General features: G+C 41.4%; 1 protein-coding gene across 4 annotated transcripts; it reads left to right on the top strand.

Annotated features, from left to right (window-relative positions):
• Nucleotides 1-17,662: 17,662 nt before the first annotated feature.
• trappc9 (trafficking protein particle complex subunit 9) lies at nt 17,663-187,265 on the top strand. Of its 4 annotated transcripts, none has more exons than XM_059646079.1 (18): nt 17,664-17,935; nt 41,350-41,950; nt 54,199-54,344; nt 56,019-56,147; nt 60,015-60,041; nt 72,284-72,405; nt 75,192-75,317; nt 90,184-90,400; nt 97,736-97,879; nt 104,209-104,335; nt 110,222-110,367; nt 115,705-115,790; nt 123,516-123,642; nt 143,694-143,826; nt 161,221-161,384; nt 164,103-164,255; nt 180,327-180,457; nt 187,197-187,265. In XM_059646079.1, the coding sequence occupies exons 2-18, from the start codon at nt 41,367-41,369 to the stop codon at nt 187,248-187,250; spliced, it is 2,616 nt and encodes an 871-aa protein (XP_059502062.1). In that variant the 5' UTR covers nt 17,664-17,935; nt 41,350-41,366; the 3' UTR covers nt 187,251-187,265. The 4 variants fall into 4 exon arrangements, with proteins under 4 accessions (XP_059502064.1, XP_059502065.1, XP_059502062.1 ...); XM_059646080.1 differs by having other exon boundaries at nt 17,664-18,062; XM_059646081.1 differs by lacking the exon at nt 60,015-60,041 and having other exon boundaries at nt 17,663-17,935.
• The last annotated feature ends 27,648 nt before the right edge of the window (nt 187,266-214,913 follow it).

Genomic DNA, 214,913 nt, shown 5'->3' with positions numbered 1-214,913 from the left:
ACAAAATTACAGTTTGAAAAATTAGAGAGTCTAGAGAAAAGTATTGTTTTGCACGCTGTGCAGACAGATCATACCATACAAAATGCATCAGGGTAGCAGAACAGCTTGCAGAAAACAGTGTTTCAGCAGCAGGGAAGATGTAGAGAGAGACCAGAAGTAACATTTGAGAGGCCATTCAAAAGTCTGATAACAGCTGGGAAGTAGCTATTCTTGAATCTATTTTCGTACCCAATGGAAGATGGTGGAAGGGAGTATAACCGTGGTGGGAGGGATCATTGTTAACCTTGGTTGCTTTCCCAAAGCAGCAAGAAATTTGGATGAAGTCAATGGATTGAGGGCTGGTTTGTGTCATGAATTGGGCTGTCATTTTTTGAGGTCTCGGGAAAAGTACTTGCCAAACCATGCTGTGATGCATCCAGATAGGATGCTTTCTATGATGCATCTATAAAAATTGATGAGAGTCCTTGTGGACATTCTGAATTTCCTTAGCCTTTTGAGGAAGTAGAGATGTTGTTGTGCTTTCTTTCATCGTGGTTTGATCAGAACAGATTTTTGGTGATCATCACTCCCAGGAGCTTGACACTATTGACTATCTCTGTCTCAGCATCACTGATTGCATACAGGGGTGTGCCCTCCACTCAGTTTCCTGAAATCAAGCAATTAAAATGCTGGATATATTCAGCAGATTCCATAAACACCTGCTGAGAGAAAAGTAGCATTAATGTTTCAGGTCTTTGAACTGCCGTATTGCTCCTGAATCCTGGAAGAACCTTACACTTTTGTCACAAAGCTACACATCACTGAGCATAAATTGAACAGTGTGAGTTGAGTTTGAACTATCTCACAAGAGCACATGGACATGAATACACAAAAAAAATCAATTAGTCTTTTCTGAATGAATTTATAAGTCAGAACCTGGTGTATCTATGATTACCATGTATCACAGTATTCAGTTTTAATGCATGATTATAAATATTGTTGTTTTGAAATCTAAGCCTGAAGATTGTTTATGATTTTGCCTTTTACTTAACGGTCTGAATGCAAACTCATAGCGTGGCATCAAACAACATGATAAAAGATGGTGGAAATCACAGGATTCCCTGTCTTGAAAAAGAGTGAAGATCAAGAAACAGACCTGATATCCTGTGGAAAATAGAAGAATTTTAAAATGTAAATTTCAAGCATTTGCGGAATGGAGCCATAAAAGTCACAGAACTGCATAGCTGCTGTGAGGGAAACATTGAACAGAAAATGTCTTCCAATACCACCAGAGCACAACATTTCAAAATGCCTTTTAAATTCAGGAATAGAGCAAAGAAGCATTTAAATAAACAGTGAGAGCAGTAAAAGCCCACAAGCAGCTTATGGGCAAAATCTGAATCCAGGATTTGTGGGAAGAGTCTGATTACTGGATAACCAAAATAAATTTGATTCCTTAAGGGAAGGGACAAAAAGTTTTGTTTCCATTTGAAAAACTAGGTTGAGGAGCACTGTTAAGATGTTTAACAGTATGTAAACAAATTTTTGAACTATTTTCCTGCAGCAAAGTGAATAACGTCACAATAATTTTTCAGGTACAGCTTTAAGAAAGTTAACTGAAAAAGGAATAAAAAGGAATATGGATCATTATTGCTACTGAAGGTATCAGACCCTTAACTGTAAAGATAATGAAATCTTTTAAATTTTGATGGTTTTATGGACAAATTCGAGGTTTATTTGGCAACTGAGCAGTTTTACTAAATTTATTCATTAAAATAAAAAAACGGATAAAAGAAGAGGATCAATTTGATCATGAATTCAGAGTGTATATACCTGGGACATAGAGTTTATCTGCCATGATGAGCTCAGGCCAAACCTCAAGGATTTTCTTTAAACCGCATTTATTTACATTGTATAAATTAGAGTATTGCAATAGAAACATCTATCCCTAACCACTCACCTTCTGGCAGGGTGTCTCCCACATGACCACTGAGACACTTCAGCTCACTTCAAACTCATCTATATATTCCTTAAATCTAATCTCTACATATCCCTATATATTTCCCATTTACAAATATTGTAGCCCATTATCTGCATGGAAAAAGACATTTTTCATGGAATTGAGCTATTGATGTTGGTGACCACTATTGTTTTCCATAATAACAAGGTAGATATTCCCTTTAAAATCAAAATGTTCAACTCCAACTATTGTCACAGCAGTTTGGGGAAGGTGGATGGCAATAACGGTACAAAGTACAACAAGAGGAAGTCCACAACGGATTTGGAGATTCTGGACCTCTATCCAGACTTTTTTTATTGTCCTTTCATGGGACGTTGCCACTACACATGAGGTCAGCGTATTTCCCCACCCCTATTTGCCGTTGAACTTGCCAGATGTAGATGACAGCTAAGCATCAATAACTTTGCTCTGGTCTGGAGCCATATGTAGGTCAGACTAGGTAAGGATGGCAAATCTTACTCCCCAGAAGATGTTTGTGAACTTGATGGATTTTTATAATTGATATTATTTTCACAGTCACCTTTATTAAGACCAGATTGCAATTCCAGTTTTTAGTAATTAAACTTAAAGGCAATCAGCTGTTACGGTGCAATTGTAACCTGTGCCCCCAGTGCATTTGCTTGGACCTTCAGATCACTAGTCCATTGACATTAGTATGATACTACTCTCACAAGGGGACAGGAACATATGTAAAGAGTCAGAAGGAAGAGAATCAAGAACAAAAGGTAAAAAATGAAATAAAGAAAGTGGTAGGTGGAGAAATCAATGTTTGAGACCAAACAGAGCCATAGTGAAAAATAATGGGAATGCAACAGTAATGGTTAAAAAGACAAGTCTTAAGGTTTTGAAAGAGGTGAAAACAGGTGTGATACAGTCAGGATTATGGCAACATGGTCATAAGGCGACAAGGAATGAGAACTGAAAATTCAGGCATATCCAGTATTTAAGAACGGCATACCAAAAGGAAAAAACAATGGAGTTGCATCTTTGAGGAAATTGACTTAATAGTGAGGATGGATATTAGATCTGATGATGTGGAACTTTGCTGCTAGAAACATAGAAAAACACTAAAGTGCAAAAAGAATTAGTCAGGGTTATGTATAGATTCCCAAACCGTAGGAGTTATATTGGGAATGGCATTAAACAATAAATTTCAGACAGACTCAATAAAGGAATATTTGTAATTATGGGTGACTTTAATCTTCATATAGTTTGGGCAAATCAAATTAGTAACGATATCAGGGCAGAGGAATTCCTGAATTGTACAAGGAATGTTTATCTAGACCAATACATTGAGGAAAGAACTAGAGAACAGGCCAATGTGGATTGGGTGATGTGTAATGAGAAAGGAATAATTGACAATCTAATTGTGCAAGGCTCCTTGAGGACAATTGACCATATGTGCCAGAATCCCTCATCAAAACAGAGAATGATACAGTTGATTCTGCAACTATGCCCTGAATCTAAACAGAGGAAACTATAATGATACAAGGTACGAGTTTGCTATGATAGATTAGGGAATGTCGCTTTCAGAATGATGGTGGAAATAGAATAGTAAATATTCAAAGTGCACATGGGTGAACTGCACCAATTGTTCATTTGTCTGGTGAAAAACTACAATGGGTAAGTTGGCCAAACCATGGCTTACGAGGGAAATTAAGCATAGCGCTGGATCCAAGGAAGATACATACAAATTGACCAGGGAAAGAAAGGACCTGCGGATTGGATGCAGTTTAGAATTTAACAAAGGAGGACAAAGGGATTTATTAAGAAAGTGAAAATTCATCACAAGGGCAAACTTGTAGGGAACATTAAAACTGACTGTAAAAGTTGCTATTGGTATTTGAAGGGAAAAAGTTTGGTGAAGACAAATGTAGGTTCCTTGCAGTCAGAAACAGAGGAATTTATAAAGGGGAACAACAGCTGAGGAGAACCATAACAGCAGAGGAGAACCATAAATAACATACAAGAAATGTTGGGCAATGCAGTGTTGAATCAGAAGTATTAACTGATGAAAGTCAGTATTAGTAGGGAAATGGTGTAGGAGAAATTGATGGGATTAAAGGTCGATAAATTTCTGGCACCTGATAACCTACTTCACAGATTACCTAAAAAAGTGGCCCAAGAAATATTAGATACATCGGTGGTCATCTTCCAATTTCCGAAAGATTCTGGAAATGTTACTACAGATTGGTGAGTTGTTAACATAACCTGGTTGTTCTTGTAGACCAGTTACTTACCGGAGGTAAACATGCATGTAACTTAGAAGGCAAATGGTATATTGAACTTCATAGCAAGAGGATCTGAGTACAGGAGCAAAGATGTATTGCTGCAATTGTACAGGGCCTCAGTAAGACGACACTTGGATTATTGTGTGTGGTTTTGGTGTCCTTATCTGAGACAGGATATTCTTGGTATAGAAGGAGTCCAATGAAGGCTTACTAGACTGAATCCCCAGATGAAAGGACTGACGTACGAGGAGAAGTTGGATCAGTCAGAATTATGTTTGCTTGTGTTCAGAAGAATGACTGGGGATTGCATAGATACCTATAAAATTCCAACAGAACAAGACAGAGTCAATGCAGAGAAGATGTACTTGATGGCAGGGAAGTCCAGGACCAGGGGTCACCATCTAATGATATTCAGTCAACCATTTAGGACTGAGATGAGGAGAAATCTCTTCATCTAGGGAGTGGTGAACCTTTGGAATTCATGACTACTGAAAGCAGTTGAGGCCAAAATATTGTCTTATTTCAAGAAGCATTTGGATGTGTCATTGGTGCTATTAGGATCAAAGGATATTGGGCAAAAGCAAGAACAGTGTATTGAGTTGGATGATTAGCCATGATCATATTAGATGGTGGAGCGTGTCTAAAGAGCCAAATGGCCTATTTCTGCTTCTGTTTTCTATGTTTCTATGTGAGATTGTCAGATACCCTTTTACATTCAATCAATATTATTTCAGTGACAAATATGTGGAAGAGTGAAACTGCTTAAAAAACTAGCCACACATTGTCACAAAAGTTAACTTTAAATACATTTAACGATGTAAGTGATTATTTTTTCTAGTAAAACATTACAAATGTGGAATTCAAGCCAAGGTTAAATCCATCCCTATAGATGTGAAAGAAAAGGAAATTCTCCTTGGTGTGACTCCTGTAAATGTGTGTTGTTGGAATTAGTGGGATGGTATTTTACCATGTGTTTTGAAGTCTTTAAGTTTGTTTTATATGTAAAGCGTTTGTGTTTATTTCTTTTACATAATCAATTTCTGATTTATTGTTGAGCCTGAACCTGAGGCAGTGAGTGTTTATTTTTCAGTAAGAAGTGTTTTTCAGTGCTGTGGGATGGTGGCTCAGGGGTTAGCATTTCTCCCTCATAGTGCCAGGGTCTTGGGCTCGATTCCATGCTCGGGTGATGGTCTGTGTGGAACTTTCACATTCTTTCTATGTCTGGCTGTACTAAATTACCCACAGTGCCCAGGGATGTGCAAGATAGATGGATTAGGGTTATGGGGGAGGGGGGGTGTAGGTTGGAAGGTTGGTGTGGACTTCCACACTATAGGGATTCTGTGAAGGACCATTTTATAACACCTCAAAAACGAAGTATGACTATCAAGGTAAATATCATCTGGGACCTGACGTTTCCAGTAATAACAACAGCTGGGATCATCAATACGCATCAGGTTTCAGTAACTAATTTGTGTATCAAGTTTGAAGCTGAAGGTCAGAGTGTCAGAGCTGAAGATCAGAGCGTAGCACACCACTGCACTAGTCATTTGTGTGCAAAGAAATGGTCTGTGTTTGGCCTGTAAAGTCACCACTTAACTTTATTAAGATATGCCGTTATAACTTAGCAAGTGTTTCCAGAGTTGCATCACTAGCTTGAACAGTCAAAGTCTCAAGTGAATAAATTAGTGCCGGAAGTGCAAATTCATAGAAATTGGGTTCAAAAGAAATTCATCTCAGGAAGGATGTATAGCCTTGGAGAGAATACACTGTAGGTTTACAAGAATGATACCTAGCATTTAGAGGTTAAGTTATGTGGAGAAATTATACTAACTAACCTTGTTTTCTCTAGAATTTAGAAGATTGAGGGGTTGTATGATCAAAATCTTCAAGATAATAACATGAGACGACAGAGTTGAAAAAATAAATTGTCTCCACTGGAGACAGATTCTAGAACTAGGGGGTATAGTCTAAAAACGTGGGCCAGACCATTCAGGAGAGATGTTTGGAAGCACTCTTTCACACAAAGGCTGATAGAAGATTGCATCTCTCTTCCATAAATAGCAGTTAATGTAGATCAGTTGTTAAGTTTAAATTTGAGGTGGTTTAATTTTAGTTAAGCAGAGGTATTAAGGAATATGGGCCAAAAACAGGTATATCGAGTTATGCCATAGGTCAGCCATGATCACTTCGTATGGATGCAGAGGCTTCTGGGGATGAATGACCTGTTGTTATACCTATGTTCTTACAAAGTTTACACTTCTAAATAGCCTAGCTTTATATTTTAAGTTAATGCTTTAATGTTTTCTATTTCACGATAATTAACCCAACTAATTAAAGCCTTTGATTTGATTAAAGATGCCTGGCTCAAAGACTGGTGTGGGAGAAATAAGTTTGAATTCATGGATCACTAGAGCCAGTACTAAGAAAGGGGGAAGTACTTCAAGGTGCGTTGCATTTGAATAATGCTGAGACTAGAGTCCCGGCAAATTGCATAACTAGGGCTTTGAACTAAATAGTGTGCAGGGGTGAAGCGAGGGGGATATTCAGTTGCATGGAAAATTAGAAAATAGAAGTTAAAGGAGAAGGTGGGGCTGTAAGTTAATGATGATTTTGATTGTTGCCAGAAAATATAAGGAAGGGACAAAATGTGTGAAAGATATATCACACCAAGGAAATGTTGAAGAGTCAGGAAATCTGACAATGGAACAAACTCAAAGGTTTGTACCTGAATCCATGAAACTTTTGGAATAAAATTAATGAGTTAGCAGAGTAAATAGTGACAAATGGGTATGGTTTGGTGGCAATTGCCAAGATAAGATTGCAGGGAAACGAGGTTTAGGAATTCAATATACAAAGGTATTCTGTGTTTGGAAGGATAGGCAGGAAGGAAAAGAAGGTGGTGTAGCTTTACTAGTAAAGAAAGAGATTAGTGCTGTAGTGGGAAATGATACCAACACTGGAGATCAATGTGTAGGATCAGCCTGGGCAGAAATAAGAAATAGCAAGGGAAAGTAGTCCCTGGTAGGAGTATTCTATAGGTTCCCAAAAAGCAGACCTACAGTGGGGTGCACTATAACCCAGGAAATTCTGGGGGTGACTCAGAAAGGTTCAGCAGTAATCATTGGTGATTTTAATATGCATGTAGTCTGGATTAATCAAATTGTAACAGGTAGCTTTGAGTGATGGTTAATTAAATGTATTAGAAATTGCTTCTTGGAGCAGCATTCTTGGAATCAACCAGACAGCAAGCTATTGTGGATTTGGTATTGTGTGATGAAGTGGGATTAGTTAATGATCTCATGGTAAAGCATCTTCTAAGGAAAAGTGATCAATTTTAAAATCAGCTGGATGCCATGAAATCAGAGTCCCACACTAGCATTCTGAAGTTAAACAAAGATAATTACATTGACATGAGGGACAGATCTGGACTTAGTGGGCTGGATGGGAAGACTAAAAGGTCCAACAGTTGATAAGCAGTGGCAGATGTTTAAGTAGATACTCAATTGTTCCCAACTAAAATATATTCTGAAAGGAAGAATGATTCTAAGTGTGGAAAATAATAGATGGTTAAGTAAGGAAATTAAAGATAATGTAAAGACAAAATCTTTAAGGTATACCATATTGCAAAGGCCAGTGGTAGGCTAGAAGATTGGAAAACTTCTAGAGATCAACAAACAGTTACAACAAAATAATAAAAAATAAAGGTAAACTATGAAAGAAAACCAGTGCAAAATATTAAAAAATGGCAAAATCTTTTATAAGCATAGGGGAAGAGCTAAAGTAAACGTTGATCCTTTGGAGGATGCGACCAGGGAGTTAGGATGGGGAATCCAGAAATGGCAGTCACTTAATCAATGTTTTGCTCCATTTTTCATGGTGGAAGACTCTGGTACAAAACCAATAGTAACAGGTAATGCAGAGGCTACAGGAAGGGAGAAACCCAAAACAATCAACATCACTGGGAAAAAAGTACTGAGCAAACTGTTAGGATTGAAGGCCAAAAAGTTCCCAGGGCCTGATAATCAACATCGGAGGGAAGTAGCAGCACAGATAGTTGATTCATTGTTCATTATATTCCAAAACTCCCTGGGCATAGAAGCATCTCATTTGAACTCCAACCTCCTAGAAAGCTCAATCTTCCAAGACTGATCACTTTGTTTACTTTTTGTACCTGTGGAGTGGCCTTGAGTGATTGATTTGTGTGGGCACCTCTATTTATTTCCCCACAGCTCCTCGTCTTTCACCTTCAAGAAAATATCTGAGTTGTCTTTCTCACAGTTACCTATGTTGAAGATTATGACTGCTAAAATCTAGGACCTCCACTTTAGCTCTTCAAACTCAAGACTACTTTTCAGAAACACTAAAACCCTGAACCACCTATCAGTGCCAACAAAATCCAGAGGTCTCCCAATTGTACCAAAGTGTAGGTAATTAAACCATGTTCTTGCCATCCAGTTCCAAAAGATATGAGATTATTTTCCTCCATTTTGTTTCTGCTGTTTATCTCTGCATGAAAAAGGAATAAATGTTAAATGCATGTAAGAAGATAAACATGTAAAATAAAAGTGAGACATTTACAATTTTTACACGACAAAGAGAGGTGAACAATTCAATTCCCAAAGGTACAAAGAAAAGATACACAACGACATTCAATAAAGATTGAAGTTGGTGTTTTCAGTGGCTACAAATAAGTATCTTATGTTTATTGTCAAGTGTAATTAACAATCCCATTGTTTTAAGATTTAAAGTTCATGCCAACACCGATTCCCATACTTGAGAAACCATGAATAATAGACATTTTGAATTCCACTCATGTCTTGTGTATTATTTTCCCTGTACTTGTACTTTTACATAGAGGGCACGAAACACAATAACACTCGATTATCACAGCACTGATCACATGTTCATCAAGAAAAATAATTTTGTACTAGTTCATTTCTTGCTCTCAAAATATAGTCATTGTAATGTTCACTGTTATTTATCTACATTTGTGATGGCAATTTCATTCCAGTGCTGATACATGTTAATGCAGAAACCCAAAGTTGTTGTCTGCCATCAGCTTTGAGAAATGGCACCTTGCTGACCAGCTCTCCACGAAAAGTTAAGCTACGTCCATTTCAATGTATGTATCCTTTAGTGAAATGATGAATGTTAATAACTGGAGAAAACAACATTCTAGCACTGAAAATTAACAATTAAAAGTGTAAAATTTCATCCCTTTGGATTTTACTTGCTTTTTAACTTCTCAAATATGTCAGAGTTGACAGGAGATGGAGAATTCAAAGTTGTTAGAAGATTGGGCTCTTTGAAATTGGAAATGTGTACACTATTTATTTTAATGATTATATTACATAAATCATGAGAAATGCTATATGATAAATTCAGCATTACTTTTACTATTTGTGCTCAAACAGGATATGTCTGTAAGTCAAAGTTGCAGGAAAATTATCAGCACGGAATTATGACAGTCCTTTTGTTAAGAATTATACGGAGACAAGAATTTGAACATTTATTGTAGAAATGCAGTGATAAAATAAAAACTGATTTTCATAGGTTATAAATGTGCCATATATCTTCACATTTAATTCCTTAAGTTGAGAGCTGATTCTCTGCCATTTTGGGTCATGTTAGAATAAAATAGCTTGTGAACCTCACATTGAGAGTGGAGGGTCAGACATTGGAGCTACCCGCTCCGAGAATCTAGCTACAGAGAGCGGAGATCAGTCACACCTTCATTTCCACTATTTTCCCAATATTAGAATATGATAATTCTTAATAAATGAAACACATAAATCTGATGTGATATATATCTAAGCAGATTTTGAGAACTGTTCAAGATCCATAGAACCACTGGAACATTTTCAGGACTGATAGTTTTTGTATCTATTCACAAAACTTTTTGATTCACAGGATTTTCAGTTCTACAACCTAAAAAAAGTTGGCGGACAACACACCCCTGCTTTTAAGATAACAAAGTGTGGAGCTGGATGAACACAGCAGGGCAAGCAGCTTCTTAGGAGCACAAAAGCTGATGTTTCGGGCCTAGACCCTTCATCAGAAAAGGGGGATGGGGAGACGATTCTGAAATAAATAGGGAGAGAGGGGGAGGCGGACCGAAGATGGATAGAGGAGAAGATAGGTGGAGAGGAGAGTAACGGTGGGGAGATATGGAAGGGATAGGTCAGTCCGGGGAGGACGGACAGGTCAAGATGGCGGGATGAGGTTAGTAGGTAGGAAATGGGGGTGTGGCTTGAGGTGGGAGGAGGGGATAGGTGAGAGGAAGAACAGGTTAGGGAGGCGGGGACGAGCTGGGCTCGTTTTGGGATGCAGTGGGGGGAGGTGAGATTTTGAAGCTGGTGAAATCCACATTGATACCATTGGGCTGCAGGGTTCCCAAGTGGAATATGAGTTACTGTTCCTGCAACTTTCGGGTCGCATCATTGTGGCACTGCAGGAGGCCCAGGATGGACATGTTGTCTGAGGAATGGGAGGGGGCGTTAAAATGGTTCGCGACTGGGAGGTGTAGTTGTTTATTGCGAACCGAGCGTAGGTGTTCTGTAAAGCGATCCCCAAGTCTCCGCTTGGTTTCCCCAATGTAGTGGAAGCCACAATGGGTACTCCCAGCTTTTGTGCTCCTGAGATGCTGTTTTCATCCAGCTCCACACTTTGTTATCTCGGATTCTCCAGCATCTGCAGTTCCCATTATCTCTGATCATACCCCTGCTTTTGGTGGCTGTTCTGTAGCCAGTTAACACTCAATATAGTGTTAATACCAGGAGGTGGGCTTTCTACCCCTCTCAGTGGAGGAAGTCTGACATAATCTGATTGATTATTTGGGTGACAGGTTGACAGCACAGTTAATAAAGCATACAGTGTCCAAATAAGGGGAATAAAATACATGAGTAAACTGCTTATACTGAATTAGTGTAAGACATTGGTTCACTCTCAGTAGTGACATGAAATCATTGGGAAGAACTCACAAATAATGAAATTATCCTGGAAAAAGAAATTATTACTTATAGAAAACTGAAGTGTGGGATGCAGTCAGTGGAAGAGATGTGAAGTCAAGTTTTTTTTAAGTTTACTAGAAATGCATTAAGGAAGTTAAGCTGCATAGTAGATAGTATAGAACTGGAACAAAGCTACGTTGGACCATATTAATAATTAAAAAAGTGCACCACTAGATCAGTTGAAATTTTAATCACTTCAAACTCATCAAATAAAACAAACAGAAACATCTCTCTCTCAGAACTGTGTTAAACTGGGTCTTAACAGAAGTGCAGTGCTGAGTGCTTTTGGAATTGCAACAGTAATTGTTAGCTGTGACGAAGGAATAGAGTGTTTTCAGTCCCTTATCTTCATGTCCTTTGTTTTGTTTTATTGTTAAAACAAGGACTGTAACATTGCATGCTTATGTTTTAGTACAAGATCACTTTGATAAAAAGGAATGGTCTATCCAGCCAGAATACAGTTGGGAAGCTGATTTGTCCAGTACAGTACTAAAATCAACTGCATAATCCCTGCTAACAACTGGGGCAATGAGAACATAATGTTTGAAACAAATATAATGAGTGGAAACAATATTGACAGGGGAAGCAAAATTTGGGAGATCAAAACTCAGGATATCAAGGGTGGGTTAGAGAGTCTGTCATAGTTCCCACAGTTCCTTCTGATTCCAACACTGACGCATTATAAAGTAATGGTTGTTCTTCACTTTGATAGTTAATCCAATGGACCTAGGTTTTTCCTTGTTACAATCTTTCTTTTGAACTTTTGTAGTATTTTTATGTCTTTTCATGTGAGAGGGGATGGGAAGATGGAGATGTTTTCTGTTTGCAAGCTCTCAATATTTCTGACTGGCCTCAACTTAACATCTTTTAACAAACTGCAGCTCAACCAATCAGAAGGCTATTGGCAGGCAGATTTTCCTTAACTCAAAGATTTTGGTACCACTCTGCCTCAAAGTAATGATTTCACTAGCTCTCTGAATGAGTGCTATTATCTTGCCTCTTCAAATAACTGCTTACTTCTCTTATGAATGATGAGATTGAATCCATCTCCATTCAGCTCAAGCAGTGCATTCCAGACACACACCTCAAGTTGCATGGAAAAGATTTTCCTTATTTCATTTTTGCTTCTTTTCTGAATTACTTTAAATCTATCTTCTCTCATTCTCAATCCTTCAATAAGTAGAATCAACCTTTCCCTGTTTACTCTGTCCAGAGTTCTGGATTTCAAATACTTCAATCAGGTTACCTGTCAACATTTTCTTCTTCAAAGATGGAGTTGCAGGTAGACAGGGTGATGAAGAAAGCATTTGGCATGCTTGCCTTCATTGATCAGTGCATTGCAAACAGGAGATTAGATATCATGTTGCAGCTGCACAGGACATTGGTGAGGCCACTTTTTAGAATGTTATGATCAGTTCTGGTCTCCCTGCTACAGGAAAGATGTTGTTAATCTTTGAACAGATTCAGAAAAGATTTACAAGAATGTAACCAGCTTTGGAGGTTTTGAGCTCTAAGGAGAGGCTGAATCAGCGGCTGGGGATTTTTTTTTCCATAGAGCATCATGGAAGGGTTGATCTTATAGATGTTTATAAAAGTCTTTTTCCCAGGGCAGGGGAGCCCAAAACTAGAAGGCATAGATTTAAGGTGAAGGGGGAATGACTTAGAAAGGACTTGATAGGCACCTTTTTCACACAGAAGGTGGGATGTGTATGGAATGAACTGTTAGAGGAGCTGGAGGCAGGTAAAATTACAAAATGTAAAAGGCATCTGGTTGGTTACACGAACAGGAAGGATTTAGAGGGTTATGGGCCAAATGCTGGCACATGGGATTAGATCAGTTTAGGATATCTGGTTGGCACAGAGGGGTTGGGCTTAAGGATACTTTCCCATGCTGTATATTTCCATGATAACAATTCCAAACGAATTTGTCATCATGAAAACATCCATGTAAACCTTTTTTGCCCTCTCTCTACACATACTTCCTAAAGTGCAGTGTTTTGATGGTACTATGCCTTTAGAGGGGATTTGTGCTCTTTTTCTTGCAGACAGCTGTTGCTGGTGGTGATGGAATGTCTGCTTGAGAAGCAATGATTAAACACCTCTGAATTCCCTCAGTATTTTTAAAATTTATACACAAGAAACATGAGTGAGTGAGCCAGGCTTGCAATGATCCAAGATTGTGGTTTTGCTTTTAGTTAAAATTGCAGCTGGCTGTTGAAGCTGAAAGACACAACTCTCTCTCTCTCTCTCTCTACTGCAGCAAAGTCTACATTCTGTCTCTGTTGTTAGATCATTTCTTTCAGTGCTCCTATCTCTGGACTGGTGATAGCATGCGAGAATAACACTTTTGCTGAATTTGCTTTTGCTAAGGGTGTCTTTATGGGAAGCTGCTATATTGGAACAGTTGATGGCTAATAGTTAAGTAACATATTATTTTCTTAATTATTTTAACTGAGTTAATGTTCTGCCAATTTCTTTTTGTTTGTGTTTTAACTGAATTGTAAGAATAGAGTGTGCTTTGCTTAAAGTCTAGTCATGGAACAATCAAATCACATCTGGAATGCTGTGCCTTATACTTGCGTTTAAATAAGATAAAAGTTGGGGACATATTTTGAGGGGGATTGGTCTGGTCCATAACAGTATTCAGACTAAGACTTGACACAGCACCATTTCTTTTTCCTTTTTAGACTAAAGACTTAAATTGAAGGCAGACACTGTTGTATAGCTGAAATACCAGAAGAGCATTGCAACTTGGAAAACAGAAGTGGTGCATTTTTCTTGCGATGTTGTTTTCCAAGCACAAAGTCATTACTTTGAAACAGAGTGGCACCAAGATCTTTGAGTTAAGTAAAAAATACTGCCTGACATAAAATTCCCCAAATTACCTGTCTTTTTAGACCACGGTTGATGAGAAGTACAGACCAGGTTTCTGTTCTTAACAAGAATTACTACTTATTAACAAATAAATAGATTCTAGCTACAGGTAACAATGACCAATCATTAACATATAACTTTGCTTGTTAAAACTCTAACCTTCTTACAAAACTCATTGCACATGCAGAGAGATAGTCAAAAACAGAAGTGTGACAGGTGGAGGGAAAATCTGAGCAAACAGCTCAAAGGTTCCTGTTCACAGGGTTCACTGACATGATCCTTTTGGCTTGCCAGATCTTGCTGCCGCTCAATGTATCTTCACTAGGTACTTTAACTTGTCTGCAGGAGCCAGAAATGGACTATGTATGAATGTTGGTTAAAAGCTAGAGTTTACAGCAACCAGTGAGGGAAAATATAGCAGTTTTCCTCAGACTTTATGTATTTTAGAAAGACAGATACTAACTCCCTTAATGCAAGTTGTACTGGTTGGGGCCATCCCATTCACACCCACAAGCTGAAGAAAGGTCACTGGACCCGAAGCGTCAGCTTTTGTGCTCCTGAGATGCTGCTTGGCCTGCTGTGTTCATCCAGCCTCACATTTTATTATCTTGGATTCTCCAGCATCTGCAGTTCCCATTATCACTGGACCCAAAACTGCTTTCTTTCCATAGATGCTGCCAGACCTGCTGAGTTTTTCGAGCAATTTGTGTTTTTGCTTCTGATTTACAGGACTTGAAATTCTTTGTTTTTTTTGTTTGGCTGTTCAGCGATCTGGGAGCTGATTATATTGTTGCTGGCAGGCAGAAGGGCTGTGTCATCAATAACTGGTTACCACTTCACAGATGAATCAGCTACTTGTTGCCAGCCAAAACTCATTTTGTACACATCTGGTGCCAATTTGTCTGCAATAAATCTTTCCCCACCGGTTAAACAAACAAGTGTTCCCTATTTCAATCAAAAATACTGAAAAATAAAAGTGGTCTTTATGTTATTCTCCACCTGCCTGACTGAGTGTGGCTCCAACAATACCCATGAAACTCAACACCATCCAAGACAACAGCTTGCTCTATTGACACCTCATTCACCACCTTAAACGCTAACACCAGATGACCCGCTGCAATTTGTGAAACCTGCAACATCTTCCTTGCCTCAACTTAAATCCACAGGGGCAGCAGATGCATGAAAACACCGTGATCTGCAAATTCTCTTCCAAGCAAAACACCAGCCTGACTTAGAAGTATGGTGCTGTTCCTTCACTGTCCCTGAATCAAAATCTTGGGATCCTTTTGGTAACATCTGTTTGTGTACCAAACCATTAGACTGCAGCATTAAAAGGTGTCCTTCTCAATGTCAAGAACAGAAGAACAGCAAATGCTGGCCTTGCAAGCATGCTCATATTCCATGAAAGGAATTTAAAAAAATGGGCAATGGAATCCATGGCATAAATGGTTAGATAAATCCCAAATTGCCTCAGTAACAAAAAACAAACTGTCATTGCAGTACAGGCAGGATGCAAACACACTCAAAAGGGTACTGAGGAGATTTATGGAGAGGTTTTGACAGATGTTTTTCGAGGAGTAGCCCAGGGTTGGTTTAATTGTAAAAGAGAAAGCTGAGATGAGATTTATTTCAGATGCATAAAAGGGCCCAGATTCCCTTGATTATGTAGACCAATTTACAACAAATTGATGACAAGATTGACATGAAAGCATTCAAGAGGGAGGCAAGTTTATTTTTACTCTGAGGGAGGGAGATTCTGAAACTGGCTGCATGGTTGGATATGGTTGTTAGAGGTAACAACCTTCACGTCATCTAAAATAAATGCAAGGTCAAAAATCACACGACAGTAGGCTATAGTCCAAAAGGCTTATTTGAAAACACAAGCTTTCAAAGCCACACTCCTTCTTTTCCCCATAGATTCACGTGTGTGCGTGTGTGAGGGAGTATATGTGTGTGTGGTGGCAGGGGGGTGGGTTGGGGAAGAATGTGTGTGTGCGGGAGAGAGGTGTTAGTGAGAGAGGTAGTATCAGACAGAGAATGAGTAAAACGATCAAAGGGTCACACCACTGATGAAGATGTATTAAACAAACCTATTAAATCTTTAAGAGGAGGTTTTAATTGATTAATTTGTAAATGTAAATCCCAAATTCAATTCAAATCACTGTCCTGAGAGAACCAGAAGTTTTATCAGAGTAAAGATAAGGTGACATCTTAGTGAGCACTGCATGTTAGGTGTGAAACCTTGTTTCGAATCTATTTGTATTTTGGTTTGGAGTCAGACTGGTTTTATTTATAATGTAGGAATTTACAAATTGCCACATTGGCTGACTGTCTATAAATAGTGTGCTTTTTGAATAAAATAGAATGTATCTGCAAATACAAATTCACCCCATAGATTCACGTGTGTGTGCGCACACAGCAGGGTGGAAACAGTTATGTGTGGACGCACACATGCACTCTCTCTCTCTCTCACATACACACACACACAAACACATGTGAATCTAAGGGATGAATTTGTATTTGCACGTATATTCTATTTTGTTCAAAAAAACACACAACTTGTAGACAGTCAATATGGGATTTTATAAATGCCTACTTCAAAAATAAAACCAGTCTGACTCCAAACCAAAACACAGATTCTGAGCAAGGCGTCATGCCTAACTTGCATTGTCTGACCTGAAAAGTTACCTCTTCTTTACACTGATAAAACCTTTAGTTCTCTCAGGACAGTGACTTAAAAGAAATTTGGGTATTTATATATACATATTAGTCAATCAAAACTTTCTGATTAAAGGTTTGACAGCATGTTAGGTTTATTTAATACATCCTCATCAGTGGTATGACCCTTTGATCTTTTACATAAATTCTATGTCTCATGCCACCTCTCTCACTAACACCTGAAGAAAGCCTGTGTTTTGAAACAAACCTATTGGACTAAAACCTGGTATTGTGTGATTTTCCACCCCAATCCAACACCAGCGCCTCCACATCATAAAATAAATGCAATATCCTTAACAATCTACAGAGCTACAAACAAGGACTAAAGTTAACAAGGTGTAGAGCTGGATGAACACAGCAGGCCAAGCAGGAAGGCTGACGTTTCAGGTCTGGATCCTTCAGAAAATCTGCTCTACACCTTATTATATCAGACTCTCCAGCATCTGCAGTTTCTACTATCTCTAAAAGTAGGATTAGGCTGATGAGGATAATCATTTTAATTGTAAATTTCTGATTTATTTTCCCGGCGAACTGGGAAAAGGTCGCTCTTTGTAAAAACGACTCGTCTTCATCAAGTGGAAAGGATTCAACACAATGGCGGTGCGAGTCCGCATTAACTGAAAGTCACTGATGATGGCGCGAAGAAAACATATCTCAAGCGGGGTGAAGTTAGTGAAATTGGCATCCTCTGCAAGACAACAATGCAGGAGCTCTTTCGCTCAGAATAACGATCCAATTCCGCCATACTGATGATGTCATCCGTCAAGCCCCAGTCGGATGTTGGAAAACAACTGAACGCCGATGACGCTATTGCTGATCGATGTCAAACGTAATGGGGCGGGGAAAAGGCCAACCGTCACGCCGCGCGTGAGGCTGACCTGTGCCATCATGCGCATCCCCGATCTTGAGTGATAGGTGCGCTCGTGACCGAGCCCGCTGAGTCCGAATGTGATGGCATGAGCCTGCTGGCCAATTACAAACTGTAAGGGACAACGACTTCCTGACTCGGCCGGTAGCGCGCCTGCTTACAGCCCCGGCAAACTTCTGACAGCTGTGGGGGTGGTTGCTCATTTCTTACGGATTTCGCTCAGCTGTTTGCGAGGGTAAGGCGTATGTGACTTACAAATGGAGGCATTCTCTTTGAAAAGAGTTCCTGTTTTATTTCACGTTAATATGGCCCATCTGAAGAATTTTGTATGTTATGGAGCCCGTTGAGCTGAAGTCATAAAGGTGTGTGTGCGTGTGTGTGTCTGTCTGTCAGTCAACGTTGACGGATGGTGGTTTGTAGTTCTTAGACGGATGTTTACTCTTGGTGATATGCTGAAGCCTTGAGTTAATTGTAATTAGCTTCTCAAAGCTAAAATATTACCTGTTGTGACATAAGAAAGTGATTGCCTGGTGTCGATTGGTTGAGTCTAGGCGGCGATTGGATTGCACAGAATTGATACCTTTTCCCGGAGCTTAGGCCTTTCCCGGTCTCTCATTTAGCTAAATCTGAAGAACCAGGCTTGTATGTAGAATACATTTTGTTTATCAGGCAAGTGCGTTAGATTCTCTCAGAATGCTTGAAACCAGCATGTAAGCCGCTCATAGTGCATGTTTAAAAAAACCCTGCGCGTTCGTGCACTTCAAAATCCGAGAAGGCTAAGTGATGGGCTCAGGTGGAATATTGTTTGGCTACACAAATTACTGAATGTTAGGTGGAACTTTATTCGACGTTTTGAAAGTAAATTAATACGTAAATAAAACGTAATTGTTTTGAGTACCTGAGTCCTTTAATAAAATATCGAGTCAATCTGGGGGAAAAAAATGAAAAGTTGATCAATGTTTGGAGGAGAGTGCAATTTTAAAATATCTAAGTTTACACATTTAGCAAACATTTTGGAAATCTGAGCTAAAGTTCAGGTTGTATTTGTGAAAATGGAGTAAAATTTGACCTGAGCAGTTGGACAGATTTTCTGAGCCCTAGATTTGTTTCAAGAGTTGATTGATTTATTGTCATGTGTACTGAAATACAGTGGAAAAACTTTTGTGTATGAGCAGTATGAACAGAGCATTGTAAGTTAGGATGTACATATGAAAATGACTGAGTTAGATGTACAGGTTACATCGCACAGGGCGTGTGCTGGGTGAGATCGTATTAGCAAAATCAATCATTGAGGCTGGAGAGTCCATTTGTTAGTCTAATGATAGCCAGGAAAAAGCTGTTCCTGAACATGCTTGTACGTGTGTTCAAGCATCTGCATCTTCTGCCTGATGGAAGAAGTCGTAGGAGATTATTACCAGGGTGTGATGGCCCATTGATGTTGGTAGCCTTTCCACGGCTGCAAGTCATGTAAGTGGAATCCACAGATGGAAAGTTGGCCTCCAGGGTGGTCTGTGCACACCAGTTCCTGTAGTTTCTTATGGCCCTGGGCAGAGCAGGTGCCCTACTGGGCAGTTATGCAGCCAGACAGTATGCTTTCAATGGTCCATCTGTAGAAGTTGGTGAGGAGCCCTGTGGATGTGCCAAATTTCCTGAGCTGCTTCAGGAAGAAGAGACATCATTGTGCCTCCTTGACTGTTGTGTCTGTGTGGGCAGTACAGTACAGGTTGTTAGTTATTGTCACTTTGGAGGAACTTGGCACTCTCCACCCTCTCAATTTTTGTTCCATTGATGATGTTGGGGTCATGCTCTCCTTTCTTTATAAAGTCAGGTTCTTTAGTTTTTCTGACATTGTGTGAGAGAGAGAGAGAGAGAGAGAGAGAGAGAGAGAGAGAGAGAGAGTTTCCTTTGCATGAGGTCACCAAGCCCTCTATTTCCCTTCTGTACTTTGACTTACTGTTAGATGCCTATCCTACTATGGTGGTGTCATCAGCAAACTTGTAGATGGTGTTCATTTGTAATTTGGCAACACAGCCATGGGTGTACAGGGAGTACGATACGGGGCTGAGGACATATTCTTGGACTCCCGTGTTGAGTGTTATTGTGCAGGGGTGCAGTCATCTATCTTCATTGTCGTCTATGGGTCAGAAAGCTGAGCATCCAATTACAGAGGGTGGAACTGAGACCAAGGTCATGGAGTTTTGAGATCAGTCTGGAGGGAGTAATGATGTTGAAGGTGGAGCTGCAGTCAATGAGCAGGAGTCTTTAGGTGTTTTTGTTATCCAGTGTTCTAGGAATGAGTGCAGGGCTAAGGGCATCCACTGTGGACTTCTTACATTGGTAAGCAGATGTTATGTTGAGATGTTAATTTTGCTTTTACTGTGTTTTAATCAGTTTTTGTTATAGGGGTAATTGAATTTTAATATCTTAAATTTACTCAGTCCTTCATTATATACATTAAACATTGCAAGTACTAGTGATCTGAAATAAAAATGAATTGCTGGAGAATGACAGGCCTAACAACATCTTTGGAGAGAGAGGAGTTAGTGTTTTGACTCTGATCTGATGAGTTCAGAATCATCTTCCTGGAAGTGTTGTGTTAGACTCAAGTCACTGATGCCGCCAAGGAAGCTAAGTTTCTCCAAGACTTTGTGTCGTAATTCTGCCTGTTGCTTGCAGGTTAAAAGTTTTTTTTAAAATCTATGGCATGTTTGAATATTTCAATTATTTTCTGGTACCTAACTTGTTCTTTGGATGCTGTCTACAGCTGAAGGACGGAGTGCAATCTAACCTCTTCTTCAGTGGTGTTGAAAGGATCAGGAGAGATTTAAGTCTTTATCCTGCTGGACTAGCTCAGACTGAGAAGTCCCAGACAAGTCTCAAGTTAATTCGATTATTACATTTAAGCTTTCTTTATATCATTCCCCACTATCAACACCCTGGTGGCTACCATTAACTAAGAACTGAACTCAACTTCACTAGCCATGTAAAGAAACGATATGAATGTGAACATAGGAGGTATGGTTAGTAAGTTTGCAGGTGACTCCAAAATTGGAGGTGTAGGAGACAGTGAAGAAAGCTAACTCTGGGTACAATGGGATCTTGTTCAGGTGGGCCAAAGGGCTGAGGAGTGGCAGATGGAGTTTAATTTAGCTAAATGTGAGGTGCTGCATTTTGGAAAGATGAATCGGGGCAGGACTTGTACACTTAATGGTAAGGTCCTGGTGAGTGTTGCTGAACTAAGAGACCTTGGAGTGGGGTTTGTTGTTCCTTGAAAGTGGAGTCACAGGTCGATAGGATAGTGAAGATGATGTTTGGTATGCTTGCCTTTATTGGGCATTGTGTTGAGTATAGTAGTTGGGAGGTCATGTTGTGACTCTACAGGTTAGGCTGGTTTTGGAATATTGTGCACAATTCTTGTCTCCCTGCTGTCAGAAGAATATTGTTAAACTTGAAAGGGTTCAGAAAAGGTGTTGCAAGGGTTGAAGGGTTTGAGCTATAGGGAGACGCTGAATAGACTGGGTCTATTTTCCTTGCAGTGTTGGAGCCTGAGGGGTGACTTTTTAAAGAGGTTTATGAAATCATGGATAGGGTACATAGCCAAGGACTTTTCCCTGGGGGGGGTGAGTCCAAAACTAGAGGACGTAGGTTTAAGTTGAAGAGAGGAAAGATTTAAAAGGGACCTAAGGGGCAACATTTTCATGCAGAGGGTGGTGCCTGTATGTAACGAGCTGCTAGAGGAAGTGGTGGAGGCTGGTACATGTACGACATTTAAAAGGCATCTGGATGGGGATATGAATGGGAAGTGTTTAGTGGAATATAGGCCAAATTCTGGCAAATGGGACTATATTTATTTAGGATATCTGGTCGGCATGGGCAAGTTGGAATGAAGGGTCTGTTTCCGTGCTGTAAATATCTGACTCTAAATACGGAGGCTGCAACAGCAAATCAGAGGCGAGGAAGGCTGCAGTGAGTGACTCACCTTCTGACTTCCCAAAACCTATCCATCATCTGCAAGGCACAAGTCATGACTGTAATGGAATATTCTCCACTTGCCAGAATGACGCAGCCGCAACAACACTCAAACCTGACACCATTTCAGGACAAGAAACTAGGGTGATTGTCACTGCATTCACAAACATCCACTTTGTCTGTCCACTGTTGACGCTCATTAGCAGCATTGTGTATCATCTACGAGATCTATTGTAGAAATTCACCAAGACAACATCTTCCCAACCAATGATCACTCACATCTAGATGGGGAAGGACAATACATACGTGGGTACACCACTGCTTGCAGATTCCCCTTCATCCTACTTGGAAATATGTTGCTATTTCTTCAGAGTCAAAGGTCAAAATTCTGAAATGTTCTCCCTAACATCATTGTGGGTGTACCCATGCAAAATGGATTCCAGTAGTTTCAGAAGGCAGCCTGCAGTTACCTGACTTCTTGAAGGTTTGAGTTATACAGAGAGAATGAATAGGCTGGGATTTTTCCCCGGAGTCTTGGAGGTGGCCCTTTATAGATGTTTATAAAATCATAATGAGCATGGATAAAGTGTGTAGCCAAGGTCTCTTTCCTAGCATGGAGGGACATCTAAAATTAGAGGGCATAGGTTTAAGGTGAGAAAGGAAAGATTTCAAAAGCATCTGAGGGGTAACTTTTTCACACAGGATGGTGTGTGCATGGAATGCCAGAGGAAGTGGTGGAGGCAGGCACAATTAGAGCACCTAAGAGATATTTTGATAGGTACACAATAGGAAGGGTTTAGAATGGTATGGGCCAAATGCTGGCTAATGGGACTGGATTAGATTGGAATGTCTGGCCAGCATGGACCAGTTGGACCAAAGTGTCTGTTTCCATGATGTATGACTCTCTGACCCTGTAATTATGGATGTGTAATAAGTGCAGGTTCAGCCAGTGATATCCCATCCCATGAGCAAGTATCGAATTCAGTCAAGTAAATTGCAGTATTTTGAACTTTACCATTGTCTTTAATTCCTGTACTTTGATAATGTCATATGCTTGGTATTTTAATCAATGATCTTTTCCTAATTTGACTTTAGTGTAACATTGAATTGTCATTCAATGGTCAGGTTATTTGTGAGGAGAGGTGTGCAAGGTTATCAGCACAGATGAGGTTGTTGGCTTAGCAGAGCAGTCATGATGTTATATAACAGTGGAGAAGGCATCAGGGCCTCCCAACACCAGTGCGATTGCTCATAATCGGCCTCATCTTAGCTTAGTAATAGTATGTGCCATTTTCCCACTATGCAGGCCAAGAATTTATCCCCTCTTCCCTCTTCTGCACCTACACAGGCCCCAAACCTCACCTCTTCCTCCGTTACATCGATGACTGTATCGGCGCTGCCTCTTGCTCCCCAGAGGAGCTCGAACAGTTCATCCACTTCACCAACACCTTCCACCCCAACCTCAAGTTCACCTGGGCCATCTCCAACACATCCCTCACCTTCCTGGACCCCTCAGTCTCCATCTCAGGCAACCAGCTTGTAACTGATGTCCATTTCAAGCCCACCGACTCCCACAGCTACCTAGAATACACCTCCTCCCACCCACCCTCCTGCAAAAATTCCATCCCCTATTCCCAATTCCTCCGCCTCCGCCGCATCTGCTCCCAGGATGAGGCATTCCACTCCCGCACATCCCAGATGTCCAAGTTCTTCAAGGACCGCAACTTTCCCCCCACAGTGGTTGAGAACACCCTTGACCGGGTCTCCCCCATTTCCTGCAACACATCCCTCACACCCTGCCCCTGCCACAACCGCCCCAAGAGGATCCCCCTCGTTCTCACACACCACCCCACCAACCTCCAGATACAACGCATCATCCTCCGACACTTCCACCATCTACAATCCGACCCCACTACCCAAGACATTTTTCCATCCCCACTCTTGTCTGCTTTCCGGAGAGACCACTCTCTCTGTGACTCCCTTGTTCACTCCACACTGCCCTCCAACCCCACCACACCCAGCACCTTCCCCTGCACCGCAGGAAGTGCTACACTTGCCCCCACACCACCTCCCTCACCCCTATCCCAGGCCCCAAGATGACTTTCCATATTAAGCAGAGGTTCACCTGCACATCTGCCTATGTGGTATACTGTATCCATTGTACCTGGTGTGGCTTTCTCTACATTGGAGAAGCCAAGTGGAGGCTTGGGGACCGCTTTGCAGAACGCCTCCACTTGGTTCGCAATAAACAACTGCACCTCCCAGTCGCAAACCATTTCAACTCCCCCCTCCCATTCTTTAGATGACATGTCCATCATGGGCCTCCTGCAGTGCCACAATGACGCCATCAACGTTTGCAAGAACATCAACTCATATTCCGCTTGGGAACCCTGCAGCCCAATGGTATCAATGTGGACTTCACCAGCTTCAAAATCTCCCCTCCCCCCACTGCATCCCAAAACCAGCCCAGCCTGTATCCGCCTCCCTAACCTGTTCTTCCTCTCTCCCATCCCTTCCTCCCACCCCAAGCCGCACCTCCATTTCCTACCTACTAACCTCATCCCACCTCCTTGACCTGTCCGTCTTCCCTGGACTGACCTGTCCCCTCCCTACCTCCCCTCCTATACTCTCCTCTCCACCCATCTTCTTTTCTCTCCATCTTCAGTCCGCCTCTCTCTTTTCTCCCCCCCCCATTTATTTCAGAATCCTCTCCTCATCCCCTTTTTCTGATGAAGGGTCAAGGCCTGAAACGTCAGCTTTTGTGCTCCTGAGATGCTGCTTGGCCTGCTGTGTTCATCCAGCTCCACGCTTTATTATCAAGAATTTATCCCCAATGTTTTTGGTCATTATCACAAGCTTTCTTATATCACATCAGTGACTGCTGGTTATGAGGTTGGAATGGCCTGAGGAATTGATCAAGTGCTAAATAAATTGAAACTTTTCCTTTGAGTCTAAAAGCATACAAATAGATTCTGTGCTGAGTTTGCTTAAGAAGGTATTAACAAGCTTCCAAGAGCAGGACATACCTTTGGAGAAGTAATGGACTCTATCTGCTATTTCCACTGAATTTATAGTTCCATAGTTAGAGCCACTGGGCATAAAGGACAGGAGAGCTCCGTCAAGTCTGTGCCAACAAATCGACATCAGTCCCACTTTGTAGAGCTTCGCCCAATGCCTTGAATGATATGACTTTTTCAAGTGTTCATCCACATGAGGTTTCCCACCTCAACTACTTTCCCAGATTCCCATTACACTCTCGGTGGAAAAAAGTTTCCTCAAACCCCCTCTAAATCTCCTACCCTTCACCTTAAAATTATGCCCCCTTCAACTGAAGGGAAGTAGCTGCTTTCTGTCTATTGTGGCATAAAAGATTAGAAAGGACACAGACACAATCAGGCCTCCTTCAACCTCCTCTAAAGAAAACAGCTTAAACCTATCCAGACTTTCCTCATAGCTAAAATACTCCATCTCAGGAAATATCCTGGTGAATTTCTCTGCACCCTTCCAGTCCAATCACATCCTCCCTACAGTGGGATGACCAGACTGCTGATCATACTCTAACTGTATTGTTGCCTGAAAAGGAGTACTCAAACCTTTTTATGCACATATTCTTCCCTTGTGTGACAGACAAAGGTAGGGAATTGACTCAATTTATTAAACAAACTGTTCTCGACTTAACTCTCAGTATAATACTCAATATAACATACGTTTGTTGCAACATTTACTTCTTACTTTATCTTAATTAACCAGTATTAACTCACTTTATTGAGCTTTATTTTGTTTTACTTAATTCACATTTAACCCTAACACTAACTCTCAATTTTGGATTGAATCAAATGCTACAGTGATTCAAGTGAATTTGCTAACTTTGCTGTCCATGTAGATCTCGTTGCATGGATTTTTGACATCCATATCATATTCTTGCTTTTTGTGGGGCGAGACTCGGTGATTAGCACTGCTACCTCACATCACCGGGGGCCTGGGTTTGATTCCGCCCTTGAGAGACTGTGCAAACTCCGCAGACATTCTCCCCGTGTCTGCGTGGGTTTCCTCCCATAGTCCAAAGATGTACACACTAGGTGGATTGGCCATGCTAAATTGCCCATTGTCCAGGGATGTGTAGATTAGGTGGATTATAGGGGAATGGGTCTGGGTGGGCTGCTTTTCCATGGTCAGTGTGGACTTGTTGGGCTCAGGGGTCTGTTTCCATATTGTAGGGATTCTAAGAAACCACAGGTCACATGTCTTGGCTGCAGTTTTATTTGATGTGAGTTGAGACTGGCTTGACCAAAATTCCCAGTGTGCTTGATTGCAGCTCTTGACCTATGTTATGAGCACTTCTGCTGGCCACCTGACCACAGTAACCTAATGTTTGGCAATGATTTGTAGCTCCAGTTGTGCCTGTAGTGGTTGGTTTGCCTGCTGAGCTGGCTGGTTGTCATACAAACATTTTGTCACCATGCTAGGTAACGCCATCAGTGCAGCCTCCAATGAAGCAATGTTATTCTACTCCACTTGGTATTTGTATGATCAGCTCTGTTAAGTTGGGTTGTGTCATTTCTGGTTCTGTTCTGCATGGGTTTGTATATGGGGTCTAATTCCACATGTTTATTGATTGCATTACGGGTTGAAAACCAGGCCTCTAGCAATTTCCGTGTGTGTCTGTGGTTGGCTTGAGCTAAAATGGACATATTGTCCTAGTTAAACTGATGGCCTTTGTTGTCCGAGTGCACCACATCTCAGTGATGAAATACCTGTACGATAACCAGCCTGCTTGCCAAGTATGGCACAGCTGATCAAGGCTAGTGTCCAGTATGCTGCCTAAACCATATGATTAATCTGCCCTGCTGCCTTCAAGCACCCCAAGATCCCTGTGTTTTGCTCATGTGCTCTTTTACTTGTCTTATACACACATGCACACAGTCATCTATATTGTTTATGATATACATAAACAAAAAGGAACCATGCAGTATGCGACTGGGCACCAGTCTCCAGTCACAAATAGCCTTGTCCCACTATGAACACAATTTTGATCCAACTTTCCAATTTAATTTTGATGCTGTGCTTTTATTTTCTTTCTCAGTCTCATGTGGACTTTGTCAAAGGCCTTGCTAAAATCCACATAAACCACATCGACTATAGATCTGATGAACTTCTTGGAAAAACTCAATCAAATTTGTTAGATGTGATCTCCTTCTCAAAAAGCTACCCCTGATCAAACATTGTCTCCCCAACTGGAAAAAAATTCTCTTTTACTGAATTTTCTCCGATAGTCTCTACCACTGATGTAGGACTCACTGGTTGACCATTCCTTGATTTAGCTCTGTCACCCTTCATGATGTAGAACCACTTGATCTGTCCTCCAGTCGTCTTGTACCTCACCGGAGATGAATTAAATTGTAATTTTTTCCTTCACCTCCCAAAGTAGCCTGGGTTTTAACCCTTCCCGACTTGGAGATTTGTCTATCATTTAAGTCACTGGCATTCTATACATCCTCACCTTCATATGTCAGTCTGTTGCAGAACCTCAGCTCATCTTCCTGAATTCTTTACCGATCCTCCTGCTGAATTATTTAACATCCTACCACTGCCCTCCAACTCCATGCACAGATTGTCTGTTGGCCCCAATTGGCTCTTTGGCCAGTTATTCTCGTTCACTTGAAGTACTTCAGAATCTATTGAGATTTACTGTAATTCGTTATACCACTGTTTTTTCATTCCCTCTCTTTGATCCCTGTTTGCTTTTTTAAGCCCCCCCCCCCTCCTGTACTTAGGTATTCCTTTTGATTTTCTTCTTTTTAATCTGCTAAAAGCCTCCCTTTTCCTCCTCCTCCAGTCCTGTTATTCCTAGACATCCGGTTTACTTTGGTCAGATCATACCTTACTTTAGTGAAATTGTTTTTACACAATCCAAATGCTTTTTTGTTTTAGCAGATAATCTTTCTTTTCCCAGAAAAATTTTAAACTGTGCTGTGGTGTGGTTGCTATTACTAAAATGCTCTCCACTTCAACCACCTGTTTGGCTTCTTTCCACAATTATGTCCAGTGCTGTGCTGTCCCTTTATTGGACGTTCTGTGCGTTGATGTTAAAAAGCTCTCCAGAGTACACTTCAAAATCCACTCCTTCTGAACCCTTTTCTGTACTACTATCTTAATTAATGTTGAGCAACTTGAAATCCCTTAATATACTTGACCTGTTATTATATTTCACACCTCAATAAATTGTCTGTTTTATTGCCTGCTGAATGGGGACCTATAAATACACTCCCAGTGACGCGACTACTCTCTTTATTCCTAAGATGTACCAACAAAGCCTCATTTGAGGACCGCTCAAGGTACTGTCCCTCTTTACTGTAGTAACTGACACCCTAATTAATAATACAATGCCACCATCTCTTTTACATTCTCCCCTGTCTTGCCTGAAGATCATATACCCTCAATTATTGAGTTGCCAGTCCTGCTCCTCCCTTAACTGTGTCAGGATGGGTACATGAAGGAAGGCCTAAGAGGGATATCTGGTCAGTTTGGGTGAATTAGATTGAAGGGTTTGTTTCTGTGCTTTATAACTCTGTCCACTGGTTCTCTTCGTCTGTTGTCAACTACTTGTGAACTTCAGTGAGTATTTCTAGTCTATTTGATAGTGACCAACATCTCAGCTGACCCCAATTTTATCTATATCTGAGGCCCAATTATCCATTTCAGTAGATGGTCATTAAAAACTGTTTGAAAATTCTTGAACACCTATTCCAATTAATTTTAAGAGAGATGTTTCCTCAACTACCAGATTAAAAGCTTCTGCAACATTTCCTTTTCGGAAATATTAAATTCCAATCTTTTTGTGTTCCCATTTTGAAAATCTAGGTGGGAGGGGGAATTGATACACTCATGTTTCACTTAGCAGACTCCACATAAATGGAGAATTGGACGTGGTCATTAACTTGTATATTAATAAGTGCTCCCGAAGCAGTCATTACAATCCTTTTTAACATCCTGTTTGTACTGATGAACAGGGCCAAAATTGTTAACAATTGGATTCATGGTTATCTTACAAAATTACACAGGCTCTGGAATGGTTGCTACTGATTGGGAGGTGGAAAATGTAATTCTCACATATTATTTTGGAAAAAACAGAATGCTAGGAAGCACAGATGTGTTAGCCTAACACAGTTGTAGGGAAAATGCGAGAAGCTATAATATTGTGATAATAGGACATTTGGAAAATACTGATATGGTTGAGAAAAGTCAACATGGATTTAACTAAGCAAAATCCTATTTTTTTGGACTAGGGGATCCAGTATATTTAGATTTTTCAGAAAGCTATTCGTAAGGCCTTACATGAGTGGTTAGTAAACAAAATTAGAATGCATGGAATTGAGGGAAAATATGCTTTTGCAGATTCAGAACTGGTTTAGAACAGACAGAAACCAGATTAGGAATAAATGAGTCATCTTCAGGATAGTAGGCTATGACAAAAGAGATACAAGAATCCAAGCTGTTGTCCAAGCATATTCAGACATGCTTCTAATTGATCAAGCCTCGATAGGCATTTGGGGGGATCATTCCTGGTTTCTACAAGTCTCAGAATCATAGAATTACACAGTACAGAAGTGGCCTGGTGACCCATTAAGTCAGAACCGACAAAAATTACATTGACTGAACCCACACGAGTCCTATAGTGGACTGATGCATGGCAGATGCGGTTTAATGTGGATAAATGTGTGGTTATCCGCTTTGGCAAGAACAGGAAGGCAGATTACGATCTAATTGGAGTCAAGTTAGGTAAAGGGGAAGTACAACGAGATCTGGGTGTTCTTGTACATCAGTCAAAGAAAGCAAGCATACAGGTACAGCAGGCAGTGAAGAAAGCTAATGGCCGCCTTAACAAGAGGAATTGAGCATGGGAGAAAAGAGGTCCTTCTGCAGTTGTACAGGACCCTAGTGAGACCGCACTTGGAGTATTATGTGCAGTTTTGGTCTCCAGATTTGAGGAAGGACATTCTTGCTATTGAGGGAGTGCAGCGTAGGTTCACTAGATCAATTCTGGGAATGGCGGGACTATCATATGTTGAAAGATTGGAGCGACTGGGCTTGCATACACTTGAGTTGAGAAGGATGAGAGGGGATCTGATTGAGACGTATAAGATAATTAAAGGACTGGACACTCTGGAGGCAGGAAGCATGTTTCCACTGATGGGTGAGTCCAGAACCAGAGGACACAGTTTAAAAATAAGGGGTAAGCCATTTGGAACAGAGTTGAGGAGAAACTGCTTCACCCAGAGAGTGGTGGATATATGGAATGCTCTGCCCCAGAAGGCAGTGGAGGCCAAGTCTCTGGATACTTCCAAGAAAGAGATGGATAGAGCTCTTAAAGATAGTGGAATCAAGGGTTATGGGGATAAGGCAGGAACAGGATACTGATTGTGGATGATCATAATGAATGGTGGTGCTGGCTTGTAGGGCTGAATGGCCTACTCCAGCATCTATTGCCTATTGTTTATTTTCCAGCACTCGTTCCCACAGCCTTGAACGTTATGACATTTCAAATAGTCTTCCAAGCACTTCCTCAAGGTTGTGAGATTTTCTGCCTCAACTGCCACCACAGATGGTGCATTTTGGATTCCCTTCACCCTCTGGGTGAAAAGGTTATTCTTTAAATATTCCCTCAATCTCTTGCTCTTCACCCTAAAATTATGTCCCCTTGTTAGTGACTCTTCATCTGAGAGGAACACCTACTTTCTATCCACCCTGCCCATGCCACTTACAGTTTCATACACCTCAATCTGGTCCCCTTTCTGCTTTTTCTGCCCCAAAGAGAAGAACTTGAGCTTATCTGGCTATTTTTTTGTATAACTAAACTGCTCCATCTCAAGCAAATTCCTTGTGAATCTCCTTTGTACCCCCTCCAGTACAATCACGTCATTTCTATGATGTGATGACTGGAACTGCACACAGTAATTCAGCTGTACCTTCAACAAAGTTTAGTACTGCTCCAGTATAACTTTGCTGTGATCTATTCAATGACTGATTTAGGAAAGTTCCCCCATATGCTGCCCTAGCCATTTTTTTTAACTGTTCTGCCACCTATAGAGGCTGTGGAAAAGCACACCAAGATTCTTCTGTTCCTCTGAGCTCCCTAGCACGTTACCATTCACTGAGTACTCCTTTGTCTTGTTACTTTGTCCAAGGTGCATCACCTGACACCTGTCAAGATTCAACTCCATTTGCCAAGGTCTGCATGCTTGACCAGTTCATTCTCCTGTAAGTTCAGACCTTCTACCTCACTGTCCAGTGTGTGTCATCTGCAAACTTGCATATTATCAACACTGCGCTTTCTTCTATATTGTTGACACATGTTGCATGCAGTAGGGACCCAGCATTGATGTGTGGTGTGCCACAGGATACAGGTCTCCAGTCTTGCAGACAGCCTTCTACTATCACTCACTGTCTCTCGCCACTTAACCAAACTTTTACTTCTGATATAATTGATGATCTGTCCCCTCCTCTGTAGAGTTTGGAATTGGGTAGGTAGAGGAAGGCTATCAAATCTTGAAGATCTCAGGTAAGTCGCCTCTTGATCTTCTATACCTAAGGGAATACGAACTGTGTCAAAAGCATGTCCCTGCCCCAGTTTCTCTAGTTTCTTGATGTAAATGTGATCTCATCTCTGATACCATGCTCGTGAATGTGCTTTATAATTTTTGTTTGTTTCACTTCCTAATGTGTGGTGCCTGTAATCCACAGTGATCCAACAGTGTCCTAACTATGTTTACGAAAGTAGCAATCTTTCTGTTCTGCTGTTTGCCACCACCACATAGCCTTTGGTAGTGCATTTGAGATTCTAGTCATTCACTGCATGGGCATGTTTTCTCTTGTCTCCATTGCTTCTTCTTTTGCTGATAGCTTTATATTAGTACCTTCTTGTTCTCTATCCTTCCACAAATTAAAGCAAATGGTCGTTATCTACTTTGGGTCACAGCCTTTAAGGATTTTCCAAAACTATCAAATCTCCTTTGTTTTTACTTCATGGAGAGCAATTCCAACCCCTCGAGTATAACTGAAGTTCCTCATTCCTGGAACAATTCCTACTAAACATTTTTGCATTTTCTCTAATTCCTTGCTATCTTTCATAAATATGCATTGCTTAGAACTGAATGTAATACTCCTGTTGCGACTATGCCAGTACTCTTTCTAAGCTCAACAGAAACTTCTTTGCTCTCATACTCTCTGTACCCCATTAATAAAGTCTGAGATGCCGTATGTTTTATTAACTTCTTTCTCAATCCATGTTGATATCTTTTTGACTGACGCACATACAGCAACCTTTTGTTTTAGCTGGCATCTTATGAAGTAACAGTCTTGATAAGCCAGCAAAAATTATGTCTTAACTAACAGCAGCTCATTGTGTTTACTGTGAACTCCGTGATGTCTGAGTGGTCAGTTGAGGGGGTGAGTGAGAAGTTTGTCTGCTGGTAAGTTTTATTTAAGATGAAGTTGAATAGTTATTCAAGGGATTTACGCTGTAAATAAAGTATGAGTGATGCGTGTACCCCTTGCATTACATCTCTATTACTTAGTGTATGTTTTTTATATTGATTATATGGACCTCTTCTTCAACCGTTACACTCCCGGTCCCACAGGTGTTGGCTGGCAAAAAAAAAAGTCATATATATCCAGGCTCCTTTCTTACTGCACCCCCATGATAAAATAAAGGGGCCAATTCTATTGTCTCTTTGTGCTCTTTGTACCAAAATGAATCATTTCACACTTCTGTTTTGAATTTCATCTGCCAGTGGTCTGCCCTTTGCACTAGCTGGCTGTGTAATTCTGAAGTTCTGCACTATCTTGACATTTCCCAATGCTTCCAAGTTTTCTCTGATCTGCAGTTTTTAGAATTATGCCTTGCGTGTCAGTGTTCTTGACATGCATCAGGAAGAGAGGGAGGATCTGAACGTTAGCTCCTGCGAAATTACATACAAGCCTTCATTTAATCCAAAAAAGAATCCACTCGTCTGTTTCCTGCTACTCAGCCAATTTTGTACCCAAGTCACAACTATCCCATTTATTCATTGAGTTCCAAGCATGCTTAATGACTTTTGTCTGTGGTACTATATCAAGTGCCTTATGGAATTCAAAATGTACAAGATCAAGAAATTGCTTCTGACCACTTAATTATCTCATCAAAAAACTCCAGTAAGTTAGATAATTAAATCATGATATGCAATGAGGAAACAGAAGAGAAATTGAACGAATGCTTTGCATGTCTTCATGACAGAAGTTACAGATTAAAATGCAGGTGAAGAACAGTGGGTGACTAAGAAGTAGATCAGACTTCTGGACTAAAGGGAGTATCAGTAGGCAAGTGTTACAGAACCTGAGGAATTAAACTTTACCAATTTCTTGGCCCACCTTCTACCCTCTTCCTATTCTTGTAACCTCACCCTGGCCTCTGTCTGTAAGTCCCACTCGGGGACTTGATACAGTTGCGTGGAGGCTGAAACGTCAGCCTTCCTGCTCCTCTGCTGTTTGGCCTGCTGTGTTCATCCAGCTCTACACCTTGTTATCTCAGATACACTTGAGCACTTTGCTTCCCACCTGGCACTTAGATCCCATGGAAGGTTAAGTATGTAAGCTGTGAAAGTGGCTATCTGAGTTCCTGAATGTTTAAACCACAATGAGGAAATGCTACTGTGGAGAAAGAACATGATTTTCCTGCCCCAGATGATGCTACAGCAGGAGAACACAGTTGCATTTCAGGTCATCCTTAATGTTAAAATAAAGCAAAATGATAATCTATTTGCTACAACTGCAGTCTTGGCAAATTTGGCCTATAAGGTTTAAGCCACCCAGGAATTGATGGTTATGACATGTGGGTGGGCTAATGGAGTTGAAGCTAAAACCTGAGCAGGCTTGAATGGCACATGATCTATTTGTCCTTGCTACTGATGGTCTTATTCATAAAATCACCAATCATGTTTGCTTTTTGAACAACCTTATGAACTTGCCATCATTATTTAAAATGTGTTCCTGTGCTTCCTTTGATATTTTACCATTTAGTTCAAATTGAATCTCCTCTTTGTCCCTTAAAAAAAATGCTTGACACTTGTCTGCTTGAACTTTCAGTTGCTGGTTTTCTGCATGTTTTGTCAGTCTGCCCATATCCTTCCTCAGTTGTTTTATTTTATTGCTTTACCAAATTTTGTCATCTGTAGACTCCCCAAGTCCAGGTCGTTAATGTAGTCGAAAACAGCTTGTAGCCTAACACTGATTCCCAGGGAGCACTGCATGCTTCTTAGGTCATCAGAAGAACAACTATTGGGCACTACTCCTTGTCTCTGCATCAATTTTGCAGCCACTACCTCTTCAATTCCGTAAGTTTCAATATTGGTCGCCAGGCTTTATCAAAACAACTTATGTTTAGACATCAATTGTAAAACCCTTGTCCACTTTTCATTACTTCATCAAAAATTGTATCAAGTTTGTCAAACATATTGTCTGAAAAATGGTTGCACTGGCTTTCATTTATTTATTATCTGATTTTTTTCTTTTCCTAGTGCCAGTTGTTTTGATTTGTTGCTGTTAAAAGTGCCTCCATCACTGATGTCAGTCTGATTTGGCCTGTAGTTGCTGGATTTATGCCATTCATAACTTGTGCAATCTTTCAATTGCTTGAAACCAGCCCCCAACCTCATCAAAATCTAAAGAGGATTTGTGTTCAGGGCCTTCACAATTTCCATCCTTAACTTGACTCGGTAAACAAGCATGTATCCTGTCTGGATTTGTGAGCTACTTTTATATCTACTTGAATTTACTCTCAATTTTCTTTTCCTATTCTGAGGATGAATGCAAAGTGCACATTTAGTATCTCAGATGTGTCCTCTGTTTACATGAGGATTTTTTTTTGTTTTGTTAGCTCCAATCTTCCTTTATTCTATTACAACTTTGTATTTATGAAAGCCTCTTGGGTTGCTTTTTTATTTGCTGCTGTTGAAGTACAACTTGACAAATGATAGGAAATGGGTCAAATGATCATTTATTTTAATATGTGTGCAAGGAGAGTTCATCTGATCACTGAAATATTAAAATCAACTCTGAGTTATGGATGCTTCCCAGCTTTACAAACCCCTAGATCTTCATGTTGGAAACCTTGCTTTTCCTGATATATCAATACATTATGATATAAATTGATTTTGATCTGGATGTGTGGGGGGCAGTTGTATTTTTTGTGGATGACATAATGGGAAAATTGTAAACTGAGGGCAGTGTAGAATTTGAAAAAGACATTGCCACATGGATGGAGTAGTTGGCAGATCAAGTTCAGTGTGCACTATAAGGTGAAGGATATTGGTGCAAAGAGCATGGAGAGATGGTATAAAATAGTGTTGTTCCATGGAGACTAGGAGCAGGATAGGCCATTTGAGCCTGCTTTACCATTCACTAGGATCGTGGCCAATCATCTGCTTCAATACTGTGTTCCTGCTTCCTTCTCAGACCCCTTGATGCCGTTTAAAATCTAGAAATTTGTGTACCTTGAGGTATATTCAGTGACTTGGCCTCCAAGACATTCTTTGGTAGAAATTTGCACAAGTTAACTACCCGTTTAAGTGAAAAAATATTTCTTCATCTCAGTCCTAAATGCGTACCCATACCCTGAGACTGTGTCCCCCAGTTTCAGACTACACAGCTAGAGAAAACATTCTCTCTGCTTCTAGTCTTTGCAGCCCTAATAAAATTTTAAGAATTCCTATGAAGTCCTCTTCCATCCTTTTAAACTCTGGTGTATCCAGACTAAGTTGAGCCAATCTCTCCTCGTAGATCAGTCCTGCTATCCCCAGTATCAGCTGATTGGACTGACACTGCACTCTCCCGATTGCAAGATCCTTTCTTCAGTTGAGAGGCCAAAATTGCACATAGTACACTAGATATGGTCTTGTCAAAGCCCTGTAAGCTGCAATAAGATATCCCTACTCTTGAACTCAAACCCTCCTGCAGTGAAAGGTAATATACCATTTACCTTCCTAATTACTTCTAGCACTTGCGTGTCTACTTTCATTGACTGATGTACAAGGACACCCAGATCCCTTTGTGCAATCACACTTCGCAAAATATTGTGATTTAAAATGATACTCATTCCTTCGTTTTTCCACACCAGAATGTATAAATCCACAATTAGCCACATTGTTTTGCATCTGCCATGTGTTTTCCCACTCACTGAACTTGTTCAAAATACCTTTGAAGTGTCCTTGCTGCCGCCTCAAAACTCTCCACCTTGACCATTTTTTGTCATCATCAGACTTGGAAACAATGCATTTAATTTCTTCATAGAGGTATATTTTTGGATATTGTGAACAGCTGGGTCCTAAGTACTGTTCGTGGTGATATCCCAGTAGTCACAGCCATTTAGAAAAATATCCATTTGTTCCCACACACTTTCCTATTTGTCAGTTGGTTCTCGATTGATGTTAGCATATTACCATCATCCCTATTCTAAAGGTCCTGCAGGAACAGTGAGATCTGAGTGCATATGTGCATACGGTAATTAATGTGGCAGGATAGTTAATTCTGTTTATAAGGAATACAGGATTCTTGGCTTCAAAAATAGCTGTATAGGTTACAACTGTAGGATGGTTATTCTGAGCTTGAAAGATCGCATGAGACATTACCTGGAGTATTCTGCACATTTTTGGGGATGATGTGAGTACATTGGAAAGAATACAGAAGCGCTTTATGAGAATGGTTCTGGAGTGAGACACTTGAGTTAAGAGCAATGATTGGAGATTAGCCAAAGGAAGTGCAGAGTTACAGAGATAGGGTAGAGGCTCTCCCTGTAACTCTGCACTTCGCATGGCTAATCCACCTAGCCTGCACAACTCTGGATACATGTGGGCAATTTAACACGGGCATTCCACCTAACTTGCACATCTTTGGAGTATGGAAGGAAACCAGGGCATCTGGAGGAAACCACACACAAACGCAACTTCTCAAAGACAGTCATCTGAGGATAGAATTGAACTCTGGTCCCTGGAGCTGTGAGGCAGCAGTGCTAACCACTGAACCACCATGCCAGTGGACAATTAAACACATCATTGGAAGGTAATAAAATGTGAGGCTGGATGAACACAGCCGGACCAGCAGCATCTCGGGAGCACAAAAGCTGATGTTTCGGGCCTAGACCCTTCATCAGAGAGGGGGATGGGGTGAGGGCTCTGGAATAAATAGGGAGAGAGGGGAAGGCGGACCGAAGCTAGAGAGAAGAGAAGATAGATGGAGAGAGTATAGGTGGGGAGGTAGGGAGGGGATGGGTCAGTCCGGGGAAGACGGACAGGTCAAGGAGGTGGGATGAGGTTAGTAGGTAGGAGATGGAGGTGCGGCTTGGGGTGGGAGGAAGGGATGGGTGAGCGGAAGAACAGGCTAGGGAGGCAGAGACAGGTTGGACTGGTTTTGGGATGCAGTGGGTGGAGGGGAAGAGCTGGGCTGGTTGTGTGGTGCATGGGGGGGGAGGGGACGATCTGGGCTGGTTTTGGGATGCGGTGGGGGAAGGGGAGATTTTGAAGCTGGTGAAGTCCACATTGATACCATTGGACTGCAGGGTTCCCAAGCGGAATATGAGTTGCTGTTCCTGCAACCTTCGGGTGGCATCATTGTGGCACTGCAGGAGGCCCATGATGGACATGTCATCTAAAGAATGGGAGGGGGAGTGGAAATGGTTTGCGACTGGGAGGTGCAGTTGTTTATTGCGAACTGAGTGGAGGTGTTCTGCAAAGCGGTCCCCAAGCCTCCACTTGGTTTCTCCGATGTAGAGGAAGCCATCCCGGGTACAGTCGATGCAGTATACCACATTGGCAGATGTGCAGGTGAACCTCTGCTTAATGTGGAATGTCATCTTAGGGCCTGGGATAGGGGTGAGGGAGGAGCTGTGGCGGCAAGTGTAGCATTTCCTGTGGTTGCAGGGGAAGGTGCTGGGTGTGGTGGGGTTGGAGGGCAGTGTGGAGCGAACAAGGGAGTCATGGAGAGAGTGGTCTCTCTGGAAAGCAGATAGGGGTGGGGATGGAAAAATGTCTCTGGTGGGGTCAGATTGTAGATGGCGGAAGTGTCGGAGGATAATGCGTTGTATCCGGAGGTTGGTGGGGTGGTGTGTGAGAACAAGGGGGATCCTCTTTGGGTGGTTGTGGCGGGGGAGGGGTGTGAGGGATGTGTTGTGGGAAATGCGGGAGACGCAGTCAAGGGCGTTCTCGACCACTGTGGGGGGGAAAGTTGCGGTTCTTGAAGAACTTGGACATCTGGGATGTGCGGGAGTGGAATGCCTTATCGTGGGAGCAGATGCAGCAGAGGCGGAGGAGTTGGGAATATGGGATGGAATTTTTGCAGGAGGGTGGGTGGGAGGAGGTGTATTCTAGGTAGCTGTGGGACCACCACTCCCGGCACCTTCCCCTGCAACTGCAGGAAATGCTACACTTGCCCCCACACCTCTTCCCTTACCCCTAACCCAGGCCCCAAGATGACATTCCACATTAAGCAGAGGTTCACCTGCACATCTGCCAATGTGGTTTACTGCATCGACTGTACCCGGTGTGGATTCCTCTACATTGGGGAAACCAAGAGGAGGCTTGGGGATCGCTTTGCAGAACACCTCCACTCGGTTCGCAATAAACAACTGCTCCTCCCAGTCGCAAACCATTTCCACTCCCCCTCCCATTCTTTAGATGACATGTCCATCATGGGCCTCCTGCAGTGCCACAATGATGCCACCCGAAGGTTGCAGGAACAGCAACTCATATTCCGCCTGGGAACCCTGCAGCCCAATGGTATCAATGTGGACTTCACCAGCTTCAAAATCTCCCCTTCCCCCACCGCATTCCAAAACCAGCCCAGTTCGTCCCCTCCCCCCAATGCACCACACAACCAGCCCAGCTCTTCCCCTCCACCCACTGCATCCCAAAACCAGTCCAACCTGTCTCTGCCTCCCTAGCCTGTTCTTCCTCTCACCCATCCCTTCCTCCCACCCCAAGCCGCACCTCCATCTCCAACCTACTAACCTCATCCCATCTCCTTGACCTGTCCGTCTTCCCCGGACTGACCTATCCCCTCCCTACCTATCTCCTCTCCACCTATCTTCTTTTCTCTCCATCTTCGGTCCGCCTCCCCCCCTCTCCCTATTTATTCCAGAACCCTCACCCCATCCCCCTCTCTGATGAAGGGTCTAGGCCCGAAACATCAGCTTTTGTGCTCCTGAGATGCTGCTGGTCCTGCTGTGTTCATCCAGCCTCATATTTTATTATCTTGGATTCTCCAGCATCTCCCATTATCACATCATTGGAAGGGGTGGTTCCGCAAATTCTGAATGATGGAAGCCTGCCTGAAGCATTTACAACACTCTTTAGCCAGAAGTGCGTTGTAATGATGCATTTTGACCTACTTCAGAGGCATTCAACATCGAAGAAGGCAGTCTTCAGCTAACTCTACATGATATTAAGAAATGGCTGAAGGCACTGTCAAGGTTATGGGCCTTAGCAACATTCCAGAATTTGTCATCGTCAAACAGATTTCCAGTGCAGCCATTATACCAACAACTGCTTGACAACATGGAAAAATTTGCTATGGTATGTCCTGTCCGTACAAAGCAGGATGTCAAATTCAGCTAATTATCATTACATCAGTTTACTGTATTATTAACAAAGTGATGCAAGTGATCAACAAGGCTCTTCAGCAGTATTTGCTTAGAAATACTATGCTGACCTGATGCTCAGTTTGGGTTACACCAGTGTCACTCAGTTCCTGACCTCATTACGGCCTTGGTCCAAACATAGACAAAAGACCTGAACTCAGGAGGTGAGGTGGGAGTGATTATCCTTCACATCATGACTGACAGTACGTTTGACTAATTGTGGCATCAAGGAGCAAAATTGGAGTCAGGAAGAATTGGGGAAAACTGGTTGAAATTATACCCTGCCTGAAGAAAGATGAATATGGCTACAGGAGGTTGGTTAACTCAGTGCTAGAACATCTCCGTAGTTCCTCAGGATAGATTTTTTAAAAATCAATTTGCTCAAACATGTCATGATAATACCGCTAGAGCAAATAGAATGTGAACCTGGGCCTCCGAGCCCAGACATAGGGATGCTACCACTGTGCCAGTAGAATCCTAGTTCCTCAGGGTAATTTAAGAAAAACTCGTCACCAGTTCGAAGATGTTATTACACACCAGTGGAGCAGATGGGACTTGAGCCTATGCTGCCCGGCCCAGATGTAGGGACACTGCTGTTGTGCCCCAGGAAGGGTCCTGAGTTCCTTAAGGTATTGTCCTAGGCCAAATGATCTTTGGCTGCTTCATCAATGACCTTCCTTCCATCATATGGTAAGAGGTGGGAATGTTCACAGATGTTTGTATAAAGTTCAAAATCATTCATCGCTTCTGTGATGCTGAAGCAGTCAATGTCCAACTGCCGCAAGACCTGTATTCCGATCTTGAGGCTTGGGCTGACAAATGATTTGACTTATTGTTTGAGGTACAGTGTAAAGTATTGTTTTGTGTGCTATCCAGAGAAATTTTACCTTTCATAACTACATCAAAGTAATAGAACAGAATAAAAAAAATTGCAGCTGCAGCGTTAGTGCGGAGTAAGATCATGTCTAATATATGAGAAGTCTGTTAACAACAGTATGTTGGTACCTGTTTTCAAACATGTGTATCTTCTACCTGATGATGGAAAAGATTATGACTGAAGTGAGAGCGACCTTTTGTTGGCTGCTTTCCCGAAGCAGCAGAAATTGTAGACAGTCGATGGCAGGAAGTCTGGTTTTCTGTGATAATTGCCTGAATGGATGGTTGGGATCATGTTCACATTTCTTGCATGTGAAAATTGTTATCTCTGAAGTGAAAGATTGGATTAATTAATTTAAATCTCGGAAGTGGGACTTGAATGCACAACTTGCTGAATTAGGTTAGGGCACTAAGGTTAAAAAAGAATTTAAAAGTCTTCAAGTGAGGTGTGTGACTGAAGACTACCATACATTTGTTACTGAGATTGAGACGAATTATGATCTTTAAAAATAGTACAGACAATATGAGAAATATTTGAGTCATGACACCCGTGTGAATGCTATGAAGGTGATATTGTAAGTGTTTCATTGAAATGTTTCAAATAATGGCATAAACTTTGAAAGTATACATTGAATTTAAGTTTTGCAGAAGTAACAGATTTGATTATTGTGGTTTTTGATGAGATTCCTGAAATATTTCAATTTCTTCCAATTTCAAATTATTTTCCCTTTGAGTGTGTTGCATTGTATTATTTGAACTTATTTTAATTTCTCTAACAAGATAGCTTTTTTTTTTGGTCCTTTAGTATTCTCATATAATTTGATTAAGTAAACATTTCACTTTAATTGTAAAAACCAAGAAAAAAACTGTGGATGCTGTAAATCAGAAACCAAAACAAGTTGTTGGATCAGCTCAGCAGGTCTGGCAGCATCTGGAGAGAAATCAGTTAGCATTGTGGATAGAGTTCTGAGGAACGGTTACACAACCCAAAACATTAACTCTGATTTCTCTTCACTGCTGCCAGACTTGAGCATTTCTAGCAATTTGTTTTTGTTTCACTTTTATTTGTACAATGGTTAACTCTAAACAATGTTATTAACATTGTATGTGTAATTGTTTCATTTCTTTTTCTCATGAATCAGATTTCATTTGATGGAGAATGAGTGTCCCTGACTATATGCAGTGTGCTGAGGACCACCAGAGTCTTTTGGTCATCGTGCAACCTGTGGGAATTGTACCAGAAGAACAATTCTTCAAGATTTACAAAATTATAGCTGCTGCCAATCAGATTAATCTTCGAGATTCACAACGCATTCTGTATATTCGTTATAGACACCATTATCCTCCTGAAAATAATGAATGGGGAGACTTTCAGACTCATCGGAAGGTTGTAGGGTTAATAGCTATCACACAATGTTGCAATGCAAAGGATTGGCCACAGACATCAGAGAAATTTCATCTGCAGAAAGAAATTTATGGTTCTACACTGTATGATTCGAGGTTATTTGTCTTTGGACTGCAGGGGGAAATTGCTGAGCAACCTCGTACTGATGTTGCATTTTATTCTAGTTACGATGAATGTGAAACCATAGAGAAGAAAGTGGAAGACTTTATTGAATCATTATTCATTGTTTTGGAATCCAAACGCCTTGACAGAGCAACGGATAAATCAGGAGACAAAATTCAATTACTGTGTGTGCCATTTGAAAAGAGAGATTTTGTAGGCCTAGATACAGATAGCAGGTGAGTGATCGTATGACTCACTTAGCTAATAGACTGCCAATATTTAAACTCTGCAATATGGTTTACAGGATACTCTTGGATGTTTTATTTATGGATAAGCAAAGGATTCAGTGAAATGTCTTGTAGTTCCACTGAATAATCTGGTTCATGAAAAGACAGATTTATATGTTGTGTTACTGTGACGTAGCTTTTTAAATATGGAACACAGTGAAGTAACTTGTACACTTAAATGAATTTTGAGCATGTCAGTACATGTAATGAGACATCCTACTATTCGGATCTTGCGAGTGAAGACTGAAATGTGCAGAATTGTTTTGATTTACTAGTGAATTTCAGTTTAAGATCTAAGTCTTGGTGTCGGGTACTTGAACCACAGTGATGTCCTAAGACAGTGTAGATAAGAATTTATTGTTAGCTGCTGTTCTGAACAGGGTTCTTTCTGTTTCACTCTTAAAGTGAGTCCAAGGCTGCAAGGTGTGTTTTTTTTAACTTGTGCATTTTTTTTGAAGATATAACTTCTTTGCAATCAAATGCTGCAGCTTGCACAGATAAAGTCTTGATCATTTTTGTAAGAGCAAAGCAGTGAAGCTGAATTATAGTGATAATGGGAACTGCAGATGCTGGAGAATCCAAGATAATAAAATGTGAGGCTGGATGAACACAGCAGGCCCAGCAGCATTTGTGCTCCTGAGATGCTGCTGGGCCTGCTGTGTTCATCCAGCCTCACATTTTATTAAGCTGAATTACAGTCTTGGTCAAACTGAAATGAATTCAGCTATGTATGGAATCCAAAAAGTTGTAACAGTTCAATGTTTTTGGTGTCAGGCTGCCTTTCTTCCACACCAAGTTAGGGTAAAGAGGAGGTCACTGGTGTGAGATGTCAAGTCAGTTCCATTGTTTTGAGTTTGTTTAAAGGTGACCAATATCTGCGCATTTCGAGAAATGCATTGCAAGTACATAACTACTTGAATCACTAACTAGGTCTTGATACAATGTCCAGCATGAGTGGGTGGGGTGTTGAGTGTATATTAGCAGATTTCATTGTAATTTTTTGCTCAGACTTTAATTTTGTGCAAACCAACAAAAGAACATAAATAGCAGCAGGAGTAGGTAGTTTGACACATTAAACCCCCTCTGCCAGTCAGTAGGATCATGTCTGATCTGATGGCAGCCTGAATTTTATTTTCCTGTCTGCCTTTTCCCATAAACCCTTAAATCTTTAAATCAGACAACTGTCTAACTTTGCATTGAATATATTCCAAGATCCAATCTCCGCTGCTGTCAAAAGAGAATTACAAAGGGTATCTACCCTCTGAAAAAAAATTGCTCATCTTTGTCTTGAGGAGGAGACTCCTTTTTTTAAAAAAGAAGCTTTCTGGTAGGTCTTAACCCCCTTGCAAGGGGAAATTTCCCAGAAATATCTTTCCTGATTCAATTCCCTGAGGATCTTTCAGATGGTTAAATAAGATCACCTCTTAATTTTCTGAAGTCTCTGGATATAGTTTGCTCAACCCTTTTTATAAAACAACCCCATCATCCCAAGGATCAGCCTAGTGGCCCTTGTTTGTTTTCAATACCCTCTGAGTAAGGACACTGAAATTGTAGATTGCAGTATGCAGTGCCTTGTACAAATGTTCTGGCAATAGTATCGAAGACTTGTGCTCCAGAATGAACCCTGCCCCTAGCCAAGCTCTTCACTGACCGCTACAACACTGTAATCTGAATGACAATTTGGTAAATTGTGCGAGCACGCCCTGTCCGTTTAAAAACTAGGACAAATCCAAACTGGCTATTTACCACTCCAGTGCTCTACTCTGTCTTGTCAAAAGGTGATGGACGGGGTCATCAACAGTATTACGTAATGATACTTTCAAAGAAATAACCTGCTCATTGATGCACAGTTTGGGTTCCACCATGTCCACTTGGCTGCTGACCTTATTACAGTCTTGGTCCAACTGTAGACAAAATGACTCAATTCCAGGGATGGGATGAGAGCGATGGCTCTTGCCATCAAGGTAGCATTTGACCACATATAGCATCGGGGGCCTGAACAACCTGAAGGAAGACATGTTTCGTTATTTAAGGTCAATCATCTCAGAGGATGTAAGTAAAAGAGTTCTGTAAGGCTTGTACTAGGTGCAGCCATCTTCACTGATGTCGCAAATAACCCTCCCTCCATCATAAGGTCGGAGTGGAGATGTGTGTTGATGGTTGCAGTGCTCAACGCAATTTGGGAAGCCTCCAATACTGAAGCTGTCTGTGTCCAAATGCAGCAAGATTTGGATGATATCCAGGTTGATGAGGTTGATAGGTGCCAGTAAGTAAATTTCATGCCACACAAGTGCCAAGTAATAGCCATCTCAAACAAGAAATAGTTTAAAAATATCGACTCAACATTCAGTGGCATACATATTGCTAAATTTCCTACTATCATTATCTTATGTGTTACCTCTGACCAAAAACTGAACTTGGCTAGCCATGTAAATATTGTCTGCGCAAAAGCAGGTCTGAAGTTAGAAATTTTGTGCAGAACAACTTGCCTGCTGTCTCCCCAATGCCTGTCCACCATCTACAAGTGACAGGGTAATGTTAATGGAATGTTGTCCACTTGCATGGATGATCATAGACCGAGGACAGCAAGAAGCTCTATACCATGTCAGACAGTACAGCCCAGTGCATTGGCATCCTACCTCCAATGTTGAGTCCCTTCAATGTTGATGCACAATGGTGGTCTGGTAACATACCAAGGCTCCTCCTGGTGTCATATCTTCATATTTCTGATCTTTGCTGCCAAAAGGAGCAAAGACAGACGATGGATGAAACACCACTATAAGTCCCACTGCAAACTATTTGCTATCCTGATTGGGAAATATATCCCTGTTCCTTGACTGTTGCTGAGTCAATCTTGGAACTCCTTTCCTAAAAGCACTGTAGATGCCCCTAAACCCTACAAACTGCAGTAATTCAGGAAGGTAGTCACCACTATCAGGGCAATTTTGTCAATGTTGGTCTAGCAAATAATTTCCACATCCCATAAAAGGACAGTAGTAAGGCCACAGTTGTAGCTAGACTTCCCTATTTTATCACATCTCTTTTTTTTTTCTCCTCTTCTCTCCCCTCCCGTTTTAGCAATAAAAGCCAACATAACATTTGCCTTTTGAGATTATTTGCTGAACTTGCATGCGAACTTTTGGTGACTCCTGTACAAAGATATAGTTTGTATAGAAATGCAATACTGCACTAATGTGCTTCTTGGCTTGTCCTGTCACCTACACGATGAGGCAAACTCTGTGCCAGCAATTCTTTGGAAAGAGACCAAATAGAAGCTGAAATCTCATTGAGCACATAACATGGTGTTAGAAGTAGGGCTGAGAGTGAGTTGAAGTGCTGCAATATGAGCACAGCTCATAATTTACTTAGGAAAATTTACTGGCCTTTGATTGACATGAAATGCTATATGGGATGGAACTATCTTTTGCCAATGAATGGCAAAACAATGAGTTTGTGACCAATTAAAATTAACATGTCAGAACAGCTAATGTCAGCACTCTTATATCTCTGTTGGGAGAAATGGTTACAAGGTATTTTTCAACCTAAATCTCTGAAGAACAGAGCACACTGCAGAAACTTTGAAAACCTTTTCTCAAGGCATACTTTGAACCCAAGTTCACATGACTTATAAACTTTATAAATTGTTTTTTTAGATCTATGGGATAAAGAACATATTGATAATTGTGTGACTGCGTTTACGTAGCTTACAGAATACTGTGAGTTCGTTGCCTGAAAAATGGTTTCATCGAAAGTAGGATCTTCATAAGCCTAAGCTAATATTCCTATTAGAGTGCAAGTGCGAAGGATAAGGTATCTGACTCAAAGTTGCACGGTGGCTCAGTGTTTAGCAGTGGTGCCTCACAGCAACAGGGACCTGGTTTGATTCCACCCTCAGGTGACTTTATGGAGTTTGTACAATCTCCCAATATCCACGTGGACTTTGCTCTGGTTTCCTCCCATAGTTGAAAGATGTACACATTAGGTGGATGGGCCATGCCAAATTGCCTGTAGAGTCCAGGGATCATCCATGGGAAATGCAGGGCTATAGTAATAGGGTAGTGGGTGATCCTGAGTGGGATACACTTTGGAGGATTGATGTGGATTCAATGGGCACAATGACCTGCATCCGCACTGCAGGGATTCTGTGATTTGCAGGATGTCTGAGTTCATAATTTTAACAGATTGTGCATAGACTTACCTGTTCATCAGTGTAGGATCTTAACCAGAATAATGTTTTGTTTTGGATTTTTTTTTCTTCTTTTTCAAGGAATATGGGCATAGCTTGGAAGGATAGTGTTTGATGCTTATTCCTAGTTATGCTCAAGTTGAGTGACTTGTGAGGCCATCTCAGGACATATTGGTATAGTTTTAGAGTCAGACTTGGGACAACATGTGTATCCCTAAAAGGCATGAATGAGGTAGATGAGTTTTTGCAACAATCTATGGTAGCTTTTAGTCAGCATTAACAAGACTACTTTCAGTTTTGGATTTACTAACTGAACTCTACTTCTGCCAGCCATTGTCCTAGTGTTCCAGGCATTCAATAAAAACAGACCCTTCTGTCCAACTAGTCAACGCTGAACATAACCCTATGTCCCTCCAAACTGTTCCTATTCATGTACTTATCCAAATATCTTTTTAAATGTTGTAATTGTATCCACATCTACCACTTCCTCAGGAAGTTCATTCCACAAGCAAAATACATATGTGCAGGAAAATTTGCCCTACATGTCTCTTTTTTTAAATCCCTCTCGCGCTTGGCCCCCCCCCCCCCCCCACTCTTGCGCTCCCCCCCCCCGCTCTTGCGCTCTCCCCCCCCCCCGCTCTTGCGCTCTCCCCCCCCCGCTCTTGCGCTCTCCCCCCCCCCGCTCTTGCGCTCGCCCCCCCGCTCTTGCGCTCGCCCCCCCGCTCTTGCGCTCGCCCCCCCCTCGCGCGCGCTCGCTTCCCCCCCCTCGCGCGCGCTCGCTCCCCCCCCTCGCGCGCGCTCGCTCCCCCCCCTCGCGCGCGCTCGCTCCCCCCCCCTCGCGCGCGCTCGCTCCCCCCCCCCTCGCGCGCGCTCGCTCCCCCCCCCCCTCGCGCGCGCTCGCTCCCCCCCCCTCGCGCGCGCTCGCTCCCCCCCCCCCTCGCGCGCGCTCGCTCCCCCCCCCCCTCGCGCGCGCTCGCTCCCCCCCCCCCTCGCGCGCGCTCGCTCCCCCCCCCCTCGCGCGCGCTCGCTCCCCCCCCCCCTCGCGCGCGCTCGCTCCCCCCCCCCTCGCGCGCGCTCGCTCCCCCCCCCCTCGCGCGCGCTCGCTCCCCCCCCCTCGCGCGCGCTCGCTCCCCCCCCCCTCGCGCGCGCTCGCTCCCCCCCCCTCGCGCGCGCTCGCTCCCCCCCCCCTCGCGCGCGCTCGCTCCCCCCCCCCTCGCGCGCGCTCGCTCCCCCCCCCCTCGCGCGCGCTCGCTCCCCCCCCCCCCTCGCGCGCGCTCGCTCCCCCCCCCCCTCGCGCGCGCTCGCTCCCCCCCCCCTCGCGCGCGCTCGCTCCCCCCCCCCCTCGCGCGCGCTCGCTCCCCCCCCCTCGCGCGCGCTCGCTCCCCCCCCCCTCGCGCGCGCTCGCTCCCCCCCCCTCGCGCGCGCTCGCTCCCCCTCGCTCGCGCGCGCTCGCTCCCCCCCCCCTCGCGCGCGCTCGCTCCCCCCCCCCTCGCGCGCGCTCGCTCCCCCCCCCCCTCGCGCGCGCTCGCTCCCCCCCCCCCTCGCGCGCGCTCGCTCCCCCCCCTCGCGCGCGCTTCGCTCCCCCCCCTCGCGCGCGCTCGCTCCCCCCCCCTCGCGCGCGCTCGCTCCCCCCCCTCGCGCGCGTTCGCTCCCCCCCCCCTCGCGCGCGTTCGCTCCCCCCCCCCTCGCGCGCGTTCGCTCCCCCCCCCCTCGCGCGCGTTCGCTCCCCCCCCCTCGCGCGCGTTCGCTCCCCCCCCCTCGCGCGCGTTCGCTCCCCCCCCCTCGCGCGCGCTCGCTCCCCCCCCCTCGCGCGCGCTCGCTCCCCCCCCCTCGCGCGCGCTCGCTCCCCCCCCCCCTCGCGCGCGCTCGCTCCCCCCCCCCCCTCGCGCGCGCTCGCTCCCCCCCCCCCCTCGCGCGCGCTCGCTCCCCCCCCCCCTCGCTCCCCCCCCCTCGCCCGCGCTCGCTCCACCCCCCTCAAAAATATGGCCCTTATTCTTGAAATTCCCCACCTGAGGGGAAAAAACAACTACCATTAACTCTAATATACTCCTAATTATTTTATAAACTTTGATAAAGTTACCTCTCAACCTCCTATGCTCCAGTTTTAAAAAAAAAACCTAGCCTAGCCAGTTTCTTTATAACTCAAACCTTCCGTACCTGACAACATCCTGGTAATCTCTTCTGAACCCTCTCCAGCTTGATAATATCCTCCTAATAACTGGGTGACCAGAACTGAACGTAAAATTCCAGAAGACACTTCATCAGTGTCCCATACAATCTCAACATGACTCCCCAATTCCTATACTCTAAGGACAGAGCAATGACGGCAAGCTTGCCAGACAGCTTTTTAACTATGTTGTCTATATATGTTGCAAATTTTAATTAATTATGTACCTAAACCGTGAGTTCCTGCTGTTCCACAATACTACCCAATGCCCTAGTCTTCACCATAAAAGCTCTATCCTTGTTTGTTATACCAAAATGGAATGCTTCACATTTATCCAGATTGTACTCCATCTGCCATTTTTCAGCCCATTGACCCATTGATCTAGATCTCTTTGTAGTCTTTGAAACCCTTCACTGTCGACCTGCCACCAATTTTGATGTTACCTGCAAACTTACTAACCATGCCTTTGATATTCTCGTGGAAATTATCTATATAAACAACAAACTAAAGAGGATCCAGAACTGATCCCTGTGGAACACCTCTGGTGACAGGCCTCCAGTCTGGAAATCGACTCTCCATCACCACTCTGTCTTCTACAGTTAAGCCAATTATATATTCAATTGGCAAGCGCACCCTGAATCCCATCTGACCTAACTTTATTAATTAGCCTATTGCACGGAACCTTGTCAAAGTCTTTAATAAAGTCCAAGTAAAGAACATCTACTGCTCTGCCTTCATTAATCTTTTTGGTTACTTTGAGGTTTTTTTACAATAAAGTTTGAGAGATGTCATTTTCCTTGCACAGTACCATGCTGCAAATGTCTAATCAATTTTTGCGTTTTTAAGTATCTGTAAATCCTATCTTTTATACTCTCAACCGAAGTTAGATTCAGGCTTATACTTTCCCAGTTTCTCCTTAGAACCTTTTTCCAGTCATTGGGCACTTCACCTGTAATTATAGACAATGCATATATTTCTGCAAGGGATCTTGCAATTTTCCTCTCTTGGTTGACACAACATTCTGGGGTATATTAGGTCAGGTACTGGAGATTTATCTACCTTTTATACTTACAAAGACCTCTGGCATTTCCTCTTCTGTAATGTGAACTGTTTTTAAAACATCAAAATTTATTTGTCTGCATTCTCTAGTCTCCATTTCTTTCTCAGCAGTAAAAACTGGTGTGAAATATTCGTTTAGTACCTCGCCCATCTTCTGGGATTCAACACAAAGACTGCATTTTTGATCTTCAAGGGGTCCTACCCTCTTTCTCTTGATGTATTTATAGAATATTTTTGGATTATCTCTAATCTAATCTAATCTAATCTAATGCTATCTCATTGCCTTCTCTTTGCCTTCCTGATCTCTTTCTTAAGAATGCTCCGATGCACTTTATTGATGAGATTCACCGTGGAAAGATGACTACTTGCATGCAAAGACACTGGTAAAAGATGGACAAAGCAGAATAATAAACTGTTTTACTAGTGTGAAGGCAATTGTATGCATAAAGGATAATGTGGTGAAAATCCTGAGGATGCATTTTTTTCATTAAAATGGATGGTTGAATGGAAATGTAAAACTGAAGTAAAGTTTCCTGGGATCAGAGATAATGGGAACTGCAGATGCTGGAGATTCCAAGATAATAAAATGTGAGGCTGGATGAACACAGCAGGCCAAGCAGCATCTCAGGAGCACAAAAGCTGACGTTTCGGGCCTAGACCCTTCATCAGAGAGGGGGATGGGGTGAGGGTTCTGGAATAAATAGGGAGAGAGGGGGAGGCGGACCAAATATGGAGAGTAAAGAAGATAGGTGGAGAGAGTGTAGGTGGGAAGGTAGGGAGGGGATAGGTCAGTCCAGGGAAGACGGACAGGTCAAGGAGGTGGGATGAGGTTAGTAGGTAGCTGGGGGTGCGGCTTGGGGTGGGAGGAAGGGATGGGTGAGAGGAAGAACCGGTTAGGGAGGCAGAGACAGGTTGGACTGGTTGTGGGATGCAGTGGGTGGGGGGGGGGGAAGAGCTGGGCTGGTTGTGTGGTGCAGTGGGGGGAGGGGATGAACTGGGCTGGTTTCGGGACGCAGTAGGGGAAGGGGAGATTTTGAAACTGGTGAAGTCCACATTGATACCATATGGCTGCAGGGTTCCCAGGCAGAATATGAGTTGCTGTTCCTGCAACCTTCGGGTGGCATCATTGTGGCAGTGCAGGAGGCCCATGATGGACATGTCATCAAGAGAATGGGAGGGGGAGTGGAAATGGTTTGCGACTGGAAGGTGCAGTTGTTTGTTGCGAACTGAGCGGAGGTGCGGCTTCCTCTACATTGGGGAAACCAAGCGGAGGCTTGGGGACCGCTTTGCAGACCGGTGCGGCTTCCTCTACATTGGGGAAACCAAGCGGAGGCTTGGGGACCGCTTTGCAGAACACCTCCGCTCAGTTCGCAACAAACAACTGCACCTCCCAGTCGCAAACCATTCCCACTCCCCCTCCCATTCTCTTGATGACATGTCCATCATGGGCCTTCCCCCCCCCCCACCCACTGCATCCCACAACCAGTCCAACCTGTCTCTGCCTCCCTAACCGGTTCTTCCTCTCACCCATCCCTTCCTCCCACCCCAAGCCGCACCCCCAGCTACCTACTAACCTCATCCCACCTCCTTGACCTGTCCGTCTTCCCTGGACTGACCTATCCCCTCCCTACCTCCCCACCTACACTCTCTCCACCTATCTTCTTTACTCTCCATCTTCGGTCCGCCTCCCCCTCTCTCCCTATTTATTCCAGAGCCCTCACCCCATCCCCCTCTCTGATGAAGGGTCTAGGCCCGAAACGTCAGCTTTTGTGCTCCTGAGATGTTGCTTGGCCTGCTGTGTTCATCCAGCCTCACATTTTATTATCTTAAAGTTTCCTGGTTTCTTGTTAACTGACCTGTGCCACTTAGTTCAGGAAGCCATCTTGCAAGCAAGATTGTCAACTGCACAAGCAAGAGTGCGCTCTTTGAGCATGCAACAGGTATCCAGATCCCTTTGTACTGTAGCATTTGCATTATTTCTTGATTTGAAGAATAATCTTGTTTTTTTCGCTTTTTCCTAATGTCAAAGTAGTCATCATACTTGACTGCATGTGATAAACTTTTTGCCATTTCTCAATTTTGATATCATTATGGATGCTTTACACCCACTTTGGAACTACCTTCTGACCTCCATATCATCAGGAGACATAATCAGACTGGTTAACTAAGTTGTGACCTTAAAGTGTAGGTAATGAGGCCCCTGCAGTTATCCCTGTAGTGCACCATTACTACCAAATTTGCCAGCCTTACATGCCTGCTTACTTTGTCTGCTTCTTCCTTGTGGAAGAAGTGTGTGCTCATATTGTATCTGCTGACAAAATAACTATGGTTCGGAAGTAAATAAATGTTGCGTTTCAGAATCCCAGCCTTAGCTGCATTAGATATGGGTTTATTCAGTAAATTTCAATTTTAATTATTGTCACAGGAATTGAAAGGTTGATTTGTGGAGAGTTAGCTTTTATAAATGTGCTTGCAGAATACGGAAAATCAGCAATAGGAAAACTCAATCTGTGAAGCATTATTTTAGCAAGCCAATTACTTTGACATTTGTGACCTTTTCTTAATGCAAGACTATTACTTATTTCTTTCCCATCTTTATGTAAATTGTATGGGGGGAAAAATTAACAATATGAAGGAAATGTTAAGTTCTCTAAATTTTGTTGCAAAATTACTCATGGTTTTTTTTTCATTATTTCTTATTGCTGTTTCCTTTTTTTGTCCCCTAACACTGTCCTATGAGTTTATTATTGGGTGTAAAAAGGTGAGCTGCAGTCTTCAATGAAAAACTCATGCTCCCATCTGCTATACTCCTGCCTGATTTAAAATGTTTTCAAATGCATAATATTACTTCCTTTTTAAACTGTTAGACTAGCCCATTTATACAAAGGAATATCTCATACCAGCAGATTTTATTTTACAGCTGTTAGAATTTAATGCAATCCATTCTGCCAAACTGGCTCCGAAACTGCCTTGATTTCATAGAATGCTTAAAGGATTTGGTGGTGACTGTATTTAAGCACACTAGGGATTAACAGGTTGCATGACTGTGGTGACTTCCCCTTTACTTGTTGCAGTTTGATTTGAACTTGAAATAATACTTGCATGTTGCCACTTCTGTATTGATAAAGGACAGTTGATTAAAATTGGGCATAATTTGTTATTGTGACTCTACTCTGATAACAGTTTTGAAAATTAAGAAGGTTCTCAAATTTCTGTCTCCACTATTTGAAGTGGAGGTGTTGACCAATTTTGTCTACATCTGTTTAATACTGGCACTGAAATAGAGAAAGATGAATTGATGACTGATATTGATATCTTATCACATTTGAGGCAATTGTGGTTTAATGCAATTTCTGTGGTTTACAACAGTTAAAAGATCAGATGTGCTGTTTGTTTTCTTGGAATGAACGTGATCCACTCCAAGTTTCTTTGACATGCAGAGAGATTTGCAAAGCAAGTTTTAATTGCAACATGCCAATTTGTTTTTTTTTGTTTTTGTACCCTTTGGCGAATGCTGAAATGCTACAGTGATTTTTGTTTAAATGCCTGTGTACAATTGTTTACAATAGGTTTTAGCTTATTTCATTTGAAGATTATTTTGTTTTCATAAGTCAAGATAAAAAGAAGTATGATGCTCAGTTTAATTGGTTCTGATGTTCTAAAGTTCAGTTCTGGTTCAGAAGGATTTTATTGTATAGATGCTGAGATGTTAAATCAAAATGCATTCCTATTAAATGAAACGTGCTGTATCATACAGTCACCGCTGAACTGCTCCTTTTTAAGGATAATTCCATCCTGCTAGTAGTAGTTGTTTTTTGGCTGTTACGTTTGCACTTAGCTTTGAAACCTGGCTTTAGAAATTTAATACAATACTAAACAAGAAAGTGTGTGGTATATGTCTCCAGTCAATACATGTAACATATCAAATGGAATGGCTGAAGCATGTAACTTTAAAAAAAATTGAGCAAATGTTGTCCATTGCATGGTTCTAATTATAATTTGCATCTGGCTGAATTAAAATTCACTGTCCTGCGAATTGTTTGCTTTGTTCAATAACTGTGGGGTATTTATGTGGGAGACCCAAAACTGATTTCTACAGACTTTGTTTTGGTGGTAAAACCCAATGTCCTTGGGAGCGTTCACTATGTAGATTTGAAGTAGGTTGCTTTTTTCTGAATTATGCTCAATGTTCAGACAAAATAATTTCCTAGCCTTGTGAATTTTTATTTTTGTTGGAAAACAATTAACAATGTGAAGATATTTGTTTTGTGAACTTTCTTACTGAGAAGACCAATTATTTTCTGTTTGTCTGCATTTTATCTCAGTGTACATTGCAATATAAACCATTTGAATGGCAATTCAAAAATGTTGAAAACCACACATCTAGTGAATTATTGACATTAGATTACCAATCAATTTTTTTTTCTTTGTCCGAATCTCGATAAATGGGAAACTAACTGACAAGACATGTTCAATGTTAGCCGATGTTTGTGTTTATTGGGATGAGAGTCTCATGATCACAGGTCAGTGGTCTTGTGTTAGCAGATGAGATTTAACAGTACAGTGTTAATTCTAATCTAATATGCATATAAACTATTTTTAAAAATAAAGTTATCGGAAACACAGTGATCTACACAGGAAAAAATGCCAAAGTGGCAATGTGAAAAATAAAATTCAAAAAGTCCAAGGTTATAATTTAGGTGTGAGCAAGTAAACGTTAAACCTGTACAGACTACATATACTGAAACCACATTGCTCCAACAATTATTCAATTTTATGCTATAGACATTATAAGAAGCGTTGCCAGGGCAGAATGCGGAAACATGTTGGTGACCTTTGTTTGCAAGCAGGCATGCTGCAAGATGCTCTTGTGCATTACCATATGGCTGTCGAACTTCTTCGATCTGTGAATGACTTTCTCTGGTTGGGAGGTGAGTCTTGTTTAGGTATATAAGCATTAAATTAATCCAGGTGTAAATTGCAAATGACTGTGCCTTGAATGTGTCATTGCTAGTTGTCCACTCGAGCTGAAATGAACATTGAGTTATGATAATGGTTTTTTTTTTAAAGAAAACAACTTTAATTGTGGCGAAATGTGGCATTTTTTTAGAAAGGAACGTTAATTTGAACTACTTTTACAAAGAGCATTTAACTGTTGCCAATAGTGAGGGAATTGCAGGATTGACACAATGCATTTTGTGAATGTTTCTGTTCCTCCACTGGGGAAATTAATTGAAAAAATGTGGGAAACAACAGATTGAAACAGAAACATAAGCATCATTACAAAGATTGCATATTGTTTGAAATCAGTATGATTCAGTCACTGTTCTTGTTTAAAGTAGATAAGAATTGGGTAACACCCCCATGGATTGAAAAGCAACAAATACATCCCCATCCTCCCAACTTCTACCCATGACCCCAGTTTTAATAAAAAGGGTAAAGGATAGATTGTTCACAGATGTATAATTGCATAATTATAGAGAGTTATTTTGAAACTAAAATGATGAATTTTTGCAGATTGACTACAAAAGTCAGGATGGGCTCAGAAGGGACAACCTATTCTTACTCAGACTACTGGTAGTTTTTCAGGAAATGTTTGATCTAGTTAGTGCTTTAATTTCAAATTGATAAATGACAATGTAATGTGTAATAGACGAGCGAGCATTACAGATTTTTAATGGCAACGGTTATCACTTTATCCAGTGCCTTTAAAATAATGAAAAGTTGCTAAGCACTTCACAGGAGCATTATAATATGATGCTGTTACTAAGCCATATAAAACATTAAAACAAACATGTTGAAAATTTCTGGAAAGAACTCTGTTTTGGCAGCATCTGTGCAGAGGGAAAAACAGTTGATTAGTGACATCTTTGATCATTTGGAACTGGGAAAAGTTAGAGAAGTAATAGGTTTTGAGCAAGGGCAAGGATGAAAATAAAGTCTGTGATAAAATGAAAGACAGAAGAAATTGAAGGATCGCGAGGTTGTCTCCATGGACGAAAGTGATGAGGCAAGGAAAAGAGCAGAGAAGCAAGTGCGTAGCTGCCTGAAAGTAAACAAAACAAAAATTGGAAAGGAAATGGGTACAAGAATTTGAGCTGTAATTATTGGGCGCTATGCGTCTATGGGTCTGGAAAGAAGATTGTCAGTAAGATAATCAAAGGTTTGCTCAGAGAAGAAAATGAAGTTAAGTGAATTTGCTAGGTGGCCTTTCTACAGATGGATGCTAGATGAAGTAGGATTGGGCAGGGAAGGGGCATATAAATGATGACTGGTACAGTGAAGTGATTTAGATATGGCCTTGTCTGTCGCTGGAACTAAGGGTGGTGGAGGTTAAAATGAGAATGAGAAGTCATTTACTTGTGGATTGAATGAAAATTGTGACTTTTTTTTATTCAGTGTCTTGTAAACTAAATTTCAGAATATCCATTATTTCTAACAAATGAAATTTGTTCCATATTCTATAGCATTTATTCTCTTTATTTTATATTTTGTTTCTTCATTGTGCAGTTTCTTTGTCCTGGATGTAACTGGCACATAATGCTATGTTCCATCTGTTTGGGTTTTGTAGTCTCAAATCAACAAAAGCTCTTTTTTGTCGTCAGGTGCACTGGAGGGTTTGTGCTCAGCTTCAGTAATTTACCATTATCCAAGTGGTACTGGGTCAAAACCTTCAATTCGCAGAGCTAATAATATGTGTTTGCCATCAGAGGCTGGCAAGCGACATCGACATGGTAAGTAAAAAGCATTGTTTTCAGTTTTCAAACATATTCTGTCTGTTTCTGGAAATTGCTTGTTTGTAAATTATGCTGAGTTAATTCTGGCTATCTTTTCTGAAGCATCTGTGTAATCACTGTTTTTCGATCCATTACAATTTTTTTTTACTGTTTGAGTTCGAACTTGAACACACAGCTGTTAGATTTTGGAGAATAAATTAAGCAGAGTACAAATAGTTTGGCATCAGTTAAGTTATATCCTTGATTCTATGTATAGGTATGAAATCAGACACTGATAAATTTACTTATGCAATACTTGTCATTACCACAAAGTTCACATTGAACAAATGCTCATAGTTCGCTCGGAAACACATTGCTCAATGTGGAACATTTGAAATTGGTAAATTGGAGTATATATTAGATGAAGGAACTTCATGAATCAAGAAAACAAACTTATGTCCTTTAATAAAAAAAACAAGAATATGCTAAATCGGGATTGATGCATTGATACAAGGGAGGCAATTGAACAGCTTGTTGACATGCAACTAATAGAGATATAGTGGTCTGGAGATCTAGGTTTGAATCTAATCTGGGATTGGAGAAATGAGACCATTGTTGCAACTTTGCCCTTTTAGGTAGGAAATCTGTTGACCTTTCCTGGTTTAGCCTCCATATTACGTCAGACCCTCAGCTCTGACATTGACTCTTGATTGCTTTCTGAAATGGCCTAGCACCAGAAAGCACAATGGCAAACTCAATCTGGCTGACCCTGCAAATTTCTCCTTGGTAACGTCTGGTGGCTAGTGTCAAAATTGGGAGAACAGTCTCGCAGTCTAGACGACAACTGATGGAGTTGTACCTTAACAGATAATGTCACAGACATCACCATCTACACTGCACATGTGGTGGTGCAGTGGTTTACAATTTGGAGGAGTCACCTGGGAGACTGAAACATTGAATCTGAATCGGGACCTCGTGAAATATCCTGGTATTAGGTCAAACATGAACGTGGCAATCTCCTGCTGTGTACTGCTGACTTTCTCTCTCACCAGCAGTGTGTACTGTCTGCAAGATGCACTGAAAAAATCTGCACACTCGCTTCCCATCTGTTAGCCAAATGCAGCAGAAATGTAATAATGCCATGTGTAATTTCTTCTCTAATCTACTCATCATTCTCATTTAAATGGATTGCTATTCCATTTGTGTCATTGGGTTATAATCCTGGACCACCCTCCAGGTAAGCTACACTAAATGACTGCTGCAGGTCATGAGGCAATTCATTGCCAACTTGCCCAGGCAATTAATGATGGCAAGAAATGCTGGCCCAACTGGCAAAGCGCACTTGCCCAAAATGATGATCTAACTGTCAAAGAATGTGGAAAATGGTACATCAATGAAATACTTGAGGTAAGTTCACAAGAAATGTAAGCAGATCTTTTCTCATTTCTTTACTCTGACTTATTTGGCTCATTAAATTTAGTTGTCAAGTAACTGAGCTGATCAAATGCAGATCACTGATATGCAACCTGTTCTCAGTTACATCATCTCTGCAGTAATGGTGTTTCAATTAGTACATATCCTAATCTAAGGCATGTACGTGTGAATCCTTTATAAAACAAACACAATGTTAGCCCTAGCAGCTCCCTTATACAGTACAAAACTTGGATCAGTGTAGTTGTGAAAAATGTGCTCTCTTTAAGTCATTATACAATACAGAATTGAGCATTCTAGGTAGCATATTAGCCCTTACACCATATCAGCTCCACCTATTGACACAGCATTTGTGAACGACAAGGTATGATTCTTTGACAATAGTAGCTGAGTGAGACACCGTTGTTTGAAATTGTTCATTCTGATACAGGAATTAACCACTGTATTTTGTGGGCCAACATAGATTAAAACAGTTGGCATTTAATCATGACAGTTGCAAGCATCAATTGCATACCTCTTAATTCCAAAGATGGGTTAATAGCTACATCTTATCAGATGTAAAGTTGCTAATCATGAACCATATGTAGCAAGCTTCCAGAGTTGTTAGCTAGGAAGCCAATTTTACCACAGTTGATATTAGTTGTAATGTTAGAATATGCTTAGTGAGTACAAATTTTGCTTCATTGAGGGATTTTATTTTTGTTACTCTAATGAGTTGCAAACAATTCCCTTTGGCCCCAGGTGTAATTTTGATGTAATTTTGCTGTTTTAGATAACTGAATTTATGAAAACTGAAATTGCTCAGTGAACTATTGGGTGGTGGTGAAGGGATGTTGGCTTATAAAAAGCATCTCTTTGATTCATCATTAATCTTCATAAGATTAGCAGATCAGTTAGATGGATGCAAATAATGGTGGTATAAGTTGGAGGGTTAGGATTGTGTTAATTACTTTGTGGCAACGTTTTGTAATGCAGAAGATTTGACAATGTTTCAGTGGGGGTGGGGAAGGAAAGCAACTTTTCTATTCATCAGTGTAGTTGTAAATCTCCCATTGATATGGTGTAAATCAGTGCATCTGCCATTATATAATAATTTCTCATTTTACAGTTTGCTCGGCTTTCAATTCTTGCCGTTTGTGTGCAGGTACAATTTGTAAATTTTAATGCTTTTGGCCGTTGCTTTTTGCTTGGCCTGTCTCACTCCTTCAATATCCAGCTGGGATTTGCTTCCCTTGTTTGCCTGTCTTGATTCCTGCCCTCATTTTGCCTGCTGTTTTCCATTTGTGATCTTATCTAAGGTTATATTTTGGAATTTGTAGCATTTTTTTTCAAGGTTAATTTTTTTCATTTCCCCTAAATGAAGAAATATGCTCCATGCCTTAAGGATTCCTCTCTTTTTATTATTTGAGATGGCCATCTCTGCCTGAACTTTTTTTGTTGGTTTTGCTTATTTCGATGCAAATGCATCGTCCTGAATCATGAATCCTCACTTCACATGTCCTGACCATAGTGTTGCTAGAATTTATGTATATTTCAACATCAGTGTGATGCTTTTGCAAACCTTTATATTGGGCAGGTATAATGGATACCAAGCAAGCATTTGTTGATGGAGATGAATAAAGTTTCCTTTTACTCTGAGACAATAATCTTAACTTCAGTAAAGTGCCCTCAACTTCACTTGCTAAAATGAGCAATGTTTTTACTCAATAAAAACTGAAAGAACTGTGGATGTTGTAAATCAGGAGCAAAAACAGAAGTTGATGGAAAAGCTCAGCAGGTGTGGCAGCATCTGTGAAGAAGAAAATCAGAGTTAACGTTTCAGAACTCAGGAAGAGTTACAGGACCTGAAACGTCAACTGTGATTTTTATTTTCTTCACAGATGTTGGCAAACCTGCTGAGCTTTTTCAGCAACTACTGTTCTTGTTATTGTTTTTACCCTTGAGTGTGTCACTTATGTGAACTATGGTAACTTATGCACTGAAATTATTATGTCCAGTTGGTGCTGATTTGAGATTGTCCAAATTACTTCAGCTTTTGATCTGAGCTTTGAATTAAGTCACTTATGCCAGAGAGAATTGGTGGACTATATCACTTGGCTTTTCTCTTGGCCTTGTCTTGTACAACTTGTCTGTACGTGCACATATTGCATTTGGATAAAGGATAAAACAACCTGGGGAAAGGCCACAACTATGGCAGTTTAATTTTTCTGAAGTCTTGCTGCTTTTAATCTTTGTAAAAGTTCAGCAAATTTGTGCTTCCGTAAGAAGGCAACTTGATTTTTGAACTCTGGCAGGTTATGGTTAGGAGTGCCAAGAAAGGTAGGAGGAGGTGTTTCATTAGATTATTTTTAAGGCATCACCTGCGAATACATTGTCATTTAATCTAATCAATGATTTTCTTTTAAAATGAGTGTGCAAAGGGAGTGAAAGACAATTGTTTGTTCCCACTTCTAGGGGCACAGGAAGTTCTCATTGATCCAGGTACAGTACTCTGCTTTATTTATTAAATCTAAATGTTGCAACATTTATATTTTGCTTTTGTTTGTTTGCCTGTAAGTTAGACATTGCTTGCATGAAGAAATCAGTTATTGAAATATAAACGCCATTTGATCATATAGCCTGTCAATATTTGGGAAAGTCCTGCTATTTGGTTACCGATGTTGAACAAGTAACAGCTCATGGAAACTGATTATAATGTTCTAAACTGTTTTGGCACCTTAACACCTGTTTTTGTAGCATCTTGTGCAACTTGGCCCACATAGTTTCTTGGATCGTTCTCTTGTGCAACATTATGTATTTGTTTTAAGCCAGTGAAACTGCAAAGGTGGATTTTTAAAATTATGGTCTTTGGAAAAAAGTTTGTCATACCAACAACGCGTGATATCCTATTTTTTTGACATTGGGGTATTAAATGTGCATCTCAGATTTTTTTTCCCAGTATCTTTTGTTTATGCACCTTGATATTCATGAATTATTTTGCCTTTGGGTTAGACAGATTAACAGGGCCTAAAACAGTTAACATTGAAACTGCATCTTAAATATTTCATTTTGCCAGTCAAAGTGAGTGTTCCTCACCCTTATTCATCACTTAACGGTGATGTGAAGCTTGCAAAAGTAATTAGCATGAGAAAAATGATTGCTAGCGTGACTACCAAGCACTTAAATACCTCAAATGCTATTGTTCTGTCCTTTGTCTAGAAAAAAAGTCAGAGTGAATTGAGGGGTTGATCACTTAGCATTTGTTCAATACAATAGAAAAGTAGAACACAGACTGATTTCAGTCATTTTTGTTCGCTCTTACCTTGTCTGGTCTCCTTCTAGGAAGATTAATCGGAAAGGGCAAATCAATTCCATCTCCCTCTGGAAAGATGGAAGGGAGGATATTCTCAACCATGCAAGTTGTGCTATAAGTTACTGTGAAATGTTGACTCACTCAATGTTGTTTCACTTTAATATTGTTGATTAAGCAATGTCAGTATATCCATTTAATGTTATCAGTTTCACTTGAACGTCATTTGTGACAGACTTTCTATTCTGTGGCCTGCTTGCTTATGTGTCCTTCCTCCTATCTATCTTAAGTCAATAATCAATTTTTCTTTTAGTTCTGATGACGTTGAGAGAGAGGTTATCATTGCACCAAGCCAATGAGGCATCTATTTCCTTTCTGTATTCTGACTCTTTGTTTGATATCTGCCCTGCTGTGGTGGTGTCATCAGCAAACTTAAAGATGGCGTTCATTTGTGGGTTTGAGCTATAGGGAGGATAGGTCGGGGCTTTTTTTTTCCGTGGAGGATCGGAGACTGAGGGATGACCTTTTGAAGTTTATAAAACCATGAGGGGCATGGACAAAATAAATAACCAAGTTCTTTTTCCAACGGTAGGGGAATCCAAAACTAGAGGGCACTGATTTTAAGGTGAGAGGGGAAAAATTTAAAAGGGACCCGAGGGACAGGTTTTTGCACGGAGGGTGGTTAGTGTATGGAACGAGCTGCCACAGGAAGTGGTGAAGGCCGATACAGTTATAACATTTAAAAGGCATCCGGATGGTTACATGACTAGAAACTGTTTAGAGAGATATGGGCCAAATGCAGGCAAATGGAACTAGATCAGTTTTGGATTTCTGGTCAGCATGGATGAGTTGGACCAAAGGTTCTGTTTTCTGCCTCTGACCCGGTGAAGTCACTACCTACATGGACCAAATTCTGTCTCAGTATGGAGCTGGTCAAGCTGAACTTCATTTGGTGAATGTGAGTTCTGAAGGAGAATCACTGGAACCAAAGCTTTAACTCTACTTTCTCTCTGAAGATGGTATCAGACCTACTGAGTTTTTCTGAAATTTTCATTTTGTTTGTGGGTGAAACTTTTTTTAAACGTTTCCAGCATCAGCGCATGTATGGATTTTATTTTAACAGCCATTTTGTTTATCATTATACACATGCAGAAATGTACAGTCTTTTAGATTGAAATGTTACAAAATTTTATTCTGGTTTGGAAGGTCCTAAAGTATGTAACTCACCCATATTTCCTTTTATATTTGTTGATTTTTATTTGCAAGCTTTTCTCAGTGAGGAATGTGCAATACAGCGCATGTGTTTCAATGTCAGCCATTTTTTAAGGCAAAAAATGGCTGATGGAATCCAGGTCCCGGATTCCTTTGGGAACCTGTGATTTTGAGTTGTTTGACATAAAGGTTTAAAAGTTTCAATTTTCAGGAAGGCTATCTCAATTTTAAGTGAGGATTCAGCTGACTGAAGGCTTGGTTGAAGAGCTTTTAAGAAGCTTCTTGAAGAAACAATGGGAGGAAACCATTCGGAAAGCCTGAAGAATCAAAGGGCACAGGTTTAACGATTTACAAAAGAAACTCAAACCTAAAGTATGTGAGTTTTGACATAATCTGTTGCATGTGGACTCCACAGTAACCCTCAAAAAAGAATTAGATTTTGAAGAAGGAAAAAGAAAAATGAGGCTTATGGTGGAAAATGTTTAACAATTCAATTGCCTAACAATGCAGACATCCTTGCTGTATCTTTGCTCATATTAAAGGAATAGACAGAAATGGGCCCTAGGTGAAAATTGGAAACACTCAAATGAAGACTTTGAATTGACAAGCGTAAAAACAGCACCATTTGCTACTGAGGTCATTCAATGTCTCTGTTACCACCTCTTCCATTCAATCATTGTTTTACATCTAATGCAAATGATGGCCAAACATGATTTTGATGAAAGGTATTTCAAGCCAGTACCTGTGCTCTGCAGGAAGCATGTGCAATTATATGAAGGAAAACACATTTAGATTGAGATGATAACGTGTGAAGCTGGATGAACACAGCAGGCCAAGCAGCATCTCAGGAGCACAAAAGCTGACGTTTCGGGCCTAGATCCTTCATCAGAGACTTGGTTGAGTGGAAGGGCAACTTCAAGATGGAGAATGGTTAAGCATTTATTGAAGAAAGAAGTGGAATCCTGTCTTGAAGTGGATTGGAGCTGCAGGTGATGCATTGTTGACAACCTGAAATGGTCAAAGCAGTTGGGGGCATTAGAAATCATTAGATGTAAAAAAGTATCTGTCAAAGAGAAGTGTCCAGTTAAGGGCTCATTTCATTGAAAGATTAAGCTGACCACAGCAAAATATCAGAGTGAATGGTATATTTAGAGGATTGAGGATCAGAAGAAAGTGGAACAATGTGGGATCAGGAGGATAATGAACATTAAAAATTCTAGGATAATAGAATTGATTCAAATGAGTTAGTGTCCAGTAAGTTAATATATATTGGAGGTTTTTTGGATTTATTATGCCCTGAAGTCTTTGATCTCTTATATTTTGTTAGAGAGTTAGGTAATTCACTGAAACAATGGGTGATAAATTTTTACATGAGGGAAATTATGTAAGTATGAGGTACAGATTGACATTTGGATTGGGAAAATACGTGAATTATCACTAAAGACCATCCATTGTCTGTGTATAAAGAGCTATTGTATGACTTAAGGTAACTATATGTTCCGTCAAGGTGAAGCAATTCAGAGGTTGTCAACTTCAGTTGACAAAAGTAGTTCAGCATTGTATGTGGCTAAAAGAAAAGGCATACAACGTGGCCAGAAAAGGTAACAAATCTGAAGGTTGTGAAGTTGTTTTTTAAGAACGCAGTAATGGAGGACCAAGGGAACTAATAAGCAAAGGAAAAATGGACTATGAATGCAATCCAGCAGAAGAATTGAAAAGCAAGTGCAAAAGTTTCAATAGGTATACAAAGTGGAAAATATTGATTAATCAGTTACTCAAAGCAGGGCCTGGATCGAGGCCAGTCAGTGGCAGCAGGAGCAGAGTCCAAAGAGACTGCTGTGGACATTGGGGTCCCAAGATTGATACAGGATTGGGCTGCTCAGAAATCTGGTCTAGAGATTGAATTAGTGCTGTCTAGAGGAAGATACAGTATTAAGCACTTATTTTTGTGGTTTGTAGTTTGTTAGGAATAGAGAGAAAGAGAGAAATCTGATTTTAGTAAGTAATGGGTAAGGTTTTGTAATTGGTTCCGAGTTTATTATTTGTAGCTTCTTAGGGTTCACAACGGAAGGAGAACTCGGTTGCGTGGAATGCTCTTCCTGAAATTTGGGGGAGATCACGTACAGTTCCAGTGTTTATGGTGAACTGCATTCAGCTACAGCTCCTGATTTGCTGCATGGAGCACCTGGAGCTGTGAGTGGACTCACTATGGAGATCCACGAGACTGAGAATGTCATGCATAGCACATTTAGTAAGGTGGCCATAACATAAGTAAGGACTACATAGGCAGAAAAATATCAGGTAACTACCAGGAAGACTTGGAAGCCTGCATAGGCAATGCAGCAGTCCCCTGTGGCCATTCCCCTCTCAGATATACCACTTTTGGGGGGTGGGGGAGGGGTAGACGGCCTCATATGGGAAAGGAGTAGCAGCAACCTGATCAGAGGTACCAAGATTGGCTCTGGCTCTGTACAGCTGGGAGTGTTTAACTGTAGCTGGGTGGTCGTGATCAGGAACTAGATAGGCATTTCTGTGGCCATGATTTATTCTATTATGGCACCGACTGTACTCTGAATTAGCGAATCCCATGGATTTTTTAAGAAAAGTAATGTCATGCCACTATGTAGGAAAGAAGCAAGGGAACAATATCAGCAACCACAGACCTGTCAGCCTTGCATCAGTCATACAGAAAATGCACAAATTAGAGGAAGTTGAAGTTTGTAAGGCGCTTCTTATTGAATAGTTCACCACCCCCACCCCCCGCCCGACCCACACACCACACCCCCCCCCACACCACACCCCCCCCACCACGCGCACACACCCCACGCGCATCATTAGTCATTCTTCATTAGCGCAAGAATGTGCTCATTTGTTGCCTCTTACTGCCCTGCAGTGACTGATCATGGCCACAAATTCCCCCTCAAACCCAAATGCTTGCAGATGTCCAAATAAATATTGTAATGCATATCAATATCGATAACCTTCCCTTGATTGACAAATCAGAATAGTCACTGACAGACCAGTCCTTTGGGAAAGCTAGGTCGTGTCCTGGACCAGATAAACATTGACACAGTCTGGACTAAATCATGTCAGACAGATCAGGGTGAATAGTATGATCAGTGTCAAGGTGGAATGAATTTGTTCTGGCAAAGATTTTGTAGTCCATGCTGACAAGGGAGGGGTGCCAGTTATTCAGAACATGGACATTACTTCTCTTTGGCAGCAGAGTTATAATTGTCCTATGCCATGAGAGTATGTCATTGGTCAGCAAACATTCCTGCAGAACATCGAGTGAAAATTTTGTGGTCAATCTGTTTAGTCCTGGCAATTTACCTCTGGAAAGCTGCTTGAGCTTGCCAGTGAATCGCTAAAAAGACTAATTGGAACATCTAGTTGCTTGGCATATCCTGTGTTCAGTCAGAACACTGAGCATACTCGCTGTATAGATACAAAGAGAACACAGCAATGTAATGTACTCAAGTTTGAGCCCTGATGCTCATTGGATTTGAGACAAAGGATCTACGGAATTCTGTCAGCAGTAAAAATGGATGTCATCTTATGCCTTTGTTCGAAGAACAGAAGGCCATTCAGTTTGAGCTTGCTTCACCATTCAAAACTAAAATGGCTGATAGAGTGAGCACAAGGCATTGAAGTGCTCAATCTCCATATCCCTGTATGTCAGTGATAATCAGAAATCTATATCAATCTTTACTTGTTATAGACCAGGCTAGAATCCCTCAAAAAATGTTTTTAATAAGGTAGCCTGAACCCTAACTTTTTTTCTATTTTAAAGGCGAACGTGAGGGACGTGGCTCAGTTTAGTGGTGAGCACTGCTCCTCACAGCACCAGGGACCCAGGTTTGATTCCACCCCCTGGCAACTGTCTGTGTGGAGTTTGCACGTTCTCTCTGTGTCTGCCTGAATGCTCTAATTTCCTCCCACAGTCCAAAGACGTGCAGGCTAGGTGGATTGGCCACGGAAAATTGCCCTTCATGTTCAGGGATGTGTAGATTACATTGGTTATAGGCAGATAGGTCTGGGTGGGATGCTCTGAGGGTTGGTGTGGACTTGTTGGGCTGAAGAGCCTGTTTCCACACGGGAGGGATTTTGTGATGTTCTATGAAGTGTTTCAGATGCAGTGCATCTGAAAAACTAGCTGATGGTAAGCAAAACACTTGTTCAAATATAACCAAGGAGAGAATATAGAATAACTTTACAGATTGGAAACATAACAGAATAATACAGACAGTAACTATTACTAATTAACTTTTCCAATATAGTAGCATCCCATAAACACACACTTTGACAAGAGACTACTTACAACCTCTGTTTTACAACCTATCTCTCAAAAAAAGGACTAAATAACCTCTTGAAAGCTACATCACTGTCACACTTTCTTAGATCTACTCAAAGACTGAGCCTCTTTAGCTCTCTTTGATAGACAATTCCAAAGGCCCTCAACCCTCTGAGTGAAATAACTTCTATTCACCTCTGGTTTAATTTGCAGTGCGATCTCTGCTCGTTGTTAGAAATTCTGGACAATACTGGTGCAGTTTGCCCGATCTGTGTCCATGGGGTAGTCCTGCCATCCCAGGACCATGTCTAATCCTTTGTTCCACTTCCCCTCTCTAGTAAGTTTATTTTTGCTGAGAAAAGGAAATCAAAACTTCACACAGTACTCAAGGTGTGGTCTAACTAAACTGCTAAACAATTGAAGGAAGACTTCATGAATCCTGTACTCTCGATCTCCTGCAATAAAAGTTTTCCAGTAGTCTTTCTAATAGCTTGTTGCATCTGCATGCTAGTCTTCAGACTGACCAACAAGCGCACCCACGTTCCTTTAGACAATATACTTTTCAACCTCTTTAAGAAATACTAGACACATCTGTTACTTCAACCAAAGTGAATAACCAAATGTTTGGCTCCTATTCAACTACAATGTTCTTCCTCATTCTCTAAACCTGTTAACATCTTCTAAAAGCTGCTTTACATCTTTCTCGCTACACATTTCTACTTAGTTTCATCATTTGCAAATCTAAATATTGCATTTGGCCTGTCAAATACATCATCATTGTATATTATGGACAGCTGGGCCTGAAGTACTGTTCCCACTTGTCACTACCCGCCAAATGATTCCTATATTCCTGTTTTGTATTTGGAAACCTTGGTTTAGATCTTACAGGACCTGGACACGTGACCTCAGATGTGTACCTCAGTGTCTGGCAGGTTTTGTGCCTCTCAGTACACTCTCCCTTCTCTTTTTGTATGCTTCCTGCAGAGTTAGAACCTTGGTGGTTTGACGGAAAAATGATTCAACAACTTGATTCTACATTTATGCTTCTTTGTCAGCCCCTTCGTGCACTGTTGACAGAAGCTGCAGATGAGTGTTTCCTACATCTTTCTCAGGAAGAGAAACCCTTCCTGTATCCTTCTCCAAGTGTCCACATTCATCAGAATGAGTCCTGGAATGATCTTTGTTTGGCAGAAGGTTGTTTAAGTGAGAGTATCTAGACCCTAACTTAAAGACAATGGAACAAGTTCCACACTCCTCATCGTGGTCTGGACATGGCACCTGCTGACTAGAACCTGCCAGAAAGAGGAAATGTAATGACATTTTGGTTCTGGATGCTCCATTTCTAGGCCTCTCCAAGGTGAAAATGATAGCATTGAGTGAATGTATCACAAGATGTCCACCAAGCCAAAGGACAACCTGTTCATCTAATGCAGAGCAGGTATGGTTACTACCACTATCATTTGCCTCCACTGTAGAATGATGCTGATAGCATGGTTCAATTCTAATACCAGCTGAGGTCACCATGAAGGTGCCTGTGTGCGTGCGTGCACGCATGCCTGCCTCAGTGTAGAGCAGCCCTGATACCTTCAATGTCAGCCATCCTTCAGAAGATGGTAGAGCTCAAATGAGTGGACACTTCTCCATGAATCCCATTTAATGTGGCCTAGCGTGGGGAGCATCAGCATTCACTGAGCAGATGGTGTGACAGAGCAAACAACCTGGCTTTGAATTCTTCATTTAAAGTGTCTGGCTGAAAACATTGGGCCAAAATGAAAGCCCCACAACCAGAATTTTAGCGGGGTGACTCATCCTTGTCACTGCAGGAGTCCTGTAGCTTTGCCTTGCAGAATGGTGTGGATTTCTGAATGAAGCACAGTAGGTTTGTGCTGGATATGTGGAGTCCCTTCACAAATTAATGTTAGATTTTGGGGATTCATGACCACAGTTAGCTAATTGTCAGTTGACCATTTCGTAAGCCATTTGAGTCTAAGCAGCAGTGTGGATTTCTGAAGAAAGCACTGGAGGCACAGCAAGTTAAAGAGCAAAAAGTTCCTAAACCTGTGCTGTGCCCCTCTTGTTCCTGTTGGTTTAAGGCTTCCTATTGTAGTCTTCATGTCAGCAGCCAAGTGTCATTAGTACTAGCACTCACTCAATATTCGGGGAGCTAGGGTGCAAGTAGTTTTCAGCTCCTCTAGTTCAGTGAGAAATATCTTGAACTGTACTTCACATCGCTGTTTAACTTATTCTTTTGGGTCATGTGGGACCATAGGAGAAGCATTAAGTTAGGCCAACTGGACTGTATCCTGGTGACAGAAGTTTGTGTTTTTAAGTCCTGCAGTTCCCCAGTGGAGGTGAAGGTGTCTTGACAGAAGGAACGAGCATGTCCATCGCCTCCTTGGCGATGGAGTCCAAGAGATTCCCAGGGTCTTCCACTAAGCCAGCCTTCTTCATTGTGTTGCTTTCAACTTCCAACATTTTCCTGTATTGACTGGGAGGCAAGGGAGAGAGGGGTGGTTTGAAGCAGCCAGCTGATTCCAATTTCCTGATGATCCTCCCCTCAAGATTAATGATTGAGGGATTTTTCAGCCAGAGCACAGGAGTGGTATTGGCTCAGAGTCTTGCTACATCCCTGACATCAGGTGACCTGGTGTTTCTGGAGAAGGGTCTGCATTAAGGACTGAAATGCCTGGTTTTAAAGTCTAAGGGAGCACGAGGGCCTTCCTTTGAGTTTAGAAGAAGAAGAAGAGCTTTTTCTAAATAGTAGAAAGTGAGAAGTTGTGTAGGCTCATGACAACCTGGGTGTCTATGCAAGATTATTAAAATATCATGAACCAGTACAGAAAATATGTTTTTGAAAGAGCGCGAAGGAGTGAAACTGATATGTAAACTAATCACTTGATTAAAGCCCACCTGGAGCACTGTTAACAGTCTGGGCATCATGTTTTGCAAAGAACGTATTGGTGGAAAGAGTATTGTGAAGATTTATGAGCACCAATTCCTGATGCCAAGGGACTGTAAATACCTGCACTGCCTGTACAACTGCACATGCAATTTCTCCCACTACTGGCATCATGCATCATTATATCAATCCTTCAGCTGGTGTCTTTACTGGGTTTTGCTTGCTCATTCAGCTGCTCTCTCTGTTTCTTGCGAACAATGAGCTGGTCACACTGCCTGCAGGTCACTATTGTCCTGTGTACTGTGGGTTTCTCCTTGTCTTCTCTCTTGAGCATTTGCCATGCACCAACACTGGTTTTCCTGTGGTGTGCTGTTCCAGTTTGTTGCTGTTGCCAACCTCATTTCTACCACGCCGCATCTTGCTCTGTACAGGACTTGATACCTCAATTTCTAACCTGACAGATTGTGATGTAAATTCTGGTGTAGTTTTTCTTCCCCCCCCACTTTGAGGTTTAATTTTTTTTCATCTCCACTGTAACCAAGCTAAGATGTTGCAACAGCATTCAGCATTTAGTAGTCAGTAGTATTGTTGCTCAAGTCCAGCTAAAAGAAGAGTATCTTTGCTTTGGATGTCACAAGAGTTGGTGTCTTAGTAGCCAATATTTGGCAGACACCCTGTTCCTCCTTTTTTCAGTTTTGCTGGATTGGTGCCACCACTGATTCTGTCAACTGCCTGACATATTTTAGGCCTCGATGTCACAGGCACTTTATCAATAACGTGAGGAAAGTGGACTCTGCCGTTGCTTCGTAACCATAATCTGGTTAAAGTCTAATGATTGAAATTAGGCTTTGCAAGAACAAGATCAGAAAATGCTTCTATGTGTATATGGTGTGGAAGTTCAGACCTTTCTTCTCCAAATGGCAGTTGGGGTACAGGCAGCAGTTAATTTTAAATCCAGCGTTAGTCCTTTCTATCAATCAAAGTTGGAACTGTGGAGGCCCGTCGCAGGTTAATGTTAGATTTTGGCGATTCATGACCACGGTTACCTAATTGGCAGTTGACCATTAATGAGCTATTTGAATTTAAGAAGCATTGGCTTACATACAATGCACTGTTCAGTTATACAAAGAAAATATATGCCCATGACGCATGAGAACACTGCTGTTGTGTTGCCCGGACAAGCAGAGACATTGATTTTGGAGTGATTGCAAGACATCAGGGATGAACATTGTATCTTTGGTAAATCTTTGTTCTTCCCTTGACCAGGAGTTGCCCTTCTCTCGAAAATGGTGACTCATTCTGCTCCAATGATCTCTCCACTTATGCCCCCCCCGCTCCCTACCAATACTCTGCCTCTCCCTCACTCCATGCATGTGGTCTCTGTTTCCCCAAGCATGAGCTCTTCCCCACCCCCTTAACCCATTCTTCACCCTCAGAAAATGGGACCAGCAGCCTGTGCTGTCAATCACCTGTCTGTACTCTCTTGGGCAATGACCATTGGTACCTGCTTAAGATGTTAGAATGTTCATTGCCACCTTGTCTGCCTGACTGAGGGTTAGCTTACCCTTCTTTTGAAGAACAAAAACTACTCCATATCCTAAATACCTTGATAGAAGTATCCATCAATTTTTGATGAGAGTTCAATAGAGTATTGAGATCTTATGCTACACTGTAAATACTAGGAAAATCCAGTTTAAAGGGATCCCAATTTGCAACATAAGCCATGATTTCATTGATTGTTCGAACAGGCTTACTGCTCCTGTTTCTCTGCTCCTGTTTCTCTGCTCCTGTTTCTCTGCTCCTGTTTCTCTGCTCCTGTTTCTCTGCTCCTGTTTCTCTGCTCCTGTTTCTCTGCTCCTGTTTCTCTGCTCCTGTTTCTCTGCTCCTGTTTCTCTGCTCCTGTTTTCCACCTATTGTTCTTAAGTCATTAACTTGTAACATGCATTTTTTTCTTTACTTTGAATAAAAATTGCATTGGTTGTTGATTTCCAAGATTTCTGGTATTGTTCCTGAGCCAACTAAGCTTCAGAATGTTATAACTCAAACTTCCAGTTCTTCCTCCTAATTAATACTTTTTGGTTGCACGATTTGATTCTATGATTTTGGAAGTTTTCTAAACCATTGGTTATAATAGTTTTGCATGATTGACTAGATGTGACCCAGTTGGTACTTGTAACTCATGAGCCTAAATTGGAAATGTCGAGGATGAAAGACAACATCTGTTGTATGCTATAGTAACTATTCACTGTGGATTTCTTTGGAACAAAAGAAATTGAAAGCTTGTCTTCCTCAGTTACCATTTGGGTATTTTGCTGTAGGGAGATAGTTTGTTTACAAAGATTCCTAAATGTTCAAAATTTATATTTTGAATTCATATTATTCATAAGTTGCCCGCTCTTTACTTGTCGGGCAACCAGAGTCTCTGCTTGCAACTGGAAGATTTTGAGCTCTTTTTATCCTGGTAACACCCAAGAACACATCATGTAATTTAGTTATGTCAAATTCTGGCTACTTAGTCACTGAAGATAGCCTTTGAGGCTAATCTTGATGAATCTGCTTTGAAGAAGAAAGTGAGGGGCTCAGCTTGACATCCTGCTTAGACTGTAACTTGTTTCATATGGATTCCAAAGGATTATCGGACACTTGAGAGCTGTTTGTGCACAGTGTTGTGATAAGAAAGGCACTCTATTGCATGGACTTATCAGTCCATTGCTTTTGGCTTTTCTGGATTATGTAGACCATTTTGAGCCATTGTACTGAACTGATGTGCTGATAACTGTTTTCTGATATGATCCAAGTTTACAGAGTTGAAGATGGTAATTTCGACTATCATGCTGGTGTTTTCATGTTTGAATCTGATCAAAACAAACCAAAATGATTTGACTTGTGATCGGTAATGTTGTTTAATATAAATTTCTCTGGACTTAACTGAAAATATAACTTTCTTTTTAGTACCCTTTGTGAGAGTATAGATTGAGATTTGAGTTTAGTGTTTTAAAGCTTGCTTTTCTCATTTTGTAAACGTCTAGGTGCATTAACTACAAATGGAATCAGTGCAGATACTAGTACTGAGATTGGAAGAGCGAAGAACTGTCTAAGTCCTGAGGATATTATTGACAAATACAAGGAAGCCATTACTTATTTCGGCAAGGTAAACCTGAAATTGGGCACCGTAGACTTATTACCTGTGTGACTGATTCAATTTGGAGTTTTGTGTATATTGTCACTTCAAATAAGAGAAGAAGATTGTTGAATTAGAAGAAGGCAGACATAAGTAGTTGTTGCATTTAGACATAACCTAATGTCGAATAACTGCCTCCGTACTAGTTACCTTCTACATGTAGGAGATATTTGGTGAACCTTGATTGTTTTGCATGTAGCAAATGTGTAAAGCTTATTTTGTACATGTTTGCACAGAAAACTCATTTAGTTGTAAGCCCTGTGTCAATATCCTGTACAGATAAAATGTGTGCTTTAACCTGATGAGTAGAAGATGATTAACTGGATCCATCAAGCCTGTCCCACACTTAAAGAAAGCCATGGCATTGTGATCAGATCTGTCTCCCCTTCAACATGTCAAAACCACAATTTGGCATTTTCATGGCATTTTTAAGAGCTGCTGATTTATTTTTAACATGAAAATAATTGTTAGATTAAGTTCCATTTATTATGTGCTATGATGTGTCGAGTTTATTGCAGTCATGTGCAGCCTGAGAGCTGGAATGTCAAAATGGCTGACCATCTTGGAAGGCAGGAAATTCCAAGGATCAGGTCAGCAGGAAACCTAGTGAGGGAGAAATATGGTAGCTAGGGGATTTATGTACTCTTCAGATACTGAAATGTTGCATGTGAACATGGACTAAGTCCTGGACAATATTCTGGCTTGATCTGACAAGTGCCAGGTAACAGTTGTGCCAAGTAAATGCCAGTCAATTATTATCTCCAATAAGAAATAATTTAACCACTGCCTCTTGGCATTCAATGGAATTGAATTTCTCCACTAGCAACAGCCTGGGATTAACCATTGATCAGAAACTCAACTGGACTCGACACATAGATACAATAACTTGAAAAATTCAGTGCAGAGAAATGCCAAGTTGTTTTAAAAGTCCTTCTATGATATCAAAAAATGGCTCCAAGAACTAGTTACCACAAAGCCTATGTGCCCTGATAACATTCAAGCAATAATACTGAAGACTTGTGCTCCAGTACCAGCTGCTGTACCATTTGCCAGTTAGAACACTGGCATCAACTTAGTAAAGTGGGAAATTGCACACCATATGACTTGTCCAAGAAAAGCAGGTCAAGTTTAACCCAGCTAATTACTGCCTTATCAGTTCGGTCTCAGCCATCAATGAAGTGATGGATGGGGTTGTTGACAGTGATTTGAACTAGCATTTGCTCAGTAATAACTCACTGACTGACACCTACCAGCTACTCAGCTTCTGACATCATAATAGCAGTGATTGAAACCTGAACAGAAGAGTGACTGCATTTTACAAAGTATGACATGTAGGAGCCCCAGCAAGACTAATGTCGATGGGAATTAGATAATTTGCAAGGTCAGAAGTTGGGAATGTTCCCTGACTGCGCAACGTTCAGCACACTTTGTGCCTCCTCAGATATTGAAGCAGTCTATGTACAAATACAATAGCTAGGCTTGGGTTGACAAGTAACGATTAACATTTGTGTGACACAAATGCCGGACCATGACTATCTCCAACAAGAGGGAATCTAAACACTGCACAGTGACTTTTAAGTGTATTACCATTGCTGAATCCCTCAGTATTAACATCCTGAGGTTATCCTTGAGCAGAGGTTGAACTGGTTTGGTCGTAGAAATATTTTGCCTGTAAGACCAAGTTGGCGCCAGGTGCTCAGTGATGGAAATGCTGCTTCCTGTCTCCCCAGTGCCTATCTACCATTAAAATAAATCAGTAGTGGAAATCTGTGCATTTGCATGTGTAGTTCTGTTAACACTTGAAGCTTGATACCATGCAGGACAAAGCAACCTGCTTGATTGACACTTCATCCACAGCCTCTTCTGTTTTGGTTGGATTGATTCATTCATGGGTTGTGGCTGTCGCTAGCTGGCCAGCATTTATTGCCTGTCCCTAGCTGGCCAGCATTTATTGCCTGTCCCTAGCTGTACTTGAGAAGGTGTTGTTGAGCTGCCTTCTTGAACAGCTGCAGTACACCTGCTGTGGGTTGATCCGCACTGCTTTTAGGGAGGGAATTCCAGGATTTGGACCCAGCAACAGTGAAGGAAGAGCAATATATTTCCAAATCAGCATGGTGAATGGATTGGAGGGGATCTTGAAGGTGTGGTTTTCCCATATATCTACTGCCTTTGTCCTTCTATACGGAAGTGGTCTTGCTTTGATTTTAATGCTGCTTTCACTAACAAATTCGTAGTCAGATATTTCTTTCAACAGGGAAAAACACGACTGCAATATAAGATAGCAACTATTCTGTTTGGCAGAATTAAAAGTGTACAGACTGTATAATCTTGCACTACAAAATATTGCTGAAAATAAATCAGCTGGTTTACTTATATGAAATAATTACACGAAGGCCATGTTGGCCTCAGCTGGATGTGTTGCTGGTGGAGATGAGACCCATCATCTCATTCATTTAAAGAGTATAAATGTGCAGATTGGTCTTATTGACTACAAAATTTCACATTTTCAATTTATCCCTCTTGATACTAGTGAATGAGGCTGAAGTCAGTCAAGTTAAAACTGACAACAAATTTTTCATGCAAATGTTTTGGGTGTGGGGGTTTTTATAAATGATCTGTCAGTTCATATTTCAATATCAGAATTATTGCTTAATTTTTGTGAATTGGCATGCAATATTTAGTTAGAAACACAAGCCAAAATCTAGAAAGAATTACTGTGACACTGAAGTGTACTGTACATTACTTTTATTTTACAGTACAAAAATGCTGGTGTGATTGAACTGGAAGCTTGTGTAAAGGCAGTTAGGGTGCTTGCTGTTCAGAAGAGAAGCATGGAGGCTTCCGAGTTCCTTCAGAATGCTGTCTACATCAACCTTGGCCAGGTAAAGGTTTCTTTTATCAAAACTTTGTGATGCCTTTTTGTGATATTCCTACAATAAGTTATATTAAATAATTTTGAGTGATGGGTGGTTAGTAGCATACTGGTAACGTTACCTTGATGATTAATGTAGAAGTCTCGACAATCAGTGTTGTGGAAACTCACCTGGTCCACAAACCCTTCAGATGTCTGGCCCAAAATAAGTGACTCCAGAACCCCGCAATGTGGTTGACTCTCTGAACTACTTTCTGAAATGGTTTTGCTTGTCAATCTAAGTTACAATGTGAATAAAACTGGATGGACAACTTGGCATTAGTTGAGACACTATTTCTGTAAAGGTATACATAGTGGATCCTCCCTTGCTAAAATCTAGTAATTTCTGTCATAATTGAGTGAGTTGTCCTTCAAACTTGGAAAACTGTAATCTGACGTTGTGTCCCTGACAGCCAATATCTGACAGACTGCTCTGTCACTGTCCCTGGATATACCCTGTCCCTCTGGCTGAACAAAATCACTACAACAAGGAGGGAGTGACCTTGGGGCCATCACTGTTGAATCCGTACTGTATTAAGTCTCGACATCAGATCAAACTTAAAACTGACCACCCATGAGGCACTGTGAACTTCTTTCAGAATTGTGTTCAGTCACAATTTGTAATCTCATGGCTGAGCATATCCTTCATTCTACCCTTGCTATCATCAACAGTGTTGGTCATATCTAAAACTGAGGTTTTTGTGGCCAATTCATGATACAGTACCATATGAATACTGAACAATCGAAGCAACATATTAAAGACAGAGAGCAAAGCAATACTAAAACCAAATGATCAAATTAGACCTCTGCAGTCCTGACTCATCCAATTATGATTGATATTCTACAATCAGCAACTCATTTGAGATGGAGGCAGAAGAAATATTCTATTTTTAATGATGGTATACCCCAGTACATCAGTACAAAAAACTGGCCTGAAGATGGTTCCAAATATTGACCCTGCATATAGAGTGGATGATCCATCTGTGTCCCCTACTGCCCCTGCTAAAATAGCCTAGATTTCAAATATTTTTGATTAAGTCCATGTAGCAGCAAAAGGTGGCTGAAGGTATTGGATACAGCAAGGGCTGTAGTATGATGGTGAGGCATTCACAAGGCTGAGGGTATTGTAGATAGCCTGCAGAGTGAGCACTTCACTCAACATGCTAAGATAGTGTGGATAGATAGGGAACCGTTAACCACTGGATAGAGCAAGAGGACGAGCTAAGTAGTGCAGAAATCCTCTGTTGCCATTCCCCTGTGAAACAGATACATTATTTTGTGTACCACTGTTGGGCATGGTCTCTTAGAGGAAAGTATCGACAGCCAAATGTGTCGCACCAAAGTTGGGTGTGCTGCACAGAAGATGAGGAATAAGTTTGGGAAGGGTGTAGTAATGGGGGATTCAATAGTAAGGGGAACAGATAGACATTGCTTAGGCTGCAAATGAGTCTCCGTGATGGTATGTCGTAAGGGTAAAGAACGTAACAGGACATTCTGACGTAGCAGGGCGAATAGCCAGTGGTCATGGTACACAATGGTACCAATGACATACAAATGCATATTACTTCTACCCCACCTGACTCTGAGCCAGCCATGTTTTGAATGATTGCAGAAATCAAAGACTTCTTGCTAACAGCAAGAAGAAAGGATGCAAAAAACTGTGTCTTTATTCTTAATTTTTAATATAAAATTCAAAATACAATGCAGAAGGTACCCATATACATTAATCTTGGACCAAGAAAAGATTGAAAAACTCCCGTTAGTCCGGGCCTGGCTGGGAAACTGCTAAGGAAGTAAGACAGCTAAAATCTTAGGAGGATGATTAGATTTTTATCAAATAAAAAAAAACTACGAAATGGGATGAGGTCCTAAGAGCAGAATATGTGGAATTAGGAAGTAAGTTTAAAAAGTAGGAACTCCAGTGTAATCATTTCAACTGTGCCAGTTGGACTTCACCTGATGAAGGAGCAAGGCTGAAAGCTTGTGATTTCAAATAAACCTGTTGGACTATAACCTTGGTTTCGTGAGACTTCTGACTTTGACCACCGCAGTCCAACACTGGCACCTCCATGTCAACTGTATGATAATAGTAGGCTATGTCAGATAAAAAGGTGCCTGGAGAAATGGTGCAAGATGGAGGGTTTTAGATTACAGAGACATAGGGACTGGTTTTGGGGGAGATGGGACCATTTGCACCTGGCAAGGCTGGAACTGATGTCCCAGTGGAGAATTTGCTACTGTGGTTCGGAAGGTTTAAACTAAAATGACGACAGGCTGCGAACCTAACTGTGAAACACTAAGGAGGGCAAAAAAAAAAATTAGAAATAGGCAGAATGGTGGGCAGAGAATTCAAGCCACAATGTTTAAATGTTAAATAGGGCTTAAAAATGTTCAAAAAACCTGACTTAAGGCAATGCATGGAGCATTTGTAACGTGGATGAATGTGTCTCTTAAATGGATATGATGTAGTTAGGATTACAGAGATGAGGTTGTAGGGTGACTTGGAATGGGTATTGTATATCCAGGATATTGAGATTTTTGAGGTAAAAGAGGTGGGTAAGTATTGCTGCCTAAGACACCATTAATGCATTGGTCAGGAAAGGTATTAGCTGTCTTGAAGTCGAATCTGTATGGGCTAAACTTAGGATCACCAACAGGCAGCGAACAATGAGGTTGTCTCTGGACCCCCAAACAATGGTGGCAATGTTGTGGAAGGCATTATATGTGAAATTAGACCAGCAAGCGATGCAGGTACAGCTGTCAGTTTAGGTCTTGCTACAATCAAGTCACCCCTCACTCTTTGATACCCGAATGGAAAGTAGCCTAGCCTGCCTCATATTTCATTTTAAGATAACCCGTTCATTTTAAATATATAAAGTTGTGCTCCTCCTTTTAAACCTTTAAAATGTAATGGTGTTTACAATGGTCCCTTTCAATAAGGAGACCAAAACTGCATATAGTATTCAAGGTGTGACCTCACCCAATACCCTGTATAACTGAAGCATAACATCCTTATTTTCGTTCAGTTTGGTCTTCCTTAGGTCCTGTTTATAATATACTTTCCTACCTGTCTACAAATTTAGCTGCCGTATCTTGCATTACCTTCATCAAAGTCATGCAATTGTGAAAAGCCCTAACACGGACTGTTGGAACTCTGTTTATTGTGGACTGTCAGACAAAAAGACCCATTTATTCATACATTTTCTTCCATTCAGCCAATCATTGATTCTTTAGTGCTCATGCTCTGCCTTTTACATCATGTGGTTTTACTTGGTGCAGTAGCCTTTAATGTGGCACCTTGTCATATGTTTAGAAATCAAAGTCCAGAACGTCCATGGGCTTTACTTTTTCCACCACCTATGTTAATCCTTCAAATCTTCCAAATGGCAAAACATAATTTCCTTGTAACCATGCTGACTGGTCCTGATTGTCTTCAGTCTTTAAACTTTCAATGGTAACCTTCTGGATTGATTTGAATACCTTCCCCATGATAGACATTAAACTTCCCAGCTTTTGTTTTCTGCTCCTGCCCTATGTGAATCGAAGAACAGTATTTGCTCCTTTCCAGTCTAATAGAATTTTTACAGAGTCAAGTGAATTTTGGAAACGAATATGAAAGCATCTATTGCCTTGTTAGCAACTCATAAGATCACAGGATGGAGTCTCTCTGGACCCAGAGACTTGAGCCTACAGCTCCACCAGTTTACACAGTATCATTTCCACTGTTCTTTTTTACCTTGCATCTTTTGCTAGGACTTTTTTTATGTTCACTTTAGAGTGATGATAGCAGCAAAATATTTGTTAATTTCAAATTCTATTTCCTTCATAAATACTTGGTACTGAGCTTAAGCATTGTTAGAAGGAGACTAAAAGAAATATTGCATTCATTAGAACTCCGACATAAGAAATAGATTTGAAAAAGAGATGCCTGTTTTTTAAGATAACAAGGTGTAGAGCTGGATGAACGCAGCAGGCCAAGCAGCATCAGAGGAGCAGGAAGGCTGACGTTTTGGGCTTAGATCCTTCTTCAGAAAATTCTGAAGAAGGGTCTAAGCCCAAAACGTCAGCCTTTCAGGTCTTCTGATGCTACTTGGCCTCCTGCGTTCATCCAGCTCTATACCTTGTTATTTCAGATTGTCCAGCATCTGCAGTTCCTACTATCTCTGCATGTTTCTTTAGACTGAGAAGAGCATGCTGATTTAATGAAGCAGTATTGGGCATGAAGATGCTCCAATAACTGTAAATTGGCAGTCATTGTCAGACCAAACAGATTCTGGTTTGTCAGGACATTGCTCATGATCCTTTTTTCTCGGGGGCAAGGTTCAATGTACAGTTCATGCCTATACACGACGAGGTTCTAAGTATACCTTTGTGTGGGTTCCAGCACGTGCAAATGAATCCCTATAAGGCATAGAAGCAGAAACCGCCCATTTGAGTCTGCTACATCATTTAATGAGATCATGGTTGATCTGAATCCTCAACTTTGCTTTTCTGGCTCCTCCGCAAGACTCTTATTCCCTTATTTATTTAAAAATCAGCTGAGCTCAGCTGTGAATGTTCTTAATGACCCAGCCCCAACAGCCTTCTGCAGTAAAGAATTCCACTGATGAACTAACCTCGGAGGTTAAATTCCTTCTCTTAAATGAGTGACCCCCTTATTCTGAGATGCCCTCTGGTCCTAAACTGAGCCCCAGGGTAAAACAATCTTCCCGCATCTACTCTGATGTGTCCCTCTAGAATCTTGTATGTTTTCAGAAGGTTGCTGCTTATTCTTCCTAACACTGAGTACAAGTGCATCCTTCTCACCCTCTCACCATAAGAGAGTCTCTGTATACCCAGAATCAATCCCCTGAACCTTCTCTGGTTTTCCTGCAGTGCCTAGATAAGGGATAATGGTTCACAATATTCCAGTTGTGGTCTGACTAGTGCCTCACACAGTTTTAGCAAAAGGTCCCAATTTCTATGCTCTATTTCCTTTGAAATAAAGGCCAGCATTCTATTTGCCTTCCCTATTACAAGCTGAATTTTGTATGCTACCTTTTTATGTTTTGTGCAGGAGAATTCTCTCTGTGCTGTAGCTTTCTGTAGTATTTCTTCATTTAAATAATACTCAGCTTCTTTAATCTTACACAATATATCCCTTCGGCCAAATTTTGGCCAATTTAACTTGTCTATATCCCTCTGCAGAATCTGCATCTCTCTTTGCACCCCACCTCTCTGTGCCGTCTGCAAACTTGGATATTGTACGTTCACTTTCCTCATCTAAGTCATCGATATATATTGAAAATGATTGTTACCCCAGCACAGATCCCTGTGGCACTTCAATAGATACAGGGTGCTGTCCTGAAAATGCCAATCATGCTTCTCCCAACACCACCAAAATTCCAACTCTTATGTTCTATTATTTAGCTTATTCTTCCTCCGTGCCAGTCTGTTTCCTCCAGCACCATAGACCTTTATCTTAAGTTACCTCGTGTGCATCTTCTCAAGCTCCTTCTGACAATCCAAATATGTTCCATTCACTGCTTCCCCATGATACATCCAGATTTTTATCTCTTCCTTTTGTCAGGACTGGTTTCTCCTTTATCAAGCCGTGCTGTTTTTGCTTGATCATATTATGTATTTCTAAACGATCTGCTATTGCACGCTTTATTATAAGCTCCTAAACGTTTTCCAAGTAAGAGATGTTATGCTAAGTGGTCGATGGTTACCTTTATTTTGCTTCCTTGCCCTTGCCAGTGGAACAAGTTTGAAGTTTTCAAATCTTCTGGGACTTTTCCATAATATAAGGATTCTTGTAAGATTACTGGCAGTGCAACCATTATCTTTGTAGCTTTTTTTTAGTAGCCTAATATGCATCCCATCAGGTACAGGAGATGTATCAATTTTTAGTCTCATTAGTTTCCCTGGTATTTTTTCTGTCGTGATATTTATTGTACTTATTTTCTTTCCTTTTGTCCTTTTGACTTTTTAGTACTTTTAGAAGGCTATTAGTGTCCTCTATCATAAATATTTAGCATCAGTGTTTATTCAAGTCCTTGGTCATTTCCTGGATTCCCTTTGATTAGTTTCCCAGCCTTGTTCTCTAAGGTGCTTGTGTTAACATGGCCTTTCTTTTTTTATATATAAAAATAACCTCTTGCTCTCCATCATGACATTAGTTGCAAATTTGCTCTCAAGGTTTATTAATGTTTTGATTTTTTTTGTTGGTTTTTAAAACTTTCCCAATTCTCAGGTTTGCCACTAATCTATGGCACATTATATTTTTTTTCTTTCATTTTTGACACTCTCCTTCACTTCTCTGGTTAACTATGGTTGGCTTTTCCCTATCCTGGAATCCTCCTTCCTCACTGGAATATCTTACTGCTCTGATCCCTGAACTAGCCATTTTTTTCTCAACTGTCTTAGCAGTTAAACTGCTTTGGTAGTTCAATCCAGCCGGTTTTGCCCTCATTTCTTTTTGTAATAACCCTTACTTAAGACTAGCACGGTTGTTTCCGACCCAAATTCCTTCCAATCAAATTGGATGATGAATGCCAAATTCCATGTGTTATGCTGATTGTTTCAGAAGGGACTTTAAAATCAGGTATCCTCTCTTTAAATGTGCCTTATCACACACCACAAAATAGCCTGAACTTTTGTCGGATTCACAACATAATAGAACATAGAACATTACAGCACAGTACAGGCCCTTCGGCCCTCTGTTGTGCCTACCTGTCATACTGATCTCAAGCCCATCTAACCTACATCTTCTCAATATCAACCAAAGCAAGCCCTCTCAAAATCCTTTTGCATTTGTTTTAGGAAACTGGAACAAACACACTTGATGAATTCGTGCCTGTTGCTTCTGCTAATCTAACTGGCCTAATCTGTATAACAATTGACATTATCCATGATTAATATACTGCCTTTCCATATACCATATACCTTGATTATCTCCTGGTTTATTCTTTGTCCCATTGCATAACTGCTATTGAGGCCTATGGGCTACTACTACCACTCTCTCTTCCCTTTTATGTTTCTTAACTTCTCCCACAGGGATTCTACAGTATTTCGTCCAAGATCATTTCTTGCTACCCTATGTATTTTATCCTGTACTAACCATGGTCCCCCATCACCCTTTCATTTTTGCCTATTCTTTCAAAGTCTCATGCCCTGGGAACATTTAGTTCCCAGCTTTGTCTTTGTCACCATGGCTGTGTAGTAGTTGTACAATCGTACCCATTGCCTGCATTGGTGCTGTAAATTCATTTATTTTGTTCTTACTATTGCATGCATTCAAATAAAGAGCCACTAGGTTTACCTTTTTACTGTTTCCTGCTCACTCAATTCATTATCTGTTTTAATGTTTGCATGCTTTGTCCCTTCCTATTCCAGTGTGACCAGGCTGATCTTAGATTGAGAGATAATGGGAACTGCAGATGCTGGAGATTCCAAGATAATAAAATGTGAGGCTGGATGAACACAGCAGGCCAAGCAGCATCTCAGGAGCACAAAAGCTGACGTTTCGGGCCTAGACCCTTCATCAGAGAGGGGGATGGGGAGAGGGAACTGGAATAAATAGGGAGAGAGGGGGAGGCGGACCGAAGATGGAGAGTAAAGAAGATAGGTGGAGAGGGTGTAGGTGGGGAGGTAGGGAGGGGATAGGTCAGTCCAGGGAAGACGGACAGGTCAAGGAGGTGGGATGAGGTTAGTAGGTAGCTGGGGGTGCGGCTTGGGGTGGGAGGAAGGGATGGGTGAGAGGAAGAACCGGTTAGGGAGGCAGAGACAGGTTGGACTGGTTTTGGGATGCAGTGGGTAGAGGGGAAGAGCTGGGCTGGTTGTGTGGTGCAGTGGGGGGAGGGGATGAACTGGGCTGGTTGAGGGATGCAGTGGGGGAAGGGGAGATTTTGAAACTGGTGAAGTCCACATTGATACCATATGGCTGCAGGGTTCCCAGGCGGAATATGAGTTGCTGTTCCTGCAACCTTCGGGTGGCATCATTGTGGCAGTGCAGGAGGCCCATGATGGACATGTCATCAAGAGAATGGGAGGGGGAGTGGAAATGGTTTGCGACTGGGAGGTGCAGTTGTTTGTTGCGAACTGAGCGGAGGTGTTCTGCAAAGCGGTCCCCAAGCCTCCGCTTGGTTTCCCCAATGTAGAGAAAGCCGCACCGGGTACAGTGGATGCAGTATACCACATTGGCAGATGTGCAGGTGAACCTCTGCTTAATGTGGAATGTCATCTTGGGGCCTGGGATGGGGGTGAGGGAGGAGGTGTGGGGACAAGTGTAGCATTTCCTGCGGTTGCAGGGGAAGGTGCCGGGTGTGGTGGGGTTGGAGGGCAGTGTGGAGCGAACAAGGGAGTCACGGAGAGAGTGGTCTCTCCGGAAAGCAGACAGGGGTGGGGATGGAAAAATGTCTTGGGTGGTGGGGTCGGATTGTAAATGGCGGAAGTGTCGGAGGATAATGCGTTGTATCCGGAGGTTGGTAGGGTGGTGTGTGAGAACGAGGGGGATCCTCTTGGGGCGGTTGTGGCGGGGGCGGGGTGTGAGGGATGTGTCGCGGGAAATGCGGGAGACACGGTCAAGGGCGTTCTCAATCACCGTGGGGGGGAAGTTGCGGTCCTTAAAGAACTTGGACATCTGGGATGTGCGGGAGTGGAATGTCTTATCGTGGGAGCAGATGCGGCGGAGGTGGAGGAATTGGGAATAGGGGATGGAATTTTTGCAGGAGGGTGGGTGGGAGGAGGTGTATTCTAGGTAGCTGTGGGAGTCGGTGGGCTTGTAATGGACATCAGTTACAAGCTGATTGCCTGAGATGGAGACTGAGAGGTCCAGGAAGGTGAGGGATGTGCTGGAGATGGCCCAGGTGAACTGAAGGTTGGGGTGGAAGGTGTTGGTGAAGTGGATGAACTGTTCGAGCTCCTCTGGGGAGCAAGAGGCGGCGGCCTGCAGCCATATGGTATCAATGTGGACTTCACCAGTTTCAAAATCTCCCCTTCCCCCACTGCATCCCTCAACCAGCCCAGTTCATCCCCTCCCCCCACTGCACCACACAACCAGCCCAGCTCTTCCCCTCTACCCACTGCATCCCAAAACCAGTCCAACCTGTCTCTGCCTCCCTAACCGGTTCTTCCTCTCACCCATCCCTTCCTCCCACCCCAAGCCGCACCCCCAGCTACCTACTAACCTCATCCCACCTCCTTGACCTGTCCGTCTTCCCTGGACTGACCTATCCCCTCCCTACCTCCCCACCTACACCCTCTCCACCTATCTTCTTTACTCTCCATCTTCGGTCCGCCTCCCCCTCTCTCCCTATTTATTCCAGTTCCCTCCCCCCATCCCCCTCTCTGATGAAGGGTCTAGGCCCGAAACGTCAGCTTTTGTGCTCCTGAGATGCTGCTTGGCCTGCTGTGTTCATCCAGCCTCACATTTTATGATCTTAGATTGATTTCTGATGTAATTGTTACACTGAATTATTTAAAATGATTTCTAATAGCAGAATTATATCTTCATTGTGGAGATACTTTTCTGAGGCATGCATGCATGGGTTAATTCAATATGAATGACATTGTCAACTGCAAATGATCAATGGGAGAAGTTGTCTGATGCTATCCACCAGTAGTTGGGCAAATGGTCTACACGTCTGGCATCTCACCAGCACTGGAGTTCATGTTGCATTACTTCGTTATGTGGAGGCAGAATGTCCTTCTGCTTCACAGCACCTCCTGTTATTCTGGAAGTTGTGCAAAGATTTGAACTGCTGATGAAGCTTGCTGTCTTACACTCCTATGACACAGTAAATCTGAAGAGTTTTCTCTTATGTTATACTGAGGCTCCTGCCCTACTATCCTGTTAAAATTTTTCATAAAGAAATAAGTAGCACATTGATGGGCAATCATTGAGACCTGTTCAACATTTAATGAAAATAATGACTTGTTTACTTCAATTGGCTATTAAACTTTATTTTAATTCAAGAAAATGTCTTTTAATTTATCTATTGTTGTAGATGGCCTGTATGTTTCAATTAGGAGAAAAAGAGCTTTAATAATTTTTGTGGAAGTTCGGTTCTTTTGAATGAATGTTCTTGAGTCCATCAAATTTTAATTCTTGTGAGATTATGCTACCAAGCATATGGTAAATCTTTTTGATCACGTTCTCTTTGAAATTACTGTGGTGGTACACTCTTTGAAAGTGAGGAATTCATTCTCATGTATGGCTTAAATTTACATGAAACTTCATCCCACACTGAATGGGAAGAATTATTTGTTGAATTTAAACACCTTTATTCTCAGCTTTTCTACCATAAACCAGCATACATTATGGATGCTGAGGACTTGAAAAGGTGCCTAGCTGATCTAGTACATGAATAATGAAAGCTTTCTTTTTAAAATATGTGTGTGTATGCAGACTTGTGGCAGCATTACAAGGCTTCCCAGCCAATCCAGAGATGCACATCTGTTGATCTGACATTGGGGCTAGAATTGTTGTCCTTGATATGTATGATTACATAGAGAAAATGCATGCTGTTCTTAATGATTCAAAATTGTAACCATTGGACCTGTTGCCTGACATGACTGCTCAAGCAAGTTTACTGAAATGTTTGTTGGACTATTTCTAAGAAGAATAACCTGCCTAGTGGTATATATTATTGTATTATTGCATCTGTCCACGATGGTTCATTGCACTCATTTGTCTGTTGGCTGCCTGAGAGATTAACATGCATTGTGGCTGCCTAAGAGACATGCTTGTTGTGCCTTATCACATCTTGACCACTTATGTTCAACCATTTGGCCAGTTAATGTTGCACAAGTTGCTACATCTATTCCTACGAAAGATTCCTTCATGTTCACTTTGAGTGTACATGACTTGCATATTGATAGCAATACTGTGTCAATTAACAGGTTCAGCATTGTGAGTTTACTTACTAGTGTGCTGCAGAAGGAAGCCATAGATGTGTATGTTTCATGACTATATCGTGGTGATTTAAATGAGATTTATCTGAATGTATGTTGAAGTTAAGAACTTTGAAACTAACACTCACAGAAAGATTAAATGACACTGTTGAATGTCCAAATATATGGAGTTGCCTCAAGACCACATTAGGTACAGCTTTTATGAACATTTTCATTAGCTTTCACAAGACAAATGTTCCTGAACAAAATACCCCTTGCACATGTCTAATTAAGTAGGCTTCATTTGTGCTCAAATTCACCTTTTGAAATGGAGCAGTCAACCAAGATCCTTTTCTGCTAGTTGAGAAATCTGCTAATAGATTCTACCAGAATGTTTACTTCGACCAGAAGGTCACCTTCAGGCGTCAGAATATATACATGTTGGGCTTCCTATAGTTCCATGCATTAGAAGATTGGCTTCTTAAACAACCTAGTAAATAGGGCCCAAACCATTTGGTCCCTGTGCAAGCCGAGTGCTTGAATAGGTTGGATCAAGGCTATTCTATGGGATAATGACTATCCCAATCAAATTTTTCCTTGTGTGTCATGCAAAGAGTCAAAGACCCACATTTAGGTCTGGAAATATTTCTGAGTCAGTCTCAAAAATCTAAGAAACAAATGGTAATTTGCTGCGATTTAGCAATATAAATGATATTTTCCAGTGACAGGTAATACTATTAAACCAAAAAGAAATCCTACCTTTCCACATAAATATGTTTGTGATGCTGTGAGCTAAGAAATATATCCCAATGACTGGCAGATCATATCAATTAGCATGTTATTTTATTTGTTCACAATGAGTGGGTACTGAATGTGTACAAGCAGGCTCTGGTTGTAAAATGCAGGATATTAGATCCAGCATTCAATTTGATTGATCTAAGTCTTGAACTGGGTGTGTGAAATTCTATCAAAGGGGTTGTAATGTGGTTTTAGTATGGGTACTAGAAGCTAGAAAGGGTGTTCAGGATCCTGTCCTCTGTAGAGAGAATCCATCCACACTTGGTGTTTTTACATCTGAATTGTTGGGACATTGCCGTTCCCATGTGCTTTTCTGCCGTGGTCCAGAGTTCACTTGCCGAGACTGAATTCAAACAAAAGTCTGAGAGTTAAGTGTTTGCTAGTGCCTTGAATCGGTGTTGACTTGGCAACCAATCTAAAACCTTTTCTCATACAGTACCATTTGATGAATCCTTCAAGGTTTGCTATTTTTTCCATTTCCATTTCCATCTCGATGAGCACAAGGAAAAAGTGCTTTGGCAATTTAAAAAAAAATTTTTTGCAGCAATAAAAAGTGAAGCATTCAAGAATTTAGTGTTGCCCATTTAAGATGAAATAAAGCTTCTATTAAATTAGAAACAAAAATAGAAATTGCTGGAAAAGCTCAGCAGGTCTGGCAGCATCAGTGAAGAGAAATCGGTGCTCATGTTTCTGGTCTAGAGCAGAGGACTCGCTGGACCCAAAACGTTAACTCTGATTTTTCTTCACAGATGCTGCTGGACCTGCTGAGCTTTTCCAACAATTCCTGTATTTGTTTCTGATTTAAAACGTTTTCAGTTCTTTGGGTTTTATCTATTATTAAATTAGATTTTCTGGAACCGGCTCTGTTGATAGAGCTCTTCACAATTGTTTTAGATTGCCAAAAAAGGAACATTTAAATTAGCAATTAGTTTTAATAGTGCAAGTATACTATGAAAGCCATGTGATCATCTATTACCAAATGAAGCTGAATTAGTCATGCAATATTGGGCATGTTTACTTAAGGGAGGACACAGCTGTTGGACTGCCTTGCCACTGCATTTGGAGGATCCTGCAAAGGCTAACAGTAGTTTTTCTGTGCTTTGAGGTGCTTGCTGTTGATTTATCCAAGGCTGAAGTATGTAGGAAGGCAAGGATCACTGCTGACCAGTAAAATATGATCTTCATTTTTGGCTTGAGGTGCTGCTCCTCAAGTTTATTTTTCATTCTTAGTTGGCCAAAGGCTAAGCTGGCACATTGGCACCACTGATGAATTTCATTGCTCATGTATGGTTTTTATAAGAGAAGGCTGAAGAGATATGGAAAGCGATCCACATTTTCCCAAGTCTGGCATTAGTTGCAGTAGATTGAGGAAGTGTTGAGCTGTGTGAACTGTTTGCAAGAGGAAATTAGTTTTCTGGGCTGGGTAAATCATTTGTCTGCCTGACAGCAGCTTCTCCTAAGGGACAGTAAAAATGCCTTAGGGATGTTTTAAGGCAACTGTTTGAATGGAATTTGCACATTCTCCCTGTGTCTGCACAAGTTTCCTCCCATAGTCCAAAGATGTGCAGGTTAGTTGGATTGGCTGTGCCAAATTGCCTGTATTGTCCAGGGATAGGTTGGTAAGCCGTGGGAAAGTGCAGGGTTACAGGGATAGGGAAGGGGTTGGGTCTGGATGCTCCTTTGGAGGGTTGATGTTGACTTGATGGAGTGAATAGCCAGCTTCCACACTGTAGGGATTCTAGGATTCCCTGGAAACATGCAGGAATAAAGTCGAGGCATTGGAAAAAGAGAGAATGAACCTTCAAACAAATTCTCTACCTAATGTATCAGGTATCACCTGCCCTCATATGGAGCTCATTGGTGTTCTGAAATGGCTGGTAAATCCTCAATCTTAAGGAAACCCCGAGGAAGATTTTATTCCATCCAAAGCTACAACTATACAGTCAGATTTTCCAAGAATCATATTATGTTTAGATTAGATTACATTTCTTAGAGTGTGGAAACAGTCCCTTTGACCCAACAAGTCTACACCCCTTCTTGAAGCATCCCATCCAGACCCATTCCCCCTATAACCCACACACGCCTGAACACTACGGGAAATTTAGCATGGCCAAACCACCTAGCCTGCACATCTTTGGACTGTGGGAGGAAACTGGAGCACTCGGAGGAAATCCACACAGACAGGGGGAGAATATGCAAACTCCACACAGACAGTCGCCCGAGGCTGGAATCGAACCCAGGTACCTGGTGCTGTGAGGCTGCAGTGCTAACCATTGAGCCACTGTGCCGCCCCTGTTGATAGCATTGAAAATTATCTATGCACTTACACCTGTTTCTGTACAGTTCTATTTGATGTAAAAGAAGTTCCAAAAACTGCCCTTTCTCTGTAATCGATCATTTGGATATGCACCTCCGCTTGACCTACTTTATGATACATCTGTTCTTCTGATGTAACCAACACCACATTGATTGCATTAACCAGACCTGTTGGGAATGCACATGGTTGCTTTGCATCGCAGAATAAAAAGAATTGGTTAGAAAAAATATGCAGTTCACAGCATAGAACTGTGGAAAAATGCATTTTGGTGCTCCTCAAAGCTCAGCTTTAAACTTAACCCTCCAATTAAAACAAACTTTACAAGTATAGATACCATGATATTACACACTGAATATTGAAAACTGTTATGAATGAACAGTTCTACCTTTAAGATGGAAGGCATTTGCACATTGGATATATTTGACGAGAAGCTTTATGGAAGAGGCATAACTTGTTAGTGTTGATCTTGTCTAATCATTAATGTAATTTGAAGAACAGTTGTCTTTGTCAGACTGGCACAGTTTACTTGATGATATAATGTTTATAGCTGAAAGAATAGAGAGAATTAATGGAATAGACTGTTTCGTTCATTAAAGGACACAGGTTGCAAGACCACTAATTCAACATTAGATGTTGATGTTGAGCAGAAAAGGATAATAGATTTTCCACCTGACCAAAAATCTTCCATTTTGCAAATCTTCTTTAACCAATTTAGTTACTGCACCAAGATGTGCTTTTTCACCTCCATCCCCCACAAACTTAATAAAATTATCTGTATGCTCATGCCGAATAATAAATTTTAACATGATTGGTATTTCCTAGATCATGAAATTGTTATATCTTTTAGCTTTCTGAAGAGGAGAAGATTCAGCGATATAGTGTCCTTTCTGAGTTATATGACCTGATAGGTTTTCATCGTAAAGCTGCCTTCTTCAAGCGTGTAGCGGCAATGCAATGTGTGACACCATCAATAGCTGAACCTGGGTGGAGAGCTTGTTACAAGCTGCTGTTAGAGACATTACCTGGATATAGCCTGTCATTGGATCCCCAAGACTTCAGCAAAGGTAAAATTTGATTCTTCTGTCTTGTTAAGTTTGCATTAAGCTTATGCATCCTAAATTTTAGTTCATAATCAATATTAATCCACGTAAATCACAGCCTACTTCCATCAGTTAAAGTGCCAAAATCGAATGTTGATATTCGGTGCTAGATTTGACTGAATGGCTGTTTATTCAGTAATGTTCAAGTATTACTGGCTTCTCTTTTTTAAAAAAAAAATCAATCCATCAATCACCAGACTCGGACTGTTGAATAAGACACTGGTTTTGTTTGTGGTGGTCACCATTTCAATTTTTGATCAAAGAAATAAGAGGTGTGCTTCTTGAATGGAAGGTATTTGCACATTTTTTGCTTGCTGTATCAAATCAAGGCCACCAGGAAAAAGTTGAGAACAGCCAAATTCACACTATGTAGGAGCATTCATGTTAATGGAGAGTTCCGATACATTGGTCTATCTGCCTCAAATGAGTCTGAACCCTTGTCACAATTGAAAGGTACTGTACAAGCTCAGCTGTGTATGCAGCAAGCTGCAAATCAAAATACTTATTTTCTTAAAACTTTACTGTCATTGATTATGTTGCAGTGAAATGATTGTTATGATCTGAGACCAAACAACTGATCGTAACACAAATTTGGCAAGGCATTAGGGCGCATTTTTAAAATTAAAGGTAGACACTGTGCAAGATCCAGGGGGCTTTAGTGAGAGAATGAAGGCACATGGCTTTGAACAAAGAACATTTGAGCTTCCTGCTCAGAATAGTGATGCAAGATGCAACATATGTACAGCTTATACTGTGACACCCAGGTTAAACACGTAATAGGTAATTGTCTATGATTGAGCTATTTGAGTTAGCTATACTATTTTCCTGTGTTATGCCCATAACCTTTGATTCTCCCCTTGATTACATTTTTTTTTTCTATCCCTGCCTTGAATGTTTTTAATTGTGAACCTCAATAACCCTCTGCCATAAGAATCCCACTGACTTGCTATTCTGAGAGAAGAAGTTTTTCCTCTTCTCTGTTTAGTTGTGTGGCCACTTTGTCTGAAATGATGCCTTCATGTTCTAGATGCTCCACAAGGTGAAATGAACTATCTACCATATCTACCACCACAAGCACTTTTTTTTGCATGTTTCAATTCATTTACTTATTTATTCATTCATTGAACACCAGTGAGTAAAGGCCCAAGCTACTCAAACTCTCCTCATAACAAAGCCTCTCCATAACACAGATCAAAGTGGACTACCTCCAATACGGGATAAAAAAGTGTGGAGCTAGATGAACGCAGCAGACCAAGCAGCATTTTGGGATCACAAAAGCTGATGTTTTGGGCCTAGACCTTTCATCAGAAAAGTGGGAGGGGGAGGGGGTTCTAAAATAAATAGGGAGAGAGGGGAAGGTGGACCGAAGATGGATAGAGGAGAAGATAGGTGGAGGGGAGTATAGGTAGGCAGGAGATAGGTCAGTCCAGGGAGGACAGACAGGTCAAGGGGGCGGAATGAGGTTAGTAGGTAGGAATTGTGGGTGTGGCTTGAGGTGGGAGGAGGGGATAGGTGAAAGGAAAAACAGGTTAGGGAGGCAGGGACGAGCTGGGCTGGTTTTGGGATGCAGTGGGGAGAGGGGAGATTTTGAAGCTGGTGAAATCCACATTGATACCATTGGGCTGCAGTGTTCCCAAGTGGAATATGAGTTGCTGTTCCTGCAACCTTCAGGTGGCATTGTTGTGGCACTGCAGGAGGCCCAGGATGGACATGTCGTCTGAGGAATGGACGGGGGGAGTTGAAATGGTTCGTGACTGGGAGGTGGAGTTGTTTATTGCGAACCGAGTGGAGGTGTTCCGCAAAGCGGTCCCCAAGCCTCCGCTCGTCCTCACATACCACCCCACCAACCTCTGGATACAACGCATCATCCTCCGACACTTCCGTCATCTGCAATCTGAACCCCGCCTCCCCACCGAAGACATTTTTCCATCCCCAACCTTGTCTGCTTTCTGGAGAGACCTCTCTCCCCATGACTCCCTTACCTGCTCCCCACACACCTCCAAACCCACCACGCTCAGCACTTTCATCTGCAACCTCAGGAAGTGCTACACTTGCCCCCACACCACCTCCCTCACTCCCATCTCAGGCCCCAAGAAGACTTTCCACATCAAGCAGATGTTCACCTGCACCTCTGCCAATGTGGTATACTGCATCCCCTGTACCTGTTGTGGCCTCCTCTACATCAGGGAAACCAGGCGGCGGTGGCTTGGTGATGGCTTTGCAGAACACTATGCTCTGTTCGCAATAAACAGCTGCACCTCCCAGTCGCGAACCATTTCAACTCCCCCTCCCATTCTTCAGATGGCATGTCCATCCTGGACCTCCTGCAGTGCCATAACAATGCCACCTGAAGGTTGCAGGAACAATAACTCATTCGCCTGAGAACCCTTCAGCTCAATAGTATCAATGTGGATTTCACCAGCTTCAAAACCTCCCCTCCCTGTACTGCATCCCAAAACAAGCCCAGCTCGTCCCCGCTACCCTAACCTGTTCTTTCTCTCACCTATCCCCTCCTCCCACCTCAAGCCGCACCTCCATTTCCTACCTACTAACCTTGTCCTGCCCCCTTGACCTGTCCATCCTCCCTGGACTGACCTATCCCCTCCCTACCTCCCCACCTCCACAGGCTCCATCCCCGCCCCTTTAACTTGTCTGTCTCCTCTCCACCTATCTTCTCCTCTATCCATCTTCAATCCACCTCCCCCTCTCTCCCTATTTATTTCAGAACCCACTCCTACTCCCCCTTTTCTGATGAAGGGTGTAGGCCCGAAACGTCAGCTTTCGTGCTCCTACAATGCTGTTTGGCCTGCTGTGTTGATCCAGCCCTATACTTTGTTATTTCGGATTCTCCAGCATCTGCAGTTCCCATTATCTCTGATACAATCTACCTCCAATGTGGGTATGTTTTTCCTTCGATAGAAGAGTGAAAAATGTTGACAGTAATCTAGTAGTCTAAGTAGTGCTTTACACAGTTTCAGCAAGACCTCTCTGCTGAACCTGTAGGCCTTTCTTTAATATGGTTTATGCATATGGGCCCTCAAGTTGTTTTGCAACTTTCTGTAGCCTTTTTCCATTTAAATTAATTTAACAGTTCAGCTATTCTATTCTTTCTGCCGAAGTGCATAAACCCACATTTTCGAATGTTACGTTCCATCTGCCAAACTATTCCCCATTCACTCATCCTGTTTATAACTCTTCTGTTTGTGTTGTCCACACCAATTGCTTTGCCATTTCACTTTGTCATCTGTAAACTTGACTGTAGCACGTATACTTCTATTTTGCTCATCTGAGTTGTGAATATACATTGCCAATGTCTGCGATCTGAACACTGATGCTGTTAGCACTCCACTAGTTAAAGGTTGTCATCCCGAATATGTGCCCCTTTTTCCAACTGTTTTGTATTCGTGAGCCAGTCATCCAACCATGGTAAAGTGCAACTTGTATCACCATGAGTTCTAATAGAGTGGCCAGAAGTGTGGTACCTTTTTCAGTTTTGTTTGGAAATCCAAATAAATTCTCTGTTGGTTTCCTTTTTACTATGTTGTTTATCTCTTCAAAAACACTGTGATAAATTCATTAGGCATAATTTTCCCTTCATGAAACCAATCTGACTCTGCTTGAATATTCTACATATTTCTGCTATTGAAATGTCTGTAATAGATTACAACATTTTTCCAAAGGTCGATGTTAAGTGAACTGGACCATAGCTTCCTCCTTTTGTTTTTGTCTCCGTCCCTTGTTGAATGAAGATGCTATGTGAGCAGTTTTCCCAGTTCTCTGGGGGACCCTACCAGAATTTATGCTTTCTTGAAAGATTAATACCAGTGAGGATGATTATATTTTTCCCCACTCAACTGCTCAATTACTTAGTTCTTCGGGAATGTGATTGTCAAGACAGACAAAATATATGTTAAACTTCTCTGCCATTTCCTGGCGATCCATTTTTATTTCTCCTGTTCTCTCTTGAACACCCTAAGATGCACGTCAAATAAAAGTACAATTGAAGCACATCCTCTGGATATCCTTCCAATACCACTGACTCCATGGATATGAAATCTTAGGAAGTTAATAAAGAATTACAGTTCTTTACTTGTGCCAATCTAGCCTTGAAGCTCCCTCTCAAAAGACAGCCTGTCATGTCCTGTCTCAATGGCTCTTTGCTGTTTGCCTGCTGAGCTTGAAAACTACACTTCTTTACTTAATAACAAGCAGACTTACAGCTTTTTGCTGACAGCTTAATCAAGCTAGAATTGGCCTTTTCCTCTGAGCTTTAATGCATATCCAATTGTATGCATTGCAACCCTGACTTAGCTGTGCTGATTGTTAGTAGCATATGACGTCTGTTGAGCCCAGACAGTTCCCAGAATCTTTGTGGAGCTTTGCCTACTAATTCCTTAAACATTATCTTGAGTTCTATAATACAGACATATTCAACTACTCCTGACTACTCACTGAGTCCGCTGCGCAGATCTCATTTGGTTCAGTTACATGTCCAGTAGGACTAATAGAAGCAGAGCTACCTCTCATGGAATGTTTAGCTTTCTATCTCTCTCTTTCAATGACTTTGACACTGTCTGGGACCTTTTTGAATTCTGTGGACCTTTTGAACTATGTTCAGGGACAGTTTGAAACCCTTGCTCCTTCCTATTTTGGGCAGAATTGCAAGTAGCCAATAGTTTGGAACATCCGCCTGTAACATCCCCTTGGAACTGAGTGTGCTTTGCATGTTAAATTCTCGGACTGCTGGCTTTGATTGTAAAACAAAGGTTACAAACAAAGATGGAAGAAAAAAATAGAATGTGGTACACTGTGGTCACAATACAGCTGTAATAGGTATGCCAATAATTATGCCTCACTCTTCCACATGTTGCCAACAAAAGGTACAACTGTAAAATCCCACTGAAACCACTGACATTTAATTTTCCTGACTGTCAGCCACCTAGCACAAAGCAGACCACACCAGGTTCCTTTTGTAGCATTAGGGATAACTATTTGTTGGAACACAAATTTTTTTTCACAGCTTTTGTAAAAATTAAGGTTTCTAGTTAATTCAGCTTAAACTACACCCCTTCAATATCCCCAAACTTGATCAAAATTAAAACAGAAAAAAAAGTCAAATAGTTTAGAAAAGAATATAGATAGAGCAAACAAAATTCTGAAGAGCAACAGACCAGACCACAAAGTAGACAATGCTTTTTCCATCAAAGCCCTTTTCTGTTTTTGCATTGTTCAGATACAGTTTAACTCTGTGGTGATAGATGCCCCTCCACTTGATCAAGTGGACTTGCGTGTCTTTTTTGTCAGAATTATTTCTTTTAAGCTCTCTAGGGTTTTCTCTCCACTGCATGGAGAGACAGATGCTGTCTGCAGGCTCCAAATGTTTTCAAGTAACTGCAGTGAACATGTTTTTAAACCCTGCGGCTCCACCGATCAGATGGCTTTTAACTGGCAGAAACTTGAAAGCTTTTTGTCCGACTGTTGATTCTTCGTGTTTTCCTCTTTTTATTTCCAAAAGACATTTTTATATTGCACAGCTCAACATCATTTAAATTTGATTTTTAAGTTCCAAAACTTCCCTTTGCATTTTGAAGCAGTCCAATTTGCAGTTCAGTTAGTTTTCATTTTTAGGGACTACAATGATCTCTTGTACTGGTGTGAACAGTTGATGAATTTGAGCAAATTGTGCATAATCCACTGGTTAGGTTGTGCTGCTGATCAGAAATTATCTATCTGTGATCGATTTCTTATCAACCTTTTGTTGATTTTTCTTCTGCCACCAACTGTTGTTTGCTTTTTATGACACTTCCCATCATATTTCTGTTTTTGTCTATTGTGGCATAATGCTGTTGTTAACTCCTATTCCTGCACTGGGATGGCTTAGATCTAATTACCTTAATCTAATGTAACTTGAATGATTGTAATGTATGATAGTGGTTCAATCCACTTGTAGACCAAATGTAGATTGACGAAAAAAACATCTGTATTGAATATGCTCAGTATTTATAAATGTGTTTATTCAGATCTGGCTTGGTCACATTTACATGTTATTATTGGTAATGTATTCTGCTTAATTGCCTTTGACATCCTAGCCATTCTCCAGAATTCTGTTTAGTTGCTGACTTAGTTTTCTGTTTCCACAATGAGTTCTTTTGATGGGGGCCATATTTACTTATGTCTGCTGTCTTTGTACCTGCTGTGAGTGCTTAAGAAGTTTCCTCTGCATCTCTATTCAGTTTTAAGAATACCATTTAATGGATGTGAGTTTGCTCGCTGAGCTGGAAGGTTTGTTTTCAGACATTTCGTCACCATTCTAGGTAACATCATCAGTGAGCCGCCGACGAAGCATTGGTGTTACGTCCCGCTTTCTATTTATCTGTTTAGGTTTCCTTGGGTTGGTGATGTCATTTCCTGTTCTTTTTCTCAGGGGATGGTAGATTGATTTGGAGCCAATGTGTTTGTTGATGGAGTTCCGGTTGGAATGCCATGCTTCTAGGAATTCTCGTGCATGTCTCTGTTTGGCTTGTCCTAGGATGGATGTGTTGTCCCAATCAAAGTGGTGTCCTTCCTCATCTGTATGTAAGGATACGAGTGATAGTGGGTCATGTCGTTTTGTGGCTAGTTGATGTTCATGTATCCTGGTGGCTAGCTTTCTGCCTGTTTGTCCGATGTAGTGTTTGTCACAGTTCTTGCAAGGTATTTTGTAGTTTCTACACTACATCGGACAAACAGGCAGAAAGCTAGCCACCAGGATACATGAACATCAACTAGCCACAAAACGACATGACCCACTATCACTCTTATCCTTACATACAGATAAGGAAGGACGCCACTTTGATTGGGACAACACATCCATCCTAGGACAAGCCAAACAGAGACATGCACGAGAATTCCTAGAAGCATGGCATTCCAACCGGAACTCCATCAACAAACACATTGATCTGGAGCCAATCTACCATCCCCTGAGAAAAAGAACAGGAAATGACATCACCAATGCAGGAAATGACATCACCAACCCAAGGAAACCTAAACAGATAAATAGAAAGCGGGACGTAACACCAACGCTCCATCGAAGGCTCACTGATGATGTTACCTAGAATGGTGACGAAATGTCTGAAAACGAACCTTCTAGCTCAGTGAGCAAACTCGCATCCAGAACCTCAACCTGAGCTACAAATCTTCCCAAAACTCGATACCATTTAATATTTGAACTCTGGTTACATTCATGAAATTAATGTGTGTCTCAATTTTATTTCTCTGTGTACAATTATTCTCATTTGTAATTCTAAATTAATATTGCAGGAACTCACAAAGGCTGGCCAGCGCTACAAATGCGGTTACTCCACGAACTTGTTTACGCTTCAAGACGAATGGGAAATCCTGCACTTGCAGTTCGCCATCTGTCCTTCTTGCTTCAAACCATGCTTGATTTTCTCTCTGATCAAGGTAGGTATACAGTTATGTGGAATATGGCTATTTTATGTTGGGGTTAGTCTTGAGCTAATGTTTTGTGACAAAATAATTATCTTGATGTGGTTTATTTGACTATGCTTGAGATCTCTGGACACAATACCAGAGTAGTTTAAAAGTTAGCTGTAGCCCAGATATTATACCAAGTTTAGCTTGATATCTTAATTTTCTTTTAAGATTTGTCTGTTTCTGAAAATTGAGGAGTCATTTGCTTTTGACTAGATGATGTGGTGATCACTAATTGTTGAATATGTCAATGCCATTCTACTCTAAGAAAGCTTGCTAACTGTTTTTGTGATGTTTAAGAAACTGCAGTTGTCTGCTGGTTCTTTGAATTATTTGTATTTTGCAAGAAAATAATTAAAAGTCACTATCAACTCTTAAAACGACAATAAATGGAAGAAACAAAACATTCAGTTATATAAAAGCATAATTTAACATTTTGATTGTTTTCTTTACAGTTTTGAAATGCAAATCCTTTTGTCTTTCGTATGTTATAATCGGGTAATTGTCATTTTACTTCTCTTGAGTAAGAAACTAAATTCACAGGTATTAGATGTAAGCAGTAGTTTGAAAAGGAACAACATTGAAGAGAAGGGGCAAAATAAAATGCATTGCATTGTTTAACTAAATTACTGTAATCTTTGCAGATAATTTTAGATCCGTTGCGTGTTTATAAAATGTCCTGTTTTTGCTCAACATTTCCAGTAATTATATGTTTTATCTCTTGGTTATTGAGTGGATGATGAGTGGAGATAATGGATATGGAGCAGGAACACTGGGAAAGAAATATGGCAGGGTATGAGAGCTTATTGAGACAGTGGAGAACAAAATGGATTTGAGGAATCTAGTAAGTCAGGAATGTAGGTTAGTTTTGGAAGGAGATCATTTTGTCTAATTTGGGATTTACATCTCTGGAGTGAAAAGGTGACTAACTCTGTATTTTGTTAAAGGAAAGTAGAATTTGGCCAAAGAAAACTGATCTGCTGTAGATCTCAATGTGCAAGTGGGTGGGCAGTATTCAAAACAAAATTGGCAAGAATGCAAGCCCAACATGTACACTTCACCCTGTGTACAACAAGCCTGGGAAATTATGGGCACCTGGGAATGTTGTGGACTGGATAAGAGGGAAGAGGGCAGCTTTTAAAAGGCTCAAAGGGAACAAGTTAATGGTGGCCTAAATGCAGGAGAAGAATGCCTTGGAGCAAATAAGAGTGCAAAGCAGGTGCATGAAAAACAATAACGGTTAAGATTAGAGAGAATCCCCAGATATTCTTTAAGTATAACCGGGGAAGATGATAACCAAGGAAAGAGAAGGGCCCATGAGGGACTAGGGACAATCTGTTTGAGGAGCCAGACTGGTTTTGGCTGTTAAATAAGTACTTCAGATTTGTTTTCATTTTGGAAAATGAGGATGCGGGCATGGAATTTTGGCATAGGTCCAAGAGGTTCTTGAGCAGATTGACAATGAGCGAGAAGGTATTGGAGGTTTGGTCAGGTTTTTGAAGGGAACAAATCCCCAGGCCTGGTTGAGTTGCGTCTGGGAGATGAGGGAGGAAATTGGAAGGGCTGTGACCCAAATTTTTAATTGCTGTCTATCTACAAAAGAGGTGATGCAGCTGATGTGGTTTAATTTTTCAATAAAGGTGGTAGAGATAAACTTTATTTCCTGTTCACTTGTGGGACATATATGTTGTTGGGTGACTAGCATTTATTGCTTTCTCTAGGTGCCCTTGAGAAGGTAGAGAGCTACTGCCTTGAACCGCTGCAGTCCATGTATTGTAGGTTGACCAACAATCCCTTAGAGAGGGAATACCAGGTTTTGATCCAGTGACAGTGAAGGAACGGCGATTATATTTCCAAGTCAGGTGGTGAGTGGCTTGGAGGGGAACTTGCAGGTGGTGGTAAGTAGGTAACATGCACAACAAGTCAAGAGGGAGCAGTAGATTTATTTAAATTTCCAAAAAGTATTTGATAAGGAACCACATGTTAGACTACTTCATAAGTCAGAGCCTGTGGTATTAGGTTCGTGTATTAGCACGGATAGAGGATTGGCTAACTGATAGAAGACAGGGAGTTGGGATAAGGAGGGCATTTTCAGGGTAGCAACCTGTGACTGGTGAAATGCCACAAGAATCAGTGTTCAAACCACAGTTATTTATAACACACATCAATTATTTGAGTGAGGGAAGTGAACATACGACAGCGAGTTTGCAGATGATATAAAAACAGGTGGGAATGCAAGTGGTGAACATGACACAAAGTGTATGAGGAAGAGAAAGTCAGACTGAGAGAGTGTAATTACACACCAGAGATTTCTGATGGAGATACTTGGCCTCCATTTAGAATGGCAGTGTTTGATCACAGATTGTCAGCATGACTTTGTCATAGGGAGGTCATGCCGAACAAATGTAATTTAGTATCTCACAGAACTGGCCAAGTGTGTAGAATAAAGTAGAGCAGTTTTTTAAAAATTCATTCACGGGATGAGAGCATTGCTGGCTAGGCACCGTTCATTGCCCTTTCCTAATTGTGCAGAGGGCATTTAAAATTCAACCACATTGCTGCAGGTCTGGAGTCATATGTAGTCCAGACCAGGTAAGGATGGCAATTTCCTTCCCTATGGATTTTTACTGACAGTCGTCAATGGATTCTCAGTCGTCATTGGGTTCTTAATTCCAAATACTTATTGAATTCAAATTCCACGGTCTCCCGTGGTGGGATTTGAGCTTGGATCTCCAGACCATTATCTGGGTCTCTGGATTATCAGTCCAGTGATGATACCTCCTAGGCTATTGTCTCTCTGGCATGATCAAGTTCATGTGGATTTCAGCAAAATATTTGACAGTCCCATGTGGGAGCCCAGAAAAGAAGACCAAAGCACATGGAATAAGTAGTAACTTTGTAAGTTGGATCTAAAATTAGCTTAGTGGTAGGAGACAGAGGGTGTTGATAGAAAGCTGTTTGTGTGACTGGAGGCTGTATGCAGAGGCATACCACAGGGATTGGTGCAGGGCTCCTCGTTGCTTGTGATATATGTAAATCATGTGTGATACAGGAAAAAATGTGTGGGCTATGATATGTAAGTTTGCGGGTGACAGTGAGGAAGAATGCTTTAGATTATAGGAGGATGGATTGGGTAGGTGGGCATTAGAGTGGCAGATAAAGTTTAACCCTGAAATGAGAGCTGGTGCACTTTGGAAGAAATAATTAGAAAAAGGAGTAACGATGAATGACAGAATATGAGGAGGCTCAGAGGAACAGAGGTATTGGAGTGCTTGACCATAGATCCATGAAGGCAGCAAGACAGGTTAGCAGTGTGGTTAAGAAAATGTGTAGGTCTTTTGTCTTTATCAGTCATAGCATAGATTATAAGAGAAGGGAGGTTATAGTGGAGCTATGGAAAGCTTGGTTAGGCTACAGCTGGAGTACTGTGTGCACGTGTGGTCACTGTACTATACACAGGTTGTGATTGCAGTTGAGCAGTGCAGAAGTAACTCTGGAATGGAGGAGTTTAGCTCTGAAAAGAGCTGGATAAGCTTATGTTGTTTTCTTCGGACCAGAGAAGGCTGAGAAAGACCTGATTGCAATGTAGAAGGTTGAGAGGTATGGGCAGGGTAGATCAAAAGCAGCTGTTCCCCCAAGTTGAGATAATTAAGAGGGGGCATAATTTTAAGGTGAAGAGCAGGAGGCTGACGGGGGATTTGAGGAATGTTTTCATGGTGGATATATGGAATGCACTGCCTGCGGTGTATATTTGAGGTGGGAAACTTCACAATCTTGAAGTATGTGGATGAAAACTTGAAATGTTATAATATTCAAGGCTGTGGGCCAAGTGCTGGAAATTAAAACCGGTGTAGATTAAAGTAGTTTCTGTTGGTGCAGACTTGATGGACTTATAAATTGACTACCCTAGTCTGGTAAAATGGTTGATTAACACATTCTGAACAGTTGTCAGTGGAAAACTTAAACTAAAATGCCAAATGCTGGCAATGCACAACAGATTTGTATGATTCTGATTAGTTAATAAGAATGGAACCAAATGGTGCAGTGTCATCCAACTGGATGGATGTTGGAGGAAATTGAGGTCATCCGTCGTGTAAAAGGCTATGGGCATTTTGAAAGAGATGAGGAAAGATAGTTTATGTCACTCCATGTGGGAGGCCACTTATGATTTTTGATAAAGAGCACTTCACAACTGTGGTAGGGACAGTAAGTGATATGGAGGATTGAAATGTAGAATTCTGGGACAGATGGCATTGGTTTGAGAATTGGCAATGCTTTCAAGGCTTTTGGGATGAAAGATAGGTTGAAGATTAGTCTTCAACAGCTGCTTTCATCTAATCCTACACTTCCAAATTTCAATTGCTCCACTCTTGGTAACCATGCCTTTGGCAGGTGATACCTAAAACTCCGCAATTAATTCCTTAACCCTTCCTGTTTTGAGGTTGGTTGGCTCGCCGAGCTGGTTTGTTGTTCTGCAGATGTTTTGTTACCATGCTGGGTAACATCCTCCGTGCAGCCTCCGATGAACCATCGGTGTGTTTTCCTGCCTGGTTTTAAACCTTGCTGTTTCCTCACCTAATTTTCCTCTTGTAGGGTGCTCCTCAGGACTTATTGCAGCACAGGGGCGACCAAGCCTTGCCTTTTTTTACAGCATCAGCTGCTGAATTGCACCAAAAAAAGTTTTTAAATGAGCTTATATTGGTTGCGTGTATGAGTGAATGTGTAGTTAGGCAAATTTGTATATCAAGTGTGGAAAGAGGATAGAATGCTAAGATAGATTGGATCAATAATGTTGGAGGAAGGTGGTGCTAATTAGATTAATATGTTCCAACTCCTCAGTAACTATCTAACGTTTCCACAACAGCTATTCAGAGAAGTAAATTGGGGTGCTTTTCAGAAGACTCTAGATATAAGGGAATTACCCAATAGAGCTTGAAACTTCCTGGGAAATTCTGATGTAGTCATGAAATTTGGATTTCTAACGGATCTGAACATGCATCTTGGGCAGTACATCTCGTCCACAACTATCTGGAAATGAGAATATCTGGACCAAACTCCATGTGCTGATTTAACTGCTGTTTAGCTGAAGTGCTGTATGTGAACAAAGTTGTCATTTTTGTTAAGTTTGTATGTGTTTCCTTCTTCTGTTTGGTATTCATATGCTTGTCTACCTTTTGTAGATTTCAGTTCTGCAGAAAGGTCTCAAATATTCATTTGTTTGTTGTCTTCATAGATGCTGACAAATCTGTTGTGCGTTGCCAGCATTTGGTGTTTTAGTTTAAGTTTTCCATTGACAACTGTTCAGAATGTGTTAATCAACCATTTCACCAGACCAGGGTAGTCAATTGGTAATTCAAAGTCGTGCTTTAAGTTGAAATATTTGAATTATCTGGGATTTCAACTCATATACTATAATTGATACTGAATTAATAATTTTACTGGTTTACATTTATCTGATCCATCATTGCTAGCGAATTATTTCCTGCCTCATGTATTGCAATAGTAGTTTGTGCTTTGTGTTAAAATAATTATTCTATTTTAGCTTGATCTGTGGACGATGTGCCTGGCCTTGTGAACTTTCTGTTGAAAGATTATTTTCCTGGGCTTGACTGCACAAAGACATTAATTTATAATGTAAATAGCTGAGAGCTAATTGCATTTTTAAGGCTTTTTGTAACTTCTACTCAAAGTTAGGGTTAACATCGTGAAATGGGAACTGCTGCTTGATGCATTGAAGTATCTTTGCTGGGTAGGATCTGTTGATGAATTAGTGCTTTACATATTCAGCATTGCTTGTATTATTGCTGTTTTTTGTATACTGATCCAACAAACTTGGTCATAAGGTTCCAAGTGCCTGATTTCAATTAACTGTACAAAGTTTACAAATGATGTGGAAGTTCCAACAGTCTTGATTTGATTTGGCTTTAAGTAAAATGCTGAGGAATAGTTTATGATCTGAGATTATTCTGCATTTCATAATGATGGTTCTTATGGAATAGGCTGCTGCTTTGGCTAAGATGTGGTATGTAACCTAATTACACGTACCAACTGTTCAGGAGAATACTTATTTTGGTCAGAATATAGTTTAAGGCCATAATTGTGCAACCTTGCAAGACCTCTTGATAAAGGATCTCACATTCTCGCAGAAATTGAGTACCGTCGCTTCAGGTCATTTTCTACGCCTGGTCAATTTTATTATTTTCCACAGTTGCATCCTGACCAAGAGGCTAAAATTTGGAGCTCTTGTTGAGCAAAGAACCCAGTGAAATACTGTTCTTTTTTATGGTTATGTTTTGCAGAGAAAAAGGAAGTTTCTCAGAGTTTGGAGAACTACACCACAAAATGTCCTGGTACTATGGAAAATGTCACACTACCTGATGGTGTGAAATTACCTCCAGTTCCTCTCTCAAAACTTCCGATGGTCAGGTAAAACTTCTTTATATTCTGAAGAATAGAATAATGTCACAATTTAGCTAGTGGTGCCTTTAGGCAACCTCTCACAATATGGACATTGTAATCTTGTGCCTTCCTTGCTGTTTTTGTCCATATTTAGATGAAGTTCGATTTGCAAACTTGACCAAAGCCCTTAGAAGCATTTCATAGTCAATGACTCATTGGAATTCAAATCACAGTTAATGGGAGTTTTCCAAGTTTGATCCATCCAAAGATGGATTAGCCATGAGCATCAAATGATCATTATGATTGAAGTAAACAAATTGTCCTGTCAGAGTTTATCCACCCAGTGATCAAAGTCCCATACTATGACATCAAGTTGTTCCAAAACTATCCCAAAGTTCTGTCTGCACTTGAGGGAGATGGTGATGTAGTTTTAAAATGACTACACTGACCGGTGACTATCGACCTGCAGCAGTGTAGTTGACCCTTAACTACTTTATGAAATGGATAGTAAGCCACTCTGTTCAAGAGCTGTTAAGGATGGTTAATGTTCCTTTGCTTTTGCCAGTGACACCTGTGTTCCATGAAAGAATAAAGAAAAAAATAGTGTTCACTTTGGATGTTTGTTCCATCTGTTGATCATTGTGTGAACAATGATTTCCTAATACCAATCTTAACTCAATCATTATAAATGTAAGCAGTCTTCCCCTTGCTGGAGATTTTTTAAATGTTTTTTCAGCTTTATATAAATAATCATCAGTAAATCTTTGTTAAGGTACGTGCTTTCAGCCCCATTATCTGTAAAAAAAAAACACTATTCCATTTCATTTCCAGCCTTGTCCTCTGTCACAAATGATTGAATGTTTTGCCATTTCTAAATTATGTTCATATTTTCTGCAACTCTATGTTTGATGCTGAGCTGATGCCCACCTTGGTGGGAGTGCTCTCACTGAGCTTTTTTCTTAATTGTATAACATCTCAAATGCTGGCTCCACTTCCCGTTCTCAAATCATGTCCATGTAAATGCCCTAACAGCTTGCCTTTGGCTCCCTCCTGCTCCTCACATGTAGATTGTCCTTGACAATATTGTTCAAAGATGTGGAAGCTGACCCCAGGAAAAACTGACAGATCTCCTGAAGAAGACAGTTTGCATTCTCCGTGACCTTTATGTTGCTTAACTTTAAATAAAGATGCTACTAAATTAGCAATAGGAGAAAAGAAATTTTAAACTCTCTTCTAGAATTTGTCCACAGTCTTCTGTGCGCAAGTGTTGGAATGCAGAATGTAGTTGTACAGAATTCCAAGAAAAGTAGTTTTACTTTAGTAGAAACCTGGGGAGCAGGGATAGATCATTCAGGCCATTCGAGCCTGCTCTACCATGTGTTGTGATCATGGCTGATCCTGTATTTTTGTGTCATATTCCCAATTTCATCATACCCCTTGATGCCTTAAATATCTAAAATAAATTATCATTCTCTTTCTTGAATATTCTCAGTGACTTTGCTTTCTCTGCCTTTTGTGGTAGCAAATTCCACAGGTTGACCATCTTGTAAGCAAAGAAATGTTTCCTACTTTAAGTCTTAAATGGCCTATTCCTTATCTTGATTGTAATCCCTGAATCTAGGCTTTCTAACCAGGGAAAGATCCAACTGGCATCCCGCCTGGCTTGATCCCTTGCAATTTTCTTTCCGACATAATAGGTCCACAGCGGATGCCATTTCCCTAGCCCTGTAGCCATCCCTGGAACACCTGGACAACAAGGGCACCTACATCAGACTCCTGCTAATTGACTACAGCTCCGCCTTCCTCAGTATAAACCACTCCCAAGTGAATCCAAAATTGAGACCTAGGTCTTGGTTCTGCCCTTTGCAATTGAATCCTCAGTTTGCTTAACCTATAGACTGCAATCAATGAAGATAGACCACTGCACCTCCTTCGTGATAACCCTCAACACTGGAGTAGTTATTTCCCCCACCCCCCACCACCAAGGATGTGTTCTCAGCCCTTTGCTGTACTTCCTGTGCACCCACGACTGTGTAACCAAATTCCAAAATAACACCATCTACAAGTTTGTGGACAATGCCTCGAAGGTAGGATGGCTACCAAACAACAATGAGTTAGAAGACAGAAAAGAGGTTGAGGGCTTGATGTTGTGATGCAATAACCTCTCAAATTTGGCAAAACAAAAGAACTGATCGTTGACTTCAGAAGAAAAGGAGAACATGTACCGATTTACTTCAGTGGAGTGGAGTATGAGCAGAGATAATGGGAACTGCAGATGCTGGAAAATCTGAGATAACAAAGTGTGGAGCTGGATGAACACAGCAGGCCAAGCAGCATCTTAGGAGCACAAAAGCTGATGTTTCGGGCCTAGACCCTTCATCAGAAAAAGTTTTGTGTGTGTCAAGTTCCTAGGAGTGATGATAACAGCCAACCTATCCTGGACTTCCCACGTAGATGCGACGGTCAAGAAGGCACAACACCTCAGATGCTTAGGAGATTCAGCATGTCCATAAGGACTTTCACCACCTTTTACATATGCACCGTAGAAAGCATACTATCTGGGTGCATAATGGCCTGTTACAGTAACTGCTCTGTTCATGACCGTAAGAAACTACAAAAGGTTGTGTACAGCCCAGACCATCGTGGAAGCCATCCTTCCATCCATGGACTCCACTTACACAGCCTGTAGCTGTGGAAAGGCGGCCAACATCATCACAGACCCCTCCCGCCCCGCTAATGCTCTCCGACAACCTCTTCCATCAGGCAGAAGATAAATAAAGCTTGCACACATGCACCATCAGATTCCAGAACAGCTTCTTCCCTGCTGTTTATTAAACTGATTAATGGATTATGTAACTTTAAATAATGTTGATCTTGTTAATGTTAGTGTTGCCATGGGCAATGTAACCTGTATGCCTCAGTAAGTCTAAGGCTCCTATGATCTGTATGTCCTTGCTTACTCTGATCTGTCTGTATCGCTCGCAAGCAAAGCCCTTGCTGTACGTAGATACATATAACTATAATAAATCAAATCCAATCAAGTCTGTCTTGCCCGGTTAGAGCATTTAATATGTTGCATCCATGTCCCTTCTCATTATTCTAAACTCTAGTGATCACAAGCCCAGTCAAACAAATCTCTCATACAACAGTCCCTCTCTAAGTGCACTATGACATCCATGATCTTGGATCCTCTTTCAGTGAAGGCCTACATACTATTTGTTTTCCTAACTGCCTTCTGCATGTGCCTATTTATTTTCATGGATTGGTGTGCAAGGATCCCCAAATCCTATTGTATAATCTATATTCCCCAAGACGCCACTATTGAAATAATACTCTGCCTTTCTGTTCAATTTTATTTTTATTCATGTTATCCTGCATCTGCCATGTTTTGCCTACATAGTCAACTTATCCAGATCATCCTAAAACCACCTAGTATCCACCTTGCAACTTGCAATCCTAGCTAGTTTAGTGTCATCTCCAAAGTGGTAAATATTGCAATAAAAACAAAGTACTGGATAAACTTGGCAGGTCTGGCAGCATCTGTAGAGAGAGAAATGGAGTTAACGATTTGAGAATGGCATGACTTTTCTTGGTTTTGAAAGGAGTTGGGATATGTTTTTATGCAACAGCAGAGTGGTTGGAGAAGCAAGTGTAACAGATGTGGTGCCAAGAACAAAAGGCAGTGATGGTGGAAGTAAAGGAAATAAATATCTAAAATAGGCATAAATGCTGGTTGTGAAAAGGAGAATGAGTTTGTTTGGTTGAGAACAAAGTCAACAAGAAAGAAACAAGACATGATCAAGGGAGCTGGGAAATGTAATAAAAAAATGATTTCTGAAGTTGTGCTTGTAAGCTGTGGATCTGAATATTAAGTCTTAGAGTCTGTAAAGTAACTGGGTGAAAAATGATTTGCTGGTCCTCTAGCTTTCATTGAGCTTCGTTTTCATACTGTAGCAAGACCAGGGTGGAAGTTTTGGTTGAAGGCAATGTTGCTGATTGAAATGGTTAGCAACTGGAAGGTTGGAGTAATTCCTATGGGTAGGGTGTTCTACAAAGTAGTCACCCAGTCTCTCTTGGTCTTGCCGATGTAAAAGAGGCTACATTTTACATTTCTGGTCTTCACAACCTTCCTTGGTCATGTCTTGCTAGTGTTTTGTCCTACTCAGAATGTGATCTCTTTTACATGGTATTTAAGACAAAAGCGTCTTCTCTGATTACCAAATAGTTTTCTTTTACCACGGTAGAGTAAGCAGGCCCTGCCAATCCTTACTCTGAAAGAGGATAGTGCCACCAAATTGACATTTATAGTGAGTAGTAGTACAGAGTGTTCAAGCACCCGGATGGATGGTGGAATGGATTGCTTGTACTATAACCACTGAACCGTCAAGCTGCAGTGGCCCCCTTATAAGTCCACGTTGCTCACTGTCCAAAGTGTAAAACTGGTCACATGAGGATTAATGATAATGGGAACTGCAGATGCTGGAGATTCCAAGATAATAAAATGTGAGGCTGGATGAACACAGCAGGCCCGAAACGTCAGCTTTTGTGCTCCTGAGATGCTGCTTGGCCTGCTGTGTTCATCCAGCCTCACATTTTATTAACATGAGGATTAATGTTGCATTGAGAAGTGCAGCCAGAATCAGGTCTGTGGTCTCATTGAGGTTTGGTGACGCGGGTGGATGAAGCAGTGTGAAATATAATTATGAAGATTAATTTTAATAGGGGAACAGACAGGATTTTCTACAGTCATAGATGTTGAAATAACTTCACAGAGGGCCAGTATCTTGTCGCCAAGTCACCCTTCATTTATACATGTATAGTACTTGACACTGGGCCAACTCTCTGTGAGCAGAATCTCTGACATTCATGTTTATATCTGTCAGCTAGGGTTCCTTGCGTGAGGCTGTTAACCTAGTCCAATCAGAGAAACCACATTCTATGAGGTCTGCTTGGCTGACCTTGTACAGTCATGACAGATGTGACTCCAGGATGGTTTGTTTACTCTCTAGATTCAGGCTGAAGGATGTCATTCACTTTGTGCACAGGACAATCTTTTGGGGGAGGGTGAACAATCAGAGGTTGCGGCCCACCAATGTACCAGTGACCAATATAAAGAGGCAAGCAGTCCCAAAGGCAAATTTTAGTGTGCTGTGGAAGAAATTTTAAAAAAAAACTTCAAATGCAATCATTTGAGGATTAATTTCTGTGCCATGTGCTAGTGAGTACAGCTCATAAACTGGACAATTAGTTTAGGATGGAGGTGTTCTGATTTCTGTGCAATTAGCCCCCATTTTGAGGCAAGTGAGATTTGTACAAGACATGTTGCATCACATCATAACAAACAAGCCCAGTAACCGTGCATGGTAACTGGTGTGCAAAGAGATCATAGCTAATCTAATTGTAATCCCAAATCCAAATTCTCACAAACAGGAGAGTCTGCTGAATCCAATTCTCCTGTATTTCTATGTCCACTTGGAATACAGAAAATGCTGAGAACAAGATTTGATTGTACCACATCCTAATTTTACAATGTGATAGAAATTACAAATTTGCCACTTGTGATAGTGAGCAAGTTCAAGTAACTAGAACACCTTTGAAGAAATCTGCTCTTTTTATGTAGTGATACTAAATATTTCAGAGGACGTGTATGCTTGTACTTTAAATTGCTTTTAGCTTTAAGTGGATAATTTTTTTAAAAGTTGGTTATCCTCATGATTTTGAGTTGTGCATTAAAAAACTATAAACAGCGTACTTAATTTAGCTTGCCTGTTTGTATCTTCCTTTCCTTACTGGAAGGAATTGTCTGAAATGTTTTCTTTTATGTGCTTTTCATAATGAGTTATGGTCCCCAAATGTAGTGTAGAAATTTTAATGCTTTTAACTCTCTCTTTGTTTGTTACTTTTCCCATTTAGGTCTGTAAAGCTCTTGAATCTTCCACTTAACCTCCGCCCACAAAAAGTAAAAAACACACTCAGTCAGAGCACGTCCTCCAAGAGCCCTTTCATTTACTCACCAATTATTGCACATCACCGTGGTGAAGAAAGAAGTAAAAAAATAGGTGATGTATTAGTTTAAATAAACCTTTTGCATTAATTTCCATGGTGACTCTGACAGTTGTCTGCGTAGACTGCAATGGTTCAAGAACATTTCTTAACACAACCAACTGAGGGTAATCGGACGGGCAATGAATACTTTCCCAGCAATGTCTAAAAGCTATTGTTGTGATTAAGTCCTCGTTGCAAAGTATTTACTTGAGGGAAATAGTTATGCCAATGACAATAACTTATCAACATTCATTATTTGAGATGTAACATAATATTTTCCATCATAATCAACATTGTAACTTTCTTTGAGAGTTGGCAATATTGAATTAGATTTTTCAGGAGTGGCAATCGCATGGGGATGACTCTTCTTAATGCTAACTGTTTTGCATGTCTGACTGGAGATTCTGATCATAAATGTGGAGATGTCATATTTAAAGTACATATCTCATGTAGTGCAGGGTAGTTGGAGAGCCAAACTCCGTTTCATAGTAATCTCTGGTTTCAAGGTTCAGCATCAAAGACAGCCACTTCAACAATTATTGTAAATGATAAAGTACGTAGGGTTAATGTGATGTTAGGGTGTTAGGTTGGTAAAAAGGGATTTGGGTCTGAAGGTGCTTTCTATGAATCTTTGGTGAATTTCAACATTGCATTCTTGCAGATAGTACACATTGCTGCTACTCAGAATTGGTGCTGAATTGACTGGCACCACATACAAAGGAGGTGAGTTATCATTGTAGTATTGCGAGCCTCTAAGCTGGTCTTGTACCCATCTTAGTTGAATGGCTAGTCAAGTTGAGTTTCTCGCCACTGGTAGCCCCAAGATTGTGGGGGATTTGTTAGCATGGATACATTTTGACCTGTCAAGTTTGAACTTGCTAAACTTCATCCCCAGTTCCCTAAGACAGTGAATACAAGAAAGAACATAGGAGCAAGAGGAGGCCCTTTCCTTGAGTCTTTTAGTAAATGCTGTGAGACATGGTGATCTGTGACCCAAGTCCATTGATATGTTCTTGCTTCATGTTCAAGCTTCAAGTGAATATCAGCTTGGAAATTCAATTTTCAAAAAGCACTGATAAATGTTGACTTTTATTTTCCAGCCATATTGTCTCGTTAATTCCTTATAAGTTTGAGAGTTTAAAGATGTTTTAAGTAAGCAGTGCTACGGTTCAATTCCTTGAATAAAGCAGTTTTTGTTTGAGAAATCAAATACCTGTTACACTTTGAGAATCAGGTAAGTATTGAATTTTTGGTAAACTTGGAGCACAAATTGCAGATTGTGGTACGTGACTTGACAGGCCTTTTTTGTGCAAAATGTGGAACTTGTAGTTGTGGTTGATTTACTGCAGGGAGGGTATCGTACAAAAAAAGTACTTCAAATGACATGAGAGATAACAAGGTGTGGAACTGGATGAACACAGCAGGCCAAGCAGCTTCGTAGGAACACAAAAGCTGACGTTTTGGGCCTTGACCCTTCTTCAGAAAAGGGGGAGGGGGAGGGGGAGAGGGTTCTGAAATAAATAGAGAGGGGAGGAGATGGATGGAAGATGGATAGAGGAGAAGATAGGTGGAGAGGAGACAGACAAGTTAAAGTGGCGGGCATGGAGCCTGTAGACGTGAGTGGAGGTGGGGACGTGGGGGGGGGGGGGCTAGGTCAGCCTGGGGAGGACAGACAGGTCAAGGAGGCAGGCTGAGTTTAGGAGCTAGAAAATGGAGGTGTGGCTTGAGGTGGGAGGAGGCGATAGGTGAGAGGAAGAACAGCTTAGGGAGGCGGGGATGAACTGGGCTGGTTTTGGGATGCAGTCGGGTGGTGGGGGGGGTGGGGGGGGGTAGATTTTGCAGCTTGTGAAATCCACATTGATACCATTGGGCTGCAGGGTTCCTAAGCAGAATATGAGTTGCTGTTCCTGAAACCTTCGGGTGGCATCATTGTGGCACTGCAGGAGGCCCAGGATGGACGTGTTGTCTAAGGAATGGGCGAGGGAGTTGAAATGATTCACGACTGGGAGGTGCAGTAGTTGATTGCGAACCGAGCGTAGGTGTTCTGCAAAGTGGTCCCCAAGCCTCTGTTTGGTTTCCCCGACGTAGAGGAAGCCGCAACGGGTACAGCAGATCCACAGGTCGTCATCTGCTTGATGTGGAAAGTCATCTTGGGGGCTGGGATGGGGGTGAGGGAGATGGTTTGGGGGAAAGTGTAGCACTTCCTGCGGCTGCAGGGGAAAGTGCCGGGTGTGGTGGGGTTGGAGGGGAGTGTGGAGCAGACAATGGTTGAAGTTTGTAGTTGAGAAGATTGAGAGAGGTTCCCTCTGAGGCACTCAGAATTGTTTTGAGACAACAACAAATTGCATCCTGAAAGGTTGCAATGAATATCAGCTACTGAGAATTGGTGCTGAATTGACTGGCACCACATCCACAAATGAGCTTTGGGTGTGTTAATGCTGCTGTACTCATACAGGCAAGTGGAAAGTATTCCATCATGCTGCTGACTTGTGCACTGTAGCTGTGGATAGGCTTTTGAAAATCAGGGACTAAGTTATTCACTGCAGTACTTCCAGCTGCTGACTTTGTAGCTATTTTATTTAAATAACTAGACAAGTTGAGTTTCTGACCACTGGTCACCCCAAGATATTTATCATGGGAGATTCATTTGCACAGATTGACTGACTACATTTCCAACCATGAATAGACCATTGCATATAGCTAATTTGTATATGTGCGTGTGAAAATTTGGACCATCTAGAAAAGTGATTAAGGCAGAGTACCATTGCAAGTTATAAACATAAAATATATGGATCTGTTGGTCTGAATTAATTATCTTCTATGTGCGTTTCATTGACATTGTTCGCAGTAAGGATGTGTGATTTTGTAATGTGCCTTAAATACCTTCTAGTTTTTGTGGTTTATTTGTGCATGATCTTACACTTTTTTATTTTCCTTTTTTTGTCTTCACCTCTGTCTTTTGCCTGTGTGTTTATTTTCTCCATTTGAAGGGTTGGGATTTGGCTACACTGAAGGTTGTGGTTTCTGCCAGGCAAATGTGACTGAAAGAAAACCTAAGTAATGGAGAAACTCAGTTGGTCTGGCATCCTTCGTGGAAAGAAAAACAGCTCATGTTGCAAGTTAAATGTGCCACTATGACTGAACAATGGTTGAGGTCAATTTTGGGGACAAACTTAGGTTGTGAGGATCTGGCTACCGCTAGTAGTAGGGTGTAATGAGGACGAGTGTGCTCAGGACAGGGAAGCAAAAAAAGAGGATAAGGCCATAGTGTTGTAGCATTTATCCAAGGAAAATTGATTATGGAATAGTGCAAAGATAAATACAATGAAAGAATGTAGGCAGATTCAAAACTTAGGTTTAAACTGAAGGATCAAGTAGAAACTGCAAAGTAATTCTGAGTGAGTAACTTTAACATGATCCTCATGACTCACCTCAGGAGTTACTCGGAGTCAAATGAAGATTGTTTTTTGACTAGTCTTTGTGTTTGTTTATTTCCGTTCTCACATCTGTTTAAGTTTCTTTCACTTAACATTATTTCTGTTCTCATTCTCTAGTTTTTTTTCTTTGTCTCTGCTCTTTCAAGTGAGAGATGTGGTTGCGTGGCAGGAAAGGAAGATGCCAAGTCTGAAGTTGCACCTTTTCTCATCTACTCCATCTCCTTGGTTCTCCTTCCTTTCATAAGCAAGTCCCTCTGCTGTTCCACAAACTCACAATTTCTTCATTCCTATTCTATCCCTGACCACATTCACTTAATTTCTATACCTTCTGTCTTTGTGAATGTCTCACCTTCCTCTTGCTTAGTCTTTACCACTCAGTTGCCAATAATCAGGTTCAGAGTAGGCCAGGGTAATGCACACCCAACTGCTGGTCTTTTGGTACATGATACTTATGCACTCGTGGAGAGATGTAGATAATACTATGTATTATTGAGAAGTGTCCATTCCACAGACTGAGGCAGACTAATTACCTTAATCTTATTAAATGAAGAGAGTGTTGCTTGGCTCTGGGAATTTTTTATTTATAAAGTAAATAACCACTTCCTCATTTAATCTTCTCTTATTATCTCTGGCTTCTGTCGGTCCATCATCAACTCTCAAATGCTTGGGTTTACTTTCCAGCCATCTTTCCCTAGTAGTTTCTATCTGGTTTTCTTCCCTACTGTTCCACATAAACTACTATTTCATGTTCTTGTGACATTTCCTTACTTGGAAAAATCAGTGCACGTGTTGGTTGAATTTCAGAAATGAGGTGAGAGTGACAGCCCTTGACATTAAGGCTGCATTCGACAGTGTATGGCAACAAGGAGCCCTGGCAAAACTGGAATCCGGGGGCAAGCACTCTGGTGGTTAGAGTCATAGCTGACACATGGGAAGATGGTTGTGGTTGTTGGAGGTCTGTCATCTTGGTTCTAGGACATCTCTAGGCCCACCCATCTTTAGCTGCTTCATCAATGACCTTCCCTCCGTCAAGGTCAGAAGTTGGGATGTTTGCCAATGATAGTACAATTATCAACATCATTTGCAACTCCTCAGATACTGAACGAGTCCGTGTTCAAAAACAACAAGATCGGGACAATATCCAGACTTGGGAAGACAAGTAGCAAGTGACGCTTGTGTCCCACACATGGACTACAACCATCACCAATAAGAGACAATTTAACCACTGCTCCCTGGTGTTACCGTCGCTGAATAGTCCCACTACCAGCATCCTGAGGGTTAACATTGACCAGAAACTCAACAGGCCTCACCACATAAACACAGTGGCCACAAGAACTGGTCAGAGGCTTGGAATACTGTGGTGAGTTATACACCACCTGACTCCCCAGAATCCATCTACAAAGTACTAGTCAGGATTGTGATGGAATACTCCACGCTTTTTGGGGCTGCACTTATCCAGACAACACGCAAAAAAACTTGATACCATCCTGGACACAGCAAACTGCTGGATTGACACTGACACTGTATCCACAAGCATCCTCTCACTCCTCCACCAAAGCTTACTACCACCTTCACCAAAGTGTGTCCACCTTTTCTCCCACCTATCTGCATCACCCTTCCCACTGACCGGTCCCCACCACCGCTTGCGTGCAGTAACCTATCACTATCCCACCAACTTCCCCAACCCCCCCTCTATTTATTTCCCAGCTCCCTTCTCCACTCCCCCCACCCCATTTCTAAAGAAGGGTCCCAACTGAAACATCAAGTTTCCTGCTCCTCTGCTGCCTGGTCTGCTCTGATCCTCCAGCTCCACGCTGTATTGTTCCCGACTCCAGCATCTGCAGTTCTTGCTATCTCATGTAGTTAAAATGGTAATGTTGTCAATAATCATGTTTTTGTTTCCTATTTCAACAGATTTCCTGTGGGTGCAAGGAGACGTGTGTGAAGTTCAGTTGATGGTCTATAACCCCATGCCTTTTGAACTGAGAGTGGAAAATGTGGTTTGTTTTGCTTTTTCATATGAGTCTGATTTTGCTTTCTGTTATTACATAAGAGTTTGTCAGATATAAGGCAGAGATGTAGGCCATTCAGTTCCACCAGATCATACTGATGTTTGTGCTCCACTTGAACTTTTTTTTATGTTTTAAAATTAATTCAATGTGGGCTTCTCTGGCTTTACTTCATTTATTGTCAATCCCTATTTGCTCTTGAGAAGATGAGAAGATGATGAGATGAGTTGCCGCTTTACGTTGTCTGAATCCATTTGGTGTTGGTAAATCCATGGTGGTTTGGGAAAGAGGTCTGGGATTTTGAAGGAATGGGATGGTGAGCTGCTTGGAGGGGAAGTTGCAGGTAAGTGGTGGCATTTCCATGTACCTGCCATCCTTGTCCTTCCAGATGGTAGTGACTGAGAGTTTGGAAGGTACTTTGCAAGAAGCCTCGGTGAAATGTTGCACTGAATGTTGTAAATGTGACACGCTGCTGCTGATCTGCATTGGTGAGAGTGGAAGTGAATATTTATGGATGTGGTGTCAATCAAGCAGGCAGCTTTGTCTTTGATGCCATACTTTGAGTATTGCTGGAGATGTATGCATCCAGACTAGTGAGGAGTATTTTCACTCAGATTGATACCTCATTTCTAGGTCTGCTTGCTATGACCTCTGGCACACTTTTTTGTTGAACCGGAGTTGATCTCCTCGCCTGATGACAACGGTAGTGGTAGATATTCCAGGCCATGTCGTTTCAGATGGCCTCGGAGTGCAATTCTACTGCTGATGATAGTTGTCACCTTCCAGATGTCCAAGTTTGAGTTGCTAGATTTGTTTAAATACTGCCTCTTTCAGGACAATGGTTGTGTCACATTGCATGATGGAGGGGATTCTGTGTAGAGATTTCTCTACATGGACTGTGCTGGTTAATCCACTGAAAATGCCATGGATAGATGCATCTGCAGCTGGCAGATTGGTGTGGATGAGATGAATATTTTCTCCTCTTGTTGGTTCCTTTAACACCTGCCACACATCCAGTCCAAGCAACTGTCAGCTTTAGGACTTGACCAGCTCAGTCAATAGTAGTGTTGCCAAGCTAAAATTGGTAATGAGACGTTTTACATTTTCAAGGATAGGCTTTATACAATGAATGGTAGTACTTTGAATATTGTTGTAGAAAGACTGACCTAGGGGTGCAGGTACATAATTCTTTGAAGTTGGTGTCACATATAGACAGGGTGGTGAAAAAGGCATTTGGCAGACTGGTCTTCATTGCTTAGCTCTTTGAGTAAAGGAGTTGGGAATTCATGTTGAGATTGTACAGCACATTGGCGAGGCCTCTTCGAGAATACAGTGTCCAGTTATAGGAAGGATATTATTAAACTGGAGAGGGCTACCAGGACATTGCCAGGTATGGAAGGTTTGAGTTATCAAGCGAGGTTGGATAGGCTGGGGCTATTTTGACTGGACTGTTGGAGATAGAGAGGTGATCTGATAGAAGCTCAAAATTATGAGAGGTATAGATAGAGTTAATGGTAGTCGTCTTTTCCCGGTGGGGGTGGAGGGGGGATTTCAAGACTAGGGGGCACATTTTTAAGGTTTGGGGAGAGAGATTTAAAAAGACTTGAGGAGCAAATAATTTACGCACAGGGTGGTTTGCATGTGGAGTGAACTTCCTGTGGGTATGGGTACAGTTAGGACATTTAAAAGACATTTGGTTAAGTCCACGACCAAGTCGGATATGGGTCAGGAGCAGTCAGGTGGGACTAGTTTAGTTTGGGATTACGTTCGAAGGGTCTGTTTCTGGGCTGTATGGCTCTGACCTTGACTGTGTATGGATATTCTCCACTATTCTGCACCCTTTCTACTTTCATTGTTTCCTCCAAGAGGTGCTCAACATAGAGGAACACTCATCCGTCAGTATGGTGTGGTGGTGTAAGAGGTAATGAACAAGAGGTTTCCTTGCCAGAATTTGACCTGTTAGCATGATATTTTATCTGGAGTTGATGTTGGCGACTCTTGGGACAATTGCTTCTGGTTGTATACCACTGTGCAGCTACTACATCTGGGTCTGTTGTGCAAGTTGAGCAGAGCAAAATGGAGTAGATTGTACTAATTTGTTTGGGACACTGACATTCTCCCAAACACAATATCAGGCTTTGGCTTGACTTGTCAGGCAGACAGTTCTCTAGTTTGACACAAATGCCCACCTGTCAGTTCGGAGGAACCGGCCGGGTCAATAGAGCTGTGTTTGCCATTGTTTCTTCTGATTTCTTCATTTGCTCACATCTTTTATTTGAGGATAGTGACTGTTTCATATAACTGAGTGGCTTGGTAGGCCATTTTGAAGTCATTTGCATTACTGTGTGCCTTGAACCACGTGTAGACCAGACCAAGTAAGGACAACAGTTTCTTTGCTGTGAAGATATGTGAACCAGATCAGCCTTTATTTTTCAAAAGTAAAATTATTTATTTGTTTATTGTATTTCATGTTTCAGCCAACAATGACCATTATTAGACTTTTAATTCCAGATTGTTTTTCAATACAAACCTCCCATTTACCATTGTGTAATTTCAACCCTAATGACTGGATCATTACCTGGATTGTTAGTGCAGCACCATTAGTTCATCACATTTCCCCCAGAGACTGCAAATAAATTTGTCTGTAACTTGGAATTTTTCTTTAGGGGATGGTTCAATAATATTTACCCTTCCCTTAAAGACAAATTTCTTATTTTCTTTTTACCAATTTCTAATTTTCTTTCTGAAGTATACAATTAACTCTTTTTTGTGTGAAATCTGTGCAAGTCCAAGCATGATGCCAAAAATTTGTATGTAGGTCCACTGAATAGTAATATACTCAATTTACAATTGCTACCTATAGAAACTGTGCGTGAGTTACTGTTACATATTAGACCATAAACATAAGTTGGCTTTTGCAAGACAGGAATGCCAGTGAAAGTTGGTCAGCTGAACCTTTTCAAAGCTCATTTCTTGTTGCCACTGAAGTTTGTCCAGAGTCTATTGTACTTGACATGTTGCTACCTTGCTTCTCATCTTTGTGCATTGCATCAGAATGGAGTTTCCAGTGGAAATTTGGGAAAATCTTTTGAGTAAGAAAAGGAGGTTGGTGAGAATCGTGAGAGATAGGCAAAATATATTTAACTGTTTCTGACATAATTTGCAACAGCCAACTGGTAAATCCTGAAGAAAATATACAGGCGGAGATGCACATTATTGTAATTAGCCCTAGGAGCTGAAACTCGGATTGATCAGTAACTTGTTATACCATCTTTTGAAAAGTGGCCATAATGAACTTGTAGTGTATCACACATTTTCTTAGTCTAATGTTTTAATTTATCCTTCAGAAACTGCCTGAGTTATCTTGCCTGCTTAACGGAAGACATCTGTGCTACATTGACAATTAGCTCAAGTTCCGTTACTTTAATGTTTTGTTGGGGACAATTTAAAGCAAATTTAAGTATTTCATGAATCTTAAATAATTTGCCAGGTGTACTTAGAAGACATTGGGAAGCTGTACATAGGGACATTTCATCATACTTTGGAAAGGTATTCAGTTCAGGCACGTTGTAGAGAGTAGTTGAAATCTGAAGCTGTTTCTGAAGTTAAATAAAAGTTTAACGGTTTGTTTAAGAATAAATCATGTGGTCATCAAAGATGACTATGATGTCAAGTAGAATTCCAGAGTCCTTTTTGTAGGATGCAGTGCCTTTGAGTTTATGCTATGTGGAAGGATTCTGTATGAAATTGCCCATGTTTTGGGATTAATGTTAAATTTCTTCAGAGTGAACTTCAGGGTGTCCTTGCAATGATGTTTCTGGCTACAATGTGAATGTTTCCCCTTTGTTAGCTTGCCATAGAAGAAAGCCTTGGGAAGTGTTTGTTAGGCATATTGGCAGCATATCCTGCCTGTTTGATCTGAGCACTTGACAGCAATGAGTAGATGATAGATATATCAGAAAGGACTCAATGTGAGGGAGCATGCCGTATATTTTGAACTTCAAGCATAAATGCAAGTTTACCCTCATGTAGGTTACTGTTAAATTTAATAATGGAAAAATCTACAGAAACAAATATTTCATTTGCTATAAGACTAAAAACCTTTATTCAACATGTCAAGAATACATATACAAACAGTCTGGAGTCCTTGCATCGTATTAAGTTCTAACTGACATGAGAATACCCTTGGCTTTATGCATGAAGGTTAAAATGTATGGTATGTTCCATTCTATTAATTCCTAACTGACATGTCCACTATCCATACATTAGAATAGTATACTTCCTACAGTGTGCATTAGACCGAGTCCAAGTACACGTCAATCCTCTGAAGAGCATCCCACCCAGACTCCGTTCTCTACCCATCTCTATAAAGCTGCATTTCCCATTGCGAATCCACCCAGCTTGCGTATCCCTGAACAAGAACAATTTAGCATGGCCAATCCAGCTAACCCTCATATTTGGACTGTAGGAGGAAACTAGAGCACCTGGAAGAAACCCTTGCAGATATCGGGAGACCGTGTGCAAACTCTGCATAGTTGCCTGAAGGTGGAATCTAACCTGGATTCATGGCTCTGAAAGGCAGCAGTACTAACCGCTGAGCCACCGTGCACTAAAATTACTCTGGAGTCGGCAACAATTAAATTAGAATTGAACGTATCTAAGGGGAATTCAGTTTTAGGGGAAGCTTTGGAAGAGGGATAAGTCGCAAGATAATTTTGTGGCGCTGAAGGATTCAATTGTTCTGAGAATACTGGGTTTGAATCCACAACTGAATTTGCGTTTCATACATTTTAACCTTCATGCATTAAGCCAAGGGTACAATGTTTTCTTCCCGCTTCCAATGAAGTTTCAATTTTCTGTAACTTTTTAGGAGGACTTTTGCCAGATAAGGCATTTAAATTTTGATGTGGAGGATAGAAGTCAATTTAAATCATGAGTTTTGGCAGTTTTTAATATCATTAACTTGCAAAATCTATACTGATCTTCAGTTATTTTTTGGAATAGGTAATTCAATTATAAATTAGCAGTTGAGGCATTCAGATGATATAATGTCCATAACAATATTATTGCTTATGGTATAAAATAATTGTTATTTTACTTTTACGAGCCCATTATATGTTTGCTAATATAGTGTTAAACATTACAAAAAGAGACTTTGAGGTCCAACCAGTCCATGTTGAGCATAATCCCAAACTAAACTCGTCCCATCTGCCTGTTCCTGACCTATATCCCTCCAAACCTTTTCTAATCATGTACTTATCCAAATGTCTTTTAAATGTCATAATTGTACCCACGTTCACCATTTCCTCAGGAAGTTCGTTCGCAAACTTTACTTAAAGAAGTGGGCAATGAAGGCAAGCATGCCAAATGCCTTTTTTAGCCACCCTGTCGATATGTGACACCAGCTTCAATGAATTATGTCCCTGCACCCCTTGGTCCTTCTATCTTACATATTGTTTAAACTGGTTCGAAATAATGCTACATGGAATTTTTATTCTCAACATACGTAGAACATAGAACAGTACAGGCCCTTCGGCCCTTGATGTTGTGCCGACCTGTCATACCGATCTGAAGCCCATCTAACCTACACTATTCCATGTACGTCCATATGCTTGTCCAGTGATGACTTAAATGTACTTAAAGTTGGCGAATCTACTACCGTTGCAGGCAAAGCGTTCCATTCCCTTACTACTCTCCGAGTCAAGAAACTACCTCTGACATCTGTCCTATATCTTTCGCCCCTCAATTTAAAGCTATGCCCCCTCGTGCTAACATATTAGCTAATATTCAAAATCATTTAAAATTTGATTGCGGCACTAAAATTTCTGTAATTTTAAAATGTGTATTGAATCAGAGCTAAATAACTCTTGCTTCTCTAACTGAAGACTAGTATTTCCAACTGGTACAATTTAAAAAAAAGATTAAATACAACATACAATGCAACCTTTAATTTTTTTTCCTTAAAAATAATCTTAATACTGAATTGATTATATTGAACCTATTCAGTGAAGACCCGGAGTGAGACTCAAATTGCAACTAATTGTTTGTAAGTATTCTTCAATTCTTGAAAAAAGAAGAGGGAAACTGTAATTAATGAATATAGTTGAATTAGTATTAAATATTTGGAATTACTCAGATTTGAGTGACAGTACACTGGAGTTTCAGCAGCACTTTCTCAGGCAACTAGGGATGGGGACTCGGCCGATTAGCCCAACCACACTATTTCTGTTCAACATCAATATAAATCACATCTCGTATTATGAAAATGTGATGTATTGAAAACGCAAGACAAGAAAAACTTGGAAAAGCTTGCTATTTCAATTAACCTTTTCTCTACAACAGAATTAAAATGCCCCATATGCTAAGTTTTTTTTAAACAAATTAGAAAATGAAAAAAATACTTGCAAACACATTAGTCCATCTTATTTGCAGGCTCTTCAATCCCTTCATCTATTATCCAATCCAGAATTGAATGCTTGTGTTGGCTACATACTTCCAAGTAGCAGCAATAACTAGATTATTGTCTTGTAAACTCTCTTGACAGGAGGATGCTATCCATTTCTTCTGGGGTTTTCTGACTCTGACTTTGATAGAAATGAATGACCTCCACTAGAAATCTTGGGAGTGGTGTAGAGTCAGTGACGACATGATCTGGCCATTTACAGCACCGGCTGCTATTTGATCAATTTAAATTTTTAGTCTCGATGTTACTGGATGGATGAATGAGTATGTGGGAGAGTGGGTTCGTGGGGGTTAGGCAAGGTGGCTAACTGTGTAGTTGCGAGGATTGTCAGCTAGTTTTGTACAAACATATTAATTTGAGGTATTGCTTCTGACTGCGTTTAAACCTATGCCCCAAGTCTCTTGGTCTTGCATTCAAAATAAAATTACTTTTTAATGAAAATGCATCATTTTGCAATAACTTGTTTTGAAATTCATGTAACACTGCTGTTTTGTAAAACTTTGAAGGCTGATAGATAAATATATAACAAATATGTAAGAAGGCATTTGATGTTGTTAGTTTGACACAAGACACTTTAAATATGTTGCTGAATATGTTTGAGTGGTGCTGGCTCTACATTTTCAAATATATCAACGCAAAATTGTGACAAATTATGATGCATTTTGGATCTCCTGAAAACAAATTGTGCTAATTTATCTTGTAAAAGTAAGAAAGATGTGTTTATAACCTTCTGTGCTATAATTTTGGATCAATAGTGACATGGGACACTTGAAATGCAGCAGGTTTACACATTTAATTGAAGGGGGAAAAGGGCTTGCATTATGAAAGTTTTTGATACCACTTTAATTAGGTCTGTACAGTGTCCTAGAAAATACTTCAGCACTACAGCTTAGTTGACAAAATACTACAACCCTCTCCTAATACCACTGTGGATGTACTTACATGACATGAAATGCAGTGATTCAGGCATGTGACTTCTCACCAGTTTTTTTAAGGGCAAGGCAGTGGAGCCCACATTCCATGAACAAATAGTTGAGAATAAACTTCAGAATCTGTCAACTATGGGGGCATGATTTTTCACTATATGGGATGATATATTCAATATATGTGTGTTGTAATATGGAGACTGCGTGCAATTCCCAATAATATGTTTTCTATATTAGTCTAATCAATGGCATATTTTCTAAATGAATTCATTCAGTATTGTGTTTTCCCATTCATTCACTCCCTTTATTTTTATAATAATTTTGCAGGGACTCTTGGTTGCAGGTGTTGCATTTGAATCCCTCCCAGCTGCACTCTCTCTCCCTGCTGAATCGGGCTTATACCCAGTCACACTGGTTGGTGTTCCACGTACGTCAGGACAGATCAATGTAAATGGTAAGAATTTGGGATAATATTATGCTTAATGAAATTGTGAAGACCTTGTCTATTAAAATCTATTTTGCTTACTCATAACTGAATCACAGGTGAAAACCTGCTATATGTTGTGAATGACATGCTGTCTACAGATATTCGTTGCTGTTGTCATTTTAAGACACACTCCTCTCAACATTTCAAGTTGAACTAGACATAAATATACAGTATTCAACATTCAGTGAATATCCAAGGATGCTTTAGCAAAGACCTAAAGGAAGCAACCTCCGATTAATGTAAAACGTAATTGGGATACATGACCAAATGCTTGCTTCATTGTATGTTTTGAGAATGTTTGGAGAAAGAGATGGAGAAATGGACTTTCAGAAGCTGCTGCAGGTAGCTATGGGGTAATGGAGAAGAGAGTGTCCCGAAACTGGAGATACGAAGGACTTCAAGTTCACTGGAGGTATTATTAGACCGGAAGGGAGTGAGCCAATAGTGAGGGCTGACTCCATATCGACACTTAGTTATAACTGACGAGATAGTCAAACTTCAAACACGAAAATCACACGAGTAAGATGATGGGTAATAGACTGTAGCTATTGGCAAAAAAAAGTTTTGTTAAGTTGGAATGTGGAACAGAAGGATGGAAAGTCAAAGCACTAATTGTTTGCTACTGATGAATTGTATGCTTTGGATGTTAACTGGGAGTGTATTTGCTCCTTTAAATGAACACTATAGCTATTGGCGTTAGGAGGTGTACGTGCTTGTGATGTACAACTTTATAATGTTATAGATATGAAAGAATGCCAGAATTGATCCAACCTTTATCTTTCATCAGTGGGTTTTTTGAGAATATACTATAGGTATGCTCAAGAAGCACCCATACCAAAGAGGCACAGCGATTCTGGCTTTGGCATTCTTGCTTCTTATAGGAAGTTAAATCCAGATGAAATTTTTTTTGAACTGAATGCTCATCAATTAGCAAGTCAAGAAGTGCTTTCTTCTGAAGTCCTTGAATGAAATTTACAAAAGCACCATTGGTCAAATTCCTCTGAGGAATGGTCAGACTTTAAGAAGATTAATGGTTGTTCCATGGAGAAATATATCAAGACATAGTATCGAAGATTGGCACAGTTCATTTTGAGGATACTTCCATTAGCACAAGTTTACTTGATTGGATTGTGCTAAGATGTCTAATATGAATGGCTACTTGTTCTGATTTGTTGTTTGCAGACAGAATGATCCAAAAATAGTCCATGTCAGCTGCCTTGAACAAGTTTGGGGGAAACTGCCATTTTCCTCATCCGTTGTGGAATCATTGAAACTGTGATATAAAAAATAGTGATATCACTGATTTGCTACATTTCTGAATGGTTTGGTTGCCGGACCTAGGTATCCATAAAAACAAGCGCAATGAGGATGACAGCATCTTCAGATTTGCTATTACAGCAGAGAAATGACTGAGGACAGTAATATAATATTGAATGCCGAAGGAGCAGTTAGTATATGCTTCAGGTGTGATTTGAAGTATTATGTCGTGAACAGCCTCAAAGGATGAAACAACATCATTGAAGTGAGAAACAGTGAACAGAATTCTTGAGGAAAGTGATGGAAAGATAATGAAATATCCAAACAAATTATTTTGGTCACGAGGAATTTTGTGATGCGAGGTATTCTCAGACTTGTTTAATTATGTGCTACTAGGTAATATTTGCACTTAAACAATGTGATACAAATTGACTAAAATATTTCCAAAGACACAAATATTTTACTCCACATTTTGTAGACCTTGTAACAAGATTTATATATGATAATCTTTAATGTGTAGAACCAGGCTATCTTTGACAAAATTGTACAAAAATGAATTGGACCTTGAGACGTGAGTGAAGTTCTTGACTGATAATGGAGGGGAAAGTGTGAATTGGTAAGTTTTTAGAAGTGCATGATAAAACACGAATGTCTTGTTCATTAAAAGTCATATCTGAGGGCTCTTTCAGCAGTGTACCCTGAAAGGAATAACGTAGCGATCAACGAAATGCCGTATTTAATCAAGAAGGAAAGTGCAAGTTGGCAAACATGTTGACATTGTCAATTCATGTGAAGAATTTGAGAAATTGTTGGATACAAACACTGTGACTTGGTGAAAGGGTGGAATCTCATTGCTGCTTGACTGTGCAATAGGTTAATACTCAGTTGCTACAATTTCGTTTTTTGTTTCTGTACACTTAACTGCTTTATGCGCAAGTAGATGTAGACAGTTCACATGTTCTTTGGGGCCACATTGTAAGAATGGATTCTTCTGGAGAAAGGAATTAATTGATGGTAGTTAGAAAGGTTACCTTAGCGTAAGGGTTTAGTTGTAGGGTCAAAAAGTCTCACAACACGGAAACAGATCCTTTTGGTCCAACCAGTTCATGCTGAACACAATCCCAAACTAAACAAGTTCCATCTGCCTGCTGCTGGCCCATATCTCTCTAGACCTTTCCTATGTGTCTGTTCATGTATCTTGTATTGTACCCGCATCCCAACTTCCTGAAAGTTCATTCCACACATTAAGTACCTTCTGTGTAATAAAAAAGCCACTTTTTAAAAAATCTCCCACCTTAAAAATGTGTCCCTTTGTTTTGAAATCCCACATCCTAGGGAAAGGACAACTGCCATTAATTCTATCTACACCTCTCATTGTTTTATAAGTCTCTACGAGGTTGCCTGTCAACCTCCTATGCTCCAATGGAAAAAGTCCCAGGCATTCCAGCCTTTCTTTCTCACTCAAACCTTCCATACCCAGCAACATCCTGGGAAATCTCTTCTGAACCCTGTCCAGCTTGATGATATTCTTCCTGTAACTGGATGACCAGAACTGGACACAGTATTCTAGAAGAGGCCTCACCAATGCCCTGTATAACCTCAATATGACTTCCCAACTTCGATACTCAAAGGACTGAGCAATGAAGGCAAGTGTGCCAAACACCTTTTTTTAACAACCCTGTCCAGTGGGTAACATTTGATTAGAAGCCTGAATTGGTTATAAAAAGGTAGAATTTTTTAAAGCTTAATGTGCGAATAATAAGAAAGAGGTTATCAAGCTCTTAAGGTTGTGATTCGAAAGAATTAGAATGTTTTGGATTGTGGATGTGAGTTTGCTCGCTGAGCTGGAAGGTTAGTTTTCAGACGTTTGGTCACCATTCTAGGTAACATCATCAGTGAGCCTCTGACGAAGCGCTGGTGTTATGTCCTGCTTTCTATTTATCTGGTTAGGTTTCCTTGGGTTGGTGATGTCATTTCCTGTTCTTTTTCTCAGCGGATGGTAGATTGGTTCCAGATCAATGTGTTTGTTGATACAACAACACATCAACAAACACATTGATTTGGAGCCAATCTACCATCCCCTGAGAAAAAGAACAGGAAATGACATCACCAACCCAAGGAAACCAAACCAGACGAATAGAAAGCGGGGCATAACACCAGCGCTTCGTCGGAGGCTCACTGATGATGTTACCTAGAATGGTGACGGAACGACTGTAAACTAACCTTCCAGCTCAGCGAAGAAACTCACATCCAGAACCTCAACCTGAGCTACAAATCTTCTCAAAACTCGCTAGTAATGGATTATATTCTGCTACGTGGTTTGAGATATCTCATTGTGTCATTTTTGTTTCTGTTTTATCATTATTTCTTTTGGATGAGTAACTTCTGTTTTGTTATACTAAATCTGCAGCATTCCAGTTTCAGTGAAAGACACGTGAAATAAAATAAAAGGAAATAGACCATAAGATGCAGCAGCAGAAGTGGACTATTCGGCCTGTCAAGTGTACCTGAGAAAAGACATTTCTCATTTATGCCTGAAATGGGCAACTCCTTTAGTCTGAGATTAGTCCTTCTGGTTATAGACACGCTCACAAACCCTCTAAGACACTTGTATGTTTTAATAAGCTTGTGCTTCTTTCTTCTAAACTCCGAGTACAGGTCCAACTTATTTAACTGCTTTTTTTTAAAACAAAGTCCCTCGATATTTGGTATCAACTGAGTGAACATTCTCTGGATTGTCTACAAAGCCAGAATATGTGTGCTTTGATAAATGAACCAAAACTTTGCAATACTCTAACTTTACTCTATTAGTACTTGTATAGTTTTAGAAAGACCTCCCCTTTTTTTATACTCCACTCCCTTTGAAGTAAAGGCCAAAACTCTATTGGACTTCCCTTTTACCTGCTGAACTAACTTTATTTTGTTGTATATTTCGAAATGTTCTGCTTTTACACCTTTCGAAATAGACGTGAACATTTTCCCATGACACAACTTAGCTAACTAGCCTATCTTAGGAACAAAAACAGAAGTTGCTGTAAGCTCAGCCGGTCTGGTAGCATCTGTGAAGGCAAAAAAAAACATCAGAGTTAACATTTTAGGTCTGGTGACCCTTTCTCAGAACTGATGGTAGCTGGGTGCCACCTATGTAGGAAGTAGGGAGGCGGGTGGGGTAGGGAGTAATGGATAGAGCTCGAGAGAAAACTGCAGTTGGATAGACAAAGGAATTGATAAGATTTGGCTAGCGGATGAATAGTTGTTCATGGGTGACTAACAACAGGCTGTGTGTAATGGCAGGATATGTGATAACAAGGCCTAGTGTTTACAGTAGGGAGCTAGGACATGGGAGAGTTTAGGCCCTAAAATTATTGAACTTGGTACTGAGTCTGGAGGTCTGCAGGGTCCCCGTGTGGAAAATGAGGTGTTGCTCTTCAAGCTTGCATTGGCATACTGCAGCCTTCCAGCAAAGCTCAGAGACAGATGTGGGCCCAGAAACAGGGTGGTGTGTTAAAACAGCAGGCAACAGATAGCTCTGGGTCTTGAGTGAGCAGAACATTGGATGTTCTGCAAAGTGGCTACCCTATCGACGCTTCGTTTCCCCAGTGTAGAGGAGACCACATTGTGAGCAGTGAGTGCGGTAGACTAGACTCTGGGAAGTGCAGGTGAAGTGTTGTTCCACCTGGAAGTTACATTTGGTCTCTTGGATACTGGGGAGGGAGGGGGTAAATGGGCAGGTGTTGCACCTTTACCAGTTGCAGTTGACGTTGCGATGAAGCTGTGAGGGGCTATTGATGGTGAAGGAAGGATATCCAGGGCGTCCTGGACTGAATGGTCCCTGAGAGAGACAAACAAGGGATGGGTGAGGAATGTGTATCTGGTGGTGACATGTTGCTGGAGGTGGAAATGGCGTATGATGACCACCTGGATGTGTATGCTGGTGGGATAGTAGGTGCAATATCAACTCCCTCTGTCTATCCAGCTGCTTTTTGTCTTTCTTCAGGCTCTAGCCTATTGTTTACTCCCCACCCCATTTGCCTCCCAATTTTCTGCGTATATCCCAACATTTTCCCAGCTACTATCAGTTCTGAGAAAGGGTCACCAGACCCAAAACATTAACTCTGATTTTTTATTTTCTTCACGGGTGCTGCCAGACCTGCTGAGTTGCCAGCAACTTTTGCTTTTGTTCGTCACTGACAGCATCTGCAATTCTTTCGGTTTTTATTTAGTCAATCTTAGAATCTTGGTTTCTTCAAATATTAGTACATCCACTCTCTGTAGCTGCTTCCTTTAAAAACCTAGGATGCAACTCAGGTGGTCTAGGGGATTTAGAAACCTTTTGACCCATTAGTTTCCTTAATTCTTTTTCTGTAGTGGCAGCTACAGGGTTTATTTTTCTTACCTCTACACACACGTACAGTGACACAGTCTACCAATTGTAGTGCCTTGATTGTTTAACACATGTATGTCCGGGATCAGACTTATCTTGGACTAACATCATCTGGTATTATGATAAATCAAAAAGCGTTGAATTTTTACATAACTACAAGAAGTTAAGAGAATAGCACAGCCACAAAGCTATTATGGAATTATCCACAAACTTCATTCTCAGTGAAGGTTACAGATCTATGCCATGTAATTTGAAAGAAATTGATAGCTTTTCTTTATGGACTGACTGATTTAAACTAAACTAATTTAGTACATGGAGCTAAAAAGCTTGAGATAGCACTGCTGTTTTTACTTGATACAACATGTGAGTTAATTTTTCAGTCATATAGTGGTTGCTGTAGACTTATCCATACAGTCTTGACTTCATAACATTTCTTATGACCATTAAACTACAAAAATGTAGCTTGCACTGGCCCGAGACTATGTAATGCATTTCATTTGTCAGCTAGAGATGTTAACAGTCAGTGCTGGTATCCTGCACTGATTACGACTAAACAGAATATAAGAATATAAGGTTGGTTGCAATGTGATTATTTGACCACCACGTCAAAGTACACTGCAGAAAAATTGTTGCCAAACAAATTTAATCCTACAATGCCCTGAGCCTTATAGAATGTTGAAGTGGAAGAAATGATCGTCTGGGACTAAGGCAGTGGAATGTGATGAGTTGTGGAGCAACAATCTTAGCATTGTTTTCTTGGATTTTTGCCACTAAATCCCACACCTGAAGATAACATTGCTGGAAACAACGTATAGGTCAGAAGAAAGGAGGCCACAGGGAAAAATCTCTGGTAGCTGGAGCAAAGGCCAGTCTAGGAGGTAATTTGATTATGACCAAATGGAGTTGAACCAAGCAAGGACACAGTTGCTGAGCTAAAAGATGGAGATGAGGTATTTGAACCGGTTGACCTATTTTGACATTTGTATTGTCCCCAAGGAAGATGATGATATATCACCGTAATGGAATGGCATTTCGTTTTGTTCTGGCATTTTGCTGTAGTGACATGGGTAGAAAACACTGCATTTCATGTTGAGTGCTATAGCTAAGGTTGATGTAGTTTTGGAAAGTGACAGCACCTTCACTGCGCTGGAAGAGGAAAAATAAGTTGGAGGTGGGTAATTGCAATAGCAAGGATTGATGGAGAATGTTTTGAGTTTGACAATATAAACGACGACATAGCCTAAGCAGAAGGGACCACATAAAGTACCACCTTGCAGGAGATGATTTTGAAGGGAACTGGAACTAGAGGATATGAGCTGAGCGGCGTCATTGGGTCAGGTCAGGTTGGATCAGAGATAAGCAGCTCCAATCTGGGTACATGTTCCTGCAGAATGTTTAAGTGCTGGAGAAGAGAAGAGCTGGGACTGAGGAGTAGGGTAGCATTGTGGTTGTTATAATGGACTAGTCAAATAGAAGCTGACTAAATATCCATTGTTCAAATGCCACCACAAATGTAAATTCTGATGAGTGAATACATTTAGCTCTCTGATGGATTAAATCCCAACATTTGTAATGTCGACCAGTGCCCTTTTAGAAAAGCCTTCCACCTGATCAGGTTAATTTGTGACTCTCGATCCACCTCAATATGCACGACACTTAAGTGCACTCTAAAATGACTTTGTAAACCACTTAATATATTAAAAAGATGCTTGCCAATTCTTTGTCAAAAGCAGCTGGGAATATTGCTAAATCCTGGCCTTAGCAATAATACCCATGTCCAGTGAATGAATTACAAAAGATGAGGTTGCAAGAATGGCTTTCAGTGACCAAAAGAGAAGAATGTGGAAGGAATGGGTAGCACAATGAAGGGACTGAAGTAAAAGGGCAAAGTTTATGAAGTAGAATGAAAATAAGGGAGATTCTGGTTTGTGTTGCATCTGAGCCCATTTTGTGTAATTAAATTTGTATTGATATTCATTGATTTTTTTTTAAAGAAAGTAATGATGTAACACAGAAGTAGCTCAAAAATTCAGCCTTTCTGCTTTTGTATTTATGATGCAGTAAAGTCAAAACCTTCAAAGAACACAATGGTTGCTAACCAGACATTTTAAATAACCAGTTCTGGGCCTTGGAATTTGTAGCCTAAAGAAAATACTTAACTGCTCTTACTAATACAGTAACTTCAGCAGAACAGATTGAAACACTGGTCTAATTGATGGCTATGATTTAAACCTAATGACCTTTATTTTCAGTCCCACTCGCACAAAAGACAGACAAACACTGTTAACAGAGGAAAAATAAAATAACTGGCAAGATTTCAGATGTGTTTTTATTTCACAATGCACTGCTCCACAGGTGCATATGATTGTCTTCAGAAAATCAAACAGTCAGGCCACCTTTTCCGTTCACTGTGAGGAAGTTTCAGTGATATCTATAACCTAGTTTATATTCTCCGAACTTCAATGAGTGATAATGGGGGATTAAGCAGGGAGCATTCAAATCTTCATGTGGCATTAACAGCCAAACTCCTCCCCAGAAACAGCCCAAAAATTATTAAATCTCCAGCCCCTCCCACATTTTGATCATCTTGTTCTCTCTCAGACTTGCTGGCACTAATTCGTACGTACTGACCTTGTTACTGGCCACACATCTGCTATTTGCTTAGACATTTGGGTTTTTCCCTGGTGTCCAAGCATCTGTGGAGCACTTTGATCAAGAAACAACCTGCAATTAACTTTCAGATCTGAACTCTCAAACAATAGTTGTTGATCTCCTTTTAAAGCTCAAGCTACTGCCCACAGCCCAAAAGTCATCTTCAGTTCACAGCTCCCAACCAAAACTGATAAAAGAATAGAATAGGACTAAGAAAAAAAGTCAGCAAGTGTTCTAATAACAACCAGGAGCAACTGTTGCTATATATAAAAACCAACATTGAGAATCTTTGTTAGCATTTTCAGATATCGAATCATTTCTCACATTACTCAGCTCAAGAATTAAAATGGCTGAAAAAGACATACTTTGCCATTAGTTCTCATCATGTACTTATCAGGACATTTTACAAGAATACCAATTCCAGGAGAAGCCTATTATTTATACTGCATCAGTGAAGAATGTTACTTGGTTGTTCAGTGAACTTTGGGGTGGACACATGGAACCTGCAGCCATTAATCCTGATTGACAGCCAACAGTCAGACGACTTTAAAGTTTTTTTAGCTACATCAAAAATCATGTCATTTCGGTTTTTAATAAGAAAGATACAAGGTGTATCCAATGAGTTTGCACTTGCAAAGATCACAGAAATATCTAACGACAGATCGGATTCTGCAATTGACAGTATTTGCTCCCTAATTGTGAATATATGAAAAATAGTGTGACAGCTGCCTTCAGATTGTCAGTAGGGGTCACAGTGTAGAGGATTTAAGTATTGGAAACTGTATTTACTGTTACGCAGGGCCTCTGTTCTTTGCAGATAGAACATATACATGCACTGCATCTACTTCAATTCAATAAAATAGGTTCATTTCAGAAATTAGTGCCCTACACAATTAGTCCTGCCATGTTTGCAATGGAGCAGAGTCAAAACGGCTTGATGCAGAAGAAATCATGCCTACCAGATTTGCAAGTTATGTGGATTAGTCATGCTAAATTGTCCATTGTGTTCTGTGATGTATAGATCAGGTGGGTTAGCTGTGGGAAATGCCAGATAGGGTCTTGGGTGGGTCCACATGGGATGCTATTTCGAAGGTCTGTGTGGTCTTGTTCGGCTGAATGACCTGTTTGCACAATATGGGGATTCTGGTTGGGCTAAGGGGAGCATTTTTAGGATGGCAACCTGCAAGTCATGCAGTACCACTGTGATCAGTACTGGGGCTACAAATTATTTGCAAACACATTTTGACTTGAATGAGTGAAGTGAATTACCTATCACCAAGTTTGTGAATGGTATAAAAGCAGGTGAAAAGGCAAGTGATAAGGATACCACAAAGAGGCTTCAGAGAAATATGTATAGGTGAGTAGGCAAAAACTTTGTGGATGCAATGTACCACGGGAAAACGAGGTTGTGCATTTTGGCTGGAAAAATATAGAACTGAATATTCTTTAAATGGTGAAAAATTGCACAAAGCTGCTGTGTGGTGGAATTTGGATGTTCTCATGCGTAAATCACCAAAAAAGCTGCCATACAAGTTTTGGAAGTAATAAGAAAGGCAAATAAAATGTAATATTTAAAAATAGAGAAGTTTTGCTCAAACTGTATAAACTTGCTCGACTGCACCTACAATATTATGATGTGTTTTGGTTGCGTTATCTAAATAGAAATATGCTGGTATTGTCCGCTGTCCAGCAAAGATTTGTAAGGCTCATTTCAGGTATGGAGGGATTTTCTTGAGATGTTCAGCTTGTGTTTATTAACGTTTACAATAACAAGAGGCGATCTTAATAAAACATATAACAATTCAGACGGGTTGATGAGTAGATGTGGCAAGGTTTTTACCCCTTGTGGTAGAGTCTAAGGTTAGAGGGCATCATGTCAGAATAAAGGGTTGCTCCTATCAGACAGAGATAAGGAATTTCTTCTGTGTGGGTAATGCCTATAAGGAATTGCTTTCCACTGAGTGAGTGTTGTAAAGGGTGTGCCATTAAGTATATTTGAGGAGGAGATGGACACATTTCTAATCAGTAATAGAATCTAGGATTAGAGTCATTGAATCCCAATAACACAGAAAGAAGCCATTTGGAGACCATTCCATCATAACTCCCTTTTCCCTCTAATCCTACACTTCACATGACTAAATCACCTAGCCTGCACATCCCTTGATACAGTGGGCAATTTATCATGGCTGATGCACCTAACATCGCACATCTTTGGACTGTGGGAGGAAACGAGAGAACCTGGAGAAAACCTGTACAGACCCAAGTAGAACATGTAAAATTCAACACTAACAGTCGCCTGAGGCTGGAATTGAACCCAGATCCCTGGCACTGTGAGGCAGCAGTGCTAACCACTGTTGCACTGGGTTATGGGGAGAAAGCAGAAAAATTGAGTTGAGGCTTATTAGATTAGGCGTAATATCATTGAATAACAGATATAAGCTCAGAGGGCTGAAGAACTGACTTGTGCGCTAACGTCTTGTGGTCATGGCAAACAAAGCCTGACTGTTACCTGTCAAACAACATTAACTGCAGCATTCTGTACGATGTCTATGATAATGTCTCTGTCCATTGGAGTTTGCCTGTCAACCAGAAGTACTCTCCTTTCGCACAGTATAAATATTGGTTTAGTGTTGGAATTGTTAAATGTCCATAAGGTTTTGGAGTAGATTTGTAGCTCAGGTTGTGGGCGTTGAGGTTGTTGAAGTTGGTTGGCTCGCCAAGCTGGTTTCTTGTTTCGTAGATGTTTCGTTACCATGCTTGGTAACATCCTCAGTACAGCCTTCGATGAAGCGTTGGTGTGTTTTCCCACCTGGTTTTTAAACTCGGACCCGTTGAGATGGATTGCCTCACTTCCCACTTTGTGGTGGAATGTATATGGGGTTGAGTTCAATGTGTTTATTGATAGCATGCTTGATGGAGTGCTATGCTTCTATGAATTCTCGTGAATGTCTCTGCCTAGCCTGTCCCAGGATCTTGGTGTTGTCCCAGTTGAAGTGGTGGTTCTCCTTGTCTATGTGGATTGAGATGGGTGAATATTGGTCGTGCCTTTTTGTAGCCAGTTGGTGTTCATGCACTCTTGTTAGTTTCCTTCCTGTTTGTCCGATGTAGTGTTTCTCTCAGTCTCTGATTGGGATTTTGTAGATGATCTTGGTCCTGTCCATGGTGGGGAGTGGGTCTTGGTTCGGGTGAGCAGTTATCATGGGGTTGAAGTGGGCTTATGTGCCACTCTGCCCAGCGGTTAAATGTCTGGATGAGTACAAGGTGAATAGCTTCACCAGATTGACTCTTTCAGCAATACTCTAGTTTTGTGCAACCCAAAGTGTACAATTAAAAATGACACAAAGAAAACTAGTATTACAAAATAAGTTTATATACCAATTGTTGGAATGATGTTTTTATGGTTTGGAATGAAGAGTAAACTTCACCAAATGACGAAAATGCCTTTGAAGTATGAAATATGACTTTGGAGGAGGATTGCACACAAATAGCATCAAGTTATGAAGTGTTGGAGAGTCAATGAATGAAGAAATTTGCTTATAAATAATGAAGAACAGACAGATATGGATGGGGCATCAAGCTGCAGATAAGCTGCAGAGTTCCCAAGCAGAACATAGTGTTGTTCTTTCAGATTGCCCTGAGTTCGTAGGAGCGCTACAGCAAGCCTGATACAGAGATGTTCACCAGGGAATAAGGTGCTGGTAAAACAACTCTTCTGTTAACATAGGGAGAGCCAGACCTCAGATCGGCTTGGTACAGTAATGCTCACAGAATCATTCCTTACAATCATAGTTACCATCACCCCTGAGTGTACTGTCCCCAGCAGGAACATGGTAGTTCAGTGATACACAGACGCCAGTGAATATCAGCTCCAGATTCCATGAGAATTCATGGCATCATGTCCACCTTGGGAAAGGAAACCTCCTGTTGATTACACCAACTGGACCACTCCCCTACACCAATGATCAAATCCTAAAGGAGATCACTGTTATACTAGGTCCTTGACAATGTGGTGAGGATACCAAGAGGGGAAAATCAAATTGATCTAATCCTCACCAATGTACCAATCAATTGTGTCAGCTCATGACAGAAAATGGCAAGGAGTGACCACCACACAGTCCTTGTGGAGTTAACAGTTTTTTTTAAGATTACCTACAGTGTGGAAACAGGCCCTTTGGCCCAACAAGTCCACAGCGCCCCTTGAAGCATCCCACCCAAACCCATCCCCATTCCCCTATAACCCACATACCACTGAACACTACAGGCAATTTAGCATGGCCAGTCCACCTAGACTGCACATCTTTGGACTGTGGGAGGAAACCGGAGCACCCGGAGGAAACCCACGCAGACATGAGGAGAATGTGCAAACTCCACACAGACAGTCACCCAAGGCTGGAATCGAACCCGGGTCCCTGGCTCTGTGAGGCTGCAGTGCTAACCACTGAGCCACCATGCCACCCCTGCTTGGTAAAAATGGTATGTTTTGAGAGGTTTTTTAAGGGTAGAGGTAGAGGACATTGAGAGTTTGTGCTGAGACAAATGCAAGCATGGCCACCTTTTAATAATTGGGAATGCAGAAGAGGACAGAATTAAAGGAGGCCAGATCCTCTGGCATAAGATAACAAAGTGTGAAGCTGGATGAACACAGCAGGCCAAGCAGCATCTTGGGAGCACAAAAGCTGACGTTTCGGGCCTAGACCCTTCATCAGACCCTTCCTCTCAGGCCTTCCTTTCAGACCCGAAACGTCAGGTTTTGTGCTCCTGAGATGCTGCTTGGCTTGTTGTGTTCATCCAGCTTCACACTTTGTTATCTTGGATTCTCCAGCATCTGCAGTTCCCATTATCACAGATCATCTGGCACTTGGTTCACATTAGACAACATTCAATAAGAACAATGTTGCAAAAGCATTTTTTTCTTTTGTTTCTTATGTAGCTTCCAATGAAGCCAACTTCAGTACTCATCTGTTCGTTCATGATGATTAGGTACATATAAAAAGCATATGTACATTTCTAACACCAGCAACTTAGAATGTGAAGGGTAGCAAAAGTGACTTTTACATTTTTGTAAAACCCTAAATTTATGAGGATTGACAATTAGCTGTATTCTAAATCAATCCAATTTGTTTGGTCAAGCAATAAGAAAACATTTCAGAGTGAAATTTATCAAGTGATTTATCGCTGAACTAAAGTATCTCTTTTAGTCAAACTGCTATCTCATTTACTGTAGTATAACAATAGTAAATGGTGACGTTCCTCTTAATTGTGAATACACATTGAGCTATCAACAGTTGTGTAAGGGTGACTTAAAAGCATCCCACTTGTCAATCCAGGCTTGCGTCCTGCTGAAGTGTTTAAATGGGGATTGTGTTATATATTTACATACTTGTAAAAATTCCTCCATAAGCCAAGATTTTATTCTACTTTGTAGCTATTTTCGAATGAAAGATTGAAGTAATTAACTGGTATTTGAAGTTAGTATGCTAATTTGATTCCTCATGCTTAAAGCTTGAGGCTTTGGGCTGTTTTTAGCCACAGAATGTTATTCTGGGGAAATAATCTCTGAAGGAAGAAGTTTCTCGTTACAAATTGTACCGGCGTTTATACTTTATCAATTGAATTACCTTTCTGAGACGTGGCATTACTTCACGCTTGAAATGTCAATGTAATCTGCATAGTAAATATCGATTTTTTTTAAGTTGTTGAGCATGGGTAATTGAGAATGAAATTATGAATAGTGTTAAAACTCTTAAATAAGACATAATTGGAAGCTGTTCAGACTTGTATTATGTTTGTTTACATCAACCGATGCTTCAGCTTTTCTTTGCTGTTCTATTTATTCTCAAATATTACAAGGCAAAGAAATTGCCTTCTACCATTTTAAAGAAGCTTAACAGAAAAAAAAACTGACTACTCAATTGAATTTATTTGTATTGTACATGCTAATGCCTTATTGATCTACATAAACATACATGTAACATTTATGGAGGTATTTTGTTTTTTGTTAAAATTTCCACATCAATGAAGGCCATCTGGATTGACAACCTGGTATTGCCGGTTTATCAGATGTATGTTGTAGACCAGGATGCAAATTATATTGCTTCGGTCTTCAAGTCCACACTGTTGCACAATTAAATTTGCTGATTTTGTGCAAGCTGTTATGTTTTTGGTGATTTCCCAGTCATCTGTTCATGCTTCCATAGAAGTTAACCACCTTCTGTTTGATTGTTGGAGATCATACTGACATACCGTCTAGTTCAAGTTGAAGAAATCTTAAAACTGTAAATCTGTAATAGATCTATAAACTAGACGGCTTCCATTGGTGTTGGGATCTTTTCTGACCACAGTGCATCTGCTTGAAATTCTTGGACTGTCGCTAGAATTCTCAAACTGAGCTCATAGAAACATGGAATAGTTACAGCAAAGCAGGAGGTAATTCATCGAATCTCATTTATATGTTCCAAAAGCATACTTTGATAATGTCGCTTGAATTAATTTAGTTGTGCATGCTTAATTAAGAAAATTATTAACTAGAAAATTATATTTGACAATTACATCATTGACTGGGAGTGACATCCCAAGAGATCATGATTGAGCTATGAGTTGTTGAGTATGAGAAGTCAGAGGTGAATTGAGATCTACTTTCAGAAATACTGGAGAAATTTAGCCGGCCTGACAACATCTGTGGAGAGACAGAGTTAATGTTTTGAGTCTGGTATGACTTTCAAAGAGCTCTTCCAAATATGAAACTGTACTCAATGTTAATTCTGTCTGTCTCTCCACAGATTTTCCCAGACCTGTGGAGTTTTCCAACACTTCGTTTTTATTTTAGATTTCAAACATCAACAGTATTTTGGTTTTGTTCCAGGTTGAGAAAGGTAGATTAGGATTTTGTTTAATTGTGTGACTTCATGTGAGTTTTATATGGCAAGCAGCCCATTGTCAGCCAAAATGCTGGTTGGGAGTAATCCCGAGATGGCACCTTTTACGTAATTCGTCTATCTGTCAGCCTTTGTAATTTAAAAGTTGGTACAGATCACTAAATTTCCCTGAAATTCTTGAGCATCCTGTCAGACAACATGTAATATGAGAGAGGCAACACTTTGTGCAAGTTCATTTAGCTGGTGCTATGTGGAAGAGTAGAGGTGCTAACTTTTAGTCCCAGCCTCGAATAGAGCGTGGCCCCTTAAAAAGTCGATTGATAGAATGCGACTTTCCCTATAGAGATGTGTGAATAACAGGATTACATGGTGGTTGTAAATGTGAATTATTTGTGAAGAGTAGGCCCAGGTACAATCCCTGCATATTGCTTGTGGCCTCTGTGCTCAATGAAAGAGATTTTGGAGGTCCTGCATGTAGTTAGACCTTTTTAGGTGCCTGCAGGCACCACCCTGTCTCCTGAGAGAAAGAGGCAGGAGAGGGTTATGATCCCTCATTCTTCTCCTGCCTTGCCATCAATGCTGATCACTTAATATTGAGTGCTGATTTCAGGTCTATGCACATATTCAGCGCACACTGATTATGCTGGATATGAGTCTCCATGATGATTGCTACCCTGGTGGTCACGTCCATGGAGGTAGCTAGGTACATATATGCTAGAGTCAACACAATGCAGATAACATTGGTGGACTCGCCCATCCTTTGATTTAACTTGCAATTGCATCTGACAGACTCGTCTGCCGTTCCTGGGTCACCTGGTGCATTTTGGTGAAGTTAACAACAGCCAAGAAATTTATTCTGTGAACAACGAGGGAGACATGTCAATGATGTGCTCACCACATTGTACACCCAACCCTAAGCTAGATGGGGAATTCCCCGAGTTGAACGTTTGAGTTGGTGATGTGTTTTTAGTTGCTTTCGCTTCCACAGAGAAGGTGCAGGGTGAGGGTTTTCTAGGACTGGCCTTTTTTTCTGTTTGGTTGTGGTTCTCTGAGTATCCCTAGTGTTCACTGAAAAAAAGAAGAGGGCATGGGTTGCATAAAAGTGAGAGAATCTTGTGTAACTTAAGAATGAATTAGCACTGGTGCTAATCAAGGAACTGCACAGGATAATGAAGCTTACTGGATAGATTGTTCATGGAGGTCTCTTAGTCCTTATGTAAGCAACCACACTATTCAGTAGCCATCCCAAACACTTGTTATTTCTAATGGGGTGAAGTGGCTCATGTCTCTGCCATTGGTTATTAGACAGGCTTTGCTGCAAGGAAGCCAGGGGAGGGATTGAATATGATGGGAGTGGATGGGAGATGCATTTGTAGTAATTCTGGGGTGGCAGAAATGATGAGGTATTCATGTTGAATGACTAGGTAATGCAGAGATCAGGAATGGTAATTGATCTGGCAAATTGAAGTGGGTGGGAGCTGGTGTTTGGACAGGGTGCAAGCAACAGTGTGATTGTAGCTCACTGAGGCTCAGGGATGACCAGAGTTCATGTGAACAGTGACCTTTTGAATGTGAGTTAACAGAGAGGCACTTCAGCTTGCAGAGTGGTAAAGGTCGTAAACTTGCTTTATGCACTGCTGGACATTGCAGTTAATCCTGGATACTATCCTGATATGGGTTGGTATCTTGATCCAGACTGGCTGTGACTCGTAGTATCGCCTCCTTCGGTGAACTGCAGGATAAAGAACTATCCTCCTTTCTGCCACCTGACCATTATCACCTCTAAGCCCCTCTTGGTGAGACTGTGTGTGAGCTCACTCAGTAAAAACAGTACAGAGCTACAGTATAAAGCACAGTCGCTAGCTTGCATAATCTGAAATTCTGCAGGACTGTTATTTAAATGTGGGCCAGCAGCATGGGTATTGCAAAAGTCCTGTCACTGGCAGCTACTCCCACCTCTCCTGCCGCACGAATCCGTTAGACAGAACGCCATGATCAATGAGCTAAGAGCAGAAAACTGCTTCAGAAAATTGATATGAGCCAGGGTTCACGGGCCAGTATGCATCTCAGCTGCAAAGTGTGGCAATTTTCAGCCCTGTAATCTGGATGCATTGTGCAAATTTTAAAGATCCGCACAATCCAGGATCAATTGCAATGCCCATAGAAAACATAAGAGCTGGAATAGGACACTCGACCTGACAAGCCTACTGTACCATTCAAAATGACTGTGGCTGATTTTTCAGCTCAGTACCCTGTTTCCACTTTCTTCCTATATCCTTGGCACCTTATTGAAAGCATTCAACTCTTCCTGTGCTTGAGGGTTCCACGGGCGCACCAGTATATGGGTGAAGAAAAGTCTCATCTATGTCCTAAAAGTTCTATCTTGTATGATTAGACTCTGACCCCTGGCTCTGAGCTCCTTAGTATTCAGGAAACTCCTTCCTGCATTTATCTTGTCTCATCATGTTGGAATTTAATCAGTTTCTATGAGGTCCCCATCGTTTTTGTAAACTCCAGTGAATATAGTCCTCGGTGATCCAGCCTGTCTTCATTCCTGCCATCCCAGGAATCGGTCCAGTAAACCTTTGCTATAATCCTCCTACCGTCACAATACCCTCAGATAAGGAGGCCAGAGCTGCAAGCCTTACTCCATGTATGATCTCACCATGATCTCAGTTCTGAGGAAGGATCACTGGACCCGAAACGTTAACTCTGTTTTCTCCTGCACAGATGCTGCCAGACCTGCTGAGCTTTTCCAGCAACTTTGTTTTTGTTCATGATCTCACCATGGCCTTGTACAACTGCAGCAAGAAATTGCTCTCCTGTACTTGAGTGCTTTCTCTATAAAGACCAACATTTTGCTTTACCTGTTCGCTGTCTGCTGCACATATGATCTAATTTGATGTGTTTGTCAGGAGTGTTTAATTATCCGAGGTGTCATTCGATAAATTAGGATAGTTTGGTCTTATTTTTATTAGGTCGCTGTAACAGACAATACTCAAACACATTTAAATATCATATATTTAGAAGATTCAGAAATACAATGTTCTGTTGTTTTGAAGCTTATATCACTAAATTTGTACTCCTGGTGAAAATTTATTTTCTGAAATATTTTAATGAACGCTGTTAAAATTATTTTTTTAATCTAAATATTATATTCCCAGCTGATGGTAATGATAGGCATTTCAATTTCCAGAATTAAACTTGGTGTGATGAATCATGTGTTTAATTTTCACGGTTTGTTGTGACTTCCTGAAATATAGTCACAAAATATAGATATTTTTTAAAAATAGGAATTTTTAAAAAAAATTGTGTTTAATACAACATGGAGAAAAAAACAAGAATGCCTATCTAACCCAGTTAGAAAGTTCTTAACGTAAACACCAAAATGAAGTTTCAGCCTGTTTCCCAATACTATGTTTTTGCAGATACTTAATCCCAAAGCAATACAACTTTGACTTCAACTCTTGAATTTTAACCTTACTGTCTCTTTGTTTGATTTATTGTAGCCACATGTACCTAGGTACAGTGAAAATCTTTGTTTTGCAAGCAGTATAGGTAGATCATAGCAAACCAGGGATATAGAGATCAAAGGATGCTTAGATAGAGGGCAGTATACAAGTTACACTGCACAGGAGATGTGCAAAGCAAGATCAACATTCACCAGAAATGGCAAGAACTGCAGATCCTGGAGTCAGAGGCAACACGGTGTGGAGCCAGAGGAACACAGCAGGCCAGGCAGCATTCAGAGGAGCAGAAAAGTTGACGTTTCGGGTTCCTCTGATGCTGTTTGGCCTGCTGTGTTCCTCCAGCTCCACATTGCATTGTCTCAACACCTAACAAGATCAACATCACTTGAAGTTGGAGAGTAAATTCATCAGTCTATAAATGGCAGGGAAGAAGCTGTTCTTGAACCTGTTGGTGCATATTTTCAAGCTTCTGTATCTTCTGCCTGATGGAAGAGGTTGTAGGAGAGCAATTTCTTTGCTAGCTGAGATAATTTTGCACTTTTTTTCCAAAGCTGCTGGTGTGAATCTTTCACCATTCTGGAAGTCTGGAAGTCGTCAAAATTTTCACTTGTACTAAGTTGAACATTTCTATACAAGGTCTCCTGGCTTGGAAACTCCACAATCTAATAGCAGTTTGGCTGGTATGATCAGTCTGATTGAACTAAAATTTGACACTCGTAATCCAGCAGTAGAGAAAGACAAAAACCATTGAAAGAGCTCAGTACCAGTCAGGAGACACTTACTGCAGCTTCCAACCCTGTTGAGAGACTTGAACAGCAATTACTGAATTTCATAACTAATATACTAAAATCTATAAATCATGATCTGAGAGAGCTGGCCACACCCATCCAAGCTTGATTCTATTTTCCCAATTTAAAAAAGACACTCGAGGCCTCCCAGGCTATTTACTTTACTGGGACTTCACTAGCCACTTTAGCTCTGCCTTAAAACTTCTTTTCAAAACAAATGTAGGGCAAAATATACCTCTTAAAGCTGTCGGATTATTTCAGAAATCATGTATTTAGGTCACTGTGGCATAGTAATTTCTATATTGTTTTGAAAAGTAACTTTCACAAAACGAACCAATCTGCCACTATCTTAAAATGCAAATTCCAAATGATAATTTATAATACACTTTTATGGTAAGATGCTGCAATTTTTATCAATTTGCAACTCTTCCTAAAAAAAATTCACTTCAAGTTGAGTTTTATTCTTTGGAACTCAATCTATCAGATTCGAATTGCAAGAAACTTTGTCCTGTTATGTTATTTTGCTTCAATCTGAAATATTGCTGAATTTTGTGACTGTCTTTTTAACTGATTTGACAATTCTGTTGTATAGGTTACCAAACTTCTGTTTTTGGTGTGTCCAGCGAGTGTTTGTTAGACAATTTGCCTGGGGTGAAAACTAATGGCTGCACTGTTGAAGTTGTTCCAGCTTTACCACGACTACAAATTACTACTACTCTGCCACGGTAGGACATTTGGACATTAATTACATCTTGAGCCATGTTGGTTGCTTTGTGTGTGTTGATTTTCCCACTGTGTGTCCTTGCTCAGCACAGTTAGATTAGTGAAAGGTTTTATTTATATCTGGACTTATGGCATTCTTGCATGTGATATAATTTGTAACACACTTTTCACAAATTGAAATGAGTACGATCAATGCATAAACTCAGGTTTTTGACTATAAGCTGTATAATATATATAATGGCTTTGTCACCATTTGAACATGAAACTTAAGCTAACAAATTAAGCTGTGGTTGATTGGCATGGATGTGGGAGTATTTATAAAAATTGCAATGCCAAGCCTCCTTTCCAACTACATATTGAAGTGACTCTGTATTCTGAAATATTTAGCTTTGTTTTCCTGCACAGCAGTTGTGTCACAATGTTTCACCTGTAGAATACAAGAATAATAGCAGCAAGGCAGTACTCAATGAATGATTTGAGACAAGGATACTTGGAGGAACAAGTTGGAAGTCAGTGTTGTTGTCCAGGGACCCCTGAAGGCTGCAGGACTGGTTAATAACGTGGTTAAGAAGGCACATGGGACACTTCCCTTTATCAGTTTAAGCGCAGGGAGTTTATGTTGTAGCTGTGAAACATTTGATCCAGCCACAACTGGAGTACTGAATGCAGTTCTAGTCATCACAGTGTGAAGGATGTGAATGTAATGGAGGGGTTGCAGAGGAGATTCATGATGTCATCTGGATTGGAGCATTTAGCTATGAAGAGAGGCTGACTAGGCTCAGGTTACTTTTTTCAGAGGAGGGAAGGCTGAGTGGAGACATGAGATGTATAAGATTGACATTGAAAGCAGCTGTTCCCATTCATTGAAGGGTAAATAACAAGGGGTACATAACTTTAAGGTGTGGGCAGGAAATTTAGAGGGGATTTGAGGAAAGGTATTTTTGACCGTCTGATGATAATCTAGAGTGCACTGCTTGGGAGGATTGTGGAGAGGGGCAGCGTCACATTGTTCAAGTGCATGGATATCATTGCATTCAAAGCTATGAACCAAGTTCTGGAAAATAAACTAATTGTGGATAGGTCAGCGCAGACCCAAACAGCTGTTTGATTTTGTGCTTAGTGACTTAGAAAGACCGCATTTGGCCTGTTGTGTTTGTGCCGACTCATTGCCCAGAGTGAAAAAGGTCTTTCGTCTCTCCTGCCTTTTCACTGTCCCCCTGCAAGTCTGGCCTTGGGCTCTTGTGGCACATTGGCAGTGTCTCTGTGTCTGAGTGAGAAGGCCTAGGTTCAAGTCCCACCTGCCCCAGATGTGTATCATTACATGTCTGAAATAGGTTGAAAGTAATTGCAATTCTTGTCTTTTTCCCCCAGTTGTGTTTTGAAAGCCATGATTGAATTAATCTAACTCGATGACACTTTCAAGCAGTTGCTTCCAGATCAGAACATAAAATGCAGAAACAGAAGTTGGTCATTTGTCCCATCAAATTCCATGTTGCAATTCATTAAAATCAAGGCTGATCTGATGAATCTTAACTCCTATTTTGGTTCTTGTTTCTCCATCAAAGGGAAACAACCTCTCCGCATCCAACCTGTGAAGCCTTCAAAGAGTCTTGTATTTTAAATAAGGTCTCCTCTCGTTCGTCTAATTTCTAATCTAATTTCCAGCCCCTGCATCCTTTTCATGACAAGGCAGTCCTTCCTGACCCAGGATTAGTGTAGTGAACCTTCTCTGTATTGTTGCCAATGCCAGCCTATCTGCCCTTGGATAAGGGACCTAAGACTGTCTATAATATTCCAACTATGGTCTGACTAATGCCTATACAGTCTGAGCAAGACTTCCCTATTTGTGTACTTTGTTCCCTTTCAAATGCAGGCCAACATTGATATTTGCCTTTTCCTCCTATCTATTGATTGTGGATGCTAGTTTTATGTGATTTGTGATGTGGAGATGCCAGTGTTGAACTGGGGTAAACAAAATCAGAAATCACATGACACCGGGTTTGAGTCCAACAGCTTTGTCTGAAATCTCTCAAGCTTTTAAAACAGTCCCTTTGTAAGGTGCAGTGAGAGACCAGGGCACACAGGCACATTTTCAGACAGAGATATCAAGGGCAGAGAGGTCAAAAGATCATACAACTTGTGTGAGTGGCGTATCAGATAGTAAGTCTCTGCAGCTGACCAGGAGTGTTAGATGGTGAGTAAAGTATCAACAGCTGAGCAACCAATGAGAGGATGATCCATAATCTGATTAAATGAGGCAGAGAGATAATTAGAAAAAATAAGAATAAGGTTCTGCTGGAGACAACTAAATGACTTGAATTGCATGCTGAATTCAAAATTGTACAAATTAATTAAGGTAGGGAGATCGTAATTTATCAAGGTGATGCTGTCAGAACAGGACAGTAAGGAAGATTTTACAGGTACAAGAACAGTGTGATGGGGTCACCTGCGCCATGACTTGAACCCAAGATCATGGTTGAGGCTGTCATCGTGGGTATGGAACTTAGCTCTCAGTCACTGTGTGGTGATTCTGCACTGTTCTTTACCTTGAAGGATGCTTACTCGAAGATTGGAGGCTGAATGCCCTTGACCACAGAACTGCTCCCACATATGGGGGATGGAATTGTAGCTGTCTGGCAATTGAAGACGGTATTGCGAAGGTTCACCAGATTGGTTCCTGGGATGAGAGAATTGTTCTTTAATGAGAAATTGAGTTTCCTGGACTGTGAGCCTTGCTGGGTAGGCTGGCACTTATTGACCATCCAAAAACTGCCTTTGAACAGATGTTTGTGAGCTGCTTTCATGAATCACTGTAGTCTATATCAGATGCCAGGAGGTGAACCCATTGTATTTGATGATTTTGATCCAGTGTCTGTGAAGGAACAGTGATACAGTTCCAAGTTAGAACGATGTGCCCCTTGGAGATGTACTTGTCAGCTGTCGTGACCACGTATGCAAAAATTCAGTTTGAAGTTTAACTGAACTTTTAAGAACCATGGCTTTATTAACCCTGGCTAGCAACTGCTCTCTCTTTGTGATTAGGAGTATCCCACCTCGAATTGTATTCTCAATACATCAACAGCATGTGATCTTTTTCCGATTGGATCCTTTTGAAGTGATGGTCGTCTTAATGATGCCCCTTCTTCCTCTAGAATCCCTACAATGTGAAAAGAGGCTCATTGTGTCTGTACTGGCACTCCGAAGAACGTTCCACCTAGAACTTGTCGGTCACATCCCTTTCATTAAATTTGCCTTTCTTATCATGCAGTTCAGCCATTATCTTGTATAGTGATGGAACAGGTTTGAAGGGCTGACTGGCCCACCTCTGATTTGTATTTATGTATGCACACTCCTGGCATGTCACTTGTAGGTGATGTATGGGTTTTGTGGAGTTAGATGATGAATTCTTTGTCAGAATATGGGTGGCATGGTGGCTCAGTGCTTGCTGCCTCAGTGTCAGTGCCAGCGACCTTGGTTTGATTCCACCCTCGGGCAACTGTCTATGTGGAGTTTGCACGTTCTCCCTGTGCCTGCATGGGTTTCCTCTGGGTGCTTCAGTTTCTTCCCACGGTCCAAAGATGTGCAGGCTAGGTGGATTGGCCAAGCTAAATTGCCCGTAGTGTTCAGGGATGTGCAGATTAGGTGGGTGATGCAGGATGGGTCTGAGTGAGATGCTCTGAGGGTCGGTGTGGACTTGTTGGGCCAAAGGGCCTGTTTCCACACTGTTAGGATTCTATGATAAGAATTCCCAATCTCCTGACCTGCTGTTATAGTCACCATGTTTATATACTTGTCTCATTGAGTTTCTCGTCAATGTTAGCCAATTGATATTGGTGTTAGGCAATTTGAAATATTGCAATGCTAATCAATGTCAAGGGCAGATGGCTAGATTCTCTTTAGATTAAAACGAACAGCACTTAGTACCTGTACCTGTGTGATGTGCCAGTTATCTGCCCATGCCTGGCTGTTGTCCACTTTGTGCTGCATGTTGATGTAGATTGCTTTAGTATTTGAGATGTATATGGTGCTGTGCATTGTGAAATTAAGCATCTGTGATGTCATTTGAAATATGAAAAATTCTGAAAAGGCTTGATCGTACAGATACTGAGATGGTTTTCTCTCACTGGGGTATCTAGAACAGGGAAACACAGCTATCATTTAGCAATGACCTGAGTAATTTCTCTATTCAAAGCATTTGAATCGTTGGCATTGATATTGTTTACCCCAGATAGTAGTGTATAATTTATTCTAGAATGTATTGAGATGGAGACGTGTTGTTGTCCTTCAGAGAAACAAAGCATCTGGGGAGTGGATGGGTACATGGAGTCAAATTTGTTGTGATCATTTTGAATGGCAGAGTGGACTTGAGAGGCTTTGTGGTCTACCCTGTTTGTATTTGTCATACATTTCCTTTTTTACACTCTCAGTTCGAATTCTTTTTCACTTCTCATTCCTACATTCAGCCTGGTTCTTTATTTTATATCAATTAAATGCCTTTTAGATGCATTTTTTTTCTGCTTCATCCTGCTCCATCTTTTTCTTCATCCAGTGGACTTTTTTGGTCCCAACAAGAATAGAGGTAGTATCATTGTGGTAACAATCACTGGAGGCATAATGTACTGAAGAAATGGGTTTGAATCACATTGGTAAATTGTGAAATATAAATTCAGTGAAAATCTGGAATAGAAATAATCTAGTCTAATTGGAGTTGTTGGGCCGTCGAGCTGACTGGTTTTCATGCAAACATTTTGCCCCCACTTCTTGGTGACAGCTTTAGTGTTGTCTAGCCTCCATTGAAACACTGTTCTGTTCCATTCAGAATTTATATGGTCTGGCCTGTCACGGTGGGTAGTTCTGTTTCTCGTTTTGCTCCATAGTGGAATGTAGTCGGGGTCAATTTCCAACATGTTTGAATATAGTGCCAGTAGTTGAAAACCAGGCTTCTAGGAATTCTCGTGCTTGTCTTTATTTTGTTTGTCCTAGTACTGTTACGTTGCCCCAGTTAAACTGATGCCATTCTTTGTCAAATTGAATAGAAATGAGTGAGTGATAATGGGAACTGCAGATGCTGGAGAATCCAAGATAATAAAATGTGAGGCTGGATGAACACAGCAGGCCCAGCAGCATCTCAGGAGCACAAAAGCTGACGTTTCGGGCCTAGACCCTTCATGAGTGAGAGTTGGTGATGCCATTTTGCTGCGAGTTGTTGTTCATGCATACTGGTGGTCAGTTTCCTGCCCATCTGTCCTTTATACTGCTTCTTGCAGTTACTGCATGGTATTTTGTATATCACATTTGTCCTGCTCATTGTGGGTATAAGGTCTTTTGTCTTTGAGAATAGCTGGCGAAGTGTGGCTGTTGGTTTGCGGGCTATGATTATTCCAAGAGGTTATCGGAGTCTTGTAGTCAGTTCCAGTATGCTTCAGTATAGGCTAGGGTGGTCAGTATGTTGGAGCATACAATGTCGTCTTGGTGTTGTTTATTTACCAGGCAACGGTGGATGAAGCTGTTAGGTTACCCATTGTTTGCAGAGACTTCGTATAGGTAATCCTCTTGATTTTTGCATAGTTCTAGGGTATTGCAGTGTCTTACTGCTGATTTAAACAGTAACTTGGCACAACTGTATTTGTGGACCCTGGGGTGGTTACTGTTGTAATTCAGGATTTGGTCTGTGTGTAGTCTTTCTGTATACACTCAGAAGGAATTCACCGTTGTTCATTTGTTCCCCCATTATTCCGAGAAACAGGAGTTGATTGTTCTCCTCTTCCCCAGTGATCTTGATCCCAGTGAATATGCAGTTTCTTCTGACGTTGCTCGTTTAACGATCACAAAAGTATCATCCACCAACCCTTCCTACATTTTAAGGCTTCCTCCAATGACATTAGTGAGTCTGTTAGATTTTCCAAACACTCCAGTAGCATTCTGTGTACACGAGTTGTGGGCTGTATGATCTACATTCAGAATGAATGGCAGACTTGAAGGCCCAAATGTTTGTATGTGAACTGAATAGTCAGTTTAGTTTTGGGAAGAAACAGTAATTCAGGATAAGATTTGTAGTCATGTGGACAGTTGTAGGTTGATTAAGTCTAGCCTTCAGAATCTGAACGAACTTCGTGGAACTTTTTGAGGGTTGATGAGGGTAATGTTGTTCATGTCGTGTAGATAGTCTTGGAAAAAGCGCTTGATACTTTGCTTCACAACAAATGGGAATGAATTTGGAACTCTTGCAATAAAAACAACATTTGCAAACATGTTAACAAAGTGTGGAGCTGGATGAACACAGCAGGCCAAGCAGCATCTCAGGAGCACAAAAGCTGACGTTTCGGGCCTAGACCCTTCATCAGAGAGGGGGATGGGGAGAGGGTTCTGGAATAAATAGGGAGAGAGGGGGAGGCGGACCGACGGTGGAGAGAAAAGAAGATAGGTGGAGAGGAGATAGGTAGGGAGGGGATAGGTCAGTCCAGGGAAGACGGAGAGGTCAAGGAGGTGGGATGAGGTTAGTAGGTGGGAAACGGAGGTGCGGCTTGAGGTTGGAGGAAGGGATGGGTGAGAGGAAGAACAGGTTAGGGAGGCAGAGATGGACTGGTTTTGGGATGCAGTGGGTGGAGGGGAAGAGCTGGGCTGGTTGTGTGATGCACTGGGGGGAGGGGACGAACTGGGCTGGTTTTGGGATGCGGTGGGGGAAGGGGAGATTTTGAAGCTGGTGAAGTCCACATTGATACCATTGGGCTGTAGGGTTCCCAAGCGGAATATGAATGGCTGTTCCTGCAACCTTCGGGTGGCATCCTTGTGGCACTGCAGGAGGTCCATGATGGATATGTCGTCTGAAGAATGGGAGAGGGAGTTAAAATGGTTTGCGACTGGGAGGTGCAGTTGTTTATTGTGAACCGAGCGGAGGTGTTTTGCAAAGTGGTTCCCAAGCCTCCACTTGGTTTCCCCAATGTAGAGGAAGCCACACCGGGTACAATGGATGCAGTATACCACATTGGCAGACGTGCAGGTGAACCTCTGCTTAATGTGGAAAGTCATCTTGGGGCCTGGGATAGGGGTGAGGGAGGAGATGTGGGGGCAGGTGTAGCACTTCCTGCGGTTGCAGGGGAAGGTGCCGGGTGTGGTGGGGTTGGAGGGCAGTGTGGAGCGAACAAGGGAGTCACGGAGAGAGTGGTCTCTCCAGAAGGCAGACAAGGGTGGGGATGGGAAAATGTCTTGGGTGGTGGGGTCGGATTGTAGATGGCGGAAGTGTCGGAGGATGATGCGTTGTATCCGGAGGTTGGTGGGGTGGTGTGTGAGAACAAGGGGGATCGTCTTAGGGTGGTTGTGGCGGGGGCGGGGTGTGAGGGTTGTGTTGCGGGAAATGTCCAACACACCCGGCACCTTCCCCTGCAACCGCAGGAGGTGCTACACTTGCCCCCACATCTCCTCCCTCACCCCCCATCCCAGGCCCCAAGATGACTTTCCACATTAAGCAGAGGTTCACCTGCACATCTGCCAATGTGGTATACTGTATGCAGTGTACCCAGTGTGGCTTCCTCTATGTTGGGGAAACCAAGCGGAGGCTTAGGGACCGCTTTGCAGAACACCTACGCTTGGTTCGCAATAAACAACTGCACCTCCCAGTCGCGAATTATTTTAACTCCCCCTCCCATTCTTCAGACGACATGTCCATCATGGGCCTCCTGCAGTGCCACAGTGATGCCACCCGAAGGTTGCAGGAACAGCAACTCTTATTCCGCTTGGGAACCTTGCAGCCCAATGGTATCAATGTGGACTTCACCAGCTTCAAAATCTCCCCTTCCCCCACTGCATCCCAAAACCAGCCCAGTCTGTCTCTGCCTCCCTAACCTGTTCTTCCTCTCACCCATCCCTTCCTCCCACCTCAAGCTGCACTTCCATTTCCTACCTACTAACCTCATCCCACCTCCTTGACCTGTCTGTCTTCCCTGGACTGACCTATCCCCTCCCTACCTCCCCACCTATACTCTCCTCTCCACCTATCTTCTTTTCTCTCCATCTTCGGACGGCCTCCCCCTCTCTCCCTATTTATTCCAGAACCCTCACCCCATCTCCCTCTTTGATGAAGGGTCTAGGCGCGAAACGTCAGCTTTTGTGCTCCTGAGATGCTGGTTAGCCTGCTGTGTTCATCCAGCTCCACACTTTGTTATCTTGGATTCTCCAGCATCTGCAGTTCCCATTATCTCTCATTTGCAAACATGTGCACAGTTGTTGGATGTTGAGGAAGGGAAGGGAAGGGAGGAGTCGAATCTCCAGCATCTGCAGTCCTTTGTTTTATTTTATTTGAAGATTATTTGGGACTTAGTTCATTGTACAATTTATTATTTGTGTGAATAAAATTTGTGACAACATTGTATTAAAAATAGACGATTTTTCTCAACAGCTCAATACATAAGACTGAGGTTTGAAATCCGATTAGAATTTATTAAAAATTGGACATAATAGATATTGTATCCCAGTCTAAGAAAATTGTTGTTACATCTTTTGTGTCAACTTTTCAAAGACAATATCCAAAACCTGCATTAATAATGGAAACTAACCTGTGTAAAAGTGACTTGGTAATTGTGCCTTGTCGCAAATGAACAAATGTTGCTGCTTAACTTCAAATCTGTCAGGTTCTCAGTTTGAAAAACACCATAACTCCCACTTGGCTTCCGACATTATATTCACGTTTTGCGAAATAATTGTGTGAAATGTCATTTAGGTATCATTTTTCTGTGCATACTATCTGTTGTAAAAAAAAATCTTCCTGTTGTCACTATTTTGAATCATGGTTTGTCTCATCTCAAATTTTCAAATAGGCATCTACTGTGTGATATCAAAACTTTCATAATTGCCTAACTATTTTGAGTAACACTGGAATATTTAACTGTTTTCATAAGCTTCGAGACGTAATTCTTTCTTGATTTGAAAATGAATTCTAAAATGTTACGTTTTGTGATAACACTAAACTCAGGCGTCACTTGTCAGCACAAATTACAGATGCTTATGGACATAGCTGGGCTGCTGCTCCCGGTGTTGCCACTGGAACTGTTCAGCTCCCAGCCTATTGAGTTAATCGTTAACCTTTTGATCGGGGACTTCCAAAGTTGCCACAAAGTAATTCCACACATTAAACTGTCTAAACTGTTAATGAGCAGCCATCAGATGTGCGAAAGATGGCACCCCCATCTCCCACCCCTCCCACCCCCAAATCAGGGAACAGCAGTGCCCAGTAAAATCCAGGCCAATGTGATTTTGTAACAGGGAAACTTTGTGCCCGAGTTTTTTTTTCTTTTGTGAATTTGATCTGAAACCATGAAGCCAAAGGAGAAGAAGCAAATCAAAGTGAGTAAAATGGTAGACAATTTGCCAATGCCTGCTTTTTTGTTTTGAAGAGGTTCAGCGGTTTTGAATCCAGCTGATTATCTGACTTAGAAAAGGTGAGTGCTTTGAGAGACCGTTGCGACAAATACGGAACAAATTGCAAAGGACGAATGCATAAAGGTGGATGAACAAATTCATTTTTATCATCTTTTTGAATAATGAGTCAAAAACAAGAAAAACACTTCTAAATTGAGGTTCTCTTGATACATATGGGTCAGAGAAGAACTTGGTGGGAGTGAATTAATGATTAAATTGAGATATGAACCTTGGGCTCGAGGGGTTGAAATTGCAATTAAAATGGGAAGAGTTGGAGAGACTGGGATGTAAGTAGAAAATAGGAAGAGGCGATAGTCACAGGGTCTTAAACATATTTGAAGTGAATGTTTGGGAGAGCAAAGAATTCAGGAGAAGATGAAAAATGAGCTTTTCAGAGGTATGTTTGTTCTGGAACCTCCATTCCAAACAGGTTGAATCTCCTCTTTTACCTGCTGCATAACCACCAGCTCAAAGCAGATGATGATAGGAGCAAAATGTTTTGTGAAAAAGATGGCAGATGAGAAAGAATTGACATAGTGATCATGTCAGTGGTCGAATAACGGAAAACTTCTGGCTTAATGTTCTGTATTTGTGGGCTCAAACCATGTCATAACAGATGGTGAAATCTGATTTAAATAAAAATATGGAATTCAAAATATGTCAATTGGCAACTAACTTTTGATTGTCATGAAAACCCACCTGGTTCATTTTTTTTTTGGGAAAGAAATCTGCCACCCTCATTTAGAGACAGTAGGAACTGCTGATGCTGGAGAATCTGAGATAACAAGGTGTAGAGCTGGATGAACACAGCAGGCCGAGCAGGAAAGCTGACAGTTTGGGTCTGGGTTTTCTGCCATCCTCATTTAACCTGGCCGGCATGCGAGTCCAAAGCCACAGCAATATAGTTGACTCTAACTGCTGTCTAAGCTGGCCCAGTTATAGAGTCAGACAGTAGAGAAGAGGCCATTCAGCCCATTTGAGTCTGTTTAACTAATCTCACTTTCCAGCACATGGGCCCTAGCCTTGCATGTAATGATATTTCAAGGCTCGTCCACATACTTTTTAATGGTTAAAATAGTTAAGGTTTTCCACCTTTACTGATCTCGCAGGCAATGCATTTCTGATTCCCACCACTATCTGGGTCCCTCAAATCCTCTCTAAACCTCTTGCACTTCACTTCATAATTAAGCACCCTTGCTATTGAACCCAATCATGACCAAGTCGGGAAAAAAGGACTGAAACACCTGGCATCGACCTAAGTATCATAAATAATAATGCCAAAGCAGCCGTTTCAACAGTGTAGAAATATTGGATGTAAGTTTGCTCGCTGAGCTGGAAGGTTCGTTTTCAGACGTTTCATCACCATTCTCGGTAACATCATACAGCCCATCAACCACCCTCTGAGTAACACAAAATGACACCACCAACACAGGAAATGACATCAACACAGGAAATGACATCACCAACCCAAGGAAACCTAACCAGATAAATAGAAAGCGGGACATAACACCAGCACTTCACTGGAGGCTCACTGATGATGTTACCTAGAATGGTGACGAAATGTCTGAAAACGAACCTTCCAGCTCAGCGAACAAACTTACATGCAGAACCTCAACCTGAGCTACAAATGTTCTCAAAACTCGCTAGTGTAGAAATATTCCTAAGCAACCTGTGGAAGCTTGTGCCAAAATTAGGATGCAAGAAACAACCATTCTCAATGAATCATATTTTACAGTTAATGTCTCATCAGGACAGAGACACGAGAGGTGGTAGCACTGAATCTACAGTTTGGAGCGAATTGCTTTGGGCATCATCGACATTGATGGTAGACACCATGTAACCTTTTGGCATCAGCCCAAAATTAGATGAAACAAAATCCTGCTGATCACCACATACCCTTCTTTCTCAGCTGATGAATCTGTACTCCTCCATATTGAACAGCAGTTGGAGGATGCACTGAGGGCACAGATGTGTGGGAGTTTCATGTCATTGACATAGCATCTGTGGATTCAGCCATGTGACAAGGGTTTGTGACAAGTGATGAGGGAGCCAATGAGAGCAAAAGATCTACTTGACTTTGTCCTCACCAGTCTACCTATTGTAGATGCATCCATTCATGACAGTGGGAGTGATCGCTGGTCTTTATGGTGATGACATTCCATTTTAGCATTGAAGCGTTGTCCCTTGTGCTGTGTGGTGATACTGCCATGTTAAATAAGACAGACTTCCAACAAACCTAGTAACTCAAACTGTGCATTCACTGGTGACTGTGGGCCATCAACAGCAGCAGAATTGTATTCAACCACAATCTGTAACCTCAACACTGAGTATATGCTCCTCTCCAAGATTGCCTAATGGCAGAGCTTCAACCGTGGTTTAATGATTTGTACAGGAGGCAATGTTGGGAGAAGCACCTGGCATACCTAAAAGTGAGATGTCAGTCTGGTAAAGCTATCTCACAGGACTACACCATTCACCAGACACTAGTGAGACTACATCTGGAGTGCTGTGTATGATATTGATCACCCTGCTTGCAGAAGGATGTTAATGTGTTGGAAGCAGCTCAAAAGATTTGACTAATACCTGAATTGTCTACATTGCCTTATGAGGAAGAGCTAGACTGACCACACCTGTATCCTCTGGAGTTGAAGAGCCAGAGCTGACTTAAATGAAACAAAGATGATTCTGAGGAGACTTGAATGGGTTGGTTGTTTCCTTCTGTTGGAAAATCTCGAACCAGGGGCCATACTTTAAAGAGAGGGTGGGTCACCCATTTAAAACAGATGAAAAAATATTTTTTCGGAGGGTTTAGTGTCTTTGGAATTAGCTTATTCAAAAGGCAGTGGATGCAGAATGATTAAAGATTTTAAGACACAATTAGATTCTTGATCAGCAAGAGGATGAAAGATTATTGGGGATATGCAGAAATATAGAAATGAGGTTAAAATCATGTCAGCTATGATCTTATTGAATGGCAGTTTAGAATTGAAGGGCCAGGTGGCCCATACTTGTTCCTTGTCTGTGTGTTCATATGTATTTACATACCAAAAAGCATGTGAAATAAACAGAGCTAATTGATTCCACTAACAACAGATCCTGGCCCAGCCACATCTAGTCATGAATGGTAATGGCCAAGTAATCAACAAACAACTGGTTGAGGCTCCGCAAATATCCCCATTCTTAATGATAGGAGAATGCAGCATGTCAGTGCAAAAGATAAGCCTGAATAATTTGCAACCATCTTCAGCCAGACATGTGGAGAAGGCAGTCCAATTCGGCCTCCTACTGAGATTGCCATCACTCCATAGGATATCAAGAAATGCCTGATGACACTGAGTACTGTGAAAGCCGTGGGCCTTTAACATCATCCAGTAATAGCGTTGAAGGTGCGTTCTAGAACTAGCCATGCCCCCATTAATACTAATTCAGTGCAGCTGCAACACTGGTATCTATCTGATAATTGTAGAAAATTGCCCAGTTAAGTCCTGTGCAAAGAAGGGGTCAAATCCAACTAGGCAGTTGGTGCCCCATCAGTCTACTCTTGATCCTCAGGAAAGTGAAGGAAAGTATTATCAACAGTGCTATCAAGCAGCTCTGAGTAATAACCAGTTCAGTTTGGGTTTTACCAGGGCCATCCAGCGCCTATCCTCATTACAGCCTTGGTTGAAACATGGACTAAACAGCTGAAGTGAGAGTTGGCGTCAGGGGTTCCTTTGATTGAGTATGGCATCAGAGATCCGATGCAAAACTGAAATAACTGGCAAATGGGGGACAAATTCTCTGCAGATTTGAAGTCATGCCTAGGGTAAAGGGAGATGGATGTGATGGTTGGCAGTTAATTGCCTTATCATGCAGGCATCACAACAGGAGTTTCTGAGTGCTGTCTCAAACCAAGCTATCTTAAGCAATGACCTTCTTTTTATTGTAGGTCAGGCTTGGACTGAGAAATGGAAAGTATGTGGAAGGGAGTGACTATTGTAGGGTGTGGTTAGGATGTCAAACAGGTGAGCAGTATTGCCCTGGATGCTGTCCAAGCTTTGAGCGTTCTTCTGTCAAGTGGTGAATTGCCTGTCCAATTAATGACGTGTGCCTTGTGAACAGGCATTAGGAGAAAGAGAAGGTGAATTACTTTCTGCAGGATTCTTTGTAGGGATTCTACAAATACTTCTGCAGTGTGAATAAAGGCTCTTTGGCCCAACAAGTCCACACCGACCCTCAGCATACCACCCACACTCGTCCCCCGTAACCCACGTAATCTACAAATCCCTGAACACCAAGGGCAATTTAGTATGGCCAATCTAGTGAGTCTGCACGTTTCTCAATTGTGGGAGGAAACCGGAGCACTTGAAGGAAACCCCCGCAGACATTGAGAGAATGTGCAAACTCTACACAGACAGTAATCCGAGGGTGGAATTGAACCTGGTCCCTGGTGCTGTGAGGCAGCAGTGCTAACCATTGAGCCACCGTGCTGCCCCTAGCCTCGAACCTGCTGTTGCAACCGCAGTATTTCTGTGGCTGGTTCGGTTCGGTTTCAGTTCAAGCTTCTCCACCACTAAGTCAAATTCTTTGCTAATTGGAAACAAAAGAACTGCAGATGCTGTAAATCAGGAACAAAAACAAAGTTGCTGGAAAAGCTCAGCAGGCCTGGCAGCATCTGTGGAGGAGAAAACAGAGTTTTGAGGAAGGGTCACCGGACCTGAAACATTAACTCTGTTTTCTCCTCCACAGTTGCTGTCAGGCCTGCTGAGCTTTTCCAGCAACTTTGTTTTTGTCTCTGCTAATTCAAGTCTGTAATTGCTGTGCTTATCTTTGCAGCCTTTCTTGGACAAGGCAATAACGTCTACAACTTTCCAGTCTTTGAGTAACTCCGCCAACTTGAGGGTGGATTGAAAGATTGTGCCTAGTGCCCTTCTAATTTCCACACACTCTCCCTTCAAAATTCTTGGATGTCCCTCATCTGGCCCCGGTGCCTTTTCAACTCTTAACTGCCAACAGCCTACCCAACATGACTTCTCTACCAGTTTTGAATCCTTCTAGTGATCACATTCACTCTTCTTCTACCATAGCCTGGGTAGCATCTCTGTTTGGTAAAGACAGATACAAAATATTATTTTAACACCTCAGCTAAACCCCTGCCTCCAGGTGTAAATCCCCTCACTCATCCCTAGTCAGCTCTACTCTTTCCATATTTATATGGACATGGAAGACTTGGAGACACATTTATGTTGGCACCCTGTCTTTTCTCCTAATTGCTCCTTCCTTCTCTCAATAGCTTGATCATTTCCCCCCCTCTCAATCTTCAATATTCCTTTCGGTCATCAATTTTACTTTCTACCTGACACTTGTCATTAGCACACCTTCTTTCCTTCATCTTAATTTCTATTTCCTTTGTTATTCAGGGAGCTCTGGATTTACTTATTTCTCCTTTTCCTCATTTAGGGGATATGCCTTGATTGGAATGGAACCATCTCTTCTTTGAAGGTAGCCATTGTTCAGTACAGTTGTTCATGCCACCCTCTCATTCCAGTTAATCCTCCCCAGCTGCTTTCTTGCCCCATTGAAATCTGCTGTCCACCAATTGATTTTTCTCATTATGAATTGTTGCAAGTCATTATCCACCATCATCCTGAATCTTGCGAAATGTTTATTCAGTCTCCAAAATATTTCCCAATTGACACTTGATCTGTTGGCCCATGTCATTTCCAAGAACCAGGTCTAAAACTGTATTCTTTGTGTTGGACTGGAAACATACCGCTGCAGGAAGCGCTCAAGTAAGCAATCCAGAAACACTTGCCTCTCACTTACCTGTAAATTAAAAGGATGCCAAGTTTGAATAATTGACTTCTTCCATTATCGCTACCCTATAATATTGGCACCTCTGTTTAATTTCCCTGAGAGTTGTTCTACATCCTTTCTACTAGTTGGCCTATAAATTCACCTGGCAATATAATTGTGTCCTTTTTGTCTTTAGTTCAGCGAAATTGTTTCTGTGCTTGGACCACCTGAGACATTTCATTCTCTTTCCCGAGGACTGCAAAGCTTCTGTTAATCGATACTTTTCTATTTTTTTTTCTGAATACCTTGTAAGCAGGAACATTTAACACCCAAGTCTTGTCCTTCCTTGAAATGTTTCTGTTATTGTCAAAACATCAAAACTCCACAAACAATCTGCGCCTCTAACTCCCCAATCTATCTTGGTGTACAGTGTGCATTCATAAACACATGCAGTAACCCTGATTTAGACTTCATTTTTTCTTACTTACATCAACTTCACTGATTAAATTGAAGTTATCTGTGGTAGCCCCTGTTGCATCTCCAAGTATTTTGTGAACCCTGGTCTTATGTATGATTTTCATTTGGTTTCCATGTAAAGTGCTTTTCCATTCTCATGACTTCACAAATTAAGTTATTAACTTATGACTACTGGCTAAGTACATCAAAGTTGACTGTCGTATACTACTTATACATTTTACGATTTGTAATATCTTTTAACCAAAATTAACAGACTATAGTCACTTAAAATTTTGAAGTTGGTACCATTTACCTTTTTAAAACCTGTAATTATCTATTTTGTTTTGATTTTAAAAAACCTGAAGAATATGGTACAACAGTTACTTACTTGTATCAGGTTACAATATGGGAGTCTTCTATGTTGAAGAAGGAATAATTATCGTCTGTAAAGGTTGCATGTTGCTCATTCAGATTTTACTATATTAGTATTTTTGAGCAAGGCATAATGGTTTAAGTTTTAGTCTTTAGTGGACTGATTTGCTTTTTGGTAGCATAAACAAATACATGCTGAGCAGTAACAAATAAAATATAACTATCAAATTGCACAAAATTGATTATAAAGTAACAGTGATAAAATATTTTTACTCTACGTCTGTATGCATTCTGTTGAAAATCACTACACCAACTCTCTTCTTCCCAATTGTAAAGCGTTTCCCATTGTTTGAACGATTTCTGCACTTAATGCTGCCTTTGAAAAGATTTTTATCTAAACCCCTCTTGCATTCAAATTCTAAGGACCAGGTCCGTGCAGAAATATGCCTCCTTTCTGTCTTGTAATAGTTCATGTGTTTTGTAAACAAAGGGTTTAAGACTGAAAGTACAGATTTTCCTTATGCTTTGTGATCATTCTAACAGAAACTGGATTAGCCAACCCACAACTAGCAGTTTAATAAGCTGTTATACCTGCAGATGGAGCTCTAATTTAAAATAAAAGCTGTTACCTAAAATGCAGCCAGTCAGTTGATTGGATCAGTTAGTTGTTGTTAATGGTTAAGTGGACCAAATGGAGTGGCAGGGATAATTGTAATGTGACCTGTCTGATTGATCTAATTGAAAAACAGTGATGTTGTGTTTTTTATGGTGACAACTGTAAAGCTTGGTACAATTTGTTAGGGTTTATGCAAAATTAATAAGTTATGGTGCTCACTGAGTCAACTGTCAATTGGTCAAGAGACTATGCTAAGCTTTGTGAGAGAGCTTGACTTGGCAAATCAAGTTATTAAATTATATCTACGGGCTAAGTACAAATGTAACAGAGAAGTGCCACTTATGTTTCGGATTTGTAGTATTTGTTAACCAAAATTAATAGGTATGATCACTTATAATTCTTAAGATTGTACCATTTACCTTGTTTACCTGTAATCATCATTTTTATGGTCAAAAGGAAACACCTGAAGAATATGGTGCATCAGTTATTTATTTATAACTGTTGTATCAGGTAACCTTGTAGGATTCTTCTATGTGAAAGGAAGAGTAGCTATGGTTTGTAAAAGTTGTAATTTACTCATTCACATTTTACAGTATTAGATATGTGTAGATGCTATGTGGTTTTGATTTTAGTTTTTAGTGGACTGATGTATTTTTGGGTAGCTTAAACCTCATAAATGCTAAGCAGTAATAATGAAAACCTAACTGTCATTTTGCATAAAATTGATTGTAAGTTAACATGAATAAAAATATTTTTGCTCTAGGTCTGCACACATTCTGCTGCCATCCTCAGGTGATGAAGTATCCAATAGTGTATCTATTCAGTTGTTTAATGGGGAATTGCAACAGCTGACCATCAAACTGGAGAATATTGGTTCAGAGCTTCTCGAAACATTAGAGGTCTCTGCTAAGACCGTGAATAATAAAGGTTAGTATAAATATGTTGAGAGTGGGAATGTATGTCTCTTTATGACAGTAATTTCTTTAATTTTAAAGCAATAACTTTGTCAGCAATTTATTTGTTGCCTTGCGCTCTTTGAGCTTTTGCCCTTTTAACCCCAGAATAGAAAATGATGTGATAGTTTTGTGTGTATTTAAATGCCATTGATTTGGAGATGTTAAACGCATAACTGTAATTCGCATCAACTGCAGGGTTCAATATTGTGTAGTAATGAGAAAGGAATTAAGATATTGAGAGGATTTTCTGTTCTGGATCAACTGAGTGGAAGAGGAAGAATTCATAGGCCTTCATGGGCAAGGCATGTAGGTGGCACTTAATGAATTATTCATTCATTAAATTATCCTTTAGAACAGATTCAGAAGAAGGTTCACTGGGCTTGAAGGTTACCTCTATTCGGTCTCCACAGATGCTGCCAGAACTTCTGAGTTTCTAAAGCGATTTTTGTTTTTATTTGTTTCAGATCGCCATCACTCGCAGTTTGTTTGTTTTATTTCGGGATAGGATTTTTAAAGTGCTTTTCAAAAGCAACAAATGTGAGGCAGGAGAACACCTTTTCCCAAAGCACAAGTTTTTAGGGGATGGAATGCAGAGCCTGGAAGTTGGTAGAAACATCTTCATTTGAGAAGATATTGGATAATTATTTAAGTAGAAATGGTAAGCGTGGTTAAATGGAAAAGGCAGGCAAATGGCATTACCTAAAAATGCTCCGGGAGCTAGTGTAGACATGAGCTCAATGGCCTCTTCTGCACAGCAATGATTCTGTGACACTTACGACCAAGCGCAGAAGAGAGCACTGTAGCTCTTGTCTCTTTTCTGTAGGTGATAATATAAAATGAGAACACTTTTTTTTTCTGATTGCAAAGAGTACCCAATAAATCTATAATTGTAAATAATGATGTATCATTTATCTAAATCTATGTCGATATCAGATTTTAAACAAAATGCTCTCGCAGACTCAGTTTGGTCAGGAAGTACAATCTTGCAATATTTCTTCAATCACTTTTAAAGCAACAAGTAGGTTTGATGCTGAACTGATGTACAAAGATTTCTTGGCAGAATGATCAGCTGAGCAGTTTGTTCTTAGCAGCTCTTAATTTAAAAAAAAAAAAGTTGTGAAGGCTGAAAATCAGAAACAAAAACAGAAAAGCTCGGTGGATCTGGCAGCATCTGTGCAGAGAAAATCCAGCTAATGAAATGTTGATGAACCAAATTTTCATGATTATTGACAGTGGTACCCATTTTAGTTTTTTGTTTAATTCCAGTTATTACAAATGAATTTAAGTTTCACATATATCATGGGATTCAAATCCATGTCACCACGCCATTAATTTGGGGTTCTGGATTGCCAGCCCAGTAACACTTACCTGTATACCACCAACATCCTTGATGGAGGTTGAAGAAATCTGTTGGGGCAAGTTAGGGGAACATGGAAGAAGTTGTAGAGTCTGTGAGGAAGAAGGAAGAATGCTTTCTGTATCTTTGGGGGAGACATGGAATGCCGTCAGTGTCTGGAGTAGAAGAGTGAATGCTGTCGGGGACTGTGTGAGGGGAGAAGGGGAATGCTGTCCGGATCTGTGGACAAGAAGGTGGAATGCTGTGGGGGCTGATGGGAGATTATCTGGAATCAAAGGCTGTACACTCTGAGGTATCAGAGGGTGAGTGGAAAGCTGAACACGGCGGGGATGAGGATGCGTGTTTTGCACTAAACAGAGAAATGTTGGCCATGTGATGATAATTGTAGATACTATAGTCAAAAACATTTTCATTGTGAAACAGAGTTGTAAATAACACAGTTAACATTAGTCTTGGCATATTTTAAACTCTAAACAAAATCTTGCTGTCAAGATGACATGGTTTGACTTCCCTTGACCGTTACTACTGAGAAATTTGCCCCCTGTACCATATTTAAGAATTTTTTTTCAAACTGTACGTCCATGTATAATTTTGCAATGTGTTTTTTGGGACATTACTCTATGTTGTTTACCCACTTAAAAAAAAATCCCTTGAACTTGAATGCGAAATATTTTGTAATTAATTAGATGCTGTACTGAGACAATTTGATGCATCTTCTATACAAATGTTTATGGAAATAAGAATTCAGTAACTTGGAAACATCAGATATTTTGCTTTAAAACAATTTAGAGAGAGTGCACTATTTTCTACAACTGTGAGACTTGTTGTCTGTAGTATGGATGTTATCTGTCTTGTATGTTGTCAACTGAAAAGGGGTACATCAAAGTCATTTTACTCTGGTTTCCTAATGCTGAATGTGGTCCAGAACTAAGCAATGATTATTTAATCTCATTTCATGGATTAAATAAAAATAAGTGAAGTATATGATTCATAGTGAAAAGATCTGTTAGATTATTTAGATCATTTAGTACAAATGTTTTTCTGATAAAAGCTATTATTAATCACCATTTTGGATTGTTTCATCTGGCGTTGTAATGTCTGAATTTTCTAAGTTTTTTTTCTAATTCTATTTCCTCTTTTATTTGAGTTAACTCACTTTCTGTACTGAAATCTGTTCAATGAACTGATTTCATGATCATGCAGAAATGTTGATTAATTTGACCTAAAAACAGCGCATAACATTCATTACAGTTACCAGCTTGACCGGGTCAATCTAACAGATTGGTCGAATGTATCAGTATATCACAAATCAAGTTCTGTTATCATTCACAGAAAAACTGTATGGTGACTTCCTGAGCTGGGACTTAGAAGAATTGCGAGCACAATTTCCACTTGAATCTGGGAAGATAGCTGTTTTTACAGTGAATATTCAAGTGAAATTAGATTTCTCCTGTCAAGAAAATCTACTCCAGGACTTGAATGATGGTAAGCATCTATGACATAAAATGTGTGATGATCCATTATTGGCTGGTAAAACAAAATAGCTGAAAATATATCCATGTTTGTCAGAAGAAGGAATCTGCAATTTGTTTTGTGGGGATTTGAAAGATCATTCGCATTTAAATTTCTGGTCCAGGAAAATTGCCTGAAATTTTATTCATTGTGGCTGTGCTCAGTGGAGGAACAATGGAGTAAAGATGGAAGACAGCCCATTAGTCATTTACAGGGTATGTTTGAGGAATGTTGACTTGTTGATCCGAATTTGGTTTGGCAGACTTAAAATCAAGATCTCCTGCAGCTATAACAGTAATTTAGTTTTCAACCACACTATTTTAGGCATTTAAACTAGTTGCAATTTTAAACCTAGATACTACTTTACAGTTCAAATTACTGGCATTAACAAGCATTGTTTTCTTACCTTAGATGTACTTTTCTTCCTTTGCATTAAGTGTAAAGTCTGTCATCCAGTCATGGAATCATGAAATATTGATGCATGAAGACTTTTTATTGTTATAAATGCTATATTTGCTGCTGATTTTGTATCATTGCCCTTTATGCGACTCGAGAGCTTATTGCATTTGTATTTGAGTTATTTTTCTTGTTATTGGCATCCATTCTCTTCTTTATTATTAAGACTGCTGCTGGTAAACTTGACTTCCCCTGCCTCTTATACCTAGCACCTTTTTATTCCCTGCAACAACCAAATTCATTTCAAAGCATGTGTTGATTGGAAATTATTTGTAGGGAGCAACTTGTCACATGCTTCACAAATGTGGATGAGACAAGAATAATATATTTTTTTAAAGAATTCTAAGGGTTTATTTGACTCAATTCCAATCTTCTTTCATTATAAATATGTTCACATCCATCAAATGATTCCTTTAACCTTGTAGCCTGAATGCTCTTTTAGCTAATTCTGTTTTGGTGATCATTCCCGTAAATAAGTATTATCAAAATTTGAGGAACTGGTTATTTATCCCATTGTGTGTCGATGTTTTGCACTTAAGAGACTTGGCCATGTGATGTGTGAGATTTGTGGATGATCTCTAAAAGGATTGAGAGTAGGAAGTTCAGCATTATTTCTCATAATCATTGTGTCAATAATCAGTCTTTGATCTATTCTTCCTGAGAACTGATACAAAGCTTGGCTCAACATTCTTTTTTTAAAGGGTTTCTTTTGAGGTTAATTTGTGAACCTTTCATTTCTTCATCTGACATTGAAGGTGGAGAAACGCATCTTGGCCAGACAGCAACAGAAATGAAGAGGATTGGGTAAATTGATAGATGGAAGGGATAATTTGGAACAACAACTTCTCATGGGCTGAGGACTTGGAAATTTTTATTCTGGAGTGAAGTAAATCAGTGGAACAGGAGTTAACAAAACAACTAAATTATTACATTTTTCTTAAAGAATCTACAGTAAATGCATCACAATTGGTAATATTCTTGTGTATATTATTGTGCTTAATCTTTGATTTGAGGAAACGTGTAATAAGTCTTTCTGTTCTTGGAACTTAATCATTCTGAAACAAATCATGTGCTTGGTTTGCTACTTTGTAATCATTTGTGGCTATCCACTGATCCAAAGAAAACTACTTCTACACATGTACAATTTTGTTCTGAAATATAAAGCAAACATGCATAATGACTGATTCTTTCAGTTTTAGGTTGAGCGTTTAAAATGAGTTAATCTTGTTTTCTGAATGTAGTTTGTCTTTGACAGCATATATAGTTAACATTCCAACATAGATAATCACATTGTATCATTTTAAAAACATTGTCTTACACAGCTATAAAAGCTGGTGTCAGTTGCCCTTTGGTCTCTTATCAAAACTTGAAATATTCCAGCTTTGTTCTATAGTCTGATGTATTTATCGGAACTCATTTTAATATTGCTGTTTGGCCATGATTTTGGTGTTGTGGATAGGTTGCCTGTTCCTGATTTCAATGAAAATAAAAACTGGGGTGTTTCGAGATTTCTTTTAAACTATATTACAACACAAAAAAAACCACCTGTTTTTCTAATCTGCCTGTTAAGAGATGTTATTAGACACCTGTGGAGCAGGGGGGATTCTTGAACCCAGGTCACCTGACCAGGTATACAGATATAACCATTGTGCCACAAGACAGCCCTTATCCAGGTAGTTTCTAAATGTTTAATTCACCTATTTTTCTAGTCAACCTGTTTGAGATGTTGTTACACACCCCTGAAGCAGGTGAGACCAGGTCCAGGAATAGGAATAGGATAAGAATACTACCACTGGGCCAAAAGATGCTCGTCCTACGTGGTTTTGAACTGAAAAGTGTAATCTATTTTTCTGATCAACCTGTTCAGAGAGGTTATAACTCAACCTTGGAGAGGTGGGATTTGAACTGGTTCACAGTTAGGGAAACTACTGCAGTGCCACAGGAACAACCTACCTCCACCCCTGGTGGTTTATTCACACTATTTAAGTCACAAGTGGAAAATGGCCTGCAGCTTTTTGCTGTCAGTTGCTTCAGTTGAGGGAAACGTACTTCTTCAGTCCCATTTTTATCTTAAACAGAAAATGTTAATTAAATGCCTAAAGATTTTGTTGTATATGACATTTCTGTTTTATAAAAAAAATTAAAGGATCTGCAAGCCAAATTATTATTTTGCTTGGGAGTGTGAAAATAAATTACTTGACTACTATGCAGTAATAGATTTGTCACATAATGAGGGCAGTGGAAGCTGATTGAATTGTAACTTTCCAACCATATTAATTTTGAAAGGAAACACATTGCAAGGCTATGAGGAAAGAGAAAGTGAATGGGGTTAATTAAATGCCTCTTTGAAAAAGTTGGCAGAGGCATAATAGTCATCTTTTGTATGGTTCTATGAACCTAAACAAATTATAGGTGTTTAAAGCTAATAAAGTTCTGATTATACTGGAGGGGGATAATTTTGACTTAATTCCAAAGTCCTTTTGGAGCACTGAAGTGCTTGTCAACTTCAATAGGTAACTCAGTATGGCTCAGGACCATAAAAACATGAAAATTACTTTTATGACCTAGGAATGCAGCATTTGAGAACTTGATTAAATTTTGGTCTATGATATGATTTCTAACTTTCTAACTTTCCAACTTTGCTGGAGGAATTAGACAACTCAATTTTTTTAAAAAAAGTTCAAATTTTTATCTAAAATTGGAGTGTGTTATTTCCATCCAAATTTGATTCCATATTTTGTCCGGTAGAGTTGGAGCTAAATGGACTTGAATATAAATGTTGGTGGCTTTAACTCATTTTGTAAACTATGCTACAAAATAAGCTATTTTCCGAATCCACAAACCTGCCTGCCCTGGTCGACCCATCGTCTCAGCCTGCTCCTTCCCCACCGAACTCATCTCCACCTATCTGGACTCCATTTTCTCCCCTTTGGTCCAGGAACTCCCCACCTACGTCCGTGACACCACCCACGCCCTCCACCTCCTCCAGGACTTCCAATTCCCTGGCCCCCAACACCTCATATTCACCATGGACGTCCAGTCCCTGCACACCTGCATTCCGCATGGAGATGGCCTCAAGGCCCTCCGCTTCTTCCTGTCCCGCAGGCCCGACCAGTCCCCCTCCACCGACACTCTCATCCGCCTAGCTGAACTCGTCCTCACACTCAACAACTTCTCTTTTGACTCCTCCCACTTCCTACAGACTAAGGGGGTGGCCATGGGCCCCAGCTATGCCTGCCTCTTTGTAGGTTACGTGGAACAGTCCCTCTCAGTCTCCATCTCAGGCAACCAGCTTGTAACTGATGTCCATTTCAAGCCCACCGACTCCCACAGGTACCTAGAATACACCTCCTCCCACCCACCCTCCTGCAAAAATTCCATCCCCTATTCCCAATTCCTCCACCTCCGCCGCATCTGCTCCCACGATAAGACATTCCACTCCCGCACATCCCAGATGTCCAAGTTCTTTAAGGACCGCAACTTTCCCCCCACAGTGATCGAGAACGCCCTTGACCGCGTCTCCCGTATTTCCCGCAACACATGCCTCACACCCCGCACCCGCCACAACCGCCCCAAGAGGATCCCCCTCGTTCTCACACCCCACCGTACCAACCTCCGGATACAACGCATCATCCTCCGACACTTCCGCCATTTACAATCCGACCCCACCACCCAAGACATTTTTCCATCCCCTCCCCTGTCTGCTTTCCGGAGACACCACTCTCTCCGTGACTCCCTTGTTCGCTCCACACTGCCCTCCAACCCCACCACACCCGGCACCTTCCCCTGCAATCGCAGGAAATGCTACACTTGTCCCCACACCTCCTCCCTCACCCCTATCGCAGGCCTCAAGATGACATTCCACATTAAGCAGAGGTTCACCTGCACATCTGCCAATGTGGTATACTGCATCCATTGTACCCGGTGCGGCTTCCTCTACATTGGGGAAACCAAGCGGAGGCTTGGAGACCGCTTTGCAGAACACCTCCGCTCAGTTCGCAACAAACAACTGCACCTCCCAGTCGCAAACCATTTCCACTCCCCCTCCCATTCTCTTGATGACATGTCCATCATGGGCCTCCTGCACTGCCACAATGATGCCACCCGAAGGTTGCAGGAACAGCAACTCATATTCTGCCTGGGAACCCTGCAGCCATATGGTATCAATGTGGACTTCACCAGTTTCAAAATCTCCCCTTCCCCCACTGCATCCCTAAACCAGCCTAGTTCGTCCCCTCCCCCCACTGCACCACACAACCAGCCCAGCTCTTCCCCCCCACCCACTGCATCCTAAAACCAGTCCAACCTGTCTCTGCCTCCCTAACCTGTTCTTCCTCTCAGCCATCCCTTCCTCCCACACCAAGCCGCACCCCCAGCTACCTACTAACCTCATCCCACCTCCTTGACCTGTCCGTCTTCCCTGGACTGACCTATCCCCTCCCTACCTCCCCACCTATACTCTCTCCACCTATCTTCTTTACTCTCCATCTTCGGTCCGCCTCCCCCTCTCTCCCTATTTATTCCGGCTCCCTCTCCCCATCCCCCTCTCTGATGAAGGGTCTAGGCCCGAAACGTCAGCTTTTGTGCTCCTGAGATGCTGCTTGGCCTGCTGTGTTCATCCAGCCTCACATTTTATTATCTTGGAATTCTCCAGCATCTGCAGTTCCCATTATCTCTGATACTATTTTCCGAATACTGTTAGCTGGAGACAGAATGTTGGTTTTGTGCTAGCTCCCTGCTTACAACTTAAACTTTCCTTGGGGTTCTGCTTGTTGTTTTTCATACACACAAGCATTCTTGTTAGATGCTGTTGTCAAGCAAGACTCCAGCTTTCAACCTATTTTTTGCCCAATTGTTATTTTGCAAGAATATTATTGTCTTGTTGGTTTCTGTCCGTAAACGTCATTTATTCAAAGAAGAATTTATTCTGCACCCTGATGTAATTGGCGTAAACTAATGAAATATGCAAACCAATCTATTTTCTGAAACAGTTATTACTCATCACTTATCATTAACCATTTCCTTCTATATAATATTAAAAGAGCTATAGTGCTACTTGTTAATTGATAGGATGATCTAATTGGCAGTGATATACAAGGAATTGAGATAAAATTGCAGCTCTAAATGTGAAAGTCAAGTATTTGTTTCTACCTTAATAAATGTTTTGCCCTTTAAGGGTATGTAATACCAAAATAATTTTTAGCTAATCACCTTTGTTTCATTTACTGTTCTATTGTTTTGCTTTTGATATTAGATTGTGGTGGGCAGTGACAGATGTTGATTGAATGCAACAGCAGATAAGGTCAGCTGAAAGATTGAGACTTTGTGACCTGAAGGGTGTAAGAAGGTAATTGATTATGCAATTCAGTTGAAGAAACTTGTTAATATTCAATGTAGCGATAGCAAAAATGTTTTCTCTAAATTGAAAGTCAAGCTTGAAATAACAATCAAACCAAAATATTACAGGAACATGAAATCTGAAATAAGAACCAAAAACGTGAGGAATATTCAACAGGTTATGCGAAGCCTGGGGAGTCCGAAACAGTTAACAGTTAACCGTTCAGATCAATGAATATCAGTGATGTAATAGGTTTCAAGCATACGTAAGGCAAGGGTGAGCAAAAAACAAAAGGAATGGGCTGATGGTCTTGAGGCCAGGGAGAATAAAGGCATTTGAGAATTTGATGAAAGTTTGGTCTATGGGAAGTTGAAATGTGCAAGTTTTGATTTGGTAGGAAAAAAAAACAAGTTCTGATTGAAGTAAACTTGGGCAAAAAACAGGTATTTAAAAACTTGAAGTTGTTGACTTTGCATTATGTGAAAATGCAGTTTCCTTGCATTCCATGCTTTAGTTTAAATAATGCAGAGAAGATCTTGTCATGTTCACCTGGAAAGAGAGTTTGTATCATCTGAAAGGCAGCATTTTCATCAATAATAGATAATATGGAAATGGATGATGAGATGAACAAATGTTTCACTAATGGCTTAATCGTGATTCCAAGAGTCTGTTAGGGCCCTCAGCTCGTGTGCCTCATTCACAAGGCTCTTGGCATTTAGTATATGTCACTAGTCACTGAACAACTGTCATCTATTTGTCTCTGCTTTTTCTGTTTTCTTCTAGCTGTTTCTTAATTTCCTACTTTCTATTTTCAATTTTGTTTCTCTCCCTGTTTATCTTACTCTTCTAAACTTGAGTGGAAACAAGCCTAGAATGTCTAACTTTGCCATGGAAGATAACGTGCTCATTTTGGGCATCAATCCAGTCAACCTCATATGAACTGGTTCCTAATGCATTTAGCCAATTGCTAAATTTTGAGAAGATTGTCCGCCATCTACAATCAGACCCCACCACCCAAGACGTTTTTCTATCCCCACCCTTGCCTGCCTTCCAGAGAGACCACTCTCTCCGTGACTCCCTTGTTCGCTCCACACTGTCCTCCAACCCCACCACACCCGGCACCTTCCCCTGCAACCGCAGGAAATGCTACACTTGCCCCCACACCTCCTCCCTCACCCCTATCCCAGGCCCCAAGATGACTTTCCATATTAAGCAGAGGTTCACCTGCACATCTGCCAATGTGGTATACTGCATCCATTGTACCCGGTGTGGCATCCTCTACATTGGGGAAACCAAGCGGAGGCTTGGGGACCACTTTGCAGAACACCTCCGCTCGGTTCGCAATAAACAACTGCACCTCCCAGTCGCAAACCATTTTAACTCCCTCTCCCATTCTTCAGACGACATGTCCATCATGGGCCTCCTGCAGTGCCACAGTGATGCCACCCGAAGGTTGCAGGAACAGCAACTCATATTCCGCTTGGGAACCCTGCAGCCCAATGGTATCAATGTGGACTTCACCAGTTTCAAAGTCTCCCCTTCCCCCACCGCATCCCTAAACCAGCCCAGTTCGTCCCCTCCCCCCACTGCACCGCACAACCAGCCCGGCTCTTCCCCTCCCCCACTGCATCCCAAAACCAGTCCAACCTGTCTCTGCCTCCCTAACTTGTTCTTCCTCTCACCCATCCCTTCCTCCCACCCCAAGCCGCACCTCCATCTCCTACCTACTAACCTCATCCCACCTCCTTGACCTCTCCGTCTTCCCTGGACTGACCTATCTCCTCCCTACCTATCTCCTCTCCACCTATCTTTTCTCTCCATCTTCGGTCCGCCTCCCCCTCTCTCCCTATTTATTCCAGAGCCCTCACCCCATCCCCCTCTCTGATGAAGGGTCTAGGCCCGAAACGTCAGCTTTTGTGCTCCTGAGATGCTGCTTGGCCTGCTGTGTTCATCCAGCCTCACATTTTATTATCTTGAATAAAAGCTATTTGTGGACAATTAATAGATGACTGCAGGAAAGCTATTCCTCAACATTTTATCAGAAATCTAAAATCCTGTACCACAGCTATATGGTGCTGTCCAGTATCTGCTGAATTGCAACTTTTTTAAATTTGGGAGTTAGTTGAATTTACCTCGCACCTTTTCAAATAATTTACTGCCCTTCACTTAGAAAGTGGTAATACTATTTCAAAAGAAGTCCCAAACTTGCTACCTGCAATAAAACTCACTTCTGGTGATTGCTTCCACATTGGAACAAATCTGGAGACTTAGATTACCACACAATGCCTCCCTTCAACGAGAAATCATGTTCAATCTACAAAAATTTCACCCTCCTCTTTATGCAAAACACACTAGCCACAGCATTTCATTGTGTTGATACTCCCTTCAGCGCTCTCTTTCTTTCTACTTGACTTACAGAAAAAGATAGCTGACAGTCAGCCTTAATCAGCCTTGCCTTTTTTAGAAGTTTGGACTTCAGCCCAACTCTCAATCTGGTCTCTTTTGTCACCAAATACCTAAGTCATCTTCACGTTGCCAAGCAAAAGCCAATTTTGCCTTCTCTTAAGTAGATAGGTTATAATGCAACACTATTACAAATGTCAAACCTCACTGGGGTTGTGAACTGGAAATTGAACCTCACTCTTCCTGGAGTCGCCACAAAAGGTTATTAAGATTTATCGGTGTGCAAAATTCCCTGTTTTTTTTTTGTTTCTTGTTTTTTTAGACTCAGGTTAACAAACAGCACAGATCAGATTTCTGTTCTTCATAACAATTGCTATTTATTAGAAATAAATAGATTCCAGTTACACTAAAATTTCAACATATAACACCACTAGTTAAAACATTAATCTCTTCATGAAACTCTCCCTGCGCACGCATACAGACAGATAGAAGGAAATAAAATTAGTGTTATGGGTATGGGTGGAGGGTAATACTGGAAAGGTAGTTCAATGGTCCCTTTCCATGCAGTTTGTTAGAACATAGAATACAGAACAGTGCAGCTCTGGAACTGTCCCTTCAGCCCACCTTTTGCCGACCATAATATCATTATAAACTGTTTCCATCTGCCTTTGCATGGTCTGTATCCCTCTCTTCCCTGCCTGTTCATGTGTCTGCATTAGTGCCTCTGAACCATTGCTATCATACCTGCTTCTATAACCTCCCCTGACTACACACTCTAGGCACCTACCATGGTGTAAAAAGTTTGCTCGCATATCTTGAAATTTTGCCCCCTCCCCTTAAATCAGTGTCCCCTTGGATGTCTCTCCATCCCAGCAAAAAGACTGATCATTCACCTTATCCATGCCGCTCAAAATTTCATATACCTCTATCAGCCTCGACACTCCATAGCAAAAGCAATCCAAATTTGACTAGCCTAACTCTGTAACTAATATACTCCAATCTAGGCAAAATCCTGATTCAACCTCTTTTTCACCCTCTCCAAAGCCTCCATATCCTCCCTATAGTGTGGCGCCAGAACTGCACACAATACTCCAAATGTGGCCTAATTATTCTTGTGCAGCTGCAACGTGACTCGTCAGCTTTTACACTCGGTGCCCCAACTTACAAAGGCAGTCATGCTGTACACATTCTTTACCACCTTTATAAACCCAAACAAACAGACAAAACGGGCCCAGAAACCATAACCACTCTCCCCTACATCAAGACATTTCCGAAATGACTGCCAGACTACTCTGACCTCTTGGCATCAGGGTAGCCCACAAACCCACTAAAACAGCAGCTAATGAACTTAAAAGACCCTATACAGACAACAAGCAAAACGAACGTCATCTACAAAATACCTTGCAAGAACTGTGACAAACACTACATTGGACAAACAGGCAGAAAGCTAGCCACCAGGATACATGAACATCAACTAGCCACAAAACGACATGACCCACTATCACTCGTATCCTTACATACAGATGAGGAAGGACACCACTTTGATTGGGACAACACATCCATCCTAGGACAAGCCAAACAGAGTCACACACGAGAATTCCTAGAAGCATGGCATTCCAGCTGGAACTCCATCAACAAACACATTGGCTCCAAATCAATCTACCACCCTCTGAGAAAAAGAACAGGAAATGACATCACCAACACAGGAAATGACATCACCAACCCAAGGAAACCTAAACAGATAAATAGAAAGAGGACATAACACCAGCGCTTCGTCAGAGGTTCGCTGATGATGTTACCTATAATGGTGACGAAACGCCTGAAAACTAACCTTCCAGCTCAGCGAGCAAACTCACATCCAGAACCTCAACCTGAGCTACAAATCTTCTCAAAACCCGCTAGTATAAATACAGTGACTACAATAGCAGAGGCTAGAAATAATATAGTGAATAACCTCAGCCTCCTGACTCCTCAAAACCTGTTCACCGTCAATTCAGGAATCTGATGGAGTAATCTCCACTTGTCTGGATGAATGTAGCTCCAACAACATTTGAAGCTTGGCACCATCCAGGAGAAAACAGCCCAACTGTGATTGGCACTGTCCACAAACATCCAACTCTTCCACCACCAATACCCAGTAACCGCAGCCTGTGCCATCTATAGGATTCACTATAGAAATTCACCTTAGGTCCTTAGACAACACTTTTTTGAAACCTACAACAGCTTCCTTCCGTAAGGACAAGGGCAGCAGATACATCAGAACACCGCCACCAGCAAATTAGCCTTGCCTTGTAATATATTGCCATTCCCTCACTGTTGCTAGTGCAAAATCTGGAAATCCCACCCTAATAGTATTGTGTGTCTACCTACAGTACATGGACTACAGTTCAAGAAGGCAGCTCTCACCATCTTTTTCAGGGGTGACTCGGGATGAGCAATGTCTACATCCTACAACAAAAATACATGCAAGGACTATTTCAGCTCTGAGTCATGAATGGTGCTGCACATTGTGCAATCACCAGTGAGCATTTGCAATTCTGTTATGATGGAGGAAAGATAATTGATGAAACAGCTCAAGATGGTTGGACCGAGGACATTACCCTGAGGATCTCCTATAGTAATGTCTAGAAGTTGAGATGATTGATTTAGAAAATCACAGCTAATTTTTGTTGTGATTTGTATGATAGAATGTTTTTGCCGATTCTGACTGATTTCAGTTTTCCTCGGCTTTCTAGAAGTCATGCTTTGTCAAATGCTGCCTTGATGTCAAGGTAATTCAGCCTCGCTTCACTTGTGAAATCCACGTCTCTCGTTCCTGTTTTGACCAAGGCCATGAGCTGAGTAGATATGGAGGGAACCAAACTGAGGCTCTTATTTCGTTGCAGCTGCCCCTTGATAATCCTGCTGAGAACCACTTCTGTCAATTTGATGATGCTGAGTTGACTGATAGGACTGCAATTGATTGGGATTGATTTGTCTTACTTTTTATTCATAGGACATATGAGGGCAGTTTTTGAATTTTTCAGGAGATTCCAGAGGCTTTAGCTGGATGAGAACAACTTGGCATGGAGTTTGGCTCATTCCGGAGTGCCCTCAGTACTGTTGCCAGAATTGTGAGGGCTGTAGCTTTCGTGGTGTTTAATACCTTTAGCCATTTCTTAATATTATATGAAGTGACTTGAATTGATTCAAGACTGGCATTTGTGATGCTGCAGACAGTCAGCGGAAGGTTGTTTGTTTAATTTGTACAATTGTCCACTACTAGTCATGATGTATGTGGCATTGTAGAGCTCAGTTCTTAGCTTTTGCTTAAGGATTGCTTAACACTGTCAGTTACACATCACTTCTGTTTGGCATGCAAGTAGTCCTGTGTTCTCCATTTTGCCGTTTCATTTTTAGGTTTCCCACATGCTGCTCCGAGCGTGCCCACCTGCACTCTGAATCAAGATGTGGTGGAATCTGGTTCTGACCACGCCACCTCATGAATGACTGACTAGTTTTGAGATGCTACGATTGTTTGAAATCTGTCCCATTTAGCATGATGGTTATGTCATGCTAAATGATGGCGGTGATTATCAACATGAAGGATGGATTTCACTGCACAGAGCTGTGGAGGAGACAACTGCCACCAGTAATTTGCATGAATAAATGTGACTGAGACATGAGATTGAGGATGATGGCAACAAGAATTTATCCATTCTACGTACTGCTGACAGTGTTGCTGATCTTGTGATGCACATTGAAGTTCTCCACACAGCATTTATTCTACGCCCTTTCCACCCAGTGTGTTAAACAGAGGACTATAGATTCATCACTTCAGATGGTAATTAGCAGGAGGTATCCTGGCCCATATTGCCATGAAATTTCATGCAGTCTGCTGTCAACATTGAATACTTGTATGTCTTTGTACTGTTCTGCTACCACCGCTGATGGGTCTGTCCTGCTAATGGACCGCACACACCCAGGGGTGCGAAATATTGTTTGTAAGGTGTGGTTTTGAGAATTTGTCTATGTCCAGCTATTGCTTGACCACTTGGAGCAAAAATTGACTTAGAGAAGTGTTGCCACAGTGGTGCTGGAATGTGTGTTTCAGAAGCAGTGGACAAACAGCTTTGAGCTCATGAGTTTTTCTAAAAAATTGAACAATTTTTTTCCTGAGATTAGAATAGGCAAGGATATTGTGGGACATAAAACAAAAGCAGTAATTGCTGACAGAAACAAAGCAGAACCAAGTCTGATGAAGAGTCATCAGACTCGAAACATTAACTCTGTTCTCTTCCCATAGATCGTACCAGACCTGCTGAGTTTCACCTGAAATTTCTGTTTTTGTTTTTCCAGACCTTCAGCATCCTCAATTCTTTGTTTTAGATTATTGTGGGACATGAACTTAGGCAAGAAAATTGTTGACATACAGATCAGTACTTTTTTTTTGAAGGTGGGATCAGGTTATGGGGCTGAATGGCCTACATTAATTCTAAAAGTAGTTGTAGGTTACAGGAATGTGCAGCTGAGCTGGAGCTAAAGAGTGGTTTTGATTTATGGACTACGGACCAATTATCAATCAACAACAATGTGATTGGTCAGGGAACTGAATGACTTTGCCTGTGAGCATGACTGAGAGGACTAATTGGACCAGGAGAAAGAAAAAGCAGCAGTTGCTGTCTTTCCTAATTCTCTGCAGTTAGCCCTGTTAAAGCAGGTAGAAACCAGTTTGCTTCAGCCGCTATTGCAAATTGTGATATTGAATTGGATAAGTCTGAGACCTTTCACAAGTGAACCAGCCACCCTCTGTCCCAGCAAGCCACTGAAACATTGAAAAAAGAAAAACCCTTCCAATGAGCAAGAAACAACTCAACTGATCTTGTGAACAATCGTTAAGGAACTATTTTCCCTCGTTTTCTGTCTGTCCCATATCATTTTTCTTGTTTCTGTACAGAAGGGGAGTTTATAAGGTGTTTGGGATACTTCATTGTTAGAGTTTACTTAATCTAATCTAACTAGTAATGACGAATACTTATTTTTGAATCTGGCTCATGATTTCTATCAACCTGGAATCTGAAGTTGGGGGATTTTGTGTAGTTCCAGAAAAATGTTAGTTTCATAATAATTTCAGGAAAAGCATGGCGTGATTTCCAGTGTGCTGCCCCATGAGTCATGATATTGCAGATATGCCCTTGGAATTAGAAGCAGGTCATCATATTGTGCATTTATTCTTGACACCTTTTATGCCGAAATGCTTTATCATCAAGCTCAATGCCAGTTACAGGAATCATGATATTTTGATTAGTACATTTCTTATCCAAGCATAGTGCCGTAATGTTGTGTTAGAGAACTGTAAGAAGTATGAGGAAATTCTCTCAAATACCATTGAGTGCTGAGAATTTTGGAGATTTAGGTTTTCATGAAGATGGTTTTATCTCAGGTTAAATTATGGGTAGAGACGTCCCAAAGTAGTGGTTAAGAGGCTGAATATGGTTGTGTACTGAAATTTTGTGGTCATGAGCTAAGTAGTACCAATGGCTGTTGCATAGCTCCACCCTACTGCTGCTCTTCCATTCCCTGCTCGATAAGTCATCTTCCCCACATTCTGTCAGTTGCCACAGGAAGTTTGAAACAATTATCAAGACAAAAATAGGATTGCAGTTGGAAACTGTGTGAGAAGCATTGTACTAAGTATTTCATTGTGAAACTGATGAGGTCAAGTGCCATTAGGTTTTGCATCTTGCCTAATTTATTGTTGAAATGAGTAAAGAATAGTGTTGGTTGGGGTATAAGAATGATATTCCATCCAAGCCTTTGTGCTTTTTCTCAAAGTGTTGTGTCACATATGCAACATAATTTCAACAGCAAGAGAATAACAGACCCCATAATCAAATTCCACGGTTCAGCTTTGAATTCAAATTGCACAGCAGGATTGTGTGTAGAATTCAGGCTAACTCTCCGATGCAGTACTGAGGGAGAGTTACTTTGTCAGGAGTACCGTCTTTCTGCTAACAAGGCCCCATCTATCCCCAGGTGGTGGTTGTTAATCTTTGGCACCATTTTGAAGAAAAGCAGGGAAAGTTCCTGCAGTGTGTTTGTCAATATTTGTCCCTCTAATATTTTGACTAAAATAGATTACCTTGCCACTGTGTAAGATTTCCGAATCAATGCTCATGGATATCTAAGGCAATTTATTGGTTGAAAGTAATTTGGAAGTAGTTTGCTTAAGTTCATTAAGAAGGAACAGTTCAGGTAAAATACATTGACTAAACTGAGTGGAAATGTCTTGAACCTGGTGACAGTTGAGGGTGGTTCACTGATAGTAGTGGATGAATATATGTTTGGCACAGTGTGTGTTGAACTTGGTAACCTGCAATATCCTGCTTTCAAGCTCAGATTTTTGGGAACTTTTCCCTTGGTCTTCCTCAATGTTTCCTTTTCATCTTGCTTTTGAAGAAGGAATTTCTCCAATGAGCACTCTTTACCTGAAGAGGACTGTCCTGTGGCTGTGAACATTTGTTACTATGCTTCTTTTCTAGGGTGTGAGAGTTTATTCTGTATTAGTCATCAATTTGGACCACCTTTAACCAGTCTCTGCAGGCAGGTATCGAAGATGCCAGGATGGATACCGCCCTCATTCAGCTTAAGGACTGCTTTTTAGCTTGTGTCGTGTTGATGGCCATTTACTGGCCCTGTCTAAAGAATTGCATGGATACCATCCTACCAAACTAAGAATGTCAACATGGCAGCTTGAATCAATTGACTAACATTTTCAGGGTTTGTTTAGAATTGTTTCTGCCTTTCTGGAAGGAGAAAATCACTGCTGTGTTAGCTAATCTCATAAGATGTCATAGTAAATAGAAAATACCCCTTTAACAAGAGGACCAATGTCTTCCGGTTAGCATAGTGCTATTTGTGAAATATTTGCCAAATTGACTGCTATATTTCCTACAATACAACAACAACATTTCAGAAGCACTTAATTGGATTTGAAGTACTGTAGGATAACTTAAGGTTACATAAAGTGCTATGTAAATGCAAGCCTGTCTGGTGTCTCATGATACTTGCTTATTAAGTCTTGAAATCTGTTGGAAAGACTGTGTTCAGTACAGAGGCCTTCTGGCCTAGTGTGAATATCTCTGCCTGTCAGTCCAAAGATCTGAGTTCAAGCCTGTTATTGAATTTGATAGCCAAAGAAGGTTTATCCATAACATGGCTAAACTGTTTGAGTACAAACTTGTAAATTCTTCCAACATAGACCAATTGCATACCGTGAAAGTGGAAGAGATTCCTGGTAAGCCATGTGATGTAAAGGAATTGGAGCCCTTACTGTCACTATCTGTAGCTTCAGATTGCAACATATATCCAGAAGTGTAGGTTGACAGCAACTCAGATTCTATGGGGAGCAGGTTGGTTAGATGGCCAGTGTGGATCAAATATCAACAGTACTGAATTGGATCCCTGTTCTTGGCTGGGGTGTGTTTGGGGAGAAAAGCCCCCATATATACTCGGGTCTGTGATGCTTAGAGTTGGAGCTTCCTTTGGGTATTGAGCTCAAGGATGATGATCTTCATTGTATCTTCTGTGTATTAAACCTAATCTAGCACAACTGTTTATTGTATGCATTCAATTTTTAAAAATCAGTTCTTTACCAGCTTTTTTAAAATATTTGTAATTTGCCAAAAATCTTTCCTAGTTATAGAATTTGTTACATTAAGAGTAGCATATTATGTGTTCTGTAATTTGTTTTCTTTTTTTTCTACCTTTCCATAAGTTTTTCATGAATCAAGGCAATTGATAAACTTGTTGCAAAAAATTAGCAGTTGCGTATGAAAATTCTGTGGTTTGTTTTTTGTCTCCTTTAGATGGAATCAGTGTTGCAGGGTTACCCTTGTCAAGTCCTTTTCGACAGAATGGCAAACCACGCTCGGATAGCAAGTCGACTATTCTGAATTCAGCAGACACCAACAGTAAGAATGAATACAACCATATAAAGGTATGATCGTGCATCTGAAATGTTGTGTACGATGGTTTTGCTAGATGTTATGCTCCAAAATATGGGCTTCATTGTGACCATTCAAGGAAGCATTGACTTGTAAATAAGACATCAGAACAGAAAGCAGGAGTTCATCTCACAAACCCATGAGCGTGCTTTACCATTTAATAAGATGGTGGCTAATCCTTGGCCTCACTATTGTAATTTACTCCGCGTGTGAAACTAAATCATCTCTGCATTTATTGATGATTGTTGCTAAATTGCTGATTTTATCTTTTAAAATTAGACAGTTTAAGTCTGTGATTGAATTTGTGGAGGAAGTCACGACTTGCGTTGGGGTTTGCAAGGGTGCTTCACTGGATAGATTTCTGGGATGAAAGGGCTGATCCTTGACCTCAACATGACCTATATGCCTAATTCCCCTGGATCCCAGAAATCTGGCCATTGTAGCTTTGAATATAACTGATGACTGAACATTCATAGTCCTAAGCAAAGAATTCCAAACATTCCCAACCCTTTGAATAACGAAATTTCTTCTCATGTCATTTCTGAATGCCTATTTAAGACTGTGTGTACCTGGAGCCCGACCAGGGGAAATCGCCTCCCAGCATCCACCTTGTCCATGCCTTCAGAGTCTTAAATGTTACATTTAAGAAATATGGGAAGAGTGTCCAACATCAGCATTGCAATGAGGCAGCCTGGGAAAAGTGTCCCACAGCAGCAGTACAATAAAATAATCTCGGAAGAGTGTCCCAGAAAGAAATACTGTGAGGGGAGGGAAGCAACAATGGCCAAATTTGTTGCACCAAAGTTGGCTCTGCTGCATGGGAGAGGAGAAAAATTTCTGTCAACACTATCATAGTAGAGAATTGAGTTGTAAGGGGAATAAATATTTCTATGGCTGATAACAGACTCCAGGTTGCCTATAATGTAAAGAAAGACTTTGAGCAGCTGCAAGACATTCTGGAGTGGGAAAACGAACAGCCACATCAGTGGTATACGTCATTACCAACTACATAGGTTTTAAAAAAAGGACAAGGTCCTAAAAGCAGAATGTAGGGAACTAGGAAGTAATTTTGAAAAGTAGAACCTCAAAAGTAGTGATCTCAACATTGCTATTGCTGTCATGTGCTAGTTAGAGTAAAAGTCACAGGCTATATTAAATAAATACTACAGAGAAGTTGGAAAGCGGGGAGCTTTGAATTTCTGGAATATTGGAACAGCTTCTGGAGGAGGTGGGACCAGTACAAGCTGGACTGAGTGCACTAGAGCAGGATTGAAACTGATACCTGAGGGTGAGTATTTGCTAGACTGGTTGAGGAGGGTTTAAACCAAAATGGCAGGGGGACGGGAACCTATACAGGGATGCAGAAGAGAGGGAGGTGAGGGGAAAAATCAAATAGAATGGTAAATAAGAAAAGTGATAAGCAGCAAACTCAATGCCAAGGATCAAACAGGCTCACAGAATTTAAAAAAAAATTAGAACAGGACTAAGAACATTGAAAAGATGAGCCTTGTGGCCTTGTGTCTTAATGCACAAAGTATTTGCAGTTAAGTGGATGAACTAATTGTGCAAGTAGATATAAATAGGTATTATTTGTTGGGATTACAGATATGTGGCTGCAGAGTGACCAGGGATGGGTACAAAATTTTCAGGACTACTTCGTTTTTAGGAAGGATTGGGAAACAAGAAAGTTGGGTAGCATTGCTAGTTACATGTTTATGCTACAGTGAGGAACTTTGGTGAAGTGGAATCTGTATCGTGAGAACTTAGAGACAGACAGTGATAGTGGAGTTTGTATGTAGACTCCCAAACTGTGGTAGTAATTTTTGGAAGGCACTAAATAAGAATTTAAAGATACAAGCTGGAAAGGTACAGCACTAATTAATCTACTTCCACCTGTGTATCAATTGGGCAAATCAAATCAGTAACAATGCCACAGAGAAGAAATTCCTAGAGTGTGTATTAGATGGCTTTCTGGATCAATATGTTGAGAAACCAACTACAGAATGGTTATCCTACACTGGGAACGATGGAATGTGAAAGGAGAAATTGACAACCTAGTGATGTAAGGCCCCTTGGAGAAGTGTGTCCGGATAATGATAGAATTCTCCATTAAGGTGGAGACTGATATAGTTGATTCAGTGACATAGGATTTGAATCAAAATCATGCACAACTATGATTGTTGTATATTTAGCGAGTTTTGAGAAGACTTGTAGCTCAGGTTGAGGTTCTGGATGTGAGTTTGCTCGCTGAGCTGGAAGGTTAGTTTTCAGACGTTTCGTCACCATTCTAGGTAACATCATCAGTGAGCCTCTGACGAAGCGCTGGTGTTATGTCCTCTTTCTATTTACCTGTTTAGGTTTCCTTGGGTTGGTGATGTCATTTCCTGTGTTGGCGATGTCATTTCCTGTTCTTTTCCTCAGAGGGTGGTAGATTGATTTGGAGCCAATGTGTTTGTTGATGGAGTTCCAGCTGGAATGCCATGCTTCTAGGAATTCTCGTGCGTGTCTCTGTTTGGCTTGTCCTGAGAGGGATGTGTTCTCCCAATCAAAGTGGTGTCCTTCCTCATCTGTATGTAAGGATACGAGTGATAGTGGGTCATGTCGTTTTGTGGCTAGTTGATGTTCATGTATCCTGGTGGCTAGCTTTCTGCCTGTTTGTCCAATGTAGTGTTTGTCACAGTTCTTGCAAGGTATTTTGTAGATGACGTTCGTTTTGCTTGTTGTCTGTATAGGGTCTTTTAAGTTCATTAGCTGCAGTTTTAGTGTGTTGGTGGGTTTGTGGGCTACCCTGATGCCAAGAGGTCAGAGTAGTCTGGCAGTCATTTCGGAAATGTCTTGATGTAGGGGAGAGTGGTTATGGTTTCTGGGCCCGTTTTGTCTGTTTGTTTGGGTTTATTGCTGAGAAATCGGTGGACTGTGTTCATACGGTATAAATTCTTTTTGAATATGCTGTATAGGTGATTTTCTTCTGATCTGCGTAGTTCCTCTGTGCTGCAGTGTGTGGTGGCTCATTGGAATAATGTTCTAATGCAGCTTCGTTTGTGGGTGTTGGGATGGTTGCTCCTGTAGTTCAGTATTTGGTCCGTATGTGTTGTTTTCCTGTAGGCGCTGGTTTGAAGTTCCCCATTGGCTGTTCGCTCTACTGTGACATCTAGGAATGGCAGTTTGTTGTTGTTTTCCTCCTCTTTTGTGAATGTTATGCCAGTAAGGGTATTATTGATGGTCTTGAAGGTTTCCTCTAATTTGTTTTGTTTAGTGATGACAAAGGTGTCATCCACGTAGCGGACCCAAAGTTTGGGTTGGATGACTGGCAGAGCTGTTTGTTCGAGTCTCTGCATTACTGCCTCTGCTTAGAACCCTGATATCGGAGATCCCATGGGTGTACCGTTGGTTTGTCTGTGGGTTTTGTTATTGACAGTGAAGTGGGTGGTGAGGCATGGGTCCACTAGCTTGATGATGTTGTCCTTGCTGATGAGGTTGGTGTCTGGTGTATGTGTCTTCGGTTCTTCTAATAGTGTAGTCAGTGTTTCTTTGGCCAGGGTAATGTTGATGGATGTGAACAGGGCTGTTACGTCAAAGGAGACCATTATTTCATCCTCTTCTATCTTGGTGTCTTTGGTGTTCAGGAATTCTTGGGTGGAGCGAATGGAGTGGTGGGAGTCTTCAACTAGGTGTTTTAGTCTTTGGTGTAGTTCCTTGGCTAATCTGTAGGTTGGTGTTCCAGGTAGCGACACTATGGGTCTGAGGGGGGCTCCTGGTTTGTGAATTTTTGGTATTCCGTAGAAGCGTGGTGTGTTGGATCCATCTGGTTTCATTTTTTGGAAGTCTCTCGTTTAATTTTCCAGAATTTTGAAGTTTTTTGAGTAAGACTGTGATTCGGTTCTCTAGTTGTGGGGTCGGGTCTATCGCCACCTGTTGGTAACTGTCGGTATCTGCAAGCAGTGCGTTCGCTTTCTCAATGTAGTCTGTTCGGTTTAAAATGACTGTCAAGCGTCCTTTGTCTGCAGGTAGGATAACGATGATTTTATCTTTTTTTGAGTCCTTTTAGGGCTTTCCTTTCTTGTGTATTGAGTGTGCCGTCTTCCTTTTTCCTGCTTAGTGTTGATGCGACTGTCTGTCTGATGCTTTGCTGGGTTTCTTCTGTGAGTTTGTTGTCTTTCAGTGTTGCTTCTAACGCTGCTAAGAAATCTTTCTTGTCTGCATCCCGGAAGTTGTAATTTGATCCTCTTACTAAGACGGCTTTTTCAGTGTCTGTTAATGGTCGGTCAGATAAGTTTTTTTTAATCCATGCTTCTGTGCTGTCTGTGTTGTTATTTTGTGTGAGTTTGTCTAGTTTTTTCTGCAGGTCTAGTTTTTTCGTTTTGTGTTTGCCGTTGTCTGATGCCTATGGCTCGTTGTAGTGTGTCTGTCCATTCATGGTCTGTCGCGTTAGAGAGGAAAGTTTTTTTGGCGCGAAATTTCCTGGTTGTCTTTACGGAGTCTGTTGTGGGCATCATTGATCATTTCTCGAAGCATTCTGCGGCCGTTTTGCTCAGCTATTCTTTTGGCTAGCGGGGTGTTAAGGGGAGGTTTGTATTTGAGACATTTGGGTAGTACCTGTTTCCTTAGGCATTCATGCAGGAGGTATATTTGTGTATGTTGGACTGTCATGTTGCTGACCATGTGACGACATGTTGATATCATCAGTCATTTTGGAGGGAAATGGCTTAAAGTAACCTTGCTGCCTGTAGGATAAACATCTCCCAATAAAGTTAGTGCTGTTCGACTCTTTGGCCTGCTGGTGGTTCTTGGAGCAAATCCAGATGGTATGAGGTTCAACTGGGCTATGATAATTTGGGCAAAATTACTTAAAGGAAAGATGATAGATCAGCAATGGCAAACAGTTAATGTGTGTGTGGAGGAATTGCAACAATTGTTTAGTCCAGTCTGGCGGATGAATAAAATGGAAAAGATGGCCTGACCATGGCTAACAGGGAATTTTAGAGATTGTACTAATTCACTGATAGGGTCTCAAATTGGCCACTAAAACAGCCCATTTGAGAGACTAGATTTCAGCAGAGGAGGACAAAGGGATTGATTAAACGGGGGTAAGTTGAATAAGATAATAAGCTTGAGTGGAATATATAAACGATTGAAAAAACTTTCATTGGTTCGTGAAGAAAATGCAAGTCCCTGACAATTAAGAAACAAATGCTATAATGGGGAACAACGAAATGTCAGACCAATTTAATACATATTTTAGTTCTGCTTTCACAAAGGATAACACAAATAACATCTCAAAAATCTAGGAGAACAATGGGTCATGTGAGATAGCAGAAATGAAGGAAATCAGTGTTGGCAGGGAAACTGTGTTTAAGAAAGTAATTCAATTAAAGGCTGATAAATCTGCAGGTCCCAATAATGTACATCCCGGGGTACGTTAAAGAAATGGCCTGAGGAATAGTGGATGTATTGATAGTCATTCGTTTCAAATTTCAGTTTTTGAGACTCAGACTCTGGATCAATTCTTATGGGTTAGAGGGAAGCTAAGGTAACCATGCTGCTCTTTTTTTTAAAAAAAAGAAAATTACAGAGAAAAAAGGGAATTATAAACCAGATGACCCAACATCTGTAGCCGTGAAAATGTTAGTCATAGTTATACAGAATGGAAGCAGACCTTTCAGTCTAACTTGTCCATGACAACTAAATATCTTAAACTGATCTAGTCCCATCTGCCAGCATGTGGCCCATATCCCTGTAAACCGTTCCTATTCATGTACCGTCCAAATGTCTTTTAAATGTTGCAATTGCACCACTCTCCACCACCACCTCTGGCAACTCATTCCATGCATGCACCATGGTCTGTGTGAAAAAGTTGCCTCTTAGGTTCCTTTTAAATCTTTTCCCTCTCACCTTAAACCTATGTCCTCTAGTTTTGGACTCCCTTACCCTGGGAAAAAGACCTTGTCTATTCAGCCTATCCATGCCACTCATGGACTGAGAAAACAGTGACAGGATCATACAGAGTCAGCAGAAGTTTATAAAAGGGAAATCTTATTTGGCAAATCGACTGAAATTTTTTGAGGATGTAATGAGGAGTATTGACAACGGGGCTGCCAGTGAATGTGGTTGACTTTGACTTGAGAGGCTTTGATAAGGTCCCATATAAGAAATGAGCATTTAAAACTAAAGTTTATCAAATTTGGGATAGTGCACCACATGGACTGAGAACTGTCTGCAGAAAGGAAACAGTAGAAGTGCATGGGTCTCTTTCTGAGTGGCACGCATTGAGTGTGGTACCATAGGGATCAGTACTTGGACCTCAGCAATTTACAATATACGTTAATGATTTAGATGATGGAATTGAATGTAATGCCTTCAGCTTTGCAGGTGTCTCAAAGCTGGATGGGAAGGGTGAGCTGTAAGGAAGATGGAGGGATGGTTCACTGTGATTGGGAAAGATTGAGTGAGTGGGAAAATGCATGGCAGATGCGGTACAATGTGGATAAATGTGTAGCCACTTGGGAGCCAGAAAGAGATTATTATTTGAATATCAAGGTATTAAGAAAGGGAGTGGGGTGCAACAGGACCTGACTGTTCTTGTACACTTGTCCTGGAAGCAAGCATACAACTGCAGCAGCCAGTGAAAAATAAATGGTATGTTGGCCTTCCCAGTGAGAGAATTAGAAGACACAAGCAAGGTTGTTTTGCTGCAATTGTGCAGGATCTTGATATCTGGAGTATTGTCTACAGGAGGCCAAAACTGATCAGAAGAAGGATCTTCTGGCTGTGAAAGGACTGCAATGAAGGTTTACCAGACTGGTTACTATGGTGGTTGGACTGAAGAGAGACTGGATCTTTTCGGACTTTATTTGTTGGTATCTAGAAGGATGATGGATGGGTGGGTGGAGGAATTCTTGTATAAACCTCAATCCAACAGGACCAAAAAAGGCTAAACATGGGAAGCACATTCCCAATGACTGGGAACAACTGTGGGTTTTGGTATAAGGAAATAGGCTAGGCCAGAGATAATGGGATCTGCAGATGCTGGAGAATCCAAGATAACAAAGTGTGGAGCCGGATGAACACAGCAGACCAAGCAGCATCTTTGGAGCATAAAAGCTGAGATTTCGGGCCTAGACCCTTCATCAGATCGGAGATTGAGGCAAATAAGATAGGCCCATGCCAGGACATTTGAGTGCATTAGTCACACACGTACGAAAGTGGTCAACAGCTTTTTTTAAATTCTTGATTGGCACGTAGACATTGCTGGCCAGGCCAGAATTTGTAGCCCTTGAATTTATTCTTTCTTTAGGTCATTTTAGATGGAAGTTAACAATCAACCACGTTGTGATTCCGGAGTCACAGATAGGCCAGACCAGATAAGGATGGCACGTTTTCTTCCCTAAACTACATTCGTGAACCAGATAGAGTTTTGTGACAATCAAGAATAGTTACACGGTTGCCATTAGGCTAGTTTTAATTGCACATTAGTCAATTTAAATTTCACCAGCTACCATTGAAATTTGACCATGTCCCCAGAACATGAATCTGTGTCCCCGGATTACTGGATGATTGTGCCATTGCCCCCGGTAGCTGCTAAAGGCTTGACATTTGTGAGCTTTCCAGTGCAGTTCTAAATGTCCTTCACGACAATTTTCCCAAAAAATGCTGAAGTCAGATTTTCGCTGAAGTATTTTCTTAGTACTTGATGTTTTCTTGGATTGTTGATTGCATAGACATGTCAATTCATATTCATTTAACATTCTGGGGGCATGCCTTTGTATCTCACCATGGCAAGTTTTGAAACTTAAACTTTATCTTAAACTGCCTTGGCTTTCAACCTCTCTATTAGCAATTAAACATAAGCAGATTGAGTTACGGCTTTCAGTCCATGCCTGTTCTGTGCCTTAAGTGAGATCGTGCCTGATCTGTGTTCTAGGACCATCCACTCAGTTTTCATTTATATCCCTTGATAGCTTCAGCAAGGAAAAGGAAATCTATTCATATCAAGTTTAAAACTGTTAATTGGATTAGCATCTGTTGCTTTTACACAGGAGAATTTTCCACATTTTTACTATTCTATTTTTGTGCAAAAGTGTTTATCTTCTTTTTGGAATAGCCTTGCTCAGTTTGAAACTTGTTTGCTTGGCCCAGACCCTTTGATCAGCAGCGTAAAATTGTATCTAGTTAATAAAGCAATTCCTAAAATGTTAAAAATCTCAATTATCTCCTTTTTTATTCTATGAATGTACACTTAGTTTCTGTAAACTCTTCTCCTCCTCATTTAGTCTTTGAGTAAACTTGTAAAACAATCATTTTTGTATAAGGATCGCGTGTAAACAAAGGATTTATCTTTGACTTATTTCTTTTGTGTTTCACTTCTATATTATACATTAGACATAGTGAGTTTCAAATAACAATATTATGTTGTGGACTTTATAGTATAGTTTCGCTCACAATAGTGTATTTGCTGTGAACAATGCTGTACAGCAGAGATAATGGGAACTGCAGATGTTGGAGAGTCCGAGATAACAAAGTGTGGAGCTGGATGAACACAGCAGTCCAAGCAGCATCTTAGGAGCACAAAAGCTGACGTTTCGGGCCGAGACCCTTCATCAGAAAAGGGGGATGGGGAGAGGTTTCTGAAATAAATAGGGAGAGGGGGGTGGCGGATTGAAGATGGATAGAGGAGAAGATAGGTGGAGAGGAGAATGTAGGTGGGGTGGTAGGAAGGGGATAGGTCAGACAGGAGAGGATGGACAAGTCAAGGGGGCGGGATGAGGTTAGGAGGTAGGAAATAGAGGTGCGACTTGAGGTGGAGGAGGGGATAGGTGAGAGGAAGAACAGGTTAGGGAGGCAGGGGTGAGCTGGGCTGGTTTTGGGATACATTGGGGGAAGGGGAGATTTCAAGCTTGTGAAGTCCACATTGATACCATTGGGCTGCCGGGTTCCCAAGCGGAGTATGAGTTGCTGTTCCTGCAACTTTCAGGTGGCATCGTTATGGCACTGCAGGGGACCAAGGATGGACATGTCGTCCAAGGAGTGGGAGAGGGAGTTGAAATGGTTCGCAACTGGGAGATGCAGTTGTTTATTGCGAACCGAGGTAGATGTTCCGCAAAGTGGTCCCCATGCCTCCACTTGGTTTCCCCAATGTAGAGGAAGCCACAGTGGGTGCAGTGGATGCAGTGTACCACATTGGTGGATGTGCAGGTGAACATCTGCTTGATGAAGAAAGTCCTCTTGGGGCCTGGGATGGGGGTGAGGGAGAAGGTGTGGGGGCAAGTGTAGCACTTCCTGCGGTTGCAGGGGAAATTGCCGGGTGTGGTGAGATTGGAGGGGAGTGTGGAGTGGACAGGGAGTCCCGGAGAGAGTGTTCTCTCTGGAAAGCAGACAAGGGTGGGGATGGAAAAATGTCTTTAGTGGTGGGGTTGGATTGTAGATGGCGGAAGTGTCGGAGGATGATGCATTTTATGCGGAGGTTGGTGGGGTGGTATGAGAGGACTGGGGGGATTCTCTTTTTTGGCGGTTACTGTGGGGGCGGGGTGTGAGGGACGAGGTGTGGGAAATGTGGGAGACTCGGTCGAGGGTGTTCTCGACCACTGCCGGAGGGAAGTTCCTCATACTATTTTGCTTAAACTGTTACTTCTGCAAATAACAAAGTGTGGAGCTGGATGAACACAGCAGGCCAAGCAACATCTCAGGAGCACAAAAGCTGACGTTTTGGGCCTAAACCCTTCCTTGGAGAGGAAGCAAATAATTCTGCAAACAATTTGTTTTATTGGGAAACCTCTTTAAGAGTTTAGCCTGATTGAAGTTTCAGAAAGGTATTACGTCTTCTATGTACTACAATACACAAGATTCCAATGTGTTATCCACTAACCAACTGACAATAAACCTACATATTTTATCTTGTAGACCTTATTTTATCATAGATTCTTTTGAGTAGCTTGTGTTTTCCTGTTAGTTTCATCAGCTGTGTGTATGCTACCCTTAAATTTCAAGTTTATAATAATGAGGAAATAAATACCCTTTTTGTTCTAATACAATGTCGCTCATTGCAAAGCATGTTTTGTGGTTTATGCATTAAATAAATAAATAAATCAATGTGGGCATTTGTGCCCTTCAATTTCCTCCATTTCTTCACTACCCACTTCCAAACTGGTGAAACAAAAAAGTGCAGTAGATTATTGAATACACAGATCATGATTTTCCCTTCCCTGGCAGTGATGAGATGTGTTGACCCTGGAGAAAATCTCTATCATTTCTGGCCATGTCCCTAACTGGGAAAGCATCGCTGTGGTTGTAATGTCAATGAATTTATAATACAGAGCTACCATCAGGCTACCATCTGGAGACATGACTTTGAACTCCACCGTAGCAGGTTTTGCAGTATGAACTTAAAGAAGAATCTGGAATAAATGCTTGCATGATGATGACCATATAACCACTGTCATTTGGCATAAAAAGCCAGTTGGTTCACTGATGTCCTTTAGGGAAGGAAATCTGCTATCCTTAGCTGGTCTGGCTGACATGTAACTCCAGTCCCAAATCAATATCGTCTCGTAGTTAGGAATGGACTATAAAATGCTAGCTTAATCAGTGATGCCGTCAACTTATGAATGTGTACTTAAAAAAAAAAAACAAGTTAGGGACAACAAAGTCCATGCATGATTCCCCGCACCACTCAAATCACGCCACCTTATTGTCAGGCAGACTTGAAAACAGTTCACTTCACTCTGATGTTTATTCGAAATTGATTGTATTTTAAGATTTCAGCTTTAATCTTCTAAACCTCAGTTTGAACAGTGTAAGCAGAAAATATTTATGCAATTCCCTGGTTCCTATTTGACACGTAATATCATGCATTTCTGGACATTAACTTTAATGGCATTTATTTAGAACTGAGAACTTGACTGCACAATATAAACACAATTTTTATTGCTGGGCTGAGTTATTGAGCTTGAGTCAGTAATCATTAGAAAGAAGACAATTAAATGCAAGACCTTAGAATTTGATTTTTGCCATGATCCTGCTTCCTGCTCAGCACAGCAACAACTTCATTTACTCCCTCTGTATCCTTCTCGGTTTTTCACCCTTCAAACCTTACTAGAAAATCTGCAAATTTGCAGGTCTGCTATGAATCAACCTTGCTGAATTAGGGGTGTTTCAATTACTGTGAGCGTATGGTGATCTTGCTATCTGACAATTGAGGAAAACCAGCAAAATTCTCCCACAATTTAAATTAAAAAGACTGGAGCAAGCTTCAGTTTTCCGATAATAATGGTAAAAGGTGGAAATTTAATCAAGTGAGATCGGTGAGAATTAATTGAGTTAACAAGAGCTGGATGAACAGAGCAGACCGAGCAGGAAGGTTGATGTTTCGGGCCTGGACCCTCCTTCAGACAAATTGAGTTAATTTGTTTGTCCAAATACACACACTTCTAGTTGCTGACATGAACTAAGAAAATTGACATTGAAGACAGGCGGTTAAATCTGAATTCTTCCATTTGCCTAAGCTATGAAAGTTTGGGAAATAAATGCTTGATTTTGAGCTTTAAATCTAATATTTGCCAATATTTCAGAATGTTGCACATCACAATTTAGGCTTAACTGCTGCATTCTCTGTCAGCAGAGCAGACCACATTGGAAGCTGATTCTTCTCGGACTGAATTCATACGTGTCCATTGTAAGTCAACAGAAACCAGTATGAAGAAAGTTTGCCTTCTCTACCTGCCAACCTGTAGATGGGGCAATTGTTTCATTTGGGTGCTTGTTTGTACTGCATAGCGTTGCTGTAATTTGGCCGCATTTCAGCTTTGCTCAAAATAAAATTGTGCAAGATAGAAAAAAGATAGAAGTGTAATCTTGTTTTGAAGCAGCATTTTGTCAAAGTGTATGAAACATTAAAAAATGTGATTGTACTTGAATTCACAAGTACAACCTCATTCTCTAGACTGTCTTATAACAGCAGATGATCTGAAATATTTTTCTCTTTAATGCAAATATCATACTAGCGCTTAGATATCAGTTAGTTGTCCTGGAATAGTGTGGCTCTGGTCTATAAAACCCATGTCACTGCACTTGTATATACTTTTGACAACGATGCAAGCACACAAACAGGGCACAGGAGTAGGCCATTTGGCTGCTTGTACCTGTTCTCCAATTGCATAAGATCCTGGTTTATCTGATTGTAACCTCAAATCCACAATCCACAATCCTACCTATCTCTGATTACCTAGAATCTATCCATCTTTGCCTTAAAAATAATCAAAGATGTTGCTGTCATTACCTCTTCAGGAGGAGAATTGCCAAGAAAATAATGTATGTTTTACATGGGTGACTTCTTTGTTTAAAACAATGATCTTCAGTTCCAGATTCTCTCCGAAGTGGAAACATCTTTCACATATAACCCGTTAAGACCTCGCAGAATCTTTTATGGTTCAGTCAAGTTGACTTATACTCTTCTAAACTCCCATTAGTACAAGCTTAGCCTGTTTGATTTTTTCCTCAAAAGACAACGCAACATTACAGGTATTAGTCTTTAAACCTTCTCTGAGATACTTCCAATGTATTGACACCACTTCCTTCTTGAAAAAAAAGTGACTAATACTGAACACAGTATTCCAGATGTCATTACGTCAGAACCCTGTGCAATTGAAATAGAAACTCCCCACTTTTGTACTCTATTTTCCTGGCAATAAAGCTTTCCTATTGCTTGCTGTACCTGCATGCTAATCTGAAGTGCTTCACAAGAATGCTCTTATTCCTTTGCACCTCAAGTTCTGTCATTTCTAACCATTTAGAATACATGCCTTTTTTTTATTCTAACTGCCTGAAATAACTCTGTGGGGGCCAGTATCCAGTCATCGGATCACCTTTTATTTGTGTGTGCACAGGACATGGATTCTGACCAGCTAGCTCTGAGCTAGTCCCTAGAGTGAGGAGAATCCTTGAGATTTCTGTTTATTTCTGTCAGCTAGGACTCCCTGATTAGACCAGGTTAATCGCCCCAATCAAGGATCTCAGTTAATGAAATCTGCTTGACCAGCCTCGTTCCAATCACTTTATACCTTTCCCCCAAAGTCAGGGGATGTAGGCCTGTTCTTTCTTGTGTAGCTTTTCTTGGGACTTTCTCGTCCAGGTCTGGTTCCTCTGACTTTGACTAGGACAGAGAGTGGCTTGTACTGCACCATAGCCTGTCTCTTGTGCCCGGAGTGTCTTGGAAGAAATTCCTCCTCCTCTTCCGGCGATAATGGTCTCGAGGCTCTGACTGTGTCCATCTTGGATTCGGAGGTTTCTTCATGAAACGGAGGGGGAGCGCCCAATGTTTCTGAAAGCCTTTCTGGTTGTTCTGAGGGGCTGGCTTTATTTTGCTGCTGCCCCATTTCTGCGGATGCAGCTTTCATGTGATCTACATGTTTGTTCAGGACCACCTCACATGCCCAACTTGGTATGTCACAGGGCTGACCTCACATCAACCTTGTCTTGTACATAGGCAGTGCCACTTGCATGGTTTTCGGTTGTTTCTAAAGCTTTAGGCTGTTTCTTTAAGCCTGCCGTCAACATTTATTGCTCTTTCCGCCAGACCTTTGGACGATGGATGGTATGGAGCTGTCCAAACATGCCGAATGTTACCTGACTTTAGAAAACACACTCATTCTCTGCTGGTAAATGATGTGCGTAATTATGACAGCTGCTCTGCCCAGGACTTTAAGAAACTACATAAGGCTGTGTGTTTTTAAGGTTTTGGAGTAGATTTGTAGCTCGGTTTGTGGGTCTTGAGGTTGTTGAAGTTGTTTGGTTCGCCAAGCTGGTTTCTTGTTTTGCAGACATTTCATTACCGTGCTTCGCACCAAGTGCTGTGTATTGTCCAGACTGTCACGGAAGCCAACCTTCTATTCGTGGACTCCATTTTCACCTCTGGTTGCCATGAAAAGGCTGCCAACATCGTGAAAGACCCATCCCACCCTGTTAATGCTTTTCTACAACCTCTTCTGTCAGGCAGACGATACAGAAGCTTGAACACACACCAGCAGGTTCAAGAGCAGCTTTTTCCCTGCCATTATTACGCTGATGAACTTTTTTATTATTCATTAATGGAATGAGGGTGTTGCTGGCTGGGCAGCATTTATTGCAACCCCTAATTGCCCAGAGGGCAGTTCAGAATCAACTACGTTGCTATGGGTCTGGAGTCAGATATGGGCCAGACCAGGTAAGGAAGGCAGTTTCCTTCCCTAAAGGACATCGGTGAACCAGATGGGTTTTTCTGACAATTGACAGTGGATTCATGGTCATCACTAGATTCTTAACTCCAGATATTTTATGGAATTCAAATTCCAGCATCTGCCGTGGCACAATTTGAACCTGGGTTCCCAGAATGTTATCTGGGTCTCTGGATGAACAGTTGAGCGATAATGCCACTCGGCCATCGCCTTCCCTTAGACGGACTAACTTCAAATAATGTTTATCTTGTTAATGTTCTTGCCTCAGGCACACCTTGTATGGTGTAATCTGTACTCTATACTCTGTCCAAATTTTTTTCCGCCGTATGACCTGTATATCCTTGCTTATTATGATCTGCCTGTGTTGCTTGCAAACAAAGCTTTTCATTGTACTGAGATACATGTCATGACAAATCAAATCAAATCAATGTCCCATTGTCTGTAACTAATACTTCTGGGAGCCTGTGTATTGCAGACGACACTTGCAGCTTTTCAATCGTCATGCCGAAATTTAATGAATGAACTCTATGCATGCCCAATCACTTTTTGAATAGGCATCCAAAAAGAACAAGAACATTGAGCCTGCGAGAGAACTGGAGTAATCGACATGTAATTGGGTCCAATGTTTTCCTGGCCATTGCCATGAATATGGGGGAACGACTGGCAGTAATTTGTCCTTGTTGGCACTCTGGGCACTGCCCCACCAATGCAGCTGCATCAGCACTTGGTCTTGGCCACAGGACAACTTCTTGCCAGCATCTTCATTTTGGAAACCCCTGCATGATCCTGGTGGAACTCACCCTGCATCTGACAGTGACCTTTTACTGGAGACAGTCATTCTTGCTTCGCGTAATCATATGCCATCCTGTATAGTGATCTGGTCTTCTCGGTCCAGAAAAGTTTCAGTTCTGGTTATGATAGCGGTTTTATTTTCCCTCTCACCACCAGCTGTTTTAGTTTTGCCAGGACAGGATCTTTTCAGTCGGCAGTGGGATATTGGCAGCGGTGACCAGATGGGTGTCCAGAAAGTTAAAACGGACTCTCTTGAGGAGGCACCAGCAGCCATGTATCTGCCAATGGGAGGTGGCTCATGGCATCTTCTGTTGCTGCTTACCCCCCCCCCCCCACATTGGTGTCCCAACTTGTAATTGTATGCACTTCAATAAGGGCCCACTGCTGATATCAACCAGAAGCTATGTGTGGCATGACCTTGTAGTCTTTAGGTAGCCCTAACAGGCATTTCTCATCTGCTACTGTTGCAAATTTACGGTTGTAAAGGTATTCGTGGAACCTTCTTACGTCAAAGATGGCCACCAATCTTACTCCTCTATCTTGACCTATTTACATTTGGCATCAGCCAAAATCCAGGAAGCATGCGCTGTTCCTCTCTTTTGGGCACCAATGAGCCAATACTACCCCAACACCATATGGGGAGGATTCGTGTGTCACTTGGGATCATAGTGAGCCAATACCTTTAAATGACAACAGCTGCTTTTTCACTTCCTTCAAGAAGACGACTTGGATACATGGTCATTTCCAAGGCTGATCATTTTTCAGAAGCAGGTGTAAGGGTGCCAAGATGGAGGCCAGGTTACATATGAATTTTCCATAATAATTCATCGACCTAAGGAAAGACCTAAGCTCTGCTACAGACATGGGAGCTGGGGCACCTTTAATTGCCTTAATTGGTCTTCCAACTGGTATCGTCTCCTGTTGACTCTGTAGCCACTTGAAGTGCCTGGACCACGTGATTTTCCCTTCTAATGCACGTGTGGATATCTTGGAGACATGTTTAAGCACTTTGTCCAAGTTCTTCAAGTGCTCTTTATTGGCCTTTCTCATTTGCACATCATGCAGAAAAATGGCAACTTGTGGTAGACATTGTAAAATGTTCTCCATCGTTTTCTGGAAAAGGGTACAGGCTGATACCCCAAATTGCTGTGTTGTATGTTGATATAAATCCTTATGAATGCTTATTGTAGCAGACTTCTGGGACCCCTCATCCAGTCACAATTGCAGTCAAGCATGGCGCATGCCCAGCTTCATAGAGGATAACCCCTCCCCCAGTTTTGTGTACAAGTCCCCCGTGTGAGGAATTGGATATATATCCAGCTGTGAGAAGCGTTTCACTGTTTGCTTAAAATCTCCACAAGGATGAACGAACCTATCAGGCCTCACAATTGGTATGACCGGTGCTGCCCATTCTGCAAACTATATTGGTTTGAGGGTTTCTTTGCTTTCTAGCCCCCTGGATTCTGTCTCTATTTGTGTACACCAGGCAAATGACCCTGGGCAGGCTTTGAAGTATCGCAGAATTGCTTCTTGGTAAACATGCGCATTATCTTTGGCTCCCTTGGTAGTCCCTGGATATCCCTGGGTATTTAATTTGGTCTTCAGTCAGGCAGCCATTTTCTAATTGAAACATGTTCAGCCAGTCAAGGTCAATCTTTCTCAACCAATTCTGCCCCATCAAGCTTGCGTCTTAGCCTTTTACTACAATCAGTAGTAACTGCACTAACTGCTTCTCATAGAAGATGAGAACTGAAGTCGTGCCTTTTAATCTATAGCGGTTCCCCGACATATGTTCTCTGACTGGCCGAGGTCTTGCGCCAACTTAAGGGTTGGAGTCGAGAGTGAATCTTGTTAAAGAGTAGTTCTTCACTCACTGATACAGCTGTGCTGGTATTGACCTCTGTTGGAACCAGGTGACCATTTAACCAGACGTGTAGTTTTATTGGTTTTTGATTTGGATTTGCTAAGCAACTTAACTGTTTCAAGCCAGATATAGGTGGACTTTCTAGGGTGTGCATCCTGCTAGATATCAGCCCATGAGTTCCCCTACTCAAGTTGGACCTCTTCGGACTACTTTGCTCTCTTGTGTTTGCAAATGGCAGCAACTACAATGGTTTGCCAGCTCAGATCCTGAAGAACATTTTTAGCTATTTGGCTGAGGCTTGGCTTTGATTTGGGATTTTGCAGTGGGCTGACCTAGGGTTCCCCTGCTCAAGATATGTCCTGAGTCAGGCGATGTGCTTGCTTACCCTCATGTAGTGTTCCCCAAGTTCAATTGGACAAGTCCACCTCTATTGGGATACCCTCTAGCTCACATTCTCCACTTGCTGCATTTTCTAATGACAAAGCCAGTAGCAGTGCCTGTTTCAAGTCCAGTTGGATTTCAGCTAGTAGGCACTTTTGCATGGTTATATCATTAATTCCACATACTGAATGATCTCTCAGTATCTCATTCAGGGTTAACCCAAAATCATAGAAATGCTATCTGTTTTCATTTTTCTGGCTAAGTTTCTCTTGCACTTTACCTTCCTTAGTATTTTTTTTATACCTGAAGAGGTGAATAAACCTTTCATAGTCAGGAAATGCATAGAACGTTAGAGATTAAGAAATGGAAGTGGGGGAAATAAACAGATTCTAGTCTAATTAGCTATAAGCTATAGTGTAAAGTTAATTTCAGTTACTTTGTCCAAAGTATGTGCAGTGATATTTGCGTTTTATAAGTTAATTAAATCTTGTGGTAGAATTCTGTCAGTTAATCAAGGGGTGCTTGGCTTTCTGTTTGAATGTTGACCGTCTCTAATAGGATTATCGTGGTGTAGCAGGCAGCTTAAAAAGAATTATCAAACAAGGCTGATGAAATCTTAGTCTTTGGAAGATGCTTTGCTGCAATTGAAAGCAACGGTCGGACCACACATGCAGTACTGTGTATAGTTTGAAACACTGAACCTAAGTACCGATTAGCCCTGGCAGGAGTGAAGCACAAAGCCTGCATGAGTTAACAGGGTTCCACTTGTTAGATTATGAGGAGCTTGCATAGTGTCTTCCATGAATTCAAGGAGATTATTGTAATTTAATTTTTTAAAGCTGTAGTAATCTTCAGCCAGAAATGCCCAATGGTTGAGCCAGATTGGCCTCTTCTGGAAGACCCCAGTGTCACAAGTGCTAGTCTTCAGCCAATTTGAGTCACACAATGTCATATCAAGATGAGTTGGAGTTACTGGATACTGCAAAGCTGTGTGTCCTGACAACATGTGACAATACCACAGAAGACTTGTGTTCCAGTACTTAGCATGTTCCTGCCCAAGCTGTTCCAGTCCAATTATAACACTGGTACTGAAGTACCATGGTATGTTGTCCCTAAAATGGCTCCATATAGGGCACCATTGTAAGCTTTTTGCTGTGTATTTCTGTACTTGTGTACCTGTGATTATAAAGGATATCTGGCGACTACCCAACAATGTTGAAAATTGACCACATCTGTCCTCCAGACATCAAGCAGAATAAATCCTACCCAGTTGTCTCCGCTCCAGGACATGTCTGCAAGAGTTCCTCAGAGTAGTGCCCCAGGACTATCTTCAGCTGCTTCTTCACTGACCTTCCCTCCATCATAAGGTCAGAAATGGGGAAGTTTACTGATTGCACAATGTTCATATGATTTCTGAACTCCTGAGATGTTGAAGCAGTCTTTTTCATTTGTTCGTGGATGTAGGTGCACTGGCCAGCATTTATTTCCCAAATCTCCACTAACCTGGGGTACAACTGACCAGAAATTGACAAGAGCAGCCAAATGAATATGATAGCTCCAAGCATGTTATTTGTTAGTGTTCTGCAGTGTGTTACATCACTTCCTGATTTCCAAAGGCTGTCCCACATCTTCCAGGCACAAGCCAGGTGTGAGACAGAATACTCCCCACTTGTCTGGATGAGTGCAGCTCCAGCAACACACAACACCACCCAGGACAAAGCAGCCCACTGGATTGGTATCACACCCACAAACATTCACTCAGTGCACCACTGACACACAGTGGCAACAGTACGCATTATTTTAACGCGACATGGTCGCTCAGTGGTTAGCACTGATTCCTCACAGAGCCAGGGACCCAGGTTCAATTCCAGCCTCTGGCAAATGTCTGTGTGGAGACAGATTGTTAGATGGCACAAAGAGATAAAAAACGCATTTTAAATAAGAAGTGCTTGCCATATCACGGTTAATCAGTTGGACTGGATATTTATTTGATTTTAACATCTCAGAATCAAAATCTCAAATTTAAATAGAGGGCCAATTCTATTGATGTCCTGAGACTGTATGATATATCAACTAATTAATTATATGAATTGTCTTGTTTTGATTGAATAAGCATAGCTCATGAAAAGTATAACAGAAGTGAGGAGAAATATAAATGATCAAGGATTAGGAACAGGAATGAGCCACGTGACCCATCGAGAGTCCTAAGATCATACCTTATCTGATTGTGGTCTCAAATCCTCTTTCCCGTCTGCCTCCTAACTCTCGACTCCCTTGTTGATGAGACATCTGTATAACATAGCCTTGAATACATTTAATTACCCAGTTTCACTGTCCTTTGAGGAAGGCAATTCCACAGAACTAATGATCTTGAGAGAGGAAAAATTTCAGTTTTAAGTGAATGACTCTTGATTTTTAAATTGTACCCCTGCTTCCAGACATCCCCACTCCCACCCACCTTTTCCCCAACCTAACTCCATCATACAGAAAAACATACCGGTAACATTGTCTTAAATTGGCTTTCAACAAAAGATAGGAAGTGATGCTGTTTCTGACACAATGCTGTTTTGAATTTTGCCATGTTTTTCAGTTACTCAAGTGACATGAGCTTAATTGGCCCAGATCCATTCAGATGAGAGTCTGACACTTGATCAGACTTGTTAGCCGAAAGTTTTGACTTAAAACAGCCACAGTCAAATCTGCCAAAAGTGGCTATACTCCACTCCTGTTTTGTTGAGGTGAAGTTACGCTTATGTTTTTACACAAAACTGAACATGAAATTTTGCATGAACCATCAAAGTCAAGCACATGATCAGTTTGTGCCCTGAAAATGGTGTAGCATTGCAAATGTGAGTTGGATTGTGAGGAAATGCCCACTCTTCCACTTGTTTAACTGGTTGATGTTAACTTGCCGGAACAGGGCAGCTGGTGGACCGTTACAGATAAAAGACAGAAAATGTTGGGAATATGATGAAGGATGACTTGATAGAGGTGAACAAAATGATCAGAGGTATGGATAGGGTGGACAGCCAGAGACTTTTCCCGAGGGTGGAGGTAGCTATTCTGAGGGGCATAGTTTTAAAGTGAGTAGAGGTAGATATAGGGGAGACATCAGGGGTAGGTTCTTTACTCAGAGAGTGGTAGGGGCATGGAATACATTGCCAGAGATGGTATTGGAGTTGGCCTCATTAGGGGCATTTAAGCAGCTATTAGATAGGCATATGGATGATAGCATAAGATAGGGGTGGAGGTTAGATAGACCTTAGGTTTAGGGTAAAAAGTTGGCACAACATCATGGGCTGAAGGGCCTGTACTGTGCTGTACAGTTGTATGTTCTGAGGAATTGCTATGAATACTGTTACAAAGCTCAGAGTTGTCTGATGTAGCTGAGTGGTTATAACAGAAGTTCTACACACAAGTTTTCAATCTTCCTTGGATTGCGAATCGTGTAGGAGGGCTGGTAGATTGCACATGTTACAGCCCTTTCCGAAAAACATTGAGAGTTAAACCTGATAACTACAGTTGCCCTGCCTGTGGTGAGGAAACCACCTAGATCCATTCTTGCACTACTGTTCAGAAAAATTCTTTGCAGAAACATGGATGATTAAGGAAAACAGCATGGATTTAGATAGCAAAGTATGTCTGAATAAATTGATTGAGTTATTCCGTGATGGTAGTGCAGAAGAAGTTGTACAGATCAATTATAAAAAGGTATTTTTTTTGAAATACGACATTAAAGACTACCATAAATAGAAGAATGGTTTTAAAAGTAGTTTGATAACCTTGGGTATATAATTAGCTTGGGGATATGTGACAGAGTACAGTTATGATTGCAGCAAAAAAATACATGGGTCGTTATTTAGGCTACTACCTGTTGTATGTGAATGACATGAACTTGGGTATGGAGAGTACAACTTTTGAAGTCTTCAGATGTCAGAAAAAATAGAAATATTGTGAAGAGTGAGTAGCGTGGTAGCATTAGAGGAATTAGAGACTGGTGAAATGAATGTGTAAGTGGCAGATGTAATTTATTGAAGAGCAGTATTTTTATGATAAAGACAGTCAAATTAACTCCCTGTCCCTGTATTCACAGCTCAGAAAGTTAAGACTTTCAAAATTGACCCCTGTGTTGAGGATTTTGCTGAATTTCCTGGCCAGCATTCCCTAAGCCAACACCAACGGAAACAGATCATCTCATCAGTTGTCAAATGACCATTTATGGGAAGTTACCATAATTTTCTGTCCCGTTTCCTGTCATAGCAACAATGATTATACTTCAATAATAATAAATTGCTTTGAGGGCCTTGGAAAAGTCTTGGGGCATTTTAAGGATGTGAAATGAATTGTATAAACACTTATTCTATTTTTCTTTCCAGAGGCTTCGATAACTACCTCTTCCAGTAGTCAGCATTCCATTTTTCTTTCTTTCTTTGTCTTTTTGTGCTGTCTGTGTCTTTGCCACTTAGTAGGTATGTGCAATGAGGAGGAGGTAGTAATCCTCAGGGAGGGTACTGGGCATAGGACCTTGAGCAGTTGAGAAGACTCTCTGGAGGAAAGGGCATTGGTAATTAGAATTGGCTTCAAGGAGAAGATGAAACAGATGGAGTTCCCATCTACAGAATTAATTCTGTGTCAAAAGTCTGCCTTTCTGATATTTAACCTAAATTTTCTTTCTTGCATGTTACATATAAATGCATCATACATCGTTTCTTAGAAAATGTACTTAGATTAGTTTTGGCAACTCTCCATCAAAACTTCAAATTTTGTGCAATATTGCCTCTTACTGGGAAAACACAAATATATTTGAAATTAAAATAGTTTTCCTCATTTTATTTCATGAAGTAACTTTTAAAGTACAGGAAAAGCTGCTTCAGTTAGCATTTCTAAAATTGATTAAAGGAAAATCCTGTAATTGCCAAATTTAAATTGAAGTTTCCATCAAAAAGGTGAGCATAATTTGATGTAATGCTCAACTGATGAAAAATTGAAAATTTTTTTGCTATATAGATTTCTTTGTACTCTTTCAGGGAATTTGTATAAACTGAAAAAGGTGCTGAAGTTGATATAATATCATGCTCATAGATATGAGAGTTACATATAATTAAACTTGGTTGCCTGCAGTGTTGCTGCAAGAAAAAAAATATGCTATTTGTTTTATTTTCCATATGGTGCCTTTTGTCATGATTGCTATCTGTGTTTTTTCATTTGTTGACATCTATTTTCAGTACTTTAATTCTGTAGTGGTGACAAAATCTGTGTGTATTTATCAGTGTGTCTGGAGGATCGCTTGTGTAAAACTGGTTTTGAAAGTAAGAGACTGAAGAAGCTCAGCTATTGGCATACACTGCACATTGGAATGTGAAATTATACAGCACTGAAGAAGCCCTTTGGTCCATCGAATCTACAGCAACAAAAACTATTCTAAATCAACAGCGTTTCCACTTTTCAACTCTTGGTCCCCAGTCTCAAATGTTATGACATTTCAAATACTCATCGAAGTACTTTTAAGGTTGAGGTTTCCCACTGCAATTACCCTCCCAGATTCCCACCAAACCCTGGATTGAAAAAAAGTTTTGTTAAATTTCTCTTCCTTTTAAACCTCTTGCTTTTTACCTTAAAATTATGCGCCAACTGTTATTGAGCCTTCAACTAAGGGGGGCAGCTGCTTTCTATTCACCCTGCCCATGCTCATGATAATATTATACACTTCAATCAGGATCTGTCTTGGCCTTTTCTCCTCGAAAGAACCCAAACTTGTCCAGCCTCTCTCTGCAGCTGAACTGTTTTATCAACAGCCTCGTGAATTTCCTGTGCAACCCTGCCACTGCATTTACATCATTTCGCCAATGTGGTGACCAGAACTGCGCACACTGTTCTAGCTGTGGCTGAAACAAAGTTTGCACAGCTCCAACACCACCTCCCTCCTTCCCTAATTTATGCCACGATTGATAAAGGCGAATGTCCCATATGCTGCCTTAATTATCATAATGAACTGTTCTGCCACCTTCAGGGATTTGTGGATAAGTGCGCTGAGATCCCTCTGAGCTTCCTCATCCTGCCATTGATTGAGTATTCCCTTGTCTTGTTATTTTGTCTAAGGTGCATCATCTGACACTTACCAGGATTGAATTCCATCTGATAATGATTTGCTCATCTGACCAATCCATTTATATCCTCATCTAACCTGATACCTCCTTCCTTACTATGGCCAATTTTAATGTCAACTGCAAACTTACTCATCCTCCCCCTCCTCCAACTCCACAAAAAAAAGCCTGTTATTTGCACAGATCATGAGCAATAGGGGACCAAGCACTGATTCCTTTGACGCACCACTGGACATCAGCCCCCAGTCATGCGGACAGCGTTTATCACCACCCTCCATCTCCTGCCACTAAGGCAATTTTGGAATCTGTTTGCTGAGTTATTATGGGTTCTGTGTGCTTTATTTAATTATTACTCTCTGATTAGGCATTTTGTGGATTGCTAAATTGTCAGAGTAGAAGGTGGGAAGTGATGTACAAGGGTCAGTACGAATGAAGTTTAAGAATGGCAGACAAAACAGTAATGGCGTAATTGAAAGACATCAAAGAGGATAATATTTGGGTAGCGTCGACACTAGATTCTGTGAGGGAGAAAGTAAGAGTATCAAAGCTGGAGGACTTTGGATGACTATTGAAATACAGTTTAAATGAAACAGAAGAAGGATGCTTTTGACAAATTAGCATTCCCAATAAACAAAAATCAAGCTGATGAGAGAAAATAGAGCTATCTTTTAAAAAGGGACCAGGAAGGGCAAAGAGAATGTGAGAATGGATGAACGTATGGCATAACACGCAGCCAAAAATCTGAAAAGAATGTATACATGATGAAAGCCTCAGCAAAGAAGATGCAGAGTGGTTTAAGGACAAAAGCAAACAAAGCAAATGAAATTGCTGAAATTGTACATGAATACTTTGTATCTGTCATCATTAGTGGCATCTTGGCAAGTGTGATGACAGAGGAGAAACGGTAGTGGGATCACACAAGCTTTGTAATTTCTGGTATATCCAAACAACATAGAATATGTGTTGGAGAGGCTGTGTGGCACAGAAATAGGCCACTTGACAGAATCAATCCATGCTGATGTTTATGCACCATCTCCTTGCACCTTTACTCATTTAAATCTAGCATTGTAAACTTCCATTTCCTTTGCCCTGACATGGACCCTTCCAGTTTCCCCCCTCAATCCGTATTATCACTCTGTTACTGTGTTGGCAAGCTCCACATTCTCACCAGTCTTTGGGTGAAGGAGTTTTAGCTGAATCCTCGAGATTCAAATCCTGTCCTGGTTGACGCATTTACTCCACCTGCTCCTGCCCCATTGAACTTACCTTCACTTATCTCGACTCCATTTTCTCTCCCTTGGTCCAGGAACTTCCCACCTGCGTCTGTGACTTCTCCCTCCTCCAAAACTTCTGATTCCCTGATCCCAAACACATCATCTGTACCATGGATGTCCAATCCCTATACACTTGCCTTTCCCATGCAGATGGCCTAAAGGCCCTCCGCTTTTTGTCCCACAGGCCCGATCAGTCCCCCTCCACTGACACCCTTATCCGCTTAGCTGAACTCGTCCTTACCCTTAACAACTTCTCCTTCAATTCCTCCCACTTCCTACAGACAAAGTGGGTGGCAGTGGGTACCCGCATTGGCCCAAGCTATGCCTGCCTCTTTGTAGGATATGTGGACCAATCCCTCTTCCAAAGCTGCACTGGCTCTATCCCCCAGCTTTTCCTCCGTTACATTGATGACTGTATTGGCGCTGCCTCATGCTCCCATGAGGAGCTCGAACAGTTAATCCACTTCACTAACACCTTCCACCCCAACCTTAAGTTCACCTGGACCATCTCCAATACATCTCTCCCCTTCCTGGACCCCTCTATTTCCATCTCTGGCAACCAACTGGAAACCGATACCCATTTCAAGCCTACCGACTTCGACAGCTACCTAGAGTATGCCTCGTCCCACCCACCTTCCTGCAAAAAGACCGTCCTCTGTTCTCGATTCCTTCACCCCGGCCGCACCTGCTGCTGAGATGAGGCATTCCAATCCCGGACATCCCAGATGTCCTCGTTTTTCAAGGGTCGCAACTTCCCCTCCACAGTGGTCGAAAACACCCTCAACCGTGTCTCTCGCATTTAATGCAACTCAGCCCTCACACCCTTTCCCCGCAATAATAACCAAAATAGAATCCCCCTCTTCCTCACGTACCACCCCGCCAACCTCGGGATCCAACGCACCATCCTCCGACACTTGTGCCATCTGCAATCTGACCCTTACACGAAAGACATTTTTCCCTCCCCACCCTTATCTGCTTTCCAGAGGGACCACTCTCTCCGTGACTCCCTTGTCTGCTCCCTGCTCCACACTCCCCACCAGCCCCACTACCCCTGGCAATTTTCCCTGCAACCACGGGCAGTGCTACACCTGCCCCCTACACCTCCCCCCTCACCCCCATCCTCGGCCCTAAGAAGACCTTCCACATCAAACATCTGTTAATGTGGTGTATTGTGTCACTAGTTCCCACTTGTGGTGTCCTCTACGTTGGGGAAACCAAGTGGAGGCTTGGGGACCGTTTTGTGGAACATCTACGCTCGATTCGCATCAAACAATTTTACCTCCCTGTTGCAAACCATTTAACTCCCCATCCCATTCCTGAGACGACGTGTCCATTCTGGGCCTTCTCTAGTGCCGCAACGATGTCACCCAAAGGTTGCAGGAACAGCATTTTGTATTTCGCATGGGAACCCTGAAGCCCAATGGTATCCATGTGGACTTCTCAAGCTTCAAAATCTTCCCTCCCCCGACCGCATCCCAAAACCAGCCCAGCTCGTCCCCGTCTCCCTAACCTGTCCTCCCGCCTCACCCTCATCTCCTAACTACTAGCCTCATCCTGCCTCCCTGGACCAAACTATGTCCTCCCTAACTCCCCACCTACACTTGCCTTTACTGGCTCCATCCCTGCCTCCTTGACCTGTCTGTCTCTTCTCCATCTGCCTCTTGCCCCTCTCCCTATTTATTTCAGAATCCCCAACCCCTCTCCCTTTTCTGAAGAAGGGTCTAGACCTGAAACGTCAGTTTTCCTGCTCCTCTGATGCTGTTTGGCCTGCTGTGTTCTTCCAGCTCTACACGTTGTCTCAGGTTCTCCAACATCGGCAGTTCCTACTATCTCAGCTGAATCCTCTGTTGAATTTCTTGGAGATTTGTCTGTTATTGATTGCCTCTGGTTGTTGATGGCTTCAATTGTGTTGTTCATCACCAGTGGGTACATTCTGTCAGTATCCACACTATCAGATCCTTTGAAAAAGCTCAAGACCTCTATTTGATCACGACTTTTTTTTGAGAGGGACCTAGATTTTTGATCTTTTCCTTATTTGTGGACGAATACATTTCTGCTGTTATTCTCGTAAATCATCTCTACCTCCATTCTCTTTGTAATACAGCAATTAGAACATTGTCTAATACTAAAAGTATGGTCTAACCCATGTTCAGTTAGGGCTGAGAATTTTCTACTTTTGAACTTGTTTGATTTGCTTTTTTAATGATATGACCAGATGACGAGAGATTGAAGGCTTCACCTCTTTCTCCACTTCACATTTGATTGTGACATGTTTGAATTCAATAAGAATGGATTGTCAGTTAACTGAACGCTTGACGGTGTGCAGACAGGAAAAAGGTACTGGTAACATGCAAGTGTGAAGGGTCGATTTTATTGTGCTCGAACTCACACAGGTAAAAATAATTTAAAATATGAAAATACATCCTGATTTCTGTATGTTGTCCAGAAATGCATATGCATAAACCAAGGATGCAAAAATAGAAGTTAAGGGAATAACGAAGGCTAACATTTGGTCATAACCTGTCTCTAACTATTACCAGAAGGTCAAAAATGCATTGTATATTCCAAAGATGGCTTTCTTCTGCAATTATGTCAAGCAAACCAAATTATTTCGCAGAAGCAATTAACTCCCCAGTGGTTCATTCTTCCATGGTTGAACACTGCATGTATGCAGGAAGGAATCATGTTATCATGTTTACGCATTGCCAGACCTGTGTCTTCATCCCAATTGAGTGTAAATAGGCCTACATAGTAACGCAAATTGACAGCCATCTCTTCAGTTTCAGTCAGTGGACTTGTGTGTTTAGAAGGTCGTATTATGAAACATCATTAATTACAAAAGTGTTTTCATGTGAAGATGTTTTTGTAACAAAGGCTTTGCCATCTCAAGTTCTTGTTCTTCTACTCCACCGGGACCTGACACCTCAGTCAATCAGGCTCCTTACAAAAAAAAGAAGCACAACAACAGCAGATGCAGGTGTTGGTGGTGCTCCAGTGAACGTTCCATCCAAGCTATTCACCAACTGGACATTGAACAAGATTGCTATTGCTTCTGTATTGCTGGTTCAAAGTCCTGGAACTCCGTCCCTAACAATTGGTGGTGAACTGACACCAAGGGGACTATAGTGATTCAAAAATTACTGTCATCTCCTCATGGGAGACAAGGATGGACAATAAATGCCAGTGATATCCCTATTTTATGAATTAACTAGTTAAAAATAAACTTGCAAGTAAAAGGTGGTCTTCATTTTTATCTTTTCAAATAGTGGTACATTACACTTTTGTGTTGCACTTAGTTGGCCATTATTTATCTATTATGTAAATTTATTCAGGTCCTACCATAACCTGTTAGTCTTCCTCTGTGTTGACTATCATCCTAAATTGTATTATCTGCATATTTATTCTTTTGCCAGTCAAAATTGTTAGGCTGTGATCAATTGATAGTTTAAACTTCACATTTTATTTGTTGAATTTAAATGTAATTTAGCTGCCATTGTAGTGCTTGAACCCACATCTCGAGAGCATGAGTCTGCATCTCTGAATTACGGGTTTGTTGAGACATTACCACTGTCTCATTACTATAGGCTACCTATGATCAGAAAGTATAACAAAGTAGTGGTTCCTCCCTTGTTTTCTCTAAATATGACCAATTTAGATGCTTTCCTCACGCCACCAGAACATGCTCCCTCTCTGGTACTACAGTATTTTCTTCAGTTTGTGGTGCTTTTCATGTTGTACTTACTTTTTGGGGTCAGTTAGCTCAGTTGTTTCTCTTAAATGAGAGAGCACCCTTTGGTCTGGTAGGACTATGGTAACTATCTTTATTCGCTTTAATCGGTTTGGTACCTCTCCTCCTGACTTTCTTTGCCTACCTTTGCAACAGATGTTTTTAAAATATCATTCCCATATGGCCATCTGTCCTTCGAGTTTTTTGATGCTAATTATCACGTACCTTCATTTACATGCAGAGTAAATTCTTTAGACCTTATTGCACTCTACCTTACTCTGACCCCATCGTGAAAAATACTGTGGATATTATTAATTTGAAATAAAAATAGTGTGCGCTGGAAGAACTCAACAGGTTAGTTGTAGACGCTGTGAGCCCTGCTGATTGAACCATAAGGATGATAGGGATAACAAAGTGTGGAGCTGGATGAACACAGCAGGCCAAGCAGCATCTTAGGAGCACAAAAGCTGACAATTCGGGCCTAGACCCTTCTTCAGAGAGGGGGATGGGGAGAGGGTTCTGGAATAAATAGGGAGAGAGGGGGAGGCGGACCGAAGATGGATTGAGAAGATAGGTGGAGAGGACTGTAGAGGTGGGGAGGGGTAGGTCAGTCCGGGAGGATGGACAGGTCAAGGGGGCGGGATGAGGTTAGTAGGTAGGAAATGGAGTTGCGGCTTAAGGTGGGAGGAGGGGATAGGTGAGAGGAAGAACAGGTTAGGGAGGCGGGGACGAGCTGGGCTGGTTTTGGGATGCACTGGGGGGAGGGGAGATTTTGCATCCGCTTTTGTATACTGCATCCGCTTACATGTTGTGGCTACCTCTACATTGGGGAAACCAAGCGGAGGCTTGGGGACCGCTTTACAGAACACCACCTCTTCGTTCGCGCAATAAACAACTGCACTCCCAGTCGCAAACCATTGTAACTCCCTGTCCCATTCCTTAGACGACATGCCCATCCTGGGCCTCCTGCAGTGCCACAATGATGCCACCCGAAGGTTGCAGGAAGAGCAACTCATGTTCCGCTTGGGAACCCTGCAGCCATATGGTATCAATGTGGACTTCACAAACTTCAAAATCTCCCCTCCCCCCACAGCATCCCAAAACCAGCCCAGCTCATCCCCGCCTCCCTAACCTGTTGTTCTTCTCACCTATCCCCTCCTCCCACCTCAAGCCGCACCGCCATTTTCCTACCTACTAAGCTCATCCCGCCCCCTTGACCTGTCCATCCTCCCCGGACTGACCTATCCCCTCCCTATGTCCCCACCTATACGCTCCTCTCCACCTATCTTCTCCTCAATCCATCTTTGGTCTGCCTTCCCCTCTCTCCCTATTTATTTCAGAACCCTCTCCCCATCCCCCTCTCTGATGAAAGTTCTAGGCCCGAAACGTCAGGTTTTGTGGCCTGCTGTGTTCATCCAGCTTCACACTTTGTTATCTTAGGTGTTGTGGCCCTTGTTTTTTGTGGTATCTAAATAATTAAGACTTGAATGTAGGAGGGTTGATCAGTTGATTGATAGATGGTACGACAGTTGGTGGAGTGGCAATAAGTGATGTGTATAGTCATAGATGAGAATATAGACAAGCTGGTTGGGTGGACTGATCAGTGGCAAATGGATATCAATCTGGATAAAAATGAGATGGGGTACTCGGGCAGGACAAACAGGCAAAGGAATAGATAATGAACAATAGGATCTTTTGGAAGTACTGAGGATCAGAAGAACCTGAGTATCTATGTCCACAAGTCCCTTAAGGTAGAGGGACAAGCAGACAAACTGGTTCAGAAAGCATGTTGATGCTTGCCTTTATTTGCTGAGGCATAGCGTTTAAGAGAAGGGAGGCTATGCTGGGACTGTGTGTTTTAAAAAAAAGAATTGGTTAGGCCACAGACAGAGTATGGTTTGTAGTTCTGAAATCTGCACTTCAGAATGGATGTGATAGCATTGGAGAGGGTGCCGAGAACTCTTACCAAGATGTTGCCTGGACTGGAGAGTTGTAATTATAAAAGGATAGTTGGATAGGCTTGATTTCTTTTCATTGGAGCAGACAACACTGAGGAGGGAACATGGTTGAAATGTATAAAATTATGATGGGTATAGATACAAGAAACTTTTTTCCCTTGTTGGAGTGATCTATGACCAGGTTGGGGTGCAAGAGGAAGGAGGTTTAGAAGGAATGAGGCTTTTTTTACACCCAAGGATGGTGGGAATCTAGAACTTAGTACTTGTGAAGGTGATAGAAGCCAAAATCCTTAACACTTAAGAAATATTTAGATGTACCCTTGTGATGCTGAGGCTTCCAAGGCTATAGAGCAAATGCTGGAAAATGGGATCAGAACGGATAGGTGCTTGCACTTGAGTTGCATGAATCATTGGGCTGAAGAGCCTCTCTCTGTGCTGTAGATCTCTATGACTCTAATTCCCTGTGCCCAACATGCATTTATAGCAACAGGTGTGTTCATGATATTCTGTAGCCATCCTTATAAGCCTTTTGTTGAAACAGTGAGCAATTTCTTGTTGGATAGTTTGATTTGAGCATGATGCTTGACTTTTATATTCGTGTCTCTGCTGGCTTGACTATTTCCAGAGTATGAAGAGGTATTATTTCATGTTTAATCTGGAAGATTTCACACTATTATAACATCCTATAATACTTTCTTTGTCAACCAAATTGGCAAATGTAGCCTTTTGGGAATGTTCATAAAGTGTATTAATGATGTATTTTAGAGAAATATCTTGGGGAACCAACCTGGGAGCATGCTATTCTGGACTTTGTATTGTGTAATAAGACTGGATTAATTAATGTCATAGTAAAGGATCCACAAGGGAAGAGTGATCATAGCATGCTGAAATTTCAGTTTCAGTTTAAAGACGACCAACTGACGTCCATACTTCTGTTCTGGTGCTAAACAAAGGCAACTATGTAGGCATGAGGACAGATTTGACCCTAGTGGTCTGGGCGAAAGACTAAACATTAGAACAGTTGATGACAAGGGCAGACATTTTAAGGAGATGTTCAATCCCTCCCAACCAAAATATATTCCAGAGGGGAAGAAAGGTTGTAAAAATGGGGAATGCATCCATGGCCTAGCAGAAAAGTTAAAGATAACATACAGGCAAAAATAAAAGCACATTACATTGCAAAGGTATTTGGCAGACTGGAAGAGCGGAAACATTGAAAGACCAATAAAGGGGTTACGAAGGAAGGAATGAAAAGAACAAATTATCGAAGAAAGCTAGTACAAAATTTAAAAATAAATAGCTACAATATCTTTAAGTATATCAAAAAGTGAGTAGCTAAACAGAATGTTAGTCTGAGGGCGAGGCTAGGGAGTTGTTAATGGGAATACTGAAAATGGCAGAGACAGCACATCAATATTTTACCTCAGTTTTTAGCGTGGAGGACACTGAATCCATTCCAACAATAATAGGTATTACAGAGGTTATGGAAAAGCAGGAACTTAAAACAGTTTCAGAGATAATGGGAACTGCAGATGCTGGAGAATTCCAAGATAATAAAATGTGAGGCTGGATGAACACAGCAGGCCAAGCAGCATCTCAGGAGCACAAAAGCTGACGTTTCGGGCCTGCCCTGGTCGACCCATCGTCTCAGCCTGCTCCTGCCCCACCGAACTCATCTCCTCCTATCTGGACTCCATTTTCTCCCCTTTGGTCCAGGAACTCCCCACCTACGTCCGTGACACCACCCACGCCCTCCACCTCCTCCAGGACTTCCAATTCCCTGGCCCCCAACACCTCATATTCACCATGGACGTCCAGTCCCTGTACACCTGCATTCCGCATGGAGATGGCCTCAAGGCCCTCCGCTTCTTCCTATCCCGCAGGCCCGACCAGTCCCCCTCCACCGACACTCTCATCCGCCTAGCTGAACTCGTCCTCACACTCAACAACTTCTCTTTTGACTCCTCCCACTTCCTACAGACTAAGGGGGTGGCCGTGGGCACCCGCATGGGCCCCAGCTATGCCTGCCTCTTTGTAGGTTACGTGGAACAGCCCCTCTCAGTCTCCATCTCAGGCAACCAGCTTGTAACTGATGTCCATTTCAAGCCCACCGACTCCCACAGGTACCTAGAATACACCTCCTCCCACCCACCCTCCTGCAAAAATTCCATCCCCTATTCCCAATTCCTCCGCCTCTGCCGCATCTGCTCCCACGATAGGACATTCCACTCCCGCACATCCCAGATGTCCAAGTTCTTTAAGGACCGCAACTTTCCCCCCACAGTGATCGGAACGCCCTTGACCGCGTCTCCCGTATTTCCCGCAACACATCCCTCACACCCTGTCCCCGCCACAACCGCCCCAAGAGGATCCCCCTCGTTCTCACACACCACCCTACCAACCTCCAGATACAACGCATTATCCTCCGACACTTCTGCCATTTACAATCCGACCCCACCACCCAAGACATTTTTCCATCCCCTCCCCTGTCAGCTTTCCGTGTTCGCTCCACACTGCCCTCCAACCCCACCACACCCGGCACCTTCCCCTGCAACCGCAGGAAATGCTACACCTGTCCCCACACCTCCTCCCTCACCCCCATCCCAGGCCCCAAGATGACATTCCACATTAAGCAGAGTTTCACCTGCACATCTGCCAATGTGGTATACTGCATCCACTGTACCTGGTGCGGCTTCCTCTACATTGGGGAAACCAAGCGGAGGCTTGGGGACCGCTTTGCAGAACACCTCCGCTCGGTTCGCAACAAACAACTGCACCTCCCAGTCGCAAACCATTTCCACTCCCCCTCCCATTCTCTAGATGACATGTCCATCATGGGCCTCCTGCAGTGCCACAATGATGCCACCCGAAGGTTGCAGGAACAGCAACTCATATTCTGCCTGGGAACCCTGCAGCCCAATGGTATCAATGTGGACTTCACCAGTTTCAAAATCTCCCCTTCCCCTACTGCATCCCGAAACCAGCCCAGTTCGTCCCCTCCCCCCACTGTACCACACAACCAGCCCAGCTCTTCCCCCCCCACCCACTGCATCCCAAAACCAGCCCAACCTGTCTCTGCCTCCCTAACCGGTTCTTCCTCTCACCCATCCCTTCCTCCCACCCCAAGCCGCACCCCCAGCTACCTACGAACCTCATCCCACCTCCTTGACCTGTCCGTCTTCCCTGGACTGACCTATCCCCTCCCTACCTCCCCACCTATACTTTCTCCACCTATCTTCTTTTCTCTCCATCTTTGGTCCGCCTCCCCCTCTCTCCCTATTTATTCCAGTTCCCTCTCCCCAACCCCCTTTCTGATGAAGGGTCTAGGCCTGAAACGTCAGCTTTTGTGCTCCTGAGATGCTGCTTGGCCTGCTGTGTTCATCCAGCCTCACATTTTATTAACTTAAAACAGTTGCTGTCTCTAGGGAAGAAATAGTGAGCAAACGAAGATTAAATGCAGACACGCCCCAGGACATAATGGCCTGATTTTAGTAACTTGGAAGAAGCAGTAACAGAGTTAGCAGTTGCATTGATTATAATATTCAGGAATTCCTGGGATGCCAGAAGTTTTCAGTGGATTGGAAAAATGCCGATATCACATTCTTTTTCAAAATGGGTGGGAGGCACACAGCAGGAAAGTACAGACTAGTTAGTTTAATACCTGTTGTTGGGAAATTGTTGGAATCCATTAAGGCAATAGTAACAGGATAAAGTCAGAGCACAATCCATCAGAGTCATGAAAGGTGAACTATGTTTGACTAATTTGCTAGAATTCTTCAAAGATGTAGCAAGCAGAGATAATGGGGATCTTGTAGATGCAGTATACCTTAGCTTTCGGAGGGCATTTTCTAAGGTGCTGCACAAAAGCTTAATATATAAGGTAACGTTGCGTGGGATTAGGGATAATAAGGAGGTAAAATGCAACTTTGGCATTTATAAGTGAAAGAATGGACTGTAAAATGAGCAAAGTCTCGTTGGAACTGTACAAGGCACTGAGACAGCGCATACAGTTTTAGACCCTTTTCATGCAGAAGGGCATAATAACATGGCAATAGTTCAGAGGAGCTTCACTAGATTAATTCTAGAGATGAAAGGCTTGTTATGAAGAGCTATTGAGCAGCTTTCACCTATGGTCTTCAGAGTTT

This window comes from Stegostoma tigrinum, chromosome 5, assembly GCF_030684315.1.
Source record: "Stegostoma tigrinum isolate sSteTig4 chromosome 5, sSteTig4.hap1, whole genome shotgun sequence".
Taxonomy (NCBI): domain Eukaryota; kingdom Metazoa; phylum Chordata; class Chondrichthyes; order Orectolobiformes; family Stegostomatidae; genus Stegostoma; species Stegostoma tigrinum.
This window is presented reverse-complemented; position numbering and strand designations above follow the sequence as displayed.

Bases quoted from the DNA above. Each gene is read 5' to 3' on its own strand.
- trappc9 (XM_059646079.1), top strand. From the start codon at position 41,367: ATGAGTGTCCCTGACTATATGCAGTGTGCTGAGGACCACCAGAGTCTT. The intron at 143,827-161,220 runs GTAGGACATTTG...TTTTTGCTCTAG, and splicing joins ATTACTACTACTCTGCCACG to GTCTGCACACATTCTGCTGC. The intron at 161,385-164,102 runs GTTAGTATAAAT...TATCATTCACAG, and splicing joins TAAGACCGTGAATAATAAAG to AAAAACTGTATGGTGACTTC.